The sequence below is a fragment of the Narcine bancroftii genome, chromosome 5, assembly GCF_036971445.1.
Source record: "Narcine bancroftii isolate sNarBan1 chromosome 5, sNarBan1.hap1, whole genome shotgun sequence".
NCBI lineage: Eukaryota > Metazoa > Chordata > Chondrichthyes > Torpediniformes > Narcinidae > Narcine > Narcine bancroftii.
This window is the reverse complement of record NC_091473.1, coordinates 202,510,199-202,740,065: the sequence shown is the minus strand read 5'-3', so window position 1 is coordinate 202,740,065 and position 229,867 is coordinate 202,510,199. Positions and strand designations below refer to the sequence as shown.

At 44.3% G+C, this 229,867-nt stretch overlaps 2 protein-coding genes across 6 annotated transcripts; one reads left to right on the top strand and one right to left on the bottom strand.

Moving 5' to 3' along the window:
• Nucleotides 1-6,885: 6,885 nt before the first annotated feature.
• On the bottom strand, nucleotides 6,886-196,727 carry LOC138764595 (zinc finger protein 436-like). 3 transcript variants are annotated; one of them, XR_011358220.1, is made up of 3 exons: nucleotides 196,624-196,727; nucleotides 175,420-175,513; nucleotides 6,886-7,208 (listed from the first exon to the last, which is right to left on the bottom strand). XR_011358220.1 is itself a non-coding variant. In XM_069940716.1 (2 exons), exon 2 carries the CDS (start codon nucleotides 185,237-185,239, stop codon nucleotides 184,454-184,456), a length of 786 nt encoding a protein of 261 aa, XP_069796817.1. In that variant the 5' UTR covers nucleotides 185,240-186,186; nucleotides 196,624-196,727; the 3' UTR covers nucleotides 176,842-184,453. The 3 variants fall into 3 exon arrangements, 1 of the variants encoding a protein (XP_069796817.1); XR_011358221.1 differs by lacking the exon at nucleotides 6,886-7,208 and adding an exon at nucleotides 11,287-11,788; XM_069940716.1 differs by lacking the exons at nucleotides 6,886-7,208; nucleotides 175,420-175,513 and adding an exon at nucleotides 176,842-186,186.
• A 17,768-nt stretch (nucleotides 196,728-214,495) lies between these two features.
• Nucleotides 214,496-219,333, top strand: LOC138764597 (zinc finger protein 239-like). 3 transcript variants are annotated; one of them, XR_011358224.1, is made up of 3 exons: nucleotides 214,496-214,666; nucleotides 216,214-217,445; nucleotides 219,002-219,333. XR_011358224.1 is itself a non-coding variant. In XM_069940718.1 (2 exons), exon 2 carries the CDS (start codon nucleotides 216,693-216,695, stop codon nucleotides 217,296-217,298), a length of 606 nt encoding a protein of 201 aa, XP_069796819.1. In that variant the 5' UTR covers nucleotides 214,496-214,666; nucleotides 216,214-216,692; the 3' UTR covers nucleotides 217,299-219,333. The 3 variants fall into 3 exon arrangements, 1 of the variants encoding a protein (XP_069796819.1); XR_011358222.1 differs by having other exon boundaries at nucleotides 218,970-219,333; XM_069940718.1 differs by having other exon boundaries at nucleotides 216,214-219,333.
• Nucleotides 219,334-229,867: the final 10,534 nt, after the last annotated feature.

Sequence of the window (229,867 nt, the reverse complement as noted above, 5' to 3'; positions counted from 1 at the left end):
GTGGTGTACCCTTCAGCCAAGTTTTCAATCTCCCTCCTGATGTTGACTCATCGCCCATTGGAGCAGATGAACAGCAGCGGACCAGCGACACAGCGGCTGAAGGACCCACACTAGGCTGGGCTGTTGGTGACTTGTGCTCGAAGGATGCATGCTGGAGACTGGCTCGAGGGAACCAGATATTGGAACTGGGATTCAAGAGGCTGCTGAGGGCAAGAATGGATCCCAAAGAGGTTTAGATGCTGAAGGCTTCCTGATCGTGTGGGAGGTTTGCATCCAGAGCTTGGGCTCCCAATGGATCAAACAGGGGCCTGTGCGCTGGAGGCGAATCCACGGACACTGAAGGGACTCCCTTTCACTTCTCTATTTCTTTCTGTAAAGGGCACCAGGCAACGCTAATGGCAACTTTACAGAGGGCTAAAGGAAATTTCATGCATATTACATGTTGAATGTTATGCAGCTAGTTTGTAATATGGTGTTCTTGTCGTAGTAATCTAAACAGTCATGGGATATCCATGGAAACCCTGGAAGTGGTGGAGCTCGGCCAGGGTTGGCACCAGAACGTATGTTGGGGGATCATTAGCAATTTTGAAGGATCTCATTCGGTGGAGGAAGGGGTGCTGGAAGGGACCTGTTGACCGGGGCAGGGGGTGCTGGAAGGGACCTGTTGATCGGGGCAGGGGGTGCTGGAAGGGACCTGTTGACCGGGGCAGGGGGTGCTGGAAGGGATCTGTTGACCGGGGCAAGGGGTGCTGGAAGGGACCTGTTGACCGGGGCAGGGGGGCTGGTAGGGACCTGTTGACCGGGGCAGGGGGTGCTGGTAGGGACCTGTTGACCGGGGCAGGGGGTGCTGGTAGGGACCTGCCTGTTTTTAACACCAACTGCCCCTCCGACATGGGGCACGGGGACGCTCTTTTTCTTTCGTCAAGTGTGACTAGATGCTACTGACGCTTGACGCATGCTAGTGACACGGCTGGGGCGGGGAGCAGGTGGAGAGTCGCTGGTGTGCATCCACCTAGAGTGGGAGGGTGTGGGGCGGGTCTGACGGCCAGAGATGGCTGTGATTGTAGGGCGGGGGCAAGGCCCACAGATGCCCCCCCACCCGAGCTCAGTCATGGAGAAGGTCAAGAACCTCAAATTCCTGGGTGGCCACATCTGCCCTGGAGCCTCCACGTTGATGCAATCACCAAGAAGACTCGCCAGTGGCTATACTTCATGAGGTGTTTGAGGAGATTCCGTACATCAACGAAGACTCTCGTAAACTTCTACAGGTGTACCCTGGAGAGCATTCTGGGTGGTTGCATCACTGCCTGGTGTGGAGGCGCCAACTCTCAGGACAAGAATAAACTCCAGAGGGTTGTTAACTCAGCCTGTGACATCACAGATACCAGACTTCACTCCATCAAGGACATCCACATGAGGCGGTGTCTTAAAAAATCAGCCTCTATCCTCAAAGACCCCACCACCCAGGCCATGCCCTCTTCACTCTGCTACCATCGGTGAAAAAGGTATAGGAGCCTGAAGGCAAGCATTCAACGGCACAAGGACAGCTTCCTCCTGAATGTTTCCTGGGACTTGTTGAAGGCAGGCTGAGGAGCTGTGAATGAAACTGAATGCTCTGAGACCACTGGGCAACGTCCGCTCATCTTTCAAACTTCCACAGCACAGCACCTCAGTTCAAACTCCCATTCTCCAGCCACACACACTCCCAGTCGCAGTAAGTGCATCATCTCCCCTAATAACTCTCCCCTGCCCACAATGCATCTTCCTGGGGATGCCGTGATTGAACTGAACGTCCACCAATCTCACGCAATGCGTTTGGTGGTCAGGATGTAGTTCTCCTCTTCATTCGAACTCAAAGACAGACTGGATTTCCATTTTGCACAACTTCCGATTAAATCCCCATCACAAATTGACCTCTCTGTTTTGGGCATTGATACAATGAAGCTCAACGTAAGCTTGGGGAACAACTCCTTCTCTTCCTCAAGTCACACTGCAGTTCTCAGGCCTTTAATACTCAACCCTTTCAGAGAAACGGCCATTCCAGATTCTGGTAGAACTGGCTGGTTGTAGAAGCCTAAAACATTACAGCGCAGAAACAGGCCTCAGCCCTTCTAGTCTTCGCTGAACAATCATTTTTTCCCAGTGCCACTGACCTGCACCCAGTCCATAGCCCTCCGGACCTCTCCAAATTCCTCTTAAATGTTAAAATTGAGCCCACTTCAGCTGGAAGCTCGTTCCACACCCCCACCACTCTCTGTATGAAGAAGTTTCCCACAAACTTTTCCCATTTCATCCTTAATCCATCTCCTCTGGTTTCTATCTCACCCACCCTCAGTGGAGAAAAAAAAAAACCTATCTACATCTATTCTGTCTATCCCCCTTATAATTTTAAATATCTCTATCAAATCTTCTATGGACAAGGGAATAAAGTCCCAACCTGTTTAATCCGTTTAACCTTTCCCTGTAACTAGGAAACATCCTAGTAAATCTTCTCAGCACTCTTTCCATCTTATTGATCTCTTTCCTGTGGTTCGGTGATCAAAACTGCACAGAATACTCCAAATTTGGCCTCACCAATATCTTGTACAACTTTACCATAACATCCCAACTCCTGTACTCAATACTTTGATTTATGAAGGCCAATATGCCAAAAGCTCTCTTTACAACCCTATCCATCTGTGATGCCACTTTCAGGGAATTATGTATCTGTTTTCCCAGAACCCTCTGTGTTCCCGCATTCCTCAGTGCCCGACCATTTACTGTGCACGTCCTTTCTTGGTCTGTCCTTCCAAATTGCAACACTTCACACTTATCTTCATTAAATTCCATCTGCCATTTTTCAGCCCATTTTTACAGCTGGTCCAGATCCCTCTGCAAGCTTTGAAAACCTTCTTTGCTGTCCACAATGCCTCCAATATTAGTGTCATCTGCAAATTTTCTGATCCAATCTACCACATCATTGATAAAGTTGACAAGCAACAATGGTTCCTGAGACACATCAATAGTGACAAGCCTCCAGTCTGAGAAGCATCATCCACGACTACTCTCTGGCTTCTACTGTCCAGCCATTGTCGAATCCAGTTCACTACTTCAACATGAAAGCCGAGTGTCTGAACCTTCCTGGCTAACCTCGGAAATGGGACCTGTCAAAGGCCTTTCTAAAGTCCATGTGGACAACATCCACAGCCTTTCCTTCATCAACTTTTCTGCAAGACTCTATAAGATGGGTTAAACATGTCCTACCACGCACAAAGCCATCTTGACCATTCATAATCAATCTATGACTCTCATAATAATTGTATATCCAATCTCTTAAAACACCTTCCAGTAATTTACCTACCACTGGTGTCAGGCTCACCAGTATATAATTTCCAGTGTTACTTTTGGAGGTTTTTTTAAAAACGGAACAACGTGAGCTACTCTCCAAACCTTCGGCACCACACCTGTGGCTGAGGACATTTGAAATATTTCTGTTAGAACCCCTGCAATTTCTACACCAGCTTCCTCAAGGTCTAAGGGAATATCTTGTCAGGGCCCTGGGGATTTATTCACCCTTATTTTCTTTAAGACAGCAAACACCTCCTCCTCTTTAATCTGTACGAGTATCATGACCTCACTGCTTGTTTTCCCGACTTCCCACGACTCTGTGCCCATTTCCTGAGTGAATACAGATGAAATGTTTTTTAAAGATATCCCCCATCTCTTTTGGTTCCGTACAAAGTTGACCACTCTAATTTTAAAGGGGACTAATTTTGCACTTCATATACCTGTAGAAACCTTAGGATTTTCCTTTGCATTGTCTGCCAAAGCAATTCATGTCTTCTTTTAGCCTTCCTGATTTCTTTCTTGACAAAGCAAGGTCATGAGCTCTCTACAGATGTCACCTGACCCTCTGCGTGCTTTCAACATTCCAAAGTTCTCTCCTTTCTCAGTTCTCCATTCTAGACATCCTTGTCCCTGAATGCACTGCAGGCTATGCATGCTCGCTGCTTGGATCGATAGAGTTCTTTCTGGGGCTCTGGGGATTGTGGGTAGAGAGACACCCATTAAATCAACTCCTCCACTCACTTTACACTATGATTGTGTGGCTCAGTACAACAATAAGACCATCTACAAATTTGCCAATTATACCATGGTAGTGGGTTGTAGAAAGGAAGGGGTGAGTCAGCAGACAGGAGGGAGATTGAAAACTTGCCTGAATAGTGCACCAACAACAACCTCACATTCAATGTCACCAAAACTGAGGAGTTGATTCTCAACTTAAGGAAAGGAAAGCCAGAGGGGGGATCGATGGTGGTGCGGGTGAGCAAATTTAAGTTCTTGGGAGTCACTATCTCAGAGGATCTTTCCTGGATCCGACACACCAATGGCATCATGAAGAAAGCCTGTCAGCGCCTCTACTTTCTCAGGAGTTTGTAAAGGTTTGGTATGTGTATGGTGGCGGGTCATGTCATCACTGTCCACTACCTTGTCAGAAGACACACCACCTGCCAATCAAGGTTTGGCCCCAGTCCACCCATTAGTGGACTCCTTGCTGGCCATTGGCTGTTGTAATCGGATTAACCTTGATGACACCAAACCATTGAACCCCCTCCCCCCACCACACCCAGCTCTCCCGCACTATAAAAGATACCATGTGTGCTCAATTCTTTCTCTTTGCCATCTTGGGTCCATCCTGCTTCACTCCAGGCCTAGACACATGGAACAACACAAGAAGAATTGTTGTAATGTGTGCACCTTATCGGGTTGGGTGCATGTTTAATTAGTGTCCCTAGTAGTATAGAGTCATGCATGGACTGAGTCAAGCGGTGGTTAGTATCGTCTTGGTTTTCCCTTAGGTCCTTTCAAACTGCTGTGTAAAATGGGGTTAATTGGGTAATTTGCCCAGTTAGCGCCCCAGTTACACACAATCAGAAAGGGTCTGACCGGGCCAATGTGAAAAGTATTATTAATGTTTGTTATAAAATGGTTCAGTATAATTTTTTTACACCAAGTATATATCACACCTCAAAAGCTTTATAAGTTGAAATTGAGTCTATCTGGACAGGAAAGTGGAACCTTCTTACACTCCACGTGGGCTTGCTTTAAATTAAATAAGTTTTGGACTAACTTGATAGTTTGTTTTAAAGAAAGTAACGGGGATTTTGTTACCTCGAAACCATGCATTATTTTTAATTGGGAGATTTATCTATTCCACCTTCAGATTCTAATATTAGCTGGCCTCAGAAAGAATTGTTAAAAATTACACTAGCAGTTGCGAAAAAATGCATGGTGGTTTCATGGAAATTAGAAACCGACTTAATGCTGGAACACTGGCATAATCAAATCCGAAGTTGTATTCCTCGAGAATAAATTACTTATACTTTGAGAAATAGGTTTGAAAAATAAAAGGGATAAAAATAAAGGAGAAGGTGTATAAAATTATCTTATTTGCAGATGACATCATAGTATACCTAACAAAATCAGAGAAATCAATAAAAGAATTACATAAAAAACTGAAGGAATATGGAGAAATATCAGGGTATAAGGTCAACGCAAATAAAAGCGGTGATGCCAATGAGTAATGTGGATAATACAGAACTTAAAAAAGAATCTCCATTTAAATGGCAAACACAAGCAATCTGATACCTAGGTATCAGGATAGACAATAACTTGTACACTTGTACAAATGAAATTATCAGCCATTAATAAATTACAGGAAGACTTAGAACATTGGAAAGAATTACTGGTAATGTTGATAGGGAGGGTGAACTGCATTAAAATGAATGTATTCCCACGGATACAATACTTATTTCAAACGTTACCAATTCCATTAACAGAGAAATTTTTTGCTGAACTAAGGAGAATAATAAGGAAATTCCTGTGGAAAGGGGGGGAAATCGAGGGTAGCGCTAGATAAATTAACAGAGAGGTATAATCAAAGTGGTTTGGAGTTATCAAACTTCAGAAATTATTACAGAGCTGGACAATTAAGGTACTTATCAGATTTTTACCAGACGAGAGAAAAACCAGATTGGACGAAGATAGAATTAGATAAAATAGGAGAGAAGGTACCGGAACATATACTTTATAAGTGGGATGAAAAGGTGGTTACTTAATATATGGAAGAAGATACACGTAGAAAGGAAAAAAATAAATTACCAAATACCAAAAATGCTCTTGACGCAAAATCCACTAATCCCTTTTACAGTAGATAACCTTTCCTTTAGAGAATGGGAGAGAAAAGGAATCAAGAGAATAGAAAACTGTCTTTTTGGGAAATAATTTATTAACATTTGAACAGTTGAAGGACAAATATGGAATAACTCACGTTACAATGTTTGCATACCACCAACTGAAAGCTTATTTAAAGGACAAATTGGGAAACAGATTGAGATTACCAGAAGGAAGCAGCTTTGAATATGTGATTACAGACACAATGATAATTAAAAGATTTATAGTAAATATGTACATTAAGCTGCAAGGTAAGGAAAATGATGAAATAAGGTATAAACCCAAACAAAAGTGGGAAAAGGACTTAAATATAAAGATAAAGAATGAAACATGGGAAAAGTTATGTTCTGGAGCTATGAAGAATACAATAAATGCAAGGTTACGTATAATTTGTTACATAGGTTATATATCACTTCCCAAAAATTAAAAGAATGGGATCCAACAATATCGAATACGTGTTTTTGCAGTAAAAATGAAATGGGAACAATACATGCAATTTGGGCATGTGCAAAAGTGAATACATTTTGGGAAGAACTAAATCAGATATTAAATAAAATCACAAAAAAAAATACCCAAAAATCCAGAAATTTTTCTTTTTAATAACATAAGAAGTAAAGATTTAGGTCTCAAATTGGATAAAACACAAAAAAGATTCATTATGATAGCCTTAGCAGTAGCAAAAAAATGTATAATGTCAACTTGGAAAATGGACGAGAGCCTGAGAATACAGCAATGGTACATGGAAATTAATAAGAGTATTCCATTTGAAAAAAATCACATATAATTTAAAAGACAAAGTTACAATGTTTGAAAAAATCTGGGAACCATATATGGAACATAACAGAAAGAGCAGGCCTCAGATCACCACCACCTAAAATGGTAAGAAGGTAAACACGATCAGATTGAATGTGCATAAGTAGATGATACATCTTTCTTGTTTGTTTTCCTTTTGTATGAAGATGTTGTTTTATTGTATTTTATATGTTCAATATTTACTGGTTATGGAGGGGGGTGGGAAGGGGGAGGGAGGGATGGAGAAAAAAAAGAGAAAATGTCACTGTGTATATTTAAAGAGATACATCTGTAAATATTTTGGTTGATATGGTTCATAGTGCAATAAATAAACAATTACAAAAAAAAGAAATAGGTTTGAAGATCTGGTCTCCATGCAGACAAATAACAGGCCAGTCTGTTTTGTGATTCCTTTATTCACTCTCCAACCTCATTTTGACGATAAGATACTATTATTTTAATATTTTTTTCTGTTTTTATCAGTATTACATTTTTTGAAATAAGTATTAAATAGTTAAATCTCTCTTGTAATATGATATTGGTAGTAATGTTGTAGTTTGGCAAAGAGACCCTGGTTGACTATGCAATATTTATAATACATTCATTGCTATTAGAAATGATATTCCTGGTAACAATATATATATATATGTTAGTCGAAGAGTATTTCTCTTTTCTTTCTTTTCCATGGGATCTTTTCTTTAGTTGGACAGCGTGCGAGGGAGGGAGGAAAACTATTAAAAATTGTCACACACAAGAAAAAAGGGATTATATATCAAATGCTTTGTAGTTGATTTATTATACATGTATTAATAAATATTTCTTTTAAAGAAGGAACAGCTGCTACCCCTCCACCATCACACTCCTCAACAACAAACTCAATCATGACTTTATTGATTTTCTTTTATTCTCTCTGTATTGCACAATCAGTTTGTTCACATTCATTATCTGTTTACAGTGCTTTTATTTTTTTACATTTATGCTATGTACAATTTATTTTTTGCACTACCAACCAGTGGTGATTCTGCTTGGCCCACAGGATAAGGAATCTCAGGGTTGTATGTGATGTCGTGTATGTACTCTGACAATGAATCTGAAATCTGATGAACTGATGTCAGGGCAAATATCCAAGTTGATAGGATTTAGTTATCTGAACAGTATATATATTGTAGAAATTAGATGGAAAGGTTCATCTGTAATTAGCTCTGAACAGTCTAACCCAGTGGTTTTCAACTGTTCTCCTTCCACTCACATCCCACTTTAAGTAATCCCTCTGCCATCAGTGCTCTGTGATTAGTAAGGGATTGCTTAAGGTGGTCTGTGGGTGGGAAGAAAAAGGTTGAAAACTAGTGTTTTAATCGTACCTAATTGACTCGTTATGTGCAGTTTCATAAATCCAAAGGAAATGGGCCAATGACAATTTTTCTCAAGCAAAATATTTCAGTAACAATTGGGTCTAGAGCAGTGATTCTCAACCTTTTTCTTTTCACTTACATCCCACCTTAAGTAACCTGTTACTAATCACAGAGCCCTGATGGCAGAGGGATTACTTAAAGTGGGATGTGAGTAAAAAGAAAAAGGTTGAGAACCACTGGAATAAAGTTAAACAGAAGATTGTACAGAAGCTAAAGATCCTACTCCCATTCAATGTCTAAAGCTAATAAGGGGCATACTTCCTATTACACACTTGATGCTTTAGTTGCCCCTGCTTGTACCAAATTTTGACTACCCCTGTAGATATCACCAGAATCTCCCTCTGATCTTCAAACTCCAATCTGTCTCACCCAACAAAAAAAAAACAGGTGTGGAAGAACAGGTCAGTTGAAGAGATTGGAGACATGATGCACATTGTTATAATTGTGTCCCAACGATGCGACCTGCGCCAAGGCCAGCAGTGATGAAGCTGTGAGTCATATTGAAAAGACATTTTGCAACGGAACCTACCAGCACTGAGTGATTGTTGCAGCATGTAACAATTTGAATTAGCAGCTTGTAAAACCACCATGCTGGAGAAACTCAGCAGGTGTCCTTTATACAGAAAATATAAAAATACATAACTGACGTTTCAAGCTGAAGCCCTTCATCGAGGTATGGTCAAGCCTGAAACGCTGGATATGTATCTTGACTGGATGCTTGCCGACATTTTTCCAGACCTTGATGAAGGGCTCAGACATTGGTTCTGTATCTTAATCTTTGCTATATAAAGGACACCGTTTGTACTATCCCACCGTGACTACCCACAGATTGGAGGAACACACTGTAGTGTGCGCGCTATGTGAAGTGTGGAGTAAGAATGACACACACACAGTCGAGTCGAGGACTGATTTATTGCCCTGCCAGCTCTGCTTATTATATTCACTCCCTGCCACTGACAGGAGCGATGTTACCGCAGCGCTGGCCTCCAACCGGCTGGCGTTCCTGCCATTGCGCACTGTGCAGGAGGTCACGTGGGATGATGGCCGTTGGTCCCTGCTGGGCCCTCGTGATCGCAGGGTGTTTTGTGAGCCAGGCCGCGGCTCGGTTCGCAGGCCTCTACGCCTTATTTTCCGTCTGGGCGCTCTCCAGCCAGATGGCCTTAACATTGATTTCTCTACTTTTGCTGAACCTGCTTTCCTTTTCTTTCCCCTCCCTCTTTCCTACCTTTCCAATTCTACCCTCTCTTTCCCCCTTCCCCACCCAGCCATCCCTTGCTGCTGTCCCATCCCTCCTCTCTCCACTTATCATCTCCTGCCTTTGACACCACTCTTACCTTCTAGTTCGGATGCCTGCCGACATTTTTCCAGACATTGATGAAGGGCTTAGGCCCAAAAGGTTGGTTCTGTATTTTTACCTTTACTACATAAAGGACATTTTGTGTTTTCACTTCAACCACGGTGTCTACACTTTGATCTTTTACTTTGGAATTAGCAGCATGCTGCCTTATTAGTACCCACGCTGCCTTGCTCTTAGATTCCAGTCAATGACCTGTCGGTGCAGGTTGCTTCAGAAATGTTCTCTGGATGCAAGTTCTTGGTGCGATGCCTTATATATATATATATATATATATATAAAAATATATATATATGTCTTGCTGCAGTATTGGTCCAAGCAGTTGCTGTTCTAATGCCTTTCTAATTTTAGAATTAAATTTTAAATTTAGAGATACAGCACAGTAACAGGCCCTTACAAGTCCGAGCAACCCGATTACACCAATTAAAGTTTCGAACAGTGGGAGGAAACCAGAGCATCTGGAGGAAACGCATTCAGACATGGGGAGAACATACAGACAGTGCCAGATTCCATCCCTGGTCACTGAGGTAAACGTACAAACTCCTTACAGCAGAGCCAGATTCCAACCCTGGTCACTTGGGGAACGTACAAACTCCTTACAGACAGAACCGGATTCAAACCCAAGTCACAATTTACAAATAAATTAAAAAAATAAAATAAATGAGAATAAAATAGTAGGTAAAAAATACGTACGTTTAAAATTGTAAATGTTCTCTGAAGTAACGCATAAAGATTTGGTGAAGAAGGGAGCAAATATTCAGCCAGTGGAGGGCCTTGGTCGTGCTTTATTTGTAGCAGCTGTTTGGATAAAGTTGTGTGAAATGCCAATGGTGTTGCCAAGGATGAAAAACTGGTTGATGCCGCTCACCGTTGGGGTCACTCTCTTAAAGTGTCTCCTTATCCCTGCTTAGTAAGGGTCAGAGGCTTTATCTCTAAACTTGGGGAAAGGGAAGTGGTTCATTATCTATAATGTTATGGTTCGTCTTTCGGGCAGCTACATGGAGGGGGAGGAACCTGCAGATGCAGCAATGGTTAAATGTTTTCAAGGAATTAAGCAAAATGTTTTAAGGTTTATATATTCCCTAGTAAAGGGAACTGGGGGTGTGTAAGAGTCCCTGTTTGTACTGTGCACACTCAAGTGTGTGAGTGTGTCGAGTATAGGTTTGCTATTGTCAGAGTCCAACCCATGTCTGAGGTGAATGTCTACATTGTTGCTTAAGTGAAATAGTGATCAAGTACTGTTTAACGTTCTCCCCCGTTTGTCACCCATGATTCATCTCCCAGAGAACCCACTGAACCTGATACACTTCCCAGCACGACAGGGCAGGGGTTCAGGTTTGTGGATCATTGCGATCTCTTCTGCGGAAGGTCTGACCTGTACAAATAAAAAGCTGTTTTATTTTTCTTTTAAAAATATTTTTATCGATTTTAATGAGGAACATACAAACAAAAAAAAGGTACAATCCACTAAGATAGTATGGACAGTTACATAAACTAAATAAAATATTCCGTATATCACTAACATACATATATCAGATCCATAATTCATATCCTGGATAGTATGTACCATATATTTCAGTGTCCAAGTCAGAATCAGAATTTATTGTCATGAACAAGTCATGAAATTCAGTGTTTAGCAGCAGCGTCGTACTTATACATTCATTTTATACCATCTCACTACTAAGGAATAAATAAATAAGAGTGCACGAAAAGTAAGGCAGTGTCTTTGGTTCATTGATCATTCAGGAATCCGATGGCAGCGAGGAAGAAGCTGTCCTTGTGCTGCTGAGTGCTCGTCTTTAGGGTCCTGCACCTTTTCTCCAGATGGTAGCAGAGCGAAGAGGGCATGACCAGGGGGGTGGGGGTCCTTGAGGATATAGGCTGCTTTTTTAAGACACACCTCATGTAGATGTCCTTGATGGAATGAAGTCTGGTACCTGTGATGTCGCAGGCCGAGTTAACAACCCTCTGGAGTTTATTCCTGTCCTGAGAGTTGGCGCCTCCATACCAGGTGAGCCTTGAAATCCACAAAAAAAACCTCAAAAAATCATGTTTTAAATCACTGGTTTTATTAACACGCCCAACACAGGTGCATTTCACCCTTGCATTGCCAGAGCTAACAACTTGTGTTTTGAGGATGGTTTTGTTGTGGACAAGATCTTAAGACACTAGCAGTGGTGAGAAAGATGAGACAATACAGTAATACATCAGCCATAGAACACGGCACCACAGAAACAGGCCCTTTGGCCCTTCTGGTCTGTGCCAAACTATAATTTGGCCATGTCCCACTGACCTGCACTTGAACCATCGCCCTCCACACCCCTCCAGTCCATGTACCTGAATTCACCACTTCAGCTGGCAGCTCATTCCATACTCCCAGTGTGAAGAGGTTCCCCCTCATGTTTCCCCTAAACCTTTCCCCTTTCATCCATCTCCTCTGGTTTGTATCTCATCTACCCTCAGTGGGAAAAGCCTAACTACATATACTCTGTCTACCCGCTCAGCATCTAAGAACCATAGAACATTACAGCACAGAGACCCTTTTGGCCCTTCTAGTCTATGCTGAACTATTTCTGCTGCCTAGTCCCACTGACCTGCACCCAGTCCAGAGCCCTCCATACCTCTGCCATCCATGTACCTGTCCAAATTCCTCTTAAATGTTAAAATTGATCCCGCATGCTCCATCTCAGCTGGCAACTCGTTCCACACTCCCACCACCCTCTGTGGGAAGAAGTTCCCCCTAAACCTTTCCCCTTTCACCCTTAACCCATCTCCTCTGGTTTGTGTCTCACCTACCCTCAGTGGGAAAAGCCTACCTGCATTTACTCCATCTGTCCCTCTTATAATTTTAAATACCTCTATCAACTCTCCCCTCATTCATCTACGCTCCAGAGAATAAAGTCCTAACCTGTTTCACCTTTCCCATAACTCAGTTCCTGAAGTGTGGGTGACATCCTAGTAATTTACAGAGTTTAGGATTACAATGAGAAGGAAGATCAATCAGTACCGAACAACCAAAGCGAGAGAGCACTGTTGTGGGGTTCATTCAGGAGCCTGATGGCTGCGGGAACGAAACTGTCTTCAAGACTGTTGGTGCGTGCCTTCAGATTTCTCCTCAACAGAATGAAGGAGGAAGCGTGCCTATGGTGTGATGGCTCCTTCAGTACATTATTGCTGTTCCTAGGTAAGATGGAGGTTGATGTCTGTATTGTTAACCTCAGTTTTGAACTTTATATTGATGACGGCAAGGCCAAGAGTGGATCCATCCCTCCATCGAGATGGGTAAGGCAAGGTGACTGACCTTCCCCAGTCTTATGTAACAATGTGACGGGCATCTTCTTACATTCACCGGAGGCGGATGGCTCCAGAAGAAATTTACATTTTAAAGCATGGTAACAGGCCCTAATTAGCCCATGCTGCCCAATTTACACCCAAGGGCGGCCATTTTACAGCGCCAGCGATCGGGACTGGGGTTTGAATCCCACACTCTCTGTAAGGAGTTTGCACATTCTCCGTGTCTGCGTGGGTTTTCCCCAGGGTCTCCTGTTTCCTCCCACCGTTCAAGACATACGGGGGGGGGGGGGGGAGGTTTACTGGGTGTAAATTTGGCGGCACAGACTTGTGGGCTGAAATGGCCTGTTACCATGCAGTATGTCTAAATTAAAAAAAAACCTAAACCTCCGGTATGTTTCAAACAGTGGGAGGAAACCGGAACTCCCGGGGAAAACCCATACAACACAGGGAGAACGTACAATCTCCTTACAGACAGGGTGGGATTCGAACCCAGCTTGCTGGCGCTGTAACCATGTTGCGCCAACTGTACAGCTCCAAGTTTCTAGCTTGTATTGAGGGGAAACCTCTGCTCTGGCCTTCACTGGCAGCATTGCCCACTCACAAGGTCTGAAAAACAACTTTAAGGTCCTGGAAAAGTTTGATGGAAAATAGGTCTTGATGCATGCAACAAGAGTTTTAGCTTCAATGCCACTGACTATTTTCTTTTTTTAAGTTCAGGCAAAATTATTTCCATTTAAGGTGAGGAATGAGAGAAATGGCTTGATTTTAGGAGCGAGCCATAGGGATGGTGGTCGTCGACACGGTGGATGGAAAAGTGGGAGGGATGGGTCAGGACACAAATGTGAGGGAGAAACTCAGCTGGCTGTGGGGCAGGCACGGGAACCCTGAGCCCAACAACGCGGGGGCAGGAGGAGAGGAGGAAAGGCTCGGGGGTGAGGGGCAAGAGGTGGGTACAGGTGGAAGCGTTGAAGAGGAGGATGAAAAGTGAGGGGGAGGGCATAGGGCTAATGGCAGCTCTCTGAGAGAAGAGGGGTCAGGGAGGCAGAGGAAAGGAGACAGGGGGATAGGGAAAGAGAGACTGGGTGCTGGGGGTGGTGTTTACAAATTGGATGTTGAATTGCTGCCATCTAGTGATAGACTCCCGAGATAGAATTCAGCTTCTGCCCTCCAACCCGATTCTTCCTGTTTAGACTGAAATCTCAACTTCGCTAATTTTGACAAAAGCCACTAATGTGAGTGATGCCCCATCAATAACTTCAAAGACGAGAAGCTGTAGAGAAATTGCAAGGCTTTTATTCACACAGAATGGATGCCTGTCCATACCGGTCGACTGCCCTGGACTGGGGAGGGGGCTTGTGGCATGGACGCCTTTATTCAGAGGTCAGTAGGAGGGCCCTCAGGCACAGCCATCCAGGGTGTCCTAACATATCCAAATGTACATACAGTGATTGCCCACAGGGAGAACATGATTAAGATTTACAGTTGGCGTGGCAATAGTTTTTCTTTATTCACTGCGTGCATAACCAAGTCACAGCTGGAACCGTGGCCAATCAAGTTTGGGGGGTACCAAGAATTCAGCGGGGTCTGCAAACCCACCATCCAGCTCCCAATCCATCCGCCTGGATGGAGTGTGAGAACCATAGAAACAACACCGAAAATAGGCCATTCGGCCCCTCCAATCTGCGCCGAAACATCCTTCCTCTCGTCCCGCACACCTGCACCCATTTCATAGCCCGCCAGACCTCTCCCATTCATGTCTCTCTCCAATTCATTTTTAAAAGTGAGCCCATATTTACCATGTCAGGTGGCAGCTCGTTCCAAACCCTCTCTGAATGAAGAAGTTCCCCCAAATGTTCCCTCTAAACCCATGCCCTCTCGTATTTATATCTCTTAATCTAAGTGGAAAGAGCCTACTCGCATTTACTCTGGCAGTGGTTCTCAACCTTTCTCTTTTCACCCCATCCCACTTTAAGTAATCTGTATGCCAAAGGTGCTCTGTGATTAGTAAGGGTTTACTTAAGGTGGAATGTGGGTGGAAAGAAAAAGTTTGAAAACCACTATTTTAATCATCCCTAACTGATCTGTTATGTGCTCAGTTTCATAACCCCAAAGGAAATGGGCCAATGACCATTTTTCTCAAGCAAAATATTTCAGTAACAATTGGGTCTAGAGCAGTGATTCTCAACCTTCCCTTCCAACCTTAAGCAATCCCTTACAGAACACCGATGGCTTAGGGATTACTTAAAATTGTACGGGAGTGGAAAGAAAAAGGTTGAGAACCACCGCTCTAAGGCAAAAAGTGAGAATAGTATTCAGTGTTTGTTTTGCCAATGAGCCCTTACAGAGGCAGCGCGCATCCCGAGCAGCGAGAGTGGCGCCGTCAAGCTCCTTCCCTGGGAACTATACCCAGCGTCAAGCCATGGCTTTAAACTGTGTCCATGAGCATCTGTGCTTTACCCCGATTTATTTTGTGCATCCGTTAGCAAGATGTGTATCAAGATAAGGTTTCAGAAAAGCCTCGTCACTTGGCATTCAGCGTTTCGATCGTGGTGACCGAAATAAAGACCATCTGCTGCCTTGAACTTTGTGTGTTACTTGTTTGATTTGGAAGGTTTTTTATGGTCTGGGACTGCTCATGGTCATTTCCCTATGCCACACACAAACACGTTGGAAAAACTCAGCAGGTCGCGCAGCGTTGATAGGAAGCCAAGGGACATGACCACCACTTCGGGCCTGAGCCATTTGTCCAGGTATGAGCAAAAACAGCCTGAATAAAAAGGTGGGGAGATGGAAGGAGAGGAGGGAAGAAAGGGCAGGGGGAGGAGCACAAGCCAGAGGTTCTCACTGCTGCCCTCGTAATTTCTCCTGCACCCTCAACAAGGTTCTCACTTGATACCAAGTGCCTCGACCTGATCCCCCTCTTTCTTCTCATTTCTGGTCAGAACTTCAATTTCCTCTGATAACCAAGGTTCTCCATTCTTTGCTTCTTACCTTTACAGGGACACACCAACCCAGGTCTTTCAAGCCTACTGCATGGTACAGGCCCTTTGGCCCACAGTGTTTTGCCAACCTAATAACTGACTAGAATTTCCCCGTTCATAACCCTCTATTTTTCTCAGTTCTGAGAACCTATCATGATGCAATTTATTGACATGTAATAAAACAGTGTCATATAACACGAACTTGCCTTTTGCCTGCTATAACGCAGACAGATTCAGCGTCAGCAGAAATTACCTGAAGCGCCTCTTACAGTCAAAGAAAGAGAAGCAAAAGAGAGCCTCCCCCCCCCCAGAGTGTCCATGGATTTGTCTCCAGCGCTTCCGCGGCCACACAGAGTCCATTCCAAACCATCGGCAAACTGAGCTCCAGGTCCGAACCTCTGACATGGTCAGGGACCCTTCAGCGACCTCGGCACCCAGATCCGATACCTGGCACCCCTTTGGCCAGTTTTGAACCAGTCTGCAGCCTGGTGCGAGTCCCTCGACTGCAGCCTCCAGCTGTCTGCGGCTTCAATGGGTTTCTCGCCTCAGGGTCGCTAGCAGCCCGCGCCTGGGTGGTTCCTTCGGTCGCAGAACTGCCCTAGCTGGTTACCGTGGTCACCGTCCTGTCAGTCATCTCCTCCTCAGACGAGGGGGTGGTCCCCCTGTTTTCTGGTGCCCTGCGCCAGTCCTTTGCTTCCCTGGAGTCTGGAACCCCTCGTTGTTGCTACCGATCATAGGTGCCGCCATCTTGGGTGCAGATTCCAATAGAATCTTTACATAAAATCCTATTGCACCTGGCTCCACCGCTATTGCTGGCAGTGCATTGTGCACAGAGCTGTCTGTGTGATTAAAGGTTTACAGCCTCACACAGAGTTGCAGAGAGGCAGCTTTGAACACACCCTTGCCTCTTAAACAAACATTTCAGGGTGCAAAGTCGAAGAGAAACTCAAATCAGTCCCCATATTTGAGCACTTTGGCAGAAGCCAAGTCTCCAACTTCTAAATAAAATTCTTGGTATCTTTATTACAGAGGCAGGGTTCTCTCCCCCTCACCCCACCCCTGTCAAAAGATGAACAGATTTAGGGTACAGGATAGAGCACAGAACAATACAGCACAGTGCAGGCCCTTTGGCATGCGATGTTGTGCCGACCCATGTATTCCCTTTATTTGAATATTTTAGTTTTGATTTTCCAAACTTAAACTCAGCTATTGACATCATCAGTGTCAATGTGAACAGTATCAACATTGGCTAAATTTACAAAGATCCCATTCTATGCAAAGTTTTCTACAGGGTTCAAGCTCTTTCCGTCCCCCCTCCCTCCCCAATTTTTAACACTTCACTAACCACTAAGTACATCCAACATCGAAGTACTCAAGCTGGCAGAGTCCGCAAGCATCGAATCCACGCTGCTGAAGACCCAACTGCACTGGGTGGGTCACGTCTCCAGAATGGAGGACCATCACCTTCCCAAGATCGTGTTAAATGGCGAGCTCTCCACTGGCCACCGAGACAGAGATGCACCGAAGAAGAGGTACAAGGACTGCCTAAAGAAATCTCTTGGTGCCTGCCACATTGACCACCGCCAGTGGGCTGATATCGCCTCCAACCGTGCATCTTGGCGCCTCACAGTTTGGCGGGCAGCAACCTCCTTTGAAGAAGACCGCAGAGCCCACCTCACTGACAAAAGACAAAGGAGGAAAAACCCAACACTCAACCCCAACCAACCAATTTTCCCTTGCAACCGCTGCAACCATGCCTGCCTGTCCCGCATCGGACTTGTCAGTCACCAACGAGCCTGTAGCAGACGTGGACATACCCCTCCATAAAACTTCATCCGCAAAGCCAAGCCAAAGAAGAAAGAACCACAGTTACACGCGACGTTGAAGAGATTCACAAGAAAGGTGTGAAACACATATCATATCACAATTACAGCATGGAAACAGGACAGTTTGGCCCTTCTTGTCCACACTGATCCAAGTACCCTCCTCTAATCCCACTTACCAGCACTCCACCCATATCCCTCCATTCCCCTCCCATCCATATACTTACCCAACTCTTTCTTAAATGACGAAATTGACCCTGCCTCCACCACCTTTCCCGGAAGCCCATTCCACACAGTAACTACTCTTTGAGTAAAGAAGTTCCACCTCATGTTACTCCTAAACCTTTGCCCGTCAATTCTCAACCCATGACCTCCATCTCTCCTACTCTCAAAGGGAAAAGCCTTTCCATATCAACTCTAGCTATCCCTCTCATTATCTCAAACACCTCTATCAAATCTCTTCTATGTTCCAAGGAATAAAGACCTAATTTGCTCAATCTCCTTGTATTCCAGATGCTGAAACCCAGGCAACATTTTTGTAAATCTTCTCTGCACTCTCTCTATCTTGTTAATATCCTTCCTATCAATCAGTGACCAGAACTGCACACAGTGCTCTAAATTTGGCCTCACCAGTGCCTTGTACAGTTTCATCATTACTTCCCAACTCCTAGATTCTATGCATTGATTTATATAGGCAAGCATACTAAAGGCCTTCTTCACCACTCTATCCTACCTTCAGGGGTTTATGGGTTTGTCACTGCACTGCAGTCAGTGCTCAGACTGCTTTCTTCTCTTGACTACCTGGTTGGGATGGGATGGGATGGAGTAGACGGGGAAGGTAGGGTGAAGTGGCGCAATGGTCCACACTATCATCATGCTCCTATGGTAAGATTGCCAAATTTAAAAAAAATCTATCATACTTACAACTTGAGAAAAAATTTTCTCCAGGGGGACACAGCTTTGCATTTCTGCATTCCAGTGAGTAATGCTCAGGCAGGAGTCGGATTTCTAGGTAACCGCTACGCTCTTTCTGGCCACTGCCAATGCGATCATTACGAATTGGATTTGGAATTTGGACAGGTTCATCGAAAGTCTTATGTCCATTATATTTCCCAACAGGAACAACTCTGGGTCCTGCGGGAATTCCCTTCCTATAACCTTTCATAGGACTTGGCCTAGTTCCACTCAAAAGGGCCTCACCTTGGTGCGTGTCCAGGTTGTGTGCACAATGCCACATCTGAAGCATTGGTCTGATATATCAGGTTTAGATCTGTTCAATTTCTGTGGCATCGGTACAGCTGGTGCAGAAAATTGTATTGCACCAACCTGTACCACGCAGGTCGGACCAGCACCGCTCATCAATCGCTATTCCTAAGTTTAACTCCCACCTCTGCCTTGATTTATGAAGGCCTGGTTTCAGTCCTTCTGCTTTTTCTTTCATCCATCTGTCTGTCTAGGAGTCTCTTAAATGCCCTCAATGTTTCAGCCTCCACCACCATCCCCAGCAAGGCATTACAGGCCCCCACAACTCTCCTCTTAAAAAAATTTACCCCTGAGGTCTCCCCTAAACCTTCCTCCCTTCACTTTGCACATATGTCCCTCTGGTGTTTGCTGATCCTGCCCTGGGAAACAGGTACTAGCCTCCACCCTATCTAGGCCTCTCATAATCTTCTATCTATCAAGTCTCCTCTCATCCTTCTATACTCCAAAGAGAAAAGTCCCAGCTCTGCAAACCTTGCCTCATCCCAATTCAGGAAAGATCCTGGTAAATCTCCTCTGCACTCCCTCTACAACTTCCACATCCTTCCTATAATGAGGTGACCAGAACTGAACACAATACTCCAAGTGTGGTCTCACCCAAGATATGTAGAGTTGCAACATGACCTCTCGACTCTTGACTCTAGACTCTGACTAATGAAGCCCAGCATCCCATTTGGAAGTCCCTGTCTGTGAAATGTGTACACATGCGGGAGAGTGTGGTAGGGTAAGCAGCCACCAGTATCGAGGATGTTAGGGTGTGGATGGGGAATTGGAACGTGTGGCCACCGGGAGATCCACGCTATTGTGGCAGACAAAGCCAAGGTGTTCGACAGAGGGATCTCCCGGTCTGTGTCCCAATCTCTCTGATGTAGAGGAGACCACATCGGGAGCACTGTATGCAGTAGATGACCACTGCAGATTCACGAGAAGTGTGGCTTCACTTGAAAGGACTGTGTTGGGCCCCAAATGGTGCTGAGAAAGGAGGTGTGGGCACAAGTGGAGCATCTACTATGGTCGCAGGGGTAGGTCCAAAGGGGAAGATCGTTGGGGAATTTAGTGGTAATTCTGCTGTGCCCTCAGGAAAAAGAATCTCAGGGTTGGATATGATGTCACGTATGTTCACTGACAATAAATCTGAACTCTGAATGTCAGAATTGAGCCTGCATTCACCACTTCAGCTGGCAGCTTGTTCCACACTCCCACCCCTCTCTGCATGAAGATGTTCCACCCAATCAAACAGAAATCAACAGCACCGAATAGCCTGGGATTGTTTGAACTCAGAAGCTAAGCAGGCACAGGACTGGTCAGTGCTTGGAAGGGAGACCGCCTAGGTGCTGTAGGTTTCTGGATAAAGTGGTGACACTGTCTAACAAAAGTTAAAGAATTTCATGTATGTTCATTATAAATGTAGAGCCATGTGAATGGAACCATAATGGAACCTTTATTGTACAGTACGGATTCTTTGGCCCAAATGTTGTGCCAACCCAATAACCCATTGCCTGGAACAGTGGTTCTCAACTTTCTTCCACTCACATCCCACTTTAAGTATTCCCTACACCACACATGTCAAACTTTGGCCCGATATAATTATATTTGGCCCGCAAGATCATTTCAAAAATGTATTAGAGGTGGCTCGCCCTGCAGCGAGAGCCGATGCTGTTTTTTGGTAATGTCACCCCCACCATCCTCCCCCTTCATTGCACATCCTTCCCCATTGTAACATGAGAAATTGTAACACGAGAAGTCTGTCGATGTCATCAGCCGGCAAGCCAGTTGGAAGACTCCCAGCACAACCAGTCACTTCTCCCACCTGTCGAGCGGTGAGGCGGATGGGCGAGCGCCTGTGATTTCCTGTCGGCGCGACGGACATGGCAGGCTGAGCACGGCCCCCGCTGTTCCGCAAAGTCTGATCGGCAGCGCGCTGGGCCTGAGTGGGTGGGTAAGCAGGGGTGGGCAGAGGGTGTAGGTGAGGAGTAATGGGCAGGGGAAGTTATGGTGGTGCGAGGGGCAGTTAGAGGGAGGGATGAGTAGAAGGAAGGGTGGATAGGGAAGAGGTAAAAGGGGAGGGGCAGGGCGAGTAGGGGAGGGGTGATTAGAGGGTGAGAGATGGGTAGAGGGAGGAATAGGTTGAGGGGAAAGGCAGTAGAGGGGCGTGTATAGGATGGGGTGGGTAGAGGCAGAGCGAGTGGAGTGAGGGGTGAGTAGAGGTTGGGTAAAGGACTGGTCAGGTAGAGGAATGGTGGGTCGAGGGTGAATAGAGGCCTAGAGCCTGAGGAGTGAATGCTGGAAATGCTGATGCAGGCCAAAATGGACACAGCCTGTGAATGCTGACTACATCTCCACAGGGACCAAATATGTTTCCCTCAGGTCAAGCAAAGGGTGAACTTGAGCTACCTACTCCTGACCTGTAACATTATCCTCCTAAAGTTACATCCTAAAGTTTAACATTACATATATTGAAAGAAGAGAAAACATGCAGATGTTGTTGAAAATTTTCAATAAATATTTAATTTGGCCCTCGACTTAGTCCAAGTTTTTAATTTTGGCCCTCCGTGAATTTGAGTTTGACACCCCTGCCCTACGCCATCGATGCTCTGTGATGAGTAAGGGATTGCTTAAGGTGGGATGTGGGTGGAAAGATAAAGGTTGAAAATCACTGTTTTAATTGTACCTAATTAACTCATTATGTGCAAGGTTTCAGAACTCCAAAGGAAATGGGCCAATGAGCATTTTCCTCCAGCAAAATATTTCAGTAACAATTGGGTCTGGAGCAGTGATTCTCAACCTTCCCTTTCCACACACATCCCACCTTAAGCAATCCCTTACTCAACACAGAGCCACGATGGCAGAGGGATTACTTAAAGTGGGATGTGAGCAAAAAGAAAAAAGGTTGAGAACCACTGCCCTAGAATTTCCTGACTGCGTAACCCTCCATTTTCCTCAAGTTCCATCTACCTAATAGTCTCCAAAAAGATCTGATGCTGGCAGCACATTCCATGCACCCATCACTGTGTGCAACTTGCTTCCGACATCACTCCTGCACCTACTCCCAAGCACCTTAAAATTATGCCCCCTTGTGTTGGCCATTTCAGCCCTGGGAGAAAGCCGTCCACATGATCAATGCCTCTTCATCTTGTCAACCTCTCTCAATCACCCCTCATCTTCTGATGCACCAAGTTCACTCAACCAATCCTCATAAGGCAAGCTCTCCAATCCGGGCTACACTTTGCAGATCTCCTCTGCACCCTTTCTACAGTGTCCACATTTCTCCTGCAATGAGGTGACCAGAACTGAATAATCCAAGTGGAGTCGAATTGAGTTTTTGTATCGCTGTAACATTACCTCATGGCTCTTGTCCTCCTCCTTCATTAAACATGGCATCCCCTCGACCACTACCAACTCGGCCCTTACCCGCATTTCCTGCTCATCGGCCCTGGTCCCCCCCACCACTCCTCGCGCAACAAAAACAAGATTCGCCTTGTCTTCACCTACTACCCCACCAGTCTCCGCATTCACAAATGATCCTCCGCAATTTCCATCCCCTACAACATGATCCCACGACCAGACACATCTTCCCCTCTCCACCTTCTGAAAGCACCGCTGCTTCCGGAACTCCCTGGCCAACACAGCCCTCCCCACTAATTGCCCCCTTGGTACCTGCCCTTGTGATTGTAGGAAGTGCTCCACTTGTGCCTATGCCTCCTCCCCCACCATCAAACAATCCTCCCTTGTGAGTCTACAGCAGCCATCTGCTGCATCTGGCGCTCCTACTGTGGCCTTCTCTACGTCGGAGAGACTGGATAACGAGTGGGAGATGGTTTTGTTGAGCACCTTCGCCCTGTCCACAGCAGTAGCTCCCAGTGGCCAACCATTTCATTTCCACGTCCCACTCCCATGCTGTGTGTCTGTCCATGGCCTCATGCTCTGCCAGAGTGAGGCCATCCACACATTGGAGGAGCAATACCTCATTTTAGTCCCTTTCACACTTGCAAGTAACTCCAGGAATTAACCGCCTTTAAAATGTCTAGCGTGAAAGTAAAATCAGCTGATGACGTCACCCACGCCTGGGATTGACAGCACTGACCCCAAAGGAAATGGGCCAATGAGCATTTTTCTCCAGCGAAATATTTCAGTAACAATTGGGACTGGAGCAGTGGTTCTCAACCTTCCCTTTCCACACACATCCCACCTGAAGCAATCCCTTACTCAACACAGAGCCACGATGGCAGAGGGATTACTTAAAGTGGGATGTGAGGGAAAGGAAAAAAGGTTGAGAAACACTGCCCTAGAATTTCCTGACTGCGTAACCCTCCATTTTCCTCAAGTTCCATCTACCTAATAGTCTCCAAAAAGATTTGATGCTGGCAGCACATTCCATGCACCCATCACTGTGTGTGCAACCTGCTTCCGACATCTCTCCTGCACCTACTCCCAAGTACCTTAAAATTATGCCCCCTTGCTGCAATCAGGCAAGTGTGAAACTGGTAATTGCATTGTGGGATTGAAATGACCCAAGTTTTTGTGTGAGTGCAGGAATGTGAAGGAAGATTAAAATGAAGGTATAAACTTTGCCGTGGGAGAGACAAGAGAGAGAGAGAAAATAAATAGCAATAGCGGAAAATTTTTAAACAAGGGAAAGTAGGTAGCGTTATAGTGCGCAAATTATAAACGCCGTGGGGAAAAGCAATGGCGGATCTGACTTCCCAGAAAACCGTGCGTCAGAGCAACACCTCCGCCAATTCTCGGTGCATGCAGCCGTGCACACAGCCCTTTCTCTGCCGCACGACATTCTGGGAAGTCAGATCTGCCATAGCTTTCCCCTGCACAGTATTTAGAAATTGTACGCGATAGTGCTACAAACTTTCCCACACTGTTTAAATTCTACAAGATAGTGGAACCAACTTTCCCACGATGTTTAAATAGTGCGCGATAGTGCTACCAACTTACTCTGTTTAAATTGTTCGCGATTATGGTACCAACATTCCCACGCTGTTTAATTTGTACCCGATAGTACAACCAACTCTCACACACTGTTTTAATTAGGCACAATAGTACTACCAGCTTTCCCACGTGGTTTAAATTGTGCGCAATAGTGTGCGATAGGGCTACCAACTTTTACACTGTTTAAATTGTTCACGATAGTGGTATCAACTTTCCCATCCTGCTTAAATTGTGCATGATGGTACTGCCAACTCTCCCACACTGTTTAAATTGTGCGCGACAGTACTACCAACTTTCCCAGGCTGTTTAAATTGTGTGCCATAGTGCTTCGAACTTTCCCACACTGTTGAAATCGTGTGCGATAGTGGTTCCAACTTTCTCACGCTGTTTAAATTGTACGTGATAGTGCTACCAACTTTCCCTCGATGTTTAAATTGTACACCATAGTACTTCCAACTCTCCCACACTGTTTAAATTGTGCGCGATATTACAAGCAACTTTCCCACGCTGTATAAATTCTGCAAGATAGTGGAACCAACTTTCCCTCGCTGTTTAAATTGTGCGCAGTAGTACTTCCAACTCTCCCACGCTATTTATATTGTGCGCGATAGTACTACCAACATTCCCATGTTGTTTAAATTGTGCGCAACAGTACGACCAACTTTCCCACGCTGTTTAAATTGCGCATGAGAGTACTACCAACCTTCCCACGCTGTTAAAAGGGTGAAAAACTACAGCATGCTGTTGTGCAGAGCAGAGGGACTTGGGAGTGCTTGAGCATGAATCGCAAAAAGTTAGGTTGGAGGTGCAGCAGGTTATTAAGAAGGCAAATGGAATGTTGGCCATCGCTAGAGGAATTCAATTCAGGACTGGGAGATAATGTTGCAACTGTACTGCTGTGACCGCACCTGGAGTACTGTGTCCAGTTCTGGTCTCCATATTTGAGGAAGGATATACTGGCTTTGGAGACGGTCCAGAGGAGGTATACTAGGTTGATTCCGGGGATGAAGGGGTTGACTTATGATGATAGATTAAATCGTCTAGGATTGTATTCGCTCGAGTTCAGAAGAATGAGAGGAGATCTTATAGAAACATATAGGATTATGAAGGATATGGATAGGATAGATGTAGGAAGGTTTTTTGTGCTGGCCGGGGAAACTAAAACAAGAGGACACAGTCTCAAGATTCGGGGGAGTAGATTTAGGACAGAGATGAGGAAAAATAGTTTTTCCCAGAGAGTAGTGAATGTTTGGAATTCTCTAACCAGGGAAGTGGTTGAGGCTGCCTCATTAAACATATTTAAAATTCGGTTAGATAAATTTTTTCATGATAGAGGAATTAGGGGATATGAGGAGAAGGCAGGTAGGTGGAGTTAGGTCATAAATTAGATCAGCCATGATCTTATTGAATGGCGGAGCAAGCTCGATCGGCCACTTTTGGCCAACTCCTGTTCCTACTTCCTACGTTCCTATGTTAAAATTGTACACGATAGTACTACCAACTTTCCCACGCTGCTTAAATTGTACGCGATAGTGGTACCAAGTTTCTTACGATGTTTAAACAGTGCGCGAAAGTACTACCAACCCTGCTACGCTGTTTAAATTGTACGCGATAGTACTACCAACTCTCCCACGCTGTTTAAATTGTGCGCCATAGTGCTTCCAACTTTCCCATGCTGGTTAAATTGAGCGAGATAGTGGTACCAACTTTCCCACGCTGTTAAAAGGGTGAAAAACTACAGTATGCTGTTGTGCAGAGGGACCTGGGAGTGCTTGTGCATGAATCATAAAAAGTTAGGTTGGAGGTGCAGCAGGAAATTAAGAAGGCAAATGGAATGTTGGCCTTCATCGCTAGAGGACTTCAATTCAGGAGCTGGGAGGTAATGTTGCAACTGTATAAGGTACTGGTGTGACCGCACCTGGAGTACTGTGTCCAGTTCTGGTCTCCATATTTGAGGAAGTATATACTGGCTTTGGAGACAGTCCAGAGGAGGAATACTAGGTTGATCCCGGGGATGAAGGGGTTGACTTATGATGATAGATTAAATCGTCTAGGATTGTATTCGCTCGAGTTCAGAAGAATGAGAGGAGATCTTATAGAAACATATAGGATTATGAAGGATATGGATAGGATAGATGTAGGAAGGTTTTTTGAGCTGGCCGGGGAAACTAAAACAAGAGGTCACAGTCTCAACATTCGGGGGAGTAGATTTAGGACAGAGATGAGGAAAAATAGTTTTTGCCAGAGCGTTGTGAATGTTTGGAATTCTCTAAACAGGGAAGTGGTTAAGGCTGCCTCATTAAACATATTTAAAATTCAGTTAGATAAATTTTTACATGTTAGAGGAATTAGGGGATATGGGGAGAAGGCAGGTAGGTGGAGTTAGGTCATAAATTAGATCAGCCATGATCTTATTGAATGGCGGAGCAGGCTCGATGGGCTACTTTTGGCCAACTCCTGTTCCTACTTCCTACGTTCCTATGTTAAAATTGTACGCGATAGTACTACCAACTCTCCCACGCTGTTTAAATTGTACGCGATAGTGGTACCAACTTTCGCACGCTGCTTAAATTGTACGACATAGTGCTTACAGCTTTCCCATGCTGTTTAAATTGTGCATGATAGGACTACCAACATTCCCACGATGTTTAAATAGTGCGCGATAGTGCTACCAACTTACTCTGTTTAAATTGTTCGCAATTATGGTACCAACTTTCCCACGCTGTTTAAATTGTGCGCGATAGTGGTGCAAACTTTCACACGCTGTTTTGATTGAGTGCGATAGTGGTACCAACATTCCCACGCTGTTTAATTTGTACCCGATAGTACAACCAACTCTCACACACTGTTTTAATTAGGCACAATAGTACTACCAACTTTTCCACGTGGTTTTAATTGTGCGCAATAGTGCGCGATAGTGCTACCAACGTTCGCACTGTTTAGATTGTTCACGATATTGGTACCAATATTCCCACACTGTTTAAATTGTATGCAATAGTGGTATCAACTTTCCCATCCTGCTTAAATTGTGCGCGATGGTACTGCCAACTTTCCCACTCTGTTTAAATTGTACGCGATAGTACTTCCAACTCTCCCACGCTGTTTAAATTGTGTGCGACAGTACTACCAACTTTCCCACGCTGTTTAAATTGTGTGCCATAGTGCTTCGAATTTTCCCACACTGTTGAAATCGTGTGCGATACTGCTACCAACTTCCCATGCTGTTTAAATCGTACGCGATAGTGGTACCAACATTCCCACGCTGTTTCAATTGTGCGCAATAGTACAACCAACATTCCTACTCTGTTTAAATTGTACGCGATCGTGGAACCAACATTCCCACGCTGTTTAATTTATATGCGATAGTACTACCAACTTTCCCACGTGGTTTAAATTGTGCGCAATATTGCTACCAACTTTCCCACACTGTTTAAAATGTACGCGATAGTACTAGCAACATTCCCATGTTGTTCAAATAGTGCGCGATAGTTATACCAACTTTCCGACGCTGTTTAAATTGTGCACGATAGTGGTACCAACTTTCTCACATTGTTTAAATTGTGCGCGACAGTACTACCAACTTTCCCAGGCTGTTTAAATCATGTGCGATAGTGGTTCCAACTTTCCCACGCTGTTTAAATCATGTGCGATACTGCTACCAACTTCCCATGCTGTTTAAATTGTACGCAAAGGTGGTACTAACTTTCCACGCTCTTTAAATTGTGCGCGATAGTGCTACCAACTTTCCCTCGATGTTTAAATTGTACGCAATGATGGTACCAACTTTCCCACGCTTTTAAAATTGCGCTATAGTACTACCAACATTCCCAAGCAGTTTAAATTGTACGTGATAGTGCTACCATCTTTCCCACACTCTTTAAATTGTACACCATAGTCCTTCCAACTTTCCCATGCTGTTTAATTGTGCACCATAGTGCTTCCAACTTTCTCGCGCTGTTTGGATTGTGCGCGATAGTGGTACCAACTTCCCACGCTGTTCAAATTGTACACCATAGTCCTTCCAACTTTCCCACGCTGTTTAATTGTGCACCATAGTGCTTCCAACTTTCTCGCGCTGTTTGAATTGTGCGCGATAGTGGTACCAACTTCCCACGCTGTTCAAATTGTACGCAATAGTGGTACCAACATTCCCACGCTGTTTCAATTGTGCCGAATAGTACAACTAACATTCCCACTCTGTTTAAATTGTATGCGATCGTGGTACCAACATTCCCACGCTGTTTAAATTGTACGCGATAGTTCTACCAACTTTCCCACGCTGTTTAAATTGTGCGCTATAGAGCTACCAACATTCCCATGCTGTTTAAATTGTGCGCAATAGTGGTACCAACTTTCCAACGCTGTTTAAATTGTGCGCGAGAGTACTACCAACTCTCCCACGCGGTTTAAATTGTTCGTGATAGTGGTACCAACATTCTGACGCTGTTTAAATTGTACGCGATTGTCTTACCAACATTCCTACGCTGTTTAAATCCTGCGTGATATTGCTTCCAACTTCCCATGCTGATTAAATTGTACGCGATAGTGGAACCAACTTGTCCACGCTGTTTAAATTGTACACGATAGTGCTACCAACTGTCCCACGCTGTTTAAATTGTATGCGATCGTGCTACCAACTTTCCCACTCTGTTTAAATTCTACACGATAGTGCGCGATAGTGTTACCAACTTCCCATGCTGATTAAATTGTACGCGATAGTGGAACCAACTTGTCCACGCTGTTTAAATTGTACACGATAGTGCTACCAACTTTCCCACGCTGTTAAATCGTATGCAATAGTGGTACCAACATTCCCACGCTGTTTTAATTGTGCGCAATAGTACAAGTAACATTCCCACTGTTTAAATTGTACGCGATCGTGGTACCAACATTCCGACGCTGTTTAATTTGTATGCAATAGTACTACCAACTTTCCCATGCGGTTTAAATTGTGCGCGATATTGCTACCAACTTTCCCACACTGTTTTAAATGCACATGATAGTAGTAGCAACATTCCCACGTTGTTCAAATAGTGCGCGATAGTTGTACCAACTGTCCCACGCTGTTTAAATTGTACGCGATCGTGCTACCAACTTTCCCACCCTGTTTAAATTTTGCGCGATAGTGGTACCAACTTTCTCACATTGTTTAAATTGTGCGCGACAGTACTACCAACTTTCCCAGGCTGTTTAAATTGTGTGCCATAGTGCTTCGAACTTTCCCACACTGTTTAAATTGTGCGCGATAGTGGTACCAACTTTCCCACGCTGTTTAAATTGTGCGCGATAGTGGTACCAACTTTCCCACGCTGTTTAAATTGTGCGCGATAGTGGTACCAACTTTCCCACACTGTTTAAATTGTACGCGATACTGCTACCAACATTCCCACCCTGTTTAAATTGTGTGCGATAGTACTACCAACTTTCTCACATTGTTTAAATTGTGCGCGACAGTACTACCAACTTTCCCAGGCTGTTTAAATTGTGTGCCATAGTGCTTCGAACTTTCCCACACTGTTTAAATTGTGCGCGATAGTGGTACCAACTTTCCCACCCTGTTTAAATTGTACGCGATAGTGGTACCAACTTTCCCACGCTGTTTAAATTGTGCGCGATAGTGGTACCAACTTTCCCACACTGTTTAAATTGTACGCGATAGTACTACCAACATTCCCACCCTGTTTAAATTGTGCGCGATAGTGGTACCAACTTTCCCACACTGTTTAAATTGTACGCGATAGTACTACCAACTCTCCCACGCTGTTTGAATTGTGCACGATAGTACTACCAACATTCCCACGCTGTTTAAATTGTATGCGATAGTACTACCAACTTTCCCACGCGGTTTAAATTATACGCAATCATGCTACAAACTTTCCCACTCTGTTTAAATTCTACACGATAGTGCACGATAGTGGTACCAACTTTCCCACGCTGTTTAAATTGTACGCGATACTGCTACCAACATTCCCACCCTGTTTAAATTGTGTGCGATAGTACTACCAACTTTCTCACATTGTTTAAATTGTGCGCGACAGTACTACCAACTTTCCCAGGCTGTTTAAATTGTGTGCCATAGTGCTTCGAACTTTCCCACACTGTTTAAATTGTGCGCGATAGTGGTACCAACTTTCCCACCCTGTTTAAATTGTACGCGATAGTGGTACCAACTTTCCCACGCTGTTTAAATTGTGCGCGATAGTGGTACCAACTTTCCCACACTGTTTAAATTGTACGCGATAGTACTACCAACATTCCCACCCTGTTTAAATTGTGCGCGATAGTGGTACCAACTTTCCCACGCTGTTTAAATTGAGCGCGATAGTGGTACCAACTTTCCCACACTGTTTAAATTGTACGCGATAGTGCTACCAACTTTCCCTCATTGTTTAAATTGTACGCTATGGTGGTACCAACTTGTCAACGCTGTTTAAATTGTACGCGATAGTGGTACCAACTTTCCCATACTGTTTAAATTGTACGCGATAGTACTACCAACTCTCCCACGCTGTTTGAATTGTGCACGATAGTACTACCAACATTCCCACGCTGTTTAAATTGTATGCGATAGTACTACCAAGTTTCCCACGCGGTTTAAATTATACGCAATCATGCTACAAACTTTCCCACTCTGTTTAAATTCTACACGATAGTGCACGATAGTGGTACCAACTTTCTGACGCTTTTTAAATTGTACCAACATTCCCACGCTGTTTAAATCCTGCGCGATATTGCTTCCAACTTCCCATGCTGATTAAATTGTACGCGATAGTGCTACCAACTTTCCCACGCGGTTGAAATTGTGCGCGATATTGCTACCAACTTTCCAACACAGTTTAATTTGTGCACCATAGTGCTTTCAACTTTCTCGCGCTGTTTAGATTGTATGTGATAGTAGTACCAACATTCCCATCCTGCTTAAATTGTGCACGATGGTACTGCCAACTTTCCCACTCTGTTCAAAATTGTACGCGATAGTGCTACTAACTCACTCACACTGTTTAAATTGTGCACCATAGTGCTTCCAACTTTCTCGCGATGTGTAGATTGTGCATGATAGTGGCATCATCTTTCCCATGCTGTTTAATTGTGTGCAATAGTATAACCAAATTTCACACGCTATTTAAATCGTGTGCAATACTGGACCAACTTTCACACGCTGTTTAAATTCTACATGATAGTGGTACGAACTTTCCCACGCTGTTTAAATTGTGCGCAATAGTGTTACCAACTTTCCAACACTGTTTAAATTCTACACGATAGTGGTACCAACTTTCCCACGCTGATTACATTGTGCGCGATTGTGCTACCCACATTCCCACGCTGTTTAAATTGTGCGTGATAGTGGTACAAACTTTCCCACGCTGTTTAATTTGTATGCGATAGTACTACCAACTTTTCCACGCGGTTTAAATTGTGCGCAATCGTGCTACCAACTTTCCCACTCTGTTTAAATTCTACACGATAGTGCACGATAGTGGTACCAACTTTCTGACGCTTTTTAAATTGTGCGCGATAGTGGTACCAATGTTTCCACACTGTTTAAATTGTACGCGATAGTACAACCAACTCTCCCACACTGTTTGAATTATGTGCAATAGTACTACCAACTTTTCCACGTGGTTTTAATTGTGCGCAATAGTACCCACACTCCTGTTCGGCTCCGAATCATGGGTCCTTTACCGGCACCACCTACGGCTCCTAGAACGCTTCCACCAGCGTTGTCTCCGCTCCATCCTCAACATCCATTGGAGCTCTTACATCCCTAACGTCGAAGTACTAGAGATGGCAGAGGTCGACAGCATCGAGTCCACGCTGCTGAAGATCCAGCTGCGCTGGATGGGTCACGTCTCCAGAATGGAGGACCATCGCCTTCCCAAGATCGTGTTATATGGCGAGCTCTCCACTGGCCACCGTGACAGAGGTGCACCAAAGAAAAGGTACAAGGACTGCCTAAAGAAATCTCTTGGTGCCTGCCACATTGACCACCGCCAGTGGGCTGATAACGCCTCAAACCGTGCATCTTGGGGCCTCACAGTTTGGGGGGCAGCAACCTCCTTTGAAGAAGACCGCAGAGCCCACCTCACTGACAAAAGGCAAAGGAGGAAAAACCCAACACCCAACCCCAACCAACCAATTTTCCCCTGCAACCGCTGCAATCGTGTCTGCCTGTCCCGCATCGGACTTGTCAGCCACAAACGAGCCTGCAGCTGACGTGGACTTTTTACCCCCTCCATAAATCTTCGTCCGCGAAGCCAAGCCAAAGAAGAAAGAATAGTGCGCGATAGTGCTACCAACGTTCGCACTGTTTAAATTGTTCACGATAGTGGTACCAATATTCCCATGCTGTTTAAATTGTACGCAATAGTGGTATCAACTTTCCCATCCTGCTTAAATTGTGCACGATGGTACTGCCAACTTTCCCACTCTGTTCAAAATTGTACGCGATAGTACTTCCAACTTTCTCACACTGTTTAAATTGTGCGCGACAGTACTAGCAACTATCCCAGGCTGTTTCAATTGTGCGCCATAGTGCTTCCAGCTTTCTCGCGATGTGTAAATTGTGCACGATAGTGGTATCATCTTTCCCACGCTGTTTAATTGTGCGCGATAGTATAACCAAATTTCCCATGCTATTTAAATCGTGTGCGATACTGTACCAACTTTACCACACTGTTTAAATCATGCGCGATAGTTGTACCAACTTTCCCACGCTGTTTAAATTGTGCACGATAGTGGTACCAACTTTCCCACGCTGTTTAAATTTTACACGTTAGTGGTACAAACTTTCCCATGCTGTTTAAATTTTGCACCATAGTGCTTCGAACATTCCAATGCTGTTTAAATCCTACGTGATTGTGGTACCAACTTGCCCATGCTGTTTAAATTGAACGCGATACAACGACCAACTCTCACACGATGTTTAAATATAGTGGGATAGTGGTACCAACTTTCCCACGCTGTTTAAATTGTGCGCGAGAGTACTACCAACTTTCCCACATTGTTTAAATTGTGTGCAACAATGCTACCAATTTTCCCACGCTGTTTAAATTCTGCACGTTAGTGGTACCAACTTTCGTACGCTGTTTTTTATTGTAACGCGATAGTGGTACCAACATTCCCACACTGTTTAAATTGTTCGCGATAATGCTACCAACTTTCCCACGTTGTTTAAATTGTGCACCATAGTCCTTCCAACTTTCTTGCGCTGTTTAGATTGTGCGCAATAGTGGTACCAACTTTCCGATGCTATTTAAATTGTATGCGATGGTGGTACCAACATTGCCACGCTGTTTAAATTGTTAACGATAGTGGTACCAACATGCCCACACTGTTTAAATTATACACGTTAGTGCTATAAACCTTCCCACGCTGTTTAAATTCTACACGTTAGTGGTACAAACTTTCCCATGCTGTTTAAATTTTGTGCCATGGTGCTTCGAATATTCCATTACTGTTTAAATCCTACTTGATTGTGGTACCAACTTGCCCATGCAGTTTAAATTGAACGCGATAGATCGACCAACTCTCCCACAATGTTTAAATATAGCGCGATAGCACAACCAACTACCCCATGCTGTTTAAATTGTGAGGGATAGTGCTACCAACTTTCCCTCATTTTTTAAATTGTACGCTATGGTGGTACCAACTTGTCAACGCTGTTTAAATTGTGTGCAATAGTCCTCTCAACTTTCCGACGCTGTTTAAATTGTAATCAGAGAGTGGTACCAACATTGCCACACTGTTTAAATTGTGCGCGATTGCGCTACCAACTTTCCCATGCTGTTTAAATTGAGCGCGATAGAACTACCAACTTTCACATGTGTTAAAATTCTACACGATAATGGTACCTACTTTCCCACGCTGTTTAAATTGTACGCGATAGTTCTACCAACTTTCCCACGCTGTTTACATTGTTTGCGATAGTGGTACCAACTTTCCCACGCTGTTTAAATTTTACACATTAGTGGTACAAACTTTCCCTTGCTGTTTAAATTTTGCGCCATAGTGCTTCGAACATTCCAATGCCTCTTAAATCCTACGTGATTGTGGTTCCAACTTGCCCATGCTGTTTAAATTGAGCGCGATTGAACGATCAATTTTCCCATGCTGTTTAGATTGAGTGTGATAGTACTAACAACATTCCCACGCTGTTTAAATTGTGCGCGATAGTACTATCAACTTTCTCACACTGTTTAAATTGTGCACGAGAGTACTACCAACTTTCCCACACTGTTTAACTTGTGCACGATAGTGGTACCTACTTTCCCACGCTGTTTAAATTGTGCGCGATTGTGGTACCAACTTTCCCACACTGTTTAAATTGTGCGCGAGAGTACTACCAACTTTCCCACACAGTTTAAATTGTGGGGAAGAGTACTACCCACTTTCTCACACTGTTTAAATTGTGCGCGAGAGTACTACCAACTTTCCCACACTGTTTAAATTGTGGGCAAGAGTACTACCAACTTTCCTACGCTGTTTGAATTGTGCGCGATAGTACTATCAACTTTCTCACGCTGTTTAAATTGTGCGCGATAGTGCTACCAACTTTCCCTCATTGTTTAAATTGTACGCTATGGTGGTACCAACTTGTCAACGCTGTTTAAATTGTGCGCGATAGTACTATCAACTTTCCCACACTGTTTAAATTGTACGCGATAGTACTACCAACATTCCCACCCTGTTTAAATTGTGCGCGATAGTGGTACCAACTTTCCCACGCTGTTTAAATTGTGCGCGATAGTGGTACCAACTTTCCCACACTGTTTAAATTGTACGCGAAAGTACTACCAACTCTCCCATGCTGTTTGAATTGTGCACGATAGTACTACCAACATTCCCACGCTGTTTAAATTGTATGCGATAGTACTACCAAGTTTCCCACGCTGTTTAAATTATACGCAATCATGCTACAAACTTTCCCACTCTGTTTAAATTCTACACGATAGTGCACGATAGTGGTACCAACTTTCTGACGCTTTTTAAATTGTACGCGAATGTCTTACCAACATTCCCACGCTGTTTAAATCCTGCGCGATATTGCTTCCAACTTCCCATGCTGATTAAATTGTACGTGATAGTGCTACCAACTTTACCACGCGGTTGAAATTGTGCGCGATATTGCTACCAACTTTCCAACACAGTTTAATTTGTGCACCATAGTGCTTCCAACTTTCTCGCGCTGTTTAGATTGTATGTGATAGTAGTACCAACATTCCCATCCTGCTTAAATTGTGCACGATGGTACTGCCAACTTTCCCACTCTGTTCAAAATTGTACGCGATAGTGCTACTAACTCACTCACACTGTTTAAATTGTGCACCATAGTGCTTCCAACTTTCTCGCGATGTGCAGATTGTGCATGATAGTGGCATCATCTTTCCCACGCTGTTTAATTGTGCGCAATAGTATAACCAAATTTCACACGCTATTTAAATCGTGTGCAATACTGGACCAACTTTCACACGCTGTTTAAATTCTACACGATAGTGGTACGAACTTTCCCACGCTGTTTAAATTGTGCGCAATAGTGTTACCAACTTTCCAACACTGTTTAAATTCTACACGATAGTGGTACCAACTTTCCCATGCTGATTACATTGTGCGCGATTGTGCTACCCACATTCCCACGCTGTTTAAATTGTGCGTGATAGTGGTACAAACTTTCCCACGCTGTTTAATTTGTATGCGATAGTACTACCAACTTTTCCACGCGGTTTAAATTGTGCGCAATCGTGCTACCAACTTTCCCACTCTGTTTAAATTCTACACGATAGTGCACGATAGTGGTACCAACTTTCTGACGCTTTTTAAATTGTGCGCGATAGTGGTACCAACGTTTCCACACTGTTTAAATTGTACGCGATAGTACAACCAACTCTCCCACGCTGTTTGAATTATGTGCAATAGTACTACCAACTTTTCCACGTGGTTTTAATTGTGCGCAATAGTACCCACACTCCTGTTCGGCTCCGAATCATGGGTCCTCTACCGGCACCACCTACGGCTCCTAGAACGCTTCCACCAGCGTTGTCTCCGCTCCATCCTCAACATCCATTGGAGCTCTTACATCCCTAACGTCGAAGTACTAGAGATGGCAGAGGTCGACAGCATCGAGTCCACGCTGCTGAAGATCCAGCTGCGCTGGATGGGTCACGTCTCCAGAATGGAGGACCATCGCCTTCCCAAGATCGTGTTATATGGCGAGCTCTCCACTGGCCACCGTGACAGAGGTGCACCAAAGAAAAGGTACAAGGACTGCCTAAAGAAATCTCTTGGTGCCTGCCACATTGACCACCGCCAGTGGGCTGATAACGCCTCAAACCGTGCATCTTGGGGCCTCACAGTTTGGGGGGCAGCAACCTCCTTTGAAGAAGACCGCAGAGCCCACCTCACTGACAAAAGGCAAAGAAGGAAAAACCCAACACCCAACCCTAACCAACCAATTTTCCCCTGCAACCGCTGCAATCGTGTCTGCCTGTCCCGCATCGGACTTGTCAGCCACAAACGAGCCTGCAGCTGACGTGGACTTTTTACCCCCTCCATAAATCTTCGTCCGCGAAGCCAAGCCAAAGAAGAAAGAATAGTGCGCGATAGTGCTACCAACGTTCGCACTGTTTAAATTGTTCACGATAGTGGTACCAATATTCCCATGCTGTTTAAATTGTACGCAATAGTGGTATCAACTTTCCCATCCTGCTTAAATTGTGCATGATGGTACTGCCAACTTTCCCACTCTGTTCAAAATTGTACGCGATAGTACTTCCAACTTTCTCACACTGTTTAAATTGTGCGCGACAGTACTACCAACTATCCCAGGCTGTTTCAATTGTGCGCCATAGTGCTTCCAGCTTTCTCGCGATGTGTAAATTGTGCACGATAGTGGTATCATCTTTCCCACGCTGTTTAATTGTGCGCGATAGTATAACCAAATTTCCAACGCTATTTAAATCGTGTGCGATACTGTACCAACTTTCCCACGCTGTTTAAATTGTGCGCGATAGTGGTACCAACTTTCCCACGCTGTTTAAATTTTACACGTTAGTGGTACAAACTTTCCCATGCTGTTTAAATTTTGCGCCATAGTGCTTCGAACATTCCAATGCTGTTTAAATCCTACGTGATTTTAGTACCAACTTGCCCATGCTGTTTAAATTGAACGCGATACAACGACCAACTCTCCCACGATGTTTAAATATAGCAGGATAGTGGTACCAACTTTCCCACGCTGTTTAAATTGAGCGCGAGAGTACTACCAACTTTCCCACGTTGTTTAAATTGTGTGCAACAATGCTACCAATTTTCCCACGCTGTTTAAATTCTGCACGTTAGTGGTACCAACTTTCGTACGCTGTTTTTTATTGTAACGCGATAGTGGTACCAACATTCCCACACTGTTTAAATTGTTCGCGATAATGCTACCAACTTTCCCACGTTGTTTAAATTGTGCACCATAGTCCTTCCAACTTTCTTGCGCTGTTTAGATTGTGCGCAATAGTGGTACCAACTTTCCGATGCTATTTAAATTGTATGTGATGGTGGTACCAACATTGCCACGCTGTTTAAATTGTTAACTATAGTGGTACCAACATGCCCACACTGTTTAAATTATACACGTTAGTGCTATAAACTTTCCCACGCTGTTTAAATTCTACACGTTAGTGGTACAAACTTTCCCATGCTGTTTAAATTTTGTGCCATAGTGCTTCGAATATTCCATTACTGTTTAAATCCTACTTGATTGTGGTACCAACTTGCCCATGCAGTTTAAATTGAACGCGATAGATTGACCAACTCTCCCACAATGTTTAAATATAGCGCGATAGCACAACCAACTTCCCCATGCTGTTTAAATTGTGAGGGATAGTGCTACCAATTTTCCCTCATTTTTTAAATTGTACGCTATGGTGGTACCAACTTGTCAACGCTGTTTAAATTGTGTGCAATAGTCCTCTCAACTTTCCGACGCTGTTTAAATTGTAATGAGAGAGTGGTACCAACATTGCCACACTGTTTAAATTGTGCGCGATTGCGCTACCAACTTTCCCATGCTGTTTAAATTGAGCGCGATAGAACTACCAACTTTCACATGTGTTTAAAATCTACACGATAATGGTACCAACTTTCCCACGCTGTTTAAATTCTACGCGATAGTTCTACCAACTTTCCCACGCTGTTTACATTATTTGCGATAGTGGTACCAACTTTCCCACGCTGTTTAAATTTTGCGCGATAGTACTACCAACTTTCCCACACTGTTTAAATTCTACACGTTAGTGGTACAAACTTTCCCATGCTGTTTAAATTTTGAGCCATAGTGCTTCGAACATTCCAATGCCTGTTAAATCCTACGTGATTGAGGTACCAACTTGCCCATGCTGTTTAAATTGAGCGTGATTGAACAATCAACTTTCCCATGCTATTTAGATTGAGTGCGATAGTACTACCAACATTCCCACGCTGTTTAAATTGTGCACGATAGTACTATCAACTTTCTCACACTGTTTAAATTGTGCGCGATTGTGGTACCAACTTTCCCACAGTTTAAATTTTGCGCGAGAGTACTACCAACTTTCCCACGCTGTTTAAATTGTGGGCAAGAGTTCTACCAACTTTCCCACGCTGTTTAAATTGTGCACGATTGTGGTACCCACTTTCCCACACTGTTTAAATTGTGCACGATAGTGGTACCAACTTTTCCACGCTGTTTAAATTGTGCGCGAGAGTACTACCAACTTTCCCACACTGTTTAAATTGTGGGCAAGTGTACTACCAACTTTCCCACGCTGTTTAAATTGTGCGCGATAGTGGTACCCACTTTCCCACGCTGTTTAAATTGTGTGTGTTAGTGATACCAACTCTCCCACGCAGTTTAAATTGTACGCGATAGTTCTACCAACATTCCCACGCTGTTTAAATTGTGCGCGATTGTGGTACGAACTTTCCCACACTGTTTAAATTGTGCACGATAGTGCTACCACTTTTCCCACGCTGTTTAAATTGTGCACCATACTGCTTCCAACTTTCCCACGCTGTTTAAATTGTGTGCGTTAGTGATACCAACTCTCCCACACTGTTTAAATTGTACGCAATAGTTCTACAAACATTACCATGGTGTTTAAATTCTGCGCGATTGAGGTACCCACTTTCCTACACTGTTTAAATTGTGCATGATTGTGGTACCAACTTTCCCACGCTGTTTAAATTGTGCGTGATTGTGGTACCCACTTTCCCACACTGTTTAAATTGTGGGCAAGAGTACTACCAACTTTCCCACGCTGTTTAAATTGTGCGCGATTGTGGTACCCACTTTCCCACACTGTTTAAATTGTGCGCGAGAGTACTACCAACTTTCCCACACTGTTTAAATTGTGGGCAAGAGTACTACCAACGTTCCCACGCTGTTTAAATTGTGCGCGATAGTGGTACCCACTATCCCACGCTGTTTAAATTGTGCGCGATAGTGGTACCAACTTTCCCAAACTGTTTAAATATAGCGCGATAGTGCTACCACCTTTCCCACGCTGTTTAAATTGTGCACCATACTGCTTCCAACTCTCCCACGCTGTTTAAATTGTACGCGATAGTTCTACCAACATTCCCACGCTGTTTAAATTGTGCACCATTGTGCTACCAACTTTCCCACGCTGTTTAAATTGTGCGCGATAGTGCTACCAACTTTCCCACGCTGTTTTTATTGCAACGCGATAGTGGTATCAATATTCCCACACTATTTAAATTGTGCGTGATAGTAATACCAACTCTCTCACACTGTTTAAATTGTGCATCATAGTGCTTCCAACTTTCTCGTGCTGTTTAGATTGTGCGCGATAGAACTAGCAACTTTCACACGCTGTTTAAATTGTGCCCGATTGTGGTACCCACTTTCCCACACTGTTTAAATTGTGCACGAGAGTACTACCAACTTTCCCACACTGTTCAAATTGTGGGCAAGAGTACTACCAACTTTCCCACGCTGTTTAAATTGTGCGCGAGTGTACTACCAACTTTCCCACACTGTTTAAATTGTGCGCGATTGTGGTACCAACTTTCCCACACTGTTTAAATTGTGCGCGAGAGTACTACCAACTTTCCCACACTGTTTAAATTGTGGGCAAGAGTACTACCAACATTCCCACGCTGTTTAAATTGTGCGCGATTGTGGTACCAACTTTCCCACGTTGTTTAAATTGTGCGCGATACTTCTATCAACTTTCCCACGCTGTTTAAATTGTGCGCTATAGTGCTACCAACTTTCCCACGCTGATTACATTGTACGCGATTGTGCTACCCACTTTCCCACGCTGTTTAAATTGTGCACCATTGTGCTACCAACTTTCCCACGCTGTTTGAATTGTGCGCGATTGTGCTACCAACTTTCCCACGCTGTTTTTATTGCAATGCGATAGTGGTATCAACATTCCCACACTGTTTAAATTGTGCGTGATAGTAATACCAACTCTCCCACACTGTTTAAATTGTGCACCAAAGTGCTTCCAACTTTCTCGTGCTGTTTAGATTGTGCGCGATAGAACTACCAACTTTCACACGCTGTTTAAATTGTGCGCGATAGTGCTACAAACTTTCCCTCATTGTTTAAATTGTACGCTATGGTGGTACCAACTTGTCAACGCTGTTTAAATTGTGCGCGATTGTGGTACCCACTTTCCCACACTGTTTAAATTGTGCACGATAGTGGTACCAACTATCCCACGCTGTTTAAATTGTGCGCGATAGTGGTACCCACTTTCCCACGCTGTTTAAATTGTGCACGATAGTGGTACCAACTTTCCCACGCTGTTTAAATTGTGCCCGATTGTGGTACCCACTTTCCCACACTGTTTAAATTGTGCACGATAGTGGTACCCACTTTCCCACGCTGTTTAAATTGTGCGCGATAGTGGTACCCACTTTCCCACGCTGTTTAAATTGTGCGCGATAGTGGTACCAACTTTCCCAAACTGTTTAAATATAGCGCGATAGCGCTACCACCTTTCCCACGCTGTTCAAATTGTGCACCATACTGCTTCCAACTTTCCCATGCTGTTTAAATTGTGTGCGTTAGTGATACCAACTCTCCCACCATGTTTAAATTGTACGCGATAGTTCAACCAACATTCCCACGCTGTTTAAATTGTGCGCGATTGTGGTACCCACTTTCCCACACTGTTTAAATTGTGCACGATAGTGGTACCAACTTTCCCACACTGTTTAAATTGTGGGCAAGAGTACTACCAACTTTCCCACGCTGTTTAAATTGTGTGCGATAGTGGTACCCACTTTCCCAAACTGTTTAAATATAGCGCGATAGTGCTACCACCTTTCCCATGCTGTTTAAAGTGTGCACCATACTGCTTCCAACTTTCCCACGCTGTTTAAATTGTGTGCGTTAGTGATACCAACTCTCCCACGCTGTTTAAATTGTACGCGATAGTTCTACCAACATTCCCACGCTGTTTAAATTGTGCGCGATTGTGGTACCCACTTTCCCACTGTTAGGTCTGCTTTGTTCATGAATGAGTGAGACAAACACCAGGCTGAGTCGAAATCAGGGTTCTTTGTTCTTTATTACCGGATTGTAACACTTGCGACTAACCATGTTAGTCGGAGAATGCATTCTGCCGTTATCAGCAAAATGGTGTTTTTTCATACCTCAGGATACGTACTAAGTAAATTATCATACCATGACATTGTCCAATGAATAAACTGTTGCTACCCTTCTCTGTTAGTCTGCTGCTCATCATTCTTGTTAGTGCAAAGCTTATCTTGAGTGTACAAGGTCACATCTGCATTCTGTTACTCCTTAGTACTGGGTGACTCCTTCTCCGGTCCCATCTCATGATGTTTTTACCTTACACCACGCTGTTTAAATTGTGCACTATAGTGCTACCCACTTTCCCACGCTGTTTAAATTGTGCACCATTGTGCTACCAACTTTCCCACGCTGTTTTTATTGCAACGCGATAGTAGTATCAACATTCCCACACTGTTTAAATTGTGCGTGATAGTAATACTAACTCTCCCACACTGTTTAAATTGTGCACCATAGTGCTTCCAACTTTCTCGTGCTGTTTAGATTGTGCGCGATAGTGCTTCAAACATTCCAATGCTGCTTAAATCCTACGTGATTGTGGTACCAACTTCCCCATACTGTTTAAATTGTGAGCGATAGTGCTACCAACTTTCCCTCATTGTTTAAATTGTACGCTATGGTGGTACCAACTTGTCAACGCTGTTTAAATGGTGCACCATAGTGCTTCCAACTTTCTCGCGCTGTTTAGATTGTGCGCAATAGTGATGCCAACTCTCCCACGCTGTTTAAATTGTACGCGATAGTTCTACCAACATTGCCACGCTGTTTAAATTGTGCACGATAGTGGTACCAACTTTCCCACACTGTTTAAATTGTGGGCAAGAGTACTACCAACTTTCCCACGCTGTTTAAATTGTGCGCGAGTGTACTACCAACTTTCCCACACTGTTTAAATTGTGCGCGATTGTGGTACCAACTTTCCCACACTGTTTAAATTGTGCGCGAGAGTACTACCAACTTTCCCACACTGTTTAAATTGTGGGCAAGAGTACTACCAACTTTCCCACACTGTTTAAATTGTGGGCAAGAGTACTACCAACTTTCCCACGCTGTTTAAATTGTGTGCGTTAGTGATACCAACTCTCCCACGCTGTTTAAATTGTACGCGATAGTTGTACCAACATTCCCACGCTGTTTAAATTGTGCGCGATTGTGGTACCAACTTTCCCACGCTGTTTAAATTGTGCGCTATAGTGCTACCAACTTTCCCACACTGATTACTTTGTACGCGATTGTGCTACCCACTTTTCCACGCTGTTTAAATTGTGCACCATTGTGCTACCAACTTTCCCACGCTGTTTAAATTGTGGGCAAGAGTACTACCAATTTTCCCACGCTGTTTAAATTGTGCGCGACTGTGGTACCCACTTTCCCACACTGTTTAAATTGTGCGCGAGAGTACTACCAACTTTCCCACACTGTTTAAATTGTGGGCAAGAGTATTACCAACTTTCCCACGCTGTTTAAATTGTGCGCGATTGTGGTACCCACTTTCCCACACTGTTTAAATTGTGCGTGAGAGTACTACCAACTTTCCCACACTGTTTAAATTGTGGGCAAGAGTACTACCAACTTTCCCACGCTGTTTAAATTGTGCGCGATTGTGGTACCCACTTTCCCACACTGTTTAAATTGTGCACGATAGTGGTACCAACTTTCCCACGCTGTTTAAATTGTGCGCGATTGTGGTACCCACTTTCCCACACTGTTTAAATTGTGGGCAAGAGTACTACCAACTTTCCCACGCTGTTTAAATTGTGCGCGACTGTGGTACCCACTTTCCCACACTGTTTAAATTTTGCGCGAGAGTACAACCAACTTTCCCACACTGTTTAAATTGTGGGCAAGAGTACTACCAACTTTCCCACACTGTTTAAATTGTGGGCAAGAGTACTACCAACTTTCCCACACTGTTTAAATTGTGCGCGAGAGTACTACCAACTTTCCCACACTGTTTAAATTGTGGGCAAGAGTACTACCAACTTTCCCACGCTGTTTAAATTGCGCGCGATTGTGGTACCCACTTTCCCACACTGTTTAAATTGTGCGCGAGAGTACTACCAACTTTCCCACTCTCTTTAAATTGTGGGCAAGAGTACTACCAACATTGCCACGCTGTTTAAATTGTGCACGATTTTGGTACCAACTTTCCCACACTGTTTAAATTGTGGGCAAGAGTACTACCAACTTTCCCACGCTGTTTAAATTGTGCGTGACTGTGGTACCCACTTTCCCACACTGTTTAAATTTTGCGCGAGAGTACTACCAACTTTCCCACACTGTTTAAATTGTGGGCAAGAGTACTACCAACTTTCCCACACTGTTTAAATTGTGCGCGAGAGTACTACCAACTTTCCCACGCTGTTTAAATTGTGCGCGACTGTGGTACCCACTTTCCCACACTGTTTAAATTGTGCGCGAGAGTACTACCAACTTTCCCACTCTGTTTAAATTGTGGGCAAGAGTACTACCAACATTGCCACACTGTTTAAATTGTGCACGATTGTGGTACCAACTTTCCCACACTGTTTAAATTGTGGGCAAGAGTACTACCAACTTTCCCACGCTGTTTAAATTGTGCGCGACTGTGGTACCCACTTGCCCACACTGTTTAAATTGTGCGCGAGAGTACTACCAACTTTCCCACACTGTTTAAATTGTGCGCGAGAGTACTACCAACTTTCCCACACTGTTTAAATTGTGGGCAAGAGTACTACCAACTTTCCCACGCTGTTTAAATTGTGCGCGAGAGTACTACCAACTTTCCCACACTGTTTAAATTGTGGGCAAGAGTACTACCAACTTTCCCACGCTGTTTAAATTGTGCGCGATTGTGGTACCCACTTTCCCACACTGTTTAAATTGTGCGCGAAAGTACTACCAACTTTCCCACACTGTTTAAATTGTGGGCAAGTGTACTACCAACTTTCCCACGCTGTTTAAATTGTGTGCGTTAGTGATACCAACTCTTCCACGCTGTTTAAATTGTACGCGATAGTTCTACCAACATTCCCACGCTGTTTAAATTGTGCGCGACTGTGGTACCCACTTTCCCACACTGTTTAAATTGTGCGCGAGAGTACAACCAACTTTCCCACACTGTTTAAATTGTGGGCAAGAGTACTACCAACTTTCCCACACTGTTTAAATTGTGGGCAAGAGTACTACCAATTTTCCCACGCTGTTTAAATTGTGCGCGACTGTGGTACCCACTTTCCCACACTGTTTAAATTGTGCGCGAGAGTACTACCAACTTTCCCACGCTGTTTAAATTGTGCGCGATTGTGGTACCCACTTTCCCACACTGTTTAAATTGTGCGTGAGAGTACTACCAACTTTCCCACACTGTTTAAATTGTGGGCAAGAGTACTACCAACTTTCCCACGCTGTTTAAATTGTGCGCGATTGTGGTACCCACTTTCCCACACTGTTTAAATTGTGCGCGATTGTGGTACCCACTTTCCCACACTGTTTAAATTGTGGGCAAGAGTACTACCAACTTTCCCACGCTGTTTAAATTGTGCGCGACTGTGGTACCCACTTTCCCACACTGTTTAAATTTTGCGCGAGAGTACTACCAACTTTCCCACAATGTTTAAATTGTGGGCAAGAGTACTACCAACTTTCCCACACTGTTTAAATTGTGGGCATGAGTACTACCAACTTTCCCACACTGTTTAAATTGTGCGCGAGAGTACTACCAACTTTCCCACACTGTTTAAATTGTGGGCAAGAGTACTACCAACTTTCCCACGCTGTTTAAATTGCACGCGATTGTGGTACCCACTTTCCCACACTGTTTAAATTGTGCGCGAGAGTACTACCAACTTTCCCACTCTCTTTAAATTGTGGGCAAGAGTACCACCAACATTGCCACGCTGTTTAAATTGTGCACGATTTTGGTACCAACTTTCCCACACTGTTTAAATTGTGGGCAAGAGTACTACCAACTTTCCCACGCTGTTTAAATTGTGCGCGACTGTGGTACCCACTTTCCCACACTGTTTAAATTTTGCGCGAGAGTACTACCAACTTTCCCACACTGTTTCAATTGTGGGCAAGAGTACTACCAACTTTCCCACAGTGTTTAAATTGTGCGCGAGAGTACTACCAACTTTCCCACGCTATTTAAATTGTGGGCAAGAGTACTACCAACTTTCCCACGCTGTTTAAATTGTGCGCGACTGTGGTACCCACTTTCCCACACTGTTTAAATTTTGCGCGAGAGTACTACCAACTTTCCCACACTGTTTAAATTGTGGGCAAGAGTACTACCAACTTTCCCACACTGTTTAAATTGTGCGCGAGAGTACTACCAACTTTCCCACGCTGTTTAAATTGTGCGCGAGAGTACTACCAACTTTCCCACACTGTTTAAATTGTGGGCAAGAGTACTACCAACTTTCCCACACTGTTTAAATTGTGGGCAAGAGTACTACCAATTTTCCCACGCTGTTTAAATTGTGCGCGACTGTGGTACCCACTTTCCCACACTGTTTAAATTGTGCGCGATAGTGGTACCAACTTTCCCACGCTGTTTAAATTGTGCGCGATAGTGGTACCCACTTTCCCACGCTGTTTAAATTGTGCGCGATAGTGATACCAACTTTCCCAAACTGTTTAAATATAGCGCGATAGCGCTACCACCTTTCCCACGCTGTTTAAATTGTGCACCATACTGCTTCCAACTTTCCCATGCTGTTTAAATTGTGTGCGTTAGTGATACCCACTCTCCCACCATGTTTAAATTGTACGTGATAGTTCAACCAACATTCCCACGCTGTTTAAATTGTGCGCGATTGTGGTACGAACTTTCCCACACTGTTTAAATTGTGCACGATAGTGCTACCACCTTTCCCACGCTGTTTAAATTGTGCACCATACTGCTTTCAACTTTCCCACGCTGTTTAAATTGTGCGCGATTGTGGTACCCACTTTCCCACACTGTTTAAATTGTGTGCGTTAGTACTACCAACTTTCCCACACTGTTTAAATTGTGCACGATAGTGGTACCAACTTTCCCACGCTGTTTAAATTGTGCGCGATTGTGGTACGAACTTTCCCACACTGTTTAAATTGTGCACGATAGTGCTACCACCTTTCCCACGTTGTTTAAATTGTGCACCATACTGCTTCCAACTTTCCCACGCTGTTTAAATTGTGCGCGATTGTGGTACCCACTTTCCCACACTGTTTAAATTGTGTGCGTTAGTACTACCAACTTTCCCACGCTGTTTAAATTGTGCGCGACTGTGGTACCCACTTTCCCACACTGTTTAAATTGTGCGCGAGAGTACTACCAACTTTCCCACACTGTTTAAATTGTGGGCAAGAGTACTACCAACTTTCCCACACTGTTTAAATTGTGCGCGAGAGTACTACCAACTTTCCCACGCTGTTTAAATTGTGCGCGACTGTGGTACCCACTTTCCCACACTGTTTAAATTGTGCGCGAGAGTACTACCAACTTTCCCACTCTGTTTAAATTGTGGGCAAGAGTACTACCAACATTGCCACACTGTTTAAATTGTGCACGATTGTGGTACCAACTTTCCCACACTGTTTAAATTGTGGGCAAGAGTACTACCAACTTTCCCACGCTGTTTAAATTGTGCGCGAACGTGGTACCCACTTTCCCACACTGTTTAAATTGTGCGCGAGAGTACTACCAACTTTCCCACACTGTTTAAATTGTGGGCAAGAGTACTACCAACTTTCCCACACTGTTTAAATTGTGGGCAAGAGTACTACCAACTTTCCCACGCTGTTTAAATTGTGCGCGAGAGTACTACCAACTTTCCCACACTGTTTAAATTGTGGGCAAGAGTACTACCAACTTTCCCACGCTGTTTAAATTGTGAGCGATTGTGGTACCCACTTTCCCACACTGTTTAAATTTTGCGTGAGAGTACTACCAACTTTCCCACACTGTTTAAATTGTGGGCAAGAGTACTACCAACTTTCCCACACTGTTTAAATTGTGCGCGAGAGTACTACCAACTTTCCCACGCTGTTTAAATTGTGCGCGACTGTGGTACCCACTTTCCCACACTGTTTAAATTGTGCCGGAGAGTACTACCAACTTTCCCACTCTGTTTAAATTGTGGGCAAGAGTACTACCAACATTGCCACACTGTTTAAATTGTGCACGATTGTGGTACCAACTTTCCCACACTGTTTAAATTGTGGGCAAGAGTACTACCAACTTTCCCACGCTGTTTAAATTGTGCGCGACTGTGGTACCCACTTTCCCACACTGTTTAAATTGTGCGCGAGAGTACTACCAACTTTCCCACACTGTTTAAATTGTGGACAAGAGTACTACCAACTTTCCCACACTGTTTAAATTGTGGGCAAGAGTACTACCAACTTTCCCACGCTGTTTAAATTGTGCGCGAGAGTACTACCAACTTTCCCACACTGTTTAAATTGTGGGCAAGAGTACTACCAACTTTCCCACGCTGTTTAAATTGTGCGCGATTGTGGTACCCACTTTCCCACACTGTTTAAATTGTGCGCGAAAGTACTACCAACTTTCCCACACTGTTTAAATTGTGGGCAAGTGTACTACCAACTTTCCCACGCTGTTTAAATTGTGTGCGTTAGTGATACCAACTCTTCCACGCTGTTTAAATTGTACGCGATAGTTCTACCAACATTCCCACGCTGTTTAAATTGTGCGCGACTGTGGTACCCACTTTCCCACACTGTTTAAATTGTGCGCGACAGTACACCCAACTTTCCCACACTGTTTAAATTGTGGGCAAGAGTACTACCAACTTTCCCACACTGTTTAAATTGTGGGCAAGAGTACTACCAATTTTCCCACGCTGTTTAAATTGTGCGCGACTGTGGTACCCACTTTCCCACGCTGTTGAAATTGTGCGCGATAGTGGTACCAACTTTCCCAAACTGTTTAAATATAGCGCGATAGCGCTACCACCTTTCCCACGCTGTTTAAATTGTGCGCGATAGTGGTACCAACTTTCCCAAACTGTTTAAATATAGCGCGATAGCGCTACCACCTTTCCCACGCTGTTTAAATTGTGCACCATACTGCTTCCAACTTTCCCATGCTGTTTAAATTGTGTGCGTTAGTGATACCAACTCTCCCACCATGTTTAAATTGTACGCGATAGTTCAACCAACATTCCCACGCTGTTTAAATTGTGCGCGATTGTGGTACGAACTTTCCCACACTGTTTAAATTGTGCACGATAGTGCTACCACCTTTCCCACGCTGTTTAAATTGTGCACCATACTGCTTTCAACTTTCCCACGCTGTTTAAATTGTGCGCGATTGTGGTACCCACTTTCCCACACTGTTTAAATTGTGTGCGTTAGTACTACCAACTTTCCCACACTGTTTAAATTGTGCACGATAGTGGTACCAACTTTCCCACGCTGTTTAAATTGTGCGCGATTGTGGTACGAACTTTCCCACACTGTTTAAATTGTGCACGATAGTGCTACCACCTTTCCCACGTTGTTTAAATTGTGCACCATACTGCTTCCAACTTTCCCACGCTGTTTAAATTGTGCGCGATTGTGGTACCCACTTTCCCACACTGTTTAAATTGTGTGCGTTAGTACTACCAACTTTCCCACGCTGTTTAAATTGTGCGCGACTGTGGTACCCACTTTCCCACACTGTTTAAATTTTGCGCGAGAGTACTACCAACTTTCCCACACTGTTTAAATTGTGGGCAAGAGTACTACCAACTTTCCCACGCTATTTAAATTGTGGGCAAGAGTACTACCAACTTTCCCACGCTGTTTAAATTGTGCGCGACTGTGGTACCCACTTTCCCACACTGTTTAAATTGTGCGCGAGAGTACTACCAACATTGCCACACTGTTTAAATTGTGCACGATTGTGGTACCAACTTTCCCACACTGTTTAAATTGTGGGCAAGAGTACTACCAACTTTCCCACGCTCTTTAAATTGTGCGCGACTGTGGTACCCACTTTCCCACACTGTTTAAATTGTGCGCGAGAGTACTACCAACTTTCCCACACTGTTTAAATTGTGGGCAAGAGTACTACCAACTTTCCCACACTGTTTAAATTGTGGGCAAGAGTACTACCAACTTTCCCACGCTGTTTAAATTGTGCGCGAGAGTACTACCAACTTTCCCACACTGTTTAAATTGTGGGCAAGAGTACTACCAACTTTCCCACGCTGTTTAAATTGTGCGCGATTGTGGTACCCACTTTCCCACACTGTTTAAATTTTGCGCGAGAGTACTACCAACTTTCCCACACTGTTTAAATTGTGGGCAGGAGTACTACCAACTTTCCCACACTGTTTAAATTGTGCGCGAGAGTACTACCAATTTTCCCACGCTGTTTAAATTGTGCGCGACTGTGGTACCCACTTTCCCACACTGTTTAAATTGTGCGCGAGAGTACTACCAACTTTCCCACTCTGTTTAAATTGTGGGCAAGAGTACTACCAACATTGCCACACTGTTTAAATTGTGCACGATTGTGGTACCAACTTTCCCACACTGTTTAAATTGTGGGCAAGAGTACTACCAACTTTCCCACGCTGTTTAAATTGTGCGCGACTGTGGTACCCACTTTCCCACACTGTTTAAATTGTGCGCGAGAGTACTACCAACTTTCCCACACTGTTTAAATTGTGGGCAAGAGTACTACCAACTTTCCCACACTGTTTAAATTGTGGGCAAGAGTACTACCAACTTTCCCACGCTGTTTAAATTGTGCGCGAGAGTACTACCAACTTTCCCACACTGTTTAAATTGTGGGCAAGAGTACTACCAACTTTCCCACGCTGTTTAAATTGTGCGCGATTGTGGTACCCACTTTCCCACACTGTTTAAATTGTGCGCGAAAGTACTACCAACTTTCCCACACTGTTTAAATTGTGGGCAAGTGTACTACCAACTTTTCCACGCTGTTTAAATTGTGTGCGTTAGTGATACCAACTCTTCCACGCTGTTTAAATTGTACGCGATAGTTCTACCAACATTCCCACGCTGTTTAAATTGTGCGCGACTGTGGTACCCACTTTCCCACACTGTTTAAATTGTGCGCGAGAGTACAACCAACATTCCCACACTGTTTAAATTGTGGGCAAGAGTACTACCAACTTTCCCACACTGTTTAAATTGTGGGCAAGAGTACTACCAACTTTCCCACGCTGTTTAAATTGTGCGCGATTGTGGTACCCACTTTCCCACACTGTTTAAATTGTGCGCGAGAGTACTACCAACTTTCCCACACTGTTTAAATTGTGGGCAAGAGTACTACCAACTTTCCCACGCTGTTTAAATTGCGCGCGATTGTGGTACCCACTTTCCCACACTGTTTAAATTGTGCGCGAGAGTACTACCAACTTTCCCACTCTCTTTAAATTGTGGGCAAGAGTACTACCAACATTGCCACGCTGTTTAAATTGTGCACGATTTTGGTACCAACTTTCCCACACAGTTTAAATAGTGGGCAAGAGTACTACCAACTTTCCCACGCTGTTTAAATTGTGCGCGACTGTGGTACCCATTTTCCCACACCGTTTAAATTTTGCGCGAGAGTACTACCAACTTTCCCACACTGTTTAAATTGTGGGCAAGAGTACTACCAACTTTCCCACACTGTTTAAATTGTGCGCGAGAGTACTACAAACTTTCCCACGCTATTTAAATTGTGGGCAAGAGTACTACCAACTTTCCCACGCTGTTTAAATTGTGCGCGACTGTGGTACCCACTTTCCCACACTGTTTAAATTTTGCGCGAGAGTACTACCAACTTTCCCACACTGTTTAAATTGTGGGCAAGAGTACTACCAACTTACCCACACTGTTTAAATTGTGCGTGAGAGTACTACCAACTTTCCCACGCTGTTTAAATTGTGCGCGAGAGTACTACCAACTTTCCCACACTGTTTAAATTGTGGGCAAGAGTACTACCAACATTCCCACACTGTTTAAATTGTGGGCAAGAGTACTACCAATATTCCCACGCTGTTTAAATTGTGCGCGACTGTGGTACCCACTTTCCCACACTGTTTAAATTGTGCGCGATAGTGGTACCAACTTTCCCACGCTGTTTAAATTGTGCGCGATAGTGGTACCCACTTTCCCACGCTGTTTAAATTGTGCGCGATAGTGGTACCAACTTTCCCAAACTGTTTAAATATAGCGCGATAGCGCTACCACCTTTCCCACGCTGTTTAAATTGTGCACCATACTGCTTCCAACTTTCCCATGCTGTTTAAATTGTGTGCGTTAGTGATACCAACTCTCCCACCATGTTTAAATTGTACGCGATAGTTCAACCAACATTCCCACGCTGTTTAAATTGTGCGCGATTGTGGTACGAACTTTCCCACACTGTTTAAATTGTGCACGATAGTGCTACCACCTTTCCCACGCTGTTTAAATTGTGCACCATACTGCTTTCAACTTTCCCACGCTGTTTAAATTGTGCACGATAGTGGTACCAACTTTCCCACGCTGTTTAAATTGTGCGCGATTGTGGTACGAACTTTCCCACACTGTTTAAATTGTGCGCGATTGTGGTACCCACTTTCCCACACTGTTTAAATTGTGTTCGTTAGTACTACCAACTTTCCCACACTGTTTAAATTGTGCACGATAGTGGTACCAACTTTCCCACGCTGTTTAAATTGTGCGCGATTGTGGTACGAACTTTCCCACACTGTTTAAATTGTGCACGATAGTGCTACCACCTTTCCCACGTTGTTTAAATTGTGCACCATACTGCTTCCAACTTTCCCACGCTGTTTAAATTGTGCGCGATTGTGGTACCCACTTTCCCACACTGTTTAAATTGTGTGCGTTAGTACTACCAACTTTCCCACGCTGTTTAAATTGTGCGCGACTGTGGTACCCACTTTCCCACAGTTTAAATTTTGCGCGAGAGTACTACCAACTTTCCAACACTGTTTAAATTGTGGGCAAGAGTACTACCAACTTTCCCACACTGTTTAAATTGTGCGCGAGAGTACTACCAACTTTCCCACGCTGTTTAAATTGTGCGCGACTGTGGTACCCACTTTCCCACACTGTTTAAATTGTGCGCGAGAGTACTACCAACTTTCCCACTCTGTTTAAATTGTGGGCAAGAGTACTACCAACATTGCCACACTGTTTAAATTGTGCACGATTGTGGTACCAACTTTCCCACACTGTTTAAATTGTGGGCAAGAGTACTACCAACTTTCCCACGCTGTTTAAATTGTGCGCGACAGTGGTACCCACTTTCCCACACTGTTTAAATTGTGCGCGAGAGTACTACCAACTTTCCCACACTGTTTAAATTGTGGGCAAGAGTACTACCAACTTTCCCACACTGTTTAAATTGTGGGCAAGAGTACTACCAACTTTCCCACGCTGTTTAAATTGTGCGCGAGAGTACTACCAACTTTCCCACACTGTTTAAATTGTGGGCAAGAGTACTACCAACTTTCCCACGCTGTTTAAATTGTGCGCGATTGTGGTACCCACTTTCCCACACTGTTTAAATTGTGCGCGAAAGTACTACCAACTTTCCCACACTGTTTAAATTGTGCGCGAGAGTACTACCAACTTTCCCACGCTGTTTAAATTGTGGGCAAGAGTACTACCAACTTTCCCACGCTGTTTAAATTGTGCGCGACTGTGGTACCCACTTTCCCACACTGTTTAAATTTTGCGCGAGAGTACTACCAACTTTCCCACACTGTTTAAATTGTGGGCAAGAGTACTACCAACTTACCCACACTGTTTAAATTGTGCGCGAGAGTACTACCAACTTTCCCACGCTGTTTAAATTGTGCGCGAGAGTACTACCAACTTTCCCACTCTGTTTAAATTGTGGGCAAGAGTACTACCAACATTGCCACACTGTTTAAATTGTGCACGATTGTGGTACCAACTTTCCCACACTGTTTAAATTGTGGGCAAGAGTACTACCAACTTTCCCACGCTGTTTAAATTGTGCGCGACTGTGGTACCCACTTTCCCACACTGTTTAAATTGTGCGCGAGAGTACTACCAACTTTCCCACACTGTTTAAATTGTGGGCAAGAGTACTACCAACTTTCCCACACTGTTTAAATTGTGGGCAAGAGTACTACCAACTTTCCCACGCTGTTTAAATTGTGCGCGAGAGTACTACCAACTTTCCCACACTGTTTAAATTGTGGGCAAGAGTACTACCAACTTTCCCACGCTGTTTAAATTGTGCGCGATTGTGGTACCCACTTTCCCACACTGTTTAAATTTTGCGCGAGAGTACTACCAACTTTTCCACACTGTTTAAATTGTGGGCAAGAGTACTACCAACTTTCCCACACTGTTTAAATTGTGCGCGAGAGTACTACCAACTTTCCCACTCTGTTTAAATTGTGGGCAAGAGTACTACCAACATTGCCACACTGTTTAAATTGTGCACGATTGTGGTACCAACTTTCCCACACTGTTTAAATTGTGGGCAGGAGTACTACCAACTTTCCCACGCTGTTTAAATTGTGCGCGATAGTGGTACCCACTTTCCCACGCTGTTTAAATTGTGCGCGATAGTGGTACCAACTTTCCCAAACTGTTTAAATATAGCGCGATAGCGCTACCACCTTTCCCACGCTGTTTAAATTGTGCACCATACTGCTTCCAACTTTCCCATGCTGTTTAAATTGTGTGCGTTAGTGATACCAACTCTCCCACCATGTTTAAATTGTACGCGATAGTTCAACCAACATTCCCACGCTGTTTAAATTGTGCGCGATTGTGGTACGAACTTTCCCACACTGTTTAAATTGTGCACGATAGTGCTACCACCTTTCCCACACTGTTTAAATTGTGCACCATACTGCTTTCAACTTTCCCACGCTGTTTAAATTGTGCGCGATTGTGGTACCCACTTTCCCACACTGTTTAAATTGTGTTCGTTAGTACTACCAACTTTCCCACACTGTTTAAATTGTGCACGATAGTGGTACCAACTTTCCCACGCTGTTTAAATTGTGCGCGATTGTGGTACGAACTTTCCCACACTGTTTAAATTGTGCACGATAGTGCTACCACCTTTCCCACGTTGTTTAAATTGTGCACCATACTGCTTCCAACTTTCCCACGCTGTTTAAATTGTGCGCGATTGTGGTACCCACTTTCCCACACTGTTTAAATTGTGTGCGTTAGTACTACCAACTTTCCCACGCTGTTTAAATTGTGCGCGACTGTGGTACCCACTTTCCCACACTGTTTAAATTTTGCGCGAGAGTACTACCAACTTTCCAACACTGTTTAAATTGTGGGCAAGAGTACTACCAACTTTCCCACACTGTTTAAATTGTGCGCGAGAGTACTACCAACTTTCCCACGCTGTTTAAATTGTGCGCGACTGTGGTACCCACTTTCCCACACTGTTTAAATTGTGCGCGAGAGTACTACCAACTTTCCCACTCTGTTTAAATTGTGGGCAAGAGTACTACCAACATTGCCACACTGTTTAAATTGTGCACGATTGTGGTACCAACTTTCCCACACTGTTTAAATTGTGGGCAAGAGTACTACCAACTTTCCCACGCTGTTTAAATTGTGCGCGACAGTGGTACCCACTTTCCCACACTGTTTAAATTGTGCGCGAGAGTACTACCAACTTTCCCACACTGTTTAAATTGTGGGCAAGAGTACTACCAACTTTCCCACACTGTTTAAATTGTGGGCAAGAGTACTACCAACTTTCCCACGCTGTTTAAATTGTGCGCGAGAGTACTACCAACTTTCCCACACTGTTTAAATTGTGGGCAAGAGTACTACCAACTTTCCCACGCTGTTTAAATTGTGCGCGATTGTGGTACCCACTTTCCCACACTGTTTAAATTGTGCGCGAAAGTACTACCAACTTTCCCACACTGTTTAAATTGTGGCCAAGTATACTACCAACTTTCCCACGCTGTTTAAATTGTGTGCGTTAGTGATACCAACTTTCCCACACTGTTTAAATTGTGGGCAAGAGTACTCCCAACTTTCCCACACTGTTTAAATTGTGCGCGAGAGTACTACCAACTTTCCCACGCTGTTTAAATTGTGCGCGACTGTGGTACCCACTTTCCCACACTGTTTAAATTGTGCGCGAGAGTACTACCAACTTTCCCACACTGTTTAAATTGTGGGCAAGAGTACTACCAACTTTCCCACACTGTTTAAATTGTGGGCAAGAGTACTACCAATTTTCCCACGCTGTTTAAATTGTGCGCGACTGTGGTACCCACTTTCCCACACTGTTTAAATTGTGCGCGATACTGGTACCAATTTTCCCACGCTGTTTAAATTGTGCGCGATAGTGGTACCCACTTTCCCACTCTGTTTAAATTGTGCGCGATAGTGGTACCAACTTTCCCAAACTGTTTAAATATAGCGCGATAGCGCTACCACCTTTCCCACGCTGTTTAAATTGTGCACCATACTGCTTCCAACTTTCCCATGCTGTTTAAATTGTGTGCGTTAGTGATACCAACTCTCCCACCATGTTTAAATTGTACGCGATAGTTCAACCAACATTCCCACGCTGTTTAAATTGTGCGCGATTGTGGTACGAACTTTCCCACACTGTTTAAATTGTGCACGATAGTGCTACCACCTTTCCCACGCTGTTTAAATTGTGCACCATACTGCTTTCAACTTTCCCACGCTGTTTAAATTGTGCGCGATTGTGGTACCCACTTTCCCACACTGTTTAAATTGTGTGCGTTAGTACTACCAACTTTCCCACACTGTTTAAATTGTGCACGATAGTGGTACCAACTTTCCCACGCTGTTTAAATTGTGCGCGATTGTGGTACGAACTTTCCCACACTGTTTAAATTGTGCACGATAGTGCTACCACCTTTCCCACGTTGTTTAAATTGTGCACCATACTGCTTCCAACTTTCCCACGCTGTTTAAATTGTGCGCGATTGTGGTACCCACTTTCCCACACTGTTTAAATTGTGTGCATTAGTACTACCAACTTTCCCACGCTGTTTAAATTGTGCGCGACTGTGGTACCCACTTTCCCACACTGTTTAAATTTTGCGCGAGAGTACTACCAACTTTCCCACACTGTTTAAATTGTGGGCAAGAGTACTACCAACTTTCCCACACTGTTTAAATTGTGCGCGAGAGTACTACCAACTTTCCCACGCTGTTTAAATTGTGCGCGACTGTGGTACCCACTTTCCCACACTGTTTAAATTGTGCGCGAGAGTACTACCAACTTTCCCACTCTGTTTAAATTGTGGGCAAGAGTACTACCAACATTGCCACACTGTTTAAATTGTGCACGATTGTGGTACCAACTTTCCCACACTGTTTAAATTGTGGGCAAGAGTACTACCAACTTTCCCACGCTGTTTAAATTGTGCGCGACTGTGGTACCCACTTTCCCACACTGTTTAAATTGTGCGCGAGAGTACTACCAACTTTCCCACACTGTTTAAATTGTGGGCAAGAGTACTACCAACTTTCCCACACTGTTTAAATTGTGGGCAAGAGTACTACCAACTTTCCCACGCTGTTTAAATTGTGCGCGAGAGTACTACCAACTTTCCCACACTGTTTAAATTGTGGGCAAGAGTACTACCAACTTTCCCACGCTGTTTAAATTGTGCGCGATTGTGGTACCCACTTTCCCACACTGTTTAAATTTTGCGCGAGAGTACTACCAACTTTCCCACACTGTTTAAATTGTGGGCAAGAGTACTACCAACTTTCCCACACTGTTTAAATTGTGCGCGAGAGTACTACCAACTTTCCCACTCTGTTTAAATTGTGGGCAAGAGTACTACCAACATTGCCACACTGTTTAAATTGTGCACGATTGTGGTACCAACTTTCCCACACTGTTTAAATTGTGGGCAGGAGTACTACCAACTTTCCCACGCTGTTTAAATTGTGCGCGACTGTGGTACCCACTTTCCCACACTGTTTAAATTGTGCGCGAGAGTACTACCAACTTTCCCACACTGTTTAAATTGTGGGCAAGAGTACTACCAACTTTCCCACACTGTTTAAATTGTGGGCAAGAGTACTACCAACTTTCCCACGCTGTTTAAATTGTGCGCGAGAGTACTACCAACTTTCCCACACTGTTTAAATTGTGGGCAAGAGTACTACCAACTTTCCCACGCTGTTTAAATTGTGCGCGATTGTGGTACCCACTTTCCCACACTGTTTAAATTGTGCGCGAAAGTACTACCAACTTTCCCACACTGTTTAAATTGTGGGCAAGTGTACTACCAACTTTCCCACGCTGTTTAAATTGTGTGCGTTAGTGATACCAACTCTTCCACGCTGTTTAAATTGTACGCGATAGTTCTACCAACATTCCCACGCTGTTTAAATTGTGCGCGACTGTGGTACCCACTTTCCCACACTGTTTAAATTGTGCGCGAGAGTACAACCAACTTTCCCACACTGTTTAAATTGTGGGCAAGAGTACTACCAACTTTCCCACACTGTTTAAATTGTGGGCAAGAGTACTACCAATTTTCCCACGCTGTTTAAATTGTGCGCGACTGTGGTACCCACTTTCCCACGCTGTTTAAATTGTGCGCGATAGTGGTACCAACTTTCCCAAACTGTTTAAATATAGCGCGATAGCGCTACCACCTTTCCCACGCTGTTTAAATTGTGCGCGATAGTGGTACCAACTTTCCCAAACTGTTTAAATATAGCGCGATAGCGCTACCACCTTTCCCACGCTGTTTAAATTGTGCACCATACTGCTTCCAACTTTCCCATGCTGTTTAAATTGTGTGCGTTAGTGATACCAACTCTCCCACCATGTTTAAATTGTACGCGATAGTTCAACCAACATTCCCACGCTGTTTAAATTGTGCGCGATTGTGGTACGAACTTTCCCACACTGTTTAAATTGTGCGCGAGAGTACTACCAACTTTCCCACGCTGTTTAAATTGTGCGCGACTGTGGTACCCACTTTCCCACACTGTTTAAATTTTGCGCGAGAGTACTACCAACTTTCCCACACTGTTTAAATTGTGGGCAAGAGTACTACCAATTTTCCCACGCTGTTTAAATTGTGCGCGACTGTGGTACCCACTTTCCCACGCTGTTTAAATTGTGCGCGATAGTGGTACCAACTTTCCCAAACTGTTTAAATATAGCGCGATAGCGCTACCACCTTTCCCACGCTGTTCAAATTGTGCACCATACTGCTTCCAACTTTCCCATGCTGTTTAAATTGTGTGCGTTAGTGATACCAACTCTCCCACCATGTTTAAATTGTACGCGATAGTTCAACCAACATTCCCACGCTGTTTAAATTGTGCGCGATTGTGGTACCCACTTTCCCACACTGTTTAAATTGTGCACGATAGTGGTACCAACTTTCCCACACTGTTTAAATTGTGGGCAAGAGTACTACCAACTTTCCCACGCTGTTTAAATTGTGTGCGATAGTGGTACCCACTTTCCCAAACTGTTTAAATATAGCGCGATAGTGCTACCACCTTTCCCATGCTGTTTAAAGTGTGCACCATACTGCTTCCAACTTTCCCACGCTGTTTAAATTGTGTGCGTTAGTGATACCAACTCTCCCACGCTGTTTAAATTGTACGCGATAGTTCTACCAACATTCCCACGCTGTTTAAATTGTGCGCGATTGTGGTACCCACTTTCCCACTGTTAGGTCTGCTTTGTTCATGAATGAGTGAGACAAACACCAGGCTGAGTCGAAATCAGGGTTCTTTGTTCTTTATTACCGGATTGTAACACTTGCGACTAACCAAGTTAGTCGGAGAATGCATTCTGCCGTTATCAGCAAAATGGTGTTTTTTTATACCTCAGGATACGTACTAAGTAAATTATCATACCATGACATTGTCCAATGAATAAACTGTTGCTACCCTTCTCTGTTAGTCTGCTGCTCATCATTCTTGTTAGTGCAAAGCTTATCTTGAGTGTACAAGGTCACATCTGCATTCTGTTACTCCTTAGTACTGGGTGACTCCTTCTCCGGTCCCATCTCATGATGTTTTTACCTTACACCACGCTGTTTAAATTGTGCACCATTGTGCTACCAACTTTCCCACGCTGTTTTTATTGCAACGCGATAGTAGTATCAACATTCCCACACTGTTTAAATTGTGCGTGATAGTAATACCAACTCTCCCACACTGTTTAAATTGTGCACCATAGTGCTTCCAACTTTCTCGTGCTGTTTAGATTGTGCGCGATAGTGCTTCAAACATTCCAATGCTGCTTAAATCCTACGTGATTGTGGTACCAACTTCCCCATACTGTTTAAATTGTGAGCGATAGTGCTACCAACTTTCCCTCATTGTTTAAATTGTACGCTATGGTGGTACCAACTTGTCAACGCTGTTTAAATGGTGCACCATAGTGCTTCCAACTTTCTCGCGCTGTTTAGATTGTGCGCAATAGTGATGCCAACTCTCCCACGCTGTTTAAATTGTACGCGATAGTTCTACCAACATTGCCACGCTGTTTAAATTGTGCACGATAGTGGTACCAACTTTCCCACACTGTTTAAATTGTGGGCAAGAGTACTACCAACGTTCCCACGCTGTTTAAATTGTGCGCGAGTGTACTACCAACTTTCCCACGCTGTTTAAATTGTGGGCAAGAGTACTACCAACTTTCCCACACTGTTTAAATTGTGCGCGAGAGTACTACCAACTTTCCCACGCTGTTTAAATTGTGCGCGACTGCGGTACCCACTTTCCCACACTGTTTAAATTGTGCGCGAGAGTACTACCAACTTTCCCACTCTGTTTAAATTGTGGGCAAGAGTACTACCAACATTGCCACACTGTTTAAATTGTGCACGATTGTGGTACCAACTTTCCCACACTGTTTAAATTGTGGGCAAGAGTACTACCAACTTTCCCACGCTGTTTAAATTGTGCGCGACTGTGGTACCCACTTTCCCACACTGTTTAAATTGTGCGCGAGAGTACTACCAACTTTCCCACACTGTTTAAATTGTGGGCAAGAGTACTACCAACTTTCCCACACTGTTTAAATTGTGGGCAAGAGTACTACCAACTTTCCCACGCTGTTTAAATTGTGCGCGAGAGTACTACCAACTTTCCCACACTGTTTAAATTGTGGGCAAGAGTACTACCAACTTTCCCACGCTGTTTAAATTGTGCGCGATTGTGGTACCCACTTTCCCACACTGTTTAAATTGTGCGCGAAAGTACTACCAACTTTCCCACACTGTTTAAATTGTGGGCAAGTGTACTACCAACTTTCCCACGCTGTTTAAATTGTGTGCGTTAGTGATACCAACTCTTCCACGCTGTTTAAATTGTACGCGATAGTTCTACCAACATTCCCACGCTGTTTAAATTGTGCGCGACTGTGGTACCCACTTTCCCACACTGTTTAAATTGTGCGCGAGAGTACAACCAACTTTCCCACACTGTTTAAATTGTGGGCAAGAGTACTACCAACTTTCCCACACTGTTTAAATTGTGGGCAAGAGTACTACCAACTTTCCCACGCTGTTTAAATTGTGCGCGACTGTGGTACCCACTTTCCCACACTGTTTAAATTTTGCGCGAGAGTACTACCAACTTTCCCACAATGTTTAAATTGTGGGCAAGTGTACTACCAACTTTCCCACACTGTTTAAATTGTGGGCAAGAGTACTACCAACTTTCCCACACTGTTTAAATTGTGCGCGAGAGTACTACCAACTTTCCCACACTGTTTAAATTGTGGGCAAGAGTACTACCAACTTTCCCACGCTGTTTAAATTGCGCGCGATTGTGGTACCCACTTTCCCACACTGTTTAAATTGTGCGCGAGAGTACTACCAACTTTCCCACTCTCTTTAAATTGTGGGCAAGAGTACTACCAACATTGCCACGCTGTTTAAATTGTGCACGATTTTGGTACCAACTTTCCCACACTGTTTAACTTGTGGGCAAGAGTACTACCAACTTTCCCACGCTGTTTAAATTGTGCGCGACTGTGGTACCCACTTTCCCACACTGTTTAAATTTTGCGCGAGAGTACTACCAACTTTCCCACACTGTTTAAATTGTGGGCAAGAGTACTACCAACTTTCCCACACTGTTTAAATTGTGCGCGAGAGTACTACCAACTTTCCCACGCTATTTAAATTGTGGGCAAGAGTACTACCAACTTTCCCACGCTGTTTAAATTGTGCGCGACTGTGGTACCCACTTTCCCACACTGTTTAAATTTTGCGCGAGAGTACTACCAACTTTCCCACACTGTTTAAATTGTGGGCAAGAGTACTACCAACTTTCCCACACTGTTTAAATTGTGCGCGAGAGTACTACCAACTTTCCCACGCTGTTTAAATTGTGCGCGAGAGTACTACCAACTTTCCCACACTGTTTAAATTGTGGGCAAGAGTACTACCAACTTTCCCACACTGTTTAAATTGTGGGCAAGAGTACTACCAATTTTCCCACGCTGTTTAAATTGTGCGCGACTGTGGTACCCACTTTCCAACACTGTTTAAATTGTGCGCGATAGTGGTACCAACTTTCCCACGCTGTTTAAATTGTGCGCGATAGTGGTACCCACTTTCCCACGCTGTTTAAATTGTGCGCGATAGTGGTACCAACTTTCCCAAACTGTTTAAATATAGCGCGATAGCGCTACCACCTTTCCCACGCTGTTTAAATTGTGCACCATACTGCTTCCAACTTTCCCTTGCTGTTTAAATTGTGTGCGTTAGTGATACCAACTCTCCCACCATGTTTAAATTGTACGCGATAGTTCAACCAACATTCCCACGCTGTTTAAATTGTGCACGATAGTGCTACCACCTTTCCCACGCTGTTTAAATTGTGCACCATACTGCTTTCAACTTTCCCACGCTGTTTAAATTGTGCGCGATTGTGGTACCCACTTTCCCACACTGTTTAAATTTTGTGCGTTAGTACTACCAACTTTCCCACACTGTTTAAATTGTGCACGATAGTGGTACCAACTTTCCCACGCTGTTTAAATTGTGCGCGATTGTGGTACGAACTTTCCCACACTGTTTAAATTGTGCACGATAGTGCTACCACCTTTCCCACGTTGTTTAAATTGTGCACCATACTGCTTCCAACTTTCCCACGCTGTTTAAATTGTGCGCGATTGTGGTACCCACTTTCCCACACTGTTTAAATTGTGTGCGTTAGTACTACCAACTTTCCCACGCTGTTTAAATTGTGCGCGACTGTGGTACCCACTTTCCCACACTGTTTAAATTTTGCGCGAGAGTACTACCAACTTTCCCACACTGTTTAAATTGTGGGCAAGAGTACTACCAACTTTCCCACACTGTTTAAATTGTGCGCGAGAGTACTACCAACTTTCCCACGCTGTTTAAATTGTGCGCGACTGTGGTACCCACTTTCCCACACTGTTTAAATTGTGCGCGAGAGTACTACCAACTTTCCCACTCTGTTTAAATTGTGGGCAAGAGTACTACCAACATTGCCACACTGTTTAAATTGTGCACGATTGTGGTACCAACTTTCCCACACTGTTTAAATTGTGGGCAAGAGTACTACCAACTTTCCCACGCTGTTTAAATTGTGCGCGACTGTGGTACCCACTTTCCCACACTGTTTAAATTGTGCGCGAGAGTACTACCAACTTTCCCACACTGTTTAAATTGTGGGCAAGAGTACTACCAACTTTCCCACACTGTTTAAATTGTGGGAAAGAGTACTACCAACTTTCCCACGCTGTTTAAATTGTGCGCGAGAGTACTACCAACTTTCCCACACTGTTTAAATTGTGGGCAAGAGTACTACCAACGTTCCCACGCTGTTTAAATTGTGCGCGATTGTGGTACCCACTTTCCCACACTGTTTAAATTTTGCGCGAGAGTACTACCAACTTTCCCACACTGTTTAAATTGTGGGCAAGAGTACTACCAACTTTCCCACACTGTTTAAATTGTGCGCGAGAGTACTACCAACTTTCCCACGCTGTTTAAATTGTGCGCGACTGCGGTACCCACTTTCCCACACTGTTTAAATTGTGCGCGAGAGTACTACCAACTTTCCCACTCTGTTTAAATTGTGGGCAAGAGTACTACCAACATTGCCACACTGTTTAAATTGTGCACGATTGTGGTACCAACTTTCCCACACTGTTTAAATTGTGGGCAAGAGTACTACCAACTTTCCCACGCTGTTTAAATTGTGCGCGACTGTGGTACCCACTTTCCCACACTGTTTAAATTGTGCGCGAGAGTACTACCAACTTTCCCACACTGTTTAAATTGTGGGCAAGAGTACTACCAACTTTCCCACACTGTTTAAATTGTGGGCAAGAGTACTACCAACTTTCCCACGCTGTTTAAATTGTGCGCGAGAGTACTACCAACTTTCCCACACTGTTTAAATTGTGGGCAAGAGTACTACCAACTTTCCCACGCTGTTTAAATTGTGCGCGATTGTGGTACCCACTTTCCCACACTGTTTAAATTGTGCGCGAAAGTACTACCAACTTTCCCACACTGTTTAAATTGTGGGCAAGTGTACTACCAACTTTCCCACGCTGTTTAAATTGTGTGCGTTAGTGATACCAACTCTTCCACGCTGTTTAAATTGTACGCGATAGTTCTACCAACATTCCCACGCTGTTTAAATTGTGCGCGACTGTGGTACCCACTTTCCCACACTGTTTAAATTGTGCGCGAGAGTACAACCAACTTTCCCACACTGTTTAAATTGTGGGCAAGAGTACTACCAACTTTCCCACACTGTTTAAATTGTGGGCAAGAGTACTACCAATTTTCCCACGCTGTTTAAATTGTGCGCGACTGTGGTACCCACTTTCCCACGCTGTTTAAATTGTGCGCGATAGTGGTACCAACTTTCCCAAACTGTTTAAATATAGCGCGATAGCGCTACCACCTTTCCCACGCTGTTTAAATTGTGCGCGATAGTGGTACCAACTTTCCCAAACTGTTTAAATATAGCGCGATAGCGCTACCACCTTTCCCACGCTGTTTAAATTGTGCACCATACTGCTTCCAACTTTCCCATGCTGTTTAAATTGTGTGCGTTAGTGATACCAACTCTCCCACCATGTTTAAATTGTACGCGATAGTTCAACCAACATTCCCACGCTGTTTAAATTGTGCGCGATTGTGGTACGAAATTTCCCACACTGTTTAAATTGTGCACGATAGTGCTACCACCATTCCCACGCTGTTTAAATTGTGCACCATACTGCTTTCAACTTTCCCACGCTGTTTAAATTGTGCGCGATTGTGGTACCCACTTTCCCACACTGTTTAAATTGTGTGCGTTAGTACTACCAACTTTCCCACACTGTTTAAATTGTGCACGATAGTGGTACCAACTTTCCCACGCTGTTTAAATTGTGCGCGATTGTGGTACGAACTTTCCCACACTGTTTAAATTGTGCACGATAGTGCTACCACCTTTCCCACGTTGTTTAAATTGTGCACCATACTGCTTCCAACTTTCCCACGCTGTTTAAATTGTGCGCGATTGTGGTACCCACTTTCCCACACTGTTTAAATTGTGTGCGTTAGTACTACCAACTTTCCCACGCTGTTTAAATTGTGCGCGACTGTGGTACCCACTTTCCCACACTGTTTAAATTTTGCGCGAGAGTACTACCAACTTTCCCACACTGTTTAAATTGTGGGCAAGAGTACTACCACTTTCCCACACTGTTTAAATTGTGCGCGAGAGTACTACCAACTTTCCCACGCTGTTTAAATTGTGCGCGACTGTGGTACCCACTTTCCCACACTGTTTAAATTGTGCGCGAGAGTACTACCAACTTTCCCACTCTGTTTAAATTGTGGGCAAGAGTACTACCAACATTGCCACACTGTTTAAATTGTGCACGATTGTGGTACCAACTTTCCCACACTGTTTAAATTGTGGGCAAGAGTACTACCAACTTTCCCACGCTGTTTAAATTGTGCGCGACTGTGGTACCCACTTTCCCACACTGTTTAAATTGTGCGCGAGAGTACTACCAACTTTCCCACACTGTTTAAATTGTGGGCAAGAGTACTACCAACTTTCCCACACTGTTTAAATTGTGGGAAAGAGTACTACCAACTTTCCCACGCTGTTTAAATTGTGCGCGAGAGTACTACCAACTTTCCCACACTGTTTAAATTGTGGGCAAGAGTACTACCAACTTTCCCACGCTGTTTAAATTGTGCGCGATTGTGGTACCCACTTTCCCACACTGTTTAAATTTTGCGCGAGAGTACTACCAACTTTCCCACACTGTTTAAATTGTGGGCAAGAGTACTACCAACTTTCCCACACTGTTTAAATTGTGCGCGAGAGTACTACCAACTTTCCCACGCTGTTTAAATTGTGCGCGACTGTGGTACCCACTTTCCCACACTGTTTAAATTGTGCGCGAGAATACTACCAACTTTCCCACACTGTTTAAATTGTGGGCAAGAGTATTACCAACTTTCCCACGCTGTTTAAATTGTGCGCGATTGTGGTACCCACTTTCCCACACTGTTTAAATTGTGCGTGAGAGTACTACCAACTTTCCCACACTGTTTAAATTGTGGGCAAGAGTACTACCAACTTTCCCACACTGTTTAAATTGTGCGCGATTGTGGTACCCACTTTCCCACACTGTTTAAATTGTGCACGATAGTGGTACCAACTTTCCCACGCTGTTTAAATTGTGCGCGATTGTGGTACCCACTTTCCCACACTGTTTAAATTGTGGGCAAGAGTACTACCAACTTTCCCACGCTGTTTAAATTGTGCGCGACTGTGGTACCCACTTTCCAACACTGTTTAAATTTTGACAACACTGTTTAAATTGTGGGCAAGAGTACTACCAACTTTCCCACACTGTTTAAATTGTGGGCAAGAGTACTACCAACTTTCCCACACTGTTTAAATTGTGCGCGAGAGTACTACCAACTTTCCCACACTGTTTAAATTGTGGGCAAGAGTACTACCAACTTTCCCACGCTGTTTAAATTGCGCGCGATTGTGGTACCCACTTTCCCACACTGTTTAAATTGTGCGCGAGAGTACTACCAACTTTCCCACTCTCTTTAAATTGTGGGCAAGAGTACTACCAACATTGCCACGCTGTTTAAATTGTGCACGATTTTGGTACCAACTTTCCCACACTGTTTAAATTGTGGGCAAGAGTACTACCAACTTTCCCACGCTGTTTAAATTGTGCGCGACTGTGGTACCCACTTTCCCACACTGTTTAAATTGTGGGCAAGAGTACTACCAACTTTCCCACACTGTTTAAATTGTGCGCGAGAGTACTACCAACTTTCCCACGCTGTTTAAATTGTGCGCGACTGTGGTACCCACTTTCCCACACTGTTTAAATTGTGCGCGAGAGTACTACCAACTTTCCCACTCTGTTTAAATTGTGGGCAAGAGTACTACCAACATTGCCACACTGTTTAAATTGTGCACGATTGTGGTACCAACTTTCCCACACTGTTTAAATTGTGGGCAAGAGTACTACCAACTTTCCCACGCTGTTTAAATTGTGCGCGACTGTGGTACCCACTTTCCCACACTGTTTAAATTGTGCGCGAGAGTACTACCAACTTTCCCACACTGTTTAAATTGTGCGCGAGAGTACTACCAACTTTCCCACACTGTTTAAATTGTGGGCAAGAGTACTACCAACTTTCCCACACTGTTTAAATTGTGGGCAAGAGTACTACCAACTTTCCCACGCTGTTTAAATTGTGCGCGAGAGTACTACCAACTTTCCCACACTGTTTAAATTGTGGGCAAGAGTACTACCAACTTTCCCACGCTGTTTAAATTGTGCGCGATTGTGGTACCCACTTTCCCACACTGTTTAAATTGTGCGCGAAAGTACTACCAACTTTCCCACACTGTTTAAATTGTGGGCAAGTGTACTACCAACTTTCCCACGCTGTTTAAATTGTGTGCGTTAGTGATACCAACTCTTCCACGCTGTTTAAATTGTACGCGATAGTTCTACCAACATTCCCACGCTGTTTAAATTGTGCGCGACTGTGGTACCCACTTTCCCACACTGTTTAAATTGTACGCGAGAGTACAACCAACTTTCCCACACTGTTTAAATTGTGGGCAAGAGTACTACCAACTTTCCCACACTGTTTAAATTGTGGGCAAGAGTACTACCAATTTTCCCACGCTGTTTAAATTGTGCGCGACTGTGGTACCCACTTTCCCACACTGTTTAAATTGTGCGCGAGAGTACTACCAACTTTCCCACACTGTTTAAATTGTGGGCAAGAGTATTACCAACTTTCCCACGCTGTTTAAATTGTGCGCGATTGTGGTACCCACTTTCCCACACTGTTTAAATTGTGCGTGAGAGTACTACCAACTTTCCCACACTGTTTAAATTGTGGGCAAGAGTACTACCAACTTTCCCACGCTGTTTAAATTGTGCGCGATTGTGGTACCCACTTTCCCACACTGTTTAAATTGTGCACGATAGTGGTACCAACTTTCCCACGCTGTTTAAATTGTGCGCGATTGTGGTACCCACTTTCCCACACTGTTTAAATTGTGGGCAAGAGTACTACCAACTTTCCCACGCTGTTTAAATTGTGCGCGACTGTGGTACCCACTTTCCCACACTGTTTAAATTTTGCGCGAGAGTACTACCAACTTTCCCACAATGTTTAAATTGTGGGCAAGAGTACTACCAACTTTCCCACACTGTTTAAATTGTGGGCAAGAGTACTACCAACTTTCCCACACTGTTTAAATTGTGCGCGAGAGTACTACCAACTTTCCCACACTGTTTAAATTGTGGGCAAGAGTACTACCAACTTTCCCACGCTGTTTAAATTGCGCGCGATTGTGGTACCCACTTTCCCACACTGTTTAAATTGTGCGCGAGAGTACTACCAACTTTCCCACTCTCTTTAAATTGTGGGCAAGAGTACTACCAACATTGCCACGCTGTTTAAATTGTGCACGATTTTGGTACCAACTTTCCCACACTGTTTAAATTGTGGGCAAGAGTACTACCAACTTTCCCACGCTGTTTAAATTGTGCGCGACTGTGGTACCCACTTTCCCACACTGTTTATATTTTGCGCGAGAGTACTACCAACTTTCCCACACTGTTTAAATTGTGGGCGAGAGTACTACCAACTTTCCCACACTGTTTAAATTGTGCGCGAGAGTACTACCAACTTTCCCACACTGTTTAAATTGTGGGCAAGAGTACTACCAACTTTCCCACGCTGTTTAAATTGTGCGCGACTGTGGTACCCACTTTCCCACACTGTTTAAATTTTGCGCGAGAGTACTACCAACTTTCCCACACTGTTTAAATTGTGGGCAAGAGTACTACCAACTTTCCCACACTGTTTAAATTGTGCGCGAGAGTACTACCAACTTTCCCACGCTGTTTAAATTGTGCGCGAGAGTACTACCAACTTTCCCACACTGTTTAAATTGTGGGCAAGAGTACTACCAACTTTCCCACACTGTTTAAATTGTGGGCAAGAGTACTACCAATTTTCCCACGCTGTTTAAATTGTGCGCGACTGTGGTACCCACTTTCCCACACTGTTTAAATTGTGCGCGATAGTGGTACCAACTTTCCCACGCTGTTTAAATTGTGCGCGATAGTGGTACCCACTTTCCCACGCTGTTTAAATTGTGCGCGATAGTGGTACCAACTTTCCCAAACTGTTTAAATATAGCGCGATAGCGCTACCACCTTTCCCACGCTGTTTAAATGGTGCACCATACTGCTTCCAACTTTCCCATGCTGTTTAAATTGTGTGCGTTAGTGATACCAACTCTCCCACCATGTTTAAATTGTACGCGATAGTTCAACCAACATTCCCACGCTGTTTAAATTGTGCGCGATTGTGGTATGAACTTTCCCACACTGTTTAAATTGTGCACGATAGTGCTACCACCTTTCCCACGCTGTTTAAATTGTGCACCATACTGCTTTCAACTTTCCCACGCTGTTTAAATTGTGCGCGATTGTGGTACCCACTTTCCCACACTGTTTAAATTGTGTGCGTTAGTACTACCAACTTTCCCACACTGTTTAAATTGTGCACGATAGTGGTACCAACTTTCCCACGCTGTTTAAATTGTGCGCGATTGTGGTACGAACTTTCCCACACTGTTTAAATTCTACCACCTTTCCCACGTTGTTTAAATTGTGCACCATACTGCTTCCAACTTTCCCACGCTGTTTAAATTGTGCGCGATTGTGGTACCCACTTTCCCACACTGTTTAAATTGTGTGCGTTAGTACTACCAACTTTCCCACACTGTTTAAATTGTGCGCGACTGTGGTACCCACTTTCCCACACTGTTTAAATTTTGCGCGAGAGTACTACCAACTTTTCCACACTGTTTAAATTGTGGGCAAGAGTACTACCAACTTTCCCACACTGTTTAAATTGTGCGCGAGAGTACTACCAACTTTCCCACTCTCTTTAAATTGTGGGCAAGAGTACTACCAACATTGCCACACTGTTTAAATTGTGCACGATTGTGGTACCAACTTTCCCACACTGTTTAAATTGTGGGCAAGAGTACTACCAACTTTCCCACGCTGTTTAAATTGTGCGCGACTGTGGTACCCACTTTCCCACACTGTTTAAATTGTGCGCGAGAGTACAACCAACTTTCCCACACTGTTTAAATTGTGCGCGATTGTGGTACCCACTTTCCCACACTGTTTAAATTGTGGGCAAGAGTACTACCAACTTTCCCACGCTGTTTAAATTGTGCGCGAGAGTACTACCAACTTTCCCACACTGTTTAAATTGTGGGCAAGAGTACTACCAACTTTCCCACGCTGTTTAAATTGTGCGCGATTGTGGTACCCACTTTCCCACACTGTTTAAATTGTGCGCGAAAGTACTACCAACTTTCCCACACTGTTTAAATTGTGGGCAAGTGTACTACCAACTTTCCCACGCTGTTTAAATTGTGTGCGTTAGTGATACCAACTTTCCCACACTGTTTAAATTGTGGGCAAGAGTACTACCAACTTTCCCACACTGTTTAAATTGTGCGCGAGAGTACTACCAACTTTCCCACGCTGTTTAAATTGTGCGCGACTGTGGTACCCACTTTCCCACACTGTTTAAATTGTGCGCGAGAGTACTACCAACTTTCCCACACTGTTTAAATTGTGGGCAAGAGTACTACCAACTTTCCCACACTGTTTAAATTGTGGGCAAGAGTACTACCAATTTTCCCACGCTGTTTAAATTGTGCGCGACTGTGGTACCCACTTTCCCACACTGTTTAAATTGTGCGCGATACTGGTACCAACTTTCCCACGCTGTTTAAATTGTGCGCGATAGTGGTACCCACTTTCCCACTCTGTTTAAATTGTGCGCGATAGTGGTACCAACTTTCCCAAACTATTTAAATATAGCGCGATAGCGCTACCACCTTTCCCACGCTGTTTAAATTGTGCACCATACTGCTTCCAACTTTCCCATGCTGTTTAAATTGTGTGCGTTAGTGATACCAACTCTCCCACCATGTTTAAATTGTACGCGATAGTTCAACCAACATTCCCACGCTGTTTAAATTGTGCGCGATTGTGGTACGAACTTTCCCACACTGTTTAAATTGTGCACGATAGTGCTACCACCTTTCCCACGCTGTTTAAATTGTGCACCATACTGCTTTCAACTTTCCCACGCTGTTTAAATTGTGTGCGATTGTGGTACCCACTTTCCCACACTGTTTAAATTGTGTGCGTTAGTACTACCAACTTTCCCACACTGTTTAAATTGTGCACGATAGTGGTACCAACTTTCCCACGCTGTTTAAATTGTGCGCGATTGTGGTACGAACTTTCCCACACTGTTTAAATTGTGCACGATAGTGCTACCACCTTTCCCACGTTGTTTAAATTGTGCACCATACTGCTTCCAACTTTCCCACGCTGTTTAAATTGTGCGCGATTGTGGTACCCACTTTCCCACACTGTTTAAATTGTGTGCGTTAGTACTACCAACTTTCCCACGCTGTTTAAATTGTGCGCGACTGTGGTACCCACTTTCCCACACTGTTTAAATTTTGCGCGAGAGTACTACCAACTTTCCCACACTGTTTAAATTGTGGGCAAGAGTACTACCAACTTTCCCACACTGTTTAAATTGTGCGCGAGAGTACTACCAACTTTCCCACGCTGTTTAAATTGTGCACGACTGTGGTACCCACTTTCCCACACTGTTTAAATTGTGCGCGAGAGTACTACCAACTTTCCCACTCTGTTTAAATTGTGGGCAAGAGTACTACCAACATTGCCACACTGTTTAAATTGTGCACGATTGTGGTACCAACTTTCCCACACTGTTTAAATTGTGCGCGAGAGTACTACCAACTTTCCCACACTGTTTAAATTGTGGGCAAGAGTACTACCAACTTTCCCACACTGTTTAAATTGTGGGCAAGAGTACTACCAACTTTCCCACGCTGTTTAAATTGTGCGCGAGAGTACTACCAACTTTCCCACACTGTTTAAATTGTGGGCAAGAGTACTACCAACTTTCCCACGCTGTTTAAATTGTGCGCGATTGTGGTACCCACTTTCCCACACTGTTTAAATTGTGCGCGAAAGTACTACCAACTTTCCCACACTGTTTAAATTGTGGGCAAGTGTACTACCAACTTTCCCACGCTGTTTAAATTGTGTGCGTTAGTGATACCAACTCTTCCACGCTGTTTAAATTGTACGCGATAGTTCTACCAACATTCCCACGCTGTTTAAATTGTGCGCGACTGTGGTACCCTCTTTCCCACACTGTTTAAATTGTGCACGATAGTGGTACCAACTTTCCCACGCTGTTTAAATTGCGCGCGATTGTGGTACCCACTTTCCCACACTATTTAAATTGTGCGCGAGAGTACTACCAACTTTCCCACTCTCTTTAAATTGTGGGCAAGAGTACTACCAACATTGCCACGCTGTTTAAATTGTGCACGATTTTGGTACCAACTTTCCCACACTGTTTAAATTGTGGGCAAGAGTACTACCAACTTTCCCACGCTGTTTAAATTGTGCGCGACTGTGGTACCCACTTTCCCACACTGTTTAAATTTTGCGCGAGAGTACTACCAACTTTCCCACACTGTTTAAATTGTGGGCAAGAGTCCTACCAACTTTCCCACACTGTTTAAATTGTGCGCGAGAGTACTACCAACTTTCCCACGCTGTTTAAATTGTGGGCAAGAGTACTACCAACTTTCCCACGCTGTTTAAATTGTGCGCGACTGTGGTACCCACTTTCCCACACTGTTTAAATTTTGCGCGAGAGTACTACCAACTTTCCCACACTGTTTAAATTGTGGGCAAGAGTACTACCAACTTTCCCACACTGTTTAAATTGTGCGCGAGAGTACTACCAACTTTCCCACGCTGTTTAAATTGTGCGCGAGAGTACTACCAACTTTCCCACACTGTTTAAATTGTGGGCAAGAGTACTACCAACTTTCCCACACTGTTTAAATTGTGGGCAAGAGTACTACCAATTTTCCCACGCTGTTTAAATTGTGCGCGACTGTGGTACCCACTTTCCCACACTGTTTAAATTGTGCGCGATAGTGGTACCAACTTTCCCACGCTGTTTAAATTGTGCGCGATAGTGGTACCCACTTTCCCACGCTGTTTAAATTGTGCGCGATAGTGGTATCAACTTTCCCAAACTGTTTAAATATAGCGCGATAGCGCTACCACCTTTCCCACGCTGTTTAAATTGTGCACCATACTGCTTCCAACTTTCCCATGCTGTTTAAATTGTGTGCGTTAGTGATACCAACTCTCCCACCATGTTTAAATTGTACGCGATAGTTCAACCAACATTCCCACGCTGTTTAAATTGTGCGCGATTGTGGTACGAACTTTCCCACACTGTTTAAATTGTGCACGATAGTGCTACCACCTTTCCCACGCTGTTTAAATTGTGCACCATACTGCTTTCAACTTTCCCACGCTGTTTAAATTGTGCGCGATTGTGGTACCCACTTTCCCACACTGTTTAAATTGTGTGCGTTAGTACTACCAACTTTCCCACACTGTTTAAATTGTGCACGATAGTGGTACCAACTTTCCCACGCTGTTTAAATTGTGCGCGATTGTGGTACGAACTTTCCCACACTGTTTAAATTGTGCACGATAGTGCTACCACCTTTCCCACGTTGTTTAAATTGTGCACCATACTGCTTCCAACTTTCCCACGCTGTTTAAATTGTGCGCGATTGTGGTACCCACTTTCCCACACTGTTTAAATTGTGTGCGTTAGTACTACCAACTTTCCCACGCTGTTTAAATTGTGCGCGACTGTGGTACCCACTTTCCCACACCGTTTAAATTTTGCGCGAGAGTACCACCAACTTTCCCACACTGTTTAAATTGCGCGCGATTGTGGTACCCACTTTCCCACACTATTTAAATTGTGCGCGAGAGTACTACCAACTTTCCCACTCTCTTTAAATTGTGGGCAAGTGTACTACCAACATTGCCACGCTGTTTAAATTGTGCACGATTTTGGTACCAACTTTCCCACACTGTTTAAATTGTGGGCAAGAGTACTACCAACTTTCCCACGCTGTTTAAATTGTGCGCGACTGTGGTACCCACTTTCCCACACTGTTTAAATTTTGCGCGAGAGTACTACCAACTTTCCCACACTGTTTAAATTGTGGGCAAGAGTACTACCAACTTTCCCACACTGTTTAAATTGTGCGCGAGAGTACTACCAACTTTCCCACGCTGTTTAAATTGTGGGCAAGAGTACTACCAACTTTCCCACGCTGTTTAAATTGTGCGCGACTGTGGTACCCACTTTCCCACACTGTTTAAATTTTGCGCGAGAGTACTACCAACTTTCCCACACTGTTTAAATTGTGGGCAAGAGTACTACCAACTTTCCCACACTGTTTAAATTGTGCGCGAGAGTACTACCAACTTTCCCACGCTGTTTAAATTGTGCGCGAGAGTACTACCAACTTTCCCACACTGTTTAAATTGTGGGCAAGAGTACTACCAACTTTCCCACACTGTTTAAATTGTGGGCAAGAGTACTACCAATTTTCCCACGCTGTTTAAATTGTGCGCGACTGTGGTACCCACTTTCCCACACTGTTTAAATTGTGCGCGATAGTGGTACCAACTTTCCCACGCTGTTTAAATTGTGCGCGATAGTGGTACCCACTTTCCCACGCTGTTTAAATTGTGCGCGATAGTGGTATCAACTTTCCCAAACTGTTTAAATATAGCGCGATAGCGCTACCACCTTTCCCACGCTGTTTAAATTGTGCACCATACTGCTTCCAACTTTCCCATGCTGTTTAAATTGTGTGCGTTAGTGATACCAACTCTCCCACCATGTTTAAATTGTACGCGATAGTTCAACCAACATTCCCACGCTGTTTAAATTGTGCGCGATTGTGGTACGAACTTTCCCACACTGTTTAAATTGTGCACGATAGTGCTACCACCTTTCCCACGCTGTTTAAATTGTGCACCATACTGCTTTCAACTTTCCCACGCTGTTTAAATTGTGCGCGATTGTGGTACCCACTTTCCCACACTGTTTAAATTGTGTGCGTTAGTACTAGCAACTTTCCCACACTTTTTAAATTGTGCACGATAGTGGTACCAACTTTCTGACGCTTTTTAAATTGTGCGCGATAGTGGTACCAACGTTTCCACACTGTTTAAATTGTACGCGATAGTACAACCAACTCTCCCACGCTGTTTGAATTATGTGCAATAGTACTACCAACTTTTCCACGTGGTTTTAATTGTGCGCAATAGTACCCACACTCCTGTTCGGCTCCGAATCATGGGTCCTCTACCGGCACCACCTACGGCTCCTAGAACGCTTCCACCAGCGTTGTCTCCGCTCCATCCTCAACATCCATTGAAGCGCTTACATCCCTAACGTCGAAGTACTCGAGATGGCAGAGGTCGACAGCATCGAGCCCACGCTGCTGAAGATCCAGCTGCGCTGGATGACTCACGTCTCCAGAATGGAGGACCATCGCCTTCCCAAGATCGTGTTATATGGCGAGCTCTCCACTGGCCACCGTGACAGAGGTGCACCAAAGAAAAGGTACAAGGACTGCCTAAAGAAATCTCTTGGTGCCTGCCACATTGACCACCGCCAGTGGGCTGATAACGCCTCAAACCGTGCATCTTGGGGCCTCACAGTTTGGCCGGGCAGCAACCTCCTTTGAAGAAGACCGCAGAGCCCACCTCACTGACAAAAGGCAAAGAAGGAAAAACCCAACACCCAACCCCAACCAACCAATTTTCCCCTGCAACCGCTGCAATCGTGTCTGCCTGTCCCGCATCGGACTTGTCAGCCACAAACGAGCCTGCAGCTGACGTGGACTTTTTACCCCCTCCATAAATCTTCGTCCGCGAAGCCAAGCCAAAGAAGAAAGAATAGTGCGCGATAGTGCTACCAACGTTCGTTCTGTTTAAATTGTTCACGATAGTGGTACCAATATTCCCATGCTGTTTAAATTGTACGCAATAGTGGTATCAACTTTCCCATCCTGCTTAAATTGTGCATGATGGTACTGCCAACTTTCCCACTCTGTTCAAAATTGTACGCGATAGTACTTCCAACTTTCTCACACTGTTTAAATTGTGCGCGACAGTACTACCAACTATCCCAGGCTGTTTCAATTGTGCGCCATAGTGCTTCCAGCTTTCTCGCGATGTGTAAATTGTGCACGATAGTGGTATCATCTTTCCCACGCTGTTTAATTGTGCGCGATAGTATAACCAAATTTCCAACGCTATTTAAATCGTGTGCGATACTGTACCAACTTTCCCACGCTGTTTAAATTGTGCGCGATAGTGGTACCAACTTTCCCACGCTGTTTAAATTTTACACGTTAGTGGTACAAACTTTCCCATGCTGTTTAAATTTTGCGCCATAGTGCTTCGAACATTCCAATGCTGTTTAAATCCTACGTGATTTTAGTACCAACTTGCCCATGCTGTTTAAATTGAACGCGATACAACGACCAACTCTCCCACGATGTTTAAATATAGCGGGATAGTGGTACCAACTTTCCCACGCTGTTTAAATTGTGCGCGAGAGTACTACCAACTTTCCCACGTTGTTTAAATTGTGTGCAACAATGCTACCAATTTTCCCACGCTGTTTAAATTCTGCACGTTAGTGGTACCAACTTTCGTACGCTGTTTTTTATTGTAACGCGATAGTGGTACCAACATTCCCACACTGTTTAAATTGTTCGCGATAATGCTACCAACTTTCCCACGTTGTTTAAATTGTGCACCATAGTCCTTCCAACTTTCTTGCGCTGTTTAGATTGTGCGCAATAGTGGTACCAACTTTCCGATGCTATTTAAATTGTATGTGATGGTGGTACCAACATTGCCACGCTGTTTAAATTGTTAACTATAGTGGTACCAACATGCCCACACTGTTTAAATTATACACGTTAGTGCTATAAACTTTCCCACGCTGCTTAAATTCTACACGTTAGTGGTACAAACTTTCCCATGCTGTTTAAATTTTGTGCCATAGTGCTTCGAATATTCCATTACTGTTTAAATCCTACTTGATTGTGGTACCAACTTGCCCATGCAGTTTAAATTGAACGCGATAGATTGACCAACTCTCCCACAATGTTTAAATATAGCGCGATAGCACAACCAACTTCCCCATGCTGTTTAAATTGTGAGGGATAGGGCTACCAATTTTCCCTCATTTTTTAAATTGTACGCTATGGTGGTACCAACTTGTCAACGCTGTTTAAATTGTGTGCAATAGTCCTCTCAACTTTCCGACGCTGTTTAAATTGTAATGAGAGAGTGGTACCAACATTGCCACACTGTTTAAATTGTGCGCGATTGCGCTACCAACTTTCCCATGCTGTTTAAATTGAGCGCGATAGAACTACCAACTTTCACATGTGTTTAAAATCTACACGATAATGGTACCAACTTTCCCACGCTGTTTAAATTATAAGCGATAGTTCTACCAACTTTCCCACGCTGTTTACATTATTTGCGATAGTGGTACCAACTTTCCCACGCTGTTTAAATTTTGCGCGATAGTACTACCAACTTTCCCACACTGTTTAAATTCTACACGTTAGTGGTACAAACTTTCCCATGCTGTTTAAATTTTGAGCCATAGTGCTTCGAACATTCCAATGCCTCTTAAATCCTACGTGATTGAGGTACCAACTTGCCCATGCTGTTTAAATTGAGCGTGATTGAACAATCAACTTTCCCATGCTATTTAGATTGAGTGCGATAGTACTACCAACATTCCCACGCTGTTTAAATTGTGCACGATAGTACTATCAACTTTCTCACACTGTTTAAATTGTGCGCGATTGTGGTACCAACTTTCCCACAGTTTAAATTGTGCGCGAGAGTACTACCAACTTTCCCACGCTGTTTAAATTGTGGGCAAGAGTTCTACCAACTTTCCCACGCTGTTTAAATTGTGCACGATTGTGGTACCCACTTTCCCACACTGTTTAAATTGTGCACGATAGTGGTACCAACTTTCCCACGCTGTTTAAATTGTGCGCGATTGTGGTACCCACTTTCCCACACTGTTTAAATTGTGCGCGAGAGTACTACCAACTTTCCCACACTGTTTAAATTGTGGGCAAGTGTACTACCAACTTTCCCACGCTGTTTAAATTGTGCGCGATAGTGGTACCCACTTTCCCACGCTGTTTAAATTGTGTGTGTTAGTGATACCAACTCTCCCACGCAGTTTAAATTGTACGCGATATTTCTACCAACATTCCCACGCTGTTTAAATTGTGCGCGATTGTGGTACGAACTTTCCCACACTGTTTAAATTGTGCACGATAGTGCTACCACTTTTCCCACGCTGTTTAAATTGTGCACCATACTGCTTCCAACTTTCCCACGCTGTTTAAATTGTGTGCGTTAGTGATACCAACTCTCCCACACTGTTTAAATTGTACGCAATAGTTCTACAAACATTACCATGCTGTTTAAATTCTGCGCGATTGAGGTACCCACTTTCCTACACTGTTTAAATTGTGCATGATTGTGGTACCAACTATCCCACGCTGTTTAAATTGTGCGCGATTGTGGTACCCACTTTCCCACACTGTTTAAATTGTGGGCAAGAGTACTACCAACTTTCCCACGCTGTTTAAATTGTGCGCGATTGTGGTACCCACTTTCCCACACTGTTTAAATTGTGCGCGAGAGTACTACCAACTTTCCCACACTGTTTAAATTGTGGGCAAGAGTACTACCAACGTTCCCACGCTGTTTAAATTGTGCGCGATAGTGGTACCCACTTTCCCACGCTGTTTAAATTGTGCGCGATAGTGGTACCAACTTTCCCAAACTGTTTAAATATAGCGCGATAGTGCTACCACCTTTCCCACGCTGTTTAAATTGTGCACCATACTGCTTCCAACTTTCCCACACTGTTTAAATTGTGTGCGTTAGTGATACCAACTCTCCCACGCTGTTTAAATTGTACGCGATAGTTCTACCAACATTCCCACGCTGTTTAAATTGTGCACCATTGTGCTACCAACTTTCCCACGCTGTTTTTATTGCAACGCGATAGTGGTATCAATATTCCCACACTGTTTAAATTGTGCGTGATAGTAATACCAACTCTCTCACACTGTTTAAATTGTGCATCATAGTGCTTCCAACTTTGTCGTGCTGTTTAGATTGTGCGCGATAGAACTAGTAACTTTCACACGCTGTTTAAATTGTGCCCGATTGTGGTACCCACTTTCCCACACTGCTTAAATTGTGCACGAGAGTACTACCAACTTTCCCACACTGTTCAAATTGTGGGCAAGAGTACTACCAACTTTCCCACGCTGTTTAAATTGTGCGCGAGTGTACTACCAACTTTCCCACACTGTTTAAATTGTGCGCGATTGTGGTACCAACTTTCCCACACTGTTTAAATTGTGCGCGAGAGTACTACCAACTTTCCCACACTGTTTAAATTGTGGGCAAGACTACTACCAACATTCCCACGCTGTTTAAATTGTGCGCGATAGTGGTACCCACTTTCCCACGCTGTTTAAATTGTACGCGATAGTCCTACCAACATTCCCACGCTGTTTAAATTGTGCGCGATTGTGGTACCAACTTTCCCACGTTGTTTAAATTGTGCGCGATACTTCTATCAACTTTCCCACGCTGTTTAAATTGTGCGCTATAGTGCTACCAACTTTCCCACGCTGATTACATTGTACGCGATTGTGCTACCCACTTTCCCACGCTGTTTAAATTGTGCACCATTGTGCTTCCAACTTTCCCACGCTGTTTGAATTGTGCGCGATAGTGCTACCAACTTTCCCACGCTGTTTTTATTGCAATGCGATAGTGGTATCAACATTCCCACACTGTTTAAATTGTGCATGATAGTAATACCAACTCTCCCACACTGTTTAAATTGTGCACCATAGTGCTTCCAACTTTCTCGTGCTGTTTAGATTGTGCGCGATAGAACTACCAGCTTTCACACGCTGTTTAAATTGTGCGCGATAGTGCTACCAACTTTCCCTCATTGTTTAAATTGTACGCTATGGTGGTACCAACTTGTCAACGCTGTTTAAATTGTGCGCGATTGTGGTACCCACTTTCCCACACTGTTTAAATTGTACACGATAGTGGTACCAACTATCCCACGCTGTTTAAATTGTGCACGATAGTGGTACCCACTTTCCCACGCTGTTTAAATTGTGCACGATAGTGGTACCAACTTTCCCACGCTGTTTAAATTGTGCCCGATTGTGGTACCCACTTTCCCACACTGTTTAAATTGTGCACGATAGTGGTACCAACTTTCCCACGCTGTTTAAATTGTGCGCGATAGTGGTACCCACTTTCCCACGCTGTTTAAATTGTGCGCGATAGTGGTACCAACTTTCCCAAACTGTTTAAATATAGCGCGATAGCGCTACCACCTTTCCCACGCTGTTCAAATTGTGCACCATACTGCTTCCAACTTTCCCATGCTGTTTACATTGTGTGCGTTAGTGATACCAACTCTCCCACCATGTTTAAATTGTACGCGATAGTTCAACCAACATTCCCACGCTGTTTAAATTGTGCGCGATTGTGGTACCCACTTTCCCACACTGTTTAAATTGTGCACGATAGTGGTACCAACTTTCCCACACTGTTTAAATTGTGGGCAAGAGTACTACCAACTTTCCCACGCTGTTTAAATTGTGTGCGATAGTGGTACCCACTTTCCCAAACTGTTTAAATATAGCGCGATAGTGCTACCACCTTTCCCATGCTGTTTAAAGTGTGCACCATACTGCTTCCAACTTTCCCACGCTGTTTAAATTGTGTGCGTTAGTGATACCAACTCTCCCACGCTGTTTAAATTGTACGCGATAGTTCTACCAACATTCACACGCTGTTTAAATTGTGCGCGATTGTGGTACCCACTTTCCCACTGTTAGGTCTGCTTTGTTCATGAATGAGTGAGACAAACACCAGGCTGAGTCGAAATCAGGGTTCTTTGTTCTTTATTACCGGATTGTAACACTTGCGACTAACCATGTTAGTCGGAGAATGCATTCTGCCGTTATCAGCAAAATGGTGTTTTTTTATACCTCAGGATACGTAGTAAGTAAATTATCATACCATGACATTGTCCAATGAATAAACTGTTGCTACCCTTCTCTGTTAGTCTGCTGCTCATCATTCTTGTTAGTGCAAAGCTTATCTTGAGTGTACAAGGTCACATCTGCATTCTGTTACTCCTTAGTACTGGGTGACTCCTTCTCCGGTCCCATCTCATGATGTTTTTACCTTACACCACGCTGTTTAAATTGTGCACTATAGTGCTACCCACTTTCCCACGCTGTTTAAATTGTGCACCATTGTGCTACCAACTTTCCCACGCTGTTTTTATTGCAACGCGATAGTAGTATCAACATTCCCACACTGTTTAAATTGTGCGTGATAGTAATACCAACTCTCCCACACTGTTTAAATTGTGCACCATAGTGCTTCCAACTTTCTCGTGCTGTTTAGATTGTGCGCGATAGTGCTTCAAACATTCCAATGCTGCTTAAATCCTACGTGATTGTGGTACCAACTTCCCCATACTGTTTAAATTGTGAGCGATAGTGCTACCAACTTTCCCTCATTGTTTAAATTGTACGCTATGGTGGTACCAACTTGTCAACGCTGTTTAAATTGTGCACCATAGTGCTTCCAACTTTCTCGCGCTGTTTAGATTGTGCGCAATAGTGATGCCAACTCTCCCACGCTGTTTAAATTGTACGCGATAGTTCTACCAACATTGCCACGCTGTTTAAATTGTGCACGATAGTGGTACCAACTTTCCCACACTGTTTAAATTGTGGGCAAGAGTACTACCAACTTTCCCACGCTGTTTAAATTGTGCGCGAGTGTACTACCAACTTTCCCACACTGTTTAAATTGTGCGCGATTGTGGTACCAACTTTCCCACACTGTTTAAATTGTGCGCGAGAGTACTACCAACTTTCCCACACTGTTTAAATTGTGGGCAAGAGTACTACCAACTTTCCCACGCTGTTTAAATTGTGCGCGATTGTGGTACCCACTTTCCCACACTGTTTAAATTGTGCGCGAGAGTACTACCAACTTTCCCACACTGTTTAAATTGTGGGCAAGAGTACTACCAACTTTCCCACACTGTTTAAATTGTGTGCGTTAGTGATACCAACTCTCCCACGCTGTTTAAATTGTACGCGATAGTTCTACAAACATTCCCACGCTGTTTAAATTGTGCGCGATTGTGGTACCAACTTTCCCACGCTGTTTAAATTGTGCGCTATAGTGCTACCAACTTTCCCACGCTGATTACTTTGTACACGATTGTGCTACCCACTTTTCCACGCTGTTTAAATTGTGCACCATTGTGCTACCAACTTTCCCACGCTGTTTAAATTGTGCGCGATAGTGCTACCAACTTTCCCACGCTGTTTTTATTGCAACGCGATAGGGGTATCAATATTCCCACACTGTTTAAATTGTGCGTGATAGTAATACCAACTCTCTCACACTGTTTAAATTGTGCACCATAGTGCTTCCAACTTTCTCGTGCTGTTTAGATTGTGCGCGATAGAACTACCAACTTTCACACGCTGTTTAAATTGTGCCCGATTGTGGTACCCACTTTCCCACACTGTTTAAATTGTGCGCGAGAGTACTACCAACTTTCCCACACTGTTCAAATTGTGGGCAAGAGTACTACCAACTTTCCCACGCTGTTTAAATTGTGCACGACTGTGGTACCCACTTTCCCACACTGTTTAAATTGTGGGCAAGAGTACAACCAACTTTCCCACACTGTTTAAATTGTGGGCAAGAGTACTACCAACTTTCCCACACTGTTTAAATTGTGGGCAAGAGTACTACCAATTTTCCCACGCTGTTTAAATTGTGCGCGACTGTGGTACCCAATTTCCCACACTGTTTAAATTGTGCGCGAGAGTACTACCAACTTTCCCACACTGTTTAAATTGTGGGCAAGAGTATTACCAACTTTCCCACGCTGTTTAAATTGTGCGCGATTGTGGTACCCACTTTCCCACACTGTTTAAATTGTGCGTGAGAGTACTACCAACTTTCCCACACTGTTTAAATTGTGGGCAAGAGTACTACCAACTTTCCCACGCTGTTTAAATTGTGCGCGATTGTGGTACCCACTTTCCCACACTGTTTAAATTGTGCACGATAGTGGTACCAACTTTCCCACGCTGTTTAAATTGTGCGCGATTGTGGTACCCACTTTCCCACACTGTTTAAATTGTGGGCAAGTGTACTACCAACTTTCCCACGCTGTTTAAATTGTGCGCGACTGTGGTACCCACTTTCCCACACTGTTTAAATTTTGCGCGAGAGTACTACCAACTTTCCCACACTGTTTAAATTGTGGGCAAGAGTACTACCAACTTTCCCACACTGTTTAAATTGTGGGCAAGAGTACTACCAACTTTCCCACACTGTTTAAATTGTGCGCGAGAGTACTACCAACTTTCCCACACTGTTTAAATTGTGGGCAAGAGTACTACCAACTTTCCCACACTGTTTAAATTGTGGGCAAGAGTACTACCAACTTTCCCACACTGTTTAAATTGTGGGCAAGAGTACTACCAACTTTCCCACGCTGTTTAAATTGTGCGCGACTGTGGTACCCACTTTCCCACACTGTTTAAATTGTGCGCGAGAGTACTACCAACTTTCCCACACTGTTTAAATTGTGGGCAAGAGTACTACCAACTTTCCCACACTGTTTAAATTGTGGGCAAGAGTACTACCAACTTTCCCACGCTGTTTGAATTGTGCGCGAGAGTACTACCAACTTTCCCACACTGTTTAAATTGTGGGCAAGAGTACTACCAACTTTCCCACGCTGTTTAAATTGTGCGCGATTGTGGTACCCACTTTCCCACACTGTTTAAATTGTGCGCGAAAGTACTACCAACTTTCCCACACTGTTTAAATTGTGGGCAAGTGTACTACCAACTTTCCCACGCTGTTTAAATTGTACGCGATAGTTCTACCAACATTCCCACGCTGTTTAAATTGTGCGCGACTGTGGTACCCACTTTCCCACACTGTTTAAATTGTGCGCGAGAGTACAACCAACTTTCCCACACTGTTTAAATTGTGGGCAAGAGTACTACCAACTTTCCCACACTGTTTAAATTGTGGGCAAGAGTACTACCAATTTTCCCACGCTGTTTAAATTGTGCGCGACTGTGGTACCCACTTTCCCACACTGTTTAAGTTGTGCGCGAGAGTACTACCAACTTTCCCACACTGTTTAAATTGTGGGCAAGAGTACTACCAACTTTCCCACGCTGTTTAAATTGTGCGCGATTGTGGTACCCACTTTCCCACACTGTTTAAATTGTGCACGATAGTGGTACCAACTTTCCCACGCTGTTTAAATTGTGCGCGATTGTGGTACCCACTTTCCCACACTGTTTAAATTGTGGGCAAGAGTACTACCAACTTTCCCACGCTGTTTAAATTGTGCGCGACTGTGGTACCCACTTTCCCACACTGTTTAAATTTTGCGCGAGAGTACTACCAACTTTCCCACAATGTTTAAATTGTGGGCAAGAGTACTACCAACTTTCCCACACTGTTTAAATTGTGGGCAAGAGTACTACCAACTTTCCCACACTGTTTAAATTGTGCGCGAGAGTACTACCAACTTTCCCACACTGTTTAAATTGTGGGCAAGAGTACTACCAACTTTCCCACGCTGTTTAAATTGCGCGCGATTGTGGTACCCACTTTCCCACACTGTTTAAATTGTGCGCGAGAGTACTACCAACTTTCCCACTCTCTTTAAATTGTGGGCAAGAGTACTACCAACATTGCCACGCTGTTTAAATTGTGCACGATTTTGGTACCAACTTTCCCACACTGTTTAAATTGTGGGCAAGAGTACTACCAACTTTCCCACGCTATTTAAATTGTGGGCAAGAGTACTACCAACTTTCCCACGCTGTTTAAATTGTGCGCGACTGTGGTACCCACTTTCCCACACTGTTTAAATTTTGCGCGAGAGTACTACCAACTTTCCCACACTGTTTAAATTGTGGGCAAGAGTACTACCAACTTTCCCACACTGTTTAAATTGTGCGCGAGAGTACTACCAACTTTCCCACGCTGTTTAAATTGTGCGCGAGAGTACTACCAACTTTCCCACACTGTTTAAATTGTGGGCAAGAGTACTACCAACTTTCCCACACTGTTTAAATTGTGGGCAAGAGTACTACCAATTTTCCCACGCTGTTTAAATTGTGCGCGACTGTGGTACCCACTTTCCCACACTGTTTAAATTGTGCGCGATACTGGTACCAACTTTCCCACGCTGTTTAAATTGTGCGCGATAGTGGTACCCACTTTCCCACGCTGTTTAAATTGTGCGCGATAGTGGTACCAACTTTCCCAAACTGTTTAAATATAGCGCGATAGCGCTACCACCTTTCCCACGCTGTATAAATTGTGCACCATACTGCTTCCAACTTTCCCATGCTGTTTAAATTGTGTGCGTTAGTGATACCAACTCTCCCACCATGTTTAAATTGTACGCGATAGTTCAACCAACATTCCCACGCTGTTTAAATTGTGCGCGATTGTGGTACGAACTTTCCCACACTGTTTAAATTGTGCACGATAGTGCTACCACCTTTCCCACGCTGTTTAAATTGTGCACCATACTGCTTTCAACTTTCCCACGCTGTTTAAATTGTGCGCGATTGTGGTACCCACTTTCCCACACTGTTTAAATTGTGTGCGTTAGTACTACCAACTTTCCCACACTGTTTAAATTGTGCACGATAGTGGTACCAACTTTCCCACGCTGTTTAAATTGTGCGCGATTGTGGTACGAACTTTCCCACACTGTTTAAATTCTACCACCTTTCCCACGTTGTTTAAATTGTGCACCATACTGCTTCCAACTTTCCCACGCTGTTTAAATTGTGCGCGATTGTGGTACCCACTTTCCCACACTGTTTAAATTGTGTGCGTTAGTACTACCAACTTTCCCACGCTGTTTAAATTGTGCGCGACTGTGGTACCCACTTTCCCACACTGTTTAAATTTTGCGCGAGAGTACTACCAACTTTTCCACGCTGTTTAAATTGTGGGCAAGAGTACTACCAACTTTCCCACACTGTTTAAATTGTGCGCGAGAGTACTACCAACTTTCCCACGCTGTTTAAATTGTGCGCGACTGTGGTACCCACTTTCCCACACTGTTTAAATTGTGCGCGAGAGTACTACCAACTTTCCCACTCTGTTTAAATTGTGGGCAAGAGTACTACCAACATTGCCACACTGTTTAAATTGTGCACGATTGTGGTACCAACTTTCCCACACTGTTTAAATTGTGTGCGTTAGTGATACCAACTTTCCCACACTGTTTAAATTGTGGGCAAGTGTACTACCAACTTTCCCACGCTGTTTAAATTGTGTGCGTTAGTGATACCAACTTTCCCACACTGTTTAAATTGTGGGCAAGAGTACTACCAACTTTCCCACACTGTTTAAATTGTGCGCGAGAGTACTACCAACTTTCCCACGCTGTTTAAATTGTGCGCGACTGTGGTACCCACTTTCCCACACTGTTTAAATTGTGCGCGAGAGTACTACCAACTTTCCCACACTGTTTAAATTGTGGGCAAGAGTACTACCAACTTTCCCACACTGTTTAAATTGTGGGCAAGAGTACTACCAATTTTCCCACGCTGTTTAAATTGTGCGCGACTGTGGTACCCACTTTCCCACACTGTTTAAATTGTGCGCGATACTGGTACCAACTTTCCCACGCTGTTTAAATTGTGCGCGATAGTGGTACCCACTTTCCCACTCTGTTTAAATTGTGCGCGATAGTGGTACCAACTTTCCCAAACTGTTTAAATATAGCGCGATAGCGCTACCACCTTTCCCACGCTGTTTAAATTGTGCACCATACTGCTTCCAACTTTCCCATGCTGTTTAAATTGTGTGCGTTAGTGATACCAACTCTCCCACCATGTTTAAATTGTACGCGATAGTTCAACCAACATTCCCACGCTGTTTAAATTGTGCGCGATTGTGGTACGAACTTTCCCACACTGTTTAAATTGTGCACGATAGTGCTACCACCTTTCCCACGCTGTTTAAATTGTGCACCATACTGCTTTCAACTTTCCCACGCTGTTTAAATTGTGCGCGATTGTGGTACCCACTTTCCCACACTGTTTAAATTGTGTGCGTTAGTACTACCAACTTTCCCACACTGTTTAAATTGTGCACGATAGTGGTACCAACTTTCCCACGCTGTTTAAATTGTGCGCGATTGTGGTACGAACTTTCCCACACTGTTTAAATTGTGCACGATAGTGCTACCACCTTTCCCACGTTGTTTAAATTGTGCACCATACTGCTTCCAACTTTCCCACGCTGTTTAAATTGTGCGCGATTGTGGTACCCACTTTCCCACACTGTTTAAATTGTGTGCGTTAGTACTACCAACTTTCCCACGCTGTTTAAATTGTGCGCGACTGTGGTACCCACTTTCCCACACTGTTTAAATTTTGCGCGAGAGTACTACCAACTTTCCCACACTGTTTAAATTGTGGGCAAGAGTACTACCAACTTTCCCACACTGTTTAAATTGTGCGCGAGAGTACTACCAACTTTCCCACGCTGTTTAAATTGTGCGCGACTGTGGTACCCACTTTCCCACACTGTTTAAATTGTGCGCGAGAGTACTACCAACTTTCCCACTCTGTTTAAATTGTGGGCAAGAGTACTACCAACATTGCCACACTGTTTAAATTGTGCACGATTGTGGTACCAACTTTCCCACACTGTTTAAATTGTGCGCGAGAGTACTACCAACTTTCCCACACTGTTTAAATTGTGGGCAAGAGTACTACCAACTTTCCCACACTGTTTAAATTGTGGGCAAGAGTACTACCAACTTTCCCACGCTGTTTGAATTGTGCGCGAGAGTACTACCAACTTTCCCACACTGTTTAAATTGTGGGCAAGAGTACTACCAACTTTCCCACGCTGTTTAAATTGTGCGCGATTGTGGTACCCACTTTCCCACACTGTTTAAATTGTGCGCGAAAGTACTACCAACTTTCCCACACTGTTTAAATTGTGGGCAAGTGTACTACCAACTTTCCCACGCTGTTTAAATTGTACGCGATAGTTCTACCAACATTCCCACGCTGTTTAAATTGTGCGCGACTGTGGTACCCACTTTCCCACACTGTTTAAATTGTGCGCGAGAGTACAACCAACTTTCCCACACTGTTTAAATTGTGGGCAAGAGTACTACCAACTTTCCCACACTGTTTAAATTGTGGGCAAGAGTACTACCAATTTTCCCACGCTGTTTAAATTGTGCGCGACTGTGGTACCCACTTTCCCACACTGTTTAAGTTGTGCGCGAGAGTACTACCAACTTTCCCACACTGTTTAAATTGTGGGCAAGAGTACTACCAACTTTCCCACGCTGTTTAAATTGTGCGCGATTGTGGTACCCACTTTCCCACACTGTTTAAATTGTGCACGATAGTGGTACCAACTTTCCCACGCTGTTTAAATTGTGCGCGATTGTGGTACCCACTTTCCCACACTGTTTAAATTGTGGGCAAGAGTACTACCAACTTTCCCACGCTGTTTAAATTGTGCGCGACTGTGGTACCCACTTTCCCACACTGTTTAAATTTTGCGCGAGAGTACTACCAACTTTCCCACAATGTTTAAATTGTGGGCAAGAGTACTACCAACTTTCCCACACTGTTTAAATTGTGGGCAAGAGTACTACCAACTTTCCCACACTGTTTAAATTGTGCGCGAGAGTACTACCAACTTTCCCACACTGTTTAAATTGTGGGCAAGAGTACTACCAACTTTCCCACGCTGTTTAAATTGCGCGCGATTGTGGTACCCACTTTCCCACACTGTTTAAATTGTGCGCGAGAGTACTACCAACTTTCCCACTCTCTTTAAATTGTGGGCAAGAGTACTACCAACATTGCCACGCTGTTTAAATTGTGCACGATTTTGGTACCAACTTTCCCACACTGTTTAAATTGTGGGCAAGAGTACTACCAACTTTCCCACGCTATTTAAATTGTGGGCAAGAGTACTACCAACTTTCCCACGCTGTTTAAATTGTGCGCGACTGTGGTACCCACTTTCCCACACTGTTTAAATTTTGCGCGAGAGTACTACCAACTTTCCCACACTGTTTAAATTGTGGGCAAGAGTACTACCAACTTTCCCACACTGTTTAAATTGTGCGCGAGAGTACTACCAACTTTCCCACGCTGTTTAAATTGTGCGCGAGAGTACTACCAACTTTCCCACACTGTTTAAATTGTGGGCAAGAGTACTACCAACTTTCCCACACTGTTTAAATTGTGGGCAAGAGTACTACCAATTTTCCCACGCTGTTTAAATTGTGCGCGACTGTGGTACCCACTTTCCCACACTGTTTAAATTGTGCGCGATACTGGTACCAACTTTCCCACGCTGTTTAAATTGTGCGCGATAGTGGTACCCACTTTCCCACGCTGTTTAAATTGTGCGCGATAGTGGTACCAACTTTCCCAAACTGTTTAAATATAGCGCGATAGCGCTACCACCTTTCCCACGCTGTATAAATTGTGCACCATACTGCTTCCAACTTTCCCATGCTGTTTAAATTGTGTGCGTTAGTGATACCAACTCTCCCACCATGTTTAAATTGTACGCGATAGTTCAACCAACATTCCCACGCTGTTTAAATTGTGCGCGATTGTGGTACGAACTTTCCCACACTGTTTAAATTGTGCACGATAGTGCTACCACCTTTCCCACGCTGTTTAAATTGTGCACCATACTGCTTTCAACTTTCCCACGCTGTTTAAATTGTGCGCGATTGTGGTACCCACTTTCCCACACTGTTTAAATTGTGTGCGTTAGTACTACCAACTTTCCCACACTGTTTAAATTGTGCACGATAGTGGTACCAACTTTCCCACGCTGTTTAAATTGTGCGCGATTGTGGTACGAACTTTCCCACACTGTTTAAATTCTACCACCTTTCCCACGTTGTTTAAATTGTGCACCATACTGCTTCCAACTTTCCCACGCTGTTTAAATTGTGCGCGATTGTGGTACCCACTTTCCCACACTGTTTAAATTGTGTGCGTTAGTACTACCAACTTTCCCACGCTGTTTAAATTGTGCGCGACTGTGGTACCCACTTTCCCACACTGTTTAAATTTTGCGCGAGAGTACTACCAACTTTTCCACGCTGTTTAAATTGTGGGCAAGAGTACTACCAACTTTCCCACACTGTTTAAATTGTGCGCGAGAGTACTACCAACTTTCCCACGCTGTTTAAATTGTGCGCGACTGTGGTACCCACTTTCCCACACTGTTTAAATTGTGCGCGAGAGTACTACCAACTTTCCCACTCTGTTTAAATTGTGGGCAAGAGTACTACCAACATTGCCACACTGTTTAAATTGTGCACGATTGTGGTACCAACTTTCCCACACTGTTTAAATTGTGTGCGTTAGTGATACCAACTTTCCCACACTGTTTAAATTGTGGGCAAGTGTACTACCAACTTTCCCACGCTGTTTAAATTGTGTGCGTTAGTGATACCAACTTTCCCACACTGTTTAAATTGTGGGCAAGAGTACTACCAACTTTCCCACACTGTTTAAATTGTGCGCGAGAGTACTACCAACTTTCCCACGCTGTTTAAATTGTGCGCGACTGTGGTACCCACTTTCCCACACTGTTTAAATTGTGCGCGAGAGTACTACCAACTTTCCCACACTGTTTAAATTGTGGGCAAGAGTACTACCAACTTTCCCACACTGTTTAAATTGTGGGCAAGAGTACTACCAATTTTCCCACGCTGTTTAAATTGTGCGCGACTGTGGTACCCACTTTCCCACACTGTTTAAATTGTGCGCGATACTGGTACCAACTTTCCCACGCTGTTTAAATTGTGCGCGATAGTGGTACCCACTTTCCCACTCTGTTTAAATTGTGCGCGATAGTGGTACCAACTTTCCCAAACTGTTTAAATATAGCGCGATAGCGCTACCACCTTTCCCACGCTGTTTAAATTGTGCACCATACTGCTTCCAACTTTCCCATGCTGTTTAAATTGTGTGCGTTAGTGATACCAACTCTCCCACCATGTTTAAATTGTACGCGATAGTTCAACCAACATTCCCACGCTGTTTAAATTGTGCGCGATTGTGGTACGAACTTTCCCACACTGTTTAAATTGTGCACGATAGTGCTACCACCTTTCCCACGCTGTTTAAATTGTGCACCATACTGCTTTCAACTTTCCCACGCTGTTTAAATTGTGCGCGATTGTGGTACCCACTTTCCCACACTGTTTAAATTGTGTGCGTTAGTACTACCAACTTTCCCACACTGTTTAAATTGTGCACGATAGTGGTACCAACTTTCCCACGCTGTTTAAATTGTGCGCGATTGTGGTACGAACTTTCCCACACTGTTTAAATTGTGCACGATAGTGCTACCACCTTTCCCACGTTGTTTAAATTGTGCACCATACTGCTTCCAACTTTCCCACGCTGTTTAAATTGTGCGCGATTGTGGTACCCACTTTCCCACACTGTTTAAATTGTGTGCGTTAGTACTACCAACTTTCCCACGCTGTTTAAATTGTGCGCGACTGTGGTACCCACTTTCCCACACTGTTTAAATTTTGCGCGAGAGTACTACCAACTTTCCCACACTGTTTAAATTGTGGGCAAGAGTACTACCAACTTTCCCACACTGTTTAAATTGTGCGCGAGAGTACTACCAACTTTCCCACGCTGTTTAAATTGTGCGCGACTGTGGTACCCACTTTCCCACACTGTTTAAATTGTGCGCGAGAGTACTACCAACTTTCCCACTCTGTTTAAATTGTGGGCAAGAGTACTACCAACATTGCCACACTGTTTAAATTGTGCACGATTGTGGTACCAACTTTCCCACACTGTTTAAATTGTGCGCGAGAGTACTACCAACTTTCCCACACTGTTTAAATTGTGGGCAAGAGTACTACCAACTTTCCCACACTGTTTAAATTGTGGGCAAGAGTACTACCAACTTTCCCACGCTGTTTAAATTGTGCGCGAGAGTACTACCAACTTTCCCACACTGTTTAAATTGTGGGCAAGAGTACTACCAACTTTCCCACGCTGTTTAAATTGTGCGCGATTGTGGTACCCACTTTCCCACACTGTTTAAATTGTGCGCGAAAGTACTACCAACTTTCCCACACTGTTTAAATTGTGGGCAAGTGTACTACCAACTTTCCCACGCTGTTTAAATTGTGTGCGTTAGTGATACCAACTCTTCCACGCTGTTTAAATTGTACGCGATAGTTCTACCAACATTCCCACGCTGTTTAAATTGTGCGCGACTGTGGTACCCTCTTTCCCACACTGTTTAAATTGTGCACGATAGTAGTACCAACTTTCCCACGCTGTTTAAATTGTGCGCGATTGTGGTACCCACTTTCCCACACTGTTCAAATTGTGGGCAAGAGTACTACCAACTTTCCCACGCTGTTTAAATTGTGCGCGACTGTGGTACCCACTTTCCCACACTGTTTAAATTTTGCGCGAGAGTACTACCAACTTTCCCACAATGTTTAAATTGTGGGCAAGAGTACTACCAACTTTCCCACACTGTTTAAATTGTGGGCAAGAGTACTACCAACTTTCCCACACTGTTTAAATTGTGCGCGAGAGTACTACCAACTTTCCCACACTGTTTAAATTGTGGGCAAGAGTACTACCAACTTTCCCACGCTGTTTAAATTGCACGCGATTGTGGTACCCACTTTCCCACACTATTTAAATTGTGCGCGAGAGTACTACCAACTTTCCCACTCTCTTTAAATTGTGGGCAAGAGTACTACCAACATTGCCACGCTGTTTAAATTGTGCACGATTTTGGTACCAACTTTCCCACATTGTTTAAATTGTGGGCAAGAGTACTACCAACTTTCCCACGCTGTTTAAATTGTGCGCGACTGTGGTACCCACTTTCCCACACTGTTTAAATTTTGCGCGAGAGTACTACCAACTTTCCCACACTGTTTAAATTGTCGGCAAGAGTACTACCAACTTTCCCACACTGTTTAAATTGTGCGCGAGAGTACTACCAACTTTCCCACGCTGTTTAAATTGTGGGCAAGAGTACTACCAACTTTCCCACGCTGTTTAAATTGTGCGCGACTGTGGTACCCACTTTCCCACACTGTTTAAATTTTGCGCGAGAGTACTACCAACTTTCCCACACTGTTTAAATTGTGGGCAAGAGTACTACCAACTTTCCCACACTGTTTAAATTGTGCGCGAGAGTACTACCAACTTTCCCACGCTGTTTAAATTGTGAGCGAGAGTACTACCAACTTTCCCACACTGTTTAAATTGTGGGCAAGAGTACTACCAACTTTCCCACACTGTTTAAATTGTGCACGATTGTGGTACCAACTTTCCCACACTGTTTAAATTGTGCGCGAGAGTACTACCAACTTTCCCACACTGTTTAAATTGTGGGCAAGAGTACTACCAACTTTCCCACACTGTTTAAATTGTGGGCAAGAGTACTACCAACTTTCCCACGCTGTTTAAATTGTGCGCGAGAGTACTACCAACTTTCCCACACTGTTTAAATTGTGGGCAAGAGTACTACCAACTTTCCCACGCTGTTTAAATTGTGCGCGATTGTGGTACCCACTTTCCCACACTGTTTAAATTGTGCGCGAAAGTACTACCAACTTTCCCACACTGTTTAAATTGTGGGCAAGTGTACTACCAACTTTCCCACGCTGTTTAAATTGTGTGCGTTAGTGATACCAACTCTTCCACGCTGTTTAAATTGTACGCGATAGTTCTACCAACATTCCCACGCTGTTTAAATTGTGCGCGACTGTGGTACCCTCTTTCCCACACTGTTTAAATTGTGCACGATAGTAGTACCAACTTTCCCACGCTGTTTAAATTGTGCGCGATTGTGGTACCCACTTTCCCACACTGTTCAAATTGTGGGCAAGAGTACTACCAACTTTCCCACGCTGTTTAAATTGTGCGCGACTGTGGTACCCACTTTCCCACACTGTTTAAATTTTGCGCGAGAGTACTACCAACTTTCCCACAATGTTTAAATTGTGGGCAAGAGTACTACCAACTTTCCCACACTGTTTAAATTGTGGGCAAGAGTACTACCAACTTTCCCACACTGTTTAAATTGTGCGCGAGAGTACTACCAACTTTCCCACACTGTTTAAATTGTGGGCAAGAGTACTACCAACTTTCCCACGCTGTTTAAATTGCACGCGATTGTGGTACCCACTTTCCCACACTATTTAAATTGTGCGCGAGAGTACTACCAACTTTCCCACTCTCTTTAAATTGTGGGCAAGAGTACTACCAACATTGCCACGCTGTTTAAATTGTGCACGATTTTGGTACCAACTTTCCCACATTGTTTAAATTGTGGGCAAGAGTACTACCAACTTTCCCACGCTGTTTAAATTGTGCGCGACTGTGGTACCCACTTTCCCACACTGTTTAAATTTTGCGCGAGAGTACTACCAACTTTCCCACACTGTTTAAATTGTCGGCAAGAGTACTACCAACTTTCCCACACTGTTTAAATTGTGCGCGAGAGTACTACCAACTTTCCCACGCTGTTTAAATTGTGGGCAAGAGTACTACCAACTTTCCCACGCTGTTTAAATTGTGCGCGACTGTGGTACCCACTTTCCCACACTGTTTAAATTTTGCGCGAGAGTACTACCAACTTTCCCACACTGTTTAAATTGTGGGCAAGAGTACTACCAACTTTCCCACACTGTTTAAATTGTGCGCGAGAGTACTACCAACTTTCCCACGCTGTTTAAATTGTGAGCGAGAGTACTACCAACTTTCCCACACTGTTTAAATTGTGGGCAAGAGTACTACCAACTTTCCCACACTGTTTAAATTGTGGGCAAGAGTACTACCAATTTTCCCACGCTGTTTAAATTGTGCGCGACTGTGGTACCCACTTTCCCACACTGTTTAAATTGTGCGCGATAGTGGTACCAACTTTCCCACGCTGTTTAAATTGTGCGCGATAGTGGTACCCACTTTCCCACGCTGTTTAAATTGTGCGCGATAGTGGTATCAACTTTCCCAAACTGTTTAAATATAGCGCGATAGCGCTACCACCTTTCCCACGCTGTTTAAATTGTGCACCATACTGCTTCCAACTTTCCCATGCTGTTTAAATTGTGTGCGTTAGTGATACCAACTCTCCCACCATGTTTAAATTGTACGCGATAGTTCAACCAACATTCCCACGCTGTTTAAATTGTGCGCGATTGTGGTACGAACTTTCCCACACTGTTTAAATTGTGCACGATAGTGCTACCACCTTTCCCACGCTGTTTAAATTGTGCACCATACTGCTTTCAACTTTCCCACGCTGTTTAAATTGTGCGCGATTGTGGTACCCACTTTCCCACACTGTTTAAATTGTGTGCGTTAGTACTAGCAACTTTCCCACACTTTTTAAATTGTGCACGATAGTGGTACCAACTTTCTGACGCTTTTTAAATTGTGCGCGATAGTGGTACCAACGTTTCCACACTGTTTAAATTGTACGCGATAGTACAACCAACTCTCCCACGCTGTTTGAATTATGTGCAATAGTACTACCAACTTTTCCACGTGGTTTTAATTGTGCGCAATAGTACCCACACTCCTGTTCGGCTCCGAATCATGGGTCCTCTACCGGCACCACCTACGGCTCCTAGAACGCTTCCACCAGCGTTGTCTCCGCTCCATCCTCAACATCCATTGGAGCGCTTACATCCCTAACGTCGAAGTACTCGAGATGGCAGAGGTCGACAGCATCGAGCCCACGCTGCTGAAGATCCAGCTGCGCTGGATGGGTCACGTCTCCAGAATGGAGGACCATCGCCTTCCCAAGATCGTGTTATATGGCGAGCTCTCCACTGGCCACCGTGACAGAGGTGCACCAAAGAAAAGGTACAAGGACTGCCTAAAGAAATCTCTTGGTGCCTGCCACATTGACCACCGCCAGTGGGCTGATAACGCCTCAAACCGTGCATCTTGGGGCCTCACAGTTTGGCCGGGCAGCAACCTCCTTTGAAGAAGACCGCAGAGCCCACCTCACTGACAAAAGGCAAAGAAGGAAAAACCCAACACCCAACCCCAACCAACCAATTTTCCCCTGCAACCGCTGCAATCGTGTCTGCCTGTCCCGCATCGGACTTGTCAGCCACAAACGAGCCTGCAGCTGACGTGGACTTTTTACCCCCTCCATAAATCTTCGTCCGCGAAGCCAAGCCAAAGAAGAAAGAATAGTGCGCGATAGTGCTACCAACGTTCGCACTGTTTAAATTGTTCACGATAGTTGTACCAATATTCCCATGCTGTTTAAATTGTACGCAATAGTGGTATCAACTTTCCCATCCTGCTTAAATTGTGCATGATGGTACTGCCAACTTTCCCACTCTGTTCAAAATTGTACGCGATAGTACTTCCAACTTTCTCACACTGTTTAAATTGTGCGCGACAGTACTACCAACTATCCCAGGCTGTTTCAATTGTGCGCCATAGTGCTTCCAGCTTTCTCGCGATGTGTAAATTGTGCACGATAGTGGTATCATCTTTCCCACGCTGTTTAATTGTGCGCGATAGTATAACCAAATTTCCAACGCTATTTAAATCGTGTGCGATACTGTACCAACTTTCCCACGCTGTTTAAATTGTGCGCGATAGTGGTACCAACTTTCCCACGCTGTTTAAATTTTACACGTTAGTGGTACAAACTTTCCCATGCTGTTTAAATTTTGCGCCATAGTGCTTCGAACATTCCAATGCTGTTTAAATCCTACGTGATTTTAGTACCAACTTGCCCATGCTGTTTAAATTGAACGCGATACAACGACCAACTCTCCCACGATGTTTAAATATAGCGGGATAGTGGTACCAACTTTCCCACGCTGTTTAAATTGTGCGCGAGAGTACTACCAACTTTCCCACGTTGTTTAAATTGTGTGCAACAATGCTACCAATTTTCCCACGCTGTTTAAATTCTGCACGTTAGTGGTACCAACTTTCGTACGCTGTTTTTTATTGTAACGCGATAGTGGTACCAACATTCCCACACTGTTTAAATTGTTCGCGATAATGCTACCAACTTTCCCACGTTGTTTAAATTGTGCGCGAGAGTACTACCAACTTTCCCACGTTGTTTAAATTGTGTGCAACAATGCTACCAATTTTCCCACGCTGTTTAAATTCTGCACGTTAGTGGTACCAACTTTCGTACGCTGTTTTTTATTGTAACGCGATAGTGGTACCAACATTCCCACACTGTTTAAATTGTTCGCGATAATGCTACCAACTTTCCCACGTTGTTTAAATTGTGCACCATAGTCCTTCCAACTTTCTTGCGCTGTTTAGATTGTGCGCAATAGTGGTACCAACTTTCCGATGCTATTTAAATTGTATGTGATGGTGGTACCAACATTGCCACGCTGTTTAAATTGTTAACTATAGTGGTACCAACATGCCCACACTGTTTAAATTATACACGTTAGTGCTATAAACTTTCCCACGCTGCTTAAATTCTACACGTTAGTGGTACAAACTTTCCCATGCTGTTTAAATTTTGTGCCATAGTGCTTCGAATATTCCATTACTGTTTAAATCCTACTTGATTGTGGTACCAACTTGCCCATGCAGTTTAAATTGAACGCGATAGATTGACCAACTCTCCCACAATGTTTAAATATAGCGCGATAGCACAACCAACTTCCCCATGCTGTTTAAATTGTGAGGGATAGTGCTACCAATTTTCCCTCATTTTTTAAATTGTACGCTATGGTGGTACCAACTTGTCAACGCTGTTTAAATTGTGTGCAATAGTCCTCTCAACTTTCCGACGCTGTTTAAATTGTAATGAGAGAGTGGTACCAACATTGCCACACTGTTTAAATTGTGCGCGATTGCGCTACCAACTTTCCCATGCTGTTTAAATTGAGCGCGATAGAACTACCAACTTTCACATGTGTTTAAAATCTACACGATAATGGTACCAACTTTCCCACGCTGTTTAAATTATAAGCGATAGTTCTACCAACTTTCCCACGCTGTTTACATTATTTGCGATAGTGGTACCAACTTTCCCACGCTGTTTAAATTTTGCGCGATAGTACTACCAACTTTCCCACACTGTTTAAATTCTACACGTTAGTGGTACAAACTTTCCCATGCTGTTTAAATTTTGAGCCATAGTGCTTCGAACATTCCAATGCCTCTTAAATCCTACGTGATTGAGGTACCAACTTGCCCATGCTGTTTAAATTGAGCGTGATTGAACAATCAACTTTCCCATGCTATTTAGATTGAGTGCGATAGTACTACCAACATTCCCACGCTGTTTAAATTGTGCACGATAGTACTATCAACTTTCTCACACTGTTTAAATTGTGCGCGATTGTGGTACCAACTTTCCCACAGTTTAAATTGTGCGCGAGAGTACTACCAACTTTCCCACGCTGTTTAAATTGTGGGCAAGAGTTCTACCAACTTTCCCACGCTGTTTAAATTGTGCACGATTGTGGTACCCACTTTCCCACACTGTTTAAATTGTGCACGATAGTGGTACCCACTTTCCCATACTGTTTAAATTGTGCGCGAGAGTACTACCAACTTTCCCACACTGTTTAAATCGTGGGCAAGTGTACTACCAACTTTCCCACGCTGTTTAAATTGTGCGCGATAGTGGTACCCACTTTCCCACGCTGTTTAAATTGTGTGTGTTAGTGATACCAACTCTCCCACGCAGTTTAAATTGTACGCGATAGTTCTACCAACATTCCCACGCTGTTTAAATTGTGCGCGATTGTGGTACGAACTTTCCCACACTGTTTAAATTGTGCACGATAGTGCTACCACTTTTCCAACGCTGTTTAAATTGTGCACCATACTGCTTCCAACTTTCCCACGCTGTTTAAATTGTGTGCGTTAGTGATACCAACTCTCCCACACTGTTTAAATTGTACGCAATAGTTCTACAAACATTACCATGCTGTTTAAATTCTGCGCGATTGAGGTACCCACTTTCCTACACTGTTTAAATTGTGCATGATTGTGGTACCAACTTTCCCACGCTGTTTAAATTGTGCGCGATTGTGGTACCCACTTTCCCACACTGTTTAAATTGTGGGCAAGAGTACTACCAACTTTCCCACGCTGTTTAAATTGTGCGCGATTGTGGTACCCACTTTCCCACACTGTTTAAATTGTGCGCGAGAGTACTACCAACTTTCCCACACTGTTTAAATTGTGGGCAAGAGTACTACCAACGTTCCCACGCTGTTTAAATTGTGCGCGATAGTGGTACCCACTTTCCCACGCTGTTTAAATTGTGCGCGATAGTGGTACCAACTTTCCCAAACTGTTTAAATATAGCGCGATAGTGCTACCACCTTTCCCACGCTGTTTAAATTGTGCACCATACTGCTTCCAACTTTCCCACACTGTTTAAATTGTGTGCGTTAGTGATACCAACTCTCCCACGCTGTTTAAATTGTACGCGATAGTTCTACCAACATTCCCACGCTGTTTAAATTGTGCACCATTGTGCTACCAACTTTCCCACACTGTTTAAATTGTGCGCGATAGTGCTACCAACTTTCCCACGCTGTTTTTATTGCAACGCGATAGTGGTATCAATATTCCCACACTGTTTAAATTGTGCGTGATAGTAATACCAACTCTCTCACACTGTTTAAATTGTGCATCATAGTGCTTCCAACTTTCTCGTGCTGTTTAGATTGTGCGCGATAGAACTAGCAACTTTCACACGCTGTTTAAATTGTGCCCGATTGTGGTACCCACTTTCCCACACTGTTTAAATTGTGCACGAGAGTACTACCAACTTTCCCACACTGTTCAAATTGTGGGCAAGAGTACTACCAACTTTCCCACGCTGTTTAAATTGTGCGCGAGTGTACTACCAACTTTCCCACACTGTTTAAATTGTGCGCGATTGTGGTACCAACTTTCCCACACTGTTTAAATTGTGCGCGAGAGTACTACCAACTTTCCCACACTGTTTAAATTGTGGGCAAGAGTACTACCAACATTCCCACGCTGTTTAAATTGTGCGCGATTGTGGTACCCACTTTCCCACGCTGTTTAAATTGTACGCGATAGTCCTACCAACATTCCCACGCTGTTTAAATTGTGCGCGATTGTGGTACCAACTTTCCCACGCTGTTTAAATTGCGCGCGATTGTGGTACCCACTTTCCCACACTGTTTAAATTGTGCGCGAGAGTACTACCAACTTTCCCACTCTCTTTAAATTGTGGGCAAGAGTACTACCAACATTGCCACGCTGTTTAAATTGTGCACGATTTTGGTACCAACTTTCCCACACTGTTTAAATTGTGGGCAAGAGTACTACCAACTTTCCCACGCTATTTAAATTGTGGGCAAGAGTACTACCAACTTTCCCACGCTGTTTAAATTGTGCGCGACTGTGGTACCCACTTTCCCACACTGTTTAAATTTTGCGCGAGAGTACTACCAACTTTCCCACACTGTTTAAATTGTGGGCAAGAGTACTACCAACTTTCCCACTCTGTTTAAATTGTGCGCGAGAGTACTACCAACTTTCCCACGCTGTTTAAATTGTGCGCGAGAGTACTACCAACTTTCCCACACTGTTTAAATTGTGGGCAAGAGTACTACCAACTTTCCCACACTGTTTAAATTGTGGGCAAGAGTACTACCAATTTTCCCACGCTGTTTAAATTGTGCGCGACTGTGGTACCCACTTTCCCACACTGTTAAAATTGTGCGCGATACTGGTACCAACTTTCCCACGCTGTTTAAATTGTGCGCGATAGTGGTACCCACTTTCCCACGCTGTTTAAATTGTGCGCGATAGTGGTACCAACTTTCCCAAACTGTTTAAATATAGCGCGATAGCGCTACCACCTTTCCCACGCTGTATAAATTGTGCACCATACTGCTTCCAACTTTCCCATGCTGTTTAAATTGTGTGCGTTAGTGATACCAACTCTCCCACCATGTTTAAATTGTACGCGATAGTTCAACCAACATTCCCACGCTGTTTAAATTGTGCGCGATTGTGGTACGAACTTTCCCACACTGTTTAAATTGTGCACGATAGTGCTACCACCTTTCCCACGCTGTTTAAATTGTGCACCATACTGCTTTCAACTTTCCCACGCTGTTTAAATTGTGCGCGATTGTGGTACCCACTTTCCCACACTGTTTAAATTGTGTGCGTTAGTACTACCAACTTTCCCACACTGTTTAAATTGTGCACGATAGTGGTACCAACTTTCCCACGCTGTTTAAATTGTGCGCGATTGTGGTACGAACTTTCCCACACTGTTTAAATTCTACCACCTTTCCCACGTTGTTTAAATTGTGCACCATACTGCTTCCAACTTTCCCACGCTGTTTAAATTGTGCGCGATTGTGGTACCCACTTTCCCACACTGTTTAAATTGTGTGCGTTAGTACTACCAACTTTCCCACGCTGTTTAAATTGTGCGCGACTGTGGTACCCACTTTCCCACACTGTTTAAATTTTGCGCGAGAGTACTACCAACTTTTCCACACTGTTTAAATTGTGGGCAAGAGTACTACCAACTTTCCCACACTGTTTAAATTGTGCGCGAGAGTACTACCAACTTTCCCACGCTGTTTAAATTGTGCGCGACTGTGGTACCCACTTTCCCACACTGTTTAAATTGTGCGCGAGAGTACTACCAACTTTCCCACTCTGTTTAAATTGTGGGCAAGAGTACTACCAACATTGCCACACTGTTTAAATTGTGCACGATTGTGGTACCAACTTTCCCACACTGTTTAAATTGTGTGCGTTAGTGATACCAACTTTCCCACACTGTTTAAATTGTGGGCAAGTGTACTACCAACTTTCCCACGCTGTTTAAATTGTGTGCGTTAGTGATACCAACTTTCCCACACTGTTTAAATTGTGGGCAAGAGTACTACCAACTTTCCCACACTGTTTAAATTGTGCGCGAGAGTACTACCAACTTTCCCACGCTGTTTAAATTGTGCGCGACTGTGGTACCCACTTTCCCACACTGTTTACATTGTGCGCGAGAGTACTACCAAATTTCCCACACTGTTTAAATTGTGGGCAAGAGTACTACCAACTTTCCCACACTGTTTAAATTGTGGGCAAGAGTACTACCAATTTTCCCACGCTGTTTAAATTGTGCGCGACTGTGGTACCCACTTTCCCACACTGTTTAAATTGTGCGCGATACTGGTACCAACTTTCCCACGATGTTTAAATTGTGCGCGATAGTGGTACCCACTTTCCCACTCTGTTTAAATTGTGCGCGATAGTGGTACCAACTTTCCCAAACTGTTTAAATATAGCGCGATAGCGCTACCACCTTTCCCACGCTGTTTAAATTGTGCACCATACTGCTTCCAACTTTCCCATGCTGTTTAAATTGTGTGCGTTAGTGATACCAACTCTCCCACCATGTTTAAATTGTACGCGATAGTTCAACCAACATTCCCACGCTGTTTAAATTGTGCGCGATTGTGGTACGAACTTTCCCACACTGTTTAAATTGTGCACGATAGTGCTACCACCTTTCCCACGCTGTTTAAATTGTGCACCATACTGCTTTCAACTTTCCCACGCTGTTTAAATTGTGCGCGATTGTGGTACCCACTTTCCCACACTGTTTAAATTGTGTGCGTTAGTACTACCAACTTTCCCACACTGTTTAAATTGTGCACGATAGTGGTACCAACTTTCCCACGCTGTTTAAATTGTGCGCGATTGTGGTACGAACTTTCCCACACTGTTTAAATTGTGCACGATAGTGCTACCACCTTTCCCACGTTGTTTAAATTGTGCACCATACTGCTTCCAACTTTCCCACGCTGTTTAAATTGTGCGCGATTGTGGTACCCACTTTCCCACACTGTTTAAATTGTGTGCGTTAGTACTACCAACTTTCCCACGCTGTTTAAATTGTGCGCGACTGTGGTACCCACTTTCCCACACTGTTTAAATTTTGCGCGAGAGTACTACCAACTTTCCCACACTGTTTAAATTGTGGGCAAGAGTACTACCAACTTTCCCACACTGTTTAAATTGTGCGCGAGAGTACTACCAACTTTCCCACGCTGTTTAAATTGTGCGCGACTGTGGTACCCACTTTCCCACACTGTTTAAATTGTGCGCGAGAGTACTACCAACTTTCCCACTCTGTTTAAATTGTGGGCAAGAGTACTACCAACATTGCCACACTGTTTAAATTGTGCACGATTGTGGTACCAACTTTCCCACACTGTTTAAATTGTGCGCGAGAGTACTACCAACTTTCCCACACTGTTTAAATTGTGGGCAAGAGTACTACCAACTTTCCCACACTGTTTAAATTGTGGGCAAGAGTACTACCAACTTTCCCACGCTGTTTAAATTGTGCGCGAGAGTACTACCAACTTTCCCACACTGTTTAAATTGTGGGCAAGAGTACTACCAACTTTCCCACGCTGTTTAAATTGTGCGCGATTGTGGTACCCACTTTCCCACACTGTTTAAATTGTGCGCGAAAGTACTACCAACTTTCCCACACTGTTTAAATTGTGGGCAAGTGTACTACCAACTTTCCCACGCTGTTTAAATTGTGTGCGTTAGTGATACCAACTCTTCCACGCTGTTTAAATTGTACGCGATAGTTCTACCAACATTCCCACGCTGTTTAAATTGTGCGCGACTGTGGTACCCTCTTTCCCACACTGTTTAAATTGTGCACGATAGTGGTACCAACTTTCCCACGCTGTTTAAATTGTGCGCGATTGTGGTACCCACTTTCCCACACTGTTTAAATTGTGGGCAAGAGTACTACCAACTTTCCCACGCTGTTTAAATTGTGCGCGACTGTGGTACCCACTTTCCCACACTGTTTAAATTTTGCGCGAGAGTACTACCAACTTTCCCACAATGTTTAAATTGTGGGCAAGAGTACTACCAACTTTCCCACACTGTTTAAATTGTGGGCAAGAGTACTACCAACTTTCCCACACTGTTTAAATTGTGCGCGAGAGTACTACCAACTTTCCCACACTGTTTAAATTGTGGGCAAGAGTACTACCAACATTGCCACGCTGTTTAAATTGTGCACGATTTTGGTACCAACTTTCCCACATTGTTTAAATTGTGGGCAAGAGTACTACCAACTTTCCCACGCTGTTTAAATTGTGCGCGACTGTGGTACCCACTTTCCCACACTGTTTAAATTTTGCGCGAGAGTACTACCAACTTTCCCACACTGTTTAAATTGTGGGCAAGAGTACTACCAACTTTCCCACACTGTTTAAATTCTACACGTTAGTGGTACAAACTTTCCCATGCTGTTTAAATTTTGAGCCATAGTGCTTCGAACATTCCAATGCCTCTTAAATCCTACGTGATTGAGGTACCAACTTGCCCATGCTGTTTAAATTGAGCGTGATTGAACAATCAACTTTCCCATGCTATTTAGATTGAGTGCGATAGTACTACCAACATTCCCACGCTGTTTAAATTGTGCACGATAGTACTATCAACTTTCTCACACTGTTTAAATTGTGCGCGATTGTGGTACCAACTTTCCCACAGTTTAAATTGTGCGCGAGAGTACTACCAACTTTCCCACGCTGTTTAAATTGTGGGCAAGAGTTCTACCAACTTTCCCACGCTGTTTAAATTGTGCACGATTGTGGTACCCACTTTCCCACACTGTTTAAATTGTGCACCATACTGCTTTCAACTTTCCCACGCTGTTTAAATTGTGCGCGATTGTGGTACGAACTTTCCCACACTGTTTAAATTGTGCACGATAGTGCTACCACTTTTCCAACGCTGTTTAAATTGTGCACCATACTGCTTCCAACTTTCCCACGCTGTTTAAATTGTGTGCGTTAGTGATACCAACTCTCCCACACTGTTTAAATTGTACGCAATAGTTCTACAAACATTACCATGCTGTTTAAATTCTGCGCGATTGAGGTACCCACTTTCCTACACTGTTTAAATTGTGCATGATTGTGGTACCAACTTTCCCACGCTGTTTAAATTGTGCGCGATTGTGGTACCCACTTTCCCACACTGTTTAAATTGTGGGCAAGAGTACTACCAACTTTCCCACGCTGTTTAAATTGTGCGCGATTGTGGTACCCACTTTCCCACACTGTTTAAATTGTGCGCGAGAGTACTACCAACTTTCCCACACTGTTTAAATTGTGGGCAAGAGTACTACCAACGTTCCCACGCTGTTTAAATTGTGCGCGATAGTGGTACCCACTTTCCCACGCTGTTTAAATTGTGCGCGATAGTGGTACCAACTTTCCCAAACTGTTTAAATATAGCGCGATAGTGCTACCACCTTTCCCACGCTGTTTAAATTGTGCACCATACTGCTTCCAACTTTCCCACACTGTTTAAATTGTGTGCGTTAGTGATACCAACTCTCCCACGCTGTTTAAATTGTACGCGATAGTTCTACCAACATTCCCACGCTGTTTAAATTGTGCACCATTGTGCTACCAACTTTCCCACGCTGTTTAAATTGTGCGCGATTGTGCTACCAACTTTCCCACGCTGTTTTTATTGCAACGCGATAGTGGTATCAATATTCCCACACTGTTTAAATTGTGCGTGATAGTAATACCAACTCTCTCACACTGTTTAAATTGTGCATCATAGTGCTTCCAACTTTCTCGTGCTGTTTAGATTGTGCGCGATAGAACTAGCAACTTTCACACGCTGTTTAAATTGTGCCCGATTGTGGTACCCACTTTCCCACACTGTTTAAATTGTGCACGAGAGTACTACCAACTTTCCCACACTGTTCAAATTGTGGGCAAGAGTACTACCAACTTTCCCACGCTGTTTAAATTGTGCGCGAGTGTACTACCAACTTTCCCACACTGTTTAAATTGTGCGCGATTGTGGTACCAACTTTCCCACACTGTTTAAATTGTGCGCGAGAGTACTACCAACTTTCCCACACTGTTTAAATTGTGGGCAAGAGTACTACCAACATTCCCACGCTGTTTAAATTGTGCGCGATTGTGGTACCCACTTTCCCACGCTGTTTAAATTGTACGCGATAGTCCTACCAACATTCCCACGCTGTTTAAATTGTGCGCGATTGTGGTACCAACTTTCCCACGCTGTTTAAATTGCGCGCGATTGTGGTACCCACTTTCCCACACTGTTTAAATTGTGCGCGAGAGTACTACCAACTTTCCCACTCTCTTTAAATTGTGGGCAAGAGTACTACCAACATTGCCACGCTGTTTAAATTGTGCACGATTTTGGTACCAACTTTCCCACACTGTTTAAATTGTGGGCAAGAGTACTACCAACTTTCCCACGCTATTTAAATTGTGGGCAAGAGTACTACCAACTTTCCCACGCTGTTTAAATTGTGCGCGACTGTGGTACCCACTTTCCCACACTGTTTAAATTTTGCGCGAGAGTACTACCAACTTTCCCACACTGTTTAAATTGTGGGCAAGAGTACTACCAACTTTCCCACTCTGTTTAAATTGTGCGCGAGAGTACTACCAACTTTCCCACGCTGTTTAAATTGTGCGCGAGAGTACTACCAACTTTCCCACACTGTTTAAATTGTGGGCAAGAGTACTACCAACTTTCCCACACTGTTTAAATTGTGGGCAAGAGTACTACCAATTTTCCCACGCTGTTTAAATTGTGCGCGACTGTGGTACCCACTTTCCCACACTGTTTAAATTGTGCGCGATACTGGTACCAACTTTCCCACGCTGTTTAAATTGTGCGCGATAGTGGTACCCACTTTCCCACGCTGTTTAAATTGTGCGCGATAGTGGTACCAACTTTCCCAAACTGTTTAAATATAGCGCGATAGCGCTACCACCTTTCCCACGCTGTATAAATTGTGCACCATACTGCTTCCAACTTTCCCATGCTGTTTAAATTGTGTGCGTTAGTGATACCAACTCTCCCACCATGTTTAAATTGTACGCGATAGTTCAACCAACATTCCCACGCTGTTTAAATTGTGCGCGATTGTGGTACGAACTTTCCCACACTGTTTAAATTGTGCACGATAGTGCTACCACCTTTCCCACGCTGTTTAAATTGTGCACCATACTGCTTTCAACTTTCCCACGCTGTTTAAATTGTGCGCGATTGTGGTACCCACTTTCCCACACTGTTTAAATTGTGTGCGTTAGTACTACCAACTTTCCCACACTGTTTAAATTGTGCACGATAGTGGTACCAACTTTCCCACGCTGTTTAAATTGTGCGCGATTGTGGTACGAACTTTCCCACACTGTTTAAATTCTACCACCTTTCCCACGTTGTTTAAATTGTGCACCATACTGCTTCCAACTTTCCCACGCTGTTTAAATTGTGCGCGATTGTGGTACCCACTTTCCCACACTGTTTAAATTGTGTGCGTTAGTACTACCAACTTTCCCACGCTGTTTAAATTGTGCGCGACTGTGGTACCCACTTTCCCACACTGTTTAAATTTTGCGCGAGAGTACTACCAACTTTTCCACACTGTTTAAATTGTGGGCAAGAGTACTACCAACTTTCCCACACTGTTTAAATTGTGCGCGAGAGTACTACCAACTTTCCCACGCTGTTTAAATTGTGCGCGACTGTGGTACCCACTTTCCCACACTGTTTAAATTGTGCGCGAGAGTACTACCAACTTTCCCACTCTGTTTAAATTGTGGGCAAGAGTACTACCAACATTGCCACACTGTTTAAATTGTGCACGATTGTGGTACCAACTTTCCCACACTGTTTAAATTGTGTGCGTTAGTGATACCAACTTTCCCACACTGTTTAAATTGTGGGCAAGTGTACTACCAACTTTCCCACGCTGTTTAAATTGTGTGCGTTAGTGATACCAACTTTCCCACACTGTTTAAATTGTGGGCAAGAGTACTACCAACTTTCCCACACTGTTTAAATTGTGCGCGAGAGTACTACCAACTTTCCCACGCTGTTTAAATTGTGCGCGACTGTGGTACCCACTTTCCCACACTGTTTAAATTGTGCGCGAGAGTACTACCAACTTTCCCACACTGTTTAAATTGTGGGCAAGAGTACTACCAACTTTCCCACACTGTTTAAATTGTGGGCAAGAGTACTACCAATTTTCCCACGCTGTTTAAATTGTGCGCGACTGTGGTACCCACTTTCCCACACTGTTTAAATTGTGCGCGATACTGGTACCAACTTTCCCACGCTGTTTAAATTGTGCGCGATAGTGGTACCCACTTTCCCACTCTGTTTAAATTGTGCGCGATAGTGGTACCAACTTTCCCAAACTGTTTAAATATAGCGCGATAGCGCTACCACCTTTCCCACGCTGTTTAAATTGTGCACCATACTGCTTCCAACTTTCCCATGCTGTTTAAATTGTGTGCGTTAGTGATACCAACTCTCCCACCATGTTTAAATTGTACGCGATAGTTCAACCAACATTCCCACGCTGTTTAAATTGTGCGCGATTGTGGTACGAACTTTCCCACACTGTTTAAATTGTGCACGATAGTGCTACCACCTTTCCCACGCTGTTTAAATTGTGCACCATACTGCTTTCAACTTTCCCACGCTGTTTAAATTGTGCGCGATTGTGGTACCCACTTTCCCACACTGTTTAAATTGTGTGCGTTAGTACTACCAACTTTCCCACACTGTTTAAATTGTGCACGATAGTGGTACCAACTTTCCCACGCTGTTTAAATTGTGCGCGATTGTGGTACGAACTTTCCCACACTGTTTAAATTGTGCACGATAGTGCTACCACCTTTCCCACGTTGTTTAAATTGTGCACCATACTGCTTCCAACTTTCCCACGCTGTTTCAATTGTGCGCGATTGTGGTACCCACTTTCCCACACTGTTTAAATTGTGTGCGTTAGTACTACCAACTTTCCCACGCTGTTTAAATTGTGCGCGACTGTGGTACCCACTTTCCCACACTGTTTAAATTTTGCGCGAGAGTACTACCAACTTTCCCACACTGTTTAAATTGTGGGCAAGAGTACTACCAACTTTCCCACACTGTTTAAATTGTGCGCGAGAGTACTACCAACTTTCCCACGCTGTTTAAATTGTGCGCGACTGTGGTACCCACTTTCCCACACTGTTTAAATTGTGCGCGAGAGTACTACCAACTTTCCCACTCTGTTTAAATTGTGGGCAAGAGTACTACCAACATTGCCACACTGTTTAAATTGTGCACGATTGTGGTACCAACTTTCCCACACTGTTTAAATTGTGCGCGAGAGTACTACCAACTTTCCCACACTGTTTAAATTGTGGGCAAGAGTACTACCAACTTTCCCACACTGTTTAAATTGTGGGCAAGAGTACTACCAACTTTCCCACGCTGTTTAAATTGTGCGCGAGAGTACTACCAACTTTCCCACACTGTTTAAATTGTGGGCAAGAGTACTACCAACTTTCCCACGCTGTTTAAATTGTGCGCGATTGTGGTACCCACTTTCCCACACTGTTTAAATTGTGTGCGTTAGTGATACCAACTCTTCCACGCTGTTTAAATTGTACGCGATAGTTCTACCAACATTCCCACGCTGTTTAAATTGTGCGCGACTGTGGTACCCTCTTTCCCACACTGTTTAAATTGTGCACGATAGTGGTACCAACTTTCCCACGCTGTTTAAATTGTGCGCGATTGTGGTACCCACTTTCCCACACTGTTTAAATTGTGGGCAAGAGTACTACCAACTTTCCCACGCTGTTTAAATTGTGCGCGACTGTGGTACCCACTTTCCCACACTGTTTAAATTTTGCGCGAGAGTACTACCAACTTTCCCACAATGTTTAAATTGTGGGCAAGAGTACTACCAACTTTCCCACACTGTTTAAATTGTGGGCAAGAGTACTACCAACTTTCCCACACTGTTTAAATTGTGCGCGAGAGTACTACCAACTTTCCCACACTGTTTAAATTGTGGGCAAGAGTACTACCAACTTTCCCACGCTGTTTAAATTGCGCGCGATTGTGGTACCCACTTTCCCACACTATTTAAATTGTGCGCGAGAGTACTACCAACTTTCCCACTCTCTTTAAATTGTGGGCAAGAGTACTACCAACATTGCCACGCTGTTTAAATTGTGCACGATTTTGGTACCAACTTTCCCACATTGTTTAAATTGTGGGCAAGAGTACTACCAACTTTCCCACGCTGTTTAAATTGTGCGCGACTGTGGTACCCACTTTCCCACACTGTTTAAATTTTGCGCGAGAGTACTACCAACTTTCCCACACTGTTTAAATTGTGGGCAAGAGTACTACCAACTTTCCCACACTGTTTAAATTGTGCGCGAGAGTACTACCAACTTTCCCACGCTGTTTAAATTGTGGGCAAGAGTACTACCAACTTTCCCACGCTGTTTAAATTGTGCGCGACTGTGGTACCCACTTTCCCACACTGTTTAAATTTTGCGCGAGAGTACTACCAACTTTCCCACACTGTTTAAATTGTGGGCAAGAGTACTACCAACTTTCCCACACTGTTTAAATTGTGCGCGAGAGTACTACCAACTTTCCCACGCTGTTTAAATTGTGCGCGAGAGTACTACCAACTTTCCCACACTGTTTAAATTGTGGGCAAGAGTACTACCAACTTTCCCACACTGTTTAAATTGTGGGCAAGAGTACTACCAATTTTCCCACGCTGTTTAAATTGTGCGCGACTGTGGTACCCACTTTCCCACACTGTTTAAATTGTGCGCGATAGTGGTACCAACTTTCCCACGCTGTTTAAATTGTGCGCGATAGTGGTACCCACTTTCCCACGCTGTTTAAATTGTGCGCGATAGTGGTATCAACTTTCCCAAACTGTTTAAATATAGCGCGATAGCGCTACCACCTTTCCCACGCTGTTTAAATTGTGCACCATACTGCTTCCAACTTTCCCATGCTGTTTAAATTGTGTGCGTTAGTGATACCAACTCTCCCACCATGTTTAAATTGTACGCGATAGTTCAACCAACATTCCCACGCTGTTTAAATTGTGCGCGATTGTGGTACGAACTTTCCCACACTGTTTAAATTGTGCACGATAGTGCTACCACCTTTCCCACGCTGTTTAAATTGTGCACCATACTGCTTTCAACTTTCCCACGCTGTTTAAATTGTGCGCGATTGTGGTACCCACTTTCCCACACTGTTTAAATTGTGTGCGTTAGTACTAGCAACTTTCCCACACTTTTTAAATTGTGCACGATAGTGGTACCAACTTTCTGACGCTTTTTAAATTGTGCGCGATAGTGGTACCAACGTTTCCACACTGTTTAAATTGTACGCGATAGTACAACCAACTCTCCCACGCTGTTTGAATTATGTGCAATAGTACTACCAACTTTTCCACGTGGTTTTAATTGTGCGCAATAGTACCCACACTCCTGTTCGGCTCCGAATCATGGGTCCTCTACCGGCACCACCTACGGCTCCTAGAACGCTTCCACCAGCGTTGTCTCCGCTCCATCCTCAACATCCATTGGAGCGCTTACATCCCTAACGTCGAAGTACTCGAGATGGCAGAGGTCGACAGCATCGAGCCCACGCTGCTGAAGATCCAGCTGCGCTGGATGACTCACGTCTCCAGAATGGAGGACCATCGCCTTCCCAAGATCGTGTTATATGGCGAGCTCTCCACTGGCCACCGTGACAGAGGTGCACCAAAGAAAAGGTACAAGGACTGCCTAAAGAAATCTCTTGGTGCCTGCCACATTGACCACCGCCAGTGGGCTGATAACGCCTCAAACCGTGCATCTTGGGGCCTCACAGTTTGGCCGGGCAGCAACCTCCTTTGAAGAAGACCGCAGAGCCCACCTCACTGACAAAAGGCAAAGAAGGAAAAACCCAACACCCAACCCCAACCAACCAATTTTCCCCTGCAACCGCTGCAATCGTGTCTGCCTGTCCCGCATCGGACTTGTCAGCCACAAACGAGCCTGCAGCTGACGTGGACTTTTTACCCCCTCCATAAATCTTCGTCCGCGAAGCCAAGCCAAAGAAGAAAGAATAGTGCGCGATAGTGCTACCAACGTTCGCACTGTTTAAATTGTTCACGATAGTGGTACCAATATTCCCATGCTGTTTAAATTGTACGCAATAGTGGTATCAACTTTCCCATCCTGCTTAAATTGTGCATGATGGTACTGCCAACTTTCCCACTCTGTTCAAAATTGTACGCGATAGTACTTCCAACTTTCTCACACTGTTTAAATTGTGCGCGACAGTACTACCAACTATCCCAGGCTGTTTCAATTGTGCGCCATAGTGCTTCCAGCTTTCTCGCGATGTGTAAATTGTGCACGATAGTGGTATCATCTTTCCCACGCTGTTTAATTGTGCGCGATAGTATAACCAAATTTCCAACGCTATTTAAATCGTGTGCGATACTGTACCAACTTTCCCACGCTGTTTAAATTGTGCGCGATAGTGGTACCAACTTTCCCACGCTGTTTAAATTTTACACGTTAGTGGTACAAACTTTCCCATGCTGTTTAAATTTTGCGCCATAGTGCTTCGAACATTCCAATGCTGTTTAAATCCTACGTGATTTTAGTACCAACTTGCCCATGCTGTTTAAATTGAACGCGATACAACGACCAACTCTCCCACGATGTTTAAATATAGCGGGATAGTGGTACCAACTTTCCCACGCTGTTTAAATTGTGCGCGAGAGTACTACCAACTTTCCCACGTTGTTTAAATTGTGTGCAACAATGCTACCAATTTTCCCACGCTGTTTAAATTCTGCACGTTAGTGGTACCAACTTTCGTACGCTGTTTTTTATTGTAACGCGATAGTGGTACCAACATTCCCACACTGTTTAAATTGTTCGCGATAATGCTACCAACTTTCCCACGTTGTTTAAATTGTGCACCATAGTCCTTCCAACTTTCTTGCGCTGTTTAGATTGTGCGCAATAGTGGTACCAACTTTCCGATGCTATTTAAATTGTATGTGATGGTGGTACCAACATTGCCACGCTGTTTAAATTGTTAACTATAGTGGTACCAACATGCCCACACTGTTTAAATTATACACGTTAGTGCTATAAACTTTCCCACGCTGCTTAAATTCTACACGTTAGTGGTACAAACTTTCCCATGCTGTTTAAATTTTGTGCCATAGTGCTTCGAATATTCCATTACTGTTTAAATCCTACTTGATTGTGGTACCAACTTGCCCATGCAGTTTAAATTGAACGCGATAGATTGACCAACTCTCCCACAATGTTTAAATATAGCGCGATAGCACAACCAACTTCCCCATGCTGTTTAAATTGTGAGGGATAGTGCTACCAATTTTCCCTCATTTTTTAAATTGTACGCTATGGTGGTACCAACTTGTCAACGCTGTTTAAATTGTGTGCAATAGTCCTCTCAACTTTCCGACGCTGTTTAAATTGTAATGAGAGAGTGGTACCAACATTGCCACACTGTTTAAATTGTGCGCGATTGCGCTACCAACTTTCCCATGCTGTTTAAATTGAGCGCGATAGAACTACCAACTTTCACATGTGTTTAAAATCTACACGATAATGGTACCAACTTTCCCACGCTGTTTAAATTATAAGCGATAGTTCTACCAACTTTCCCACGCTGTTTACATTATTTGCGATAGTGGTACCAACTTTCCCACGCTGTTTAAATTTTGCGCGATAGTACTACCAACTTTCCCACACTGTTTAAATTCTACACGTTAGTGGTACAAACTTTCCCATGCTGTTTAAATTTTGAGCCATAGTGCTTCGAACATTCCAATGCCTCTTAAATCCTACGTGATTGAGGTACCAACTTGCCCATGCTGTTTAAATTGAGCGTGATTGAACAATCAACTTTCCCATGCTATTTAGATTGAGTGCGATAGTACTACCAACATTCCCACGCTGTTTAAATTGTGCACGATAGTACTATCAACTTTCCCACGTTGTTTAAATTGTGTGCAACAATGCTACCAATTTTCCCACGCTGTTTAAATTCTGCACGTTAGTGGTACCAACTTTCCCACGCTGTTTAAATTGTGGGCAAGAGTTCTACCAACTTTCCCACGCTGTTTAAATTGTGCACGATTGTGGTACCCACTTTCCCACACTGTTTAAATTGTGCACGATAGTGGTACCCACTTTCCCATACTGTTTAAATTGTGCGCGAGAGTACTACCAACTTTCCCACACTGTTTAAATTGTGGGCAAGTGTACTACCAACTTTCCCACGCTGTTTAAATTGTGCGCGATAGTGGTACCCACTTTCCCACGCTGTTTAAATTGTGTGTGTTAGTGATACCAACTCTCCCACGCAGTTTAAATTGTACGCGATAGTTCTACCAACATTCCCACGCTGTTTAAATTGTGCGCGATTGTGGTACGAACTTTCCCACACTGTTTAAATTGTGCACGATAGTGCTACCACTTTTCCAACGCTGTTTAAATTGTGCACCATACTGCTTCCAACTTTCCCACGCTGTTTAAATTGTGTGCGTTAGTGATATCAACTCTCCCACACTGTTTAAATTGTACGCAATAGTTCTACAAACATTACCATGCTGTTTAAATTCTGCGCGATTGAGGTACCCACTTTCCTACACTGTTTAAATTGTGCATGATTGTGGTACCAACTTTCCCACGCTGTTTAAATTGTGCACGATTGTGGTACCCACTTTCCCACACTGTTTAAATTGTGGGCAAGAGTACTACCAACTTTCCCACGCTGTTTAAATTGTGCGCGATTGTGGTACCCACTTTCCCACACTGTTTAAATTGTGCGCGAGAGTACTACCAACTTTCCCACACTGTTTAAATTGTGGGCAAGAGTACTACCAACGTTCCCACGCTGTTTAAATTGTGCGCGATAGTGGTACCCACTTTCCCACGCTGTTTAAATTGTGCGCGATAGTGGTACCAACTTTCCCAAACTGTTTAAATATAGCGCGATAGTGCTACCACCTTTCCCACGCTGTTTAAATTGTGCACCATACTGCTTCCAACTTTCCCACACTGTTTAAATTGTGTGCGTTAGTGATACCAACTCTCCCACGCTGTTTAAATTGTACGCGATAGTTCTACCAACATTCCCACGCTGTTTAAATTGTGCACCATTGTGCTACCAACTTTCCCACGCTGTTTAAATTGTGCGCGATAGTGCTACCAACTTTCCCACGCTGTTTTTATTGCAACGCGATAGTGGTATCAATATTCCCACACTGTTTAAATTGTGCGTGATAGTAATACCAACTCTCTCACACTGTTTAAATTGTGCATCATAGTGCTTCCAACTTTCTCGTGCTGTTTAGATTGTGCGCGATAGAACTAGCAACTTTCACACGCTGTTTAAATTGTGCCCGATTGTGGTACCCACTTTCCCACACTGTTTAAATTGTGCACGAGAGTACTACCAACTTTCCCACACTGTTCAAATTGTGGGCAAGAGTACTACCAACTTTCCCACGCTGTTTAAATTGTGCGCGAGTGTACTACCAACTTTCCCACACTGTTTAAATTGTGCACGATTGTGGTACCAACTTTCCCACACTGTTTAAATTGTGCGCGAGAGTACTACCAACTTTCCCACACTGTTTAAATTGTGGGCAAGAGTACTACCAACATTCCCACGCTGTTTAAATTGTGCGCGATTGTGGTACCCACTTTCCCACGCTGTTTAAATTGTACGCGATAGTCCTACCAACTTTCCCACGTTGTTTAAATTGTGCGCGATACTTCTATCAACTTTCCCACGCTGTTTAAATTGTGCGCTATAGTGCTACCAACTTTCCCACGCTGATTACATTGTACGCGATTGTGCTACCCACTTTCCCACGCTGTTTAAATTGTGCGCGATAGTGCTACCAACTTTCCCACGCTGTTTTTATTGCAATGCGATAGTGGTATCAACATTCCCACACTGTTTAAATTGTGCGTGATAGTAATACCAACTCTCCCACACTGTTTAAATTGTGCACCATAGTGCTTCCAACTTTCTCGTGCTGTTTAGATTGTGCGCGATAGAACTACCAACTTTCACACGCTGTTTAAATTGTGCGCGATAGTGCTACCAACTTTCCCTCATTGTTTAAATTGTACGCTATGGTGGTACCAACTTGTCAACGCTGTTTAAATTGTGCGCGATTGTGGTACCCACTTTCCCACACTGTTTAAATTGTGCACGATAGTGGTACCAACTATCCCACGCTGTTTAAATTGTGCACGATAGTGGTACCCACTTTCCCACGCTGTTTAAATTGTGCACGATAGTGGTACCAACTTTCCCACGCTGTTTAAATTGTGCCCGATTGTGGTACCCACTTTCCCACACTGTTTAAATTGTGCACGATAGTGGTACCCACTTTCCCACGCTGTTTAAATTGTGCGCGATAGTGGTACCCACTTTCCCACGCTGTTTAAATTGTGCGCGATAGTGGTACCAACTTTCCCAAACTGTTTAAATATAGCGCGATAGCGCTACCACCTTTCCCACGCTGTTCAAATTGTGCACCATACTGCTTCCAACTTTCCCATGCTGTTTAGATTGTGTGCGTTAGTGATACCAACTCTCCCACCATGTTTAAATTGTACGCGATAGTTCAACCAACATTCCCACGCTGTTTAAATTGTGCGCGATTGTGGTACCCACTTTCCCACACTGTTTAAATTGTGCACGATAGTGGTACCAACTTTCCCACACTGTTTAAATTGTGGGCAAGAGTACTACCAACTTTCCCACGCTGTTTAAATTGTGTGCGATAGTGGTACCCACTTTCCCAAACTGTTTAAATATAGCGCGATAGTGCTACCACCCTTCCCATGCTGTTTAAAGTGTGCACCATACTGCTTCCAACGTTCCCACGCTGTTTAAATTGTGTGCGTTAGTGATACCAACTCTCCCACGCTGTTTAAATTGTACGCGATAGTTCTACCAACATTCCCACGCTGTTTAAATTGTGCGCGATTGTGGTACCCACTTTCCCACTGTTAGGTCTGCTTTGTTCATGAATGAGTGAGACAAACACCAGGCTGAGTCGAAATCAGGGTTCTTTGTTCTTTATTACCGGATTGTAACACTTGCGACTAACCATGTTAGTCGGAGAATGCATTCTGCCGTTATCAGCAAAATGGTGTTTTTTTATACCTCAGGATACGTAGTAAGTAAATTATCATACCATGACATTGTCCAATGAATAAACTGTTGCTACCCTTCTCTGTTAGTCTGCTGCTCATCATTCTTGTTAGTGCAAAGCTTATCTTGAGTGTACAAGGTCACATCTGCATTCTGTTACTCCTTAGTACTGGGTGACTCCTTCTCCGGTCCCATCTCATGATGTTTTTACCTCACACCACGCTGTTTAAATTGTGCACTATAGTGCTACCCACTTTCCCACGCTGTTTAAATTGTGCACCATTGTGCTACCAACTTTCCCACGCTGTTTTTATTGCAACGCGATAGTAGTATCAACATTCCCACACTGTTTAAATTGTGCGTGATAGTAATACCAACTCTCCCACACTGTTTAAATTGTGCACCATAGTGCTTCCAACTTTCTCGTGCTGTTTAGATTGTGCGCGATAGTGCTTCAAACATTCCAATGCTGCTTAAATCCTACGTGATTGTGGTACCAACTTCCCCATACTGTTTAAATTGTGAGCGATAGTTCTACCAACATTCCCACGCTGTTTAAATTGTGCACCATTGTGCTACCAACTTTCCCACGCTGTTTAAATTGTGCGCGATAGTGCTACCAACTTTCCCACGCTGTTTTTATTGCAACGCGATAGTGGTATCAATATTCCCACACTGTTTAAATTGTGCGTGATAGTAATACCAACTCTCTCACACTGTTTAAATTGTGCATCATAGTGCTTCCAACTTTCTCGTGCTGTTTAGATTGTGCGCGATAGAACTAGCAACTTTCACACGCTGTTTAAATTGTGCCCGATTGTGGTACCCACTTTCCCACACTGTTTAAATTGTGCACGAGAGTACTACCAACTTTCCCACACTGTTCAAATTGTGGGCAAGAGTACTACCAACTTTCCCACGCTGTTTAAATTGTGCGCGAGTGTACTACCAACTTTCCCACACTGTTTAAATTGTGCGCGATTGTGGTACCAACTTTCCCACACTGTTTAAATTGTGCGCGAGAGTACTACCAACTTTCCCACACTGTTTAAATTGTGGGCAAGAGTACTACCAACATTCCCACGCTGTTTAAATTGTGCGCGATTGTGGTACCCACTTTCCCACGCTGTTTAAATTGTACGCGATAGTCCTACCAACATTCCCACGCTGTTTAAATTGTGCGCGATTGTGGTACCAACTTTCCCACGTTGTTTAAATTGTGCGCGATACTTCTATCAACTTTCCCACGCTGTTTAAATTGTGCGCTATAGTGCTACCAACTTTCCCACGCTGATTACATTGTACGCGATTGTGCTACCCACTTTCCCACGCTGTTTAAATTGTGCACCATTGTGCTACCAACTTTCCCACGCTGTTTGAATTGTGCGCGATAGTGCTACCAACTTTCCCACGCTGTTTTTATTGCAATGCGATAGTGGTATCAACATTCCCACACTGTTTAAATTGTGCATGATAGTAATACCAACTCTCCCACACTGTTTAAATTGTGCACCATAGTGCTTCCAACTTTCTCGTGCTGTTTAGATTGTGCGCGATAGAACTACCAACTTTCACACGCTGTTTAAATTGTGCGCGATAGTGCTACCAACTTTCCCTCATTGTTTAAATTGTACGCTATGGTGGTACCAACTTGTCAACGCTGTTTAAATTGTGCGCGATTGTGGTACCCACTTTCCCACACTGTTTAAATTGTGCACGATAGTGGTACCAACTATCCCACGCTGTTTAAATTGTGCACGATAGTGGTACCCACTTTCCCACGCTGTTTAAATTGTGCACGATAGTGGTACCAACTTTCCCACGCTGTTTAAATTGTGCCCGATTGTGGTACCCACTTTCCCACACTGTTTAAATTGTGCACGATAGTGGTACCAACTTTCCCACGCTGTTTAAATTGTGCGCGATAGTGGTACCCACTTTCCCACGCTGTTTAAATTGTGCGCGATAGTGGTACCAACTTTCCCAAACTGTTTAAATATAGCGCGATAGCGCTACCACCTTTCCCACGCTGTTCAAATTGTGCACCATACTGCTTCCAACTTTCCCATGCTGTTTAGATTGTGTGCGTTAGTGATACCAACTCTCCCACCATGTTTAAATTGTACGCGATAGTTCAACCAACATTCCCACGCTGTTTAAATTGTGCGCGATTGTGGTACCCACTTTCCCACACTGTTTAAATTGTGCACGATAGTGGTACCAACTTTCCCACACTGTTTAAATTGTGGGCAAGAGTACTACCAACTTTCCCACGCTGTTTAAATTGTGTGCGATAGTGGTACCCACTTTCCCAAACTGTTTAAATATAGCGCGATAGTGCTACCACCTTTCCCATGCTGTTTAAAGTGTGCACCATACTGCTTCCAACGTTCCCACGCTGTTTAAATTGTGTGCGTTAGTGATACCAACTCTCCCACGCTGTTTAAATTGTACGCGATAGTTCTACCAACATTCCCACGCTGTTTAAATTGTGCGCGATTGTGGTACCCACTTTCCCACTGTTAGGTCTGCTTTGTTCATGAATGAGTGAGACAAACACCAGGCTGAGTCGAAATCAGGGTTCTTTGTTCTTTATTACCGGATTGTAACACTTGCGACTAACCATGTTAGTCGGAGAATGCATTCTGCCGTTATCAGCAAAATGGTGTTTTTTTATACCTCAGGATACGTAGTAAGTAAATTATCATACCATGACATTGTCCAATGAATAAACTGTTGCTACCCTTCTCTGTTAGTCTGCTGCTCATCATTCTTGTTAGTGCAAAGCTTATCTTGAGTGTACAAGGTCACATCTGCATTCTGTTACTCCTTAGTACTGGGTGACTCCTTCTCCGGTCCCATCTCATGATGTTTTTACCTTACACCACGCTGTTTAAATTGTGCACTATAGTGCTACCCACTTTCCCACGCTGTTTAAATTGTGCACCATTGTGCTACCAACTTTCCCACGCTGTTTTTATTGCAACGCGATAGTAGTATCAACATTCACACACTGTTTAAATTGTGCGTGATAGTAATACCAACTCTCCCACACTGTTTAAATTGTGCACCATAGTGCTTCCAACTTTCTCGTGCTGTTTAGATTGTGCGCGATAGTGCTTCAAACATTCCAATGCTGCTTAAATCCTACGTGATTGTGGTACCAACTTCCCCATACTGTTTAAATTGTGAGCGATAGTGCTACCAACTTTCCCTCATTGTTTAAATTGTACGCTATGGTGGTACCAACTTGTCAACGCTGTTTAAATTGTGCACCATAGTGCTTCCAACTTTCTCGCGCTGTTTAGATTGTGCGCAATAGTGATGCCAACTCTCCCACGCTGTTTAAATTGTACGCGATAGTTCTACCAACATTGCCACGCTGTTTAAATTGTGCACGATAGTGGTACCAACTTTCCCACACTGTTTAAATTGTGGGCAAGAGTACTACCAACTTTCCCACGCTGTTTAAATTGTGCGCGAGTGTACTACCAACTTTCCCACACTGTTTAAATTGTGCGCGATTGTGGTACCAACTTTCCCACACTGTTTAAATTGTGCGCGAGAGTACTACCAACTTTCCCACACTGTTTAAATTGTGGGCAAGAGTACTACCAACTTTCCCACGCTGTTTAAATTGTGCGCGATTGTGGTACCCACTTTCCCACACTGTTTAAATTGTGCGCGAGAGTACTACCAACTTTCCCACACTGTTTAAATTGTGGGCAAGAGTACTACCAACTTTCCCACACTGTTTAAATTGTGTGCGTTAGTGATACCAACTCTCCCACGCTGTTTAAATTGTACGCGATAGTTCTACAAACATTCCCACGCTGTTTAAATTGTGCGCGATTGTGGTACCAACTTTCCCACGCTGTTTAAATTGTGCGCTATAGTGCTACCAACTTTCCCACGCTGATTACTTTGTACACGATTGTGCTACCCACTTTTCCACGCTGTTTAAATTGTGCACCATTGTGCTACCAACTTTCCCACGCTGTTTAAATTGTGCGCGATAGTGCTACCAACTTTCCCACGCTGTTTTTATTGCAACGCGATAGGGGTATCAATATTCCCACACTGTTTAAATTGTGCGTGATAGTAATACCAACTCTCTCACACTGTTTAAATTGTGCACCATAGTGCTTCCAACTTTCTCGTGCTGTTTAGATTGTGCGCGATAGAACTACCAACTTTCACACGCTGTTTAAATTGTGCCCGATTGTGGTACCCACTTTCCCACACTGTTTAAATTGTGCGCGAGAGTACTACCAACTTTCCCACACTGTTCAAATTGTGGGCAAGAGTACTACCAACTTTCCCACGCTGTTTAAATTGTTCGCGACTGTGGTACCCACTTTCCCACACTGTTTAAATTGTGGGCAAGAGTACAACCAACTTTCCCACACTGTTTAAATTGTGGGCAAGAGTACTACCAACTTTCCCACACTGTTTAAATTGTGGGCAAGAGTACTACCAATTTTCCCACGCTGTTTAAATTGTGCGCGACTGTGGTACCCACTTTCCCACACTGTTTAAATTGTGCGCGAGAGTACTACCAACTTTCCCACACTGTTTAAATTGTGGGCAAGAGTATTACCAACTTTCCCACACTGTTTAAATTGTGCGTGAGAGTACTACCAACTTTCCCACACTGTTTAAATTGTGGGCAAGAGTACTACCAACTTTCCCACGCTGTTTAAATTGTGCGCGATTGTGGTACCCACTTTCCCACACTGTTTAAATTGTGCACGATAGTGGTACCAACTTTCCCACGCTGTTTAAATTGTGCGCGATTGTGGTACCCACTTTCCCACACTGTTTAAATTGTGGGCAAGAGTACTACCAACTTTCCCACGCTGTTTAAATTGTGCGCGACTGTGGTACCCACTTTCCCACACTGTTTAAATTTTGCGCGAGAGTACAACCAACTTACCCACACTGTTTAAATTGTGGGCAAGAGTACTACCAACTTTCCCACACTGTTTAAATTGTGGGCAAGAGTACTACCAACTTTCCCACACTGTTTAAATTGTGCGCGAGAGTACTACCAACTTTCCCACACTGTTCAAATTGTGGGCAAGAGTACTACCAACTTTCCCACGCTGTTTAAATTGCGCGCGATTGTGGTACCCACTTTCCCACACTGTTTAAATTGTGCGCGAGAGTACTACCAACTTTCCCACTCTCTTTAAATTGTGGGCAAGAGTACTACCAACATTGCCACGCTGTTTAAATTGTGCACGATTTTGGTACCAACTTTCCCACACTGTTTAAATTGTGGGCAAGAGTACTACCAACTTTCCCACGCTGTTTAAATTGTGCGCGACTGTGGTACCCACTTTCCCACACTGTTTAAATTTTGCGCGAGAGTACTACCAACTTTCCCACACTGTTTAAATTGTGGGCAAGAGTACTACCAACTTTCCCACACTGTTTAAATTGTGCGCGAGAGTACTACCAACTTTCCCACGCTGTTTAAATTGTGCGCGACTGTGGTACCCACTTTCCCACACTGTTTAAATTTTGCGCGAGAGTACTACCAACTTTCCCACACTGTTTAAATTGTGGGCAAGAGTACTACCAACTTTCCCACACTGTTTAAATTGTGCGCGAGAGTACTACCAACTTTCCCACGCTGTTTAAATTGTGCGCGAGAGTACTACCAACTTTCCCACACTGTTTAAACTGTGGGCAAGAGTACTACCAACTCTCCCACACTGTTTAAATTGTGGGCAAGAGTACTACCAATTTTCCCACGCTGTTTAAATTGTGCGCGACTGTGGTACCCACTTTCCCACACTGTTTAAATTGTGCGCGATAGTGGTACCAACTTTCCCACGCTGTTTAAATTGTGCGCGATAGTGGTACCCACTTTCCCACGCTGTTTAAATTGTGCGCGATAGTGGTACCCACTTTCCCAAACTGTTTAAATATAGCGCGATAGCGCTACCACCTTTCCCACGCTGTTTAAATTGTGCACCATACTGCTTCCAACTTTCCCATGCTGTTTAAATTGTGTGCGTTAGTGATACCAACTCTCCCACCATGTTTAAATTGTACGCGATAGTTCAACCAACATTCCCACGCTGTTTAAATTGTGCGCGATTGTGGTACGAACTTTCCCACACTGTTTAAATTGTGCACGATAGTGCTACCACCTTTCCCACGCTGTTTAAATTGTGCACCATACTGCTTTCAACTTTCCCACGCTGTTTTTATTGCAACGCGATAGTAGTATCAACATTCCCACACTGTTTAAATTGTGCGTGATAGTAATACCAACTCTCCCACACTGTTTAAATTGTGCACCATAGTGCTTCCAACTTTCTCGTGCTGTTTAGATTGTGCGCGATAGTGCTTCAAACATTCCAATGCTGCTTAAATCCTACGTGATTGTGGTACCAACTTCCCCATACTGTTTAAATTGTGAGCGATAGTGCTACCAACTTTCCCTCATTGTTTAAATTGTACGCTATGGTGGTACCAACTTGTCAACGCTGTTTAAATTGTGCACCATAGTGCTTCCAACTTTCTCGCGCTGTTTAGATTGTGCGCAATAGTGATGCCAACTCTCCCACGCTGTTTAAATTGTACGCGATAGTTCTACCAACATTGCCACGCTGTTTAAATTGTGCACGATAGTGGTACCAACTTTCCCACACTGTTTAATTTGTGGGCAAGAGTACTACCAACTTTCCCACGCTGTTTAAATTGTGCGCGAGTGTACTACCAACTTTCCCACACTGTTTAAATTGTGCGCGATTGTGGTACCAACTTTCCCACACTGTTTAAATTGTGCGCGAGAGTACTACCAACTTTCCCACACTGTTTAAATTGTGGGCAAGAGTACTACCAACTTTCCCACGCTGTTTAAATTGTGCGCGATTGTGGTACCCACTTTCCCACACTGTTTAAATTGTGCGCGAGAGTACTACCAACTTTCCCACACTGTTTAAATTGTGGGCAAGAGTACTACCAACTTTCCCACACTGTTTAAATTGTGTGCGTTAGTGATACCAACTCTCCCACGCTGTTTAAATTGTACGCGATAGTTCTACAAACATTCCCACGCTGTTTAAATTGTGCGCGATTGTGGTACCAACTTTCCCACGCTGTTTAAATTGTGCGCTATAGTGCTACCAACTTTCCCACGCTGATTACTTTGTACACGATTGTGCTACCCACTTTTCCACGCTGTTTAAATTGTGCACCATTGTGCTACCAACTTTCCCACGCTGTTTAAATTGTGCGCGATAGTGCTACCAACTTTCCCACGCTGTTTTTATTGCAACGCGATAGGGGTATCAATATTCCCACACTGTTTAAATTGTGCGTGATAGTAATACCAACTCTCTCACACTGTTTAAATTGTGCACCATAGTGCTTCCAACTTTCTCGTGCTGTTTAGATTGTGCGCGATAGAACTACCAACTTTCACACGCTGTTTAAATTGTGCCCGATTGTGGTACCCACTTTCCCACACTGTTTAAATTGTGCGCGAGAGTACTACCAACTTTCCCACACTGTTCAAATTGTGGGCAAGAGTACTACCAACTTTCCCACGCTGTTTAAATTGTTCGCGACTGTGGTACCCACTTTCCCACACTGTTTAAATTGTGGGCAAGAGTACAACCAACTTTCCCACACTGTTTAAATTGTGGGGAAAGAGTACTACCAACTTTCCCACACTGTTTAAATTGTGGGCAAGAGTACTACCAATTTTCCCACGCTGTTTAAATTGTGCGCGACTGTGGTACCCACTTTCCCACACTGTTTAAATTGTGCGCGAGAGTACTACCAACTTTCCCACACTGTTTAAATTGTGGGCAAGAGTATTACCAACTTTCCCACGCTGTTTAAATTGTGCGCGATTGTGGTACCCACTTTCCCACACTGTTTAAATTGTGCGTGAGAGTACTACCAACTTTCCCACACTGTTTAAATTGTGGGCAAGAGTACTACCAACTTTCCCACGCTGTTTAAATTGTGCGCGATTGTGGTACCCACTTTCCCACACTGTTTAAATTGTGCACGATAGTGGTACCAACTTTCCCACGCTGTTTAAATTGTGCGCGATTGTGGTACCCACTTTCCCACACTGTTTAAATTGTGGGCAAGAGTACTACCAACTTTCCCACGCTGTTTAAATTGTGCGCGACTGTGGTACCCACTTTCCCACACTGTTTAAATTTTGCGCGAGAGTACAACCAACTTTCCCACACTGTTTAAATTGTGGGCAAGTGTACTACCAACTTTCCCACACTGTTTAAATTGTGGGCAAGAGTACTACCAACTTTCCCACACTGTTTAAATTGTGCGCGAGAGCACTACCAACTTTCCCACACTGTTCAAATTGTGGGCAAGAGTACTACCAACTTTCCCACGCTGTTTAAATTGCGCGCGATTGTGGTACCCACTTTCCCACACTGTTTAAATTGTGCGCGAGAGTACTACCAACTTTCCCACTCTCTTTAAATTGTGGGCAAGAGTACTACCAACATTGCCACGCTGTTTAAATTGTGCACGATTTTGGTACCAACTATCCCACACTGTTTAAATTGTGGGCAAGAGTACTACCAACTTTGCCACGCTGTTTAAATTGTGCGCGACTGTGGTACCCACTTTCCCACACTGTTTAAATTTTGCGCGAGAGTACTACCAACTTTCCCACACTGTTTAAATTGTGGGCAAGAGTACTACCAACTTTCCCACACTGTTTAAATTGTGCGCGAGAGTACTACCAACTTTCCCACGCTGTTTAAATTGTGCGCGACTGTGGTACCCACTTTCCCACACTGTTTAAATTGTGCGCGAGAGTACTACCAACTTTCCCACTCTGTTTAAATTGTGGGCAAGAGTACTACCAACATTGCCACACTGTTTAAATTGTGCACGATTGTGGTACCAACTTTCCCACACTGTTTAAATTGTGGGCAAGAGTACTACCAACTTTCCCACGCTGTTTAAATTGTGCGCGACTGTGGTACCCACTTTCCCACACTGTTTAAATTGTGCGCGAGAGTACTACCAACTTTCCCACACTGTTTAAATTGTGGGCAAGAGTACTACCAACTTTCCCACACTGTTTAAATTGTGGGCAAGAGTACTACCAACTTTCCCACGCTGTTTAAATTGTGCGCGAGAGTACTACCAACTTTCCCACACTGTTTAAATTGTGGGCAAGAGTACTACCAACTTTCCCACGCTGTTTAAATTGTGCGCGATTGTGGTACCCACTTTCCCACACTGTTTAAATTGTGCGCGAAAGTACTACCAACTTTCCCACACTGTTTAAATTGTGGGCAAGTGTACTACCAACTTTCCCACGCTGTTTAAATTGTGTGCGTTAGTGATACCAACTCTTCCACGCTGTTTAAATTGTACGCGATAGTTCTACCAACATTCCCACGCTGTTTAAATTGTGCGCGACTGTGGTACCCACTTTCCCACACTGTTTAAATTGTGCGCGAGAGTACAACCAACTTTCCCACACTGTTTAAATTGTGGGCAAGGGTACTACCAACTTTCCCACACTGTTTAAATTGTGGGCATGAGTACTACCAATTTTCCCACGCTGTTTAAATTGTGCGCGACTGTGGTACCCACTTTCCCACACTGTTTAAATTGTGCGCGAGAGTACTACCAACTTTCCCACACTGTTTAAATTGTGGGCAAGAGTATTACCAACTTTCCCACGCTGTATAAATTGTGCGCGATTGTGGTACCCACTTTCCCACACTGTTTAAATTGTGCGTGAGAGTACTACCAACTTTCCCACACTGTTTAAATTGTGGGCAAGAGTACTACCAACTTTCCCACACTGTTTAAATTGTGCGCGAGAGTACTACCAACTTTCCCACACTGTTTAAATTGTGGGCAAGAGTACTACCAACTTTCCCACGCTGTTTAAATTGCGCGCGATTGTGGTACCCACTTTCCCACACTGTTTAAATTGTGCGCGAGAGTACTACCAACTTTCCCACTCTCTTTAAATTGTGGGCAAGAGTACTACCAACATTGCCACGCTGTTTAAATTGTGCACGATTTTGGTACCAACTTTCCCACACTGTTTAAATTGTGGGCAAGAGTACTACCAACTTTCCCACGCTGTTTAAATTGTGCGCGACTGTGGTACCCACTTTCCCACACTGTTTAAATTTTGCGCGAGAGTACTACCAACTTTTCCACACTGTTTAAATTGTGGGCAAGAGTACTACCAACTTTCCCACACTGTTTAAATTGTGCGCGAGAGTACTACCAACTTTCCCACGCTGTTTAAATTGTGGGCAAGAGTACTACCAACTTTCCCACGCTGTTTAAATTGTGCGCGACTGTGGTACCCACTTTCCCACACTGTTTAAATTTTGCGCGAGAGTACTACCAACTTTCCCACACTGTTTAAATTGTGGGCAAGAGTACTACCAACTTTCCCACACTGTTTAAATTGTGCGCGAGAGTACTACCAACTTTCCCACGCTGTTTAAATTGTGCGCGAGAGTACTACCAACTTTCCCACACTGTTTAAACTGTGGGCAAGAGTACTACCAACTTTCCCACACTGTTTAAATTGTGGGCAAGAGTACTACCAATTTTTCCACGCTGTTTAAATTGTGCGCGACTGTGGTACCCACTTTCCCACACTGTTTAAATTGTGCGCGATAGTGGTACCAACTTTCCCACGCTGTTTAAATTGTGCGCGATAGTGGTACCCACTTTCCCACGCTGTTTAAATTGTGCGCGATAGTGGTACCAACTTTCCCAAACTGTTTAAATATAGCGCGATAGCGCTACCACCTTTCCCACGCTGTTTAAATTGTGCACCATACTGCTTCCAACTTTCCCATGCTGTTTAAATTGTGTGCGTTAGTGATACCAACTCTCCCACCATGTTTAAATTGTACGCGATAGTTCAACCAACATTCCCACGCTGTTTAAATTGTGCGCGATTGTGGTACGAACTTTCCCACACTGTTTAAATTGTGCACGATAGTGCTACCACCTTTCCCACGCTGTTTAAATTGTGCACCATACTGCTTTCAACTTTCCCACGCTGTTTAAATTGTGCGCGATTGTGGTACCCACTTTCCCACACTGTTTAAATTGTGTGCGTTAGTACTACCAACTTTCCCACACTGTTTAAATTGTGCACGATAGTGGTACCAACATTCCCACGCTGTTTAAATTGTGCGCGATTGTGGTACGAACTTTCCCACACTGTTTAAATTGTGCACGATAGTGCTACCACCTTTCCCACGTTGTTTAAATTGTGCACCATACTGCTTCCAACTTTCCCACGCTGTTTAAATTGTGCGCGATTGTGGTACCCACTTTCCCACACTGTTTAAATTGTGGGCAAGAGTACTACCAACTTTCCCACACTGTTTAAATTTTGCGCGAGAGTTCTACCAACTTTCCCACGCTGTTTAAATTGTGCGCGACTGTGGTACCCACTTTCCCACACTGTTTAAATTGTGCGCGAGAGTACTACCAACTTTCCCACTCTGTTTAAATTGTGGGCAAGAGTACTACCAACATTGCCACACTGTTTAAATTGTGCACGATTGTGGTACCAACTTTCCCACACTGTTTAAATTGTGGGCAAGAGTACTACCAACTTTCCCACGCTGTTTAAATTGTGCGCGACTGTGGTACCCACTTTCCCACACTGTTTAAGTTGTGCGCGAGAGTACTACCAACTTTCCCACACTGTTTAAATTGTGGGCAAGAGTACTACCAACTTTCCCACACTGTTTAAATTGTGGGCAAGAGTACTACCAACTTTCCCACGCTGTTTAAATTGTGCGCGAGAGTACTACCAACTTTCCCACACTGTTTAAATTGTGGGCAAGAGTACTACCAACTTTCCCACGCTGTTTAAATTGTGCGCGATTGTGGTACCCACTTTCCCACACTGTTTAAATTGTGCGCGAAAGTACTACCAACTTTCCCACACTGTTTAAATTGTGGGCAAGTGTACTACCAACTTTCCCACGCTGTTTAAATTGCGTGCGTTAGTGATACCAACTTTCCCACACTGTTTAAATTGTGGGCAAGAGTACTACCAACTTTCCCACACTGTTTAAATTGTGCGCGAGAGTACTACCAACTTTCCCACGCTGTTTAAATTGTGCGCGACTGTGGTACCCACTTTCCCACACTGTTTAAATTGTGCGCGAGAGTACTACCAACTTTCCCACACTGTTTAAATTGTGGGCAAGTGTACTACCAACTTTCCCACACTGTTTAAATTGTGGGCAAGAGTACTACCAATTTTCCCACGCTGTTTAAATTGTGCGCGACTGTGGTACCCACTTTCCCACACTGTTTAAATTGTGCGCGATACTGGTACCAACTTTCCCACGCTGTTTAAATTGTGCGCGATAGTGGTACCCACTTTCCCACGCTGTTTAAATTGTGTGCGATAGTGGTACCAACATTCCCAAACTGTTTAAATATAGCGCGATAGCGCTACCACCTTTCCCACGCTGTTTAAATTGTGCACCATACTGCTTCCAACTTTCCCATGCTGTTTAAATTGTGTGCGTTAGTGATACCAACTCTCCCACCATGTTTAAATTGTACGCGATAGTTCAACCAACATTCCCACGCTGTTTAAATTGTGCGCGATTGTGGTACGAACTTTCCCACACTGTTTAAATTGTGCACGATAGTGCTACCACCTTTCCCACGCTGTTTAAATTGTGCACCATACTGCTTTCAACTTTCCCACGCTGTTTAAATTGTGCGCGATTGTGGTACCCACTTTCCCACACTGTTTAAATTGTGTGCGTTAGTACTACCAACTTTCCCACACTGTTTAAATTGTGCACGATAGTGGTACCAACTTTCCCACGCTGTTTAAATTGTGCGCGATTGTGGTACGAACTTTCCCACACTGTTTAAATTGTGCACGATAGTGCTACCACCTTTCCCACGTTGTTTAAATTGTGCACCATACTGCTTCCAACTTTCCCACGCTGTTTAAATTGTGCGCGATTGTGGTACCCACTTTCCCACACTGTTTAAATTGTGTGCGTTAGTACTACCAACTTTCCCACGCTGTTTAAATTGTGCGCGACTGTGGTACCCACTTTCCCACACTGTTTAAATTTTGCGCGAGAGTACTGCCAACTTTCCCACACTGTTTAAATTGTGGGCAAGAGTACTACCAACTTTCCCACACTGTTTAAATTGTGCGCGAGAGTACTACCAACTTTCCCACGCTGTTTAAATTGTGCGCGACTGTGGTACCCACTTTCCCACACTGTTTAAATTGTGCGCGAGAGTACTACCAACTTTCCCAGTCTGTTTAAATTGTGGGCAAGAGTACTACCTACATTGCCACACTGTTTAAATTGTGCACGATTGTGGTACCAACTTTCCCACACTGTTTAAATTGTGCGCGAGAGTACTACCAACTTTCCCACACTGTTTAAATTGTGGGCAAGAGTACTACCAACTTTCCCACGCTGTTTAAATTGTGCGCGATTGTGGTACCCACTTTCCCACACTGTTTAAATTGTGCGCGAAAGTACTACCAACTTTCCCACACTGTTTAAATTGTGGGCAAGTGTACTACCAACTTTCCCACGCTGTTTAAATTGTGTGCGTTACTGATACCAACGCTTCCACGCTGTTTAAATTGTACGCGATAGTTCTACCAACATTCCCACGCTGTTTAAATTGTGCGCGACTGTGGTACACACTTTCCCACACTGTTTAAATTGTACACGATAGTGGTACCAACTTTCCCACGCTGTTTAAATTGTGCGCGATTGTGGTACCCACTTTCCCACACTGTTTAAATTGTGGGCAAGAGTACTACCAACTTTCCCACGCTGTTTAAATTGTGCGCGACTGTGGTACCCACTTTCCCACACTGTTTAAATTTTGCGCGAGAGTACTACCAACTTTCACACAATGTTTAAATTGTGGGCAAGAGTACTACCAACTTTCCCACACTGTTTAAATTGTGGGCAAGAGTACTACCAACTTTCCCACACTGTTTAAATTGTGCGCGAGAATACTACCAACTTTCCCACACTGTTTAAATTGTGGGCAAGAGTACTACCAACTTTCCCACGCTGTTTAAATTGCACGCGATTGTGGTACCCACTTTCCCACACTGTTTAAATTGTGCGCGAGAGTACTACCAACTTTCCCACTCTCTTTAAATTGTGGGCAAGAGTACTACCAGCATTGCCACGCTGTTTAAATTGTGCACGATTTTGGTACCAACTTTCCCACACTGTTTAAATTGTGGGCAAGAGTACTACCAACTTTCCCACGCTGTTTAAATTGTGCGCGACTGTGGTACCCACTTTCCCACACTGTTTAAATTTTGCGCGAGAGTACTACCAACTTTCCCACACTGTTTAAATTGTGGGCAAGAGTACTACCAACTTTCCCACACTGTTTAAATTGTGCGCGAGAGTACTACCAACTTTCCCACGCTGTTTAAATTGTGGGCAAGAGTACTACCAACTTTCCCACGCTGTTTAAATTGTGCGCGACTGTGGTACCCACTTTCCCACGCTGTTTAAATTGTGCACGATAGTGGTACCAACTTTCCCAAACTGTTTAAATACAGCGCGATAGCGCTACCACCTTTCCCACGCTGTTTAAATTGTGCACCATACTGCTTCCAACTTTCCCATGCTGTTTAAATTGTGTGCGTTAGTGATACCAACTCTCCCACCATGTTTAAATTGTACGCGATAGTTCAACCAACATTCCCACGCTGTTTAAATTGTGCGCGATTGTGGTACGAACTTTCCCACACTGTTTAAATTGTGCACGATAGTGCTACCACCTTTCCCACGCTGTTTAAATTGTGCACCATACTGCTTTCAACTTTCCCACGCTGTTTAAATTGTGCGCGATTGTGGTACCCACTTTCCCACACTGTTTAAATTGTGTGCGTTAGTACTACCAACTTTCCCACACTGTTTTCATTGTGCACGATAGTGGTACCAACTTTCCCACGCTGTTTAAATTGTGCGCGATTGTGGTACGAACTTTCCCACACTGTTTAAATTGTGCACGATAGTGCTACCACCTTTCCCACGTTGTTTAAATTGTGCACCATACTGCTTCCAACTTTCCCACGCTGTTTAAATTGTGCGCGATTGTGGTACCCACTTTCCCACACTGTTTAAATTGTGTGCGTTAGTACTACCAACTTTCCCACGCTGTTTAAATTGTGCGCGACTGTGGTACCCACTTTCCCACACTGTTTAAATTTTGCGCGAGAGTACTACCAACTTTCCAACACTGTTTAAATTGTGGGCAAGAGTACTACCAACTTTCCCACACTGTTTAAATTGAGCGCGAGAGTACTACCAACTTTCCCACGCTGTTTAAATTGTGCGCGACTGTGGTACCCACTTTCCCACACTGTTTAAATTGTGCGCGAGAGTACTACCAACTTTCCCACTCTGTTTAAATTGTGGGCAAGAGTACTACCAACATTGCCACACTGTTTAAATTGTGCACGATTGTGGTACCAACTTTCCCACACTGTTTAAATTGTGGGCAAGAGTACTACCAACTTTCCCACGCTCTTTAAATTGTGCACGACTGTGGTACCCACTTTCCCACACTGTTTAAATTGTGCGCGAGAGTACTACCAACTTTCCCACACTGTTTAAATTGTGGGCAAGAGTACTACCAACTTTCCCACACTGTTTAAATTGTGGGCAAGAGTACTACCAACTTTCCCACGCTGTTTAAATTGTGCGCGAGAGTACTACCAACTTTCCCACACTGTTTAAATTGTGGGCAAGAGTACTACCAACTTTCCCACGCTGTTTAAATTGTGCGCGATTGTGGTACCCACTTTCCCACACTGTTTAAATTGTGCGCGAAAGTACTACCAACTTTCCCACACTGTTTAAATTGTGGGCAAGTGTACTACCAACTTTCCCACGCTGTTTAAATTGTGTGCGTTAGTGATACCAACTTTCCCACACTGTTTAAATTGTGGGCAAGAGTACTACCAACTTTCCCACACTGTTTAAATTGTGCGCGAGAGTACTACCAACTTTCCCACGCTGTTTAAATTGTGCGCGACTGTGGTACCCACTTTCCCACACTGTTTAAATTGTGCGCGAGAGTACTACCAACTTTCCCACACTGTTTAAATTGTGGGCAAGAGTACTACCAACTTTCCCACACTGTTTAAATTGTGGGCAAGAGTACTACCAATTTTCCCACGCTGTTTAAATTGTGCGCGACTGTGGTACCCACTTTCCCACACTGTTTAAATTGTGCGCGATACTGGTACCAACTTTCCCACGCTGTTTAAATTGTGCGCGATAGTGGTACCCACTTTCCCACGCTGTTTAAATTGTGCGCGATAGTGGTACCAACTTTCCCAAACTGTTTAAATATAGCGCGATAGCGCTACCACCTTTCCCACGCTGTTTAAATTGTGCACCATACTGCTTCCAACTTTCCCATGCTGTTTAAATTGTGTGCGTTAGTGATACCAACTCTCCCACCATGTTTAAATTGTACGCGATAGTTCAACCAACATTCCCACGCTGTTTAAATTGTGCGCGATTGTGGTACGAACTTTCCCACACTGTTTAAATTGTGCACGATAGTGCTACCACCTTTCCCACGCTGTTTAAATTGTGCACCATACTGCTTTCAACTTTCCCACGCTGTTTAAATTGTGCGCGATTGTGGTACCCACTTTCCCACACTGTTTAAATTGTGTGCGTTAGTACTACCAACTTTCCCACACTGTTTAAATTGTGCATGATAGTGGTACCAACTTTCCCACGCTGTTTAAATTGTGCGCGATTGTGGTACGAACTTTCCCACACTGTTTAAATTGTGCACGATAGTGCTACCACCTTTCCCACGTTGTTTAAATTGTGCACCATACTGCTTCCAACTTTCCCACGCTGTTTAAATTGTGCGCGATTGTGGTACCCACTTTCCCACACTGTTTAAATTGTGTGCGTTAGTACTACCAACTTTCCCACGCTGTTTAAATTGTGCGCGACTGTGGTACCCACTTTCCCACACTGTTTAAATTTTGCGCGAGAGTACTACCAACATTCCCACACTGTTTAAATTGTGCGCGATAGTGGTACCCACTTTCCCACGCTGTTTAAATTGTGTGCGATAGTGGTACCAACATTCCCAAACTGTTTAAATATAGCGCGATAGCGCTACCACCTTTCCCACGCTGTTTAAATTGTGCACCATACTGCTTCCAACTTTCCCATGCTGTTTAAATTGTGTGCGTTAGTGATACCAACTCTCCCACCATGTTTAAATTGTACGCGATAGTTCAACCAACATTCCCACGCTGTTTAAATTGTGCGCGATTGTGGTACGAACTTTCCCACACTGTTTAAATTGTGCACGATAGTGCTACCACCTTTCCCACGCTGTTTAAATTGTGCACCATACTGCTTTCAACTTTCCCACGCTGTTTAAATTGTGCGCGATTGTGGTACCCACTTTCCCACACTGTTTAAATTGTGTGCGTTAGTACTACCAACTTTCCCACACTGTTTAAATTGTGCACGATAGTGGTACCAACTTTCCCACGCTGTTTAAATTGTGCGCGATTGTGGTACGAACTTTCCCACACTGTTTAAATTGTGCACGATAGTGCTACCACCTTTCCCACGTTGTTTAAATTGTGCACCATACTGCTTCCAACTTTCCCACGCTGTTTAAATTGTGCGCGATTGTGGTACCCACTTTCCCACACTGTTTAAATTGTGTGCGTTAGTACTACCAACTTTCCCACGCTGTTTAAATTGTGCGCGACTGTGGTACCCACTTTCCCACACTGTTTAAATTTTGCGCGAGAGTACTGCCAACTTTCCCACACTGTTTAAATTGTGGGCAAGAGTACTACCAACTTTCCCACACTGTTTAAATTGTGCGCGAGAGTACTACCAACTTTCCCACGCTGTTTAAATTGTGCGCGACTGTGGTACCCACTTTCCCACACTGTTTAAATTGTGCGCGAGAGTACTACCAACTTTCCCAGTCTGTTTAAATTGTGGGCAAGAGTACTACCTACATTGCCACACTGTTTAAATTGTGCACGATTGTGGTACCAACTTTCCCACACTGTTTAAATTGTGCGCGAGAGTACTACCAACTTTCCCACACTGTTTAAATTGTGGGCAAGAGTACTACCAACTTTCCCACGCTGTTTAAATTGTGCGCGATTGTGGTACCCACTTTCCCACACTGTTTAAATTGTGCGCGAAAGTACTACCAACTTTCCCACACTGTTTAAATTGTGGGCAAGTGTACTACCAACTTTCCCACGCTGTTTAAATTGTGTGCGTTACTGATACCAACGCTTCCACGCTGTTTAAATTGTACGCGATAGTTCTACCAACATTCCCACGCTGTTTAAATTGTGCGCGACTGTGGTACACACTTTCCCACACTGTTTAAATTGTACACGATAGTGGTACCAACTTTCCCACGCTGTTTAAATTGTGCGCGATTGTGGTACCCACTTTCCCACACTGTTTAAATTGTGGGCAAGAGTACTACCAACTTTCCCACGCTGTTTAAATTGTGCGCGACTGTGGTACCCACTTTCCCACACTGTTTAAATTTTGCGCGAGAGTACTACCAACTTTCACACAATGTTTAAATTGTGGGCAAGAGTACTACCAACTTTCCCACACTGTTTAAATTGTGGGCAAGAGTACTACCAACTTTCCCACACTGTTTAAATTGTGCGCGAGAATACTACCAACTTTCCCACACTGTTTAAATTGTGGGCAAGAGTACTACCAACTTTCCCACGCTGTTTAAATTGCACGCGATTGTGGTACCCACTTTCCCACACTGTTTAAATTGTGCGCGAGAGTACTACCAACTTTCCCACTCTCTTTAAATTGTGGGCAAGAGTACTACCAGCATTGCCACGCTGTTTAAATTGTGCACGATTTTGGTACCAACTTTCCCACACTGTTTAAATTGTGGGCAAGAGTACTACCAACTTTCCCACGCTGTTTAAATTGTGCGCGACTGTGGTACCCACTTTCCCACACTGTTTAAATTTTGCGCGAGAGTACTACCAACTTTCCCACACTGTTTAAATTGTGGGCAAGAGTACTACCAACTTTCCCACACTGTTTAAATTGTGCGCGAGAGTACTACCAACTTTCCCACGCTGTTTAAATTGTGGGCAAGAGTACTACCAACTTTCCCACGCTGTTTAAATTGTGCGCGACTGTGGTACCCACTTTCCCACGCTGTTTAAATTGTGCACGATAGTGGTACCAACTTTCCCAAACTGTTTAAATACAGCGCGATAGCGCTACCACCTTTCCCACGCTGTTTAAATTGTGCACCATACTGCTTCCAACTTTCCCATGCTGTTTAAATTGTGTGCGTTAGTGATACCAACTCTCCCACCATGTTTAAATTGTACGCGATAGTTCAACCAACATTCCCACGCTGTTTAAATTGTGCGCGATTGTGGTACGAACTTTCCCACACTGTTTAAATTGTGCACGATAGTGCTACCACCTTTCCCACGCTGTTTAAATTGTGCACCATACTGCTTTCAACTTTCCCACGCTGTTTAAATTGTGCGCGATTGTGGTACCCACTTTCCCACACTGTTTAAATTGTGTGCGTTAGTACTACCAACTTTCCCACACTGTTTTCATTGTGCACGATAGTGGTACCAACTTTCCCACGCTGTTTAAATTGTGCGCGATTGTGGTACGAACTTTCCCACACTGTTTAAATTGTGCACGATAGTGCTACCACCTTTCCCACGTTGTTTAAATTGTGCACCATACTGCTTCCAACTTTCCCACGCTGTTTAAATTGTGCGCGATTGTGGTACCCACTTTCCCACACTGTTTAAATTGTGTGCGTTAGTACTACCAACTTTCCCACGCTGTTTAAATTGTGCGCGACTGTGGTACCCACTTTCCCACACTGTTTAAATTTTGCGCGAGAGTACTACCAACTTTCCAACACTGTTTAAATTGTGGGCAAGAGTACTACCAACTTTCCCACACTGTTTAAATTGAGCGCGAGAGTACTACCAACTTTCCCACGCTGTTTAAATTGTGCGCGACTGTGGTACCCACTTTCCCACACTGTTTAAATTGTGCGCGAGAGTACTACCAACTTTCCCACTCTGTTTAAATTGTGGGCAAGAGTACTACCAACATTGCCACACTGTTTAAATTGTGCACGATTGTGGTACCAACTTTCCCACACTGTTTAAATTGTGGGCAAGAGTACTACCAACTTTCCCACGCTCTTTAAATTGTGCACGACTGTGGTACCCACTTTCCCACACTGTTTAAATTGTGCGCGAGAGTACTACCAACTTTCCCACACTGTTTAAATTGTGGGCAAGAGTACTACCAACTTTCCCACACTGTTTAAATTGTGGGCAAGAGTACTACCAACTTTCCCACGCTGTTTAAATTGTGCGCGAGAGTACTACCAACTTTCCCACACTGTTTAAATTGTGGGCAAGAGTACTACCAACTTTCCCACGCTGTTTAAATTGTGCGCGATTGTGGTACCCACTTTCCCACACTGTTTAAATTGTGCGCGAAAGTACTACCAACTTTCCCACACTGTTTAAATTGTGGGCAAGTGTACTACCAACTTTCCCACGCTGTTTAAATTGTGTGCGTTAGTGATACCAACTTTCCCACACTGTTTAAATTGTGGGCAAGAGTACTACCAACTTTCCCACACTGTTTAAATTGTGCGCGAGAGTACTACCAACTTTCCCACGCTGTTTAAATTGTGCGCGACTGTGGTACCCACTTTCCCACACTGTTTAAATTGTGCGCGAGAGTACTACCAACTTTCCCACACTGTTTAAATTGTGGGCAAGAGTACTACCAACTTTCCCACACTGTTTAAATTGTGGGCAAGAGTACTACCAATTTTCCCACGCTGTTTAAATTGTGCGCGACTGTGGTACCCACTTTCCCACACTGTTTAAATTGTGCGCGATACTGGTACCAACTTTCCCACGCTGTTTAAATTGTGCGCGATAGTGGTACCCACTTTCCCACGCTGTTTAAATTGTGCGCGATAGTGGTACCAACTTTCCCAAACTGTTTAAATATAGCGCGATAGCGCTACCACCTTTCCCACGCTGTTTAAATTGTGCACCATACTGCTTCCAACTTTCCCATGCTGTTTAAATTGTGTGCGTTAGTGATACCAACTCTCCCACCATGTTTAAATTGTACGCGATAGTTCAACCAACATTCCCACGCTGTTTAAATTGTGCGCGATTGTGGTACGAACTTTCCCACACTGTTTAAATTGTGCACGATAGTGCTACCACCTTTCCCACGCTGTTTAAATTGTGCACCATACTGCTTTCAACTTTCCCACGCTGTTTAAATTGTGCGCGATTGTGGTACCCACTTTCCCACACTGTTTAAATTGTGTGCGTTAGTACTACCAACTTTCCCACACTGTTTAAATTGTGCATGATAGTGGTACCAACTTTCCCACGCTGTTTAAATTGTGCGCGATTGTGGTACGAACTTTCCCACACTGTTTAAATTGTGCACGATAGTGCTACCACCTTTCCCACGTTGTTTAAATTGTGCACCATACTGCTTCCAACTTTCCCACGCTGTTTAAATTGTGCGCGATTGTGGTACCCACTTTCCCACACTGTTTAAATTGTGTGCGTTAGTACTACCAACTTTCCCACGCTGTTTAAATTGTGCGCGACTGTGGTACCCACTTTCCCACACTGTTTAAATTTTGCGCGAGAGTACTACCAACATTCCCACACTGTTTAAATTGTGGGCAAGAGTACTACCAACTTTCCCACACTGTTTAAATTGTGCGCGAGAGTACTACCAACTTTCCCACGCTGTTTAAATTGTGCGCGACTGTGGTACCCACTTTCCCACACTGTTTAAATTGTGCGCGAGAGTACTACCAACTTTCCCACTCTGTTTAAATTGTGGGCAAGAGTACTACCAACATTGCCACACTGTTTAAATTGTGCACGATTGTGGTACCAACTTTCCCACACTGTTTAAATTGTGCGCGAGAGTACTACCAACTTTCCCACACTGTTTAAATTGTGGGCAAGAGTACGACCAACTTTCCCACACTGTTTAAATTGTGGGCAAGAGTACTACCAACTTTCCCACGCTGTTTAAATTGTGCGCGAGAGTACTACCAACTTTCCCACACTGTTTAAATTGTGGGCAAGAGCACTACCAACTTTCCCACGCTGTTTAAATTGTGCGCGATTGTGGTACCCACTTTCCCACACTGTTTAAATTGTGCGCGAAAGTACTACCAACTTTCCCACACTGTTTAAATTGTGGGCAAGTGTACTACCAACTTTCCCACGCTGTTTAAATTGTGTGCGTTAGTGATACCAACTCTTCCACGCTGTTTAAATTGTACGCGATAGTTCTACCAACATTCCCACGCTGTTTAAATTGTGCGCGACTGTGGTACCCACTTTCCCACACTGTTTAAATTGTGCGCGAGAGTACTACCAACTTTCCCACTCTGTTTAAATTGTGGGCAAGAGTACTACCAACATTGCCACGCTGTTTAAATTGTGCACGATTGTGCTACCAACTTTCCCACACTGTTTAAATTGTGGGCAAGAGTACTACCAACTTTCCCAGTCTGTTTAAATTGTGGGCAAGAGTACTACCTACATTGCCACACTGTTTAAATTGTGCACGATTGTGGTACCAACTTTCCCACACTGTTTAAATTGTGCGCGAGAGTACTACCAACTTTCCCACACTGTTTAAATTGTGGGCAAGAGTACTACCAACTTTCCCACGCTGTTTAAATTGTGCGCGATTGTGGTACCCACTTTCCCACACTGTTTAAATTGTGCGCGAAAGTACTACCAACTTTCCCACACTGTTTAAATTGTGGGCAAGTGTACTACCAACTTTCCCACGCTGTTTAAATTGTGTGCGTTACTGATACCAACGCTTCCACGCTGTTTAAATTGTACGCGATAGTTCTACCAACATTCCCACGCTGTTTAAATTGTGCGCGACTGTGGTACACACTTTCCCACACTGTTTAAATTGTACACGATAGTGGTACCAACTTTCCCACGCTGTTTAAATTGTGCGCGATTGTGGTACCCACTTTCCCACACTGTTTAAATTGTGGGCAAGAGTACTACCAACTTTCCCACGCTGTTTAAATTGTGCGCGACTGTGGTACCCACTTTCCCACACTGTTTAAATTTTGCGCGAGAGTACTACCAACTTTCACACAATGTTTAAATTGTGGGCAAGAGTACTACCAACTTTCCCACACTGTTTAAATTGTGGGCAAGAGTACTACCAACTTTCCCACACTGTTTAAATTGTGCGCGAGAATACTACCAACTTTCCCACACTGTTTAAATTGTGGGCAAGAGTACTACCAACTTTCCCACGCTGTTTAAATTGCACGCGATTGTGGTACCCACTTTCCCACACTGTTTAAATTGTGCGCGAGAGTACTACCAACTTTCCCACTCTCTTTAAATTGTGGGCAAGAGTACTACCAGCATTGCCACGCTGTTTAAATTGTGCACGATTTTGGTACCAACTTTCCCACACTGTTTAAATTGTGGGCAAGAGTACTACCAACTTTCCCACGCTGTTTAAATTGTGCGCGACTGTGGTACCCACTTTCCCACACTGTTTAAATTTTGCGCGAGAGTACTACCAACTTTCCCACACTGTTTAAATTGTGGGCAAGAGTACTACCAACTTTCCCACACTGTTTAAATTGTGCGCGAGAGTACTACCAACTTTCCCACGCTGTTTAAATTGTGGGCAAGAGTACTACCAACTTTCCCACGCTGTTTAAATTGTGCGCGACTGTGGTACCCACTTTCCCACGCTGTTTAAATTGTGCACGATAGTGGTACCAACTTTCCCAAACTGTTTAAATACAGCGCGATAGCGCTACCACCTTTCCCACGCTGTTTAAATTGTGCACCATACTGCTTCCAACTTTCCCATGCTGTTTAAATTGTGTGCGTTAGTGATACCAACTCTCCCACCATGTTTAAATTGTACGCGATAGTTCAACCAACATTCCCACGCTGTTTAAATTGTGCGCGATTGTGGTACGAACTTTCCCACACTGTTTAAATTGTGCACGATAGTGCTACCACCTTTCCCACGCTGTTTAAATTGTGCACCATACTGCTTTCAACTTTCCCACGCTGTTTAAATTGTGCGCGATTGTGGTACCCACTTTCCCACACTGTTTAAATTGTGTGCGTTAGTACTACCAACTTTCCCACACTGTTTTCATTGTGCACGATAGTGGTACCAACTTTCCCACGCTGTTTAAATTGTGCGCGATTGTGGTACGAACTTTCCCACACTGTTTAAATTGTGCACGATAGTGCTACCACCTTTCCCACGTTGTTTAAATTGTGCACCATACTGCTTCCAACTTTCCCACGCTGTTTAAATTGTGCGCGATTGTGGTACCCACTTTCCCACACTGTTTAAATTGTGTGCGTTAGTACTACCAACTTTCCCACGCTGTTTAAATTGTGCGCGACTGTGGTACCCACTTTCCCACACTGTTTAAATTTTGCGCGAGAGTACTACCAACTTTCCAACACTGTTTAAATTGTGGGCAAGAGTACTACCAACTTTCCCACACTGTTTAAATTGAGCGCGAGAGTACTACCAACTTTCCCACGCTGTTTAAATTGTGCGCGACTGTGGTACCCACTTTCCCACACTGTTTAAATTGTGCGCGAGAGTACTACCAACTTTCCCACTCTGTTTAAATTGTGGGCAAGAGTACTACCAACATTGCCACACTGTTTAAATTGTGCACGATTGTGGTACCAACTTTCCCACACTGTTTAAATTGTGGGCAAGAGTACTACCAACTTTCCCACGCTCTTTAAATTGTGCACGACTGTGGTACCCACTTTCCCACACTGTTTAAATTGTGCGCGAGAGTACTACCAACTTTCCCACACTGTTTAAATTGTGGGCAAGAGTACTACCAACTTTCCCACACTGTTTAAATTGTGGGCAAGAGTACTACCAACTTTCCCACGCTGTTTAAATTGTGCGCGAGAGTACTACCAACTTTCCCACACTGTTTAAATTGTGGGCAAGAGTACTACCAACTTTCCCACGCTGTTTAAATTGTGCGCGATTGTGGTACCCACTTTCCCACACTGTTTAAATTGTGCGCGAAAGTACTACCAACTTTCCCACACTGTTTAAATTGTGGGCAAGTGTACTACCAACTTTCCCACGCTGTTTAAATTGTGTGCGTTAGTGATACCAACTTTCCCACACTGTTTAAATTGTGGGCAAGAGTACTACCAACTTTCCCACACTGTTTAAATTGTGCGCGAGAGTACTACCAACTTTCCCACGCTGTTTAAATTGTGCGCGACTGTGGTACCCACTTTCCCACACTGTTTAAATTGTGCGCGAGAGTACTACCAACTTTCCCACACTGTTTAAATTGTGGGCAAGAGTACTACCAACTTTCCCACACTGTTTAAATTGTGGGCAAGAGTACTACCAATTTTCCCACGCTGTTTAAATTGTGCGCGACTGTGGTACCCACTTTCCCACACTGTTTAAATTGTGCGCGATACTGGTACCAACTTTCCCACGCTGTTTAAATTGTGCGCGATAGTGGTACCCACTTTCCCACGCTGTTTAAATTGTGCGCGATAGTGGTACCAACTTTCCCAAACTGTTTAAATATAGCGCGATAGCGCTACCACCTTTCCCACGCTGTTTAAATTGTGCACCATACTGCTTCCAACTTTCCCATGCTGTTTAAATTGTGTGCGTTAGTGATACCAACTCTCCCACCATGTTTAAATTGTACGCGATAGTTCAACCAACATTCCCACGCTGTTTAAATTGTGCGCGATTGTGGTACGAACTTTCCCACACTGTTTAAATTGTGCACGATAGTGCTACCACCTTTCCCACGCTGTTTAAATTGTGCACCATACTGCTTTCAACTTTCCCACGCTGTTTAAATTGTGCGCGATTGTGGTACCCACTTTCCCACACTGTTTAAATTGTGTGCGTTAGTACTACCAACTTTCCCACACTGTTTAAATTGTGCATGATAGTGGTACCAACTTTCCCACGCTGTTTAAATTGTGCGCGATTGTGGTACGAACTTTCCCACACTGTTTAAATTGTGCACGATAGTGCTACCACCTTTCCCACGTTGTTTAAATTGTGCACCATACTGCTTCCAACTTTCCCACGCTGTTTAAATTGTGCGCGATTGTGGTACCCACTTTCCCACACTGTTTAAATTGTGTGCGTTAGTACTACCAACTTTCCCACGCTGTTTAAATTGTGCGCGACTGTGGTACCCACTTTCCCACACTGTTTAAATTTTGCGCGAGAGTACTACCAACATTCCCACACTGTTTAAATTGTGGGCAAGAGTACTACCAACTTTCCCACACTGTTTAAATTGTGCGCGAGAGTACTACCAACTTTCCCACGCTGTTTAAATTGTGCGCGACTGTGGTACCCACTTTCCCACACTGTTTAAATTGTGCGCGAGAGTACTACCAACTTTCCCACTCTGTTTAAATTGTGGGCAAGAGTACTACCAACATTGCCACACTGTTTAAATTGTGCACGATTGTGGTACCAACTTTCCCACACTGTTTAAATTGTGCGCGAGAGTACTACCAACTTTCCCACACTGTTTAAATTGTGGGCAAGAGTACGACCAACTTTCCCACACTGTTTAAATTGTGGGCAAGAGTACTACCAACTTTCCCACGCTGTTTAAATTGTGCGCGAGAGTACTACCAACTTTCCCACACTGTTTAAATTGTGGGCAAGAGCACTACCAACTTTCCCACGCTGTTTAAATTGTGCGCGATTGTGGTACCCACTTTCCCACACTGTTTAAATTGTGCGCGAAAGTACTACCAACTTTCCCACACTGTTTAAATTGTGGGCAAGTGTACTACCAACTTTCCCACGCTGTTTAAATTGTGTGCGTTAGTGATACCAACTCTTCCACGCTGTTTAAATTGTACGCGATAGTTCTACCAACATTCCCACGCTGTTTAAATTGTGCGCGACTGTGGTACCCACTTTCCCACACTGTTTAAATTGTGCGCGAGAGTACTACCAACTTTCCCACTCTGTTTAAATTGTGGGCAAGAGTACTACCAACATTGCCACGCTGTTTAAATTGTGCACGATTGTGCTACCAACTTTCCCACACTGTTTAAATTGTGGGCAAGAGTACTACCAACTTTCCCACGCTGTTTAAATTGTGCGCGACTGTGGTACCCACTTTCCCACACTGTTTAAATTTTGCGCGAGAGTACTACCAACTTTCCCACACTGTTTAAATTGTGGGCAAGAGTACTACCAACTTTCCCACACTGTTTAAATTGTGCGCGAGAGTACTACCAACTTTACCACGCTGTTTAAATTGTGTGCGTTAGTACTACCAACTTTCCCACGCTGTTTAAATTGTGCGCGACTGTGGTACCCACTTTCCCACACTGTTTAAATTTTGCGCGAGAGTACTACCAACTTTCCCACACTGTTTAAATTGTGGGCAAGAGTACTACCAACATTCCCACACTGTTTAAATTGTGCGCAAGAGTACTACCAACTTTCCCACGCTGTTTAAATTGTGCGCGACTGTGGTACCCACTTTCCCACACTGTTTAAATTGTGCGCGAGAGTACTACCAACTTTCCCACACTGTTTAAATTGTGGGCAAGAGTACTACCAACTTTCCCACACTGTTTAAATTGTGGGCAAGAGTACTACCAATTTTCCCACGCTGTTTAAATTGTGCGCGACTGTGGTACCCACTTTCCCACACTGTTTAAATTGTGCGCGATAGTGGTACCAACTTTCCCACGCTGTTTAAATTGAGCGCGATAGTGGTACCCACTTTCCCACGCTGTTTAAATTGTGCGCGATAGTGGTACCAACTTTCCCAAACTGTTTAAATATAGCGCGATAGCGCTACCACCTTTCCCACGCTGTTTAAATTGTGCACCATACTGCTTCCAACTTTCCCATGCTGTTTAAATTGTGTGCGTTAGTGATACCAACTCTCCCACCATGTTTAAATTGTACGCGATAGTTCAACCAACATTCCCACGCTGTTTAAATTGTGCGCGATTGTGGTACGAACTTTCCCACACTGTTTAAATTGTGCACGATAGTGCTACCACCTTTCCCACGCTGTTTAAATTGTGCACCATACTGCTTTCAACTTTCCCACGCTGTTTAAATTGTGCGCGATTGTGGTACCCACTTTCCCACACTGTTTAAATTGTGTGCGTTAGTACTACCAACTTTCCCACACTGTTTAAATTGTGCACGATAGTGGTACCAACTTTCCCACGCTGTTTAAATTGTGCGCGATTGTGGTAGGAACTTTCCCACACTGTTTAAATTGTGCACGATAGTGCTACCACCTTTCCCACGTTGTTTAAATTGTGCACCATACTGCTTCAAACTTTCCCACGCTGTTTAAATTGTGTGCGATTGTGGTACCCACTTTCCCACACTGTTTAAATTGTGTGCGTTAGTACTACCAACTTTCCCACACTGTTTAAATTGTGCACGATAGTGGTACCAACTTTGCCACGCTGTTTAAATTGTGCGCGATTGTGGTACCCACTTTCCCACACTGTTTAAATTGTGCACGATAGTGGTACCAACTTTCCCACACTGTTTAAATTGTGGGCAAGAGTACTACCAACTTTCCCACGCTGTTTAAATTGTGTGCGATAGTGGTACCCACTTTCTCACGCTGTTTAAATTGTGCGCGATAGTGGTACTAACTTTCCCAAACTGTTTAAATATAGCGCGATAGTGCTACCACCTTTCCCACGCTGTTTAAAGTGTGCACCATACTGCTTCCAACTTTACCACGCTGTTTAAATTGTGTGCGTTAGTGATACCAACTCTCCCACACTGTTTAAATTGTACGCGATAGTTCTACCAACATTCCCACGCTGTTTATATTGTGCGCGATAGTGGTACCCACATTCCCACGCTGTTTAAATTGTGCGCTATAGTGCTACCAACTTTCCCACGCTGATTACATTGTACGCGATTGTGCTACCCACTTTCCCCCGCTGTTTAAATTGTGCACCATTGTGCTACCAACTTTCCCACGCTGTTTTTATTGCAACGCGATAGTAGTATCAACATTCACACACTGTTTAAAGTGTGCGTGATAGTAATACCAACTCTCCCACACTGTTTAAATTGTGCACCATAGCACTTCCAACTTTCTCGTGCTGTTTAGATTGTGCGCGATAGAACTACCAACTTTCACAGGCTGTTTAAATTGTGCCCGATTGTGGTACCCACTTTCCCACACTGTTTAAATTGTGCGCGAGAGTACTACCAACTTTCCCACACTGTTTAAATTGTGCTCGATAGTACTATCAACTTTCTCACGCTGTTTAAATTGTGCGCGATAGTGGTACCAACTTTACCACACTGTTTAAATTCTACACGTTAGTGGTACAAACTTTCCCATGCTGTTTAAATTTTGCGCCATAGTGCTTCAAACATTCCAATGCTGCTTAAATCCTACGTGATTGTGGTACCAACTTCCCCATACTGTTTAAATTGTGAGCGATAGTGCTACCAACTTTCCCTCATTGTTTAAATTGTACGCTATGGTGGTACCAACTTGTCAACGCTGTTTAAATTGTGCACCATAGTGCTTCCAACTTTCTCGCGCTGTTTAGAATGTGCGCAATAGTGATGCCAACTCTCCCACGCTGTTTAAATTGTACGCGATAGTTCTACCAACATTGCCACGCTGTTTAAATTGTGCACGATAGTGGTACCAACTTTCCCACACTGTTTAAATTGTGGGCAAGAGTACTACCAACTTTCCCACGCTGTTTAAATTGTGCGTGAGTGTACTACCAACTTTCCCACACTGTTTAAATTGTGCGCGATTGTGGTACCAACTTTCCCACACTGTTTAAATTGTGCGCGAGAGTACTACCAACTTTCCCACACTGTTTAAATTGTGGGCAAGAGTACTACCAACTTTCCCACGCTGTTTAAATTGTGCGCGACTGTGGTACCCACTTTCCCACACTGTTTAAATTTTGCGCGAGAGTACTACCAACTTTCCCACACTGTTTAAATTGTGGGCAAGAGTACTACCAACTTTCCCACACTGTTTAAATTGTGGGCAAGAGTACTACCAACTTTCCCACACTGTTTAAATTGTGCGCGAGAGTACTACCAACTTTCCCACACTGTTTAAATTGTGGGCAAGAGTACTACCAACTTTCCCACGCTGTTTAAATTGTGCGCGATTGTGGTACCCACTTTCCCACACTATTTAAATTGTGCGCGAGAGTACTACCAACTTTCCCACTCTGTTTAAATTGTGGGCAAGAGTACTACCAACATTGCCACGCTGTTTAAATTGTGCACGATTGTGGTACCAACTTTCCCACACTGTTTAAATTGTGGGCAAGAGTACTACCAACTTTCCCACGCTGTTTAAATTGTGCGCGACTGTGGTACCCACTTTCCCACACTGTTTAAATTGTGGGCAAGAGTAGTACCAACTTTCCCACACTGTTTAAATTGTGGGCAAGAGTACTACCAACTTTCCCACACTGTTTAAATTGTGGGCAAGAGTACTACCAATTTTCCCACGCTGTTTAAATTGTGCGCGACTGTGGTACCCATTTTCCCACACTGTTTAAATTGTGCGCAAGAGTACTACCAACTTTCCCACACTGTTTAAATTGTGGGCAAGAGTATTACCAACTTTCCCACGCTGTTTAAATTGTGCGCGATTGTGGTACCCACTTTCCCACACTGTTTAAATTGTGCGCGAGAGTACTACCTACTTTCCCACACTGTTTAAATTGTGGGCAAGAGTACTACCAACTTTCCCACGCTGTTTAAATTGTGCGCGATTGTGGTCCCACTTTCTCACACTGTTTAAATTGTGGGCAAGAGTACTACCAACTTTCCCACGCTGTTTAAATTGTGCGTGATAGTGGTACCCACTTTCCCACTCTGTATAAATTGAGCGCAATTGTGGTACCCACTTTCCCACGCTGTTTAAATTGTGCGCGAGAGTACTACCAACTTTCCCACAATGTTTAAATTGTGGGCAAGAGTACTACCAACTTTCCTACGCTGTTTAAATTGTGCGCAATTGTGGTACCCACTTTCCCACACTGTTTAAATTGTGCACGATAGTGGTACCAACTTTCCCACGCTGTTTAAATTGTGCGCGATTGTGGTACCCACTTTCCCACACTGTTTAAATTGTGCGCGAGAGTACTACCAACTTTCCCACACTGTTTAAATCGTGGACAAGAGTACTACCAACTTTCCAACGCTGTTTAAATTGTGCCTGATTGTGGTACCCACTTTCCCACACTGTTTAAATTGTGGGCAAGAGTACTACCAACTTTCCCACGCTGTTTAAATTGTGCGCGATAGTGGTACCCACTTTCCCACGCTGTTTAAATTGTACGCGATAGTGGTACCAACTTTCCCAAACTGTTTAAATATAGCGCGATAGTGCTACCACCTTTCCCACGCTGTTTAAATTGTGCACCATACTGCTTCCAACTTTCCCACGCTGTTTAAATTGTGTGCGTTAGTGATACCAACTCTCCCACGCTGTTTAAATTGTACGCGATAGTTCTACCAACATTCCCACGCTGTTTAAATTGTGCGCGATTGTGGTACCAACATTCCCACACTGTTTATATTGTGCACGATAGTGCTACCACCTTTCCCACGCTGTTTAAATTGTGAACCATACTGCTTCCAACATTCCCACGCTGTTTTAATTGTTCGCGATTGTGGTACCACCTTTCCCACGCTGTTTAAATTGTGCACGATAGTGCTACCACCTTTCCCACGCTGTTTAAATTGTGCACCATACTGCTTCCAACCTTCCCACACTGTTTAAATTGTGTGCGTTAGTTCTACCAACTTTCCCACACTGTTTAAATTGTGGGCAAGAGTACTACCAACTTTCCCACGCTGTTTAAATTGTGCGCGATTGTGGTACCCACTTTCCCACACTGTTTACATTGTGCGCGAGTGTACTACCAACTTTCCCACACTGTTTAAATTGTGGGCAAGAGTACTACCAACTTTCCCACGCTGTTTAAATTGTGCGCGATAGTGGTACCAACTTTCCCAAACTGTTTAAATATAGCGCGATAGTGCTACCACCTTTCCCACGCTGTTTAAAGTGTGCACCATACTGCTTCCAACTTTCCCACGCTGTTTAAATTGTGTGCGTTAGTGATACCAACTCTCCCACGCTGTTTAAATTGTACGCGATAATTCTACCAACATTCCCACGCTGTTTAAATTGTGCGCGATTGTGGTACCAACTTTCCCACGCTGTTTAAATTGTGCGCTATAGTGCTACCAACTTTCCCACGCTGATTACATTGTACGCGATTGTGCTACCCACTTTCCCACGCTGTTTAAATTGTGTACCATTGTGCTACCAACTTTCCCACGCAGTTTTTATTGCAACGCGATAGTAGTATCAACATTCCCACACTGTTTAAATTGTGCGTGATAGTAATACCAACTCTCCCACACTGTTTAAATTGTGCACCATAGTGCTTCCAACTTTCACGTGCTGTTTAGATTGTGCGCGATAGAACTACCAACTTTCACATGCTGTTTAAATTGTGCCCGATTGTGGTACCAACTTTCCCACACTGTTTAAATTGTGGGCAAGAGTACTACCAACTTTCCCACACTGTTTAAATTGTGCGCGAGTGTACTACCAACTTTCCCACACTGTTTAAATTGTGCGCGATTGTGGTACCAACTTTCCCACACTGTTTAAATTGTGCGCGAGAGTACTACCAACTTTCCCACACTGTTTAAATTGTGGGCAAGAGTACTACCAACTTTCCCACGCTGTTTAAATTGTGCGCGACTGTGGTACCCACTTTCCCACACTGTTTAAATTGTGCGCTACTGTGGTACCCACTTTCCCACACTGTTTAAATTTTGCGTGAGAGTACTACCAACTTTCCCACACTGTTTAAATTGTGGGCAAGAGTACTACCAACTTTCCCACACTGTTTAAATTGTGGGCAAGAGTACTACCAACTTTCCCACACTGTTTAAATTGTGGGCAAGAGTACTACCAACTTTCCCACGCTGTTTAAATTGTGCGCGACTGTGGTACCCACTTTCCCACACTGTTTAAATTGTGCGCGAGAGTACTACCAACTTTCCAACACTGTTTAAATTGTGGGCAAGAGTACTACCAATTTTCCCACACTGTTTAAATTGTGGGCAAGAGTACTACCAACTTTCCCACGCTGTTTAAATTGTGCGCGAGAGTACTACCAACTTTCCCACACTGTTTAAATTGTGGGCAAGAGTACTACCAACTTTCACACGCTGTTTAAATTGTGCGCGATTGTGGTACCCACTTTCCCACACTGTTTAAATTGTGCGCGAAAGTACTACCAACTTTCCCACACTGTTTAAATTGTGGGCAAGTGTACTACCAACTTTCCCACGCTGTTTAAATTGTGTGCGTTAGTGATACCAACTCTCCCACGCTGTTTAAATTGTACGCGATAGTTCTACCAACATTCCCACGCTGTTTAAATTGTGCGCGATTGTGGTACCAACTTTCCCACGTTGTTTAAATTGTGCGCGATACTTCTATCAACTTTCCCACGCTGTTTAAATTGTGCGCTATAGTGCTACCAACTTTCCCACGCTGATTACATTGTACGCGATTGTGCTACCACTTTCCCACGCTGTTTAAATTGTGCACCATTGTGCTACCAACTTTCCCACGCTGTTTGAATTGTGCGCGATAGTGCTACCAACTTTTCCACGCTGTTTTTATTGCAATGCGATAGCGGTATCAACATTCCAACACTGTTTAAATTGTGCGTGATAGTAATACCAACTCTCCCACACTGTTTAAATTGTGCGCGAAAGTACTACCAACTTTCCCACACTGTTTAAATTGTGGGCAAGTGTACTACCAACTTTCCCACGCTGTTTAAATTGTGTGCGTTAGTGATACCAACTCTTCCACGCTGTTTAAATTGTACGCGATAGTTCTACCAACATTCCCACGCTGTTTAAATTGTGCGCGACTGTGGTACCCACTTTCCCACACTGTTTAAATAGTGCGCGAGAGTACTACCAACTTTCCCACTCTGTTTAAATTGTGGGCAAGAGTACTACCAACATTGCCACGCTGTTTAAATTGTGCACGATTGTGCTACCAACTTTCCCACACTGTTTAAATTGTGGGCAAGAGTACTACCAACTTTCCCACGCTGTTTAAATTGTGCGCGACTGTGGTACCCACTTTCCCACACTGTTTAAATTTTGCGCGAGAGTACTACCAACTTTCCCACACTGTTTAAATTGTGGGCAAGAGTACTACCAACTTTCCCACACTGTTTAAATTGTGCGCGAGAGTACTACCAACTTTACCACGCTGTTTAAATTGTGTGCGTTAGTACTACCAACTTTCCCACGCTGTTTAAATTGTGCGCGACTGTGGTACCCACTTTCCCACACTGTTTAAATTTTGCGCGAGAGTACTACCAACTTTCCCACACTGTTTAAATTGTGGGCAAGAGTACTACCAACTTTCCCACACTGTTTAAATTGTGCGCAAGAGTACTACCAACTTTCCCACGCTGTTTAAATTGTGCGCGACTGTGGTACCCACTTTCCCACACTGTTTAAATTGTGCGCGAGAGTACTACCAACTTTCCCACACTGTTTAAATTGTGGGCAAGAGTACTACCAACTTTCCCACACTGTTTAAATTGTGGGCAAGAGTACTACCAATTTTCCCACGCTGTTTAAATTGTGCGCGACTGTGGTACCCACTTTCCCACACTGTTTAAATTGTGCGCGATAGTGGTACCAACTTTCCCACGCTGTTTAAATTGAGCGCGATAGTGGTACCCACTTTCCCACGCTGTTTAAATTGTGCGCGATAGTGGTACCAACTTTCCCAAACTGTTTAAATATAGCGCGATAGCGCTACCACCTTTCCCACGCTGTTTAAATTGTGCACCATACTGCTTCCAACTTTCCCATGCTGTTTAAATTGTGTGCGTTAGTGATACCAACTCTCCCACCATGTTTAAATTGTACGCGATAGTTCAACCAACATTCCCACGCTGTTTAAATTGTGCGCGATTGTGGTACGAACTTTCCCACACTGTTTAAATTGTGCACGATAGTGCTACCACCTTTCCCACGCTGTTTAAATTGTGCACCATACTGCTTTCAACTTTCCCACGCTGTTTAAATTGTGCGCGATTGTGGTACCCACTTTCCCACACTGTTTAAATTGTGTGCGTTAGTACTACCAACTTTCCCACACTGTTTAAATTGTGCACGATAGTGGTACCAACTTTCCCACGCTGTTTAAATTGTGCGCGATTGTGGTAGGAACTTTCCCACACTGTTTAAATTGTGCACGATAGTGCTACCACCTTTCCCACGTTGTTTAAATTGTGCACCATACTGCTTCAAACTTTCCCACGCTGTTTAAATTGTGTGCGATTGTGGTACCCACTTTCCCACACTGTTTAAATTGTGTGCGTTAGTACTACCAACTTTCCCACACTGTTTAAATTGTGCACGATAGTGGTACCAACTTTGCCACGCTGTTTAAATTGTGCGCGATTGTGGTACCCACTTTCCCACACTGTTTAAATTGTGCACGATAGTGGTACCAACTTTCCCACACTGTTTAAATTGTGGGCAAGAGTACTACCAACTTTCCCACGCTGTTTAAATTGTGTGCGATAGTGGTACCCACTTTCTCACGCTGTTTAAATTGTGCGCGATAGTGGTACCAACTTTCCCAAACTGTTTAAATATAGCGCGATAGTGCTACCACCTTTCCCACGCTGTTTAAAGTGTGCACCATACTGCTTCCAACTTTACCACGCTGTTTAAATTGTGTGCGTTAGTGATACCAACTCTCCCACACTGTTTAAATTGTACGCGATAGTTCTACCAACATTCCCACGCTGTTTATATTGTGCGCGATTGTGGTACCCACATTCCCACGCTGTTTAAATTGTGCGCTATAGTGCTACCAACTTTCCCACGCTGATTACATTGTACGCGATTGTGCTACCCACTTTCCCCCGCTGTTTAAATTGTGCACCATTGTGCTACCAACTTTCCCACGCTGTTTTTATTGCAACGCGATAGTAGTATCAACATTCACACACTGTTTAAAGTGTGCGTGATAGTAATACCAACTCTCCCACACTGTTTAAATTGTGCACCATAGCACTTCCAACTTTCTCGTGCTGTTTAGATTGTGCGCGATAGAACTACCAACTTTCACAGGCTGTTTAAATTGTGCCCGATTGTGGTACCCACTTTCCCACACTGTTTAAATTGTGCGCGAGAGTACTACCAACTTTCCCACACTGTTTAAATTGTGCTCGATAGTACTATCAACTTTCTCACGCTGTTTAAATTGTGCGCGATAGTGGTACCAACTTTACCACACTGTTTAAATTCTACACGTTAGTGGTACAAACTTTCCCATGCTGTTTAAATTTTGCGCCATAGTGCTTCAAACATTCCAATGCTGCTTAAATCCTACGTGATTGTGGTACCAACTTCCCCATACTGTTTAAATTGTGAGCGATAGTGCTACCAACTTTCCCTCATTGTTTAAATTGTACGCTATGGTGGTACCAACTTGTCAACGCTGTTTAAATTGTGCACCATAGTGCTTCCAACTTTCTCGCGCTGTTTAGAATGTGCGCAATAGTGATGCCAACTCTCCCACGCTGTTTAAATTGTACGCGATAGTTCTACCAACATTGCCACGCTGTTTAAATTGTGCACGATAGTGGTACCAACTTTCCCACACTGTTTAAATTGTGGGCAAGAGTACTACCAACTTTCCCACGCTGTTTAAATTGTGCGTGAGTGTACTACCAACTTTCCCACACTGTTTAAATTGTGCGCGATTGTGGTACCAACTTTCCCACACTGTTTAAATTGTGCGCGAGAGTACTACCAACTTTCCCACACTGTTTAAATTGTGGGCAAGAGTACTACCAACTTTCCCACGCTGTTTAAATTGTGCGCGACTGTGGTACCCACTTTCCCACACTGTTTAAATTTTGCGCGAGAGTACTACCAACTTTCCCACACTGTTTAAATTGTGGGCAAGAGTACTACCAACTTTCCCACACTGTTTAAATTGTGGGCAAGAGTACTACCAACTTTCCCACACTGTTTAAATTGTGCGCGAGAGTACTACCAACTTTCCCACACTGTTTAAATTGTGGGCAAGAGTACTACCAACTTTCCCACGCTGTTTAAATTGTGCGCGATTGTGGTACCCACTTTCCCACACTATTTAAATTGTGCGCGAGAGTACTACCAACTTTCCCACTCTGTTTAAATTGTGGGCAAGAGTACTACCAACATTGCCACGCTGTTTAAATTGTGCACGATTGTGGTACCAACTTTCCCACACTGTTTAAATTGTGGGCAAGAGTACTACCAACTTTCCCACGCTGTTTAAATTGTGCGCGACTGTGGTACCCACTTTCCCACACTGTTTAAATTGTGGGCAAGAGTAGTACCAACTTTCCCACACTGTTTAAATTGTGGGCAAGAGTACTACCAACTTTCCCACACTGTTTAAATTGTGGGCAAGAGTACTACCAATTTTCCCACGCTGTTTAAATTGTGCGCGACTGTGGTACCCATTTTCCCACACTGTTTAAATTGTGCGCAAGAGTACTACCAACTTTCCCACACTGTTTAAATTGTGGGCAAGAGTATTACCAACTTTCCCACGCTGTTTAAATTGTGCGCGATTGTGGTACCCACTTTCCCACACTGTTTAAATTGTGCGCGAGAGTACTACCTACTTTCCCACACTGTTTAAATTGTGGGCAAGAGTACTACCAACTTTCCCACGCTGTTTAAATTGTGCGCGATTGTGGTCCCACTTTCTCACACTGTTTAAATTGTGGGCAAGAGTACTACCAACTTTCCCACGCTGTTTAAATTGTGCGTGATAGTGGTACCCACTTTCCCACTCTGTATAAATTGAGCGCAATTGTGGTACCCACTTTCCCACGCTGTTTAAATTGTGCGCGAGAGTACTACCAACTTTCCCACAATGTTTAAATTGTGGGCAAGAGTACTACCAACTTTCCTACGCTGTTTAAATTGTGCGCAATTGTGGTACCCACTTTCCCACACTGTTTAAATTGTGCACGATAGTGGTACCAACTTTCCCACGCTGTTTAAATTGTGCGCGATTGTGGTACCCACTTTCCCACACTGTTTAAATTGTGCGCGAGAGTACTACCAACTTTCCCACACTGTTTAAATCGTGGACAAGAGTACTACCAACTTTCCAACGCTGTTTAAATTGTGCCTGATTGTGGTACCCACTTTCCCACACTGTTTAAATTGTGGGCAAGAGTACTACCAACTTTCCCACGCTGTTTAAATTGTGCGCGATAGTGGTACCCACTTTCCCACGCTGTTTAAATTGTACGCGATAGTGGTACCAACTTTCCCAAACTGTTTAAATATAGCGCGATAGTGCTACCACCTTTCCCACGCTGTTTAAATTGTGCACCATACTGCTTCCAACTTTCCCACGCTGTTTAAATTGTGTGCGTTAGTGATACCAACTCTCCCACGCTGTTTAAATTGTACGCGATAGTTCTACCAACATTCCCACGCTGTTTAAATTGTGCGCGATTGTGGTACCAACATTCCCACACTGTTTATATTGTGCACGATAGTGCTACCACCTTTCCCACGCTGTTTAAATTGTGAACCATACTGCTTCCAACATTCCCACGCTGTTTTAATTGTTCGCGATTGTGGTACCACCTTTCCCACGCTGTTTAAATTGTGCACGATAGTGCTACCACCTTTCCCACGCTGTTTAAATTGTGCACCATACTGCTTCCAACCTTCCCACACTGTTTAAATTGTGTGCGTTAGTTCTACCAACTTTCCCACACTGTTTAAATTGTGGGCAAGAGTACTACCAACTTTCCCACGCTGTTTAAATTGTGCGCGATTGTGGTACCCACTTTCCCACACTGTTTACATTGTGCGCGAGTGTACTACCAACTTTCCCACACTGTTTAAATTGTGGGCAAGAGTACTACCAACTTTCCCACGCTGTTTAAATTGTGCGCGATAGTGGTACCAACTTTCCCAAACTGTTTAAATATAGCGCGATAGTGCTACCACCTTTCCCACGCTGTTTAAAGTGTGCACCATACTGCTTCCAACTTTCCCACGCTGTTTAAATTGTGTGCGTTAGTGATACCAACTCTCCCACGCTGTTTAAATTGTACGCGATAATTCTACCAACATTCCCACGCTGTTTAAATTGTGCGCGATTGTGGTACCAACTTTCCCACGCTGTTTAAATTGTGCGCTATAGTGCTACCAACTTTCCCACGCTGATTACATTGTACGCGATTGTGCTACCCACTTTCCCACGCTGTTTAAATTGTGTACCATTGTGCTACCAACTTTCCCACGCAGTTTTTATTGCAACGCGATAGTAGTATCAACATTCCCACACTGTTTAAATTGTGCGTGATAGTAATACCAACTCTCCCACACTGTTTAAATTGTGCACCATAGTGCTTCCAACTTTCACGTGCTGTTTAGATTGTGCGCGATAGAACTACCAACTTTCACATGCTGTTTAAATTGTGCCCGATTGTGGTACCAACTTTCCCACACTGTTTAAATTGTGGGCAAGAGTACTACCAACTTTCCCACACTGTTTAAATTGTGCGCGAGTGTACTACCAACTTTCCCACACTGTTTAAATTGTGCGCGATTGTGGTACCAACTTTCCCACACTGTTTAAATTGTGCGCGAGAGTACTACCAACTTTCCCACACTGTTTAAATTGTGGGCAAGAGTACTACCAACTTTCCCACGCTGTTTAAATTGTGCGCGACTGTGGTACCCACTTTCCCACACTGTTTAAATTGTGCGCTACTGTGGTACCCACTTTCCCACACTGTTTAAATTTTGCGCGAGAGTACTACCAACTTTCCCACACTGTTTAAATTGTGGGCAAGAGTACTACCAACTTTCCCACACTGTTTAAATTGTGGGCAAGAGTACTACCAACTTTCCCACACTGTTTAAATTGTGGGCAAGAGTACTACCAACTTTCCCACGCTGTTTAAATTGTGCGCGACTGTGGTACCCACTTTCCCACACTGTTTAAATTGTGCGCGAGAGTACTACCAACTTTCCAACACTGTTTAAATTGTGGGCAAGAGTACTACCAATTTTCCCACACTGTTTAAATTGTGGGCAAGAGTACTACCAACTTTCCCACGCTGTTTAAATTGTGCGCGAGAGTACTACCAACTTTCCCACACTGTTTAAATTGTGGGCAAGAGTACTACCAACTTTCACACGCTGTTTAAATTGTGCGCGATTGTGGTACCCACTTTCCCACACTGTTTAAATTGTGCGCGAAAGTACTACCAACTTTCCCACACTGTTTAAATTGTGGGCAAGTGTACTACCAACTTTCCCACGCTGTTTAAATTGTGTGCGTTAGTGATACCAACTCTCCCACGCTGTTTAAATTGTACGCGATAGTTCTACCAACATTCCCACGCTGTTTAAATTGTGCGCGATTGTGGTACCAACTTTCCCACGTTGTTTAAATTGTGCGCGATACTTCTATCAACTTTCCCACGCTGTTTAAATTGTGCGCTATAGTGCTACCAACTTTCCCACGCTGATTACATTGTACGCGATTGTGCTACCACTTTCCCACGCTGTTTAAATTGTGCACCATTGTGCTACCAACTTTCCCACGCTGTTTGAATTGTGCGCGATAGTGCTACCAACTTTTCCACGCTGTTTTTATTGCAATGCGATAGCGGTATCAACATTCCAACACTGTTTAAATTGTGCGTGATAGTAATACCAACTCTCCCACACTGTTTTAATTGTGCACCATAGTGCTTCCAACTTTCTCGTGCTGTTTAGTTTAAATTGTACGCGATAGTTCTACCAACATTCCCACGCTGTTTATATTGTGCGCGATTGTGGTACCCACATTCCCACGCTGTTTAAATTGTGCGCTATAGTGCTACCAACTTTCCCACGCTGATTACATTGTACGCGATTGTGCTACCCACTTTCCCCCGCTGTTTAAATTGTGCACCATTGTGCTACCAACTTTCCCACGCTGTTTTTATTGCAACGCGATAGTAGTATCAACATTCACACACTGTTTAAAGTGTGCGTGATAGTAATACCAACTCTCCCACACTGTTTAAATTGTGCACCATAGCACTTCCAACTTTCTCGTGCTGTTTAGATTGTGCGCGATAGAACTACCAACTTTCACAGGCTGTTTAAATTGTGCCCGATTGTGGTACCCACTTTCCCACACTGTTTAAATTGTGCGCGAGAGTACTACCAACTTTCCCACACTGTTTAAATTGTGCTCGATAGTACTATCAACTTTCTCACGCTGTTTAAATTGTGCGCGATAGTGGTACCAACTTTACCACACTGTTTAAATTCTACACGTTAGTGGTACAAACTTTCCCATGCTGTTTAAATTTTGCGCCATAGTGCTTCAAACATTCCAATGCTGCTTAAATCCTACGTGATTGTGGTACCAACTTCCCCATACTGTTTAAATTGTGAGCGATAGTGCTACCAACTTTCCCTCATTGTTTAAATTGTACGCTATGGTGGTACCAACTTGTCAACGCTGTTTAAATTGTGCACCATAGTGCTTCCAACTTTCTCGCGCTGTTTAGAATGTGCGCAATAGTGATGCCAACTCTCCCACGCTGTTTAAATTGTACGCGATAGTTCTACCAACATTGCCACGCTGTTTAAATTGTGCACGATAGTGGTACCAACTTTCCCACACTGTTTAAATTGTGGGCAAGAGTACTACCAACTTTCCCACGCTGTTTAAATTGTGCGTGAGTGTACTACCAACTTTCCCACACTGTTTAAATTGTGCGCGATTGTGGTACCAACTTTCCCACACTGTTTAAATTGTGCGCGAGAGTACTACCAACTTTCCCACACTGTTTAAATTGTGGGCAAGAGTACTACCAACTTTCCCACGCTGTTTAAATTGTGCGCGACTGTGGTACCCACTTTCCCACACTGTTTAAATTTTGCGCGAGAGTACTACCAACTTTCCCACACTGTTTAAATTGTGGGCAAGAGTACTACCAACTTTCCCACACTGTTTAAATTGTGGGCAAGAGTACTACCAACTTTCCCACACTGTTTAAATTGTGCGCGAGAGTACTACCAACTTTCCCACACTGTTTAAATTGTGGGCAAGAGTACTACCAACTTTCCCACGCTGTTTAAATTGTGCGCGATTGTGGTACCCACTTTCCCACACTATTTAAATTGTGCGCGAGAGTACTACCAACTTTCCCACTCTGTTTAAATTGTGGGCAAGAGTACTACCAACATTGCCACGCTGTTTAAATTGTGCACGATTGTGGTACCAACTTTCCCACACTGTTTAAATTGTGGGCAAGAGTACTACCAACTTTCCCACGCTGTTTAAATTGTGCGCGACTGTGGTACCCACTTTCCCACACTGTTTAAATTGTGGGCAAGAGTAGTACCAACTTTCCCACACTGTTTAAATTGTGGGCAAGAGTACTACCAACTTTCCCACACTGTTTAAATTGTGGGCAAGAGTACTACCAATTTTCCCACGCTGTTTAAATTGTGCGCGACTGTGGTACCCATTTTCCCACACTGTTTAAATTGTGCGCAAGAGTACTACCAACTTTCCCACACTGTTTAAATTGTGGGCAAGAGTATTACCAACTTTCCCACGCTGTTTAAATTGTGCGCGATTGTGGTACCCACTTTCCCACACTGTTTAAATTGTGCGCGAGAGTACTACCTACTTTCCCACACTGTTTAAATTGTGGGCAAGAGTACTACCAACTTTCCCACGCTGTTTAAATTGTGCGCGATTGTGGTCCCACTTTCTCACACTGTTTAAATTGTGGGCAAGAGTACTACCAACTTTCCCACGCTGTTTAAATTGTGCGTGATAGTGGTACCCACTTTCCCACTCTGTATAAATTGAGCGCAATTGTGGTACCCACTTTCCCACGCTGTTTAAATTGTGCGCGAGAGTACTACCAACTTTCCCACAATGTTTAAATTGTGGGCAAGAGTACTACCAACTTTCCTACGCTGTTTAAATTGTGCGCAATTGTGGTACCCACTTTCCCACACTGTTTAAATTGTGCACGATAGTGGTACCAACTTTCCCACGCTGTTTAAATTGTGCGCGATTGTGGTACCCACTTTCCCACACTGTTTAAATTGTGCGCGAGAGTACTACCAACTTTCCCACACTGTTTAAATCGTGGACAAGAGTACTACCAACTTTCCAACGCTGTTTAAATTGTGCCTGATTGTGGTACCCACTTTCCCACACTGTTTAAATTGTGGGCAAGAGTACTACCAACTTTCCCACGCTGTTTAAATTGTGCGCGATAGTGGTACCCACTTTCCCACGCTGTTTAAATTGTACGCGATAGTGGTACCAACTTTCCCAAACTGTTTAAATATAGCGCGATAGTGCTACCACCTTTCCCACGCTGTTTAAATTGTGCACCATACTGCTTCCAACTTTCCCACGCTGTTTAAATTGTGTGCGTTAGTGATACCAACTCTCCCACGCTGTTTAAATTGTACGCGATAGTTCTACCAACATTCCCACGCTGTTTAAATTGTGCGCGATTGTGGTACCAACATTCCCACACTGTTTATATTGTGCACGATAGTGCTACCACCTTTCCCACGCTGTTTAAATTGTGAACCATACTGCTTCCAACATTCCCACGCTGTTTTAATTGTTCGCGATTGTGGTACCACCTTTCCCACGCTGTTTAAATTGTGCACGATAGTGCTACCACCTTTCCCACGCTGTTTAAATTGTGCACCATACTGCTTCCAACCTTCCCACACTGTTTAAATTGTGTGCGTTAGTTCTACCAACTTTCCCACACTGTTTAAATTGTGGGCAAGAGTACTACCAACTTTCCCACGCTGTTTAAATTGTGCGCGATTGTGGTACCCACTTTCCCACACTGTTTACATTGTGCGCGAGTGTACTACCAACTTTCCCACACTGTTTAAATTGTGGGCAAGAGTACTACCAACTTTCCCACGCTGTTTAAATTGTGCGCGATAGTGGTACCAACTTTCCCAAACTGTTTAAATATAGCGCGATAGTGCTACCACCTTTCCCACGCTGTTTAAAGTGTGCACCATACTGCTTCCAACTTTCCCACGCTGTTTAAATTGTGTGCGTTAGTGATACCAACTCTCCCACGCTGTTTAAATTGTACGCGATAATTCTACCAACATTCCCACGCTGTTTAAATTGTGCGCGATTGTGGTACCAACTTTCCCACGCTGTTTAAATTGTGCGCTATAGTGCTACCAACTTTCCCACGCTGATTACATTGTACGCGATTGTGCTACCCACTTTCCCACGCTGTTTAAATTGTGTACCATTGTGCTACCAACTTTCCCACGCAGTTTTTATTGCAACGCGATAGTAGTATCAACATTCCCACACTGTTTAAATTGTGCGTGATAGTAATACCAACTCTCCCACACTGTTTAAATTGTGCACCATAGTGCTTCCAACTTTCACGTGCTGTTTAGATTGTGCGCGATAGAACTACCAACTTTCACATGCTGTTTAAATTGTGCCCGATTGTGGTACCAACTTTCCCACACTGTTTAAATTGTGGGCAAGAGTACTACCAACTTTCCCACACTGTTTAAATTGTGCGCGAGTGTACTACCAACTTTCCCACACTGTTTAAATTGTGCGCGATTGTGGTACCAACTTTCCCACACTGTTTAAATTGTGCGCGAGAGTACTACCAACTTTCCCACACTGTTTAAATTGTGGGCAAGAGTACTACCAACTTTCCCACGCTGTTTAAATTGTGCGCGACTGTGGTACCCACTTTCCCACACTGTTTAAATTGTGCGCTACTGTGGTACCCACTTTCCCACACTGTTTAAATTTTGCGCGAGAGTACTACCAACTTTCCCACACTGTTTAAATTGTGGGCAAGAGTACTACCAACTTTCCCACACTGTTTAAATTGTGGGCAAGAGTACTACCAACTTTCCCACACTGTTTAAATTGTGGGCAAGAGTACTACCAACTTTCCCACGCTGTTTAAATTGTGCGCGACTGTGGTACCCACTTTCCCACACTGTTTAAATTGTGCGCGAGAGTACTACCAACTTTCCAACACTGTTTAAATTGTGGGCAAGAGTACTACCAATTTTCCCACACTGTTTAAATTGTGGGCAAGAGTACTACCAACTTTCCCACGCTGTTTAAATTGTGCGCGAGAGTACTACCAACTTTCCCACACTGTTTAAATTGTGGGCAAGAGTACTACCAACTTTCACACGCTGTTTAAATTGTGCGCGATTGTGGTACCCACTTTCCCACACTGTTTAAATTGTGCGCGAAAGTACTACCAACTTTCCCACACTGTTTAAATTGTGGGCAAGTGTACTACCAACTTTCCCACGCTGTTTAAATTGTGTGCGTTAGTGATACCAACTCTCCCACGCTGTTTAAATTGTACGCGATAGTTCTACCAACATTCCCACGCTGTTTAAATTGTGCGCGATTGTGGTACCAACTTTCCCACGTTGTTTAAATTGTGCGCGATACTTCTATCAACTTTCCCACGCTGTTTAAATTGTGCGCTATAGTGCTACCAACTTTCCCACGCTGATTACATTGTACGCGATTGTGCTACCACTTTCCCACGCTGTTTAAATTGTGCACCATTGTGCTACCAACTTTCCCACGCTGTTTGAATTGTGCGCGATAGTGCTACCAACTTTTCCACGCTGTTTTTATTGCAATGCGATAGCGGTATCAACATTCCAACACTGTTTAAATTGTGCGTGATAGTAATACCAACTCTCCCACACTGTTTTAATTGTGCACCATAGTGCTTCCAACTTTCTCGTGCTGTTTAGTTTAAATTGTGCGCGATAGAACTACCAACTTTCACACGCTGTTTAAATTGTGCCCGATTGTGGTACCCACTTTCCCACACTGTTTAAATTGTGCGCGAGAGTACTACCAACTTTCCCACACTGTTTAAATTGTGCTCGATAGTACTATCAACTTTCTCACGCTGTTTAAATTGTGCGCGATAGTGGTACCAACTTTCCCACACTGTTTAAATTCTACACGTTAGTGGTACAAACTTTCCCATGCTGTTTAAATTTTGCGCCATAGTGCTTCAAACATTCCAATGCTGCTTAAATCCTACGTGATTGTGGTACCAACTTCCCCATACTGTTTAAATTGTGAGCGATAGTGCTACCAACTTTCCCTCATTGTTTAAATTGTACGCGATGGTGGTACCAACTTGTCAACGCTGTTTAAATTGTGCACCATGGTGTTTCCAACTTTCTCGCGCTGTTTAGATTGTGCGCAATAGTGATGCCAACTCTCCCACGCTGTTTAAATTGTACGCGATAGTTCTACCAACATTGCCACACTGTTTAAATTGTGCACGATAGTGGTACCAACTTTCCCACACTGTTTAAATTGTGGGCAAGAATACTACCAACTTTCCCACGCTGTTTAAATTGTGCGCGATAGTACTATCAACTTTCTCACGCTGTTTAAATTGTGCGCGAGAGTGCTACCAACTTTCCCACACTGTTTAAATTGTGCGTGATAGTGGTACCCACTTTCCCACTCTGTATAAATTGAGCGCAATTGTGGTACCCACTTTCCCACGCTGTTTAAATTGTGCGCGAGAGTACTACCAACTTTCCCACAATGTTTAAATTGTGGGCAAGAGTACTACCAACTTTCCTACGCTGTTTAAATTGTGCGCAATTGTGGTACCCACTTTCCCACACTGTTTAAATTGTGCACGATAGTGGTACCAACTTTCCCACGCTGTTTAAATTGTGCGCGATTGTGGTACCCACTTTCCCACACTGTTTAAATTGTGCGCGAGAGTACTACCAACTTTCCCACACTGTTTAAATCGTGGACAAGAGTACTACCAACTTTCCAACGCTGTTTAAATTGTGCCTGATTGTGGTACCCACTTTCCCACACTGTTTAAATTGTGGGCAAGAGTACTACCAACTTTCCCACGCTGTTTAAATTGTGCGCGATAGTGGTACCCACTTTCCCACGCTGTTTAAATTGTACGCGATAGTGGTACCAACTTTCCCAAACTGTTTAAATATAGCGCGATAGTGCTACCACCTTTCCCACGCTGTTTAAATTGTGCACCATACTGCTTCCAACTTTCCCACGCTGTTTAAATTGTGTGCGTTAGTGATACCAACTCTCCCACGCTGTTTAAATTGTACGCGATAGTTCTACCAACATTCCCACGCTGTTTAAATTGTGCGCGATTGTGGTACCAACATTCCCACACTGTTTATATTGTGCACGATAGTGCTACCACCTTTCCCACGCTGTTTAAATTGTGAACCATACTGCTTCCAACATTCCCACGCTGTTTTAATTGTTCGCGATTGTGGTACCACCTTTCCCACGCTGTTTAAATTGTGCACGATAGTGCTACCACCTTTCCCACGCTGTTTAAATTGTGCACCATACTGCTTCCAACCTTCCCACACTGTTTAAATTGTGTGCGTTAGTTCTACCAACTTTCCCACACTGTTTAAATTGTGGGCAAGAGTACTACCAACTTTCCCACGCTGTTTAAATTGTGCGCGATTGTGGTACCCACTTTCCCACACTGTTTACATTGTGCGCGAGTGTACTACCAACTTTCCCACACTGTTTAAATTGTGGGCAAGAGTACTACCAACTTTCCCACGCTGTTTAAATTGTGCGCGATAGTGGTACCAACTTTCCCAAACTGTTTAAATATAGCGCGATAGTGCTACCACCTTTCCCACGCTGTTTAAAGTGTGCACCATACTGCTTCCAACTTTCCCACGCTGTTTAAATTGTGTGCGTTAGTGATACCAACTCTCCCACGCTGTTTAAATTGTACGCGATAATTCTACCAACATTCCCACGCTGTTTAAATTGTGCGCGATTGTGGTACCAACTTTCCCACGCTGTTTAAATTGTGCGCTATAGTGCTACCAACTTTCCCACGCTGATTACATTGTACGCGATTGTGCTACCCACTTTCCCACGCTGTTTAAATTGTGTACCATTGTGCTACCAACTTTCCCACGCAGTTTTTATTGCAACGCGATAGTAGTATCAACATTCCCACACTGTTTAAATTGTGCGTGATAGTAATACCAACTCTCCCACACTGTTTAAATTGTGCACCATAGTGCTTCCAACTTTCACGTGCTGTTTAGATTGTGCGCGATAGAACTACCAACTTTCACATGCTGTTTAAATTGTGCCCGATTGTGGTACCAACTTTCCCACACTGTTTAAATTGTGGGCAAGAGTACTACCAACTTTCCCACACTGTTTAAATTGTGCGCGAGTGTACTACCAACTTTCCCACACTGTTTAAATTGTGCGCGATTGTGGTACCAACTTTCCCACACTGTTTAAATTGTGCGCGAGAGTACTACCAACTTTCCCACACTGTTTAAATTGTGGGCAAGAGTACTACCAACTTTCCCACGCTGTTTAAATTGTGCGCGACTGTGGTACCCACTTTCCCACACTGTTTAAATTGTGCGCTACTGTGGTACCCACTTTCCCACACTGTTTAAATTTTGCGCGAGAGTACTACCAACTTTCCCACACTGTTTAAATTGTGGGCAAGAGTACTACCAACTTTCCCACACTGTTTAAATTGTGGGCAAGAGTACTACCAACTTTCCCACACTGTTTAAATTGTGGGCAAGAGTACTACCAACTTTCCCACGCTGTTTAAATTGTGCGCGACTGTGGTACCCACTTTCCCACACTGTTTAAATTGTGCGCGAGAGTACTACCAACTTTCCAACACTGTTTAAATTGTGGGCAAGAGTACTACCAATTTTCCCACACTGTTTAAATTGTGGGCAAGAGTACTACCAACTTTCCCACGCTGTTTAAATTGTGCGCGAGAGTACTACCAACTTTCCCACACTGTTTAAATTGTGGGCAAGAGTACTACCAACTTTCACACGCTGTTTAAATTGTGCGCGATTGTGGTACCCACTTTCCCACACTGTTTAAATTGTGCGCGAAAGTACTACCAACTTTCCCACACTGTTTAAATTGTGGGCAAGTGTACTACCAACTTTCCCACGCTGTTTAAATTGTGTGCGTTAGTGATACCAACTCTCCCACGCTGTTTAAATTGTACGCGATAGTTCTACCAACATTCCCACGCTGTTTAAATTGTGCGCGATTGTGGTACCAACTTTCCCACGTTGTTTAAATTGTGCGCGATACTTCTATCAACTTTCCCACGCTGTTTAAATTGTGCGCTATAGTGCTACCAACTTTCCCACGCTGATTACATTGTACGCGATTGTGCTACCACTTTCCCACGCTGTTTAAATTGTGCACCATTGTGCTACCAACTTTCCCACGCTGTTTGAATTGTGCGCGATAGTGCTACCAACTTTTCCACGCTGTTTTTATTGCAATGCGATAGCGGTATCAACATTCCAACACTGTTTAAATTGTGCGTGATAGTAATACCAACTCTCCCACACTGTTTTAATTGTGCACCATAGTGCTTCCAACTTTCTCGTGCTGTTTAGTTTAAATTGTGCGCGATAGAACTACCAACTTTCACACGCTGTTTAAATTGTGCCCGATTGTGGTACCCACTTTCCCACACTGTTTAAATTGTGCGCGAGAGTACTACCAACTTTCCCACACTGTTTAAATTGTGCTCGATAGTACTATCAACTTTCTCACGCTGTTTAAATTGTGCGCGATAGTGGTACCAACTTTCCCACACTGTTTAAATTCTACACGTTAGTGGTACAAACTTTCCCATGCTGTTTAAATTTTGCGCCATAGTGCTTCAAACATTCCAATGCTGCTTAAATCCTACGTGATTGTGGTACCAACTTCCCCATACTGTTTAAATTGTGAGCGATAGTGCTACCAACTTTCCCTCATTGTTTAAATTGTACGCGATGGTGGTACCAACTTGTCAACGCTGTTTAAATTGTGCACCATGGTGTTTCCAACTTTCTCGCGCTGTTTAGATTGTGCGCAATAGTGATGCCAACTCTCCCACGCTGTTTAAATTGTACGCGATAGTTCTACCAACATTGCCACACTGTTTAAATTGTGCACGATAGTGGTACCAACTTTCCCACACTGTTTAAATTGTGGGCAAGAATACTACCAACTTTCCCACGCTGTTTAAATTGTGCGCGATAGTACTATCAACTTTCTCACGCTGTTTAAATTGTGCGCGAGAGTGCTACCAACTTTCCCACACTGTTTAAATTGTGCGCGATTGTGGTACCAACTTTCCCACACTGTTTAAATTGTGCGCGAGAGTACTACCAACTTTCCCACACTGTTTAAATTGTGGGCAAGAGTACTACCAACTTTCCCACGCTGTTTAAATTGTGCGCGACTGTGGTACCCACTTTCCCACACTGTTTAAATTTTGCGCGAGAGTACTACCAACTTTCCCACACTGTTTAAATTGTCGGCAAGAGTACTACCAACTTTCCCACACTGTTTAAATTGTGCGCGAGAGTACTACCAACTTTCCCACACTGTTTAAATTGTGGGCAAGTGTACTACCAACTTTCCCACGCTGTTTAAATTGTGCGCGACTGTGGTACCCACTTTCCCACACTGTTTAAATTGTGCGCTAGAGTACTACCAACTTTCCCACACTGTTTAAATTGTGGGCAAGAGTACTACCAACTTTCCCACACTGTTTAAATTGTGGGCAAGAGTACTACCAATTTTCCCACGCTGTTTAAATTATGCGCGACTGTGGTACCCACTTTCCCACACTGTTTAAATTGTGCGCGAGAGTACTACCAACTTTCCCACGCTGTTTAAATTGTGCGCGATTGTGGTACCCACTTCCCACACTGTTTAAATTGTGCGCGAGAGTACTACCAACTTTCCCACACTGTTTAAATTGTGGGCAAGAGTACTACCACCTTTCCCACGCTGTTTAAATTGTGAACCATACTGCTTCCAACATTCCCACGCTGTTTTAATTGTTCGCGATTGTGGTACCACCTTTCCCACGCTGTTTAAATTGTGCACGATAGTGCTACCACCTTTCCCACGCTGTTTAAATTGTGCACCATACTGCTTCCAACCTTCCCACACTGTTTAAATTGTGTGCGTTAGTTCTACCAACTTTCCCACACTGTTTAAATTGTGGGCAAGAGTACTACCAACTTTCCCACGCTGTTTAAATTGTGCGCGATTGTGGTACCCACTTTCCCACACTGTTTACATTGTGCGCGAGTGTACTACCAACTTTCCCACACTGTTTAAATTGTGGGCAAGAGTACTACCAACTTTCCCACGCTGTTTAAATTGTGCGCGATAGTGGTACCAACTTTCCCAAACTGTTTAAATATAGCGCGATAGTGCTACCACCTTTCCCACGCTGTTTAAAGTGTGCACCATACTGCTTCCAACTTTCCCACGCTGTTTAAATTGTGTGCGTTAGTGATACCAACTCTCCCACGCTGTTTAAATTGTACGCGATAATTCTACCAACATTCCCACGCTGTTTAAATTGTGCGCGATTGTGGTACCAACTTTCCCACGCTGTTTAAATTGTGCGCTATAGTGCTACCAACTTTCCCACGCTGATTACATTGTACGCGATTGTGCTACCCACTTTCCCACGCTGTTTAAATTGTGTACCATTGTGCTACCAACTTTCCCACGCAGTTTTTATTGCAACGCGATAGTAGTATCAACATTCCCACACTGTTTAAATTGTGCGTGATAGTAATACCAACTCTCCCACACTGTTTAAATTGTGCACCATAGTGCTTCCAACTTTCACGTGCTGTTTAGATTGTGCGCGATAGAACTACCAACTTTCACATGCTGTTTAAATTGTGCCCGATTGTGGTACCAACTTTCCCACACTGTTTAAATTGTGGGCAAGAGTACTACCAACTTTCCCACACTGTTTAAATTGTGCGCGAGTGTACTACCAACTTTCCCACACTGTTTAAATTGTGCGCGATTGTGGTACCAACTTTCCCACACTGTTTAAATTGTGCGCGAGAGTACTACCAACTTTCCCACACTGTTTAAATTGTGGGCAAGAGTACTACCAACTTTCCCACGCTGTTTAAATTGTGCGCGACTGTGGTACCCACTTTCCCACACTGTTTAAATTGTGCGCTACTGTGGTACCCACTTTCCCACACTGTTTAAATTTTGCGCGAGAGTACTACCAACTTTCCCACACTGTTTAAATTGTGGGCAAGAGTACTACCAACTTTCCCACACTGTTTAAATTGTGGGCAAGAGTACTACCAACTTTCCCACACTGTTTAAATTGTGGGCAAGAGTACTACCAACTTTCCCACGCTGTTTAAATTGTGCGCGACTGTGGTACCCACTTTCCCACACTGTTTAAATTGTGCGCGAGAGTACTACCAACTTTCCCACACTGTTTAAATTGTGGGCAAGAGTACTACCAATTTTCCCACACTGTTTAAATTGTGGGCAAGAGTACTACCAACTTTCCCACGCTGTTTAAATTGTGCGCGAGAGTACTACCAACTTTCCCACACTGTTTAAATTGTGGGCAAGAGTACTACCAACTTTCACACGCTGTTTAAATTGTGCGCGATTGTGGTACCCACTTTCCCACACTGTTTAAATTGTGCGCGAAAGTACTACCAACTTTCCCACACTGTTTAAATTGTGGGCAAGTGTACTACCAACTTTCCCACGCTGTTTAAATTGTGTGCGTTAGTGATACCAACTCTCCCACGCTGTTTAAATTGTACGCGATAGTTGTACCAACATTCCCACGCTGTTTAAATTGTGCGCGATTGTGGTACCAACTTTCCCACGTTGTTTAAATTGTGCGCGATACTTCTATCAACTTTCCCACGCTGTTTAAATTGTGCGCTATAGTGCTACCAACTTTCCCACGCTGATTACATTGTACGCGATTGTGCTACCACTTTCCCACGCTGTTTAAATTGTGCACCATTGTGCTACCAACTTTCCCACGCTGTTTGAATTGTGCGCGATAGTGCTACCAACTTTCCCACGCTGTTTTTATTGCAATGCGATAGCGGTATCAACATTCCAACACTGTTTAAATTGTGCGTGATAGTAATACCAACTCTCCCACACTGTTTTAATTGTGCACCATAGTGCTTCCAACTTTCTCGTGCTGTTTAGTTTAAATTGTGCGCGATAGAACTACCAACTTTCACACGCTGTTTAAATTGTGCCCGATTGTGGTACCCACTTTCCCACACTGTTTAAATTGTGCGCGAGAGTATTACCAACTTTCCCACACTGTTTAAATTGTGCTCGATAGTACTATCAACTTTCTCACGCTGTTTAAATTGTGCGCGATAGTGGTACCAACTTTCCCACACTGTTTAAATTCTACACGTTAGTGGTACAAACTTTCCCATGCTGTTTAAATTTTGCGCCATAGTGCTTCAAACATTCCAATGCTGCTTAAATCCTACGTGATTGTGGTACCAACTTCCCCATACTGTTTAAATTGTGAGCGATAGTGCTACCAACTTTCCCTCATTGTTTAAATTGTACGCGATGGTGGTACCAACTTGTCAACGCTGTTTAAATTGTGCACCATGGTGTTTCCAACTTTCTCGCGCTGTTTAGATTGTGCGCAATAGTGATGCCAACTCTCCCACGCTGTTTAAATTGTACGCGATAGTTCTACCAACATTGCCACACTGTTTAAATTGTGCACGATAGTGGTACCAACTTTCCCACACTGTTTAAATTGTGGGCAAGAATACTACCAACTTTCCCACGCTGTTTAAATTGTGCGCGATAGTACTATCAACTTTCTCACGCTGTTTAAATTGTGCGCGAGAGTGCTACCAACTTTCCCACACTGTTTAAATTGTGCGCGATTGTGGTACCAACTTTCCCACACTGTTTAAATTGTGCGCGAGAGTACTACCAACTTTCCCACACTGTTTAAATTGTGGGTAAGAGTACTACCAACTTTCCCACGCTGTTTAAATTGTGCGCGACTGTGGTACCCACTTTCCCTCACTGTTTAAATTTTGCGCGAGAGTACTACCAACTTTCCCACACTGCTTAAATTGTCGGCAAGAGTACTACCAACTTTCCCACACTGTTTAAATTGTGCGCGAGAGCACTACCAACTTTCCCACGCTGTTTAAATTGTGCGCGATTGTGGTACCCACTTTCCCACACTGTTTAAATTGTGCGCGAAAGTACTACCAACTTTCCCACACTGTTTAAATTGTGGGCAAGTGTACTACCAACTTTCCCACGCTGTTTAAATTGTGTGCGTTAGTGATACCAACTCTCCCACGCTGTTTAAATTGTACGCGATAGTTCTACCAACATTCCCACGCTGTTTAAATTGTGCGCGATTGTGGTACCAACTTTCCCACGTGTTTAAATTGTGCGCGATACTTCTATCAACTTTCCCACGCTGTTTAAATTGTGCGCTATAGTGCTACCAACTTTCCCACGCTGATTACATTGTACGCGATTGTGCTACCCACTTTCCCACGCTGTTTAAATTGTGCACAATTGTGCTACCAACTTTCCCACGCTGTTTTTATTGCAATGCGATAGTGGTATCAACATTCCAACACTGTTTAAATTGTGCGTGATAGTAATACCAACTCTCCCACACTGTTTTAATTGTGCACCATAGTGCTTCCAACTTTCTCGTGCTGTTTAGTTTAAATTGTGCGCGATAGAACTACCAACTTTCACACGCTGTTTAAATTGTGCCCGATTGTGGTACCCACTTTCCCACACTGTTTAAATTGTGCGCGAGAGTACTACCAACTTTCCCACACTGTTTAAATTCTACACGTTAGTGGTACAAACTTTCCCATGCTGTTTAAATTTTGCGCCATAGTGCTTCAAACATTCCAATGCTGCTTAAATCCTACGTGATTGTGGTACCAACTTCCCCATACTGTTTAAATTGTGAGCGATAGTGCTACCAACTTTCCCTCATTGTTTAAATTGTACGCGATGGTGGTACCAACTTGTCAACGCTGTTTAAATTGTGCACCATAGTGTTTCCAACTTTCTCGCGCTGTTTAGATTGTGCGCAATAGTGATGCCAACTCTCCCACGCTGTTTAAATTGTACGCGATAGTTCTACCAACATTGCCACGCTGTTTAAATTGTGCACGATAGTGGTACCAACTTTCCCACACTGTTTAAATTGTGGGCAAGAGTACTACCAACTTTCCCACGCTGTTTAAATTGTGCGCGATAGTACTATCAACTTTCTCACGCTGTTTAAATTGTGCGCGAGAGTGCTACCAACTTTCCCACACTGTTTAAATTGTGCGCGATTGTGGTACCAACTTTCCCACACTGTTTAAATTGTGCGCGAGAGTACTACCAACTTTCCCACACTGTTTAAATTGTGGGCAAGAGTACTACCAACTTTCCCACGCTGTTTAAATTGTGCGCGACTGTGGTACCCACTTTCCCACACTGTTTAAATTTTGCGCGAGAGTACTACCAACTTTCCCACACTGTTTAAATTGTCGGCAAGAGTACTACCAACTTTCCCACACTGTTTAAATTGTGCGCGAGAGTACTACCAACTTTCCCACACTGTTTAAATTGTGGGCAAGTGTACTACCAACTTTCCCACGCTGTTTAAATTGTGCGCGACTGTGGTACCCACTTTCCCACACTGTTTAAATTGTGCGCTAGAGTACTACCAACTTTCCCACACTGTTTAAATTGTGGGCAAGAGTACTACCAACTTTCCCACACTGTTTAAATTGTGGGCAAGAGTACTACCAATTTTCCCACGCTGTTTAAATTATGCGCGACTGTGGTACCCACTTTCCCACACTGTTTAAATTGTGCGCGAGAGTACTACCAACTTTCCCACGCTGTTTAAATTGTGCGCGATTGTGGTACCCACTTCCCACACTGTTTAAATTGTGGGCGAGATTACTACCAACTTTCCCACACTGTTTAAATTGTGGGCAAGAGTACTACCAACTTTCCCACGCTGTTTAAATTGTGCGCGATTGTGGTACCCACTTTCCCACACTGTTTAAATTGTGCGCGAGAGTACTACCAACTTTCCCACACTGTTTAAATTGTGGGCAAGAGTACTACCAACTTTCCCACGCTGTTTAAATTGTGCGCGATAGTGGTACCAACTTTCCCACACTGTTTAAATTGTGGGCAAGAGTACTACCAACTTTCCCACGCTGTTTAAATTGTGCACGATAGTGGTACCCACTTTCCCACGCTGTTTAAATTGAGCGCAATTGTGGTACCCACTTTCCCACACTTTTTATATTTTGCGCGAGAGTACTACCAACTTTCCCACGCTGTTTAAATTGTGCACGATAGTGGTACCAAATTTCCCACGCTGTTTAAATTGTGCGCGATTGTGGTACCCACTTTCCCACGCTGTTTAAATTAGTGTGATAGAACTACCAACTTTCCCACGCTGTTTAAATTGTGCGCAACTATACGACCAGCTTTCCAACGCTGTTTAAATTGTGCGCGATAGTACTTCCAACTTTCCAATGCTATTTTAAACCTTATGCGAATGTGCTTCCAACTTTCCCACGCTGTTTAAATCATGTGCAATACTGGACCAACTTTCCCACGCTCATTAAATCATGCGCGATATTACTACCAACTCTCTCGCGCTGTTTAAATTGTGCGTGATAGTGGTACCAACTTTTCCACGCTGTTTAAATTGTGTGCCAAAGTGGTACCAACTTTCCCACGCTGTTTAAATTGAGTGCGACAGTGGTGTCAACTTTCCTATGCTGTTTAAATTGTGCGCAATAGTACTACCTACTTTCCCGCGCTGTTTAAATTGTGCGCGATTGTGCTACCAACTTTCCCACGCTGTTTACATTGTGCACGATAGTGCTTCCAACTTTCTCAAGCTGTTTAAATTGTACGTGATCGTGGTACGAACTTCCCCACGCTGTTTTAATTGTACGTGATAGTGCTACCAACTCTCCTGCTCTGTTTAAAAATTGCTCCTTGTTACTATGTATTGCTTGCAGTTTTCCACAGTCGCTTATCAAGGTTTAAATCGATCAGCACTACGACAACTGGGGCTGAATGGCTCATAATGTGATGTACTTAAAGTTTAATTGTTATAATTTGGCATGACTAATTTTGTTCAAATACAAGATCATAATACTTTGATTTGGATTTAGGGCAGTTCCACCATTATTCGATGTGTCATAACATCTCTGATCAAAGGTAGAACTGTCCTAACCCTGGGGATGGCTACTTGCAAGTATGAATGCTTTCAATGTCCCATTTGGGAGTGGTCAAGTATTAAAAGCCAAACCCCCATTCCTATCCTGGGACACTGAATGGCCAATTTAGTGGTTGCAAGTGTGAAAGGGGCAATTCTGTCTGGGCACTCTCCAATGGGATGGCATTAACATCGACTTCTCTGACTTCGGTTAGGCCCTTCCCTGGTCTCCCTCTCTGGCTGGAAGGAGTCTGTTCTCTTTCCCTTCGTGGGTTTCCTCCAGGTGCTCCAGATTCTTCCAAAATTCCAAAGGTGTATGGGGTTTGTAGGTTAATTGGTCACAGCCGTGTATTTGTGCATTGCAGGCTCATGGACCAGAAGGGCCTGTTACCGTGCTGCATCTCTAAATTCAAAAAAAATCTAGACCCCAGGGTCGTGGCTTACCCAGAAGGTCACAGAATTTCGAAGGTTCTTGATTTTCGAGAAAGGCCGATTGTCATCTGACACTCGTTCCAGACTGACACATCATAAGTTGTACCTGGTGAAACAGATCGCGGGACCTCGGATCAGACAGTGCAGTTTATCCCCTTGACCAACTCTCAGTGTCGAGCCTGTCAGGCTTCATGAAGGGATTAGCCTGTAGTATGTGGAATGTTTGATGGCTCTTTTCATGTGAAGGTCTAACCCGGGGAGCTCAAAACCACCCTCCCTCTCTTGCTCTGTGCTGCTAAACATTTCTTGTCAGTCGCAATGTGCTAGGTGCACCTTCCCTCAGCTGACTAATGGGAAGAGGGAGGGTTGTGGGGGGGAAGAGGATAATATCCTCCTGCCCTCAACACCAGAACTGTGGAAGCCGGCCATTCCGCCATGAGCTGCTCCATTCTCCTTCTCAGCCCCACTCCCTGCCTTCGCCCCATAACCTTCGATACCCTGATTATAGATTCCTATCAATCTCTACCTTAAATGTACCCATGATGGCCTCCATGGCTGCCCATGGTAGCAAATTCCAGAGGTTCACCACTTGCAGGCTCAAGAAATTTCTCCGCAACTCTGCGAATGGACATCCTTCAATCCTTAAATTGGGCTCTCTTGTCCTAGACTCCCCTACCATGGGTAACAACTTTGCCACGTCTACTCTGCCCAGGCCTTTCAACATTTGAAATGCTTCCACACGGTTTCCCCCCCCCCCATTCTTATGAAGTCCAAGGATTACTAGTCAAAAGAGCCATCAAACATTCCACATACTACAGGCTAATCCCTTCATTCAAGGAATCATTCTTGTGAATCTTCTCTGAACCCTCTCCAATGTCAGCACATCTTTGTTATAAAAAGGAGCCCAAAATTACCCATGCACTGTGAGACCTAACCAGTGCCTAATAAAGCCTCCACATCACATCCCTGCTCTTGTATCCTATTCCTCTCACTAGGAATGCTGCCATTGTGTTTGCCTTCTTCCCCACTGACCAGGAGGTTAACCTTTAGGGCTTTAGGGCTGCACGAGGGCTTCCAAGGCCCTTTGCACTTCTGAGTTTTGCATTTTCTCCCTCATCCCAATAATAGTTGTCCTTTCCTTCCATCTTCTGAAGTGCACGACCGCACACTCTCCAACACTGCTATTTCATTTGCCACCGCTTTGCCCAATCTATCCAAGTCTCTCCACACCCTTTCCGGTTTCTCTTTGTTATCATCTGCAAACCTGGCCACCAAGTTTTTTTAATCCTCAATCCAGATCATTAAAATACAACATGCAGAAGAAGTGGCCCCAGCACCGATCTCTGCGGAGCATCACTGGTAGCCAACTAATTCCCACTCTGTTTCTTGTTGATAAACAACTGTTCCACTCATACCATTTTGATTCAAGGATCCTTTATTGTCATTTAATAATACAGAAAATGTAATATTACACAAAATTTTCTTTTTCTTGGCGTAATTCCACAGGCTCCCATCTTGTTAAGCACCCTCATGTGTGGCACTTGTCAAAGGCCTTTGTGACAAGAGTATATAGAAATGTTTTTGGGAGATAAGTTAGGAAAGTTTTTTTTTAAGTGTAGGTCACGTACAAACACTTTAAAACAGATCTTATTTAAAATACTGGAGCTTTTCCCCATGGTAGACATATCGGGGCCTCAGAGCTTTTGCAAGAGCTTTGAAGAGTGCTCAAGAGACTTCACTAATTGATTGTTGTTTATACAAAAGGCAACAGATGAAAGATCTTGTTGGAGCCGCCTTCTGTCTGGAGATGTTCTAAGAGGATCATGTGGTTTTGCAACAGAGAGAAACAGGCTTTCTCACAGAGAGAGAGAGGGAGGGAGAGATCACTTGTACAGTGTTACTGCCAGCAGAAGTAGCTAGGACTGGAACAGGACAGTTGGCAAGCTTGTGGAAAGCCTTTTGGAAGTCAGCCCTTATGGTTCATGCAAGAGGAGAGGACTGAAATGGCTTATGTTTCACTTGGAATAAGAGAAACAGAAAGCAATTCTATGGTGACCTGGAAGAAAGAGGTTATCATGTGGAGAACCCTGAAGGGGCAAGTTTCATCAGCAGGACACTGAAGTGGCTGATGGAAGTACATCAGTTGTGGATGTCCTGGAATAACAAATCTCTCTCTGAGAACCGACCAGAACTTTCCTGAGCGGTAACCATTTACCTTTCAAGCACCAAAGCCTCGTGAACTTTATCAATGTTAAATTCTGTGCACAGTATAAGAATTACCTGCAACCAGTGAACTTGGAGGAAGGAGGAAGGAGGAAGGAGACTGTGAATCAAAGAACTTTTCTGAACGTACACACACATTACATACACGTGCGCTTAAAATTAGGGGGTTAAGTAAGTTAATTGTGATAAGTTAAAGTGCGATTGTTTTCATGTTTAAAGATCATTAAAAGCAACTTTTGTTTAAGTAACCCTTTGTCTTGGTGAATATCTACTGCTGCTGGGTTTTGGGATCCTCTGGGCTCGTAACACATGGAATCCCAATATACAGCATCCACTGCATGTCCTTTGCCTATCCTGCTTGTGTTTTTTTTGCCATTTCTTTGCCCATTCTCCTCATCTATCTAGTAGGTTGGTAAGGCAGGATATTCCCTCAAGAAAGCCATGCTAACTATGGCCTAAAATAAAAACATAATGCTGGAGAAAGTCAGCAGGACATACAGCATATTTTTTTATATATAGTAATGATAAAGATACATAACCAACATTTTGGGCCTGAGATCTCTAGAACATTACAGCGCAGACAACAGGACTTTTGGCCCTTCTAATCTGCACCGTTATTATTCTGCCAAGTCCTAATTACCTGCATACAGTCCACAGCCCTCCACACCTCTCCCATCTACGTACCTGTCCAAATTTTTCTTAAATCTGAAAATTGAGCCCACATTCGCCACTTTAGCTGGCAGCTCATTCCACTCTCCCACCGCTCTGTGTGTGAAGGAGTTCCCCCAATGTTCCTTCTAAACACCCTTCCACCCTTAACCAATGTCCTCTGGTTTGTATCTCACCTACCCTCAGTAGTAAAAGCCTATTTACATTTACTCTGTCTATCTCCTCATAATTTTGTATATTATCAAATCTACCTTTGTTCTTCTACGCTTCAGGGAATAAAGTCCTAACCTGTTTAACCATTCCCAGTAACTCAGTTCCTCAAGTCCAGGGAACATCTTAGTAAATCTCTGAACTCTTTCTATCTTATTGATATCTTTCCTGTAGTTCGGTGACCAAAACTGAACACAATACTTCAAATTTGGCCTCACCAATGTCTTATACAACTTTACCATAACATCCCAACTCCTGTACTCAACACTTTGATTAATGAAGACCAGTATGGCAAAAGCTCTCTTCACAACATTATCTACCTGTGATGCCACTTTCAGGGAATTATGCATCTAAATTCCAAGATCCACACTCCTCAGTGCCTAACCATTTACCGTACGTCCTTCCAAAACACAACATCTCACACTTGTCTGCATTAAATTCCATCTGACATTTTTCAGCCATTTTTTCAGCTGGTCCAGATCCCTCTGCAAGCTTTGAAAACCTTCCTCATTGTCCACAATGCCTCCAATCTTAGTGTCATTTGCAAATTTTATGATCCAATTTACCACATTATTATCCAGATCATTGACAGAGATGACAAACAACAAAGGTCCCAGTACAGATCCCTGAGGCCACACCACTAGTCACAGGCCTCTAGTCTGAGAAGCAACCATCCACTACCACTCTCTGACTATCTTCCCATGAATACCGAGCTTCTGAACCTTTTGACAAACCTCTCATGTAGGACCTTGTCAAAAGCCTTGCCAAAGTCCTTTCCTTTTTTCCCTTTACTTTTGGCTTGGCTTCGCGGACGAAGATTTATGGAGGGGTATGTCCACGTCTCCTGCAGGCTCGTTGGTGACTGACAAGTCCGATGCGGGACAGGCAGGCACGGTTGCAGCGGTTGCAAGGGAACATTGGTTGGTTGGGGTTGGGTGCTGGGTTTTTCCTCCTTTGTCTTTTGTCAGTGAGGTGGGCTCTGCGGTCTTCTTCAAAGGAGGTTGCTGCCCCCTGAACTGTGAGGCGCCAAGATGCACGGTTGGAGGTGAGATCAGCCCACTAGCGGTAGTCAATGTGGCAGGCACCAAGAGATTTCTTTAAGCAGTCCTTGTACCTCTTCTTTGGTGCACCTCTGTCTCGGTGGCCAGTGGAGAGCTTGCCATATAACACGATCTTGGGAAGGCGATGGTCCTCCATTCTGGAGACGTGACCCACCCAGCGCAGTTGGGTCTTCAGCAGCATGGATTCGATGCTTGGGGACAACATCCACAGCCTTTCCTTCATCAACTTTCCTGGTAATCTCCTCGAAAAACTCTATATGATTGGTTAAACGAGATGCACCACACACAAAGCCACATTGACTATACCAAATCAGTCCCTGGCTATCCAAATTCTTGTATATCCGATCTCTTCAGACATTTTCCAGTAATTTACCTACAACTGATGTCAGGTTCACCACTCTATAATTTCCTGGGTTAACCACACCTGTGGCTAAGAACATTTAAAAATTCCTGCCAAAACCACCGCAATTTCTACCCTTGAGGGAATATTTTGTCAGGCCCTGGGGATTTACCCACCCTTTTTGCTTTAACACAAGCACCTCCTCTTCCTTAATCTATATAGGTTCTATGACCTCACTGCTGGTTTTCCTTACTTCCCCAAACTTTATGCCAGTTTTGTGAGTAAATAATAATTAAAAAAAACACATTTACCTCTTATCTCTTAATTTTTTTATAATCTGGACAAACAGTATGGTAACAGGCCCTTTTGGCCCATGAGTCCGTGCTGCCCAATTACCTCCAATTAGCCTGCCACCCCATTATATTTTGAACAGTGGGAGGAAACAGGAGTTCCTGGATGAAACCCATGCAGAGACGAGAAGATCATACACACTCCTTTCAGACAGTGCTGCATAGGAACCCAGGTCAGTGGCACTGTAACAGCGTTGCACTAACCACACATAGCTGACCACTCTGATCTTAAAGGGGACCAATTTTGTTCCTTACAATCCTTTTGCTCTTCATATACTTGTATAAACCCTTAGGATTTTCCTTCACATTGTCTGCCAAAACAACTTTGTGTCTTCTTTTAGCCTGATTTCTTTCTTGAGATTTTTCTTGCCTTTTTTATACTCCTCAAGAACCTCATTTGCTCCACGTTGCCTATGCCGGGTAGATACCTCTCTCTCGAAAACCAAGGTTCCCCATGCCTGTTAACCTTGCCTTTAATCCTGACAGGAACATACAAACTCGGTCCTCTCAAAATTTTGCCTTTGAAGGCCTTCCACTTACTGAACACATTCTTCCCAGAAAGCATATCTCAATCCATGGATTCTAGGTCCTCTCATTTCCTCAAAATTGGCCTTTCTCCAGTTTAGAATCTCAATCCAAGGCCCAGACCTACCCTTATCTATAAGTAACTTGAAACTAATGGCATTATGGTCACTGGCCCCAAAATGTTTCCCAACATATACTTCTGTCACCTGTCCTGTGTCGTTCCCTAACAGGAGATCCAGTTTTGCACTATCTCTAGTTGGTACTTCCATATATTAGAAAACTTTCCTGAACAGATTTAACAAACTCCAAGCGATTCAGCCCTTTTACAGTACGGGTGTCCCAGTCAATATGTGGAAAGCTAAAATCCCCTACTATCACATACCTTTATCAAAATATGAGCAAAATGTAGGCAGGCCCTGGAATAAAATGGTGGGGGGAGGGAGAGGGCAAGAGGTAATCAGTAGACACCGGTGCAAACAGGGGGAGGGGAGGGATGACTGTGAATAGAGAGGGAAGGGGGTGTTGAGCTAGATGAGACAGAGGAATGGGGAAGATGGAAAATGGGGTGGTCTATCAGAAACCAGAGAAGTTGACGATAAAATACCGTTCAGTTGGGAAATGCCCGGGTGTTGCTCCTCCAAATTACGGGTGGCCTTGGTTTGGCAGTGCATGAGGCCATAGACAGACATGACAGCGTGGGAGTGAGGTGCAGAATTACAGTGGTAGACCACTGGGAGATCCTGGTTAATGATGAAAACAGCACGAAGGTGCTCAGCGAGGTGATCTCCCAGTCTATGTCCAGTCTCTTCGATGTAGGAGATCACAGCAGGAGCACTGGATGCAGTATGTGACTCTCACAGATTCATAAGTGAAGCTTCGCTTCACTTGGAAGGTCCGTCTGGGGTCCCGAATGGCAGGTGGTACAGAAGATGCCAAGGGGGCGATTTGAGGGAAGGGATGAGTGGACAAGGGAGTCACTGAGGGAGTGGTCCTCTGGAAGACAGAGAGGGCAAGAAGTGGTGGGATCATGTAGTTGGAGGCAGTCAGGGTGATAGATGAGGACAATGGAATCCAGTTGTCGTCGCTAGGTACAGACATGCGAGAAATGGAGGAGATGTGGGTTAGGGATGAGCTGATGGTGATGGACTTTGACTAATCTTGTAAGGCACTTCCAGGTTCTCTACAAACATCATTGTTGATGTTCGACCAACAACTTCCCAACGAATGGTGTTAGTTTAACAGGCCTATCATTTCCTTTCTGCTGCCTCCCTCCTTTGTTAAATTGGCAGAGCAACCTCTGCAATTTTTCAGGCCTCCAGAACCATGCCACAATCTATTGATTCATGGAGGATCATTATCAAATACCTTCACAATCACCATAGCAACTTCTTTCAGAACCTGAGGGTGCATCCCATCTGGTCCAGGAAACCTAGCTATCCCACGACCATTCACCTTCCCAAGCACCTTCTCTCTGGTGCTTGTGACTTCACTCACCTCTCTTCCCTGCAGCCTAGAAAGCCCGGTTTTACTGCTAGTCTTCCAAGGTGAAGACCAACGCAAAAATACCCATTATAATTCCTCCAGCGACATTTTCTATCGGTCCTAGATCTATTCTCGCCTCTTAATACTTAAATAAGCTTTTAGTGCCCTTTGAGATATTGTTTGCTTGCTTCCTTTGAAGTTCATCCTTTCCTTCTTAAGGACTGTTTGCTTTTACAAGCTTCCCAGTCCTCTATCTTCTCATTTTTCCTTCCTTGCATACCTTTCTTTTGCTTTTACTTTGGCCTTCTTCCACTCAATACTACTTCCTTTTTTTAAAATATACCTGTCTTGCACCTTTCTCATTTCTTGTGAAAGCTCCAGCCATTCCTGCTTCGCCGTCATCCCTGCTAGTGTGTCTTTCCAATCAACTTTGGCCAGTTCCTCTGCTGCCCCCTTTATTCCACTGGTACATGCCATGAATCAGAATGACATCGTGGCTAGAAAGTTGCCGGGGTTCCAGGGCCTAAGATATGGGGAAAGGTTAGGTCTTTATTCTTTGGAGTGTAGAAGGTTGAGAGGGGGTTTGATCGAGTTATTTAAAATTATGAGGAGTATAGATAGTGCTGACGTAGAGAGGCTTTTTCCTTTAAGAAAGGGGGAGACACAAACAAGAGGACATGAGCTGAGAGGTAGGGAGCAAAAGTTTAGAGCAGTGGTTCTCAACCTTTTTCTTTCCACTCTCATACCACTTTAAGTATTCCCTATGCCATAGGTGCTCTAAAATTAGAAAGGGATTACTTAAGGTGGTTTGTGGGTGGAAAGAAAAAGTTTGAAAACTACTGTTTTAATTGTCCCTAATTGATTCATTATGTGTACAGTTCCAGAATTCCAAAGGAAATGGGCCAATGACAATTTTTCTCAAGCAAAATATTTCAGTAACAATCGGGAGTGATTCTCAACCTTCCCTTCCCACTCACATCCCAACTTAAGCAATCCCTTACTAATCACAGAGAACCGATGGCAGAGGGATAACTTAAAGTGGGATATGAGTGGGAAGAAAAAGGTTGAGAACCATTGGGTTAGAGGAAAAATGAGGGGGGAATTCTTTACTCAGAGAGTGGTGGGCTTGTGGAACGAGCTTCTGGGAGAAGTGGTGGAGGCAGGCTCGATATTAGCATTTAAGGATAAGTTAGATATGTTTATGGACAGGAAAGGAATAGAGGGTTACAGGTCAGTGGGATTGGTGGGAGAAAGTGTTCGTCGTGGACTAGTTGGCCTTCTTCTGTGCTGTAACTCAAGAGTCCAGCAGGATCCGGGAAACCTGGCCTTGTTGGTGGCGCGGTAGGAGCCTGCAGTGGCCTCTTCAGGTGAACAATCTCTTGAGGACATTTTAACACCTGAAGACCTATTTCGTCCTGTATCTTCTGCGTCCATGGCCCAGCCTCTGAAAATCAATGATTTGTGGCACTGTTTTCTTATATGCCTTTTTAGGTAGTTGTGTTGAGTTTAATTTTTTGATATTTCACTATCCTGCGGCTAGTCTGATTGCAAGTCTGACTGTAAGAGGTGCTTAGACAATTCCTGATGGTGGTGAATTTATCTGCCTTGCAGCAGGCAAAAAGAAATTTCATGTAATGGGACACTGTTTTATTACTATGACAATAATTTGAATCTTCTAATGGTTATATGGTCTGCCCACAGTTCTCTATTCCATGTACACAAGGTGGTTGATACTTGGAATGTTGTTGCCACAGATGGAATAACTATATTGAAGGGGCAATTTGACAGAAATATAAATAGGCAAGGTATGGATATCCCTTTGAAGTCTCTCTGTATCCCCCTGAAATTTATTAATAACTGAACCACAATAAAACATGCCTCCAACGACAGGGGAGAACAGCCAGGGTCCAAACCCAGGTGCGATCAAACACCAGTAGTGACTGCAGACTGCAGAGTCAACTCCTGGAGCCGCTGGTGTCTCAGCAGCCGGAGGGTTTAAATGCCCCCAAGTACCTACTGTTCATCTCAATGTTCTCTTCACTGTGAGCTCGTCGATGTCTCAGCAGGTGGGAGGACCGAGTGAAGCCCTTTCCACACTGAGCACAGGCGAAGGACCTCTCCCCGGTGTGAATCCGCTCATGTGTCAGCAGGTCAGATGCCCACATGAAGCCATTCCCGCACTGGGGTTAGGTGTACAGCCTCTCCCCGGTGTGACTTTGTTGGTGCCTCAGGAGGCTGGAGGACTGAGTGAATTTCTTCCCACATTGAGCGCAGGTGAAGGGTCTATCACCGGTGTGGACCCATTGGTGGGTCAGCAGTTTGGACGACTGGGTGAAGCCCTTGCCGCACACTGAGCAAATGTACAGCCCATGCCTGCTGTGAATGCGCTTGTGCGTCAACAGGTGAGACGATTGTCTGAAGCTCTCTCCACATACTGGACAGGTGTATGGCCTCTCTCCAGTGTGAATGAGCCTGTGCATCAGCAGGTAGCTCGACCGAGTAAACCCTTTACCACATTCAGGGCAGCTGAACTGTCGCTCCCCAGAGTGAACTTGTTGGTGTCTCAGAAGACTCTGCGACTGAGTGAATCCTGTCCCGCACTCTGAGCAGGTGAACGGCCGTTCCCCGGTGTGATTCCGCTGGTGAATTAGCAGGTTGGACGACCGAATAAATCCCTTCCCACAGTCGGGGCAGGTGAAGGGCCTCTCCCCCATGTGGATCCGCTGGTGGTTTAGCAAGGCGGATGACTCAGTGAAGCCCTTGCTGCACTCTGAGCAAGTGAAGGGCCTTTCCCCCGAGTGAATCCACTGGTGGGTCAGCAGGTGGGACGACCGAGTGAAACCCTTCCCGCACTGGCTGCAGGTGAAAGGTCTATCACCGGAGTGTATTGGCTGCTGGGTCCCTGGTTGACTCCCCTGAGTGAATCCCTGCCCATCGTTGGAGCAGGTGAAGGGTCTGCCCCCTGAGTGCATTGACTGCTGGATCTTCAGGTCAACTGCTCAAGCAGGTGAGCAGCCGCTCCCCGGTGCAATTCCACTGGTGAATCAGCAGGTTGGACGACCGAATGAATCCCTTCCCACACTCTGAGCAGGTGAAGGGTCTCTCCCCAAGAGGAACTGCTGATCCAACATCAAGGTAACCTGGTAATCCCTTCCCAGTTTGACCACTCGAATGGACCCCTTCCTGCAGTTGGAGCAGGTGAAGGGTCTCACCTCCACACACGCGCTGCTGTGTCACCAAGTCAACTGCTCAAGTGGGCCCTTTCCTGCAGCTGGAGCAGGTGAGGTGCCTCTACCCTGGTGAATCAGCAGATGGGTCGGTCGACCAAATCCCTGTCCACATCCAGAGCAGGTATAGAGCTTGGCGTGATTAGATTCACTGGATAGTCATCTGGTTGGAATGATGAATGAATCCCTTCGAATAATTGCCTCAGGGAACTCACCGGTGAGTCAGTGGGGGAAAAAAGGTGACTGGTTCTAAAACGCAATGGGTGTAGGTGTTTGAATGCATCACAGTTTTTCCCTCATGGTCAGAACAATAAGATAGTTTCACTGTTGAAGAGACAAGGGCATTCTGAACAAATTCCCAGTTGTCTCCCTTTGTGTGACAAGGGCTTCCAGTTGCCTTTCTGTTCCGACCTACGCTGAGGTAACAGCTGCCCACTCCTTCAGAGACTTGGAAGAAAATTTACACACTTTCTCCGCCACTTGGTTTGTGGGAGAACCTTGCCCACGTGCATTTCGTCCCCTGCTGCCAGAAACAGTGTGATCTCTCCCCAATTGTGTCACAGAGCCCGTGGTCAGATGTCTTTGACTGAAAAGTCGAGCCTCTCTCCTTCCATCAGTCACGTGGGCGGCTGCAGACGTGATGCGACCTCTCATCCAAGATCCTCATTTACGGAACATTCGCTGTCGATTTTCTGTAAAAAGGTAATGGTCATCAAGGGGTTGCATGGTTGACACAGTGGTCAGCGCAGCGCCTTTACAGCACTAGTGATCGGGGCCGGGGTTCAAATCCTGCACTGTCCGTAAGGAGCTTGTACATTCTCCCCGTGTCTGCGTGGGTTTTCCCCGGGGAGCTCCAGTTTCCTCCCACCGTCCGAAACCTACCGGGCGTGTACATCAATTGGGCGGCACAGACTGTGGGTTGAAATGGCCCGTTACCGCGCTGTATGTCTACATTTAAACCAACTCAGAACAGAGACTTTTATTCTCTCTGGCAACTTAGTTGGTAATTATCCTGCGTCTGATTCAGACATTAGAGGCTCACGTCTAACTCCAGAAACCCGAGCACAAGAGTTGGTAAAGTGGTCAACTAGCATGCACTCAGATTGAAGATATTTGGATGAAGCATTACAGTGGATTAGAACTTCCTTGTCACCAACTTCTAGACTCCTCTGCCCTGGATCATGGGGAGGGCCAGTCTTTGAATAGTGATACTAACGAGGTTATGGACTGGACTGGAGTGAAGGGTCACAGGGAAATAGCCAGGAAAATGGACTTCCATGAAAGACCATTGTGATAGTAGCAGGTGAGCTGCTGTTGCAATGAATTGGGTCAGGGGGGGGTGAGAAGGGGGATCATTGTTGGCTAGAACATGAGGCACAAACTCCCTGCTCTTTCTGGAAAGTGTGATCCGTCAGCATGGGGAGAACAGCAAGATCTGACTCCTCCATCTGACACAACAAGCAAGAGAAAGACACCACCCAGCAGCAGCTGAAGGAAGCCATGCTAAACCTCCACCAATCAGTGTTGCCACAGGTCCACCATGAAGGACAAGGAGGGAATATTATTGCCAGAGGACCCAATTATCTGGAGTTACTGGAACACCAGCAAGATTCTCCTGCGAGCAGGAGGTTTTCTCTACACTGCCCTCATAACCATTAGTTCCCTTGCTAGCTCAAAATCTATTGATGATCAACTTCAATATTCTCAGCAACTCAACCTCCTCAACCCTCCTGTACTGCAAGATACACCTATGGGCACTATTCCAGGAGTGATCTCACCAGGCAGCTAGATATGGCAGTAAGACCTTTATTCTCATGTTCAAGGCGGTTTTTTGCAATACCTTCCAACAAATGTCGGCATGGTTAGCCTAGTGGTTGGCGCAACACCTTTGCAGCGCAAGCAATTGGGACCGGGGGTTCAAATCCTGCGCTGTCTGCATGGGTTCAAATCCTGCGCTGTCTGCATGGGTTTTCCCCGGGGGTTCCAGTTTCCTCCCACTGTTCAAAACGCACCAGGGTTGCAGGTTAATTGGGCGGCATGGGCTCGTGGGCCAAAATGGCCTGTCTAAATTTAAAATGTAATTTAAATTTTAAAAATCTGAATTACTCACTGTTGTTGCACATTAACTTTCAGTGACTCAAGTGCAAGGACTCTCAGCTCAATCAAAAACCTACACTTTGGGCGGAGAAGTGGCGGATGGAGATCAGTGGGAAGTGATGAACTTTGGAAGGTCAAACGTGAAAGCGGAGTGTGTGGTTCATAGTAGAATTCTTAAGACTTTGGAAGAACAGGGAGATCTTGGGGTCCAGATAAATAGATCCTTCAAGGTTGCCAAACAAATGATTGGGAGGTTAAGAAGATGTATGGTGTGCTGCCTTTCATTTATCAGGGGACTGAGTTCCAGAGCTGTGAGAAAATGCTGCAGCTCGAGAAAACTCTAATCAGACCACACGGTGCCACTGTATCCTCTGAGCGGTGCGTGTGTGCACACACACGTTTTGCAACTAGCACACAAAGGAAATTAATGTGTGCACAAAAGTTACCTAAAATAATGTAGTAATTAATAATCATACTTATTGAAAATAATCTCATACTTGTATTATATTAAAATATGCCAATACAGTTTTATTAGCCTCAGGACCCCCCCTCCACCGCAACTGGATCCTTGACTTCCTCATCGGAAGATGTCAGTCAGTACAAATTGGAAACAATGTCTCCTCCTCATTGATCGTCAATCAACACAGGTGCACCCCAAGGATGTGCCTGGCCACACCCATGACTGTGTGGCCAGGCACAATTCCAAAGCCATTTACAGTTGTCACCAGAATCATGAATGGCAATGAGGAAGCTGTACAGGAGGGAGATAGATCAGCTTGTTGAATGGTGTAATGACAACAAACTTATGCAAAGTCAGCAAAACCAAAGAGATGACTGTGGACTTAAGGAGGAAGTCAAGGGAACATAACCCAGTCCTCATCGAAGGCTCAGGAGGGGAGAGGGTCATGAAATTCAGATTCCGAGGATCTGCCCTGGAGCCTCCACGTTAATGCAATCACAAAGAAGGCTCGCCAGCGGCTATACTTTGTGAGGTGTTTGAGGAGGCTCAGTACATCACCAAAGACTGGTAAACTTCTACAGATGTACCGTGGAGAGCATTCTGGCTGGTGCATCACTGACTGGTACGGAGGCACCAACTCTCAGGACAAGAATAAACTCCAGAGGGTTGTTAACTCGGCCTGCGACATCACAAGCTCTAGACTTCACTCCATCAAGGACATCTACACGAAGTGATGTCTTAAAAAAAAAAGAACCTCTATCCTCGAGGACCCCCACCCACCCAGGCCATGCCCTCTTCAGTCTGCTACCATCGGGGAAAAGCTACAGGAACCTTAAGACGAGCACTCAGCGGCACAAGGACAGCTTCTTCCCCACTGCCATCAGATTCCTGAATGATCAATGAACCAGAGACAAGGCCTTACTTTTCATGCCCAATTATTGTTATTATTATTTTTACTTTAATTTTTATAGTAATGTCGTAAAATGGTTACATATGTATGTTTGCCGAAAACACAGAATTTCATGACTTATTTATGACAATAAATCCTGATCCTGATCTGCAACAACGTTTGTGTCATGGCCATTAAATCACATGATCAGTGGAGTCTCCCTCCCCCCCCCCCCCCCATCGATGTGATCTACTAGGATCGTTGTCTGAAGAGGGCACACAAAAATCATTGAGGACCCCTTCCATCCCACACACAAAGCATCTTTCAGCTGCTTCTGTTGGGGAAGAGATACAGGAGTATCAGAGCCAGCATCTCCAGGCTGAGGAACAGCTTCTTCCAATGGGCAGTGAGAACACTGAACAACCAAAGGAACCGCTCACACTAACCATCCGAGACTCTCATATGTACAAAGCAATATTTATTCATTTTTTTGGATTGATGAAATACTTGTCCTGCATAAGTATTGTTTGTCTGTGTGTTATGTCTGGTTGTGTGTCTCCATATTATGCACCGAGCACCAGAGAATGCTGTTTTATCAGGTTGTACTTGTACAATCAGATGACAGTAAACTTGACTTGACTTGGAGTGTTGTGTTCAGTACTGGATGCCACATTACAGGAAGTAGGAAGATGCTTTGGAGAGGATGCATAGGAAATTTGCCTGTACTGGAGAACATGTCACATGAAACAGGGTTGACAGAGCTCACGCTTTTCTCTCTGGAGCGATGATGAGAGGCAAATTAATAGATTATGAGAGCCCTAGATAAGGATGGACAACCAATCACAATTTTCCAGAGGTGAGTGGAATGTTTCAGGGAGATCTAACACTGCCTGGAAGGAGTTTGTACGTTCTCCCCGTGACTGCATGGGTTTCGTCCAGGTGTTCCAGATTCCTCCAGGTGCTCCAGATTCCTCCCACCCTTCAAAACATATGGGGGGGGGTTTGCTGAAGGACAACTGGGTTGCATGGGCTGATGGGCCTGTTACTGTGCTGTGCTATTGCTGGTGCTGAAACAGTGTTGCGCTAACTGCGTCACCCAAGTGTCTCCCCGTCAGGAAATTGAATCCCCGGTCTCCTGCGTGACAGACAGGATTATAACCACTATACTAACAGGGAACTGATGATTATAATCGTTTTCTTCATTAACTACTAGTTCTGCCAGTGTCCCGGACAGGCCCTTGGCACAACCCTGCAGCAACAGCAAAAGGAATGCATGCATTCATTGAGGAGAATTGCTCGTTCGGAGGAGCAAACTTACTTGTGTCCAATGAAGTCTCAGTGTTCCCTCGGAGGGTCCATCTGCCCAGTCTTATCCATTTGTTTTATTATTTATTTCCTCGATTTTTTTGTTGAGGCAAGGACCTGGAAACCATCATTGGCACTAATAAAGAGGTGCTGCTGAGCAGGGATACAAAGGGTACTGGACACAGCCCAGGACATCACTGGCAAAACAGGCTGCTGACGGAGAGCAGCAGCAATCACCAAGGATCCACACCACCCAGCACATGCTCTGTTCTCGCTGCCGCCATAAGGAAAGAAGTCTAGGAGCCACAAGATTCGCACCACCAGGTTCAGGAACAGCTGCTACCCCTCCACCATCAGACTCCTCAATGACAAACTCAAACAGGGACTCATTTAAGGACTTTTACCTCAGCACTTTATTGATTTTTTCCCCTCTTGGATTTGTAGTCAGTTTGCTTTGTGTTGGGGAACACTCTGGGCCTAGCGATCATACACTATTAGTTTTAGGCTAGTAATGGAAAAGAATAGAGGTGGGCAAAAGGTTGAGATTATTAATTGGAAGAAAGCAAATTTTGAGGGGATGAGAAAAGATTTGGAGGGTAGGGATTGGGATGTTATTTTCAGGGAAGAATGTAGCGGATAAATGGAGGATATTCAAAGGAGAAGTTCTGAGAATGAAGAGTTGGTTTGTCCCCATGAGTATTAAAGGGAAGGATAGAAACTGTTGGGAACCTTGGTTTTCAAAAGATATTGGGAGCTTGGTTCGGAGGAAGAGGGATGTGGACAACAGGTATAAACAGCAAGGAAGGGATGAACAGCTTGAGGAATACAAGGAGAGTAGAAAAAAATCTTAAGGAGGAAATTAAAACGGCTAAAAGGAGAAATGAAGCTGCTTTGGCAGGAAAAGTAAAAATAAATCCAAAAGGTTTCTGCAGGTACATTAAAAGATAAAGAATAGTGAGGAATAAAATTGGATCCCTTGAAGGTGTGGTGGTGGCGGGGGGGGGGGTTTAATCTCCGTGAGAAGCCAGAGGAGATGGGTGAAATTTTAAACAATTTTTTTTGTTCAGTATTCACTAAGGAAAAGAATATTGAGCCAGATGGAGTGAAGAAATATGGTCGGTAGCTCACAGATAATATAAGGATTAATGAGGAGGAAGTGTTGGCTATATTGAAAAAGATCAAGGTGGATAAATCTCCAGCTCTTGACAAAATATTCCCTAGGACCCTGAGGGAGGTTAGTGAACAAATAGTGGGGGTGTTGACAGAAATATTTAAAATGTCACTGGTCACGGGGGAAGTGCCGGAGGACTGGAGGGTGGCTCATCTTGTTCCACTGTTCAAAAAAGGATCCAAAAGTAGACCTGGTAATTATAGGCCTGTAAGTCTGATGTTGGATGTGGGTAAATTAATGGAAAGTGTTCTTAGAGATGGTACATATTTTTCTTTGGCTTGGCTTCGCGGACGAAGATTTATGGAGGGGGTAAAAGTCCACGTCAGCTGCAGGCTCGTTTGTGGCTGACAAGTCCGATGCGGGACAGGCAGACACGGTTGCAGCGGCTGCAGGGGAAAAATGGTTGGGTGTTGGGTTTTTCCTCCTTTGCCTTTTGTCAGTGAGGTGGGCTCTGCGGTCTTCTTCAAAGGAGGTTGCTGCCCGTCAAACTGTGAGGCGCCAAGATGCACGGTTTGAGGCGATATCAGCCCACTGGCGGTAGTCAATGTGGCAGGCACCAAGAGATTTCTTTAGGCAGTCCTTGTACCTTTTCTTTGGTGCACCTCTGTCACGGTGGCCAGTGGAGAGCTCGCCATATAACACGATCTTGGGAAGGCGATGGTCCTCCATTCTGGAGACGTGACCCACCCAGCGCAGCTGGATCTTCAGCAGTGTGGACTCAATGCTGTCGACCTCTGCCATCTCGAGTACTTCGACGTTAGGGATGAAAGCGCTCCAATGGATGTTGAGGATGGAGCGGAGACAACGCTGGTGGAAGCGTTCTAGGAGCCGTAGGTGATGCCGGTAGAGGACCCATGATTCGGAGCCGAACTGGAGTGTGGGTATGACAACGGCTCTGTATACGCTTATCTTTGTGAGGTTTTTCAGTTGGTTGTTTTTCCAGACTCTTTTGTGCAGTCTTCCAAAGGCGCTATTTGCCTTGGCGAGTCTGTTGTCTATCTCATTGTCGATCCTTGCATCTGATGAAATGGTGCAGCCGAGATAGGTAAACTGGTTGACCGTTTTGAGTTTTGTGTGCCCGATGGAGATGTGGGGGGGCTGGTAGTCATGGTGGGGAGCTGGCTGATGGAGGACCTCAGTTTTCTTCAGGCTGACTTCCAGGCCAAACACTTTGGCAGTTTCCGCAAAGCAGGACGTCAAGCACTGAAGAGCTGGCTCTGAATGGGCAACTAAAGCGGCATCGTCTGCAAAGAGTAGTTCACGGACAAGTTTCTCTTGTGTCTTGGTGTGAGCTTGCAGGCGCCTCAGATTGAAGAGACTGCCATCCGTGCGGTACCGGATGTAAACAGCGTCTTCATTGTTGGGGTTAACTATTTGGAAACCATATAACCACACAGCACAGAACAGGCCAGTTCAGCCCTACTAGTCCATGCCGTAGCAAATCCCCACTCTCCTAGTCCCACTGACCAGCACCCGGTCCATACCCATCTAGTCCCCTCCTATCCATGTAACGATCCAGTCTTTACTTAAATGTAACGAATGATCCCGCCTCGACCACGTCTGCCGGAAGCTCATTCCACATCCCTACCACCCTCTGCGTAAAGAAATTTCCCCTCATGTTCCCCTTATAATTTTCCCCCTTCAATCTTAAACCATGTCCTCTAGTTTGAATCTCCCCCTTTCTTAATTGAAAAAGCCTATCCACATTTACTCTGTCTGTCCCTTTTAAAATCTTAAACACCTCTATCAAGTCCCCTCTCAATCTTCTATGCTCCAGAGAAAAAAGCCCCAGTCTGCACAACCTTTCCCTGTAACTCAGACCCTGAAATCCTGTCAACATTCTTGTGAACCTTCTCTGCACTCTCTCTATTTTGTTTATATCTTTCCTATAATTTGATGATCAAAACTGTACACAGTACACCAAATTTGGCCTCACCAATGCCTTGTACAATTTCATCATAACCTCCCTACTCTTGAATTCAATACTCCGATTTTATTTCTTTTTATAATATTTTTATTGAGTTTAACATATAAACTTACAAAGGTTTAGAAAAGAAAGCACTTAAGAAATCATTTTTGTACATGTAAGCACACACAAAAAAGAAACTGTTGAGAATTCCTCAGTAAACACAGGAAACATTAATTTGAATTGATCCATAAAACCATGTTAAACCCATTTGCAGAGTTAAGCCAAATTTTTTAAAAAGTGGAAAAACATTAAAAACTACCCCCTCCCTTTAATCAAGTGCTCCTTTTCCACTGGCGCCCTGTCCCAGGAATTGACTGGGAATTTACTGGGTCAGGGTCCAGTGGAAAAGGAACACTGTCTGAAGGGTGATGTCAAATGACATTATTTGACGCCGGGGATTAACTGCCTCGATCTCCTACTCCTATCCCCAATGTTTGCGGATGCCGGTGTGCCAATAAAACCAGTGGAAAAGGGACAGCAGAAAGTTACCTATTCCCAGTGGAAGGTCAAACACTCCAATCCTCGGGGATGAGTTGTCTTCAGTGGGAAAGCAATTAGTTAAGGGTGGCCCAGTGGAAACGGCACAAAGGGCTTCCTATCCTGGTACACTGCATGGCTAATTAACTGGGATGCCAGTGGAAAAGGGGCTAAAGTTACCTTATATCAGTGGTTCAACCTTTTTCTTTCAACTCACATCCCATTTTAAGCAATCCCTATGCCATCGGTGCTCTGTGATTAGTAAGGGATTGCTTAAGGTGGGATGTGAGTGGGAAGGGAAAGTTGAGAATCACTCTCGATTGTTACTGGAATATTTTGCTTGAGAAAAATTGTCATTGGCCCATTTCCTTTGGAGTTATGAAACAGAACACATAACGAGTCAATTAGGTACGATTAAAACAGTGATTTTCAATCTTTTTCTTTTTGCCCATATACCACCTTAAGCAATCCCTTACTAATCACAGAGCACCGATGGCAGAGGGAATACTTAAAGTGGTATGTGAGCGGAAAGAAAAAGGTTGAGAACCATTTCCTTATATAATAAATAAAAACAAAAATATTGATCCAGTGGTGACCCCCAGACACCAGACAGTGAATTTTCGGAGCACATGATCATTCTTAATTCTTCCAATTATAATATAATTCTAAGAATGGGGCCCACAATTTAAATAAATTGAAACTTCCTACCTTTGATATTATATCTCATTTTCTCCAACCTTAAATCAGATATTATCATATAACTACTGTGTATGAATCATCTTTCCATTGCTCGTCTGGCTATCAATGTGATAGAAGCTAAAACCTTTTCCTGAGATCCAGATATAGGTTTATCTGGTTCACGAGAAAAATTAAACAGAGCAATTAACAGATAAGCCACTAAGTTAATCTTAAGAATCTCTCTAAATTTGGGCACTTCCAAAACATAATGGAGCAGAGAAGGTTCAAAAATTTTACATTTCTCACATAGTGGATAGACATCTGCTTAAAAACTAGATAATTTAAGTTTGGACATATGAGTCTGTGACCCACATTTTACATGAGCACAATTGAGAGTGTCTTATCTGGCTGCATCATGGTGTGGGACGATATCTGAAAAGCATTGGACTGGAAGTCAATACAGAGGATCGTCAAAACAGCCAAGAAGATCACTGAGGTCGCCCTGAACTCTATGATGACATTCACCAGGACCATTGCTTCAATGGGGCCCAAAGAATTATTGAGGATTGTTTCCTCCATCACACAGGATGTTTGATCCACTGCCATCAAGGAGGAGGTTCAGGAGCATTAAAATCATGTCTGCCAGGTTGGGAAATAACATCTTACCACACTAAATTATTTCAAAATATTTATTTTCATTTATTTTAAATTGTATCTGTATGTTTGATTATTAAGTGCCGTGCACAGGTATGCACTGTGGTCCACAAAAACACTGTTTTATCTGAATTACATTTACAGTCAGGTGATAATAAACTTCAAATTTATTGCCAGAGTATTGTCAACCCTGAGATTCCTTTATCCTGCAGGTGAGGCAGAATTACCACGTGCAACAAAAAAAAACTGTACATAGCATAAAACATGTAGAGCACGTAAAACGTTAAACATTTGTTGTTGTTCAACAAATGTTTAGTTTTTTTCAGATGTCAGTTTGTCATACAAATCCACATCACAGAAGCAGGTCTTTTGGCCCAGTGGGTCCTTGTCAATCAACAGTACTAATTTAAACTAATCTTACATCATCCCAACAAATCATTCTCCTTTCATTCAATAGACTACTCCCTCATTCAACCCCTCACCTCCACAATAGGGATAATTTATTGGGATCAACTAATCTACCCAAGAAAAAATGATTGAAGGCAACAATTCTTCTGACATCATCCATCATAACTAAGTGACCTGGTACACAGACAAGTAATAAATACATAAAGGTGCTTGAGAAGCTCAGCTGGTCATAAGCACCCATAGGAAGTAAAGGGCAACTAACGTTTCGGGCTTGGCCCCTTCATGTTGAAACATTGATAGTTATTTACTTCCTATGACCTGACCTGCTGAGTTTGTCTGGCATGTTTGTGTGTTACATTCAACTCTGGCATCTGTAATCTTTATTCTACATCATTGGTTTTCAAACTTTTTCTTTCCACTCACATACCACTTTAAATAATCCCTATAACATTGGTGCTCTGTGATTAGTAAAGGATTGCTTAAAGTGGTATGTGAATGGGGGGGGAAAAGGGTCTAGACCCAATTGTGACTGAAATATTTTGCTTGAGAAAAACAGTCCCATTTCCCTTGGAGTTATAAAACCGTGCACATCACAAGTCAACTAGGGGTGATTAAAACAGTGGTTTTCAAACTTTTTCTTTCCACTCACATCCCACCTTAAGCAATCTCTGACTAATCACTGAGCACCGATGGCAGAGGGAATACTTAAAGTAGGACGTGAGTGGAAAGGAAACGTTTGAAAACCACAGTTGTACAGAGACAGAAAGGCTTTTTTTAAACTTAGATCCAAGTTTTTTGGGTCTCAGTCCCAGGTCCAGCCGTGGCCTCTCCAAATGTGGGCCTGCAGAGTTCAGCAGAGTCTGCAAACCCACCACCAGCTCCCAACCTGCCTGTCAATGGGCTTGGGAACGATGGCCGCCATGTTACCCACAATTCCAAACAAGGGAGCAACCACTCCGCTCCCCAAATGCGCAAGGTACAGGCTGAACAGCGGGGCAGTGGAAGGAGCGCCTGTACTCACGGCGGGCGTCTCTTCTCCCCTCCGCTCCTTCTTCGGCATGGATGTTAATTAGGGCCGCCGCTGAATCTTTCGGTGAAGGCCGCACAACGCGGGTTGTGGCGTCATATCCGGTGTCTGGCGCCTGCGCCCTGAGCTCCAAGCGGTGGTGGGATGACAGACAGGTGTAACACATGGATATGTAGAAATTATTTCTTCCTCAAACATAACAATGGTATAAATGACCAAAATGCAGAGAGAAAGAGATGATAAATATAAAAGGATAAGCAAATTTTCAATTTTTAAAAATTCATATGAATGCAGACCATAGTCTGTCCTGGTTGGTAGCAGAATGTCGTGCAACATCAGTGCTGTGAGCTCAGCCTGCTCCTGTTCACGCTACTGACCCACGACTGCAAAATCAGGTTTGCAGACGGCACGACAGTCGCTGGCCTCATTGGCAACAGCAACGAGTCGCACTTTACAGAGAAGGGTCACAACCTGAGTCCCAGGGTGGACAAGTCGAAGGAGGTGATCATGGGCATCAGGAGGAACGGGGACGACTACCCTCCACTGGTCATCAACATGGTTGGTGTAGCGGTTAGCGTAAGGCCTTTACAGCGCAATGGTCGGGATAAGGGTACGAATCCCGTGACGTCTGCAAGGAGTTTGTATGTTCTTCCCTTGTCTGCGTGGGTTTCCTCCAGATTCCTCCCACTGTTCGAAACGTACCAGGGCTGTAGGTTAATTGCGTGTAAATTACATGGCTCAGACTTGTGGGCTGAAATGGCTTGTTACCGTTCTGTATGTCTAAATTTAAATAACTGTAATAGAGAGAGTGAAGAGTGTCAGAAGTACAAATTCTCACACGAGTCTCTTTAAAGTCGGTGACACGACAAGCTTTATTAACAAGTCTGCAGAGTTGGACTCAACTGGCTTCTCGCCAAGTCAAGCCCCGATACATACAGTGCATTGATTTTTATACCTTTTTTGCTTGTCCTTCCCCTCCTCTTTAACACTGTTTTAATTGGTTAGTTTGTGCAAAATCATTCTAAGTACACTTGCATTTGTAATTATCATGTTAGTCACGCACACTACGAACTCTGCACACACTAAATTCTGTTTTTCACTCTTTTATCAATCTTGGGCTCCTACATGTCTCTTTGTGACCATGAAAGATCTCTGTTTGTTATAACATTGTCCAGCTGAACTTTTTATGGTAAGCTCCCTGTCTATTCTGGCTTCCCCTTTTATGATTAATCATCACATTTTAACTTAAGCCCTTTTTAACCTAAATTCTCTATCTATAACAATCCACCCCTTTCTTTCTTTAAAATGTGTGTACTATTTCTGAATGGGGGCCTTAACCCAAGAACCAGCTTCTGATAAATTAATTTCGTGCTGAAGTAAAATTCTAACTGGGTCTCCCAGGCCCCCTGGCTGCATGGTCTGCTGGACCATCGAAATCACTAGACTGCGCAGACAGGGAATAAGACAGGGTAAAACAAGCAGGAGGAACAAAACACCCCCGATGACCCACAATAAGGTGCGCCACCAGGTTCCTCCAAACCATTTGTCCAACCAATTTAATTTTGCGAAAGGATGCCAGGTCTGGACTGGTACATGGGACAAAGTGCGAATATTATCAGCGATTTTTCAAACGGCTTGGCCATTATCATCAATCTTTAAGCAGCAGTTAGTCAAATTAAGCTTTCCACACACACCCCCTTCTGTGGCCAGCAAATAGTCCAGGGCCAGACGGTTCTGATAGATGGCAGAGCGCATCTGACCCTGCTGGGATGCAAGCAATTGCAGGGCTAGAGCCGTTTGGTTTGTAACAATCTCAAGGACCGCCTGCAAGCGAATAATGCGATTTAGCATATAAATAGGAGTACGGTAACCCCAGGATCCATCTTGGGCCCATGTAGCGGGACCATAATATTCAATTATTCGTTCCGGAGGCCATTCATCTCCCCACTGTCCCAAATGCACCGTGCTAGAGCGGGGTCGACGGCGTAATGCATCAAAAACCTTCACTCCCAATCTATGACCATGATCGTGGGGTAGGAGGAAAAATTCTGGGCGAATTATTCCCAGGAAACAAGTTCCACTCCACTGCAAGGGGAGGCGGGTATACGCTTTATCACCACACACCCAGAATAACCCATTTGGGGAGACTCCATATCCCCGTTCCCAAACCCTTTTAAGGGTGGGGTTTGATTGGTATGGTCCTGTGATGGTGGAGCTGCTACAATTCCAAAGCTGAAAACTGCCATTAGATAGGGGTAAGCAATCAGTCTTAAAAACAGTGGATAGGAACCAAGTCAGGGGTTTAGGAAACCAAGTGAAATTACCAGGCGAAATGCGGATCCATACAGCCTTGCAGGGACTTTTTCTTACCGGGTACTTGCCGGCTCGTGAGAGGCAATAAAAACCGGAGGGGACGTTGGAAAGAGACCAATTCTCCCTTGACCTTGTTCGGTGAGTGGTCCAAACCCGGGAGATCATGGTCCATGAGTCGAGGGACTCCCCCCACCAAGGCCATTGCTCTGACATCCGTGGACCTCCGCAGACCCAACAATTGGTTACATTAAAAGTTCCTGCAATTCTAGTTGCAAGATCAACAAAAAGGTTGTCTCCCCCAACTGCGTGGCCGAAACTTTCATGGCCATTTGGATGGACCCGAACCAAGTCCAGATGCCGGACTTCCGAGTGTGAAGTGGGACTCTCTACTGGAACAGTACGCTGGTGTATGCAGAACCAGAGTCCATCAGGGCATGGTGGGCCTGACTCACCCTCCCAGGGCCAACCGTTAAGAGGGAAAGGAGTACTATTAGGAATCTGTATATAATGACCCACACTACTTCCCTCATTCTCCGTACAAGGGGTATATAGATGTTGGGTGGTATTTTCTGCCCAGCATTTCTTAGGAACTGAGGTATGGGAAATGAAACTTCCCTCCTTTCTTTCCCAAGTGCGGTCCTGAAAAAGGACTACTGTGTCTCTGCACTTCTTACACTTCAGACCTGACAAAGACATAGGCAAACTAAGAAAAACCAAAGCATATAACAATAACATTGTTAATCAAGTCTTCCTGCGAAATCCCAAAGTAAGAGGTTTGTCTCCAGGAACACAAGTCCAATCTGAGTCCGTATCAGGGTCCTGAGGCGCCTCTACAGGTCCCTTAAATCTGGATGCGTGCGTCCACCCCTTCTCTCTTGTTCGTACTGCAGCCTCTGTAGTCAAGAGGACTTGGAATGGACCTTCCCACTGTGGCTGGAGTTTTTCAGTTTTCCAGGTTTTGATGAGAATCCAGTCTCCCGGTTCCACCTTGTGTAAAGAAAAGTCTAGAGGTGGTGTTTGTGCCAATAGTCCCCTCTTTCGTAAATCTGTAAGAGAGCGTGACAGTGCCTGTAAATAGTTCCTAACAAAAATATCCCCTTCCCCCAAGGTGGGAAACCCCTCAACTTTACTCCAGAAGGGAAGCCCAAACATCATCTCATAAGGGGATACCCCCACATCCCTACGTGGGGCAGTATGAATTCTCAATAAGGCCAGTGGCAAACACTTTATCCAAGGCATTTTAGTCTCCACCATTAATTTTGTCAATTGCGTCTTTAGGGTTCCATTCATACGTTCAACCCTCCCTGAGCTTTGTGGATGCCAAGGGGTATGCAATTTCCAAGAGACCTGCAATGCATCACAAATCAATTGCTGGACTTTGGAGCAAAAATGTGGACCCCTGTCCGAGTCTATAGAATCCATTATGCCATACCTGCTCTAGGAGGAGGCGAGCTATTGTGGAGGCTGTAGCATTTACTGTTGGGAAGGCTTCCACCCATCGAGTAAAGTGATCTATCACCACCAATAGATACTTCCATCTTTGGACTTGAGGTAACTCCGTGAAGTCAATCTGGATTCTTTGGAAGGGGCGTATGGCCAATGGTTGACCTCCCACGGTACTCGTCCTCATTACCTTCTTATTAATTCTTGTGCAGATGTGGCAGTTCTGCACCTCCTGTTGTGCCAAGGTGTAGATCCCCTTACACACATATTCTCGAAGCACTGTGTCGCACAAGGCCTGGGTGCCCCAGTGGCTCTGATGATGCAGGTGTTTTAAAATATTGCGAGTTATTTCCTTATTTAGAACCATTCTTCCATCCGGTGTCTTCCATGTTCCATCAGGCAGCTGGCTTGCGCCCAGCTGAGCCATGTCCTTTTCTTTAGCAGTGAAAATGGGAGCTTTTTTTATACCTTGTCTTATTGGGATCAAGGTCAGCAAACGGACTTCCTGTTGCATAGCCGCCCTTTTGGCCTCTTCATCAGCCAGTCTGTTCCCAATTGCGGTCGGGGTATCTTCCCTCTGATGGCCTGGTATGTATACCACTGCTATTTCCCGGGGTAATATCAGGGCTTCCAAAGTCAGAGTAATCATCTGTTCGTGTACTAATTCCTTTCCTCTTGATGTAATCAGACTGCGCTCCTTCCAGATCTTACCAAAGGTATGCACTACCCCGTATGCGTATTTGGAGTCAGTGTAAATTGTTCCAGTTTTCTCTGCCAGTACTCTGAGGGCTCTCTGCAAGGCATATAGTTCGCAGGACTGTGCCGACCAGCTTCCGGGTAGCCTCGCAGATTCTACCACTTCCCAAGCATCTCCTTCTATTATGGCATACCCGTTTCTCCTCATTCCGTCAACACATCTGGCGGAGCCGTCAATGTAGAATTCATATCCCTCTCCCAGGGGAGTATCGCAAAGGTCCTCTCGGGTCTTGGTCTGGAGATCCGTCAACTCGACACAGTCGTGCTCCACTTCTTCCCCTGTTTCACTGCCGTATAAAAACTGAGCTGGGTTGCAACTATTATTCTTAGCAAACTGTAGGTCTTCTCCGACCATCAAAATGGTCTCGTACTTTAATATGCGGGAATCAGTCAAGCCATCGATGGGCAGTTTGTGCTAATAGAACACTCACAGAATGGGAGGTGTACACAGTCATCCTTCCTCCAAAAGTGAGTTTGCGTGCCTCCTCCACCAACAGAGCAGCAGCCGCTACTCCCTGGATACACGTCGGCCATCCGCGAGACACTGGGTCCATCATTTTGGACAGGAAAGCCACTGGGTGTCGCTGACCACCTTTTTCCTGCGTCAAAACTCCCACAGCTGTTCCTTGGTTATGTGTGACAAATAGCTGGAAGGGTTGTTTTAAAGAGGGCAGAGTGAGTACCGGGGCCCGTGTCAGGCGATACTTCAAGTCCTCAAACCATCCCTTCTCCTCCTGGGTCCATTTCAATGGGTATTCATCTTCATTTGTCAGCTTTTCATACATAAACTTCACCAACGCTGAGTAGTCCTCTATCCATAACCTACAGTAACCTAAGAGCCCCAGGAATTGTCTTATTTCCTTCTTATTACGGGGTAACGGCATTCTGGTGATTCCCGCAATCCTTTCAGGGGTAATCCGTTTCTGTCCTTTACTTATCTGGTGCCCCAGGTACACCACAGTCCTCTCAACGAACTGTAACTTGTTCTTGGACACTCGCAGACCCTTTTTCCCGAGATAGTTCAAGAGTCTAATTGTATCTCCCCTCATTTCTTGTTCCTTGGGCCCTGATAACAGCAGATCATCCACATACTGTATCAATTGGGAGTCATCGGACCGTGGATAGTCCGCCAAGATCTGTTCTAGCATTTGTCCAAACAGGTTCGGAGATTCAGTGAACCCTTGGGGCAATACGGTCCACCGAAGCTGCCTTCGTCTACCTGTCCATGGATTCTCCCATTCAAACGCGAACATATCTCTACTTCCCTCTTCTAGTGGGCACGTCCAGAAGGCATCCTTCAGGTCGATGACACTAAACCACTCATGGTCTGGGGGAATCCGACTCATGATAGTATAGGGATTGGGCACCACCGGGTGGCGGGTTTGAACAATAGCATTCAAACTTCTCAGATCCTGAACTAGACGATAGGATCCATCCGGCTTCTTTACTGGTAGTATAGGGGTGTTATAGGGTGACATGCATTCCTCCAAAAGTCCGTCTCGTATTAGGGTCTCAATTACCAGCTGTAGCCCCTTCCTCCCTTCCAAAGAAATAGGATACTGACGTTTCTTTACCGGCTGATGACCTGGTATTAATGTGACATGTAAAGGTGGGATGTCCAGACCTCCTCGATTTCCCTGCTTATACCAAACTCTCTCGTCAATCTGCCGTTCATCCTCCTCCTTCAGAGCACAGAGATGGACTCGTACTTCTCCGTCCACGGGGAGAGCACCCAAACCTAGGAGAGCCTGTAAATCTCTTCCTAGGAGGTTAAATCCGGCCGACGGTAACAACAAGAGGTCCTGTACCCCTTCTCTCTCTTCCAGCTTCACTGTCACTTGGGGAATTATTGATACCGTTCTGGGAGCCCCTTCTATCCCAGAAATTTTCAAATTGCTTTTTACAGGCTCGGTCCCAATCGGCACAGTTATTACACTACTTCGTTCCGCTCCCGTGTCCACCATAAACACCACCTCTTCTCCCTGGGGACCAATTTTCAGTTTTACCAAGGGTTCCCTCTTATACTTGGTCCCCAACACCCGGAACCCCTGACCCCCCTAATCTTCTTCCATGAGTTCGAGAGTCCACACTTCCCTCTTATATCGGGGGCATTCCCTCTTGAAGTGTCCTTCCTCGTTACAGTAATAGCACTTAGCGGCTCTCCTGGGTCTCCCCTCTCTTGGATATCTTGGGTTGCTTAGAGGAGGGTTTTGTTTCCTTTCCCCTCTGGACTCGGCATTTATCTGTCGGATAGTCTGTACCATAATCTTCGCTGCCTTCTTTTGACCTTCCTCTTCCCTCTGCACATATACTCTTTGCGCCTTTTTCAACAGGTCGCTCAAGGGTTTTTCATTCCAGCCTTCCTCCTTTTCTAGTTTCTTCCTAATGTCCTGCCACGATTTGGACACAAATTCAATTCGAATAAGCTGTTCACCCATTGGTGTATTAGGGTCCACACCCGCATACTGTTGGACATTCTTTCTCACCCTTTCCAAGAAATCAGTAGGGGACTCATCTTTCCCCTGGTGGTTCCCAAATGCCTTGGCGAAATTGTGACCCTTTGGCACAGCCTCCCGTATTCCTTTAATTGTCCACTCTCTGTATTGTCTCATACTTGCCAATCCCTCGGTGTTCGTTTATCCCACCTGGGTTCATTCAGGGGATATTTTTGTTTATGGGGTCTGGGGTCCCCAGGTTGTTCACGTTCCCACATGAGGAGGGCAGCTTGTCGAATCATCTGCCTCTCCTGGGGTGAGAATAATGTTCCAATTATTGCGTGCATCTCTTCCCAGGTATATGTGTTTGGTCCCAGGAACTGGTCGAACTGTTTGGCCAGTCCCATGGGATCTTCCAATAGACTTTTCATTTCCTTCTTAAATCCCCGCACCTCAGTACTGGTTAGGGGAACGTTTACATATCCCGTTCCCCCTCCCGGTCCTCCCATAGGAACTTCCCTCAGGGGATTTAGGCTTACTGGATCCTTTGATGGTCCTGGACCAGTCTGGGATCTGGTCCAAGGTCGGTTTACCGATGGAAGTTTAGGGTCCGACTCCCTTAATTCATCCCTTCGTTCCCGGCCCCTTCCGGGACAATCAGATTCATCACCTTTTCCCTCCAGCAGCGAGCTTCCCTCGGGCGCAGTGGGCACCGGGGGAACATAAGGAGGAGGGAGGTTGTCCAAAGGTTCCCACTTCTTTTCTCCCGCTACCCTCAATTTAAAACATTTTGTTAAGGATCCTGGCCAGGGAACCCAACAAAATGGATACGCCAACTCTTCTTGATTCACCTTTTGTCTCGAGTTTACATATATGTTTAATGCTTGTCTAACCCAATCCTCATCAGATCCAAATTTCGGCCACCAGACCGAGGAACCTTTGATAGGCTGTTTCGACCAAAGAAGACAATATTGAACCATCTTTTTCTTGTCTTTGTCTCGATATCGTTTACTATCCCAATTTTCAAACATTCTCCCCAAAGGGCTGTCAAGGGGAACCCCCGGGAAAAGTCCTGATCTTTCAGACGAGCCCTTAGATTTTGATCCTCCCATTTTCCCGCCTAGATCCGTTTATCGTTGCTGAGGACCCCCCCGTTCGGGACCCTACTCCCTTTCGTCTCGGACGCCTCGTCGGAGATACTATCCCTCCGCCGGTTCCCGCCGAGGTTTCCCTGGGGTCTATCCTAAGGTCCCACGACAGGGTCCTCACGCCACGACAAAGGCTCTACACCTGATTTATCGTTTTATATTTTTTTTTCCCGTCATGACCGTTACCTGGGTGGTCTCGTCCGTCAATCCCCACACCACAATCGTAAGTCGTCACTTACCGGTGTCTTCCTGGGGATTGAACCGTCACCCCTCTCCTTTTCATCTTGTCGTGTCACCTTGTATGGATACCACTCGCTCAAGCCGCCCAAGGCGACGAGCAAGGGACTAGGAGCCACTGAATTCAGCGGGGTGCACCACCTCCGATGTCCCCCTTTCTCGCCTCCTCCCACGGCTGGAGTGTAGATCCCGGACGAGCCCCCAGTTGTCAGAAGTACAAATTCTCACACATGAGTCTCTTTAAAGTCAGTGACACGACAAGCTTTATTAACAAGTCTGCAGAGTTGGACTCAACTGGCTTCTCGCCAAGTCAAGCCCCGATACATACAGTGCATTGATTTTTATACGGCAGTGAAACAGGGGAAGAAGTGGAGCATGACTGTGTCGAGTTGACGGATCTCCAGACCAAGACCCGAGAGGACCTTTGCGATACTCCCCTGGGAGAGGGATATGAATTCTACATTGACGGCTCCGCCAGATGTGTTGACGGAATGAGGAGAAACGGGTATGCCATAATAGAAGGAGATGCTTGGGAAGTGGTAGAATCTGCGAGGCTACCCGGAAGCTGGTCGGCACAGTCCTGCGAACTATATGCCTTGCAGAGAGCCCTCAGAGTACTGGCAGAGAAAACTGGAACAATTTACACTGACTCCAAATACGCATACGGGGTAGTGCATACCTTTGGTAAGATCTGGAAGGAGCGCAGTCTGATTACATCAAGAGGAAAGGAATTAGCACACGAACAGATGATTACTCTGACTTTGGAAGCCCTGACATTACCCCGGGAAATAGCAGTGGTATACATACCAGGCCATCAGAGGGAAGATACCCCGACCGCAATTGGGAACAGACTGGCTGATGAAGAGGCCAAAAGGGCGGCTATGCAACAGGAAGTCCGTTTGCTGACCTTGATCCCAATAAGACAAGGTATAAAAAAAGCTCCCATTTTCACTGCTAATGAAGAAAAGGACATGGCTCAGCTGGGCGCAAGCCAGCTGCCTGATGGAACATGGAAGACACCGGATGGAAGAATGGTTCTAAATAAGGAAATAACTCGCAATATTTTAAAACACCTGCATCATCAGAGCCACTGGGGCACCCAGGCCTTGTGTGACACAGTGCTTCGAGAATATGTGTGTAAGGGGATCTACACCTTGGCCCAACAGGAGGTGCAGAACTGCCACATCTGCACAAGAATTAATAAGAAGGTAATGAGGACGAGTACCGTGGGAGGTCAACCATTGGCCATACGCCCCTTCCAAAGAATCCAGATTGACTTCACGGAGTTACCTCAAGTCCAAAGATGGAAGTATCTATTGGTGGTGATAGATCACTTTACTTGATGGGTGGAAGCCTTCCCAACAGTAAATGCTACAGCCTCCACAGTAGCTCGCCTCCTCCTACAGCAGGTGATCCCCAGATATGGCATAATGGATTCTATAGACTCGGACAGGGGTCCACATTTTTGCTCCAAAGTCCAGCAATTGATTTGTGATGCATTGCAGGTCTCTTAGAAATTGCATACCCCTTGGCATCCACAAAGCTCAGGGAGGGTTGAACGTATGAATGGAACCCTAAAGACGCAATTGACAAAATTAATGGTGGAGACTAAAATGCCTTGGATAAAGTGTTTGCCACTGGCCTTATTGAGAATTCGTACTGCCCCACATAGGGATGTGGGGGTATCCCCTTATGAGATGATGTTTGGGCTTCCCTTCTGGAGTAAAGTTCACTTAACTATGGACACTCAATATCTTCTCATTTATTAGGAAGTTGCAACAGCACTGCACTTCCTGAGAAGACTGAAGCAGGCAAAGCTACTGGCCACTATAACATTATCCTTCTACAGGAGCTCTATCGAGAGCGTCCTGGCCGGCTGCATCACAGTGTGGTATGGTTGCTGCAGAGAAATAGATCAGAGGTCACAGGACCATCAGAGTGGTAGAGAGGAGCACTGGAGTCTCCCTCCGTGCCTCCCCCCCCAACCATCCGCCATTGACGTGATCTACTGGGATCATTGTCTGAGGGGGTATGCAAAATCATTGAGGACCCCTTCCAACCTGCACACAGCATCTTTCAGCTGCTCCCATCAGGGAAGAGATACAGGAGCATCAAAGCCTGCACCACCAGGCTGAAAAATAGCTTCTTCCCATGGGCAGAGAGATTGGGAATCAGAATTTATTGTCGTGAAATTTGGTGTTTTGCAACAAACATTTATATTACAACTATCTTATCACATAAAAAAAGTAAAAATAAGGCAGTGTCTATGGTTCATTGATTATGAAGAAGCTGTCCTTGTTCCGCTGAGTGCTCGTCTTCAGACTCCTGTACCTTTTCCCCGATGACAGCAGAGTGAAGAGGGCATGGCTTGGGTGGTGGGTATGAATTTAATAAATACAAAAAAGCAAGTTAAGATAACAGCATTATGTTGTCAGATTGCTTTATATCTTATCATTATACTTGATTTTACAAGTCGTCTTCAATTTGATGGAAAATAATGAACAATAAAATCTAGCAGAAGGAGACATACATTCACAACTTGTCACAAAAACTCAAAGCAAATGTCTGCACTCACAGACATGAGAAATATGGAGGAAAACCTTTTGGCCTGCACGCTTATTTCCTGGAATTCAAGGCAATAGAACAAAGGAGGAAAACCACGAAGAAGGGAATTCATACCCAAAGTTGGCCAAACAAATTCATGTCGAAGCAAGGAACCTTCGGAAATAATGTTAATTTTTCGTACTTTCCTCGGTCATTCTGGGCTGTGTCCAAATCAGAATTTATTGTCACAACTAAGTCATGAAATTCATGTTTTGCGGCAGCATCAACCATAACCATATAACCATATAACCACTTACAGCACAGAACAGGCCAGTTCGGCCCTTCTAGTCCATGCCGTAGTAAATCCCCACCCTCCTAGTCCCACTGACCAGCACCCGGTCCATACCCATCTAGTCCCCTCCTATCCATGTAACGATCCAGTCTTTCCTTAAATGTAACCAATGATCCCACCTTGACCACATCTGCCGGAAGCTCATTCCACATCCCCACCACCCTCTGCGTAAAGAAATTTCCCCTCATGTTCCCCTTATAATTTTCCCCCTTCAATCTTAAACCATGTCCTCTAGTTTGAATCTCCCCCTTTCTTAATTGAAAAAGCCTATCCACATTTACTCTGTCTGTCCCTTTTAAAATCTTAAACACCTCTATCAAGTCCCCTCTCAATCTTCTACGCTCCAGAGAAAAAAGCCCCAGTCTGCACAACCTTTCCCTGTAACTCAGACCCTGAAATCCTGTCAACATTCTCGTGAACCTTCTCTGCACTCTCTCTATTTTGTTTATATCTATCCTATAATTTGGTGACCAAAACTGTACACAGTACTCCAAATGTGGCCTCACAATTTCATCATAACCTCCCTACTCTTGAATTCAATACTCCGATTTATGAAGGCCAACATTCCAAATGCCTTCTTCACCACACCATCTACCTGAGTATCAGCCTTGAGGGTACTATTTACCATAACTCTTAAATCCCTTTGTTGCTCTGCACTCAATTGTCTACCATTCAATGTATATGACCTATTTAAATTTGCCTTTCCAAAATGTAGCACCTCACATTTATCTGTATTAAATTCCATCAGCCATTTCTCAGCCCACACCTCCAGCCTTCCTAAATCACCTTTTAATCTACGGTAATCTACCTCACTGTCCACAACACCACCAATTTTTGTGTCATCCGCAAACTTGCTTATCCAATTCTCCACCCCTACATCCAGATCGTTAATATATATAACAAATAATAGTGGACCCAGGACCGAACCCTGAGGAACTCCACTAGTCACCGGCCTCCAATTGGACAAACAATTTTCTACCACTACTCTCTGACACCTTCCATCCAACCACTGCTGAATCCATTTCACTACCTCCTTATTTATACCTAATGCCTCCACCTTTTTTCCTAACCTCCTGTGGGGAACTTTGTCAAAAGCTTTACTAAAGTCCAAATAGACAAATCCACAGCTTTCCCTTCATCAACTTTTTTTGTAACCCCCTCGAAGAACTCAATCAGGTTTGTCAAGCATGATCTACCCCTGACAAAACCATGCTGATTACTCCCTATCAATCCCTGTACCTCCAAAAATTTGTAAATAGCATCCCTCAGAACACTTTCCCACCACAGACGTCAGACTTACAGGCCTATAATTCCCAGGTTTGCATTTGGACCCTTTCTTAAACAGAGGAACCACATGCGCCATCCTCCAATCCTTTGGCACCACCCCCGTGGCCAGTGACATCCTAAATATCTCTGTTAATGGCCCCACTAACTGTCCACTAGCCTCCCTGTGTGTCCTAGGGAATATTTTGTCCGGTCCGGGAGATTTATCCACCTTTATCTTTTTTAACACAGCCATCACTACCTCCTCGGTTATCCTTATATGCTTCATGACCTCCCCATTATTTTTCTTTACTTCAACTGGTTCAACATTTTTTTCCCTAGTGAATACCGAGGCAAAGAAATCATTCAAAATTTCCCCCATTTCCTCAGACTTCTCACTCAGCCTACCCTCGCTATCTACAAGGGGTCCAATTTTATCTCTCACTAATCTTTTACTTTTAATGTACTTATAGAAACCCTTTCAGTGGTTTAGTTTTAGTTGCCCATTCAGAGCCAGCTCTTCAGCGCTTGACGTCCTGCTTTGCGGAAACTGCCAAAATGTTTGGCCTGGAAGTCAGCCTGAAGAAAACTGAGGTCCTCCATCAGCCAGCTCCCCACCATGACTACCAGCCCCCCCACATCTCCATCGGGCACACAAAACTCAAAACGGTCAACCAGTTTACCTATCTCGGCTGCACCATTTCATCAGATGCAAGGATCGACAATGAGATAGACAACAGACTCGCCAAGGCAAATAGCGCCTTTGGAAGACTACACAAAAGAGTCTGGAAAAACAACCAACTGAAAAACCTCACAAAGATAAGCGTATACAGAGCCGTTGTCATACCCACACTCCTGTTCGGCTCCGAATCATGGGTCCTCTACCGGCACCACCTACGGCTCCTAGAACGCTTCCACCAGCGTTGTCTCCGCTCCATCCTCAACATCCATTGGAGCGCTCACACCCCTAACGTCGAGGTACTCGAGATGGCAGAGGTCGACAGCATCGAGTCCACGCTGCTGAAGATCCAGCTGCGCTGGATGGGTCACGTCTCCAGAATGGAGGACCATCGCCTTCCCAAGATCGTATTATATGGCGAGCTCTCCACTGGCCACCGTGACAGAGGTGCACCAAAGAAAAGGTACAAGGACTGCCTAAAGAAATCTCTTGGTGCCTGCCACATTGACCACCGCCAGTGGGCTGATAACGCCTCAAACCGTGCATCTTGGCGCCTCACAGTTTGGCGGGCAGCAGCCTCCTTTGAAGAAGACCGCAGAGCCCACCTCACTGACAAAAGGCAAAGGAGGAAAAACCCAACACCCAACCCCAACCAACCAATTTTCCCTTGCAACCGCTGCAATCGTGTCTGCCTGTCCCGCATCGGACTGGTCAGCCACAAACGAGCCTGCAGCTGACGTGGACTTTTTACCCCCTCCATAAATCTTCGTCCGCGAAGCCAAGCCAAAGAAACCCTTTGGATTTATTTTTACTCTTTCAGCCAAAGCCTCTTCATGCCTTTTTTGGCCTTTCTAATTTCTTTCTTATGATTCCTTCTACACTTCTTGTAGTCCTCCTTCAATTTCTCAGCTCCCTGCTCTTTAGGACCATCGTCTTCCCAAGATCGTGTTATATGGCGAGCTCTCCACTGGCCACCGTGACAGAGGTGCACCAAAGAAGAGGTACAAGGACTGCCTAAAGAAATCTCTTGGTGCCTGCCACATTGACCACCGCCAGTGGGCTGATATCGCCTCAAACTGTGCATCTTGGTGCCTCACAGTTCGGCGGGCAGCAACCTCCTTTGAAGAAGACCGCAGAGCCCACCTCACTGACAAAAGACAAAGGAGGAAAAACCCAACACCCAACCCCAACCAACCAATTTTCCCCTGCAACCGCTGCAACCGTGTCTGCCTGTCCCGCATCGGACTTGTCAGCCACAATCAAGCCTGCAGCTGACGTGGACTTTTACCCCCTCCATAAATCTTCATCCACGAAGCCAAGCCAAAGAAAAGAAGACACCACCTTATAATAAATAAAAATAATACACAAAAAGTAAGGCAGTGCCTTTGGTTTATTGATTATTCAGGAATCTGATGGCAGTTGGGAAGATGCTGTCCTTGTGCCGCTGAGTGCTTGTCTTCAGGCTCCTTTACCTTTTCCCTGATGGTGGCAGAGTGAAGATGGCAAGGCCTGGGTGGTGGAGGTCTTTGAGGATAGAGTCTGCTTTTTTAAGACACTGCCTCATGTAGATGTCCTTAATGGAATGAAGTTTGGTGCTTGTAATGTTACAGGCCAAGTTAACAACCCTCTGGAGTTTATTCTTATCCTGAGAGTTGGCACCTCCATACCTAACATGATGCAACCAGCCAGAATGCTCTCCACGGTACACCTGTAGAAGTTTTCAAAAGTCTTTGGTGACGTACCAAACCTCCTCATACACCTCACGTGAAAAAACCTTGTGTTCCTTGGCAACTATACAACAAAGCTCTTCATTCAGATGACTACCTGCCTTTTCCAGATTCCTGTCGAAGGGCTCAGATCTGAAATAGTGACCTTTCCTTTCCCACGGGTGCTGCACGATCTGCTGAGCTTCTCCAGTGCTTTTGTGTATCGCACAACCCCATCACTTGCAGATTTGGGTTACCCACAGTGATGCCTCCCTTCCTGACAGGTGAATACCTTCTTCGCACAGTTGGTGTGGCACAAAGGGAACCCCCCCCCTCAATCCCCTCTTGAGGAACAGGCACCGTGCATAGCCACAGCTGAGGTGCAGAGGATCCTATTGAGGCAAACCCAACAGGGCCAGATAACGTACCTGGTCAGGTGCTGAAAGATGGTGAGGCCCAGCTGTGGCATGTCCGAATGGTCATCTTCCACGTCTCTGCAGCAAGATTCAAAGCAGCACCATCAACCTGCTACCCAAGGGGGCAACAGTAACTGAACTAAATGACTACTGCCCAGTGGCACTAACTTTGGCCATCAAGTTTCAATTTAATAGTGTCACATGTGTAATGGAAGAGTTAGACCAGCTTATGTGAATACATAAGCTGGTATACATGTGAATCAGAAGACAATAATCTAAATTCCACCATGAGGCCAAGAGATGCAGTTGTCTTTTGTTGGTCGCATTCTGTCAGGAGACCTTGAAGATAAGTAAACCATTTATTCAAAGTGATAAGCTATGAGTAAACAATTTTTGGGTAATATAAGCCATGGTCCCACTGCTGAAGTTTCAGACTCTGAGGGGTGGAAAAGTCTCTCAGCAAGAAGAAGAACTTCTCGAGTCCAGCCAACATCCCGGTCGGGAGAGGTGGAGAAGATGCTACTGGCGCCCCGACAACCTACTACAAGTGTGCAGTCATTGCCTTGCTTCGGCAGTTGGGACCAGTCCAGGCGTTGATAAGTATAATTGGGAAGGGCTTGCATATTGTAGCTTGAAATCAGCTTTAGATTTAGTAATAAAGATTTGTATAAACTGAAGTGCTCTCGGCGTGTGTCTCTGTTTTCTTTCGGTTGCTCAAACACCGTGACCAATCTAAAATGAACAAAGTAAGAGGTACAAGTTTCAGCAGGATTCAAAGCAGCACCATCAACCTGCTGCCCAAGGGGGCAACAGTAACTGAACTAAATGACTACTGCCCAGTGGCACTAACTTTGGCCATCAAGTTTCAATTTATTTTCATGTAATAGTGTCACATGACACAAATTTGCTTTTCCCTGCTGTAAGGCAGGCAGATTCGCCATCACCAGAAATTGCTTGGTGCGCTTTTTACAGAGAAAGAGAAGTTGTGTCTGTTCCCCCCAGGGATCACTGGGGAATCAGAGGTGGAGAGGGTGAGCAGGTTCTTGGGAGTCAATATCTTGGAGGATCTTCCCTGCCTCCGACACACCAATGCAATCGTGAAGAAAGCCATCAGCACCTCTACTCCCTCAGGAGTTTGCAGAAGTTTGGCATGACATCGGAAGCGCTGGCTAATTTGTACAGAGGTGTGGTGGGAATGTACATCACGGTCTGGCAGGGGGACACCAATACCCCTGAGTGTAAAGCGCTCAAAAAGGTAGTGTGGACAGCCCAGGACATCACAGGCAAACCCCTCCCCACTATCGAGAACATCTACGGGGGACGCTGCTGTCAGAGAGCAGCAGCGATCATCAAGGATCCACACCACCCAGCACATGCTCTGTTCTCGCTGCTGCCATCAGGAAAGAGGTATCGGTGCCACAAGACTCACACCATCAGGTTCAGGAACAGCTGCTCCCCCTCCACTGTCAGACTGCTCAACTGCAAACTCAATCAGAGACTCATTGAAGGACTCTTACTTTATGATTTGTCTTTTGGTTCTCTCATCTTGTTTACATTCTTGTTCACATGTTTTACACTGTGTACTTTCTGCACTACCAATTCTGCTGCATCCACAAGAAAAAGGAATCTCAGGACTGTGTGTGATTTAATGAATGTCTCTGACAGTAAATCTGAAATCCGAGTCACCAAGTGTCCATGGATTCGCAGTCCAAACCATCGGTAACCTGAGCTCCCATATCCGAACCTTCGACACAATCAGGAACCCTTCAGCGCCCTCAGCACCCCTTCGTGTCCCAGTTCCTATACCTGGCACCTCCTCAGCAAATTTCGAGCCAGTCTCCAGCAGTCTGCAGCCTGGTGCAAAACCCTTGGCCGCACTCTCCAGCAGCCCGCTGCCTATGTGGCTCTTTCAACTGCTGAACCCCTCACTGGTCCTTTGCCGTAATCACCATCCCACCACTATGGTCACTGATGGTAGGGGGGTGGAGGAGTTAAAGTAAGGGGCGAGTGTGGGGTGGGGGGATGGAGAGAGGGGTTACAGGTGGACAGGGTTGGGGAAGAAGAGGTGGGGGATAGAGAGTGGGAATATGGGTAGACGGTAAGAGTGGTGTGGAGTGGTAGTGAGGGGGCGTGTGGATATGGTGGTGGGCGTGTGAGATGGGGGCAAAGGTGGTTTTAGGAAGTGGATGGGGTGTAGGGGGGATGTAGGGATGGGGTGGTGGGGATAGGGGGTGAGTGGGAGGGGGTATGGAGTTTTGGGCGATGTAGGGATGGGGTTTGGGGTGTGTGGAGATGGAAAAGGTGAGGGGAGGGGTGGGGGTGTAGGGAATTGAGGGGAGGGGGTGTAGGTTGGGGATTGGGGTCGGAGTGTAGGGGGTTGAGGGGAGATGGTGAAGGTTGGGGATGGGATTGGGGTGAGGTGTAGGGGGTGAGGGGAGGGGGTGTTGGGGGATGGCGTTGGGGGCTATGGGGGGGGGGGTGGTTTCCCCATGACCGGTCCCGCCCCGGGGAATCAGCACTGGGCGCCCTGTCGGTGCCTGCGCGCATGCGCACTCGGAACGGCCCCGGGCCGTGGGGAAGTGGCTGTGGGGAGGGGAGGAAAACGCGACCGGCTGCCGCGGAGAAGGGGGGCGGGAGCAGGGGGAGGGGGAGGGGGAGGGCGGCGGCGGGCTTGAACCGGGCGGGCTTAGGCCCGGGCCCGGGCACGGCCTCGGACTGGAGAGACTCGGACGCCCGGGCGGCCAGGTGGGTGCGGCCCCGCCCGTAGCTGTGGCGGCGATGGCCCGGGGATCAACGGGACAGTGAGGTCTTTCGGCCCCTCCTGCTTCTGGCCGTCCTGCCCCCCCCACTCCATCCCGCCCCTCCCCACTCCATCCCGCCCCCCCCACTCCGTCCCGTCTCCCTGACCCCCCTCCTCTCTCCCTTCCCTGTCCCACTCCCTCTCCCCGTCCCCCATCCTTCCCCTCCACGTCCGCCGTCCCTCTTCTTCCCCGTCCTGTTCCTACATCCCTCCCCCCCCCGTCCATCTGTCCCCATCCCATTCCTCAGTCCCTCCCATTCCACCATCAGTCCCTCTCCTCCCCTGAATTGCACTGTACCCCTCCCCTCCCCTGAATTGCACTGGTCCCCTCCCCTGAATTGCACTGATCCCCTCCCCCTCCCCTGAATTGCACTGGTCCCCTCCCCCTCCCCTGAATTGCACTGGTCCCCTCCCCCTCCCCTGAATTGCACTGTTCCCCTCCCCTCCCCTGAATTGCACTGTTCCCCTCCCCTCACCTCCCCTGAATTGCTCTGTTCCCCCTCCCCTTCCCTCTCCTCCCCGTGCATCCCTGCTGTGAGTGACACCGCTGGGGTTTGGTCCCAATCTGCCACTTTAGGGATACCATAGCAATGAACTTCAACTGGGGTGACCCTGTAATTAGGCCCCCAACCCCATTAACGTGCTATGATTAAGGCTCCCCACATCTCCTCTACACCAAAGAAACCAAGCCCAGCTGGTGTTTCACCAAAAAAATGTCCATTCCTGGCAACATCCTTCACACTCCAGTTCAATCACATCCTCCTCCATCACTGGTGACCAGAACCGTGCACAGCGCTCAAATTCTGGCCCAATCAGTGTTGTCCCCTCCCTGCTCATGTTCTTGCAAAGGAAAACCCTCAATGTGCCTCTTAACTGGCTTTTTGTGCTGTCTTTAGGATTCTGAACGTGGACTACAAGGCCCTTCTTCCTCTAAAGCACTCAGTACCTGTCCACTTGCTCTGCTCCCCCTCCCGGCCAGTCCCATGTCTTGCCGCAACCTCCCCAAATGCATAACCTCTCATTTTTTCTGGATTAAATTCTGTTTGTCACTTTGCCACCCAACCTGATCAGGCCACCTGCAATAACTTGGTCAAAAGCTTTTGCCATGAAGGCTACCGTGGAAACTTTCAAAGATGACCTTTCTTGAACCTCCTTGATCGCTTTCCAGTGGGGTGGGGGGGATCTCTGCAGAACAAATTCCACAACCAGTAACTCCAGAATGGAATTTCTGGTTTTAACAGATTGATAAATGTTCTTCAGAACCTTGGGATAAATCCCCAGCCATTCCTGGAAATGTGCTCAGATGAACCCTCAGGTTAAATATCTTCTGCTAGCATTTTCAACCGGGAACTCCCCTCATTATGGCACTGATTCTTGTAACCAGGTGTCAGGAATTAAGACCACATAGCTCCAACTGAGTCTCTGTTGGGTAGAAGAAATACACATATTATTCTGACATTTTTCTGATGATTTTTCTAAATGTCTTTTGCAGGGTAGTGGATGGGGAGAACATGCTGGTGGGGATTTCAAGCCAAGCAGTATGTCAGGACAGGAGACGGTGTCCCGATTCACCAGCACCTGAATGCCGTGGTCGGAGGGGTGTGCATTCTGTTTCTGGGCTAGAACCACAGACGTCAGTGTGATTGGCGGGGCAGACTGAAGCACACAGCCGGCTGAGATTTTTCCCGGGGACTTGGTGTGGAGAGAGTGATCCAGAGAAGAGCCACGTTCACAGTGATCGTGTGTGCATGAATGAATGGACAGATCCAGTGGGGAAACCATGTAATATTCCTCAATTGTTGGAAAGAGTGGGGGAATATTTCCCTGACAGAAGCGATACAGCAGTTTGTTTTTGATAATTGGAGAGGAAAGTCATTATTCATCCCAGCTGTAAGCTTGTGCACCATCTTTATTCACTGAGTGGGAAAGAGTCCATTAAATTCTCTTCCTGTCCAAAGCATCATTGTCTTCATGCCAATGAAACCATTTCAGTGTTCTGACTGTGGGAAAAACTTCAAACGATCCAATGCCCTGATAACACACCAGTACATTCACACCGGGGAGAGGCCATTCATCTGCTCCGTGTGTGGGAAGGGGTTCACTCATTCCTCCCATCTGGTGAACCACAAGCGAGTTCACACGGGGGAGAGGCCCTTCATCTGCTCCATGTGCGGGAGGGGTTTCACTCAGTCGTCCAACCTGCTGACCCACCAGCGGGTGCACACTGGAGAGAGGCCATTCACTTGCTCCGAGTGTGGGAAGGGGTTCACTTACACGTCTCAGCTGGTGAATCACCAGAGAGTTCACACTGTGGAGAGGCCCTTCATCTGCTCCGTGTGTGGGAAAGGCTTCAACCAGTCATCGTCCTTGCTGAGACACCAGCGGGTGCACACCGGGGAGAGGCCGTTCACCTGCTCAGTGTGTGGGAAGGGCTTTGCTCATCCAGGGAACCTGCTGACGCACCAGCGAGTGCACACGGGAGAGCGACCCTTTACCTGCTCCGTGTGTGAGAAGGGATTTACTCAGTCATCCCATCTACTGAGACACCAGCGGCTTCACACTGGAGAGAGATTTTAACCCTTCCCTACAGAGGATGTTTAAACCGTGGTGCTGAGGTGACAGTGAGTTCTGAAGTACCTGCAGGAATTGGCTTCTGCAATTCTTGTTGCTGCTAATCCACAGCTGCTCCTCAACTTACGATGCCCATCATTAGTCAAAAAAATCGTAAGTCAAAAAGGAATACAGGTATAGCTCGCATGAAATCGACAGTGCCGTAACAGTCCCCACACTGATCCCACTCTCTCTTGACAGCGCTGTATCAATCCCAAACTGATCCCGCTACCTTGCTCTCTCCCGACATCGCTGTATTAATCCCCACACTGATCCCACTGCCCCACTCTCTCTTGACAGCGCTGTATCAGTCCTATACTGATCCTGCTACCCTGCTCTCTCCCGACATCGCTGTATCAATCCCCACACTGCCCCGTTCTCTCCCGACATCGCTGTATCAGTCCCATAATGATCCCGCTACCCTGCTCTCTCCCGACATCGCTGTATCAATCTCCACACTGATCCTACTGCTCCGCTCTCACTCGACATCGCTGTATCAGTTCCCACACTGATCCCACTGCCTCGCTCTCTCCCAACAGCACTGTATCAGTCCCAGCACGAATGCTGCAGGCCCTACTCTCTTCCAACAGTGGTGTATCAGTCCACACACTGATCCCGCAGGCCTACTCTCTCCCAACAGCGCTGTATCAGTCCCAGCACTAGTGCTGCAGGCCTACTCTCTTCCAACAGTGGTGTATTAGTCCCCACACTGATCCCGCTACCCCGCTCTCTCCCGACATTGCTGTATCAGTCCCCACACTGATCCCACTGCCCCGCTCTCTCCCGATAGCACTGTAACAGTCCCCACACTGATCCCGCTACCTCGCTTTCTCCCAACATCGCTGTATCAGTCCCCACATTGATCCCACTGTCCCACTCTCTCCCAACAGTGCTGTATCAGTCCCATACTGATCCCGCTACCCTGCTCTCTCCTGACATCGCTGTATCAATCTCCACACTGATCCCACTGCTCCGCTCTCACTCGACATCGCTGTATCAGTTCCCACACTGATCCCACTGCCTCGCTCTCTCCCAACAGCACTGTATCAGTCCCAGCACTAATGCTGCAGGCCTACTCTCTTCCAACAGTGGTGTATTAGTCACCACACTGATCCCGCTACCCCACTCTCTCCCGACATCGCTGTATCAGTCCCCACACTGATCCCACTGCCCTGCTCTCTCCCGATAGCACTGTAACAGTCCCCACACTGATCCCGCTACCTCGCTTTCTCCCAACATCGCTGTATCAGTCCCCACATTGATCCCACTGCCCCACTCTCTCCCAACAGTGCTGTATCAGTCCCCACACTGATCCCGCAGGCCTACTCTCTCCCAACAGTGGTGTATCAATCTCCACACATCCCACTGCCCTGCTGTCTCCTGACAGCACTATATCAGTCCCAGTACCGATCCCGCAGGCCTACTTTCTCCTGACAATGCTGTATCAGTCCCCACATTGATCCCGCAGGCCTACTCTCTCCCAACAGTGGTGTATCAGTCCCCACACTGATTCCGCAAGCCTACTCTCTCCCAACAGTGGTGTATCAGTCCACACACTGATCCCACTGCCCCACTCTCTCCCGACAGCGCTGTATCAGTCCCAGCACTAATCCTACTGGCCCCGCTCTCTCCCAACAGCACTGATCCCCTGCCCCACTCTCTTCCAACAGCCTTATATCAGTCCCTGCAAGCTTTCCGACTGAACTAAAAGAAGTGATTGACCAAGCAGGCAGCAAAGAATTCATCTTTGGAAAAATCAACAATGCTTGCGATGACCGTACTTTAATGTATTTACATGAACGTAAATAACAACAGTCGCTGTCGTACCTTCGTAACTTTGAAAAATCGTAATTCGGACCAATGTAAGTAGGGGAGCACCTGTGTACAAAATTAATTTAGTTAATGAAGTTTTTTTCTGCTGACATTAAGAATCAGTATAACTAGTCTGTAATTAAATGTTCTTCATCTATATCAAATAAATCAGTTCTGTTTGAAAAGCAAATATTTCTTCCTTATTTTACCAAACCATTCATGATTTGACTATATCAGAAGCAGGTTTTATTGTCACAAAATTTGTTGTTATTGAGGCAGGTACAAAGTTGTTATAAATTACGGTTCTGTCCGCTCAGAAATCTGAAAGCGTAAAACATTGAGTGTTTGTCTTCAGGCTTGTGCCCATGATGGCGCTGGCTGAGTTAACAACCCCCTGTAGCTATTTGGTGTCCTGTGCATTGGCACCTCCATTCCAGACGGTGATGCACCGGTCAGAATGTTCTCCATGGTCCACGTGTTCTTTGGTTTTCTGCAACGTTCTTTGGTGCATTACCAGATCTCCTCAAACTCCTAATGAATTATAGCCACTGGATTGCCTTGACATGATAAGACTTTCAGAGATGTTGACATCTATGAACTTGAGGTTCTTTACCCTCTCCACTCCTGACCCCTTGATGTTCAAGTTCACCTGGTTTCCCCTTGCTGAAGTCCACAATCAATTTTCTTGGCTTTGCTGACATTGAGTGCAAGGTTGTTGGCGTGACACCACCCAACGAGCTGATCTATTACCCTACTGTACAGCTTCCCCATTACCAACCGTGGGTGTCAGCGGCAAACTTGTAGCACGGCCACACAGTCATGGGTGCAGAGAGAGTTCAGCAGTGTGTTGTAAATCTTCCAACATTTGTGGCAAGAAGAATGTCACTGTCCTCTTGTGTGTTGCTGTTCACTAACAGAGTTACAGGGAAACAGCCACCAATGAATCATGAAGAAGGCAGCCGACACCAATACAGTGAAAAGTGTGCAAATTCCAAAAGGTACCCTCATACCTCTAGTTCACACTTGGGTAAAAAAAAGGCCAATAAATTCAAATACCAAATTGTATCAGCAGTTCCCTATTTAATGAAATGTTTGAATATTTTATTTTTAATTTTCCAAAACACGCAAATCCAAAACAACAACCTTCTCAACGATAATAATGTAGCTGGCTGCTACAGGCTATGGCTTTGCGGAGCCTACACTGTTCCCAGAAAGAACGACAAGAACCCCAGTTGAGTTCAGTTAACACTGAGCTTTATTGGGCTCACAGGCCTGCTTTTATTCTCAAGCTGAGGGGCGTGGTCAGAGCCCCCTCAGCGCTGATTGGTGCGTTTGTGATTCACTTTCCCTGATAGGCCAGTTAGGCTCCTTTAGCTATGACCAATTGGAGGGTAGCACCGCGGGCCTCGTGCAGCCTGCTGGATCTCCTCGTTCGTCCTTCATTTTGTGAAGGGCTCAGCAATATATTGCATTCAGAGTCCATTTTCTGCCCAACTCTTTCCTTTCCCTCCTATACCCTAATACCACAGATTATGTAAATTAAACAAACATAAAGAACCAAAAGTCTAGAGAGTCACCGACCCTTAAAGGAACCGAATATAAACCCAGAGTAACATAAAGTAAAACAAAAAAGGTATGAAACGAGTGCTCGTTATCTGCGCCCCGACCTGCTTTCTTTATCTCAATTGTTCCTCTATTAGACGGATTTTTACCTCTCTCCTATTTATTTGGAAGGCGTCTTGCTACATCTGCCTACCTATAAGCTGCAGAGAAGCTTGCCTCACCCCCAACAAATGTGTCATATTGCCTTAAATTGCACATCATTTTCTCCAGGGGAATACAACTCTGCATTTCCATCTTCCATCGTGTGGTATTTAGTTGGGAATCGGACTTCCATGTGACCATTGTACATTTCTTGGCTACTTCCAAGGCGACCTTTCGCGAACTGAATTTGGTTCTTGTGTGATGAAGCACATATTTGACGGCCAGGCAAACAGGCTCCGTGTGTTATGTGCGGAACAACCACGTCAAAGATGGCGACACACAGCCCTCTTTTCTGGTAGAGGCTTGGGGCCCGCCTGTGTGCAGGTACTGAGCTTTCCTCATGATGACGTGCTTTCTGGGGCAGGAGCTTCGAATGCCTTAAAGGAGGCATTTTAAAACCCGTGCCCTTGACGTTTCCCAGAAGGTACAATTCCAGATCCTGTGGAAAATCCACCTTTGTAATTTTTTTTCAGAATGTCCCCCAGGTCCTCATCTTTGTACACAGCCAGGTTGAATGGACAAAGGTTCCACATCTCCACACCCCACCTAAAGCACATTTCTGAAATTTCTGATTTGGGTTGATGTAATTTTTTGTGGTGTGAGTATATTGCACCCACCTGTACCTGGCATTAATGACTGCTGTCCCGACACAAGTCTGACCAGCACCGCTCGTAGATTGTTGTGCTCAAGTCCATCTCCCACCATTCCCTTGACTTAAATTTAACCAAATCTATTCAGTGTAACTCCAAATGCGTACAACTTTCAACTGCTACAGAGGTCACCATTATATGTTTAATTTTTTTTAGTTTAAAGAAATGAATGTTACTTTTTATTTTAATTTTTAAAATTTAATTTGATTTTAATTTTCTTTTTTAAAATATATTTTCTAGCAATTTTAATAAAGAACTCAAACAAACAAAAAGGATGAAATTCTCCAAGATAGTATAGACAGTTCCATAAACTAAATAAGACATCACTAACCTACATAAATTGCAAATCATATCCATAATACATATTCTAAATATTATGTAACTTTTTTAAGAAAAAAAACTAATATAATATAAAAAAAGGGGAAAGAAGAAAATAGTAGTGAAAAACTCAAACCCTTTACCGAACAGTTTTTCCAGATGCGATATATAATTGGTATTAAAAGAAAAATGAATGTTTTTTTAAAAAATTAATATAAAGAACATGGAAAAGATACAAGTCAGATAATTGAATTACATTGGAGTAAAATTATAAAGCAAGATCGTGAGTCCTTAACTTCTGGAACCTTATATCTGAATTATTAATTGAATAACAAATCTTTTCCATGTTCAAGCAGGACATGGTGTGATGCAGCCACTGATTGTGAGTAGGCGGGACAGCCTCCTTCCATTAAGTAAAATCGGTCAAAGAGAGGCAAGGGAAATAGGCGCGACTCTGAACCAGAGATAAAGAAGAATCATTCCCTCCTGTTGTGCTGAAGAGGCCACCAAAGGATTCGGTGTTAAATCTATATTGCAATTTTTTTTTTTTGAAAATTTTATTTAAAGATTTTATAAAACATTACAAAAAAAAACACAACCTACAACAATAAAAAAAAGACAATAACCCCCCCTTTCCCCCTCTACTAACCTATCTCATCCCAACCCCCCTCCCCCACCATCCCTCAGAGCCTTAAAAAAAATTTATTTCGGGTATTTAAAATTAACTGTTCGATGTGCCAACTCTGTACATATAATTTATTTAAGATCAACAACCATATGTTCCAATTACAAGCTCCATGTTTTAACAAAATAAGGATAACTATTTCACAAATTATATTTTTTTCCAGATATAAACACAATTGTAATACACTGTGCCATATTTGTATATTCAACTCTATATCGTTTTTCCATGTAATAGCTATATATTTTCTTGCTATTGTTAACCCTAATCACATAAAAGCCAGTTGTGGTTTGTCCCCTCACAACCCCACTATTAATACATACATATAACCTGATAAACACATCATTGGATCCAATTGCAAATCAATTTTGAATAAATCTCTAAAAAATTTTATAACTTTCCTAAAAAGGCTCAACTTTCCTACAGGTCCAAATAGAATGCAAACAGTGTGGCGGTGCACTCGCTCAGGGCAAACCGGCCCCGTTTGTAATGCCACGTGATGGGACAGCACTGGGAAGATGGCGCCATCGGGGGTTTCTTCCTCACTCAAACCTCCCGCGTGGCAAGTGCCCTAGGCAACGATTGTGACGTCATCACGCATGAGGTGACTGAGCCAACACTGCCCTTAAAGGGGCACGTGCCAAATTCAAATAAAACAGTTGTTAATGACCCTCAGCGTGGTGGCTGTGCTTCTTACACTGCTCACCCGCCACAAAAGTACCTATCTGTTCCCCACATCTAAAACACGTCTGTGAGCATGTTCTGGGTAAACTTGTACCTCTCACTTTGTTATTTTTAGATTGGTCACAGTGTTTGAACTACCGAAAGAAAATAGACACACACACACCGAGAACAGTTCAGTTTATACAAATGTTTATTACAAATTCAAAAGCTGATTTCAAACTACAATATGCTAGCCCTTCCCAACTATACTTATCAACGCCTGGACTGGTCCCAACTGCTGAAGCGAAGCAACGACCACACACTTGTCGGGGCGCTGGTAGCAGCTTCTCCACCTCCCCCGACCAGGACGTTGACTGGACTCTAGAAGTTCTTCTTCTTGCTGAGAGATGTTGCCACCTCTCGGAGAGTCTCAAACTTCAGCAGCGGGACCATGGCTTATATTACCCAAAAATTGCTTACCCAAGCACCTATTCCCAGCACAGCAAGAAAGATCAGCGAGCAAGCTAGCATGCTAGGCTTCTATCGAATAACATAATTTTCAGCTTATCACTTTGAATACAATGGTTTTTTTGCATCAAGGCTCGGCCTCTGACAGTCTGTGACCAAAACAAGCAGGAAGATTAAATGTTCTTGGTACACAGATGTCCTTTGGTCAGATAACAGCATCTCTGGCCCCTCGGTGGAATTTAGCTTATGTCTGCTGATTCTAAAAAACAAGCAGGTTCTCAGTCTTGCAGAAGCAAAGGCTGCAAAAGTAAAAAACAGTGTTTAAATCTTCCATTACAGAGCAAAATCCATATTTCTTCAACTTTTCAGGAGTCAAATATAATTGATGAATAAAATTATAATTGACCACATTATATCTCACATTGAGTAATTTTGTAACACTATCAGTAGGCATATTTGACCATTCTTCCCAAGACAATTCAGTATCTAAATCTTTCTCCCATTTCTCTTTTGTTTTATGCACATACATATTGAAAATTTTTGACAAAGTTTGGAAAACTTTTCTCCAGTATTTTTTTAGAGAGTCCGAATCAACTTTTGTAGATGAGTTTTTAACTTAATGCCTCCTTGTAAAGGTTTAATATCCATTATTTATGTTTAAATCAAAAATTCTTGGGAACAGGATTTAAATTTGACTATATTGGTTGTGGATTGGGACACAAATCTTAAGTTGGTTAATAGCTCTTCGTTATGTGCTCGACATTGTCTATTACAATTCAAAGTGGGTCACAAAGCACATTTGTCAACAGCAAAATTGTCTCGCTTTTATGACTTCCTGGTGTGAGCAGAGAAGCGTCATTAATTCATAAGTTGATTATTTGGAGTTGCAATGAATATGTTTGTTTATTTTTTTTATATTTGATTTATTTAGACATATAACAGGCCGTTTTCACCCATGAGCCCGTGCCACTTAATTACACCAAATTAACCTACATCCCCGGTACATTTCAAACAGTGGGGGGAAACCAGAGCCCCCGGGGAAAACCCACGCAGACACGGGGAGAACATACAAACTCCTTACAGACAGGGTGGGATTCGAACTCTGGTCCCAATCGCTGGTGCTGTAAAGCTTTGCACTAACTGCTATGCCAACCTTGCTGGCCCATTTATATTTGGTTAAATTTATGACTACATCTTGGTAAAAATATCTTTAACATTTAATTAAATAAGGAGCTGCTGATACAATTTGACATTCAAATTTAAGTGGGGGCATATATTTCTAAATTATTGTAGTATATGTTTTTCCCAGCGAGTTCTCGAATTCCAATGCTACATTTATTTAACGCTTAAAGACTCCCCTTCTTCACATTCACGATTACATATCCTCCATGGAGTGGGGGTTGTTTTCCTGCTGCAGCTCAGGAAGGATTCAGCTGGAGTGTTGGGGGGTGGGGGGGGGGGGGCGGTGAGAACCAGAGTAGTAAGTGGAGGAGCTGAGGGGATGGCAGATGATATGGCAAATTTGAAAGGAAGGGTCAGGTCGTCATAGCAAGGCTGTCATAGGCTTAATTTAAAACAAGAAATGTGATGCGAAAGGCAGGTGTGTTTGAAGCCTGGATTTCCCTCCACTATCCATAAGTAGAGAGTTACAAGGAAACCTTTCATAAGTCGAAATGGCGTAAAGTGAAGCAACTGCCATTAATTTATATGGGAACATTTTTCGAGTGTTCCCAGACCCAAAAAATAGCCGAACAAATCATTTCCAAAAAAACACCTAAAATCTAAAATAACACTAACATATGCAGGAATTATATAAATACGTAGCCTATATAAAGTAAAAATAATGTACGTACAGAGTAGTTCCACTCAGCAGAATTGGGAAGACAGCGCTGCCTCTATAACAACTCACTCCAAAACACACGCTGAACGCTCTTTGCACCTTTTATCGTAAGAGCGAAAATCCCAGCCGATTTCTTTTTGGCAGCGAAAACAGGCACTAATCTTTCGTAAAAGCGAACTTTCGAAAGGTGGGGGGTGGGGGGGAATACCTGTACTTGGAATTAAGATGTGGTCACAATGGATATTTGGCTGCAAAGGGAGACAAGATTGTCAGCTCAGTGTTCCTGGGTTCTGTTATTTCATTATTCAATATTTTTATTTGATTTTATCAAAATAGTACATGAATCAAGTTTTTTGAAGAAAACTGAGGTCCTCCATCAGCCAGCTCCCCACCATGACTACCAGCCCCCCCACATCTCCATCGGGCACACAAAACTCAAAACGGTCAACCAGTTTACCTATCTCGGCTGCACCATTTCATCAGATGCAAGGATCGACAATGAGATAGACAACAGACTCGCCAAGGCAAATAGCGCCTTTGGAAGACTACACAAAAAAGTCTGGAAAAACAACCAACTGAAAAACCTCACAAAGATAAGCGTATACAGAGCCGTTGTCATACCCACACTCCTGTTCGGCTCCGAATCATGGGTCCTCTACCGGCACCACCTACGGCTCCTAGAACGCTTCCACCAGCGTTGTCTCCGCTCCATCCTCAACATCCATTGGAGCGCTCACACCCCTAACGTCGAGGTACTCGAGATGGCAGAGGTCGACAGCATCGAGTCCACGCTGCTGAAGATCCAGCTGCGCTGGATGGGTCACGTCTCCAGAATGGAGGACCATCGCCTTCCCAAGATCGTATTATATGGCGAGCTCTCCACTGGCCACCGTGACAGAGGTGCACCAAAGAAAAGGTACAAGGACTGCCTAAAGAAATCTCTTGGTGCCTGCCACATTGACCACCGCCAGTGGGCTGATATCGCCTCAAACCGTGCATCTTGGCGCCTCACAGTTTGGCGGGCAGCAGCCTCCTTTGAAGAAGACCGCAGAGCCCACCTCACTGACAAAAGGCAAAGGAGGAAAAACCCAACACCCAACCCCAACCAACCAATTTTCCCTTGCAACCGCTGCAATCGTGTCTGCCTGTCCCGCATCGGACTGGTCAGCCACAAACGAGCCTGCAGCTGACGTGGACTTTTTACCCCCTCCATAAATCTTCGTCCGCGAAGCCAAGCCAAAGAAAAAACATGAATCAGTGAATCAAAGGTGATATATAAAAAGGAATATACAGAGAAAACAAACAATTATATAAGAAAAATAATACTTGTATATAAACTCAATGTCATAAGAGTCAAGCAGAAAAAAAGGCACTTAAACAATTACAATATATGCTGTTATGAGCCCAGAGGACCCCAAAACCTAGCAGCAATAGATATTCACCAAGACAAATGGTTACTTGAACAAAAGTTGCTTTTAATTATCTTTAAACATGAAAGCAGAATCACACTTTAATTTCTCTATTATTAACTTACTTAACCTAACTTAACCCCCTTCTAATTCTAAGCGCATGTGGGTGTAAATTTAGAAAAGCTCTTTGATTCACAGTCCACTCTCACTTCTCATTCCTCCAAGTTCACTGGTTGCAGGGAATTCTTCTACTGTACACAGAATTTAACATGCTTAAAGTTCACCATGCTTTGGTGCTTGAAAGGTAAGTGGTTACCACTCATGAAGGTTCTTGTTAGTTTTCAGAGAGAGATGTGTTCTTCCAGGACATTCACAACTTATGTACTTCCATCAGTCACCTCAGACAAACTTGCCCCATTGGGGTTCTCCAGATGATAACCTCTTTCTTTCAGGTCACACAGAGTTGCTTTCTGTTTCACTTATTCTCCTCTTGCATGGACCACAAGGTCTGTTACTAGGCCATCTTCCACACTGGAGCTTCTTGCCAGCTTTTTGCTATTTCAGTTCCAGCTATTTCTGCTGGCTGACACTGTTCTCCCTCTCCCTCCCTTTCTCTCTCTCTCACACACACACTCACACACACACACACACACACACACACACACACACACACACACACACACACACACACACACACACACACACACACACACACACAATGAGCCTGAGACAAAGCCTATTTGACCTCTCTCTGTTTGCAAAAACCACACGATGTTCTCCAGCAAACAATAGGAGCCAGTATCCTCCTTCATCTGTTGCTTTGGGGGAGGCAAGAACCCATCAGTGACCTCTGCCGAGCACTTTGCAAAGCTCCTGCAAAAAAGTGTGAGAAGCCGCTATGTCTCCAGTATTATCAGAGCTCCAGCACTTCAAATAAGATCTGTTTTAAAGTATTTGTGACCTATTCTAACAAACCTTTTCCAAATACTCTGAGACAATGACTATACTACAAATTCTATCCCCTTCCCTTCTGAAGTAATCTGGTAAGTACATATTATTTCACTACCATTAAATAAACCCACTAAGCAAGATCCAAGTGATCTTATTCCAAAGTTGGACATGCCATCGTATCGGATCGCCACTGAGTATGAGTCGGAGGACAGCATCTTTCCATCTCATCAGTGTTGAATGTCTAGCAAAAAAAAAAGGTGGGGGGGAGGAGACGACATGGGATTCAGATATAGTTAAATTCAAATCAATGTTGAGTTTAGGGGACAATTTGAAAACCACTGTTTGAGTTGATGTAAAAAGGCCAAATGATAGGATTAGGAATCGGATTCACTTTGTGAACTAAAGGTAAGGTATGAAAGATATTTTCCCAAAAAATAGAGAGGAACAAGACCAAAATATATGTAACAAAGTACACCCGTCGCGCAGTGTGAGAGTAAAATTTAGCCAAAGCTCGATGTACGGCCTTAAATTGTAAAAGCGAATGTCGGGCACACAAAGAAGTTGAAATGACCAATTTTAAGATAGAATCCCAAGTCCTATCTTGCTCCCATATTTTTTTAAGGGTTCCATTCTATTAGATGGCACAGGGAGTGAGGTCAAATGGGGAGGTGCTGCATTGTTCATCACAGCTCAACTCAGAGCACTTCATGATGAGCTTAACTACTGATACATTATGGGGGGAGACTGCTTTACCTGCCTCCTAATAGCCATCGGAATGCAGAGGAACAGATATGGAGAGATTATAGGAAGGTGCAAAAGCAACAGGGTTGTCATATTGGGAGACTTTAGTTTCCACAATATTGACTGGACGTTGTAATGGAGGATTAAAACCATGTACCCAGATGCTTTTTGCTTATATGGAACTGACGACACTGGGTCCACACGCAGGTCACCTTACTTTCAGAACTAGCAGATGTAATTAAACTCAGCCATGGGGACTTATCTGAAGATACACTTTGAAATGGAATTCCACTGTGAGGCCCAGGGAAAGCAGTTGTCAAATGCAACACTCTGAAATTGACGAATTGGTCACAACCTGTCTTGCTCGAGAAGTTTTAATAAGTCTTTGTATCTACGAGATAAACCAGGAAATTATAACATCCCGGTTCCATAATAATTAATCTTCTAAATTGTAGAATGTAATGTTCAGTTTTGATTTTGACTGACAAATATTAGAAGGAGAAGGCGCATGATTAATTGTTTTTGGTGTATATAAGCCTGTGGTTCTGCTGCTGAAGTTTAGACTCTCCGAGGGGTGGGAACACCCCTTGTCAAGAAGGAAGAACAGCCAGAGTCCAAGCAACGTCCCGGTCGGGGGAGGTGTAGAAGCTGCTACCAGCGCCCTGACAACCTACTACAAGTGTGCAGTCGTTGCCTCGCTTCGGCAGTTGGGACCAGTCCAAGCGTTGATAAGTATAGTTGGGAAGGGCTTGCATATTGTACTTTGAAATCAGCTTTTGAATTAGTAATAAACACAACGGTGTGTGTGTCTATTTTCTTTCGGTAGCTCAAACACTGTGACCAATCTAAAATGAACAAAATGAGAGGTATAAGTTTACCCAAGACAATTGGCGCTGCGAGCAGGATTGGTCTCAAGATGTTTCGCCGAAAGAAAGAGGTGAGCCCTGAGCAGTTCTTGATTCCTGGATGGACTTCCAAAGACGATGGGTTTGGCATGTTGGCCAATACCCTGTCTTTGTTGGGACCACCCATTAGTTGGGATGAGAAGTTAGACTCATCAAGTGCACCTCTGGGAGAGCGGGTTGCCACTCTCCTTCGAGAAAGTAAACTTCCTGATAAAAAGGGAACGCTGACGAATGGTTTTTGGTTGCTGGCCACACCATTACACCACTCCGTTCAGCGTGAAGCAGAATTAATTCAAAGAGAAGTAGAATCTCAGTGCAAAAGAAAGCAATTAG

What these genes read in the sequence shown, in the direction of transcription:
- LOC138764595 (XM_069940716.1), bottom strand. Translation starts at nt 185,239, where the DNA reads ATGCACTCAGGGGGCAGACCCTTCACCTGCTCCAACGATGGGCAGGGA.
- LOC138764597 (XM_069940718.1), top strand. Translation starts at nt 216,693, where the DNA reads ATGCCAATGAAACCATTTCAGTGTTCTGACTGTGGGAAAAACTTCAAA.